This window comes from Leucoraja erinacea, chromosome 29 (assembly GCF_028641065.1).
Source record: "Leucoraja erinacea ecotype New England chromosome 29, Leri_hhj_1, whole genome shotgun sequence".
NCBI lineage: Eukaryota > Metazoa > Chordata > Chondrichthyes > Rajiformes > Rajidae > Leucoraja > Leucoraja erinaceus.
Window position 1 is genome coordinate 7526214 of NC_073405.1, and position 276001 is coordinate 7802214.

The 276001-nt window shown below is 42.9% G+C and overlaps 3 protein-coding genes across 4 annotated transcripts; 1 reads left to right on the forward strand and 2 right to left on the reverse strand.

Moving 5' to 3' along the window:
- Window positions 1-16938: 16938 nt before the first annotated feature.
- Window positions 16939-213853, reverse strand: LOC129711102 (insulin receptor-like). Of its 2 annotated transcripts, XM_055658498.1 has the most exons (22): window positions 211089-213853; window positions 175579-176127; window positions 78497-78818; window positions 57957-58099; window positions 51502-51646; window positions 48122-48336; window positions 46547-46673; window positions 44367-44611; window positions 41062-41229; window positions 39433-39634; window positions 36736-36771; window positions 31061-31335; window positions 28790-28929; window positions 26875-27040; window positions 25512-25608; window positions 24241-24308; window positions 22847-23076; window positions 21791-21901; window positions 20861-21020; window positions 19800-19929; window positions 18971-19105; window positions 16939-17555 (listed from the first exon to the last, which is right to left on the reverse strand). In XM_055658498.1, exons 1-22 carry the CDS (start codon window positions 211162-211164, stop codon window positions 17195-17197), a joined length of 4101 nt encoding a protein of 1366 aa, XP_055514473.1. In that variant the 5' UTR covers window positions 211165-213853; the 3' UTR covers window positions 16939-17194. The 2 variants fall into 2 exon arrangements, with proteins under 2 accessions (XP_055514473.1, XP_055514474.1); XM_055658499.1 differs by lacking the exon at window positions 36736-36771 and having other exon boundaries at window positions 211089-213851.
- Window positions 213854-260638: 46785 nt separating this feature from the next.
- On the forward strand, window positions 260639-261328 carry LOC129710943 (histone H4-like). The gene has a single exon (XM_055658249.1). The coding sequence runs from the start codon at window positions 261017-261019 to the stop codon at window positions 261326-261328; it is 312 nt and encodes a 103-aa protein (XP_055514224.1). The 5' UTR covers window positions 260639-261016.
- Window positions 261329-262616: 1288 nt separating this feature from the next.
- Window positions 262617-272387, reverse strand: use1 (unconventional SNARE in the ER 1 homolog (S. cerevisiae)). Its single transcript, XM_055658500.1, has 8 exons — window positions 272216-272387; window positions 270659-270708; window positions 270111-270189; window positions 269065-269217; window positions 267338-267356; window positions 266519-266549; window positions 265317-265476; window positions 262617-263206 (listed from the first exon to the last, which is right to left on the reverse strand). The coding sequence occupies exons 1-8, from the start codon at window positions 272315-272317 to the stop codon at window positions 263024-263026; spliced, it is 777 nt and encodes a 258-aa protein (XP_055514475.1). The 5' UTR covers window positions 272318-272387; the 3' UTR covers window positions 262617-263023.
- Between the last annotated feature and the right edge of the window lie 3614 nt (window positions 272388-276001).

Here is a 276001-nt window from a genome sequence, read left to right on the forward strand (position 1 = left end):
AGACCGCCAAATGGGGAGCGAGAATTGGAAGAGCAAATATGTAAGGAGATTGCAGATATTAGTAGTAAGCACAAGGTAGTGATTGTGGGAGATTTCAATTTTCCACACATAGACTGGGAAACACATTCTGTAAATGGGCTGGATGGGTTGGAGTTTGTAAAATGTGTGCAGGATAGTTTTTTGCAACAATACATAGAAGTACCTACTAGAGAAGGGGCGGTACTGGACCTCCTGTTAGGAAATGAGATGGGTCAGGTGGCAGAGGTATGCGTTGGGGAACAGTTCGGGTCCAGTGATCACAATACCATTAGTTTCAATATAATTATGGAGAGGGACAAAACTGGACCTAGGGTTGAGATTTTTGATTGGAGAAAGGTTAACTTTGAGGAGATGCGAAAGGATTTAAAAGGAGTAAATTGGGACAGTTTGTTTTATGGGAAAGATGTGGAAGAGAAATGGAGTACATTTAAAGGTGACATTTTAAGAGTACAGAATCTTTATGTCCCTGTTCGGTTGAAAGGAAATCGTAAAAATTGTAAAGAGCCATGGTTTTCAAGGGAAATTGGACACTTGGTTCGGAAAAAGAGGGAGATCTACAATAATTATAGGCAGCATGGAGTAAATGAGGTGCTTGAGGAGTATAAAGAATGTAAAAAGAATCTTAAGAAAGAAATTAGAAAAGCTAAAAGAAGATACACTGTATGAGGTTGCTTTGGCAAGTAAGGTAAAAGTAAATCCGAAGGGTTTCTACCGCTATATTAATAGCAAAAGGATAACGAGGGATAAAATTGGTCCATTAGAGAGTCAAAGTGGACAACTATCTGCAGAGCCAAAAGAGATGGGGGAGATATTGAACAGTTTATTTTCTTCGGTATTCACCAAGGAAAAGGATATTGAATTATGTGAGGTAAGGGAAACAAGTAGAGTAGCTATGGAAACTATGAGGATTAAAGAAGAGGAAGTACTGACACTTTTGAGAAATATAAAAGTGGATAAGTCTCCAGGTCCGGACAGGATATTCCCTAGGACATTGAGGGAAGTTAGTGTAGAAATAGCAGGGTCTATGGCAGAAATATTTCAAATGTCATTAGAAACGGGAATAGTGCTGGAGGATTGGCGTACTGCGCATGTTGTTCCATTGTTTAAAAAGGGGTCTAAGAGTAAACCTAGCAATTATAGACCTGTTAGTTTGACGTCAGTGGTGGGCAAATTAATGGAAAGAATACTTAGAGATAATATATATAAGCATCTGGATAAACAGGGTCTGATTAGGAACAGTCAACATGGATTTGTGCCTGGAAGATCATGTTTAACTAATCTTCTTGAATTTTTTGAAGATGTTACTCGGGAAATTGATGAGGGTAAAGCAGTGGATGTTGTGTATATGGACTTCAGTAAGGCCTTTGACAAGGTTCCTCATGGAAGGTTGGTTAAGAAGGTTCAATGGTTGGGTATTAATGGTGGAGTAGCAAGATGGATTCAACAGTGGCTGAATGGGAGATGCCAGAGAGTAATGGTGGATGGTTGTTTGTCAGGTTGGAGGCCAGTGACGAGTGGGGTGCCACAGGGATCTGTGTTGGGTCCACTGTTGTTTGTCATGTACATCAATGATCTGGATGATGGTGTGGTAAATTGGATTAGTAAGTATGCAGATGATACTAAGATAGGTGGGGTTGCGGGTAATGAAGTAGAGTTTCAAAGTCTACAGAGAGATTTATGCCTGTTGGAAGAGTGGGCTGAAAGATGGCAGATGGAGTTTAATGCTGATAAGTGTGAGGTGCTACATCTTGGCAGGGCAAATCAAAATAGGACGTACATGGTAAATGGTAGGGAATTGAAGAATGTAGGTGAACAGAGGGATCTGGGAATAACTGTGCACAGTTTCCTGAAAGTGGAATCTCATGTAGATAGGGTGGTAAAGAAAGCTTTAGGTGTGCTGGCCTTTATAAATCAGAGCATTGAGTATAGAAGTTGGGATGTAATGTTAAAATTGTACAAGGCATTGGTGAGGCCAATTCTGGAGTATGGTGTACAATTTTGGTCGCCTAATTATAGGAAGGATGTCAACAAAATAAAGAGAGTACAGAGGAGATTTACTAGAATGTTGCCTGGGTTTCAGCAACTAAGTTACAGAGAAAGGTTGAACAAGTTAGGGCTTTATTCTTTGGAGCGCAGAAGGTTAAGGGGGGGACTTGATAGAGGTTTTTAAAATGATGAGAGGGATAGACAGAGTTGACGTGGAAAAGCTTTTCCCACTGAGAGTAGGGAAGATTCAAACAAGGGGACATGACTTGAGAATTAAGGGACTGAAGTTTAGGGGTAACATGAGGGGGAACTTCTTTACTCAGAGAGTAGTAGCTGTGTGGAATGAGCTTCCAGTGAAGGTCGTGGAGGCAGGTTCGTTTTTATCATTTAAAAATAAATTGGATAGTTATATGGATGGGAAGGGAATGGAGGGTTATGGTCTGAGCGCAGGTAGATGGGACTAGGGGAGATTATGTGTTCGGCACGGACTAGAAGGGTCGAGATGGCCTGTTTCTGTGCTGTAATTGTTATATGGTTATTATATGGTTCTGACGCCCGTACTAATCAAGAATCAATTACCACCAGGTGGCGCTTCGATGGCAGCCTCGCCTACAGCCTGTCTGCCTTTTTGTCTTTTTTTGTTGTTATTTTTAGTTTGTTTTAAAAGTTTGTGTGGGGGGGGGGGGGGGGTGGGGGGTCGGGGAAACTTTTTTTTCGTATCCCTTACCTTTGCCGGAGATGCGATTGTTTTCCGGATCGTATCTCCTGTCGCTCTGCAGCCTAACATCATGGAGCTGGCGGCCTTGCTTGAGACTGACTTTGAGCCCCACCGCGGGGCGTGGACTTACTATCAGAGCCGATTCCTTGCCTGGGATCGACGCTCCAACCGCGGCCTGCGGACTTTAACATCAAGGAGCTCGCAATCTCAGGTTAAGACCGATGTCAATAAGTTCCAAAAGCCGCACGACATTCGACTAGCCCCGACCCGGGATAGATCGCCCGGCGCGAGGGAACTGAGATCCCCCCCCACCCTGATGTAGGAGCTTGAACGCCCCGGCGACGAGGAGCCGCCTACGGGAGTAAGATCGTCCCGTTAACGGAAGGTTAGAGGCCCCCGACTGCTGGAGGACAAAGAAGGGAGAGATTGAACTTTTTGTTCGCCTTCCATCACAGTGAGGAATGTGGAGGAGTCACTGTGGGGAACGCTCATGTTAAAATGTATTTTGTGTGTCCTGTTGCTTTTTATGCTGTGAACAATCAAATAAGATCAAATAGAACAAGTTGTCCTACAACGTTAGGCTGTGCATGCCATACGCAAGAAGATCTATCTCTGCTTTTAAAATATCCATTGACCTGGCCTCCAAAGCCTTCTGTGGCAATAAATTCCACAGATTCACCACCCTCTGACTAAAGAAATTCCTTCTCATCGACTTCCTAAAGGAACGTCCATTCTGGTCGTCCCATGAACAGTTGTCCCTCTTCAGCCCTTGTTCCCTGGAGGGTGCCTCGAGGACCTCGTGCGGAAGGCAGGACCCCTCACTCCGGTTCTTCTTTCCAGGTGCTACAGAAAAGCATGCTTACTTTTCAATACAACTCCTTTGAAATAAACTCCAAAAGTCCATTTCCATTTGTGTTAACTTCTTGTACCTGCATACAACCTTCCCATCTTTCATGCACAATGACCCACCTGCTTAGCCTCTCCAAATTACTACAAGCCACTCCTGCCTTCCCATCCCAAGATTCAATCCAGTCCACATGTGAAAAGTATGAAAGTTTGGATGATCCTGAAAATCTCCCGCGTATAAAGGTGACACAAGTCAAGTTTTGTAAAAGGTTTTGCACTGCCCCTCGCTGAGTGCATAACTTCTAAAACACAAGTGGAAGAAACGTGATCCCAGACTGGGGTCTCGACCCGAAACGTCACCTATTCCTTCGCCCCATAGATGCTGCCTCACCCGCTGAGTTTCTCCAGCATTTTTGTCTACTTTCGATTTTTCCAGCATCTGCAGTTCTTTCTTGAATGGAACATGATCTCAGATCATTTGCAAGAAGCAGTGATCGTTACATTGCTTGTTTTTCACAGCAGTCAACAATGGAAAGGGGGGGGGGGGGGGCGGGGGAGAACAAAGAAGGGGACCGCTGTGATGGGGGGGGGGGGGGGGGAGGCGGTGAGGAAAACAAAGGAGGACCTAGCACGGGATACTTTGTTACTTTGTTTACGCCCTTTATCAGGGGACTCGGGTATGAAAAACTTTTCACATGAGACAATAAAGCATTAATTCAAGTGGAGGTGATGGCAACTAATAAAATATTGCAGATGCCTAAAATCTGGAGACACAAACGTCCGTATCTCAGGTTGAAGATCTTCACGATAAAAGATGCCGAGAAAGTTGGGAAGTGTAAAAGGATAAAAGGGAGAGAGCATGTCACCGGATATTAAATATCACAAGATATGACAAAAGAGATGTAACAGGGCATGTGGCTAATTAGCATTTCCAATCATTATTGGAACCTTTTTTCATTGATAATCATTATAATCTTTGACTGTAACTCTCATCGTGAGCTCTAAAAATAAAAATAAGACTGACGGTATCCAGAGAGGGGTTACTTCATCCAGTCACACATTTGATGACTGGAGGATAGACACAAAAAGCTGGAGTAACTCAGAGGGTCACACAGCATCTCCGGAGAAAAAGGAAGAGGCGACTTAGGGCTCAGTCTGAAGGAAGATCTCGAACCGAAAAACATCACTCCTTCCTTTTCTCCACTGATGTTGTCTGACCTACTGAGTCACATTTTGTATCTATCTTTGGTTTAAACCAGCATCTGCAGTTCCGTCCTACACATGACTGGAGGCTGCTCAAGGCTTACCATCAAGGTGGGAGTTTCATTGCCAGAACAGTTGCATTTCACGGCAGTCATAAGTTACCCAGACTAAAATTAAATTGTGAAACTCCGAGATGGGACAGGAAGCGGAGATGATGTCGACAGAAACTGTCCAATATTAGCAATTTAAGATATTCAGACAAAATTATTACATTAACTCACAGGAGTTTGGATCAGTTTAGTAACTTGGGCAACTGTTTCACTGGGACATGGAAGGCATAGTAGCTGCACACTGTTTGTTCTCTATTGTTAATTATTATGTTAGTTATCCACGTTAATCCCTTTTTCCTGTATCTGTACACTGTGGACGATTCGATTGTGATCATGAATTGTCGTTCTATTGACCGGTCGGTCAGCACGCAACAAAAGCTTTTCACTGCACCTCGGTACACGTGTCAATAATCTCAACTAAACTACATTTATTTCAGTGGAATGAGACTACAAATGCTATGGTACAAAATTCCTGGGGGGTCATAGCAGCGAAACAGGTACTATGTTGCATCTTCACACTTTCTACCAACGTGTTAACTTCACATGTTCCTTCATTATACTCAATCTGCCAATCTATGGACAGTTTTTAATTTTTTTCCAAAGCCAATTAACCCAGCAAATTCTGAGCAGGACAGAGTCTTCAAAAGAATATGGATGTGGCAGAAAGTTGGGAATTGAAAGTAGAACATTTCTAATTGCTGGAATTCTCTGCAGGTCACACTCAGGGACAGATTTAGTGTTCTGTGACTGAGGTCTCTCCCCGTTGGGTTGCAACCTTGTCGTGGTCGGGGAGCTTGTGTGTCTCAGTGACCCCTAGAGCTATGCCAGCGGGAGTTTCGTCTCCTGTTAGGGTCTCCCATGCTGGACAGGTCGAAGGGTAGAGGCGAGACCAAGAGCGATCCACTGGTCCTCCAGGTTGGAGGTTGAGCACAGGGGCTAACAACCTTGTCTCGTAAAACAAATATATTATGGAAACAGCAGCTGAAGGAATCAACACTACCGGGTGGAGGACCTTTGTGGCTGCCCTACATGCCAGGAGGCATCATAGGCAGTAAGTAAGTAAAGACTCAGGTCAGTGGCAAAGGAATGAAATACTGGCAAACGCCCCCTGGCAGTCTGTAGACTGAGAACCAAAGTCTCCCGAGAGTATCCTCTTGCTCCCATCACTGTGGACAACAGGGTAGAACTGAGCGAATCTACATTGAAACGCAACCTCTGATGCAGCCACACAGCAGTCATTCTGTTGTAGGGCCTGCAGGGGGAACAAAGAGTTGCTGCATTAAGCAGACAAGTGCCAGTGAGTGACAAGCACTTTTAGACAACAGTGATGGTCAGACAGCATCTGTGGAGAAAAGGAAGGAGTGATGTTTTTCGGTTCGAGATCTTCCTTCAGACTGAGCCCTCAGTCGCCTCTTCCTTTTCTCCGGAGATGCTGGGTGGCCCTCTGAGTTACTCCAGCTTTTTGTGTCTATCCTCCAGTCATCAAATGTGTGACTGGATGAAGTAACCCCTCTCTGGATACCGTCAGTTATTTTTATTAGTGGAGCTCACGATGAGAGTTACAGTCAAAAATTATAATAATTATCAATGGAAAAAAGTTCCAATAATGATTCACAATCCAAGTTTCCAGCATTGCACTTTACATTCACTGATGTCCTTCTGAAATGTGGGTACAGTTGTGATGCAGCATGTTTCTCTCCAGTAATGCCCCTTGGACAGTAATGACTAGGCTGTATATCTCAGGATTGTTGATGGATAAGGCCAGGGCAACGCCACTGCTCTTCAATGAATGAGCGTTGTGTGATCTCTCCCACCCCAGCTGGTAGGGAACATCCACTTTTATTTTTAGCATCTTTAACACGGCAGATAATCCACAGCAATCAGAGCTGGATTAAAGTGTGGAGTAATCTGGAGAAGGGTCTCGACCCGAAACGTCACCCATTCCTTCACTCCAGAGATGCTGCCCGTCCCGCTGAGTTACTCCAGCTTTTTGTGTCTATCTTTAAAGTAATTGATGCTAAGCCACAGAATATTAGAGCAGGTGACTACAGGTTTGGTCAATGAGGGAGACTTGAGTGAAGAATGTTCAAAGGTCTATCGTCAGGAACAGAAACCACTCTGTGTCGGGTGAATTTCCAAACATTGGCAGAGTCACCATGGTGGAGTGACAACATTCAGGGTTGAGCAAGAGGCCAGCATTATACTCATGCTGATATCCCACAGGTTTATAGCGCTGAGGAGATTGCCACAATGTAGAACAGTAAGAATATGTTGGAATTTGCACATTTAAAAAACTGTTTCTAAGACCTGGGTTTTAGTTTTAGAGATATAGTGTGGAAACCGGCCCAGTCGGACAGCCGAGTTCGTGCCGACCAGCATTCACCCGTTCTATCCTATACACTAGAGACAATTCTACCGAAGCCAATTGTCCTACAAACTTGCACTACTTGAGTGTGGGAGGAAACCTGGGCACCTGGAAAAATCCCATACGTACAAGCTCCGTACAGACAGCACCCGTAGCTAGGATCGAACCTGGGTCTCTGACGTTTTAAGCAGCAACTCTACTGCTGCGTTACAGACCAGGCTAGTGTTTATTGTCCATCCTGAATCAGTAGATTGGACAGTAGATTGCCGGGCCATTTAAACAACCACATTGTAGTCACACATAAGACCGACTGGACAAGTTTGGCAGAATGACATTCCTAAAAGAACAAAAGCAAATCAGATGGAATTTAATGACACATTTCTGCAACCTTTGTGATGGCAGCTGATAATATTCAGCATTCGCTGAGTTCTAGATTATTGACACGGCTGTAATTTGAATTTGAGTCGCAGGGTCTTTCACCTCCATAAGCAAGCAAGAGAATTTATATAATTGAGGGACTACTTAAGTGAGTGTCAGTGCAGGTCAACTGAGTTGTGAAGAGTGAAGTCACACTGTTTAAGACATAAAGCCATTTAAAACAATGCTGCCTGGTTTAAAGAAATGGGATGAAACCAGCAAGTGATGGGTTGGAAGTCACAGTGAGAGGGAACAAAGTTGTCTGAAACAGGCAGAATTGAACCATTATCAAGGTGAAAACACGTGGCTTTGATGATGGTGTGGATATGAAAAGCAAAACTCAACCTAGTAGGTTCACATAGTTATGTGGAGTCTGGTTGTTTAGTTTAGTTTAGATACACAGCCTGGAAACAGGCCCTTCGGCGCACTGAGTCCACGTCGACTAGCGATCATCCCATATGCTGGTTCTGCCCTACACACTAGGGACAATTAACATAAGCCATTTAATCCACAAACCCACACGTCTTTGGAGTGTAGGAGGAATCCGAAGCACCCGGTGAAAACCCACGGGGTCACAGGGAACACATACAAACTCCGTATAAACAGCACCTGTAGTCAGGAATGAACCTGGGTCTCTGGCACCGTAAGGCAGCAACTCTACCAGTGAGCCATCGTGCCGCCCTAACTTCAGACAATTGCCAGGGAGAACAAACAATTAATGTGTAGAAATGGATTCTGCGACAGGGATTAAAGATGATGGTTTTCCAATTTCCCCAGCACTGGTTATTGGACAAAACAAATGACAATTTAGATACAGTGGAATGATCAAGAGAGGTGGGGTATGTTGAAGGTGGGTGGCATTACATACATGTCAAAAACTGATACTGCTTTTAGTTTATATTAGCAAGGGGCATCGTGTCAATAGAAACAGGCTGTTCTGACAGAGCATTAAAGCATCAAATGTTGTAAAGTAATGAAGGTCGGAACCTAAGGTACTCGAACTTCCAATGGGTTTTGGGTTGGCAATGACCTTGCATATTTAGTTTAGAGATACAGCGTGGAAACAGGCCCTTCGACCCACCGAGTCCATGCTGACCAGCCATCTCCGCGTGTTAACACTATCCTACACACACTAGGGACAATTTACAATTATACCAAGCCAATTAACCTACAAACCTGTACGTCTTTGGAGTGTGGGAGCAAACCAAAGATCCCGGTGAAAACGTGCAAACTCTGTCCAGACAACACCCGTAGTCAGGATCAAACCCGGGTCTCTGGCCCTGTAAGAAACTCCACCACTGTGCCACCCCGCAAGTACTGACAATCCTTGGTATGTTAGTGTAAAAGTATGATTTTTTGAAAACCATTATTATCAAGGGAAAATATTGTTTTTGGTGTAAATAGAGGTGGCAATCGATCAAAGCAAACAATACTATCAGAACAAAGCAGGCAGAAGCCAGTCTGAGACCACTTTTCCCTTCAAGAATCAGTTTTGCATTTTTACTACAGAAACAACAAGCCAAGCACAGTATTAACAACTGACTTCAAATTTAGCCTTTTCCCCCCCTCGAAAAATACACAAAGAAAAGATTAAATCATTGTCGCCCATTTACTTGAAATTTCAAGAAGTGATCGTCCAAGCCCTCGAAAGGAGCCAGCTTTAAGTCCACAAAAGCTGTTTAAAAGTTTGGGTGCAGTAGATGTACTGTCTCTTTGTTATCTCATCCAACCTGTGTGTGGAGTTGAGGTGAGAGAAATAGGTTATAATGTCCAGGGCAGTCCACTTTTTTTTGTTTTTGGAGTCCACAGCTTATAATGTCTCTTCCAAATGAAGGATTTGCCAATGGAAAAACATTTAGTATCACACTGGAGTACGGACATGAAGACAAGAGTTAGAGGAACCAGACAACCGGATAATCCCAAACTCAGGGCAATTCCAATTTTTGTTCTAGGTTTTGTGTTTAACTTTGCGTCGCAACTCACTCAGTGACGGTACTGTACACCCTTCTGGTTGCACGGGCTACCGTTGCACGCAGTGGGTCGCCTTGCTTCAGTTTCATGTGGACAGCCAAAGTTCCAGTTTTCCCCAAACAAAAAGATAATGAAAAATATTGTTGGAGGCCATCACTGAGCTCTGGTAACAGTTTGAAGACTCTGCAATTGAAGTCTGGATCAGAAATAACACACAGTTGTCCTGCCAATACCCTGTTCACTAATGAAACACACTTTCTTCATTTTACACCAGACATATATTTACAGACAGAAAGCCAACACAGTTTATTCCAATACATTTGCTTGTGATAACTGGCATAATTTGAAATCAGACAGATATAATTTTTTTTTAGAAGCGACCACTTTGAACAGCGGTGATTTATATTTACACTTCTTCCCAGGCTCATTTTAAAATGCAAAAATAAATTGTGCACAAAATCTCTACACTTACCCATACGTCTCCACCCTGTTTATCTTCTTGCACAAGAGAAATAAAAGTAGCTTGCAAAAGACATGTTACACCTGCATAAAGACTTACTGCACCCACCCTCCCTTCAGCTCGGAATCACTTCATTTAAATTCTTGCCAAAAAACACAATAAAATGATGACGGTTAATAATTAAAAAGGGAAATCTGTTTTCATGGCCCTGCTTGGTTTGCATATTAAACACCCCTGATAAATGGGTTTACCCTTGCTCCAGTCAATGCCGAGAGGACTTGTTCAGATGTTAGAGGGGCAGTGGAACAAAAGATAATTGTCCCCAAAACATGGTTAAGAACACTTGTGTAACATCACGAAATAGTGAAATTCACAAAATTGCCATTCTAATCAGATGCCAAAAAATGTGGTGCCTGGAGCTTTAGTCTGTTGGAATCCAATCATGAAACACTCCAATAAAGAGACAAATGTTGTGCAAATAAAAAGTCCCATTGCATTGTTACCAACAATTATTTTTTGTCTCCACTAGAAAGAATCTTTAAATTGGCCATGAAGCCCTCTTGTTCCAGATCTCTATTGAACATCACTATTGTGTGCATCTCTGCTCAATCAACAGACTAGTCTCTGCTAGAAGTTCCGTCAACAATCCGATTAGTTCAAGATTTGTCTATTTTAAAAAAACCTAACTTGTTTATATTTATTTTGCATGATTTATATTATTAAGAAATTATTTTTATCTATAACTGCTCGTTGAAAGGAATAATTCCTGCAAATTCCTCACAAAATTATACATCTCAAAGGCACAATCCTAATCCACTGAGGCTGCTTGACCTATTGAGTTCTTACAGCAATTTAATGATTTTACCCAAAAAAGTGGTATTTTAGATTTGGTCACCCAATTTGTTTAGTACATTTGAGATGCATAATTGTACCAGGAACTCATGGAGTTTGCGGGTAAACGGTTTGTGTGTATTCAGAGGCTGCCCCATCCACTTTCAAGTTTTTTTTCTCCTCCAGATTCCAGCATCTGTTGCCTCTTGTATCTTTATATTGGGGTTAACCTAATTATCTGACTTATGTGAGACAGGACCACTGATATATGTTTGTCTCCTATACACAATGAGGAGAATGGCTCAGTCGTGTTACAGTCCTGACTGTTGCTCCCTCAAATGAAGCAATGATCCGTTTCGGCAAAATTTTTTTTTTTCAAAATCGCAGATTTTTAATATTACTTTAGCTTTCCCCACTTCTGATGCTGTACTGTGTTTACAAAAATGTGACCAAAAATAATTGCACCTTCAGGTAGTTTGTGGCTCCTGATATCTCCCAAGATCAGAAGATAGCGAGCTTTCCTCCTTTCCAAGGTACACAAAAATGCTGGAGAAACTCAGCGGGTGCAGCAGCATCTATGGAGAAGGAAATAGGCGATGTTTCAGGCCGAAACTCTTCTTCAAACCCTTCTTCCTCCTTTCCACCTTGATCTGGCTTAACATCTCCCAGCATTGAAGCCACAGAAGGTCAGATTGCTCTAATGGGCAGGCATAAAAAATCTGTCAGGTCGACAGAAGAAAGAATTCAAGGATGTTCTCTAAATTTATTTATGGAAAACATATTCTCATTGACTCACTGTGCGTGAACCCTTGGTTCTTGACTGCTCAAAATGGAAGAGTATTCAGAATGGCGCTGAGAACCTCCTAGTCCATTTGCCAGGAGCACTGAGAAAGCTAGTACGAGCCCCCCTCCCAATAGGCCACCTATCTGCTATGTCCGCCACATCCCACTCTACATGTGGCAAGTTGTGCTGTTCCTATGCCAGCCTCTTTAGCCACCCCGAACTGGGAAGAAACAATTCATTCTAAATCACAAGAGACAGTTGATGAAGAATCACTAAACACTGAGTTGGTTGTTCTCAGACAGGACACGTCTTAAAATCTACTAGCCTCTAAACTCGACGGTAGCACGGTAATGAGAATTTGAGTCTAGGATTTCATAACATTATACTTGTTCAAACATTAATCATACTGTATTCCTTTCCCTGCATAATTAAAAAAAAAATGATAAATAAAATTTTTGCTGCGATGATCTGTCTTGGCATTCTGATTATATGGCACAGCACAATTTCAATGGCACACAAGTTTCCACTGTTGAGGAATCTCTTACCAATGCTAGGTATGTCACAACCATACGCGGGTTGGGGAAAAATACTGAACAAGTCCTCGTAGTGGCGATGTATAACTGGAGCAAGGGTGTATAGCAGCAATGAATAATGAGAAGGATTTTTGAAGCAAGTCTTAACATACACCGATGATTACAATGTTCATTGTGAAGGAACAATAACCACATCTACTGGTAGTGTAGGTGTTGTGTATGGACTGCCTGGTTCCTAAAGTTTCACCCTCTTCTTTACGAAGCTGTTGGAGATCACAGCACAGCCTGAGGTGTAGAGTGCCGACCGATTCCCACACTCTGACCAATGCAACGTCAACTTTTAATATTTCTGTTGATATCACTTTCACAAGTGTGTTTTTTTTTAAAGGGAGGGGGGTAAGATCAAGAATTTTCCGCTAACAGACAAGTATCTGAATACTTGTGCCTTCGTTTGAGATTGATGTCGTTTCTTCTAACAATGCTCCACCAAGCTGGGGTCAAATTTGAGGCCGTTTTTCCTCATGTTATGGATCGGGCATCGAGAGCTTGGAGTGAGATCTATGAAGTATGATTACTTCCACCCTCCCGTTCCTGACATCTTCACTTTTATTAAGAGCGAGATGCGATAAGAGTTTCTAGATTGTAACTCCCTGATCCAAATCATTAGTGTTTATGTGAATCTTTGTAACCCCCTAATCTACACGGCCACATGCACCAGGAGCTTTTGGTGACTAAAAGTTGTGCATATTTTAAACATAAAACAAGTTTATTTATTGTTTCAAATTAACCTGACTGTTCTAGGCTGCATGTGCAGCCAAGGAATCATTCCCTCTCCTTCTTGGGTGACCATTCCTTTCTGCCCAGGGGCTTCCAGTTTTGAACATGTGGACAGATTCATTACGTTTTCTTTTGAAAATGGGACACCTTCCCCCCACCCACCCAAACAAAACAGAAATATGCACTTGAATTAAGTCAGTCATCAGTCGGCCCTGTACACCAAGAAAAAATGCATTTAGATTCAGAACAGAATATTGTGAAATATTAATAATTCCACACATCATATCTGATAGAAGTATTGAGGTAGATTGTCCCAGAAAATTACATCGCACCATATCCTTCTGCCCCATTTTCAGCAATAATACATATTCATACTTTAAACCTTTTTTGTTTTGCGTAGACTGTAAATTGGGATTCTGTACAGTGATCTCTATAACATTAATAAAAATAAATAAAATATTAATTTTTTTGAATATAAGAAAATCTTCAGAATTACAAAAGTTTGTGAATTTTTTTTCAGGTTATTGTAGTGTGAAACAGCCACTAAGTGTATATTAGAGTGAGGGGCTGTTACTTGGTTTCTGCTAGGTTATGTTACATTAAGGAAATCTAGGCACGTTAGAGCTAACAACTGTACACTATGTACAACAAAACGATTTCTATTAATAATCTTGTTATTGTCCTCCCAGACTCACTATAGACTCTCTCCCATCCAAAAGGCAACACGATTGTACATCTAAAAGGCCTTGCCCACTAACCTTATTTCTCTTACCCTTCTTCCTTTCTATTAGTTCGCCTGACAAAAGATCAACACTCCCTCTTCCCAGTCGATGCTGGACTGGCTAAATGTTTCCAGCATACTTTATTAGCTATTCCACTCTCTCCACCTTTCAGGCTTTAAGACTAGCCTTGAGCAGATGATTCAGAGATCTCAATAGGTGGAGGCAGATATTGTCTTTCCTTTTGGTTGATGGCATGGTTTGCTGATGAGTATCTTTGATCTGACAGCATAAATCCCCGTCGTGGCTGACAGGGACCAAAGTCCTGCGTCTTCCCAACCAAATACTGCAGTGGCTCAACATGGTGGCTGGTGTATCTGCTGGTAGGGGAAGGGTACAATAAATGTCAGACAGCTTTAACTCTTACTGCTAGTTCTCGGCCCCTTCCCACCTCTCATGAGCACTTGCAAGTGAGCAGCCTGGCAGAGAGAACCGGCGAGTTATGTTTAACGTGGATAGATAGGCAGGCTGGCAGAAACAGTGTAAAAAATACCTTGAAAAACACTGCCGGGATGGTTAAATACAAATGGAGTCGCACTCACAATTGAAAGAAAATAAAACATCTCCTTGTAACTGGCCACAGTTTCCCACTTGGTGTGTAATAACAGTGGCAAGTTGCCTGCTTGTACTACTCAAATTGTTATCTCTCCTCCACACCCCAAATTCCTGGAATTCCCATCCAGTTGGCAACATCTCTGGACCAAACGTTTCACAAAGAGGCAGGATGCAATGAATATTTATGGATGTGGTCAGTTCTTATCTAAAGACGTTGGTGTTGCAAATTGAGGAGGAAGGTAATGACATCCTCCTGGACCACCTGCAAAGAGGATAGCAGCTCGAGGCATTTGAGCCTCATGTCCCTGAACTAGTTTGGCAGCCGAAGGGTGAACTAGAGAAGGCTATGCTTCACGCTGAGTGCACACAAGTGGTTGTGAAGTGGGCAGGCAATTTAGAGAACTCCAAGGAGTAAATCATGTTGCCTAGTCAGAAGCAGCAGCTCCTGCTGGGAATCGGATGACTGATGAGGTAACTATTTGTACTTGTAAACTGAGGAAGATTATTCCTCCGTAGATGGATATGACTGAAGTTTATATTTTTAAAATCTATTAAAGAAGTAAAACGTGGAGTTCTCAAACATGTAGACTTGTATTTAGCAAAACAAAAGCTCACTCTGACAGGGAAAATACTGGAAGTTTTAACAGTTAATATAGACTAGTTTCGACCAGAAACGTCACCTATTCCTTTTCTCCAGAGATGCTGCCTGACCCGCTGAGTTGCTCCAGCTTTCTGTGTCTTATCTTCGATTTAAAACCGGCATCTGCAGTTCCCACCTGCACAATGCGGGCCAGTTGCTTCGGTTGGCAATGTCCAATCAGAATTACCATGAAAATATGAGCTAGTCGACATTACAAAGGGGCAAGTCACAAAACTGTCATCTCAGCATTTCTCCCAATCTGAGAACTGACGGTTGCATGGTTAGGATCAGCATACGTTCCTTTCCCTGCTCCCAAAGCCCAGCCATTGAAGAGGTTTTTAGCCCAACTTTTTTAACTAACGGAGTGAAGCACAAGGAAGAGGAAGAGTCCACTGAACAGGAGTCCACCTTGCCCACCTCCAGCTAAAGATAGCTACATTTTAATGGTAAGGCTTTGGATAAGATTGAGGATTTATAGATAGCCTGATGAGTATCAGCCACTGGGCTCCATGTTTGTGACAAGGACCCTCCATTGATATCTTTCTATATTCATTTATAGGATTTGGCCTTGATGGCAATGCCAGTATTAATGGTCATTCCTAATTGCTCCTAAAACAAGGACACGTTTAAGAATCATGAACATTATTAGCCTGATATTAAAAAAATATCTTTGTGTGGGGGGGGGGGGGGGGGGGGGGGGGATATTAATTCCTTGCTAGTTCCCTCCTACATCTCTCCTGAACTCTCTGCGCCAGATAAAAGGAAGTTTAAAATAACAAACCAAATTGAATCTACATTCCCAGATGATGTGTTAACTTTAGTTTTAATGTTTGGCACATCAGCCTCTTTCCTGGTTCTCTAGAGAGCAGCAGCTGACAATGAGAGTCTTGAAGTCATCTGAAATGTGTCCCTTCCCATTACCTGCACCTAACCCATCCAACAATGAGTCCAGCACTGCTTACCAATCCAAGCTGAGACTGGATTAGTGAAGGAAACTTCTCGCTTCCCCCCCCCCCCCCCCACCCCGCTATGCCCCTCGAAGCGAGTCATACACAATATTGATTTTAAGGTTAGACTGCTTTGCCTGTGATGTCGACCCCTTGCCTCTCACTGTCTCTCAAGTTACATAAAGCTTTAAATGAGTTCTCTGAAGGGCAATGTCTGACACCCAGAGCTTAGTTTTGTAAATATTTTGCTTTGCTCCCTGACAACTTCCCTCAAATGCCAGGGGCTGACAGAGAAATCACTTGCCCTGCTCCGAATGCTACAGAGAAAACAAATCACGCCACAAGGACTTCTGGCCCTCACAGGCGTCGTTTTGATTACTGCACAGCCTTTCTCGGAGAGGAGAGAATACAGCAAACATCGATTTTTGTACAAAAAGAAATAATAAAAACCCACAAAAATAAAGAGAGAAACCAGCAGCTATTGGTCTGAGGAATTGTTATCCAACCATTGTGTATAAAATGACTTCCAGCCAAGTTTTTCTTTTAAAGTATAAATCAATACTAGGTGTTGGAATTTGGCAGAAGATTTCAGTTTACATTTCCTTTTCTGATCCATATGGTTCCCACTGTTAAAAAAAGTTCATGTCAGAAAAAAATGAATTGGATTTGTCATTTTATACTGTAGATGTTTTGTGTTTGCACCACCACCCATCGCCCCTCCCCCCTTTCCCTCCCTCCAAGTCAGGCCTAAACTCGGAGTCAGCCTCAAGTGCTCCACAGAGGAAAGTTGAAAAGGTCACTTCCGGGCTGGGACAGTGATGTCGATAGAGCCTTGGAAATGAACAACTGATATGATTCTGGTGGATGTATCTGCATGTCTGTGTGCAAACGTGTGGTTGTGCATACATGCCTCTGTATCAGAATATATATATGTACATATGTAATGTACAGTTATGCATGTATGTCTCTGCCTGATGTATTATGTACATGTATGTATTCACCATATGAACGTGTATATAGTTCTACAGTTATAGAATATGAGTGAGTTTTTCTTTGTCTCTTCACAGTTTGATTCATTTATATAACCAGCCACTTGGCAGAAAAATGATTTCTTTTTTAACGAATGCAAGGTCCTTTTCCTTATGTGGCAAACTGTGGCAGCCATAATTGAGTCCTGAGATACTACGGGCCCAATACATGTAAATGATAAAGAAATAGGAGGTAGAGGAAATGTTACGAAGGGCTTGACCTTGGCAAGGACAATATTCGCCCATTCTTCTTGCCTCCGTTCATATGAGTGTACGGTATGTGTTCGTCATAGTTGCCCCTCAGGCCCATATTGGGCCCATTGTCTCGGCTGTGACTCAGTGGGGTTTCTGTCTGTGAGTAAGAAGAAGGGTCAAGCGGAATGCTTTCCATATTCTCAAAATCCATGTCGTACTCCTCCGTGTCGGGAGGCTTGTTACCCTCACTGTAGTAGAAGGAGACGTCGCGGAAACTTGGGTGAAGGTCGTCTTTCAGCATGGTAATAATCTCCACAAAAGTGGGCCTTGACTTTGGGTTATATTGCCAACACATCTGCATCAGGGTATGTCTGGAACAACAAGGTAAGCAGGCATCAACGCAAAATGGAATTATGAAGAAATGAATATTGACAAAATAAAAAGGTCATTACTAGTACAGGCAGTATAATTTGAGAGAGAATATATTGCTGTGAGGTAAAGTGGGGGAATGAGATGAATAGGATCGCTCTACTAACAGCAAATGGCCTCCTCTTGTACCACAACAGTTCCACAATTGCCAGTACAGGAGAAAGTCCGTGAGTCCAAGTCAGCATTTTGCACACTGCTGTCTGAAATCACCGCCACGATTCCCAGCATTAGACAAACTTCTTCACTTTTAGAAACATAGAAAATAAGTGCAGAAGTAGGCCATTCGGCCCTTCGAGCCTGCACCGCCATTCAATATGATCATGGCTGATCATCCAACTCAGTATCCTGTACCTGCCTTCTCTCTTTTAGTCTGAACCATTGACTTAGTCGATAGAACTTTAAAGAAATGGGTTAAATATCATTCATGCACCATTCACCAGCACAAAACCTAGACCCAACCCAAATCTAATCAATGGAAATGGTTGACGGCTTCACCTGGGTATAAATACCAATTTGTCCTGGACTAACTACATTGAATGTACTGCCAAGAAAGCACAGTAATGCCTCTTACTCAGAAGACTAAGCATATTCAGCATGTCTCCCGTGTCTCTTATCAATCGCTCTGTCCATCCCTCCACTATTGACTCCATCTACACTTCATGCTGCCTTGAGAATGCAGCCAACATAGTCTAGGACCTTTTTCACCCCAGTCATTTCCTCTTCTCCCTTGTTTAAGAAGGAACTGCAGATGCTGGAAAATTGAAGGTAGACAAAAATGCTGGAGAAACTCAGCGGGTGATGCAGCATCTATGGAGCGAAGGAAATAGGCGACGTTTCGGGTCGAAACACTTCTTCAGACTGAAGAAGGGTCTCGACCCGAAACGTCGCCTATTTCCATCGCTCCATAGATGCTGCCTCACCCGCCGAGTTTCTCCAGCATTTTTGTCTACCTCCTCTTCTCCCTTCTCCTGCTGAGCAGCAGTAAAAAGTTTACAAGTGGTTACCACCAGACTGAGGAACAGCTTCTTCCCCGCTGTTTTCAGACTACTGAATGCTTGGGGTGCAGTCCCGATTTTCAACCTACTTTAGTGCAGAGCTTGAGTATTTGCTCTGTAACTAATGCTACAAAGGTGTAACACTACATTCTACACCCTGATTTGTTCTCTTTGCACTACCTGTTGTACTGGTATATGGCTCGATTGTACTCGTGTATAGCATGACTTGTTTTGTCTCGATAGCACGCAAACCAAAACGCCTCATTGCACCGTGGTTCAGGTCACAGCAATAAACCAATATCAATACCAAAATGACGCGAGGAGAAAGTTAAGAAGGAGAATTAAAATGAATTCATACTCACATTCTATCAGCACAGCTGTCTGGACGATCCAAATAGCCTCCGTCCATGACAAATTTAAGAACTTGTTCGTTTGATAGACCCTGGTATGGCTGCTCTGCTAGAGTGCTGATCTCCCAAAGCACAACTCCAAATGACCTAACAATGAACACAAAAGCACACCGTTTAAACCAGAGTAAAACATTAAACAGGAACGTCCACTCTACATAAAAATGATACCCATTTGTGCCTCTGCTGCTGTCTCTGTTTCCCATCCGCAGATGAGACCTGACCTGTTGACTACATCCAACTTTTTCTCTTTTTATTTCAGAGTACCAGCATTTGCACCATTTAAAAAAAAATTCACACACTAATTGGAATTGAAGCGATTTATTGAACATGCAACATTTTGAAGGAATGGGTACATGCTGAGAGGGGTTTTTTCCCCCTCATGGAATAATCTAGAATAAGAATTCACCTAACATCCATGCACCTGTACAAATGTTTTTTAAATGTTGTGATAGCACCTGCCTCCACTACCTCTTCTTGTATCTCATTTCATACACCCACCACCCTTTTGTGTAAAATAGCCCCTCAGGTTCCTATTAAATCTCCCCCTCCCACCCCCCTCACCAACTTTTCAGGTAAGCAAACTGTCTGCAGTGGTTGCTCCAGCTAATAACTAATTGTTTGTGAAATTAAATATGATGATGCAGAATAAATGCCAGTTCTTTATACACGGCCTTCCAGGATTTCCATTTGAATTGCACTCTCTGCCAAAGATGATCAGCGTGACAAGGTCAAGCTTCCATGCAGCCATAGAGACACGTTAATTGCTGTAAGACTGACTCACCAAACATCAGAGAACGTCGTAAACACTCCATCTTTCAGGGATTCAGGAGCCATCCACCGCACTGGGAGCAAACCTTTGCCACCTTTACGATAGTAGTCTGTCTCATAAATGTCTCTGGTCATTCCAAAATCTTTATTAAAATGAAACCAATTAGTCGACTGCTCCAGCTAGCAATCACACACAGTATACTGTTTACAGGCAGATCAAGAAATATACCATGGATAAAAAGCAACTGTCGGAAAGAACAAATGAAAGGATACAACACATGCAAGATACCGGCCAGAGTCCCGAGTGAAGCAACTTGGCATGAATATGGCATCAATGGATAGCAACATACTATTTTATTTTGGATTATCAAAACATTCCTGCATAGATGAACGCAGAACTTGTTTAAAAGTAACTGCTACAAGTTAGAAATGAGATGAAATCTCATTCATCTTGGGGCAGCACGGTGGCGCAGCGGTAGAGTTGCTGCCTCACACCCTGATCCCGACTACGGGTGCTGTCTGTATGGAGTTTGTACGTTTTCCCCCGCGACCTGCGTGGGTTTTCTCCAGGTGCTTCGGTTTCCTCCCACACTCCAAAGACGTACAGGTTTGTAGGTTAATCGGCTTGGTATGATTGTAAATTGTCCCTAGTGTGTGTAGGATAGTGTTAGTGTGCGGGGATCGCTGGGCCTGTTTCTGCACTGTATCTCTAAACTAAATCATTGTAGAAGAGATGGAAAATTTCTCTGCACCATCATATCTGTACCACCACAAATCACAGATTCCAAGTAAAAAGGATGTTTATTTCAATTTGTATTCATGAAACGCAAGGTGGTGCGGAACGATATGTTATGGTTAACACTCATTGCCTGTCCCTAATTGAACTGAAGAGCTTCCAGTGACAATTTCAGAGGGTTGCTTTGAGTCAATCACATACCATGGGTCTGGAGCTACAGATATCCAGACCAGCTGAGGATGACTGACCAGCTTCTCCACAGACATGAGCCTATCTTATTATGTCCTATCCCCTCTGTAGCCTTGTGCTGTGTGGTCCTTATCACACCAATCTCCTACCTCCAATTTTTACTGTGTACTCCTCTCCCACCATGCAGTTTCGAGCCGCCAGATCTCTGTGGACAAACTTTTTAGCGTTCAGGTAAGCCATTCCGTCCGAAATCTCAGCGGCCATCTGAATCATTTCCTTCAGGGTGGGGGGCTCACGGTCTGGTCTAATCTGAAACGGCAGATAGTGGTCAGTGTTCAACTGCTCATTTGGTCTCTTCACAGGCACAAGCAAACGTGAAGGCTTCAAACAACTGCTTGAGTTGTGATGCTTAGGGTGGAACACTCATTCCCCAATGCTTCCTGCAACACTGGTCCTTTGTGTTCACACAGACACAGACACAGACAGACACACACACACACACACACAGTTTTTCACCAACCTGAAGCAACCTCATTCAAGAATTTTACAAAGCACTTCATAAAAAATAGAAAATAGGTGCAGGAGGAGGCCATTCGGCCCTTCAAGCAGAGTGCATGGCCCTTTTTTGCACTGCAGTCAGGATGCAAAGTCGTAACATCATAAAGTTACAGGTTACACATAACATTTTCACATTTCACTTGCCTACAAATATACTGGTACTAAATTACATTTAAATGCTAACCGCCCAACATCAGGGCACATAATAGACAGCTCGATGTATTGAAAATAGATACAAAACGCTGGAGTAACTCAGCGGGTCAGGCAGCATTTCTGGAGAAAAATAATAGATGACGTTTCGGGCCGAGACCTTTCTTCAGGTTTAAAGGAGCCTGAAGAAGGGTCTCGATCCAAAACGTCACCTATTCCTTTTCTTCAGAGACTCTGCCTGACCCGCTGAGTTACTCCAGCTGGTTGTGTCCATCTTCAGTTTAAACCAGCATCTGCCGTTCCTGCCCACACAGCTCGATGTATGGTCTCCATGGCTAGGATGTTTGCGAGAGTGTGTATTGTAAAATTACCTCAGCATCTGGCCGCAATGAGCGCAAGTAACTCTTCAGATCCCCATGGGTCATCAGCTCCATGACAACCAGTGTAGGCTGCCCCTTTGATACAACACCAAGCAAACGGACCTAGAAGAGAAAGCTTCAGCTCAACTCCAGCTCAAAAAGAAATAAGGTAAGGATCTGCCCCATAAGGCCAAACACCAAAACCCTCTAACAGGGGTGGTGGTGGTGGAAGCAGATCCAATAGATAGGCAAATGGATATGCAGGGTATGGAGGGAGGAGGGGGGGAGATATGGAATGGATCCCTCACACAGAGGAGATTAGTTTAACTTGCATCCTGTTCAGCACATACAATGAGAGTGGAAGGGCCTGTTCCTGGGCTGTACTTTTCTATGGTCTATGAATTCAAACTCTGTGTGTGCCTTGTTAGTCAATCAAGAATGCTGGTCTTGGACAGGTACATGGATAGGATGATGTAGGCCAAACACAGGCAGATGTGACTAGTGTAGATGGGGCATGATGATTGGTGTGGGCAGGTTGGACCTGTTTCCGTGCTGTATGACTATGTCAGTCGGTTTCCTTCACCAGACGATTCTCTCCATTATTGTTGGCCCTGCCTTCAGCTCCCTAGGAATCAGTCTGGACTTTCTTGCCTGAGCTTTTCCACCCTTCCACATCCATTAAATCCATCTCAGTCCACTGAGGCTGCATGAGCCATACGGAGCACTGCTCTGTCTTTAACTCAGTATCCTCCCACACTCCAAAGACCTATGCTAATTGGCTTGGTAAACATTGTAAATTGTCTCTAGTGTGTGTAGGATAGTGTTAGTGTGCAGGGATCGCTGGTCAGCATAGACTCTGTGGGACAAAGGGCCTGTTTCCGCATTGTTTCTCTAAACTAAACTAAACCCCACTCCTGGTGTTCCATTGCTCATCAGCTTATCATTTTGCAATTTGGTCAGCAACCATTGAAGTAAATTTCCATACAGGGACTTCTTGTCAAGTGCTGAGGGAGGTTTGGGCACAATATTGACGGATTGATTCAAACAAGAGTACTGTGAAGATCATACCACATGGTGACAGGTGAATGCCTTCATCACTGACGCCTCATTCAGAAACTCGATACGTTCTCTGAGACTGGCAGACTCATTAACAGTTTTCACAGCCACGTGAGTATCCGGGTATCCCTTTACGGTATCCTTTGCGTTCCCTTCATAGACCATGCCGAAGGAACCTTGCCCCAGCTCCCTCAACAGCTCTATCTTATCACGTGCAACCTCCCACTCATCTGGAACGTAGACTAGAAGGAAGAACGTTACAAGCAATTAGTGACTTTGCAATTAAAACATATTCACAATAAAACAAAGCCCACAAAATACTGCAAATGTGTTCGTTTTTTACCAAGTTTTGGAAAATGAAAATCTACAAATTACAAATCAGCCAAACTGAATCTATTTTTAACTCGGACAGCAGCCTTTCACATACGAGTCATTGATTATTAAAACACAGCAACACCTAATACTTAACTGCACCAAAGCAGCATTTATGATATTAACTTTTTCTTATGTACTTCACGAGAGCATTATCATATAAAATCTGACGCCAGGCCACATCAGACAGTATTAAAACAAATAAAATTGGTTAAAAAGATGGGTTCTAAGAATGTTTTAAACAAGGTGAGGTAGGAAGGAGTCGAGACTGATGGAGGGAATTCCAGAGTTAGGGCTTGGTGAACTTAAGGCCAGTTATCAATGATGGAGGATTGAAAAACAAGATAGGCAAGTGACCTCGGATGAAACTCTGTCAGAGCCTCGAGGCTCCAGAAAATGACACAGAATCTAAAAATGAAGTGGTCAAAATATTAGTTCATGAAAAACAGAGAAGCAGATCTCAGTGAGCGGGCGTGGGGGCGACTGTTTTTGGCTTTCTACTCTTTCAAGCCAACAATTGACATCCAATATTTTAACCGGCCATGTGAACTTATCTGGCAGCTTTGATATACAATGAAAATACATATAGTTCATTGCGGGTGATGAGGCACAAGGTCAGGGAAAGTCCCTCAGATATTTTAGATAAGCTGTTGATAATGTTCAATTGTGGCCTAGTAGATTAGAGTTTCCAGAAATAGCCTTTGAGGCAAGGACGATGGTAGTCACAAGATGCGTTGTCAGGGGTAACAGTGGAAGCCTAGAGATTGGGCCTCATTGATCAGAGGCGCATTCTTGATACAGAGCAGAATAAACCTTTAGGGAGGGAGACAAATATGAAGGGCAGAGCTGTAAGGGGGACAAACTGTTGAAGGTTGTAAGGGCAAGCAAGCTGGAGACAATGCACTACAATATGTGGTAGACAATTTCCCACAATCTCAGCGGCAGAAGAGAGAGGAACAGAATTCCAGCATTCCAGCATTCGAGAGAAGGATCGATGGGGGACACGAGAGATAATATATTTTTCCAGCACTCACCATCATTGGCACTAATGTATTCCGGATTTGAAGATGTGTAAAACATTCCTGTAGGTAATTCTGTTCGTCTGAGAACAAAGGGAAATATTTCAGTAAACTATCAACATTAATTGATTAAACAGAATTTCTCAATGACTAAAACACACCTACGTTTTACGACTGATAATCGATCTATTTTCTCTTAACTATACAGTTCAGCTTACTTCAGTATTTCAGCTATTCAGTAAAATTTATGCCCACTTTGGGATAAAACATATTCTCACAAAGGATTAAATTGTCACAAAGACATTAATCTTTATTTAAAAAAAGGGCAATTGTTGCCATTGATTTACATTTCAGTGAAAGACCACATTGAATCATATATATATATTTTAAAGCCAAACATTTCCGCTTTAGCAATGCTCCGACTTAGCCTCTACAGCTGTCCGTAGCACTGAATTCCGCAGATTCACCACCCTCTAGTTGAGGAAATTCCTCATCATCTCCTTTCTAAAGGGACATCCTTTTATACTGAGGCTGTGCCCTCTGGTCCTAGACTCTCCCACTAGTGGAAACATCCTCTCCACATCCACTCTCTCTAAGACGTCGCTGGAGTTTAGAATAATGAGGGGGGGGGGGGGGGGATCTCATTGAATCACAGATTCAATGTGGATGTGGAGAGGATGATCATAAGGGTGTCAAAGGTTTTGGAGAGAAGGCAGGAGAATAGGGTTAAGAGGGAAAAATAGATCAGCCATTATCAAACAGCAGACTTGATGAGTAGAATGGCTAATTTTGCTCCTACATCTTATGAACATGCTTTTTTAGTCTCACTTGGTAAAGAAAGACTTCTCCAGACTGCCGATGCCAGTCTGATTAAGGCTGAAAATGTGAATTTTATTGCTATTAATCTGTGGGACCCCAGAACATTGTGTTCAAGATATGTCCTGCAATTGTACACTGACACTTTATTACCACAGTACAGTGAAATAAGAGACAACAGACAAAAGGTGCAGGAGAAGGCCATTCAGCCCTTCACCGCCGTTCACCGTGATCATGGCTGATCATCCCCATTCAGTACCCCGTTCCTGCTTTCTCACCGTATCCCGACTCCGCTATCTTTATGAGTAAACAATGCGCACACAGAGGACTTGATCATTTAGTTGCAGGCACGGCTGCACAGTGACGAGTGGCACAGAGAGAAGGATCGAGCGGGTGACACATGGGAAATAAAATATTTCAAGCTGACACCATGAAAATAAAGAGCTGGCGCATCAGACAGCCATCCTTACCTCTTCCTCACCACCAGAAAGACAACGGGAACTACGATGATGAGCAGAATGGCGAGGATTGCTGGCCCAACTATCTTGTAAATGTCACTATTGTGATCTGTTTGCAAGAAAAATAAATGTTCAGAAAGCGAACTCGGCAGAACTCGATGCGGTTAAACATGTCATGGAATGGAGCAGGAGAAGGAATTGTGTTGTGTGGCTCTTTATTTGACAACAGTCCTCCATTCACTCCGCATTATGGGAGCTGCTTCCAGTAAATACTGGAGATGGTGTGCTCTATAACCAATTCCATTTACGATACAGGGTTTAGATTGGAAATTTATAACGTTTCCCACATTATACTCTACCTCCCAACCTCTTCGCCCATCATTGTGTCATCAGTAATGCATTGGTCATGCATCAGGAGTACATATGAACCCTGTATAACCAAAGAAAGGAGTGGACTGTCTCACAGACTATCCACACCAGGTTATCTGCCCCCCCCCCCGTGAAGGAGTCTGTGTAGGAAGTAACTGCAGATGCTGGTTTACAATGAAGATAGGCACAAAGTGCTGGAGTAACTCAGCGGGTCAGGCAGCATCTCTGGGGAAAAGGAATAGGTGACGTTTTGGGTCAGGGGACCTTTCTTCAGACTGAGGAAGCAGAGATGTTGCCTGAGCTGCTGAGTTACTCCAGCATTTTGTGTCTATTTCCTGTGCGTCTGCAGTTTCCACATTGGTCTCATTGGCCACTCTAAGATTACGGTGGAAACAAGTCATCCTTGATCTTGAGACACTGTCTAAAATTTAGAACATTTTCTCGAGTGAAAGCAATTTTTGTGTGTCCTTCCTGTTATTCCTTGATTGCATTTTACATATCTGCGGTGCTGCTGCAAGTAAGAACGTGTTTAAGAAGGAACTGCAGATGCTGGAAAATCGAAGCTACACAAAAAAGATGAAGAAACTCAGTGGGTGCAGCAGCATCTATGGAGCGAAGAAAATAGGCAACGTTTCGGCACAAAACGTTGTCTATTTCCTTCGCTCCATAGATGCTGCTGCAAGTAAGTATGTCTTTGTTCCATTTTGGGACATTTGACAACAAAACCCTCTTGACTTATTGGAATGTTTTAGTGTGCGCTACAGTTAGATTACAGTTTAATTTAAAATCTTTGCTATTTCTCTATTTGCTGTTATCAATTCCCATTAATAATTATATAAAGCAAGATAGGCAATTGCAGTCACATAGAAAGATGTTCAAATCTTAGGCATCAATGTGGATTTTCTTGAGAACCCTGAAGAAAGGTGAGGAAGTATATTCCACAACACACAAAAGAGTCGAGTTGGTGTTGTGTGCAGGCCCACGCATCTTTCCTGAGAAGACTCACTCGTGTTTGAATCCTGGATGCAGAAGGAGAACGCCTCTGTCCACGAACCATTTCCAGCCAGTGACGTAGCCCGTACTTTCACAGTATAGTTCCCGGGATGGTGCACTTTCAGTTTGCACCCTTGCTCAGCGAGGTATCGTTTACGAGACACACACTGTGTCGTTTCCTACATTAACAATCACAACTAAAGCATCAAGTTTCAAGGGCAGGGAAATCAAATTCTTGTTATTTTATTTTTAAAAATACATTCTGTAACGCTGTCTAACAAACTATATTTTCTAGCACTGTAAACATAGCCCCTCGACTGGTTAGGCCAGTAATTAGTCTCAATGACTTTCAAGAGAATGACGCACTTCTTGTTTATTTTCTTACTGCTATTGGAAATTTGATACTTAATTACATTTAGATTTGGAATTTACAATAGAAATAAAATGAAACAAAGCAGTTGGCGGACTTGTCAGCAGGTGGTGTAGTCGAGCTGAAACTCTAAAGTGTTCCTTGAACTGTCAAACTAGTCCGTCAGCCCAACTACGAAAGAAGGAACTGCAGATGCTGGTTTACACCGAAGATAGGCACTAAATGCTGGAGTAACTCAGCGGGTCTGACAGCATCTCTGGATAAAAGGAATAGTTGACGTTTCGGGTTGTCTGAAGAAGGGTCTCGACCCGAAACGCCACATATTCTTTTTCTCCAGAGATGCTGCCAGACCCGCTGAGTTACTCCAGCATTTTGTATCTACCTTCAGTCCAACTGACCAAATGCTGACCAAAGTGCCTACCTAATCTGGTCCCAATTGGGTGTAGATCGCTCTAAACCTTTCCTATCCATGTACCTGCCCAAATGATTTTTAAAATTGTAACCCACCTCTAATACATCCTCTGGCAGCTCATTCCAGGTACCCACTGTCCTCTGTGTGAACAACCTGCCCTTTGGAACCCCTTTAAAATTTTACCCGCTCAACTTTACCTCTAGTTTTGGACCCCTTTATACTTAGTGACCATCCAATATATCTATGTCCCTCATGATTTTATAAACTTCGATAAGGTTACCCTTCAGCCTCCTTGGTTCCAGGGAAAGCAGACACTGCCTGTCAGCCTCTCCTTGAAACACAAACCCTTCAGTCCCTCACATCCTTGTGCATCTTTTCCGCACCCTCTCTAGCTTAATCACGTTCTTCCGATTGTAAGGTGACCAGGAGCGCAAAAATTATCCTAGGTGGGGTCTCACCAACATCTTGTATACGTGTAACATGCATCCTATTCTTGTTTACCTGTGTAACCACATTCAGGGAACTTTATACGCAACTCCTCAGTCCCTCTGACCCCCAGATCCCCGTCATTTTCAGGTGTATGTCCCGCTCTGCTTTTACTTCCCTAATAGCACCATTGTCTCACAGATAAACACATAGAAATATTGATTTCTCTAACTTCAAGTAACCCCTGCATTCCCTCTCTATCCTTTCCTCCGACACCCAAGTCGCACCAGGTTCTCGTTCTCAACCAACAAACAGCTAACAATGGACTGTTTCCTTTATCATCGTTACTTTTTTGCATATCTTTCATTCATTGTTCTATATCTCTCCACATGGTCTATATCTCTCGTTTCCCTTTCTCGTGACTTTCAGACTGAAGAAGGGTCTCGACCCGAAACGTTGCCCTTTCCTTCTCTCCAGAGATGCTGCCTGTCCCCCTCCAGCATTTTGTGTCTATCTTCGGTTTAAACCAGCATCTGCAGTTCCTTCCCACAGTATTATTTCACACTTGTCAGAGTTAGATTCCGTTGCTCATACCATGGAAAGCTGCCTTCGCTACATGACAATTTTGGTATCATCTACTGGCATCTTATCATTAAAAATGATACCATATGCAATTTACTAATAATTAACCAATAAACATTTAAAATGATTTATACTCACTTCAGAGTCTACAAGTCGTCTGTAATTTACTTCATACAGCACAATGAGACCATTTGGATCCCTTGGCTCGTCCCATTTGATATGAACCACTTTATCCACGACCTTGTGTGTGATTGGACCCACAATGTCATCAGCATTTGCTATTAGGGCAAACCAAAATATTTTAATGTAGAAACAAAGAACTGCAGCTGGTTTACGAAAAGAGACAGGAAGTGCTGGAATAACTCACCAGGCTTCTCCGGAGAACATGAATAGGTGACATTTCAGGACAGGACCCTTAAGAAATCGTCACCTGTGTTCACATGTTCTACGGCGATGCTGCCTGACCCTGAGTTACTCCAGCACTTTGTGTCCAAAGATTTTAATTCAAGTAAACACCAAAGCTACATTTCATTAGGTAAATGTATCTAGATCTGATAACAAATTAGCCTCAAGATAATAATAATAATAATGGATGGGATTTATATAGTGCCTTTCTAGATACTCAAGGCGCTTTACATCGCATTATTCATTCACTCCTCAGTCACACTCGGTGGTGGTGAGCTACTTCTGTAGCCACAGCTGCCCTGGGGCAGACTGACGGAAGCGTGGCTGCTAATCTGCGCCTACGGCCTGTCCGACCACCACCAATCACTCACACACATTTACACGCAGGCAAGGGTGGGTGAAGTGTCTTGCCCAAGGACACAACGACAGTATGCACTCCAAGCGGGTCTGAAACTTCAATCTTTTTATTTAACAATCAAGAGAGTGAAAAGGACTGACACTTGAATGGCATTGTTCACATCCTTTTAAGGAATTTCAAAGCATTTTATGGCCAATAAATTACTTTTGAAAAGTGCAGAAGATAATAATGAATTCACACCAACAATGAAGTGATAATAACTGCAGTAAATTACGGTCTATAAGAATCCGTAAAAGGCGTGGATTTAGTGTTGAAAAATCACTCGGTGCCAGTTAAAAAGCGATGGGCGCGAAATTCCAACAAGTACCTAAGACATTTCTGCGCAATGTGCAGATCAATATGGTTACCTCCACTTTGTTAGGATAAGTATTGGTTACAGAATCCATAAAGGACTAGATAAATACAAATTTGCCCATTATTCCCAGAGGGCAACATTTGCACGTGTCGTGACAATTTCCAACAATTTGAATTAAACAAAAGTTAAAATAGCAGTAAATAAATAAATAATAATGATACTTTCAATCAAATTTAATTCACCATTTTCCACCAATCCATATCACTCACAATCTAATAAACCCAGGTTGTCACCGGATAATCCTGTGAAACCTGTTTCACAACTGCACTGCTATATGACTAGGTCAACTTCAGATTCAGATTCAGATTCAATTTTAATTGTCATTGTCAGTGTACAGTACAGAGACAACGAAATGCATTTAGCATCTCCCTTGAAGAGCGACATAGCAAACGATTTGAATTTAAAAAAAAAAAATAAGTGTCCGGGGGGGGGGGGGTGATTGGCAGTCACCGAGGTACGTTGTTTAGTAGAGTGACAGCCACCGGAAAGAAGCTGTTCCTCGACTTATAAAAATCAAAAACTTATAAAAATCATCGTCCTTTCCAGATTAATGGTTCCGATTTACATTTTCAACACCTCACAACCAACTTTGCTGCCACTGTGGTCACAGTCTCTGTGATGGTTTGACATTCTGAGATGTCTCTCCATCAATATTTTGAATATTTACTGAAAACAAATTTGAATTGAAATATTAAACATATTGCTTAGGTGTCAATGTTAATAGGTTCTAGGAGCAGAATTAGACCATTCGGCCCATCAAGTCTAATCCTCCATTCAATCATGGCTGATCTATTCATGATCGACCTCATTCTCCTGCCTTCTCGCAATAACCCGACATCCTTACTAATCAAGAATCTGTCAATCTCAGTCTTAAAAATATCCATTGACTTGGCCCCCACAGTTGTCTGTGGCAATTAATTCCGCAGTCATCACCCTCTGACTAAAGAAATTCCTCCTCATCTCCTTTCTGAAGGTACGTCCTGTTATTCTGAGGCTACGGCCTCTGGTCCTAGACTCTCCCACTAGAGGAAACATCCTCTCCACATCCACTCTATCCAGGCCTTTCACTATTCGGTATGTTTCAATGAGGTCCCCCTTTCTAAACTCCAGCGAGTAGAGGCCCAGTGCCGTCAAACGCTCATCATATGTGACAACTGCCTTGCAATCCACATGCCCTTTACCACCAATGGTACATAATGTATACAAAATGAATTGTATCTCTTCACCCTACCTTCAGGCATGGTTCTTGCACTAACGTAAGCCGCAACACTACATCCCACGGTTTCCGTGTCATGGTTGCATGCGTGAATTTCAATGCGATATCCTGAAAAATGGCGCAGCTTGGAGATCACGAGAGACTCCTTCATCCACACCTTCTCTGATAATTTTGGATACTCTTCCTCTGGTGATTTAGTTGCCGATGCGTTAATGACGGAGGTAGGTGTGGTCAATGCAAGAATGCTGCTGTTCGACAGCGTTCCCAGTTCCCTGCGTTTCCGGGAAGGCCTAAAATCAACAACGAAAAGCAGTCACTTGCAAAGTTGTGGATACATTACGTACGTGTGAATTAATAACCGAGAGCGTCTGGAATAGTCTTGAAAAATGAATAAAGTTATTCTTGCAATGTAGATATTGATGTAAAGGTCGTTATTTATTGCCCCAATTTCCCCAAGAGTTTGACAAATATTTCAACTTGGGAGGCACTTCATGGGCCACTAAAATCAACTACATTAGTGAAATCACATATTGACTAGATATGTGATAGTAAGAAATATATTCTTCTTTAATGGACAATAGTGAACTATACTTTTCTTCATGAGAGTTTTGTTATAGTCATAGAAACATAAAGCATGGAAACAGGCCTTTCGGCCAATTCATCCATGCTGACCAAGATGCCCCATCTCATTTATTCACATTTGGCCCATATCCCTCTAAAAGCTTTACTAAAAGCACTACTAAAAGCTTTACTTTACTGTCAATATTATTGTGTGTCCTGCTTGGTTAACTACTCAATTTCTCAATCTGGCGTGATGGGGGTCTGACTACTGTTTCTGGATTACAATTCACTCTGGTATCCACAATGTTATCACAATAGGTAGGACACTGAGCAATTTTTGGGAGGACTGGCAGAGAATAGCTGTGGGTCGTTTCCACCTTAGCAACGCAAGTCCAAACAGTCCTTGTGATCGACACAGGACTACTTTAGGAATAGGGACACCTATTGTCAATGGCACTAAGGAACCAGATATTTCAGGGGGCAGAGGCAATGCAAGGACAAACCCTTCCAATCGCTATCACGTTTATCCTCCACGCCTGACAAGTAACAGAAGTGGATCGCTTGCACACCGCGATTGAGCATATTGAACATGCGCTTGCAGCTTCTCACATTCCAACCCTTGATGTTTAAAACCAAGATCGTATTAAACTGTGTTACCAGTAAACCAGCTTGCACAAATTCATTCCACGTTACCAGCCACTTTGGTTCAGTTTAAGTGCGGTTAACTCATCAGGCTGCCAGGCAGTGCCATTACCGCAGCTGTGCCGAGTCAATGAGGAGACTTAGAGCAAGTGAAAACACAACAGCGAGGATGCAAGAGCATGAGTGGGAAGGGAGCAGCACATTAAAGCCATTATACCCTGCAACAACTTAACCTGGCATAAGTGGTGGTGGTCACACAGTCCAATTGGAGAAACAACATACTCATATCCAAACTCTCCATACCAAGAACCTGGATATTTAAAATGTGAATGGGTAGGTTTCCCCCCCCCCAATGTTAAAGTGCTATAGGGTATAGATAAAACCAGGGTCACAACAATGCATTGCAAAGTTAACTTCACCAATGCAGCGTGCTCTTGAAAACAGAAAACAACTGCAGTCCAGTTTTTACTCAAAATTTGAAATCAAAGAAACACTGGAAAATGTTACTTGCTCGAAGATTATCATTGGGATGTACATTAAGCCAGTGGACAAAAAGGTGCCAGCACGCACAATTAATGAACGTACGTGTCACGTGGGCTGGAAAACGGAATAATGGTGTTTAGCTTTGTAGAGGTGCTGGTGTGCAGTGATGGTGTGTACCATCACAAAATAGCACGTCATTATCTGCATGATCTTCAGCAATGGCTCAACAGCTAAACATAAAAGCCCTGTCCCACGGTACGAGTTCATTCCCGAGTTTAAAAAAAAATCAAACTCATGGTAAACACGGAGAATGAACGTAGCGGGTACATCGGAGCTCGGGGACGTCTCAGCGGTAACGGCAGGTACTCGGGAAGACTCGCTAATGGCAAAAAAAGACTGCAGGCGAAAGGGGTGGGAAGAGGATTTATTTTTCATTCTCCCTTCTCTACCATTTGTCACAAATCAGACATCATTCAAGAAACATTATTTCATACTGTCCGATTCATACTTGGGGCCAGCAACTCACAGACATCACCCAAGATGTTAAACTCCCTTCACCAAACATTGACTGAACCAAGCCTGCAACCAATGTAAAACCAACTCAGTCCTCAGCCCATAGTCCTGAGGAAATGAGTCTGGGAGAAGTCGGCATGTCAAAGCTCCCATTTTCCCCAAGAGTTTGACAAAATATAAAACTTGAAAGGCACTTCAGAGGGCCACCAAAATCACCCACACTAGTGTTAGACCGAAATCACATATTGACGATATATGTGTGAGTAAGAATTCTTTTCTTCCTTAATGGACACTGGTGAAGAATGCTTTTCTACATGAGAGATTTGTTAAAAGAGTCATAGAACCATACAGCATGGAAACAGGCCCTTCAGCCCACTTCATCCATGCTGACCAAGATGCCCCATTTAAGCTAGTCTCATTTACCCACATTTGGCCCATATCCCTCTAAAACCTTTACTTTGCTAACAATATTATTGTGTGTCGTGTTTGGTTAACTACTCAATTTCTCAAGCTGTCATGATGGGGGTCTGACTACTGTTTTCTGGATTGCAATTCGCTCCGATATCCACAATGTTATCACAATAGGTAGGTCGCCGTGCGATGTTTGGGAGGACTGGCAAAGAATAGCTGTGGGTCGTATCCAACTTAGCAACATCAGTCCAAACGGTTCATGTGATCGACATGACAAAACCAACTCAGGGCTCAGTCAACAGTCCTGAGGAAATCAGTCCGGGGGGTAGTCGGCATGTCAGTCCCCTTCACTGATAAAGGAGAAGGAAATTGATTAATGCAAGGCCATAGCTTATCATCTACTTTGTGACTATTTCTGCATAGTGCCAGCACAGTCGTTGTGAGGCTGTGAGCGACTGGTCCAATTTCATGTGGATAGACTCTCCTTCACCAGCAATCTAATATCGGAAGGTAACGCCGGGTCAATCAAGAGGTCATAGTCTCAGAATTAAAGGACTTTCTTTTGGGAAGGAACTGAAGAGGAATTTCTTTAGGCCGCGGGTGGTGAATCTGAGGAATTCTTTGCCACAGACGACTGTGGAGGCTAAGCCAGAGATAGATAGATAGATAGATAGATAGATAGATAGATAGATAGATAGATAGATAGATAGATAAGATAGATAGATAGATAGATAGATAGATGATAGATAGATAGATAGATAGATTCTTGATCAATACGGGTGTCAGGGGTTATGGGGAGAAGGCAAGATAATGTGTTTAGGAGGGAGAGATAAATCAGCCATGATTGAATGGAGGACTAGACTTGATGGGCCAAATGGCCTAATTGTGCTCCCAACACTTATGTTCTTAGATAACAGCTGTACAGGTGGAAATGTTCAGGAATGAGATGGCTCAGTCTGTTTCACCATTCAAATATGATCGTAAAATCAAGAGTCGGGCAACCAAACCTGCTTGGGCAAGCTGACATTTACAAATCATTCATCCAATGGTCATTCATTGCCAGATGGAAGAGTAAAGATCTTCAAAGGAGTTTTTATTTTAAACCCTGATTTTAATTCATTTATTTCACAGACATATCATTTACCTTATCAAAAATGATACTGGTTTTCAAAGTCCTGCATTTGAAAGCTTTTTACTTAAGTTCCTAAGCTTTGGACATGGGTTTGTCACACTTAAACTGATTGTAAAAATCCATCATGTTTTCATCACTCTTCCATGAAAGAACCTTCTCCGCGAGGTCACTAATTAATCCTCTCTCGGTATTTCTAATTAGATTGAATGTGTAAGAAAGAACTGCAGTTGCTGGAAAAGTCGAAGGTAGACAAAAATGCTGGAGAAACTCAGCGGGTGAGGCAGCATCTACGGAGCGAAGGAATAGGTCTGAAGAAGAGTCTCGACCCGAAAAGTCACCTATTCCTTCGCTCCATAGATGCTGCCTCACCCGCTGAGTATCTCCAGCATTTTTGTCTACATCCTAATTAGATTGGGAATAGCTTGTCCTTGGTTGGGTCCATGCCATACTGTTCATGGGAAAGGCATTCCATGAACTCTTCCTACCTTTGCCAATTTAAATGAAGCTGAAGGTTGTTGTAAGCTCCCCCTTTACATCGATTACATCGTCAATGTCGAACCATGCACAGGAAGACATTATCCCAGGTAAACAGCTCCCTTTTGTCTCATGTACTGGTGAATCAAAATCCTGTTTTCCTGCATCTCCCTTTGAGCCACAAACATATTCAACTCTCTGACACAGTGCCAATGTACATGTGCCTCAATAGTAATCAATGAGACCAATCCAGAAATTATGTCACCAATTAAAAATGGGAAAAAAACTATGTTAAACTATGGAGGCACAATCGGAAAAGGGACCCAGGCATAAAGCGCTGAATATAAGATTCTCAATTATTGTATCGTTCCATTTACTCCAAAAAAAAAGTACAAATTGTATGGGACAAAATATATTATATAACCAAATAGGTGGGGTATTTCAAGAACACCTCGTCTTAGCTCTTGATTGTGAAGAAATCAGCTACCATTCAGAGTCCAATATCCTGCTTGCACTCAAAGACTGGAGGGACATATGGAGGAAGTTTTATACTAACTGATGTATATTCCAGCTGCCTTGAGGTGGAAAGATTCGTTATACAAGGTTATGGGGGGGAAGAAGGGGAAGGGCAAGGAGGAGAGGGAGGTGGAGAAGGAGGATAATTTATTTTTGAGAAATACCTGCCCCATCTTAAGTCTAACTAAATGTTGGAAATGCATAGCAGATCATATGCAGCTGTAGGGTTGATGCCTCACAGCGGCAGAAACCCGGGTTCGATCCTGACTACGGGCTCCTGTCTGTACGGAGTGACCTGTGTGGGTTTTCTCCGGGTGCTCCGGTTTCCTCTCACACTTCAAAGACGCTCAAGTTTGTAGGCTAATTGGCTTGGTGTCATTGTAAATTGTCCCTGGCGTCTGTTGAATAGTGTTAATGTGTGTGGATTGTTGGTCGGCGCTGCATCAGTGGGCCGAAGGGCCTGTTTCCACGCTGTATCTCTAAACTAAACTAAATCATCAGCATCTGCCGCCAGAGAGAGTAGATCAATATTTTAGTTATTGATCCACCATTGGTATTTGATCTATACCTCAAAACACCAACACAACTTTTAAGAAGCTGCGGAACCTGGAGTGCATTTGAGGCTTTTGACATTTGTGCATACTGGGAGCTCTAATGTACAAATAACTTCAGCGTGACATTCTCATTTAAGAAAAGAAATGTCAGCTCTGTAAATATCAGTGGCAAAAATACATTCACTGGTTATATTTATGCAGAACGCATGATTATTCACAGAATAAAAAGCAAAAGCGGAATTAATGGTTTTTTTTTCCATACAGAGGGGTTCACAGAGCAGTTATGTCATTAGGCTTATTTCTTTTGATTTCTTCCTTTTTTAAATTATTAACAATTAAAAACACGGCCACCTGCACATCACCCAGCATGATTTCAGAAGCGCAGAACTCAGGCACTCCCTTACCTACTGTCCTTAGTATCACTCTCGTGAGGTGTAGGTCTGCAAAAGTAAAACATCACTTTAAATGAGCTTTGTTTCGAAAATGAGTCGGGGTTTGATTCCTGGGTGATCAAAGCCTCTGCTTTCATTGCACGTATTTAAAAAAATATATATATTTCTCAGGCCAAATAGAAAAGGAAATAGGAGCCAATAACCTGGGTATACAAACTGCTCATCCAGATGCTTCGTTTTGGTCCTTTTACAGAAATGTGGCCACGCGCTGCTGTTCGACTCTCTGTATCACTGACCTGTGGTCACATATGTCAAGTGTGCTACAGGGTGTTGCACCCCGACCATATTCCACTCGCCTGAACTGTAATACAGTAGCAAATATTTCCCTAGAGTTTGAGGTCGCACATTGTGAGGGCGGCTTGATGGCGCTGGGGTGGAGTTGCTGCCTGACAGAGCCAGAGACCCAGGTTCAATCCTGACGATGGGTGCTGTCTATACCGAGTTTGTACCTTCTCCCCGTGACCACGTGGGTTTCCTCTGGGTGCTCCGGTTTCTGCCCACATTCCAAAGATATTCAGGTTTGTAGGTTGATTGGCTTCTGTAAACTGTTCCTAGTGTGTCGGATAGACCTAGAGTGCGGGTGGGTGTTGGTAGGTCGTAGGCCCTGTTTCCATGCCGTATCTCTAAGCTAAACTAAATTATGGAAAAGCAACTCGGGAGGTTCAGTGTTTCTACCCACTCACATCTTGGGAAAATAACTTAGTGCAGCTGAAACTCAGAAAAAAAGTAAAGATGTAAACGTCTAACCAAGTGTTTTGTCCGTTAATGTAGTGCAGTTGCACTGGCTTGCTGACACTTTGTGGATGCTGGGCATGGTGGAATGGTCAAAGTTTAGTTTACTTGGGTACCCAGAGGAAACCTACATGTTCACAGGGCGAATATGCAAACTCAACACAGACAGCACCGGAGGCCAAGACTAATTACCTGACCATTTCACGCTGCCTCAGCAAGATCACCAGCATAATCATAGATCAATCTCATCCTGGTCACTCCATCTTCTCCCCTCTCCCATTAGGCAAAGGTACAGAAGCTTCAAAACGCACGTTTCCAGATTCAGGGACATTTATTTCCAGCTCTTAGCAGGTAACTAAGCCATCTTCTCACCAACTAGAGAGCGGTCCTGACCAACCATCCACCTCATCGAATTCCTTTGAATTATCTTTAATTGGACTTTATCAGACTTTAATGTAATCATCTTGCACTAAATGTAGTATCTTTTTTGTGCAATGTGGCCAGCTTGATTGTATTCATAGATAATATTTTCTTTGACTGGAAAGCTTGCAAACAAAAGCTTTTTGCTGTAGTTCGGTACGTATGTCAACAATAAACTGAACAAAAATTAATTTTCATTCTGCTCTCATGTATCCCAGACTCCCGTCTCCCTTGAAGTGGTTGCCACTTGCCATTATTTTGCCTTCCTCTCTTTCCGCAGAATCCTGACCTAATCTTTCTCCCGCTCTTTCCTTGACTTGGGTTTGGAATAAACCAAAACTTGGGAAGGGTCTGCATCATGCTGAACCTCGTAGAACTGGGATCGCATCTAGACGAGTGGTGGCTTGAAGTAACCTACAGAGGCAAATAAATAAATGATGGGTCTCTGTCCCAAACATTATGCAGGGCACTGTATGGGGGCGCACGGTGGTGCAGCGGGAGTGTTGCTGCCTTACAACGTCAGCGACCCGGGTTTGATCCTGACTACGGGTGCCGTCTGTACAGAGTTTGTACGTTCTCCACGTGACCTGTGTGTGCTTTCTCGTACATTTCAAAAGTGGTAAACGTTTGCAGGTTAATTGGCTTCTGTAAATTCTCCAGTGTTCAGGATAGTGCTAGTGCTAGCGTACGGAGTGATCGCTGGTCGGCACGGGCTCCGTGTGCTGAAGGACGCTGCAGCTTTAAAGTCTAAAATCTATCTGTCAGAGATTACATCCACATTTGAATGAATGAGGAATTCTCAGTGAATCCTCACTTCTTCTTCCATTAACATTTCCCTTCAGTAAATGGACTGATGACGCATTCTAAACTCAGAAAAATACCATCTTTTGCAGTTGCTGGAAGTGGAGGGACAGAATTGTTGCAATTTGTTTCCTGTCACAAGGGGGCACAATATCCCCAGCAAATAGACAATCCGGATCAAGGCTCTGTGAAATATGTGACGAACTGCCATCAACATGAATCTAATTTTGTTTTCCTCTCCGCAGATGTTGCCTATCTTGCTGGGAATTTCCTTCATTTTCTACTTTTATTTCAGATTAAAGAGCAGTTCAAGTGACATTTTGTGTAAACTTCCAAATACTGAGTATTGGTAAAACGTTTTGATGTCATTTGTACAGGATGCAGAGTCCTGCTTCAAAATTTTGTGCCAGAAACACAGGAGACTTACACCTAGAAACATTCCAAGGATCCTCAACTGATACCGAACTGCTGACTGCGGAACAGAATTCTTTCATGGATGGCAGTATTAAATGGGTAATATTGCTTGCGAACATTAGATATACATTCCACCTTCTATTGAGCTCCATTAGACAAAGTAGAAGCTCAGAGGGTTGGGTCGGATCACTTTAACATTTAACACAAAATTGAATGTTGTGTGCTGTTTCCTTCTAGTCTTTAAAGAGTTCAAGTGCATAAAGGCTTCCTGCCTTCCGTTACCTGATCATGAAAACTTCATTGTGCAGGTAGTTTTCGAATTTCTTCTGAAAAGCAGCCTCCTCAGCTTCCCTTTTGAGCTGCGACTCTGTTTTGGGACATGCGCAGCATTCACCCAAGACGTGACAAATGTCAGTCTGGTTTTGCTTCTGTCCATCCTCAGGATCACTGTGAGTTGTAGGCGCTCGCGATGGCAACTTTAAGCCTAAAAGCCACGGATCAAAAACAGTTTTGTTACTATTCTGTCCAGCTGGGTAACTCGAGCTGCAACATCACCGACGCACCGCCATTGCAGCGCTGAGTTCAACAAAATGTTTATTTGTCATCCGCACCGGATACGGACTGGAACAATGAAATTCTTACTTGATGCAGCTTTATACGCACACTAGAAGCATCAACTACATCTCTCATCACAGAGTTAAGGCTGGAGACTATGGCTTCCACGGTGGATTTTAATCCAAAATCTTGGTTGATAGCGCGGACTCAAACATGCTACGCAGCCAAAGTCATTAGAATTATAGACTTGTATAGCACAGAAATGGGCCTTCAGCTCAGCACATCCATACCGACCTTTTTGTCCAGTTTCCCTAATCCCACTCGCCCACATGAGTACCACATCCAGCTACGCCTGGTTCATTTAAGTGCCTTTGAATTGCATTGGGTGGAGAAGCACAGGAGGAAATTTGCAGACAGCAAGCACTTGCAAGGTAATAAAATAAATGGCAATGTGCTGTGCTTTTAGATGTTGGCTGCGGATTAAACATTGACTTGGACAACAGATAAAACCTCCTTCTTCAAAATCAACTACTGCCATGAGATTTTTTTTATGGCCATTTAATAGAGAATACTGAATCGCCTCCAATGCAGCAGAATCTTAGCACTGTGCTGAAGTACCAGACATTTTCATTTTACAGACAAAGTCTCTGCAATGGGGCTCAAACCCACGACCTTCTCATTTAGATCCGAGCGTGTTAGCTGATAGTAAACGTGATATTATGGTAAGTACTGTTTTATTGTAACCTATTATCTGTAGGAAGGAGCTGCAGATGCTGGTTTAAAACGTAGACACAATAAACTGGAGTAACTCAGCTGGTCAGACAGAATCCCTGGAGAAAAGGAATATGTAATGTTTCAGGTTGGGTCTGAAGAAAGGTCTCGACCTGAAATGTCACCTATTCCTTTTCTTCAGAGATGCTGTCTGACCCGCAGTTACTCCAGCTTTTTGTGTCTATCCATACCTATTATCTGATGGGATTATGTTTTTGATTATATTTCTGCAAAAATAGCAGACCAACAACAGAATAGTTTGAACACAGGAAGTGAGGAGAGTGGACAAATTATTCCCTATATCATTGGGTTAGTCACCATGCCCAGGAAGTGATCCACCAAAATGGATTGCCACAGACGGCTGTGGAGGGCAGGTCAATGAATATTTTTAAGGCGAACATTGATAGATTCTAGATTAGTACGGATGTCAGAGGTTATGGGGAGAAGGCAGGAGAATGGGGTTGAGAGGGAAAGATAGATCAGCTGTGATTGAATAGCAGATGGGCCGAATGGCCTAATTCTGCTCCCATAACTTACGATCTTATGAACAAGAACACACTCTAATCCATTTAGGATGCCACTTACCCTTCTGGCAGTAATCAAACTCATACAGTTCACTGTCCTCAGGCTGCTGCTGCCAGAACACCAGGTAGTGGGTGATGTTGCCATTAGGGTCTGTTGGGGGCTTCCACTTCAAGATGATCTGGGAAGAGGAGTTGGACACTGATATTGGATCCAGTGGCACGGAAGGAACTGGAAGACACAACGGGAGCAATTCAGAATCATTGCCAGTTGATGAATACACCAATAATGATGGGGAAGAAAATACCCTTTGGTCTTCCTCATAGTATCTCTTCGCATTTATTATATCAATGACCACCAAGAATAGCCCATCATAATACATCATAAATAATACATCATAACCCAGGACATTCAAATGGCCAAAATAGCAAGTACAAAATGTAAGTGCCGAGACCTACTGAAATAGGCATGTGTAATGAGAAATCAATGTATACAAAAAGTCAAGTGCAGCAGCTTTGGCTGACCGCATGGACTGCATTTCAAGGGTTATGGATTTAGTCCACAAGCTGCAGTTTGTGTTCTTGATCAGTACCAAAGGTCTGAGCAAAACAAACAGAGCACAGTTAGGAGAGAATGCTGATCATTTTGCATCTGAAATACACCAACATTCCTGATGTTGTGTGTTAATTGAAGGCAGGTCAAACTTTAGAACGAGAAAACAATGATTGTTGTCAAAAGCTGTTGTAACTGCAGTTCAGCAAGTGGTGTATGGGCACCAAAATCAGGTTCCATTGTGTACGTGAAAATTAAAAAAAAACTGCAGATGCCGTGAATCTAAATAATACACAAAAAAAAATGTAAATACACAGCAGACTGTTTCGGACGGAGAGTCTTCGACCAGGAAAGTTAGCTTTGTTTCTCTTCCCATAGGAAGTCATGATGCAGCTCTACAGGACTTTGGTGAGGCCGTATTTGGAGTATAATGCACAGTTCTGGACGCCCCATTTATAGAAAAGATGTGAAGGCTTTGGAGAGGGTGCAGATGAAATTTACCAGAATGCTGCCTGGATTAGTGAGTTTCAGCTCCAGGGAGACGTTGGATAGACTTGGATTGTTTTCTCCTGAACACTGGGAGTTGAGGAGAGACTTGATAGAAGTATATAAAATTATGAGGGGCATAGATAGGGTAGATAGTCAGAAACTTTTTCTCAGGGTGGAAGTGTCCAACACTAGGGGGCATAGCTACAAGGTGAGAGGGGGAAAGTTTAATGGAAATGGTTGCTGGCCTCAACTCCATCGAGGAGATCTATGGAAGGCGATGCCTCTAGAGGACAGCCAATGCTATCAGGGATTCACACTACCCTGGCCTTGCTTTAATCTGCCGGTATCACCGAGTATGTGGCGGACCGGAGAGGAAAGTTATGAATGCGGCATGTGGTGTAGCTGGTGGTTCTGCTGCCTTACAGACCCAGAGACCCGGATTCAATCCTGACCTCGGCTGCAGTCTGCGTGGAGTATGCACGTTCTTTCCACGTGAGTTTCCTCTGGGTGCATCAGTTTCTTCCCGCATCCCAAAGATGTGTGGGTTTGCAGCTTAATTGGCCTCTGTAAATTGCCCCTGGTGTGCAGGGAGTGGATGAGAACGTGGGATAGCATAGAACTAGTGTGAACTAACACAGAACTAGTGTGAATGGGTGATCAATGGTTGTCATGGACTGGGTGGGGTGAAGGGCCTGATTCCATGTTGTATCGCAAACTTAAAGAAAAAGTCAACTGAAGGTGCGGTCCGACCTGCTGAGTATTTAAAGCATGTTTTGCTTTTATTTTGAGCTCCACGGTGTCTGACTCACAGCTCTCGGTGACTTGAGTTCAAAGCCCCTCCCAAGGCAATAATGGAAATTTATATTTAAATGGAGTTAATGGAATAAATTTGGAATAAAGCTAGCGTCAGAACTGGTGGCCATCAACTACCCGACTGCTGTGGAACATCTGTGTTCTCTAACATCTTTTAGCAAAGTAAACCTGCAGTCCTTACCAAGTGCAGTTACTGGTGACTTAAAATTATGAAGGACCTCAACCATAATATGAACTCAATTTGGAAAATGAATGCTGATGGGTAAAGGTAACACCTACACATTAGAACTGGATGGATAAGGTGTTGGAGAATTGCTGTTATTTTTAGGGATATCCCTTCCTCCTTAGGAGGTCCATTGGATTAGGATGACTACTCCCACTCCAATTCTGGAGGCTCCGAGTCTTCGGGGTGAGGTAGGTGGTGACTGATGGGATGGATTGGTGGGTAATTTGAAATGTATCCAATGAAATGAAGAACAGATTGGTGGGATAACCCAAACCAGGTGCTCAATTTGAAAATAAATATTACATAATCCACCCTCTGAAATAATTAAAGGCTAATCTTGTTGTGAGGGCGGATTTTGTTCAAAGGGGAATTAGTGTGGAGAGGCATGTAGCGTTCATTTTAAAGTCAAAGTTTCTGACCGGTTTCACTCGTAATTGTATAGTATTTATCATCAAACGGCAAAATGTACAGCAATTTCGAAAGCAGAGTTGATTGGGCAGAGGATTTTCCCTCAAAGGCAACCAGGAGAATTCTAAAATGTTAAACTGTAGTGTTATTGTACTCTCTGTAAAGGGAGAGTGCTGGTACAATCTAACGACACACGGGATTAAGGAACTGCAGGTGCTTGTTTACAAAACAAACACAACATGCCGGAGTAACTCAGCAGGTCAGGCCGCATCTCTGGAGGACATGGACAGGCAATATTTAAGGTCGGGACCTTCTTCAGTCTGATTGTGGTGGGGAGGGAAAGCTGGGAAAGAGGTGGGGGGGCAGGACAAAGCCTGGCAAGTGGTAGGGTGGGTGGCAAAGGCTACAATGGGGACAAAATGGTATACGGAGAAATGAAATGTGAAGCCAGAGGTAGGGGTACAGGTGGAAGGGTACTAAGGTAGGGGAAACGGGGTGCGGGGGGGAAGGGTGGTATGATAGTGGTGGAAATGGATGCTCAAAGAGAGGAGGGGGAACAAAAAGTGGGGGTGCGTTAGCTAAAATTGGGTAATTCATTATTGAAGGCTGTAAGCTTCCCAAGTGGAATATGTGGCTTGGTTCCTCCACTTTGCATGAGGCCTCACTATGGCAATGGAGGAGGACCAGGTCAGAAAGGTCAGCATGGGAATGGGAGTTAAATTGGGAGTAAACTTGTAAAATGCTTACAGACAGAGATTCCATTATCGTGGACACAGGAATTTATAATGGTAAGGACTGATGGCACGTGCGCCAGTAAAAATGATGGACATTTATATACATTAGTTATATATATATATCTATATAGAGTTTAAAAACGTACTGCCTGCTGTGGTGCGAATGTAGACAATCTCGCTTTTGGCTCCGTGATTGTGCCTCTCATCACTTATCGTGAGTAGGGTCTTGACAAAGATTGCATACTGTGTCCAGGGCTTGAGGCCAAGAAGCAGCGTTCCCGGATTACTCATTTTCCCTTCTGATCGTCCGGGAGGCTCCACGTCTATCACCTTCCAACTGTTTGTTCCGCAGGCGTCCTGCCCTTCAAATTCAGTCACGTTCTGGAAAGGGCTATTTCAGTAAAGACACAAATTTGATGACAAACCCATCAACCTGCTGCCGACAGAACATTCTGTGCATCACCCGCTGCTGACCTGGTTAACCTGCCTGTCGTCTTTCTCAGGTTACAAACGTCACTGGGAAATTTGACATTGTAGTGTGATTTAATGTTACCCTCCTGCACCACCTTATCCTTATCCTTCCAAGTGTTGGCGGATAATGTTTTTTTCAGTAGCTTCAGCGTGTCCTCTGGGTAGTACACACTGCAAATCTGGTACACCAAATGTAGGGGCAATTGATATAATAAGGTGAGGAGTTGCCAGTCAAAGGGGCTACTTGATCCTGGCTACTGCTGTACTTAAGTGCTGTTGGGGCTGCACTTCTGTTGACAGGGGAAGCACATTCTTTCACACTATTAATAAGTCTTAGAGGAGGTTTTAAGTTCAGAGGGCAGCCACTTGCTACAGAATAGCTCGCCTCTGTTGTAATAGCTAAGACATTTATGTGGTGAGTTATCTGTTCAGTTACTGGTGACTAAAGCCTCAGTCATGTTTGTAATAGGAGTCTTGTGACATTTTCAAAGGATATTTTTGCCTATTTTTTGAAACTTTTATCATTGAAATTTCTTCACAAAATCTTTCAGCGATATTTTTTGGGCAAATGTTTGAATGGGCCTTGTAATTTGCCGGTGTTGTCCCCATGCACTGACTGTCCTTCTTTAGTTTATTGTCACGTGTACCAAAATACAGTGAACAGCATTTGTTGTGTGCTAACCAGTCAGCAGAAAGACAAGACAAGACAGTGCACAGATGCAGGGAAAATGTTCCCAATGCTGGGCGAGTCCAGAACCAGGGGCCACAGTCTTAGAATAAAGGGGAGGTCATTAAAGACTGAAGTGAGAAAAAACGTTTTCACCCTGAGAGTTGTGAATTTATAGAATTCCCTGCCACAGAGGAGGCCAAATCACTGGATGGATTTAAGAGAGAGTTAGATAGAGCTCTACGGGCTAGTGCAGTCAAGGGATATGGGGAGAAGGCAGGCACGGGTTATTGATAGGGGACGATCAGCCATGATCACAATGAATGGCGGTGCTGGCTCGAAGGGCCGAATGGTCTCCTCCTGCACCTATTGTCTATGTTTCTATGATGAAGGGAATAACGTTCAGCGCACAATAAAGTCTGCTTAAAGGCAGTCTGAGGGTCTCCAATGAGCTAGATGGTAGCTCAGGTGCTGGCTCGAAGGGCCGAATGGCCTATTCCTGCACTTATTGTCTAAGACCGCACTCTAGTTGTTGATAGAATGGTTCAGTTGCCTGATAACAGCTGGGAAGAAACTGTCCCTGAACCTGAGTCTGTCTACGTTACAGGTTGTGATCTGCTGCGTGCACCCTCCAAGCAGAACGCACTGACTCTAGTGTTCCCTATTACACTGCAGGCCCACATTATAATTCCCATCCACTAATGATTTTCATAAACCACAGCGCACAAGACAAGGAGATGCACAGCTCTGCTGTGAACAGTCTGTGCCCACGTACATATGCAAAATAAACAGAGAACAACACATACATAATACTTTTCAGCAATGGGGTAAAGGTCACCGATCTCATGTAAAATGATCTCTTTCCACCCATTAATCCACCCCTCTTTCCTTTGTCATCTAAATCCTCACATTTTGCGTCAGAGGAAAATTAAAAGCAAGTAAAGAATAGGGCTAATTCAGTAATTTTAAATGCTGTCAATACCTGTGGAGCAAGCGCTGTAATGAACTGCAACATGCTCGGTAAAGTAAAATTTCCCCTCTGCCTTCAAAGCTCAACCACTACATGAACTATCAACACACACACTCTGGCAGAAAATACATAAATAAATGAATACCGTATACATTGGGTATCGACTAATTTTAAATAGCATGTATTCTATGTACAGGCAGCAAAAAAATTATACTTACGCCTCCTTGTAGAATATCATGAAACCCAGGAGGTCTCTGAAGTCTGGTGGCCAAAATGGCTGCCACTTCAACACAATCTTGTCAGTTGTGGTTTTATTGAAAACAAACTTCAGGAGCTGGGTTTCACCTGAGTAAGGACAGTGTAAGAAAATTCCCATTAACTCTTTGTTTTCAAACTAGCTGGAAATTGATACCGAGCGCGATACGGCCAACTCAAGAAGCTTCCAAATACGAATGGCCGCCCAGATAAGAGGCAAGAGGATTCCAGTGCAACGAGGGAGGGAGGGAGGGAATGAACTTCTGCTTTAAAAGAATACATCACAATGTACAACCAGAGAGGAGAGATCAAGAAATTAACAAACATCGGCGCTAACATTAGAAGAAATACAGGTTACAGTGCAGATTATCCAAAACATGTGTAGCAAGGAACTGCAGGTGCTGGTTTACACTGGAGATATGACACAAAATGCTGGAGTAACCCAGCAGGTCAGACAGCACCTCTGAAGAAGGATTGGAAGGAGTCTGAAGAATGGTTTTGACCTGAAATGTCATCCTATTCCCTTTCTCCAGAGATGTTGCCTGACTCACTGAATTACTCCACCATTTTGCATCTATCTTTGATCTTAAACACATGCCGGGAATGTAGGGAATGTGGGATACTGGAACATGGACTTATTGTTTGTTAATTTCTCGATCTTTCCCCCTTTATTATACACTGGAATGTATTTTTTAGAAGCAGAAGTTCATTCAGTTTACATGAATGTTCTGGTCCCCAACCCTCCCTCTTTGACGAGGTACTTCCACTAGTGTCCTCTTGCCTCTTCTGCCTGCTCCAAATGAGCCTGCATGCCAAGAGTCCTGCCAAACAACTTACTAGTCAAGTCTATGCATTAGTCAGATACGCTAACGGGGTTATGAGAAGCAACACCAAATATAAATTTGACTTGTTGCATAAAAATTAAAAAAATGGCTGAGAGCATAAATATCATCGCTCAAACAGTTTATCTGATCAACACATGTTACTGTTTATGATGCTGTGCCCAAAAGGCATGTCCCATTCCTCCTTGGCACAACAGTGACAATGCTGCTGAGTTGCAGCTGTGTTTGTTTACATACATTACAATACCCAAGTCGACCATGGGTTTAAGTTGGGTGATGGAATATATTATCAATATCATGATATCATGCCCTTTCCAATCTTTTTTTAGGAACCATGACCAACATTTACAAAGTCAAGCTGAAAGCTGCAAATTCGCTCCAAAGCCAATGTCAATGTACAATATTCTACCAACATAATACACTAAGCAGGAACAGCATTGACTGGGATATTTATTTGATTTTATGCGACTCGGAAACAGGGCAGGGAATGAGAGAATTCAGCATATCTAACCACTGAACAATAATCCCAAATGTATACACTCTAATGTTGATTGCTTAACATCCAAAGAAAGACGGGCGATGTTAATATTATTAGAAGTGCAATCATAGAAAAAGAAAGTTGATTATTTAGTGTGTGGTTATTGAATAAATACTCCTATTTCTACAAAGATACAATATGACTTCAAAAAATCTCACATGATGCCTGGTCTCCATTAGTTTTTTGAGCAATATCCATTTTCTGCTGTCGCCCCTTGGTCCCTGAGGCCAGCTCCATTTTGTATATTTCGGACAGGCACAGCTTCGGGTTGAAGTGGAAAAACATCTTGCCCTGGGCAATAGTCAGATTGTGCTTCTCCCAATCCCACAGTTGCTGCAGGTTCTGATTGTCCAATACGTAGAAGGAATAGTTCCTGGATGCCCGATATAAAAGAAGTCAGAAAAGACACAGAAAGTAAATTTAAATACTCAATTAATTTAAAGTCAGAAGAGATAAAGTATAAATAAACACATTGTTCTTTGATGGCTTAATTTTATTTTATTTTAGATATACAATGCAGAAACAGGCCTTTCAGCCCACCGAGTCTGCACTGACCAGTGATCCCCGTACACTAATACTATCCTCCACACTAGGGACAATTTACAGTTTTACCAAGCCAATTAACCTACAAACCTGTACGTCTTTGGAGTGTGAGAGGAAACTGGAGCTGCTGGAGAAAACACACGCAGGTCACGGGGAGAATGTTCAGACTCCGTACAGACAGCACACTCTAATCATGATCGGACCTGGGTCCCTGGCGCTGTAAGGCAGCAACTCTATCACAGCGCCCCTGTATTTATTGAACAAATAAATCTATTGTGGTGCTGAGCCATGCAAACCATTGTCTAAATTTTGATCCTTATTTTATGTGAATATATTCTGAAACTTCTCTCCCATTCAGACTTTCCAACCCCCTCCCCCATTTCAAGGTACACTGAAAATGAAAATCCATCTTCAATGAACACACTTTAGATCTTCCGTCCAAATATCTCTTTTTCTTTTTCAATTAATATACATTCTATTGAAACAATTTTGATTATTTGATAAATTAAGACTTTAAGAATAAAAATTAGAGTAAACTGCTCTAGCATTAGTCTTTTTCAGCGGGTTTCCTTAATGTATCTTTAAAACATAATGGATGAATTCATTAGCTGAATAATTTAATAAACCAAAAAGTCATGAACATTCTATTTCCTTTTGTTGCCGCTCTGATGTAAATGTGGGTAATCCAGGTACTACACATGCTGCTGTTAATACATGTGCAAGAACGCAAGAATATTGGACCAGAAGTAGGTGGTACAGTCTCTCAAACCTGTTCCACCATTCGCCATGATCATGGCTAATTTACCTTAAGCCCCACGCTTCTTTTGCACTAGTTCCACATAGTCCTCAATTCCTGATCTTTCAAAATTTATCTACTCTAGATGCTTTAGATGCTTCTAATAATCTAGTTTCCCCGAAGTCATAGAAACATAGAAAATAGGTGCAGGAGTAGGCCATTCAGCCCTTCGAGCCTGCACCGCCAATCAATATGATCATGGCTGATCATCCAACTCAGTATCCTGTACCTGCTTTCTCTCCATACCCCCTGATCCCTTTAGCCACAAGGGCCACATCCAACTCCCTCTTAAATATAGCCAATGAACTGGCCTCAACTACATCGGGAACAATCTTCCTGCATCTAGCCTGTCCAACCCCGTAAGAATTTTGTAAGTTTCTATAAGATCCCCCCTCAATCTTCTAAATTCTAGCGAGTACAAGCTGAGTCTATCCAGTCTTTCTTCATATGAAAGTCCTGACATCCCAGGAATCAGTCTGGTGAACCTTCTCTGTACTCCCTCTATGGCAAGAATGTCCTTCCTCAGATTAGGAGACCAAAACTGTACGCAATACTCCAGGTGTGGTCTCACCAATACTCTGTACAACTGCAGTAGAAACTCCGTGTTCCTATACTCAAACCTTTGCAACAAAGGCCAACATACTATTTATCCTTTTTGCTGCATTTTTCTGCTAACTTTCTGTGATTTTGGCACAAAAACACCCAGATCCCATTTGAACGCCACTCATTAGCAGTATCTCTGCTTTCTGATTCCTTTTACTGAAACGTATGACCTCACACTTGCCAATTCAGTCAAACTATCTATTATCTGTTGCAGAGTCACAATATCTGCATGACAACGTACCCTTTCCACCTAGTTTGTATCATTGGCAGACCTGGATTCGTCACATTCTGTCTCCTCCTCCAGTGTTAGTAACACAGTCATTAATTGCAAGTCAAGAACTGATCCCTGGCTAGTTTATTAGTTACATCCTTCCAACCCGAAATATACCCATTTATTTAATCTCTGTTTTCTTTGTGATAATCTGTTTACAATCCATTCTAACACAACCCTCCAATACTATAAGTTTTGTAACTTTTATAACCTGCGAACCAGCCTCTCATGACATTTTGGAAATCTAAATGAATCACATCTACAAATTCCCCTTTATGAAATCTGAATGTTAGACCCTCTAAGAATACAAGCAAATTTGTCAAACGTGATTTACCTTTGACAAAACCATGTTGATTTGCTTTGATAATATTAAGCTTTCCTTAATGATTAACCATTTCTTCTTTGATTAGCGACTGAGCCATGTTTCAAACAACAGATGTTATATTAACTGGATAATAGTTACCTGCCTTGTCTTCCTCCAACACACTTGAAAATCTTTACATACTGAATGACCACAATAAAGATTTGAAAGGAAATTGAGTGAGCAAGAAGCCATTATTGTAATTCTACATTTTGGGAAGAAGGTGCAGGTGGGGTGAAAACATGGCAGTATTAATTTTATGTTTAATGGGCAAACACTTTGTAGGTAGACAGTGGGATGAACTTCAGAGATGAACTGGTACTGGATAATACTGGTCGCCTGCTTATTAATAGTAAATACTGAAACAAGATCCATAATGATAGGATCAATTGCACAGCAACAAATGGGAATGAACAGAAAGAGCAACACATATACATTTACAGTTAACCCTCGCAATAACGGACTGCCAAATAACAGATTTGGGTTATAGCGGGTGTCAGAGGTTATGGGGAGAAGGCTGGAGAATGGGGTTAGGAGGGAGAGATAGATCAGCCATAATTGAATGGCGGAGTGGACTTGATGGGCCGAATGGCCTAATTCTGCTGCTATCACTTATGATCTGAGGCTCCCGTTGCACCGACCCTCCACTTCTGCCATTTACCCAACCAGCTGGATTGTGCGTCTGGTTGTGGGAGCGGAGAGAGCAAGCAGCATGAAGGCACACCGCGTCTGTGGCTCCTAGTCTTCCCCGGCCTGTGAGTTCCTACTTGTTTAACCCCAATGCCACGTTACTTCCCTCCCTGCCTTGGGTTAAACTTCACTTCCCTCACTTGGTTATAGCGGACAATAGGCAATAGTGGACACCATCCCCCCCCATCTTGCGGTCTGTTATAGCGAGGGTTTACTGTACAATGCTTTGGGGCTCATACAGTATAGCTACCATACCATACTTCCCATGACTTACCCTGGTTCCACAATTTCACCTTGGATCAAGCGCAGGCTGCGGAAAAAGGCTAGTGACACCAAAGCATAGGAGCTGCGGATCTTCAGGTAGCCAGTGATGATTTCGATCAGACCCAGGTTTGCTTCCAGCTCTGCTGCAATATTGGCTGAAAAGAGAAGCAAGAAAATCCAATGTACAAAAGAAATGGCAGAGAATTTGCTGGCCTTGAAAGAAACATTATGCAGTAGAGAGCATAAACCTCCATTCTTCATGCTGATGGCAGACAACATATAAAGAAAATATATGATGAGATATGAAATGCCAGAGAACAAAGACTCAGAGGCAATAATGCTGTGACCCTGCTGTGTTGGGGTGAAGGCATGAATGGGAATTTATGGGGGGTTATATATGGGGACGGCAGGGGGCGAAGAAGTGAAGAGTTGAACAAAGGAGCTGGCCTGGAGCAATAAAAAGCAAATAAGCAAGTGTAAAGGGAGTGAAATGACAGAAAAAAACCGAGGAGAGAAATCGAAGCTTGCAGATTTATTACGAGCATTCTAGGAACTAAGTTTATCAGACAGCAGGCTTTTAATGGACTGCAACTGGAAAATGACCAAAACTACGCAATGAGATAGCTTTGATCCAGCATTCCTCGAGTAAAGGCATGTGGCTAGAGCGTACAAGGAGGCAGGGCACACAAGCAGTAAGAGCAGAGCTGTGGTATCGGCATGGTATGACTGCATGGTGGTGGATGAGACACTACTGGGCAATGCATGCATGTGAGAGTTTGTGGAATAATCTTATAGAATCAAATAGACATCTTTTAGAATCAAAGAGGGATAATATTGTACAGGCAATTATGCCATCTTAAAGAATCACAGAGGGAAAATAAGTGTTCGGCACGAACTTGAAGGGCCGAGATGGCCTGTTTCCGTGCTGTAATTGTTATATGGTTATTATATGGTTATATGGATGCCAATTGATGCATTATGTCTAAGTCTTCTCTCATTTCCTGTACTACCTTTATAGCTCTGCAAACATGAAATCTTGCTATGAAAAAGATGGCTTTATTACAAATTATTTTAACTCTCTGTCCACATCCTTCATCCTTTCCCCAACACCAACAGCATCTCTGAAGTGTGGCACGGCCTGAACCGAGAATGTGTGGACACATATATAGATGGCCTCTGGGTTTCTTTACCCAGAAGACATGATGTGGATCAATGAAAGGAATATTCACAGAACTGGATTTTGAGTTTCTAACAAGAAGAGTGGAAAAACCAGTGGGAGTGGTGCTGTGGACTTTTAGATATTCCCAACAAGGTTGCTAAACAGAATCAGGTCTCAAGTGGAGGGGTAATATGTTGACATACATTAAAGATTAGTCAATGCATAAAAGCAGAGAACGGAATTAAATGGGTTATTTTCATGCCAGGAGCCTGCGACTAGTTTGGTGCTACAGAAGTTAGTGCTAAGGCAGCTGCTCACAATCTGCGTTGTTGATGTTGATGAGGAGATTTAGTGGAAAATATCTTAAGTTTTCAAATTCTCAAAGCTGGATTCCCATGTGAGATGCGAGGATGATGCAGGGAAGTTTCTGGAGGATAGAGACGGGTTAAGTGAATGAGTGAGGACCAGGCAAATACAATACAGTGAAGCAAAATAAGAGGTCATTGACTTTGTTAGAAAACCCCTCAGAAAAAAAGAGATTTTTTTTTGCATGGTGAGGAAGCAAAATATTTTGGCTTGCACTGCAAGATAAATTGAGTACAAGAGCAAAGATATCTAACGGCAGTTTAGTAGAACCCTGGTGAGGCTGTACTTGGAATACTGTATAGAAATCTGGTCAACGTAACTAGGGATAAATATACACTTGCATTAGGAATGCTATGAAGGTTTGCCAGATTCATTTCTAGGATCCTATAATAAGACGTTAAGGACACTGGGCCTCTACTCTCTGCAGCTTAGAGCCGTGAAAGCAATCTCATGAAACTTATGGAATCTGACAGCATAAATGCAAGGGTGATGTTTCCCCTGGCCAGAGTGTCCACAGTCAGGAGACAGTTTCAATCTAAGATAGATAAAAATGCTGGAGAAGCTCAGCGGGTGAGGCAGCATCTATGGAGCAAAGGAAATCTAAGTGGTCACCCATTCAGGCGAGAGAGGAGATAAAACCTTTTCACATAGAAGTAGCGAATCTTTAGGATTCTTTACCCCAGGGGGACATTGAAGGCTCAATTGATGACTATTTTCAAGACCGAGAGTGATTTTTTTGAGAGATTAACGAAATATAGGGAAATTGGGAAGGAAAGGGTTAGTGAAGGGAAACAGCACTTCTCCAAAGAATGGTTTACTCTGCCATAATCTTACTGAATGTGCAGGAAAGTGGAAGCAAGATTTTTAAGGTGGAGATTTGTAGATGTCTGATTAGTACGGGTGTCAGGGGTTATGGGGAGAAGGCTGGGGAATGGGGTTGAGAGGGAAAGGTAGGTCAGCCATGATTGAATGACAGAATAGACTTGATGGGCCGAAATGCCTAATTCTGCTCCAATGACATGAACATATCTAAAGGGATCATCTGGAGACACAAGGAACTGCAGATGCTAGAACCTTGAGCAAAACACAAAGTGCTGGAGGAACTCAGTGGTACGTATGGCAGCTTCTGTAGCGGGAATGACGGTAGTTAAATGGCATACTCGTGCTTTTAAAAATATATATGTTCTTTCTGACTTGATGTCTAGCCCTACTTCTAGTCAATGAAGACTTACTTGATGTCTGGCCCCAATGGTAGTCTATGAAGATCAGCTCAATGCTATGGAGACTAGTGCCTGGACTTGGTTTGTTTGGTTCAGCTACATACTGGTAATCAGGGAGAAGTATGTTTATATTTAATCTAAAACAGGTGATTTGAAGTCAGCATGTTCCATGTAAAGACAGGATGTGGTTCACACTTAAGGCTATTATAAACAGCAATCCCCAGTCTAAACAGTTGCAGAAACCGGATACAGATGCTATCACCAGAGAATACAGTGGACATGCTGCTCCATGCACCTCTTAAACAGAACGGCTACAAGCCAAGGTAGCAGGTCAGCTCTGAGAATAACGAAGTGGACAGTGGGCAAAATCAAATGTTTTTTTTAAAATTGCTGAAAGAAATTAAGTATCACTTGATTATGCATCACCTCAGATTTGACTTGGACTTCAGTGTTCAGTTTTGACTACCTCGCTGCAACTAGAGTGGACACGCTGCAACTGGAAGAGCAGCACGAGTTTAAAATGGTAGAGGATAAAGTGGCCTCATTAAGGGATAGAAAAAAGGAAATAGAATGAAGAAACAAATATAGTGCATGCTTTAAATTAAACTCGGTGGGAATTGGATAGCTATTAATAAGAACTTGTTTACAAAGTGATAAATATGTGGAATGAGATTTGAGTTCTCTGACAGCGTTGCTGTTAATTTACATTCAGACATCAGATGGTGCTTTCAGACTGCAGATCCTTCATCTGCAATAGCAAAACAAAAGGCTTTCAAAAATGAAGGGCTTTTCGTATAAATATTTATTTGCTCAAAAGCCAAAGGATGAGGTACAACGATACTCTTGCCAAATTCTTATACCTCTGGTAACTCAGCTCCCACAATATAGCGTCCAAATATGTTTGTAATATTCCAGTCATTTTGCTTTCGTCAATCTGCTTGGCTGTTTTTTTCCAAACATTCATAACTCTCTGTAAGCAAGTTACTACCAGTTTGAAATTAAATTATTTTGTTCTCTTCTCCTTGTTCACTTGATGCATTTATCTACCTTCATTTTTCTATTGGACTTAATATTGTTAACGGATATTTCTTTACAGAAGATCGGGCTTGTCATACTTTCCTTCATTATTAGTTTATTGGTGAGTTGAATAGGTAGTCCAATTAATATGTATAACTCATAAATTCATGTAATATGAGCAGATTTATGCCTTTCGGCACATCACGTCTACTCCGCCATTCAAGCATGGCTGATCTATCTCTCCCTCTTAATTCCATTCTCCTGCCTTCTCCCCAGAACCCCCGACACCCATAGTAATCAAGAATCTATCAATCTCTGCCTTATAAATAGCCATTGACTTGGCCTCCACAGCCAACTGAATTCTGACAGATTCACCACCAGGGAAAAGACAATTCTGGACTTAGTGTTGTGTAATGAACCAATTTTATAAGGGAGCTCAACGTAAAGGAACCACTAGGAGGTACAGACTCACCTCAACATCATGGAATATAGTGCTGGCTATCTGTTCTACATGTGCATTAGTTTGCCGCCTGTGCCGTTGGGGGCTATGGGTGAGTGGTGGAATATTGCGTTGGGGGACAGGGACCCAACGGGTCCGCACTTGGTCTACTTAGTTTATAAAACTGCTTCACCATGATGAAGTTTACTCCCCTCACTCAGTCCCATCTCAAGATTTCTCGCTGCCAACTTATTTGTTATTAGAAGATGCACAATTTTTCAACTAATCTGCAATGCTCATTAAAATTGATGAAAATGTTTTAGGCCAACCCAGCTGCACTGTCAATTGACATTGACTGCACATCTTTCACTTAGTCTTTCTCTCTACTTTTCTCCCATTGTAATATATTTGACTAATATAATAGTTGTTTTTCCAGGATATCATCATAGTAACTTGTCAAATACAATTTAATCCTTTAATACGCTAAAATATATTTACAAGCCAACCGTTGACAAAAATATGTTTTTACTTATTTAATTAGTGAATCTTTGCTATGCCTTAACACAGTGTGATCCTGACACAATTAATGCAGGGCGTTGTGCTCTTATTTCATTTCCCATTTCTGATACAGTCAGGCCTTCATTTCATATTGACATATCCTTTAAACAACCCAAATTATCCTTCTAAAAAAACTCAAACCATCTTTAAATATGACAATTATCCTTTAGCCATCTTAAAGTATCTTCAATTTTAAAGGTGTCTGCGGCTCACAATAGTGGTTTATGTCACCCTAACGTACCTGTTCATACTTTTTTTTAAAAATAAAGAGAGGCATGAGGCATACCTATTCTGTATTTCGCATCAATCTCTTATTTCCTTCCAGCCCATGCAACTGTTGCTTCCCCTACACTGTGTGTGCCTCTGCCCTTACGCCTCTGTCTCTCTGAGGCACACCCGCCAACTCTTTCCTTCACAGCACACAGCCTTTCCTTAACAATAGTGACGCCTTCACTCAGATATTACAACACAAGTATGAAGCTGCAGGAACCATACAAATCAAGGTGTAACGCTGAATCTTCTCCCTCCAAATCCCTAAGTTTAATAATTAATCAATAATCTGTAGGAGGATATCACTCACAGTCAAGTGCAACATTTAAGTCCTCGTTCTAAAGATCTTCATTTCCTTTTCAAGTTCCTCAGTTAAAAAGAAACATTTACCACATGGAAATGCAGAAAATGACCCTGGGAACAATTGAGCTTTTAGAATCAAGATTATAATATTGTTTAACATTGACTTTCAAAGCGTCTAGAGAAAAGATGAATTGTGGTATAGACTTGAGGGGCTGAATGGTTCATTTTTATTTTTTGCTTATGACCAGCTGCTTCATAATCTCATCATGGGAAAAGCTCCTCAAAGAAGGAGAAATATTAAGCTTTGTTACTTAATGCATTGGAACTTCACCAATTAGCTAATTAAACTTTATTTGGAACTTGAATTAATCTAGACAGACAGTGGGAAAACCAGTCACCCAGAATCTTTATTAAAAAAAGCAAATACTGGCACAGAGGTATATTTCTGTGGGAAAGAGTCAGCTTCTTACACTTTCTTCCTGGGAAATAACTGACAGATCAGCTATATTGCCAATACCATCCACAAATATTCAGCTGTATTTTAATAAGTACAGGAAAATGTTTCTTCAGAACTTGGTTTGCAAGTTCACTCACACTGAAGCCGACATAATGGAGAAATGCAACTTCAGCCTGAGATAAAGCCACAGAAGACCGCAGCTGCAGGAATCTGGAGCACAATACAAACTGATGGAAGAACTCAGCAGGTTAAGCAGGAACGGATGGCTGAAGCTAGACACAAAATGTTGGAGTAACTCAGCAGGACAGGCAGCATATCTGGAGAGAAGGAATGGGTGACGTTTCGGGTCTTGACCCTTCAGAGTCAGTCTGAAGAAGGGTCTCGATCCAAAAGATCAGTCTGAAGAAGGGTCTCGACCCGAAACGTCACCCATTCCTTCTCTCCAGAGATGCTGTCTGACCCGCTGAGTTACTCCAGCATTTTGTGTCTATCTTCGAATTAAACCAGCATCTGCAGTTTTTTCCTACACGGGATGGTTGAAGCTTCAGGCCAAGACCTTACATCTGAAATGCCGACCGTCTCTTTGCCGCCACAGATGCAGCTTAAACCCGATGAGTTTATTCAGCAGTTAGTTTTTAACACCTGAGATGATGCTGTACAGGTTTGCCGAACTTACTTCCTCCGCGGATGTTGATGACCAAGCTGCCTTTGATGACGGTGCAGCCTCGGAGGTCTTGAGCAGCTGTCACAGATTCTATGTTCTTTAAATTCACCGAGCATATCTTTGGGCACAGACCAGTACAAGGCGAACAAAGAAGGCTGACGAAAGAAACAAAAGAAACAATTATTATTACTCATTGCAAGTACAAGAAGACATGGTTTCAGTCTTTAGGAATTGCAGAGGTTGAAAAATCGAAGGTAGACAAAAGTGCTGGAGAAACTCAGCGGGTGCAGCAGCATCTATGGAGCGAAGGAAATAGGCAACGTTTCGTCCCGAAACGTTGCCTATTTCCTTCGCTCCATAGATGCTGCTGCACCCGCTGAGTTTCTCCAGCACTTTTGTCTACCTATGGTTTCAATCTTCATTTTGGAACAATATATAGTCAGTCTCCATTATCAGCACGGCATTCATACATGTGCACAAGAGAAACGCCTGTTAATACTGGAGACTGGACCTCTACAGTCAATTCCTAGTACCAGTGCAGTGGACACCACCAAAGCAAACGTTAAATAAAAATAAAATGACGTCCATATTGACAACAGTAACCTCCATCATGTGCTTACAAACACACAATATCGATGGAAGGAGGAGCATATGAATGGAACAAATATCGCTAATCCCATAGTAGTGATGGGACTGTCCGTTCATTCAGTCGGCATTCGTTCAAAATAACGAGGGTGTTTTGCCCTGTTCTAGGTAGATTGCAGTCAAAGCAACAGGTTCAAAAATAAAAGTTATACAGAAGTCATACAGGCTGTGACTGTGGGGAGAAGCAGGTTTACCATTTCAGGTCAATGACCATCCATTTGGCTCAGACCATGTGTTGGGTTTGATTGAGCACACACAGGCCTGGGCCTCAGCGGCTGCACAACCTGACTTCCTGCTTCTCGAACAAACCTGAAGGGCTTCACAGCTCATTGCTGACAAAAGTTTCTTCAACTGTTTTAAATGTATTCAATGACACTTTGAAACAGTTATAATGGGTTTAAATAATTTTAAAATACATTTAGTTAAAACATAACTTCCGTAAGCTAATTAAAACGTGAAATAAAGAAAATGAAAACAAATAAATTCATGCAAATTCACATTTGAAATGATGATCAGCAATCCTATTAACACGTGAATTGCATCCAGCTTCTGAACTCGGTATAATCTGGAACTGCCACTGGGAGTCTAAAGGGCCTGTCCCACTTAGGCTATTTTTAGTCGACTGCCGGCGACTATCATAGAAAAAACGGCGACTGGCCCCTCTTCAACATAAAATTTGAAATAGAATCATTACTTCAACAAAAAACAACGTCAGCACCGGCGGCAACCTACGTCACCTGGCGACAACTACGACAGCACCTACGTCAGGAGAGGTCAAGCTACGCTCATTGGCGTCAAATCCACTGTCGCCGACTGTCTCCGAAAATCTTTCAACGTGTTGAAAATCCAGCGGCGTCCAGAAAAAATGCTACGACTCTCTGGGCGACTGAGGAGACTACTTATGACCATACAGGCGACACCCCGGCAACAGGCTAATAATCATCTATAGTCGCCTAAAAAATCGCCAAAGTGGGACAGGCCCTTAACAGCAGAATGGGTAACGATGTAAATATCAAAGGCACTGCAGGGCATATGGACTACAGTTTCCCACAGAACTCCAGCCAAATTAGAGAGCTTTGTTTCTCTCTCCACAGATGCTATCTGCCCTGCTGAATATTTCTGCTTTCTCCATTCAGATTTTTTAAAATTATTTGCATGGGTTTTGTTTTGATAACACACCAAACAGATAATCCCCTCATTTATTTTCAAATTTTGGAAGCCTGCAGCACACAAATGAATCCTTATGGCCCTGTCCCACGGTACGAGTTCATTCCAAGAGCTCTCCCGAGTTTGTCCTGATTCGAACTCAGAGATTTATGATAATGGCCGTTCATCAGTACTCGGGGCTCTCATGGACATTTTTCAACTTGTTGAAAAATCTTCACGAGTCTTTCCGAGCTTACCTGCCGTTAGCGAGTCTTCCCGAGTACCTGCCGTTAGCGTCACGAGCCGCTAAGAGACGTCCCCAAGCTCCGACGTACCCGCTACGTTCATTCTCCGTGCTTACCACGAGTTTGATTTTTTTTAAACTCGGGAGAGCTCTTGGAATGAATTCGTACCGTGGAACAGGGCCATAACTCACAGAAACCCGCAGTATTTTATAAGACATTTTCAAGAAATAATAGGAGATATACATTTGCTATTTTCAATCTATTGACACAAACAAATAAAAAACTAGACCAGGTCACTGCACTGTTAAAGGACAGAACAGACACGAAGCAAAGATCCCCTTCAAATCTTTCAAAGAGACAAAGATCCTTTGAGATTATTTTGAAGAACACCGGGCAAGTTGTATCTCAAGTAAAATTGCTAGACCAAGCCATGTACCATGTTGCTGTTTGTGGGAGCTTGCTGGCACAAATTGGCAGTCACATTTTCAACTTTACTGCAACAACAACAAAATTCAACAGTACTTCCTTCCAGCTGTGAAATCTTTACGGGAGATGCCCCGTAATTCTGACAGATGTTATAATAATGGCCAAGTTTACTTTTTTAAATAGGCAAAATAATCCACTTCCTTGACCTGCTATGACTTCTGTGGAGGTGCATTAAGCATTGACTGTGTGAAAAGCCAGTATCTGTTCTGGTCATGGACCTGCAGCACCGCAAACCACAGCACCGCAGGTGTCAGGCGGCGCATGCGATAAATGCTCCCTCTGCTCAAATATCAGTGCAAATTATGTGGAAGGACAGGCAGACAGTGAGGCAGGAGCTCAAGCAGAGATGGGTCTCAGTTCCCAACCTACCCTGTGCCAAACATACGCCATTGTTATTCTAACACCTCTCCTCACCAAATGCTAGGCTTCTGTCTCAACCTCCCCCACTCCCCCACTCTCCTTACAACAATGTTACAAATCTCTCCTTGGACTGAAAGTCCTGTCATTGTTAACATCGTCCATAACCCCCCCCCCCCCCCCCCTCCCTACCCCAAGTGGGACCCGTTGGGCCTCGTTCCCCCAACACAATGTTACGGTCTGGAGTGGCACGAGGGGGAGGGAGGAGTGCGGCTCTGGGCCCAGACCGTGTCTGTGTCTTTGTTCAGCCGCACTCAGGCCCCTGGGCTGTGGTTCAAGCTCTGGAGCCACGGGTGGGGGAGGGAGGAGCGCGGTTCCGGGTCCAGTCCGTGCCCAGCCACTCTCAGGGCCCTGGACTGTGGTTCGAGCCAATGCGGGCGGGTACGCGAGGAGGTTTCTCCCTCTCCCTCCCGCGGCTGGTTGCCTATCCCTCACCCGCCCGAGGCTGCTGTCTTGAGCCGCAGGAGGGGGGAGGGAGGAGCGCGGCTCCGGGCCCTGTCTGTGTCCAGCGTACTTTTATCGGGGACAGCGAGTTTTTCTTATGTAAATGAGATCCCATTGTGACGCGTCGACGCTCACCTTCCCCTCTCCCCCCCCCCCCTCCGCACAATGGAAATCTTGAATTTTATATTGTAAATGATCGGGCAGTTTATGTAAATTAGATGCTATTGTGATGCCATATAGCTGCTACGGGCAAGTGCGGGCACTGTTTAAATTTATTAAAGTTTTAAATGTCAATAACTTGTAAAATATAACATCAATCTGAACAAAACTTGATACAAACCACCACGTGACAATTGTAAGTAAGGTGCTCCCAAAATTATAGCGCTATCGTGCACCATTTTGATGTAATTTGACGACATCACCAAATCAGAGATCGCAGACACACACACACACACACAGACATAGAAACAAACAAGATGAGAGTTCCAGTAATATATATATATATATATATATATATATATATAGATAGACATAGATCTGCACAGTGGCGCAGCAGTAGAGTTGTTGCCTTACAGCGCCGGAAAGCTGGGTTTGATCCCGACTACGGGTGCTGCCTGTATGGAGTTTGTACGTTCTCTCCGTGACCTGTGTGGGTTTTCTCCGAGATCTTTGGTTTCCTCCCACACTCCAAAGACATATAGGTATGAAGGTAAATTGGCTTAGTAAATGTTTTTTAAAAAGCGTGTGTGTGTGTGTGTGTGCGCGCGCGCGTGCGTGCGTGCGTGCGTGCGTGCGTGCGTGTGTGTGTGTGTGTGTGTGTGTGTGTGTTAGTTAGTGTTAATGTGCGGGGATCGATGGTCGTCGCGGACTCAGTGGGCCGAAGGGCCTGTTTCCGCGCTGTATGTCTAAACTAATTAACTAAACAGAAGAATCAAACTTTAAGATGGGAAGTGTAGAACATGTGCAGCTGAAAGCACCAACTTCCAGAGCTGAATTTAAGGAAGATTGCATGAGAGAACCAAAGTCAAGAGTATGAAGGTGTTCTGGTCAGAGACAAGATCAAGCCAGTGGTGGGAATTGGAGCATTTCACTTTGAGGCTTAAGGTCACGGTTTGAATTATTGTTCAGGGTGTCTTGAAACTTAATGCATTAACTCTGATGTAGTGGGTTGGGTGAGAGATCAAATTAAGCCTCCAGTTCTGATGTTTGTTTTGACAGCGCTGCAAATTATACTGAAATATTAATAATGACAAGACTGGAAACAAAGTACCATCTTAGCATCATCAGTAGTTCATTTTAGAAACAAGAACAAGATATTAACTGGCAATTAACGTCACCAACTGGTCAACAAGCCTCTGTATGTGTTGGAGCCAAATAAAAACATCTAAAAAAAACTTGATTATGTAAGTAAGCAAGCTTGCTCTACAGATCAGACCTGTTCCTAAGAAGGAGACGTTCCTGTATGACATTCACAAAAGCAGATTAAACTGTTCTGCAGTTATCTCCTTCTTAGGAAGTCCCCCAGGATTGAGGATAGCTTGCTTCCACTCCATTTCTGAGGTGTGGGAGATACTGTGTGCAGATCCATTCAATATAGGATGGGCATTACACATCAAGTTACCAGTCAGGCTGGACAAATTGAAGTCCTGGTTCAGAGGAAGGCAGTTCATGACAATTGGAGTGCAGGAACTGCTGCACAGACTTTGCACACATACATTTGTGAAAGCGTGCGTGCGGCACGGTGACGCAGCGGTAGTTGCTGCCTTACAACGCCAGAGACCCAGGTTTGATCCCAGGGTGCTATCTGTATGGAGTTTGTACATTCTCCCCTTCACATGCGTGGGTTTTCTCCGGGATCTCCGGTTTCTTCCCACACCCCAAAGACGTACAGTTTAAGAGGGAGTTAGATGTGGCCCTTGTGGCTAAAGGGATCAGGGGGTATGGAGAGAAGGATACCGAATTGGATGATCAGCCATGATCATATTGAATGACGGTGCAGGCTCGAAGGGCCGAATGGCCTACTCCTGCACCTATTTTCTATGCATCTATGTATCTAGGTTTGTAGATTTAATTGGCTGAGTTAAATTGTAAATTATGCGTGAAGGATAGTGTTAGTGTGTGGGGATCGCTGGTCGGTGCGGACTCGGTGGGTCGAAGGGTCTGTTTCCGCACTGTATCTCTAAACTAAACTAAACACGTAGTAAAGTGGCTGGAACAGCACCAAAGAAACTGAGGTGATGCAAACTATTCCCAGTATGGGATAGTTACCTGGACAGGACAAGATAGTTAACAGCAGCACAGCCAGTTACATTATTAAAATACACAAACGGGGTGATTTCTTTTTAAAGACCTTCACCAAAACTACCACTTCAACCAATTATTTTAATTCACCACCATTCTCTTCATTCTTTCTTCATTCTTTCCTCCTTTGCCAGCTTGCCCATTTTTTCCATCATGCTTTGAGCAGTCGTCTACATGAAAGGAACCCCATCAACGTAAGTTGTTGTTTACTGTAGCCTTCAGATTGTATGGAGGGCAACAGTGGCGTTGTCAGTGGCCGTTTTTGTTTATGGTAGTTACTCAAGGAATGGGAGTAAATTACAGGGTTGATGGACTGACCAGTAATTTATAGATTCAGAAATGCCTGTAAATTAACAGTGTAGCCAATCCCGAACATTATTTTTAATCTCTTTCCTTCCATTAGAAAGATGGAGCGTGAGAACAAAATTAGATAGGATCATGCAGCCTACCGGCTAATAGTTTGGTTTAGCAACAATGAGCTCAAGGCATTTATCATATGGTTAAAATACTGGCTTGCAAAGAGGGTAAATAACAACCATTGACATGCTTACGCCTCCTTTATTAAGGCGCACTTGAGCACTGGAATCAGTGAGGTGATCTTCCCGAAAAGGCTAAAGTTCTTAATTCTTAACAACCTGAGAAGCTATTCTGTTTTACAATCTAGAAACCATTAGTTATTCTCTCACGGCATGGTGGACAGCCATTTAGCCTCAATCAAAAGGGTTGAACATCTGAAAACTCTGTACTCCACAGGGCTCTGGCTGCATGATCATTGAGACTTTAGACATACAGCGTGGAAACAGGCCCTTCGCTCCGCCCCGACCAGCGATCACCCCGTACACTAGCACTATCCTACACACTAGGGACAATTTACAATCTTTACCAAAGTCAATTAACCTACAAACCTATACGTCTTTGGAGTGTGGGAGGAAACCGGACCCACGCGGTCACAGAGAGAATGTACAAACTCTATACAGACAGCATCCATAATCAGGATCGAACCCAGGTCTCCGGAGCTGGAAGGCAGCAACTCTACCGCTGCTCTACTGGTGAGGATATTCAAGATGTAGACAAATAGATTTTTGGACTCCAGTGGAATTATATGAATATAAAAATAGGATGGTAATAGAAATGACAGAAGGCTGGCCATGAACGACAGAGCAGTCAATCAATGGAAGGATTAGCTTCTATTTCTTACATACTTTTGTTAGCAAACTGTATCAACAAATGGGACATCTTGTAATCATGAAAAGCCTGCTCAACTTCCTCCCAATCCCATCATTCACTCTAAAAAAAAAAATGGAGTTGAAGTCAATCCCAATAATAATGAAAATTAATTGCTCTCCTTGTTTTACAGTTTACAGACGTGTCAAACCCAGGGCTGGGCTTCAATTAAGACTACTTAGTCACATACAAATCAACCTAATGCTTCAGAAGTAGCAATGCCTGAAGAATGACATGGCCGCAGTAAATGGGCAGATGGAAGTCCTTCTGCCCATGGATGCGGGCAATTAAAAGGAGACAATTACTTGTGAAACAAGAACAAAGAGGGATGCCGAGGGAGTATGCCCTGGGTTAAATGAAGCAAGCACCCACTCCACCTCACCTCGGGACAGCTGCACTTGGCGTTCTTTGTTGCGATCGTCGCAATCTCAGTTGGGAAGTGCCGAGCATCCAAAAAATGAACAGTTTAGTCAGTCGGGATCACTGCTCAGCTACTTTTTTTCTCAGGACAGGATTATGCATTTCCCCCCACTCTTCCATATTGTACATTTGCCAAGAAATTTGGCTTGAAAGCTAAAAGGTGAATCAAGTAAAGATGGCAACACATGAAGCTGCAAAACTATGTCTCAGAAACATCTCAAAGATGTTTACAATCATTTACTTTCATGACCGCTCAATGGCATAGTAATAAAACCAGTCACTTTCATGTCAGCAACGATACACAGGGTCCCGTTTGGGTGAATGTGAAAGATCTTAAAGCATTTTTGAATTATTATTGCTTTATTAACATTACTCCTTACCTAGATTACCAAAGCAGATTAAATAATCATTATCAAAATAACATGGACGTCACTTTATAAGTCAGTGTATTTACATTTGGTACCAAACGTGGAAGTGGGGGGAACAAAGTCAAAGTGAAGGAAGTCAGGAGGATAAGGAAAGGTTGTAAAACAGACAGAGGTGTGGCAACAAAACATTGCACCAAAGATTATGAAGTGATACTTCCTGGAAGAGGAACAAGGGCAGGCAATAGAATTCCAATTTTAACACAGAATTAGAAAGGCTTGGGAGTACAAGTATATATGCAGATGTTTGAATGTAGCACGTGAGGCTGAAAAAGCAATTGTAACGGTTTTTTTTTTTTTTTTTTTAATAATTAGGCCATTCGGCCCATCAAATCTTCTCTGCCATTCAAATCTATCTTTCCCTCTCAACCCCATTCTCCAGCTTTCACCCCATAACGCCATACTAATCAAGAATCTATCAATATCTGGCTTAAAAATACTCAATGAGGGCCTCCACAGCCTTCTGTGGCAATGAAATTCACAGATTCACCACCCTCTGGCTAAAGAAATTCCTCCTCATCTCCTTCTTAAAGAGGTACGTTCATTTATTCTGAGGCAATGGCCTCTGGTCCGAGACTCTCCCACTAGTGCAAACATCCTCTCCACGTCCAAGCCTTGCCGCAGTGTGTCGACCCAAAACTTTTTCCTTTTGCCTCCACATATGCTGCTCGACCCATGGAGTTCCTCCAGTGCGCTGTTAACCATATAACAAGTACATCACGGAAACAGGCTATCTCGACCCTTCTAGTCCGTGCCGAAAACATAATCTCCCCTAGTCCCATATACCTGCGCTCAGACCATAACCCTCCATTCCCTTCCCATCCATATAACTATCCAATTTATTTTTAAATGATAAAAACGAACCTGCCTCCACCACCTTCACTGGAAGCTCATTCCACACAGCTACCACTCTCTGAGTAAAGAGAGTCCACTGTTATGAGCTCTTCAAGCGGAGTTGTTGTCTTTCAACAGAAACTTATATTGTGGTTATGTTCCACAGATTGTGATTTTGTGGTCTGATCTGTTAATGAGTATGTTGAATGCTAAATTCATCACGGCTACTGGGAAGCTTGAGTTCAAATAATGAAATTGTCACAAAATTCTACCAATGGTGACCATGCAACTAGCATTTAAACACAGTGCAGTAATGAGGTACTGTTGCAGTGTCAGCAGCAGAGCTGTCTTTAAAAATAAGTTAAACTCAGACCATGTTTGCCCTCGCTGGTAGAGGTAAAAGATCCCCAAATTGTTATTTTTCATCCAGGAGACTTATCTCTCAACAAACATTAAAATAATACGGTCAATTTTACACTACTATGGTGTCAAAATTGGCTGCTACATTTTCTATGTTCCTACAATCACATACTGTACTTCAAAATGCATGTTACTTGTTATAAAGATATTTGTAACACTGCCTCTCTTTTGCTGCAGAAATCTCAACCAGTCTAGTTCCTACTTTCACCATACACAATTATCTCATGTTGAACGTAAACAAAGGAATGAAACAGTAACACGAAACAGGAAGATTCCAAATGGAGAAACATAAACTACAGATGATACAGGTGTTCTCCGTACGGAGTTTGTACGTTTTCCCTGTGACCACGTGGGGTTTCTCCTGGTGCTCCTGTTTCCTCCCACACTGTCAATTTTAGTCAAAAAGTCTAAATTTTGTACACAGGAAGCCTTTGTTTTTGGACACATAAACCCTATGATGCAAAGTTGATTGAGACCCGGCAGACAAACACCAATGAGCTATTCAATTAAAGTTTGTCTACACTTCACAAGCTTGTCTTGTGAAGCCAGTGAAGGCCAAGGACAAGAGCTTAGTGACTAAAAAGGACACAAAGTGCTGGAGTAACTGAGTGAGTAGATCATGTAACATCTCTGAAGAACATGGATAGGTGACGTTTTGGATTGGGACCCTTCTTCATACAGAGTAAAAATCGGTTTGAAGATAATCAGAATCAGTCCAAAGAAGGGTCCCAAATCTTAACAACACCTATCCATCCATGTTGTCCAAGAAGGAACTGCAGATGCTGGAAAATCGAAGGTACACAAAAATGCTGGAGAAACTCAGCGGGTGCAGCAGCATCTATGGAGCAAAAGAAATAGGCAACGTTTCGGGCCGAAACCCTTCCGGGTTTCGGCCCGAAATGTTGCCTATTTCCTTCCCGAAATGTTGCCTATTTCCTTCGCTCCATAGATGCTGCTGCACCCGCTGAGTTTCTCCAGCATTTTTGTGTACTATCCATCCATGTTTTCCAAAGAAGCCTCCGAACCCACCCAGTTACTCCAGCATCATGTCCTTTTTTTTGTAAACCAGCATCTACAGTTATTAAATTGCAACTAAATTTGTCCAAATCCTTGCTCACTTGACCCCCTGTACATAAATAAAACCAATTATGTTTATTGAATAAAATGTATAAGTGAGCCTTCAAAGACTGGATAAGTTGCAGTCATCTTGCAAAATGTTGATTGATTTATAACTTTGTACATTTGTTTTTAGACGCAAATGTTTAAAAAAAAAAACCTGCAGATCATTTATGGCGTGGGTGGACGGGAACCCAATTGTGACAGAAGGGATGAAAATCGATTCTTCTTGCTAGGTTCTTGCTAGGTGTACAGATGCTTGAACATTAACTAAAGGCCTCATGTGCAGACGTGCAGAGTGTAATTCTGCCTTAATTGATCTGCAAGACTCAATCATAAATCAGGACTCAGCAACAATGGGGGGGGGGTTTGAGAAAACGTAGTTGAGTTTAGTTTATTATCATTGCCACATGTACCGAGGTACAGTGAAAAGCTTTTCGTTGCGTGATATCCAAGTTAATGAAAAGACTATAGATGATTACAATCAGGCTGTCCACAGTGTACAGATACAGCATAAAGGGTATAGCATTTAGTGCAAAATAAATTACGATAAAAGATGTTTACGAAGGAACTGCAGATGCTGGAAAATCGAAGGTAGACAAAAGTGCTGGAGAAACTCAGCGGGTGCAGCAGCATCTGTGGAGCGAAGGAAATAGGCAACGTTTCAGCCCGAATTTCCTTCGCTCCATAGATGCTGCTGCACCCGCTAAGTTTCTCCAGCACTTTTGTCTACGAAAAAGATGGTTCAAAGGTCTCCAATGGATAGTCTGCAAGAAATCAGGGCACTATACAAATGTAAATACACATGATTAGAATATCCAAGCAGAACAAAATAATACAAACTGGAGTGCATCGCTGCCTTGCAAATCAAACCCTGATTCGTACCCATGCTCCTCACTAACCGTCCCTATCAGTATGAAGTCATTCAACAGTCTGTTGGCCACGTCTGACGTTGGACTGTCTCTTTCTCCCATCTTAGACACAAAACTGCTGGAGTAGCTCAGCGGGACATGCAGCATCTCTGGATAGAAGGAATGGGTGAGGTTTCAGGTCGAGACCCTTCTTCAGACCAAAAGTCAGGAGAGAGGGAGGGATTTGGAGGATAAGGTGTGAAAACAAGAGATCAAAGGGGATGAGGTACAAAGGCAAATGTAGAATGGATCGTTAGCTGAGGGAACAGTCAGTAAAATTTAATCAGGACACTAAAATAGTCGGAGAACTAGGAAGGTGGGAGGGATGGAGAGAGAGTGAAAGCAAGAGTCTCCTGTTTTCTTGAAAAAAACTTGGGTCCCAGTTAACCAGAGGCTCAATGTTTTTAATTCTCATTCACGTTTTCAAATCCCTCCATAGCCTCATCGCTCTCTGACCCACTTCAGTTTGACAATCCGCTGGGATACCTTTGATCAATTCTGGCTTCTCCAAAAACAACTAACCTCAGCAATCCTCGCTCTCAACCCCTCTGGCTCTTTCCGCAAAACCTGCATCCCTGATATATCCGTATGTGACTCAAGTCTGTTCTTTAAAAATCGCTCCCTGTGCAGCGGCATGGGATGTCTTGCACTAAGTGAAAGAGACTGCATAAAAGCGAGTTGTCATTCCCCACACGCCCCAAAACGTCACCGATCGATATTCTCCAGAGATACTGCCCGAGCCACGGAGTTACCCCAGCACTCTGTGTCTCTTTTAGGGAGTTGCTATTGCTGTGCTTATCGTTAAAAATATTTGTAGTTACAAACAAGACGTTGTACATTATTATGTGGAAGCTGCGTAGCTGCAGATCATCTTCACCAGTGCATTTAAGGTTATAAACATCACACATGTTCACTGCCAACACCACTCTGATCAGTGTAACGTGAAATCAAGTAACCTTCCCTGATGAGACACCAATTTAGATGGATGTTGCCAGCTGGAGGCCGAGGGCGAGCGTCAACCACTGCCAAATGAAAACTCCATACCCCAGCTGACCCAAGATGATGTATTTCACTGATTCAAACCAGTCCTCAGTACAAGGCAAACATACCTTTAGCATTCTGCATCAAATGATAAAATAAAACTCAGCCTGGCACTACTGTGATAGCATTAGGTAGCAGTCGTTTAGTTTAATTTAGAAATACAGCGTGGAAACAGGCCCTTCGGCCCACCGAGTCCGCACCAACCAGGGATCACCCTGTACACTAGCACTATCCTACCCACGAGGGACAATTTACAATCTTTACCAAAGCCGATTAACCTACAAACCTGTACGTCTTTGAGTGTGGGAGGAAACCAAAGCACCTGGGGAAAACCCACGAGGTCGTGGGAAGAACGTACAAACTCCACACAGACAGGACCCATAGTCGTGATCCAACCCGGGTCTCTGGCGACGTAAGGCAGCAACTCCTCACTGTGCCACACAACAGGGGAGAGTTTGTAAATTTGAGTTTGTGTTTGCAGTGATTAGAAAATAGAAATGATTATTAAACACCAACTGTGCACCATAGTGTCCAATTGCTCCTATAATCTAATGAATATTCAATTGCCCCGATTCGCCCAACAACTGACCGGTTCAGTCATAAATCAACGTGGGGCAAGGTGACTGGGATGGCTGCTTGTCTAGCTCAGTAGTGCATAGTACAGGATCACAGAGGGTAGTGGGTGCATGAAACCAGCTGCCAGAGGAGGTAGTTAAGGCAGGTACTGTAAAAACATTTAAAAGGCATTTGGACAGGACAGGAAAGATTTGGAGGGGAGTGGGCAGGTGGGACTAGTAGATGGGATATCTTGTTTGGCATGGGCAATTTGGGCCGAAGGGCCTGCGTCAGTGCTATAAGACTCCATGACATACCATTACAGAGAAATAAAGCCCCATGGGTTTTCTCCAGGTGCTCTGGTTTCCTCCCACATTCCAAAGACGTACAGGTCTGTATACTAATTTGCATGGTAAGATTATAAATTGTTCCCTAGTGTACGTGGGTTAGCGTTGGTGTACGAGGATCTATATCTTCGGCATAGACTCGGTGGGCTGTATCTCGAAACTAAACTAAACTAATCCCTTCGTCAGAATTTCGGAGAGAAAATTAGTTTTTTTACGTTCTAGAGATATTGGGGAGGAATAAACAAGACACATGGAATATCTCTGCCACGGTTACAAAAGGTCATTTGATTCATCATGAATAACATGCTGTCATGCAGATCCTCAGCTGTTTATCTCTTGTTTTCTTTTCTTAACAGTTCCTTGGATTCAAGTATGACTTGCTCCACTCCAGTTTTGTGAATTGAGGTGGCGGATAAGGCAAACCTGGAACCCGGAGAAGCAAAAACGTAGTTAATTGCCTTTGGCAGGAAAGTGTTAAGGGAAATGCATTTGGAAATTTGGGAAAGATGTGATTTCCAATCATTTGTCTGGAAGAAATGGAAGTTAGCGGAATTGACTGGTTGACACAATAAGCTGCGTTGAACCGGTCACTCCTATCATCCAGAAATAGAACAACATCTGGGTCACCAAGACATCCTTGGCTTGTGCAGCTCCTCTTGAATAATAATCGGCACAGTTTAATCGAAAAGGAGTCATGTGGTTTTTAAAACAGAATCCGGAAAAGAATGCTCATAGATAACATGAATAGTAACAAGTCACTGCAAAACAATTCGACCAAAAGATCTTGACTACGGTGCTGTCTGTACGGAGTTTGTACGATCTCCCCGTAACCTGCGTGGGTTTTCCCCGGCTGCTCTGGTTTCCTCCCACACTGCAAAGACATACAGGTTTGTTGGCTAATTGGCTTTGATAAAATTGTAAATTGTCCCATGTGTGCGTAGGATAGTGTTAGTGTGTGGGGATCGAGGGTCGTTGCTAATTCAGTGGGTCAAAGGGCCTGTTTCCGCACTGTATCTCTAAACTAAACTAAAAGCTTTTACTTTATTCCCTCAAGGAGAAACAAGAATTTTATTTAGGGAAAGTTACATTGAATGTTTTATACACATCCCTGATGATGGGATGGGCAAAATATTCTGTCCACGATAGCTTCTATGACTTCATTATTTCAGTAAGGATCATAATAATGAAAATTTGGAGGAAGTAATTTGATCTGAACTAAATCCAGACAGATCTTCATTGGATTATCCATTTCCTTTTTAGGCCATCGCTCTGGATCCAGAAGGACTCAGTTTAGTTTAGAGATACAATGCGGAAACAGGACCTTCCAAGTCCGCGTTGACCAGCGATCCCCACACGCTAACATTATCCGACACACACAAGGGACAATTTACAATTTTACTGAAGCCACTTAGCCTACAAACCTGTACATCTTTGGAGTGTGGGAAAAAACCGGAGCACCCGGAGAAAACCCACGCAGGTCACGGAGAGAACGTACTAACTCTGTACGTACAGCACCCATGGTCAGGATTGAACCCGGGTCTCTGATGCTGTAAGGCAGCAACTCCACTGCTGCGCCACCGTGCCGACTTACTTTCACTCTGGTTTTGTGGATTCTGAGGAGACCGATCTTGCCAATATGGGATATAGCGGACCCTTCCACAGATATGGCACGGGCAGCCTGGCAAGGTCGGTGTTTCGATAGGGCTTCTGTGTGTACTGCATGCATGAACAAAGTTCATCCCGCATACTCATAATGCGCTTCGAGCAATGCCCGGTCAGCGACTTCCAAGAGTTAGAGGAGATATTGCACTCTCTCAAGGGTGGGAATATCCCCACCCAAGGTTCCCCTCCAGGTTGCACACCATCCAGGGGGTTGGGAAATTAATGGCCATTCCTTCATCCAAACCCTAGATTACTGTGTGAATACCTTCAGAAGAGTTCACAGCTATAGTTCAAAAGGGTGCTTCACTGTCACTTTTTCCGCTCTCAGTTTCGTGAACTCTCCTGACACAGCTTACGACCCAATGATATGAACATTGAATTCTCCAATTTTAAGTAACTTCTACAAACGCCTGCACCCACCCCCCTCTTTCCCTTTCCATGGATAAGAATTGGTTCTGCAAGATGACAGATTGCCCAAGCCCAAGTGAAGTGCTGCAAAGTGAAATCATCTTTTATGTTAAGTTGATTTATCCCCCCACATTCCCACTCCCACACTCTGCTTTTGGACTGATGGCTTGCATGTTAAAAAGTAGCTTGCAATAAAAACAAAACATGGTGGAAACACTCAGCAGGTCAAGGAGCATCTGCTGGGAAAATGACAGAATTAATGACAGCTGCTTAGTGGTTTGTAGGTGTGCAACTGAACCATGCATACTGGGGGGGGGGGTCACAGTGTCGAATTAACTGATCTCAGCCGGTATGGCTGGAGAGATCTCTGGAGAGAACTATGTTCACAGTTCCAGCCTTTTTTTCTCACTCCAAAGATAGTCACAAAATGCTAGAGTAAGTCAGTGGGTCAAGCAGCATCTCTGGAGAAAATAGGTGACGTTTCAGGTCGAGACAATGTCAATGGATATTTTTAAGCCTGGTATAGATAGATTCTTGATCAGTACGGTTATCAGGGGTTATGGGGAGAAGACAGGAGAATGGGGTTGAGGGAAAGATAGATCAGCCATGATTGATTGCACAGTAGACTTTTTTTGCCTTATTCTGTACCTATCACTTATGAACATATCCCTCTCTCCTTTATTCTCTCTCCTCTATTTTCATTCATTCCCTTCTTCAGGTCATCTTGTTTACAGAACAGAGGCAATTAACACATTTTCATCAACGCTTTCGGATTGGTAAACGTGCCCATGCCATTCACATTGCCAGGCTTTGTTTTATCCGACATACTCTCCAAAATTAAATCCTCCCCCCCCCCCCCCCCCCCCCCCCCCCCCCTACATGTTCCCTTTGCTCTCTCCATTCCTCCCCCCCTTTGCACCTTAGAACATGCAGTTCTTAATTCTGATTAAAGTCACTGAGTCACTATTAGCTGCTTCTGTTCTCTCAGACACTGCCTGGCCATCTGAGTATTTCCAGAATGTTCTGTTTTTATTTTAAAATAAAGGCTACACTGCCTTCCTTGTGGAAAAAAACCCCAAACACAACAGTATCGACTGCAATTAATTTCCTTTACCTCTTCAGAGTTCGGCTCACAAAGAATGGCTTTAACGGAACAAAGACTGCAATTGTTTCTCTCCTGTGATAGTCTGACAGCTTCATCTCTGTCCAACAGCGCTAATTTGCCATTTATGAGTGAATGATTTAACTGCCACACATGGAGGTCAGCTCTTTCATTTACCGCTTCACACTGTCCAACAGTTTGTAAACAGCTATTGTTCAATTCTGAATACAGACATGAGCTCATTTCAGTTTGTCAAGAGCATTCACATGAAAAAACAAAACTTCAGGGTGGGGAAAAAAAAAACTTGCATTTATGGAGTGCCTTTCATGGTTTCAGACTGTTGCAAAGGGCTTTATGGACAATCAAGCATTTTTGAATTCTAGACAGTGATCAGATTATCAGTTTTTGTAATGCTGACAGAAGGATAAGCATATTCCAGGACATCATGAGAGTTCCCTTGATCATCTTCAAAATACAATAAAACTCTTAATAATCCATTACCTGGCCATTGGGAAATCCTAAAGCATCTTCTGGCTTAGTTTGCTTTCTGTGCTCTCTTCTGACTCGCTGCCCACTTCCTTCTTACTTGTCCAGGTCCCATTTCCCACACTTCCTTCCCACACACTGGGGTCCCAATTCCCATGTCTCCTTGCAACTTCACTGCAGCCCCAGTTCCCATATTTCCTTTCAACTGGCTAGGTCCACAGCTCCTGTGCTTCATACATTCATAAAGTCTCAGAGCAGAATTTGGCCATTCAGCCCATCAAGTCTACTCTGCCTTTCAATCATGGCTGATCTATCTTTCCCTCTCAACCTCATTCTCCTGCCTTCTCCCCATAACATTTGACACCCTTACTAATCAGGAATGTGTCAATCTCTGCCTTAAAATATCCATTGACTTGGCCTCCGCAGCCTTCTGTGGCAAAGAATTTGACAGATTCACCATCCTCTGACTAAAGAAATCCCTCCTCATTTCCTTTCTAAAGGTACATCCTTTTATTCTGAGGGTATAGTCTCTTGGTCTAGACTTTCCCACTAGTGGAAACATCCTTTCCACATCCTCTCTACCCAGGCCTTTCACTATTCGGTAAGTTTCAATGAGGTCCTCCTTCATCCATCTAAAGGACCAGTGCCGTCAAATGCTCCTTCCATCTCGTTCGGGCCCTGCACCCCACACTCCCTTCTGGCTCACAAGCGCCTCCAGTTCCTGTACTCTCAGTCAGCTCACTGGCGTCCTGTTTCCCACACTGTTTTTAAAATGGACAGGGTCTTGCATCCCATGCTCCCTTTAAATCTATCAGATTTTCTTGGGAATTTATTATAATACTTTATAACATCCAAGTGAAGTAAATTAAATGTGCATTGATGTATTAAAAGGATTAATACCCAGTAGTCTGTAAAATCAGCTCATCTGGCACTAAGCAAGGTGAATAATCAGAGTTTTACTGGAGTGCCAAGTGTTTTTTACATCATCTGCTTGGGATTTTGTTTCGAACGACTTGCCTGAAAGGAAGTCAGCCACTGTATGAGTGCGGCAATCTCCCAATGCTGCGTTAGGTAACAACTTGAATTTATGCTCCAATCTCCTTCAATCTCGCACAATTATGATGAAATAAAATAAATAGAATATACATACAACACATTTCCTGTGCTGCTCTGGTCTACGTTCTATGTAATTAGACCCAAAGAAATGTTGGGGAGGATAGTGTGGGTGGTTAAAGTTTAAAGATGGAGAGGAGCAAATTAACATTGGGATTTAAAGACGGGTAAAACATCTCAGTTGAAGGCTTCGGGAGTCCCTAGGCAAATATGGTCATCAAGAACAGAACTGTGTCTATGCTCTGTGGATGGCTTAAATGTAATCATGTATAGTCTTTCTGCTGACTGCATAGCACACCACAAAAATGCTTTTCACTGTACCTTGGTCCAAGTGACAATAAACTAAACTAAAAAACTCTGTGCAACAGGATATATGACACTGAATTTTATGATTAGAAAGGGGAGAAAGGTGGACAGGGAAGCATGGAGGGGAAATGGATACGTTTCAGCGGCAGAAGTAATGAAAACAATTTATTTTCTTCGGAAACTCTTCCCCAAGATTGTTTTCAAATATTGCACTGCCAACTGATTGTTTTTTGGACAACCTTTCAAAGGCCTGAGTTGGAACTCCCACATCAATTCCCAAACTAAGATCATTGACAAGATACCAGATCAGGTGTAATCGGGGAGAATGCTCAAGAGAGACACAGAATCCTGCAGTACGTCTGCGGGTCAGGCAGCGTCTCTGGAGAAACGGAAGAGGCAACCTTTTGGGTCGAGACCCTTCTTCGGACTGAGAGTCAGGGGAGAGGGAAACTAGAGGTATGAAAAGGTACGGAACAAATGCTCAAACTGGTCTCAGCAAAAGGTAAAGGAAAATTCTGAAGTGATTTCTCTCAGATCACCACCCAATGACTTGTTGACACAAGATCAGGTAAGTAGGTGGAATTAGGAGGGGTTTTCCTCCTCATCCCCCAATACTTAGCTGATACAACTTCTCTAGACTCAAATAAAGAGGATGGCTATTGGACAAAGTTTAGTACAAAAACAACCTTGATAAGTTGCAATAGAAAAATAGGGTTTGAAATTGGCATGACTAATAGAAAGCATGCGTAAAATATGCATCACAACAATTGACAATAGGTGCAGGAGTAGGCCATTCGGCCCTTCGAGCCAGCACCGCCATTCAATGTGATCATGGCTGATCATCCCCAATCAGTACCTCGTTCCCGTCTTCTCCCCATATCCCCTGACCGCTATTTTTAAGAGCCCTATCTAGCTCTCTCTTGAAAGTATCCAGAGAACCTGCCTCCACCGCCCTTTGAGGCAGAGAAAGGCAGCTTTCAGGTACAAAGAAAGCCAGAACACAGCAACACTTATTGGAGCAGCATGGATAGATTATTACAAATGAGGAAATTGCTAACCTGCTCTCGTCACTCCCAATAATGCAGTCAGGTAAAGGAGGGCTTTACACCTTAATTAGCTACTTTTACCAGCTTTGCTGTCACAATATGAACAACAGGATGAACAAGACTTAACTAGGCAGGGTTGAGAGTACTAAGGCAGGTTGAAGGGGTTGTGAACCAGTTGTAAAACAGCTTCAGGGGAATATAGCAAGCTGAGTGAGCAGGCAAGATCATGGCAGATGGAATATATCACCCACTTTGCTGAACATAACAATAATGCAGAGTTAAATGGTTAGACATTAGGTAGTGTTACCTTCAAAAGAGACTTGGTTGACTTGCACACGTCACTGTTAACCAACGTGCACATACAACAGGTGATTAGGAGAATACATCATGAGAGTAAGGAACAAAAGGGCCTTGGGTAGATTGCACCTGAAGAATTATGTTTCCTAACTCAAGAAAGAATGGACCTGCCATGGAGGGAGATCCAGCAAAGTTTGGATCCAGGGATGGTGGGCTTGCCATATTAAGAGAGTTGAGTAGATTGTGACGGGTATTGTCTAGAGAATAGTAGAACGAGGAGAGATCTTCATCAAACTTAATTCAGGGGGTGTTTCACCTGATTAAGAAATCTAGTACAAGAGGGTACAGTATAACAATAAGGAGTAGGCCATTTGGATTTGAGGTGAGGGAGATTTGGAATTGGCTGCACCAAAGTATGGTGGAGGCTATATCATTGTGTTCATTCAAAACAGAGATCAATAGACTCCTGGAAATTAAGGATATCAAAAGATTTGGTGAAAGTGTTCAAAAATGGCTGTGAAGTAGAGAGTCAACCATGATCATGATGAATGACGAGGCAGGCCTGAAGGCTTATTTTCAGCTCTCCTTCCGAGATTCTTATGTGTGTCCTTATGAAAGTCGTTAAACAGAAGTCTGTAATATTGTAGTAATGTGCAAGATTTATGTAGATATGGCTACCAGGAATATAGAAAACTCTGCATCAATAACATAACCCTTCATCAAACATTCTATGTTTACAAAATGCTGCCTCAATCAGACATTCAATGCTCGAAGTGCATTAAGACTAGATATTATTGTAAGAGTTTAATTTAAAAATATACCAATGATGAACGCTCCAAGCCAAGAGATACTGAGTAAACTGCTACAGCAATCTCTTGTACAACAATTGAGAACACACAACAAAAGATTTTAATGAGCAGCGTAAAAGGGATGGGAGAGATGCACATTGGATCTTCCAAACAGTCACCGTGGAAACACTAATTCTGCTACTCCCAACCTGGCACAAAAATTAAATTGGAAAAGAAAATGTACAGAGGGCATGGAATCACTTCAATTTTGTGGCTGGTACTATAGTTCAAACTTAATACCATAAACAGCGGCCCAGTCACTCAACTTAGTGCGATGGCATGGCTGAACATTTTGTTGTGCTCTTACCTGGTAGAGTTGACGATGTATCCTGAGGGGCACTCAGACATACATTCCCCGTTGTGGATGACGTGACCAGAGCACTCCGTCTCCTTGGAAGTTTTGCATTCATTGCGCAGCATTTGACAGAAGGAGAAGTTCACGCAGCGCCACCCCTCGAACCTGTAGGTACCTGGAGGGCAGACGGGGATACACCTGCCTTGATAGTCGTAGTGCCGGCAGGCCACGCACTTGGCTGCGTTGCCCGGTGCCTTGCAACTTCCCAAGCATTCATCGTGACAGCACTGACCGCCGGGAGTGCAGGCTTTGCGACGGCAATCAGAGGGGCAAACTGCAAGAAGGACAGAAATAAAATGGAACTTTAATTTTACAAAATACACGCATTTGGTCGAGCTGCACATTGCTGCTGTTCTACATACAATGAAATATTATTTTTGTTATGTCCGCAGGTGCAGCAGGTGTTCTGAATCAGCAACATCCAACAAGAGACAAAATAAGTTTATTTGCTCTTGGTGGTACTTTCAATAAGTACTTGTATTTATGCGATTCCTTAAAGTAGTTAATCACCTTAAGCATGGGTGTGTTAATAAACAAAACTTGACAGTAAGCCACACAAAGATAGGTGGCCAATAGTGGTTTGAGGTAAGTTTTAAGTAGCATCTTAGGAAGGGCAGGAATGAAGAGAAAAGGTAGGGGGGGGGGATGGGGGGGGTTTGGTATTTGAGTTGAGTTTAGTTTATGGTCCCGTGTACTGAGAAGCTTTTGTTGCGTGCTAACCAGTCAGCGGAAAGATAATACATGATTACAATCGAGCCATCCATGGTGTACAGATACAAATCAACAGTGTACAGATAGAGAAGGGATTCCACAGTTTAAGATCCAGGTTGCAATTACCTAGTGGTATGAAGGAAATCAGGGATACACACAAGACTAGAATTGAAAGAACACAGATCCAAGGGTTGCAAAGCTGGAGATGGTTGTAGACACAGGTCAGAAGAAGTCTCGACCTGGACACTGGCCAGGTTTCCGTGGGAGATCTAACACTCCTGGGGAGATTGATAGGAAAACTCCCTCAGAAATACACTGAAATATCAGCATACGTTAAAAACTTAAATCAGATGTGAAGTTCAAAACCTCAAATTTGTAACTAACTTTAAACCAAGTTACAATGACTTGTCGATGTTCTACCATCTATTCTACAACCTGACACAACCAGAAATGAAAAGTTATTCAGCCTCAGGTGATGGCAGTCTGGCTAAGACGCAGCAGTTAAATCACCACCGTCTGTAGGTTATTGTCCAAATTACTCATCATCTTGATTTGGAAACGGGGATAGGTAATAAACGGGAGTTTTTTCCAGTGTTACTCGTAAATGAATTTGGAAGTAAATGTGACATCAAGCGCTGCACAAACCCAAAGTGGATAACCAGGTTGAGAACTCAGCAAGGAATTTTTGTCCAATAATCAATGTTAACTATGCTCCAAAATCAGGATGTTGTTGGATCTTAGAACAATGAGAAATCAGCCAGTTAGTTTTCCACGTACAATTGATTATTTTAACAAAAATGGAGTTTCTCTGGAATTTTAATAGAACACATCATTCTTGCTGGAAGATTTATTCAACAGTAGAAGATGCAAATTAATGATTTATGTTCACATTAGCTTCAACACATTTGCACAGTCTGTCCTCAAATCAACCTCAAACTGAAGACAAATGCAAATGCTTCACCATACACACCTTTCATGAGCTGAGCTGTTGTTTGGCAGCAAGGGACCTCATTGGATTTTACCAGAATAACTCAGTGGGAAACACATAGGCTAATGCAATACTAATTGGCAATCTTAATCAGTAGGAGGGAACTGCAGATGCTGGTTTACACCGAAAATGAACACAAAATCCTGGAGTAACTGGGATCGACCCAAAACACCACCCATTCCTTCTCTCCAGAGATGCTGCCTGTCCCCACCGAGTTACTTCAGCATTTTGTGCCTTTCTTTGGCGTTCATAATGAGATGACCAGATCCATGGTACAAGGCTAATGAAGGGTGTAACCACATTGGGAGGAATAGAGAGTTTTAAAGCAGAATGGTAATTACTGTGCCACTAATGTTTCACAGGAGAGCACTCTCACCTAGACGTTAGCAAATTGCGGGTTCAAGTCCTGCTTCTAAGATTTGACTAAACACAAAATCCATGTTGACACTCCAGCGAACCGTTGCATTGCACTGCAGAACTGCAGTCTTTCAGACGAGATAGTAAACAAAGCCTTCGTCTGTTCTCTCAGATTCCATGGATAGTGTTTTGAAGGGTAGGAAGGTTGTGCCCAGTGCAGAGGCCAACATCTAATCACTTGACCAGCATTTGCCAAAGCTGGTTATAATATTGCTGCCTGTGGGAGTTTGCATATGCAAGTGGGCTGCCGACTGCAACTATTCTTGCAAAGTGGTTCATTAGCTGTAAAGTAGTTTAGATGATCTTAGGTCATGATAACTGCTCATTCAATTCCATCAATTTTATACTTATTTGTATCATGTGCCATTGAAGAGGGAGTACTGGGATCCCATTCATTTTGTGGAAGATATGCGTTAATATTAGACTAAAATACTTTGTTTGTCAAAAGGATGATTCAAATTTGTATAAGAAGGAACTGCAGATGTTGCTTTACACCAAAGATGGAGTAACTCAGCGGGTCAGGCAGAGAAAAGGAATAGGTGACGTTTTGGTTGAGACCTTTCATCAGACTGAGAGTCAGGGCCTTCGTGGTCCTGTGTTGGGTGTAAGTAGGGCAGATGTAAATTTGCTATTTTATTGTTTATGACACTAACAGTGCCCTCCTTGTGAATTGTTTCAGAGGTAGCACAATACCACAGCATCATGTACACACAAAATTTAGCAACAGCAGTGATAATAATTACAGGTTCGAGACTGCCCAAATGTGACACATTTATGTGACAGTCTAGTTCTTTGCCAAGTGCCATCTATGTGAACAAAGGACAATGCTAAATTATCAGAATTCATGGAACATGCATGGATGCACATGGCAGAGGCACGCTCTGCAGCAGGTATCTAAATATATCCACAACTTACAATACTATGTTCTTTGTTAAACATTGCTTCAGGGTATAATCATGCAGAGCCCAATCTGGAGACTTAATTGCATGTTACGAATATCATATAACAGCAATCTGTTTGGTAAGAGTTATACTATAATTAAGGGATCTTTGTCCCTTTTGCAAATACAACAGAGGCGTGATCCTCTTTGCGGTTTCATTGGGTTATGTTTTTTATTAGCCTGCACATTCAGATCTTCTGTCCAAAGGAGGTTGTTTGGTTTATGTAAGCCACAAAGTCTGCTTGGCAAGCCAGACTTAGCAGCAGCAATTCTAGGACATTTACCAGTGGCCAACTTTAAAGACAGCTACAGGCAACCACAGTGTTTTTTGTTTGGGGTGGGAAGGGGGGGGGGGGGGGGGGGGGGGGGGATTACAAGAGGTCTGAATTCAGGTACTTAGTCAGATAACTTTAAAGAAGGGAGGGGGGGTTGTGGGGAGAATACATCAGCCAGGGTTTCTATTCTTGATCCCTATCCCGGTGAACCCGGCAGATGTCAAGGATAGCAGATAGAAGAGGAGATAGACACAAAATGCTGGAGAAACGCAGCAGGTCATAGAGTCATACAGCTTCGGCCCAACTTGCCCACGGCTACCAACATGTCTCTTCTACATTAGTCCCACTTGCCTGCATTTGGCCCATGTCCCTCTAAACCTGTCCTATCCATGTACCTGTTTAATTGTTTCTTAAACGTTAACAGTCAGGCAGCATCTCTGAAGAAAATTTATAGGTGATGTTTCAGGTTGGGACCCTTCTTCAGACAAATTGATAGATGGATGGTGGATGGACAAATGGATAGAGATAATGGATAGGTGACGTTTTGGGTCAGGATCCTTCTTCAGACAGCAAAGGGTCCTAACTCAAAACGTCACCTATCCATTTTCTTCAGAGATGTTACCTAACCCACTGGGTTACTCCAGCATTTTGTGTCTATCTTTGGTATAAACCAGCATCTGCAGTTCCTTTTTGTTACACAAGACAGAAGAGACCCTCTATCAGATATATTGCGAATCGTAACAAAATAGTCTGCCTAATGTTCTCACTGGCTATGATATTATAGGAGGAAAAAACGACTCAGATTGAGGTAGCTACATGTCATAACCTGAACAAGTGATCATCAACTTTCAAAAAAAGAAAGAATAGAATAGTATGAAAATAGCCGGGAAGGGAGAACATAATGGACAGAAATTGTACTTTAACTAAGTCTCATCTTCAGCGCACTTCAAGAAGATTTGCAGCTAGCTATATATGCTATAATTTCTTGCATTTATAAATATTCTGCTTTTTTTAAAGCTGAAATAAAGGGAAAAGAGATAAAGGAACATTAAATGGTTAAGCATGACTTTTACACAAACTATGCGTGCTATTTTAGTGGTTTGAAGTTTTGCCTTATGACCTACAGGAGAGATGATGTTATGATCTTTGCCGGAGGACGGCTCTAACAGCAAATGGAGCAGAACCACCTGGTACCACCCAGACTCAAGGAGATACTGGGAGAGCTTGGGAAAGGCATTCAGCCGGTCCGGATCTTACCCTGTACCATTCTCACGTGAACTTTCCTCTGAACACACTCGACGATAAACACGGGTGATTTATTTTCCAATCCCAACCTCCCTCAAATACATTCCTAAGGATTCCAAAACGAAAATATCACTAAACTGCTGCCAAGATAGAAACAAACCAAGGGAACCTGGGGCTTTCCTGATCTGGGTGACTCTGGCACAATGTAACACGACTTCTTACGAGACCCAGGGTTAGAAAATGAAGAAATGTTACGGAGGCAGATGAAGAATTAAAAATCAACTAACTGTTAAACCATTTATAGCAAACTGAATGAAAACGGAAACTCTGTGAATTTCTTAAATAAGGCTTCACTTTTCAGATCGTGCTTTGTGCGAGAGAACGCACTGCCCTATTTAAAGCGCAGAGAGGTTCTCTGTGGATTGTGACCGTGTCGTGGTGGTGAAGCTTCTGTGGACCCGAGATCCTGAGAGCGATGCCGTCTGGAGCTATGCTCCTGGTAGGGCCACCCATGGTGGTATGGTCGAGGGGAGGTCTCTGACAAAAAGCAATCCAACCAACACCTCAACGGGAGAACAGCCGGAAGACGATGGCTGACCTTAGTGGAGCGTCTGGGAATGGCTGGGAAGGCGGATGAAGGCTGCAGCAGAAAAGGGTCTCCGGTCGTCTTGGACTTCATGCCACTGGATCTTGACCCAGATCAGTCAAGGACCGTGGGGTGGCTATCTGTGCACCAGTCTCCCCACGTTAAAGAAAGTCACGCACAGGCACCCCCCCATATAGGGAATAGTGCCCTGGAGACACCCATGGTCAGCCATGACCAAATGGGGCCTAAGCGGTTTTCAGACACCCCGATTATTACTACTCTTTTAAATTTCATCAACAAAAAAAAGACAATCTCGTCAATTATCTTGTTGTGGCTCTTGGAATAGAACGCAATGCAAAATTGTGTTCATCATCAAGCCAACATGTGCTCAATAGTCCAAATAGCCTGCTCCCATGTTAGAAATATCTGATTCCATGACCAATTATATTCTGGGAATTAAAAAAAACTTTTCAACATGTAAAACATTCTGGGATATCTAAAATGTGGATGTGGCAAAACAGAAAGACAAGTGCTCTTTAAATATTCTACTGGGATAGGCTGTTACAAAGTACAAACATAGTGGAGAACAATAGCGTCAAATAAGTCAAATGGTTATATAACTTAAAGTCTTTCTTGCCAACAAAATATACAGGTCCGCACAGTTTAAGAATGGATGCAGTGGGAAATTATTTGACACACGATCCCACATATGTCTTTTACTGTCTCACTATAAATGTCGCTCATGTGGTTTGACGTCAAATGAAAACAAGTACTGTGGCTGCAACTTCAAACAATGGAATGGGATCAATGTTCTCGAGCCTTAACGCAGAACATGGAGATTCAGCTGAACTCAACACGACGACCTCATAAATTTAAGAGTTCTATATTGGGTGCCGCATGACATTAGAGTGTGACCTGAACAGGAGCCAGAGATGGTCGTTTGGAGGCCGACATCAGTGGGAGCTGTTCATGGCGATCAAAGAAGAGAGGCTGGTGACAGTGAGGTGGACGCATGTGTTCCAGCACAATTGTGATGGGGAGATCCACAAACTCTGCTTGGGACCGGGAACTTCTCCTATTCCAGATCTACAAAGAATCCTGAATAGAAAGTCTTGCCAATGACCTCTATTGGCCGATTGGCATCTCCAGGCTTGATTCCATCCAAGGACTTTGTCTGTGTTGGACATGATGCCAGGACCGACACTTATTTGCCTACACATAACCCATTCCCTGCCTATCCAAAGGTAGACTTTGAAAAAAAAGTTTATCAAGGTCTGTAATTTAAGTTTTGGAAGTCCTGAAATCTGGAAAACGTCACGCGGTGGTGGGTGGGAACAATGTAACTTCAAGCCGTGTTATGAATCAAATACCAGTGGGCAGGGTGAAGTCAATTTTATCCCTCTCTAATACATTTTGAGTTTTCTTTTCCAAAGTTGTACCACATACTAAATCTGTACAGTGCCTAGATTTTTTTTTGTACGCAATATTAGCACAGTAAGATGTTCCATTTAGCTCAAGGGAACATTGTGGTTGAATAGATAAGATTTTAAAGAGCCTTTTAGAGGAAGGTGATGGCTTAAAGCAAAAAAGACCTCTAGGGAAGGAATTCCGAGTTTATTATCTTAGAAGCTGAAGTCACAGCTGCCAGTGATACAACAGCTAAGATACATTCTCAAGACTAACAATATTCTGGCAATGTCAACAGAAATTGTTTTTATTAGTATATAATTCAAAAACCAGGTTACAGATTAAAATGTTGATCAAAATACACAAGTGAGGAAAAATTGTATTTTGGAAATTACAGAGTGTTTATGATTTGCAATTCACTGTCTGTCAGGGTGGTAACAGCATTAAGTGTAGACCTATAAAGTAAATGTAAAAATCTGCTCAGAGTAAATTGCAGCACAATGCGAAAGTGAAAGACAACAACATAAGTCGCTGTTGCAGCGTAACAGCACCCGTCTGAAAAAGGGTCTCGGCCTGAAACATCACCTATTCCTTTTACCCTAAGATGGTGCCTGACCCGCTGAGGTACTCCAGCATTTTGTGTCTATCTAAGAAAACAGCATTGTTTTACTGAAAGTGTTTTTTGAAGAGGGAAGTCCGTACGAGTGCGTGCCTGTGCGTGCGCGCGGGTGCATTTGCCTGTGTCTGTGTGCGCGCGTGTCTACATGCATACAAACAGTGTGACTGGGATTTCCACAAGACCATTTGTTCAACTTTCACCATGGGCACAAACTAAGACTAAGAATAATTTTCGACAGCTACATAGAGTAAACCCATGAAGATTAGTAAAAGGGGATAAGGAATTTGTGTGGAAAGAGCTTTATTCACAACATCAAAGCGACCCCAAAGCTTTACAGCCAATGAATTACATACAAAATTGAGTCATTGCTGTTACTTAAGAAATTTATTGGCCAGTGTTTGCTATGAAAGTTCCCACAAAGTGCAATATAAAAATGACTAGAACATTTGTTTCAGCTGTCAGTTTAGGAATGAACATTGGAAACAGCCACAATTTAGCAACTCATTCAATAGCTGGTAACTGGCAGTGGAGCTATCTCTCAGTACTACACTAGGATATTAAAACTTCATGACTGTTCATATAATATACTTTTATCTTCACTTAGGCATGAGATTTGTATTTTGAGGGGAAAGAAAAGTTTAATTTTTCTTCTGTAAAGAAAATTGGAAGTCACTCATTCATTCCCTTGCGCTTAGTTACAATGAAAAGCAATGGAACTAAACAAGCTGTGTATACTGTGGGAATGAACAGACCATCATCAACCCGATCATAACGATGCCATTAAACAAACTGAAGCAGCACATTGACTCCAAACGTTGACCATCCCTTCGCTTCCACAGAAACTGTCGGAGTTCGTCCGGCTGTTTGCTTTTTGCTCCAGATTCCAGCATCTGCAGACACGAGTCTCCACACTGAAAGTATATTTAGTTGGAATGGCCTGAAACTTTGATGAATCCATTCTATTGTTTAAGGCGGCTCAGACCTACATCCACATCGCTTCTCATTGTCAGTTTTTATCTTCCCCTGTTCTTTAGCTGGAATTCCACACTACAGCAGTTCCTAGCGCATTCCTGCATGCCATACGTAATTGCAATCAACGTGCCTCTTCTTCATAGGTTTGTGGCCAAAGAGTGAGCCAGCATTCTGTGTATATCAGATCACCAGATGGGCATGGATTAGCTCAATCCCTGTTATTACTGTGACCTGATAGCAACAGCTGCTGCCTCCACCAATGCTACTTAATCTGGAATTCAAAAACTTACGTCTTGTGTTAGTTATAAAGAAATTATGAAGCAGAAGTAGGGAATCTGGCTTTTACAATGCATTCCTTAATGTTACTCCCATCCCTGTGGGGGGAGATAGAAACAAATTTACCAGGGGTGAGAAAGTTGAAGAAAAACATATATGGACGGAGGACGGGAAAGATGGGAGCCATAAAAGAACGAGAAAGTGTGAGGAGAACACAAGGGAAAGGAAGGGGTAGGGGGGGGGGGGGGGGGGACAAAAAAAACCCACACACCATGGAGAGGAAAAGAAGAAAATGGAAGAGCAAGACAAAAGAGAAACAGAAGAGAAAGAAAACAAGGGTGAAAAAGAAACAGACCAAGGGGACAGCAATAAGAGATAGAGAATACAGAGACTATATCTGTGATTGTCTACACCTTTAAAACCTGACAAGTTCCAGACATGGCTAACGTTTTGTGCAGTTCACAATGTATGCTAAACTGTTGTTTTTGTAAGTCAGGGCCATGCCGACCTCGGTTAAGGTGACCTTAGTTTTGTTCTGTGCTGTGCGGCCTTAATTCGAGTAAGGCAGACCTAATGCTTCTGCCCCTGGGAAAGTGATGTTATCAGAGTTTGCCTTCACACGCTTCTACCGGTCATGGATGACCAGGTCCTCAGTTACGTTATACCTCAAAAGGCCTGATCAACCAGTGAACACAAATACATCATCTCTACATTTTCTGGGAGGAAAAAAGTATAATATGGGAGGACAGGATTGGCTTGTTTTAAATTTTAGATTGGAAACATTATTTTAGTTTCCCAATACAAAATCTACCTTAGTAAGTCAGATAATTTACTCTTATTTCGGCTAATAGGAGCACAAATTCAGCTATAACCCATCCACTGAGCAAAAAAGGGCTTGAAATTTGCTACATCTTTGTATAAATGGAAATATTCATGAGTAATTCCCAGCATATACACCATCAACTGCCTCAGATACACAGTGCCCTCCATAATGTTTGGGACAAAGACCCATCATTTATTTGCCTCTATTAATCGCAAAGGGACTGGCAGGCCAAGGAAGACCTCCACAGCTGATGACAGAAGAATTCTCTCTATAATAAAGAAAAATCCTCAAATACCTGTCCGGCAGATCAGAAACACTCTTCAGGAGTCAGGCATGGATTTGTCAATGACCACTGTCCGCAAAAGACTTCATGAACAGAAATACAGAGGCAACACTGTAAGATGCATACCATTGGTTAGCTGCAAAAATAGGAAGGCCAGTTAACAGTTTGCCAAGAAGTACTTAAAAGAGCAACTACAGTTCTGGACAGATGAGACAAAGATTAACATATCAGAGTGATGGCAAGAGCAAAGTATGGCAGAGAGAAGGAACTGCCAAAGATCCAAAGCATACCACCTCATCTGTGAAACACAGTGGTGGGGGTGTTATGGCCTGGGCATGTATGGCTGCTGAAGGTACTGGCTCACTTACCTTCATTGATGATACAACTGCTGACGGTGGTAGCATAATGAATTCTGAAGTGTATAAACACATCCCATCTACTCAAGTTCAAACAAATGTCTCAAAACTCATTGGCCGGCGGTTCATTCCACAGCAAGACAATGATCCCAAACGTACTGCTAAAGCAACAAAGTAGTTTTTCAAAGCTAAAAAATGTCCAATTCTTGAGGAGCCCCATCAATCACCCGATCTGAACCCAATGGAGCATGCCTTTTATATGCTGAAGAGAAAACAGAAGGGGCCTAGCCCCCAAAACAAGCATAAGCTAAAGATGGCTGCAATATAAACCTGGCAGAGCATCACCAGATAAGACTGGTGATGGTCCATCAATCGCAGACTTCAAGCAGTCATTGCATGCAAAGGATATGCAACAAAATACTAAACATGACTACTTTGATTGACATGACATTGCTGTGACCCAAATATTATGGCGCCCTGAAATGGGGGGGGGGGGGGGGGGGGACACTATGTATAAACACTGCCGTAATTTCTACATGGTGAAACCAAAATGTATAAAATAGCCTTTATTAAAATCTGGCAATGTGCATTTTAACCACATGTGATTTTTTTTTCTATTTCAAATCTCAAATTGTGGAGTACAGAGGTAAATAGTTTCACAAAGGGTCTTTGTCCCAAACATTATGGAGGGCACTGTAACCTCACTTTCAAAGGTATATCAATTTTCCTGCTTGCTGCTTTCTTTCACTTTGTTGTAAACATTTTGTACTGTTCACACTTTATCGTCATATATTGACAGTTTTACCAACTCATTGTCAAGAAGATGAAATCAACAAAGGGTTTAAATGTTAATGTTTACTGATCCCAGAGTTTTGATTTCAACACTTTCTTCAGCTGTGCGGAAAGAGCTGTTTTATTGCTCAGACAGTTCCTTCTGTGGCTCTGTCAAACTTTATCAAATTAATGTTTAATGTTTGTTGAGGAAGGGAGATATTTCGGTCTGATTTTTTTTTTGTAGGAAAATGTTTACATTCGACATTGACTCTGCAGATTCTATTGATTAAGCATGCCGCAGATATTTTGAAATATATTGCCTTTTTAAAAAATTCCTTTCATATTTTAGCCATTCTTTGTCTGTCCACTAATTTTGCACAGTATTCTCTAGTGAGAGGAATGTTCTCTTTAACATCCGCGAGTCAAACTATACAAGGAATGCACAAGGACCCTGGGGTCCATAGTCTACCTTTCTCCAACTTACACCACCTTAAATGGTGCAGGCAGAGGAGGAATGTATATGTGAAAGATGATAATTAGCAGAATGGGTCCGCTTCACGTTGCTTCATAATATGTTACTAGACTAAGTGGGACCCATTGGGTCCCAGCTTCTCACGGGAGGGCTGGTCCCCTAACGCAATATTCCACCTCTCCACCAATTCCAATACACACACACACACCCACAGACACACACTTCCACCTCACACTCACACACATAAAGTCACTCACTCATACACTCACACACACACACACACACATACACACTCACACACACATCATATATATGACAGTAAACTTTCTTGAATCTACTCACACGGCTGAGCGCGGCCTCTCCAATGTGGGGCTTCCGCAGTCAGCGGAATTCCGCAATCAGCGTGACCTCTGCACTTACCGGAAATTACGCAATCAGCGTGACCTGTCCACTAAACGGAAGTCACAAAATGAGCGGGACTTTTGGACTAACCACAGTCGGACCAAATAAAGCATTTATTACTTCCAAACACAGCCAGACCTATTAAAGCATTTATTACTTCCAAACACAGCCAGACCTATTAAAGCATTTATTCCTTCCAAACACAGTCGGACCTAATAAAGTATTTATTCCTTTCAAACACAGTCGGACCTAATAAAGCATAGCAGTTTCAAGCACAAACAACTCATGACATTGTCATTTCATTTCCAATTAAGCATTGCACTTTCAAGCACAGGCAGGGCAGCTGGCCAAACAACTCATGCCATTGTCATTGAGGGCTAACACATTTATTGCAAGTACATTGCAGACTCACAGTTCAGTTAATTCACAACTTAGAATGACAGTCGTGGCCTCTCGCGATCTTGCAGAGTGACTGACTCACGTCCAGGCATCCGGGGTTTTATAGTCCTGCCACTCTCCCCCTGGAAGGGGCGTTACCTTCATTGCGGTGATTGACTGGTGAGAGGATCAATCAGCTGATCTCAAGGTTTTTATAACCACTCATAACATTTTTATTTTTCATCGATGGGAAAAATCCTCGGGGCTGGCTCAGTGGAGGATTGTGAGTAAGATGGCCAAAAATCACAGCAATACAGGGTAGCGTTTTTTCTAAAATCAATATACAGCGCAGACAGGGAGTGGTCAAGATGAGACTTTTAATTATATAGATATTCATATGTTAGATGAATATTTGTTGTGCATGCGCATGCTTAAGCAGATTAAGCTTTATCAAAGCATAAAAGCTCTGCTGCTACTGAAGTATATTCTGCATTGCATTTTATGAATACTGTAATGCTGCTACAATAGAAAGTCTGAAGAAGGATCTCGACCCGAAACATCATCCATTCCTTCTCTCCAAAGATGCTGCCTGTCCCGCTGAGTTACTCCAGCATTTTGTGTCTATCTTCGATTTAAACCAGCATCTGCAGTTCTTTCATATACAATATAAAGGTATGGATGAGTTTCATATGTTATTTGTGCTTTGTACCACCACATTCACTTCTTAAAATCTGCAATCCAATGAAAACCTGTTTGAAGCAGCTCAGTTTGATGTAATATTGAAAACAGTATGCTGTTATAGAAACATAAAACTCTCTGGCACAGAAGGTCTCGGCTTATCACATTTCCCGGGCACTTGTTTCATAGCCCTCCAAATTACAGCTTTTCAAGTGGCTTATCAGGTAACTTCCCTTTTCAAAAAGTGGCTCGAATGTCTGCCTTTAATACCCTTTCAATGAGCAATAAACGCACATTTGTTTTGAGGCAATGATTGCCATAAAGGCAGAAAATATTGGAGTTACTCAGCAGTAGACAGCAGAAAGTTTCAGGCTGATAGTGACAGAGCGTGAGAGACTTGACCATTATACATCCCACAGGATACAAAGGTGGCACAACAGTAAAGTTGATGTCAAGAGTCAAGTCAAGAGAGTTTATTATCATGTGTCCCTGACAGGACAATGAAATTCTTGCTTTGCTTCAGCACAACAGAACATAGTAGGCATTGACTACAAAACAGATCAGTGTGTCCATATACCATTATATATGTAAATACACGCATTAATAAATAAATGTCTTACAATGCCAGAGACCCGGGTTCGATCCTGACTACGAGTGCTGTCTGTACGGAGTTTGTACGTTCTCCCTGTGACCGTATGGGTTTCCCCTGGGTGTTCCGGTTCCTCCCACACTCCTCAGACTTACAGGTTTGTAGGTTAATTGGCTGCGGTAAAAGATTGTGAATTGCCCCAGATGTGTGGGATAGTGCTAGTGTATGGGGATCGGTGGTCGGCACGGACTCGATGTGCCAAAGGGCCTGTTAACATTCTGTATCCCTAAACTAAACTAAACACAAAGACCACCCCGAGTTGAAAAAATGCACAGATGACAAATCATCCTTAAATTGGAGTCCAATGCCACTTTGCGTTGAGTGAGATACTCGTACTCCTGCAGGATGAATCCATGTTGTGATCCACCAACCCAGCCAGAAAGCACCAGTGCGCACAATCTACCCAAACTGATAACACGTGGTGGACAGCTGAAGATTCACACAACATTCTTTGGGAGAAGTCCATGATTCCGAAAGGAATTTACACACAGGCGTCATCCACTCCTCAGAACTAGAATGCAAGCACACTATTCTTGAACACGGGGAGCTCCCAAAGAATGTCTCACAGCCAATTTCATTAAATATTAATTAGCTAATCATCGGCACAGTTATAGGAGCTTCCTGAATTTAATAGCATATCTAAAAAACATACTTGCAATCTTCACAGTTATTCAAGACGTGGTTCAGTGGATAATGTACTAATTCCATTCAGTGATTTAAAAACAAACTGCGTAGATGCTTCATTATGACACTGAAAGAACAGGTCGCAGACAGAGATTCATTTCAGACGAGGCCAGTGAACCAAGATTTCTCCTCTGCTCTCAGGTGGATGACAAAAAGGTTCTATGGTATCATTTCAAAGATTATGAGAGTTTTCTCTACTGCCCATAACAATATTTACCCATTGAATTCATATTGATACAAGCCACATATGTGCATTTGTATTCCTCCAATATATGTGGGACTATGCCTTGTGTAAATCGGCTGCTGTTTCCAACATGATAATGATTACATTTGTAAAACTACAACCAATTATAAGGTCCTTTCCCTGAAGTTGTGAGAAACAGTGTGTAAATGAAGGCTCTTTTTTTTTTTTAAGTCCTGGGTTTAGGAACAACCCTCAGGGTAACAGTGGGCAAAGCAAAACAAACATGGTCGAAGTAACAGCAAAGCCTAAGAACAGTGACAAACAATCTTCACAACAAATTACGGGTCCAAAATGTAATTAACACGAGTCTTGGAGATAAATGGTGATGACAAAGAAGTCAGAAATTGCCAGTGAGCTAGGTATCAACACCAAGCCAAATATATATATCCTGAATAAAATAACAAACGCAGTCACTGAAGTCGTTCAAAAGACAGCCAGACCTCTACGTGCAACTATTATGTATTTTGTTACCATGTGAACTGAAACAATGAAATTAGCAAATATTTTTGAGAATTTTATTCTTTCAACCCTGCAATTCAAATAAAATCACTGATAATCAGGGAGGTAAAATTAAAGGCAAAAAACATTCTATGTTTACAAAAAAAAACCACAATCTACATTAGCTACCTTTCCTCCCACCCCCACATTTAAATGAGAAAGCTGCAAAATATGCACAGATTGATAAAGGTGCTGAGATCAGTGTGCTCATTCAGAAAGCAGTAGCTGAATGATATGATGACATGGAGTGTGTATCAGGGAAAAATTTTTCCCATCATGTGACGCTGGGTCAGCCTGACTGTAGCACAAACAACGTGGACCCTTTCCCAAGCAGCCCAGGTGACTGCAGCGTTGCCTGCCTGTCTGCACATGTTGCTTTCCCCCCTCATTCCTCACTGCCAGGGTGCACAGCTGCACTGTGCACCGCACTGCATCCTCTCGTCAAAACCAAAGTCCTTGCGGACATGTCTGTGCGGGGGGCGGGAGCGATTACCCTGCTCGAAGAGGGCGCTCCGATCCATACTAATCCATAACAGGAAACAGGCTCAACTAGAGAACCGCCCTCAACCTTAACCAATGTGCTCAGAGCTTGAAGCAGGAGCCCTCAAAAGGCTTCTCCCATCTCTGCGTGAACCATTAGCGATTAACCCTTCAGCAGCCTTCGCCCCTGGCCCTGTCTGGAAAAGGATACGTGACAAAAATCAAATAACAATCTAATGTCTAAAGTACGACGCACAGATTTGAATGTCTGTTTTTTTTTAATTTGAAGCTTCACCATTAAAGATATCTATGCTTGAAATAAATGCCCCTGAAAATGTCCTTCTCTTCACCGCCCCTCTTTTGGTCCTCCCGTCGCATCCACAGACGGAAAAGGCAGACTGGCAACCTGCTCGTGGGCCCCTGCCAACCAAAAGTATCTTTACCCAGCCAGCAGAGATGTATTTTAGACTGAATGTCCAACTGTTCGAGAATAACCCTCTCTTCTGTCAACTGCAAGACAACAGTGTTCCTTGCATACGCGCCAAAGGAGGCCATTCAGCCCCCTTCGTCCATGCTGGCCCTCAGTACCGCATTCCCATTAATCTCAGTGCTCTTCGCTTTATTATCCTACTCTTGCAATTTACATAAATTCATAAATCATAGGAGCAGAATTAGGCCATTCGGCCCATCATCTACTCCATTCTATCATGGCTGATCTATGTTTCCCTCTCAACCTCATTCTCCTGCCTTCTCCCCATAACCCCCAACACCATCGTGTCCATTTCCTTTGATTATTTTGCACCCAGGATGTTACAACAGCAAATAGCTGACAAACAAATATTTGGGAATGTGGCGGAAACCAGAGGAATTGCCACCGAACACAGTAACCTAGGTCAGGGTTGAATCTTGGTCCTCGGTGCTGTGAGGCAACAGCACTCACTATCTGTTGCACCGCCATGCTATGGTGAAAAACGCCCATGATGTTTGAAGTCTTGGGCCTTGATTCAGCAAGTTATTAAGACCTTTGCCACAATAACGCTTTCCCCTAAATGGAGGGCATGGTGGCGCAGCAGTAGAGTTGCTATCTTACAGCGGCAGAGACCCGGATTCGATCCTGACTACGTGTCCTGTCTGTACAGAGTTTGTATGTTGTCCATGTGACTGCGTGGGTTTTTCCGGGTGCTCTGGTTTCCTCCCACACGCCAAAGACGTACAGGTTTGTAGGTTAATTGGCTTCTGAAAATTTGTAAATTGTCCCTAGTATGTAGGAAAGTGCTAGTTTACGGAGTGATCGATGGTCAGCGCCGACTCGGTGGGCAGTTTAATGTCCACAAAGGGATAAAGGTGCGTCGGACAGTACCCTAGCTTATAGTTCTTACAGTTCTCCCACCAGTCTTACTGTCTCCGACCACATTTTATCTCTGTACCGCCCACTACCCTGACATCAGTCTGAAGAAGGGTCTCGACCCGAAACATCGCCCATTCCTTCTCTCTGGAGATGTTGTCTGTCCCGCTGAGTTACTCCAGCATTTTGAGTCTACCCTAGCTTATGGAAGCCTGACAGCAGAGGGGAAGAAGCGGTTCCTGAGTCTGGTGGTGTGCGTCTTCAAGCTTCTGTACCTTCAGTTGGACGGGAGAAGGGAGCAGGAGGAATGACCGGGATGGGACAAGATTTTGATTACATTGGCTCCTTCTCCAAGGAGACATGAAGACAAAGGATTTCAGTTAAAATCAAATTGAAAGGATGTTTTATTTCTAAGCACTGAGATATGCCATTTGGTTGCAATGACGTCTGGGCAAGTCCTGACAAATCAGACTGCTTCATAGCAGCAGCCATGCTTTCAATTGAAAACAAAGCATCAACAAATGGTGGCTGCTGAGTGGAAAGTTTGGCTTGCTACGCTTCCCCCCACCCCTGCTGAATGTTCATATTGTGGTACGTTTCATTGGTAACGTCAGCATTCATTGCTCAACTCCAACTGTCCTTGTAATGAGGGTGATGAAACGCCTTCTTGAGCCACTGCAATCTTTGGTGAAGGTGTTTCCACAATGCTGTTGAGTAAGGAGTTCCACAACTTAAACCCAGTGACAATGAACAATAATGCATTTCCCAGACATGATAGTTTATAACTTGGAGTGGACACAGCAAGTGTAAGGACTTTCTCACATGCCAGTTTCCCTTGTCCTGGTGGTACACATGATAGGTTTGAGGTTGTCAGAGAAGCTTACTTAGTAACTGCTGGGCATTTTGAGTCAATATATAGTACAGCCAGTGGAGGAGATTGTGAATGCTTATTGTGATGGATAATACTATTTAAGTGGCCTTTGTCATGGGTAACATCGAGTTTTGGGTGGTGTGGGAGCAGCACTCCTCCAGGCACAGTGAACAGGAATCTATTACACTCTGCAGTTGTGCCTTGGAGTTGGTGGAAAGACAATGGAATATCAGGAGGTAATTAACGTACCACGCCTTCTGTACCAAATAGTCCCCAATTTCTGACCTGCTCTTGTAGTAAAAACACATATGTGGCCAGGTCAACAAAGTCTCTGCACAATAGTGACTTCTTGACCATCAAGTTGAGACGATGAAATGTGTACAATTATTTCAGAAGTGAAACCCACAGCCAGCACTTTAGGAAGGAAAGCTCAAAGCATGTTGACCTGTTCCCAACCCAGATAGAAACAGGAAAAAAGCACAAATTTGATGGATCGCTCTTGTGATGCTGTCCTGCTGATTAGGTTTGTGTGCGTATTACAGAAGGACCACCCTGTATCGCCACTTTCAAGGAGCAATGTACCTGCACTCCTCGATCCCTCTGTGTTGTAGCACTCCCCAGTGCACTGCCATTCACTGCGAATCTTCACAAATCTATCAGTTTCGTAACACACTCTCTCTCAGATGCTGCGTGATCTACTGAGTTCCTTGAGTAATTTGCTTTTTCCCCCCTTCAAGATTCCAGTATCTGCAGTCTCGCTTCTCATTAATTCTACTTATCTAAAAGTATCACCCTGCACCCTATTGATGACAAACACAATTTAGCCTCCTTGCTAACAATTTGGAATGCTGGTGTCTATCGTGAGACCACTTCAAAGAGAGCTGCTTATTTTATCTTTCTTACTTATCCTGTACGTCTTTCCAATTCTTCTCCCACTGGTGCAGAGCTACAACTCTGCAATATCCGGCATCTCTCCAGTGGCACAGCCATGTAATTCACAGTGCAAGCCAAGGTCACGCTCAACATCTCAAGAGGAATCAAGAGTGTTTAATTGTCATATGCACTGGGAAGATATTCTTACTTGCTGCAGCTTTGCAGCCACATTAATGCAACAAATTGGCAACAACATCAGAGGCAATCAACAACTATCACAGGTGCAGTCATTTGGATGAGACGTTGATCCACGATGCTTGCATCGTGTCTGAACATAGAGATCCCATGGCATTATTTGATGAAATAAAAATGAACTACACATGCTGGTTTATACCAAAGATAGACACAAAATGCTGGAATAACTCAGCGGGTCAGGCAGCATCTCTGGAGAAAACGGATAGGTGATGTTTCGGTCAGGTCCGAAGGGGTTCCGACCCAAAACGTCACTTATCCACATTTTCTAGAGATGCTGCCTGACCCACTGAGTTATTCCAGAACTTTGAGTCTATCTTTTGCATTATTTGATGAAGTGCACTTGACTGGGACCATTATTTATTCTTCAACCTACATCAGCTACATTAATTTAATTATCTTTTTTCTGTTTATGGGAACTTTCAATGTACAAATCGGCTGGCAAATTTCATACATTATAAGTATATGATGTAATGGCTACACTTTATAAGTACTTCCTCTCTAGTAATTAGCTTTGGAGCAACTGGGGATCACAAAAGGTAACATGCAAGCTCATTGTCAGGTAATTTATTTCACAGAGTTCGGTGTTCCAGCATTATTTAATACATAGATGGATTATAGGTAATCCATTTACGTATGAGAGTTTCCATAACGCAAAGCATTACATAGAAAACGTGATGAAAGCAAATTAGTGCTGATTTATTTAAATTTATTGAATAAATTCTGTGAATGTGAATATTATTCCCTATCTCAAATAAGACCTAAAGAAATAGGAGCAGAATTAGGCCATTCAGCCCATCGAGTCTACTCCACCACTCAATCATGGCTGTTCTATTTTTCCATCTCAACCTGCCTTCTCCAAAGCCTCCATATCTTTCCTGTAATGGGGAGACCAGAACTCACACAATACTCCAATAGCAGCCTAACCGAAGTTCTACAGAGTTGCATTATGATTTCCTAACTCTTATACTCCATGCCCCGAGCAAGACGCCTTTTTTTAAAACCCTAACTAATTTTGCCGCAGCCTTCAGTGAGTGATGAACTTGGACTCCAAGATCCCTCATGGCGGTTAAGGGTTTTGCCATTAACTGTAGACTTTCCCCTTACATTCAAGTTCCCAAATTGCAACACCTCACACTTGTTCGGGTAAAACTCCATCTGCCATTTCCCCGCCCATATCTACAGCTGATCCATATCCCACTGTATCTTCTGACAGCCTTCCTCCTTGTCTGCTACTCCTCTAATTTTGGTGTCATCAGCAAACTTACTCGCCAACCTATCTACATTTACATCTAAGTCGTGAGATTCTAAGATTACATTTCCTAACACTGGAATGTCCAGGCAAAGAAGACAGCTTTACAACATTGAGTCGACCAACATATTGCATAATTTTAGCCCTCTTTGAATCTTCTATCAAAAATCACCTTCCATTTTAATGAGTATTGGCTTGTTTCACATGCTGGTCTCACTCGTTTCATTAGGACAACCCACTCACACCAGTGAAACGCATAGAAGAAATGCTGCAGACCAGACAATTGAGAACGAGTTTAGGGGAGCCGGAGGATGGTGAGCAGGTGAGGATAAGGGTGTTGTGGGAGTCATGAGAACGGATCAGAACCTAGAATAATGCTGGGGCATTTGTTATTGGCTCAGGACATGATGTGTAAGAACAAGCAAGGCTGAGGTAGAGAGGTTGAGATTAGGCGAGGGCTGGTTCAGAATCAATATGCAGAGCTCAGGGAACCAGGGCAGAGCTGAAGAGCCATGACAGCAAGTGAGACAGGGGTAGGAATTGGAGAAGATCAACATGGAGTTTGTGAGCAAGCAAAACAAGTGAAAGGTGGCGATTCTGGGTACTGTAATGAATGTGGCCAAGATATGGTACAATGCAATAGAGGTGAGAGTGGGATAGGCTAAAAAGGTTGAAAGGTGGGAGAAGACAGGAGGGGACAAGAGCAAGGTGAGAGATCAGTAGAGGATGGGGTTGATAGAGCAAGGGAAGTGAGAGTTAGGAAAGATGGGGGTTGAACGCAAGGTTCATGGAGGAGAAAGAGAGGGGGAGGCTGCATGGAGCTGAGAGAAGGAAAGGCTAGGGGGCAAGTGTGAAGGGGTGGGTAAGGGATACTGAGAGCAGCAAAGGCTGGATGGTAAGGGCATGGGCAGTATGGTGGCACAACGGTGGAGTTGCGGCCTTAAGTGTTTGCAGCACCGGAGACCAGGGTTCGATCCCGACTACGGGTGCTGCCTGTACAGAGTTTGTACGTTCTCCCCGTGACTGCGTGGGTTTTCTCCGAGATCTTCAGTTTCCTCCCACACTCCAAAGACGTACAGGTATGTAGGTTAATTGGCTTGGTGTATGTGTAAACTGCCCCTAGTGTGTGTAGGATAGTGTTAATGTGTGCTGCGATCGCTGTTTGGCTCGGACTCGGTGAGCCGAAGGGCCTGTTTCCGCGCTGTATCTCTAATCTAAACTAAAAACAAAGATGGTGAGAACAATGGTAGCATTGGGTTTAGAGTAGAAGAAATACATAGTTTTGTAATTAATTATTAGAAATCTGGATTGTATGTATTGAAACGTCAATATCTGACTCGAACAGGCTTCATCACCTTTTAGTTTAGTTTAGAGATACAGCATGGAAACAGCAGTCCCTTCGGTCCACCGAGTTGGTGCCGGCCAGCGATCCCCATACACTAACACTATCCTACACACTCGGGAACATTTACAATTTTACCAAAGCAATTAACCTACAAACTGGCACATCTCTGAACTGTGGGAGGAAGTTGGGGCACCCGGAGAAAACCCACACAGTTATAGAGAGAACGTACAAACTCCGTATAGACGGCACCCGTAGTCAGCATCGATCCCGGGTCTCTGCCTGTATAAGGCAGCAACTCTACCGCTGTGCCACCGTGCCACCTAAATGAAATGATTCCAACTTTGTAAACCAAATCACCTTTTGCTATTTGCTTGCACTGTAGGTGACCTGCTATCCACCTTTTCAACAAGAAAGCAAACAGGAGCAGAAAACAACTTAGCAGAGGGGAATGAGTGCAAAATTATACTAACTGCACAAGTTCATTTTCAGCTTTACCTAAAGATTCATAAAACTACTTTCACATTGTTTCAAGCTGCCATCTGAGCTGTCAAAATCTGTGTGTCAATTTTTTTAAATTCTGCTCTACCGACCTTGATATTAAGTTGATAGACAAACATGCTGGAGAAACTCAAGCAGGTGAGGCAGGATCTATGGAGCGACGGAAAAGGTGACGTTTCGGGTCGAGTCCCTTCTTGAGAATCGAAGGTAGACAAAAATGCTGGAGAAACTCAGCGGGTGAGGCAGCATCTATGGAGCGAAGGAAAAGATGACGTTTCGGGTCGAGACCCTTCAAGGGTCTCGACCCGAAACGTCACCTTTTCCGTCGCTCCATAGATGCTACCTCACCCGCTGAGTTCCTCCAGCATTTTTGTCTACCTTTGATTTTTCCAGCATCTGCAGTTCTTTCTTAAACATTTGATATTAAGTTGAAGATTTTTTTTTAAAATATATATTTTTTTAAAACAATTTCTTCCCTCATACCATGTCTCTCATCCACTAAACAGGGATATGGTTATTCTACAATCTCAGCGTCATAGTAAAGCAGGACAAGACCCCATGTGGAGAGGAGAGGAAGCGGTTGAAGATAGCTAGTTTGACACCACAAGGAAGAATGTTCCAACGTGGCATCCAACATGTTTTTTTTTCTAGAGTGCAGTATTGGGGCCATAAATTCAAAGCATTTTAAATAATTGTATAATGAGGCACTCCTACTTGCCATTTCTAAACCTCAAATTCTGGGAGGGATTTGTGGATGGATTTAACTCATTCTTGTACAGGAGAACCACAATTCTCATACAGTCAACTGCAAGTACCCTTTTGTAAGTCTTGTCCTATATTTTTGAATAATTTTTCTGCTCTCGAAATTTTCAAATTCCCATACGAATGTATCCACCACCCCTATAGCTAACTGGAGACACAAGGGAGTGCAGTCGTGGAATCTGTAGCCACTACCTGCTGGAAGATCTCATCTTACCGAGCAGCACCTGTGGGGGGGGGGAGATGGACAATTGTCCTTTTTAGGTTGGGACCCTACTTCTGAACAATTGACTGCATGGAAGAAAGAGTTCCCCATTTCTTATGATATATTTTTGGCATTTATCTTAAATCCATGCACTTTTTTTTTTTTTTTTTTTAAAGATCCCACCTTCCACTGGAACGCTTGCTCCTCGTGTACTTTAGGACAACTCAGCATGATTTTGACCTCCTCAATAAATTCATCTGCCTGCATCATTTTAGTTTCTCCCAACTCCCCACAGGAGTATCATATGTCCCAAAGCAAGAAATTCTTAGCAGCAGCAGCAGCATAACAGATATGTAGAAACATACCTGTAAAAACAATATATGAAAAATAAACAAAATACTGCAAATACAAAATCACTGCCCCCAAGTCCCTGGTGCAATCCAGTTTGTAGCCCTGGAGTTTAGATGGAGTTCGTAGTGTTCAACAGCCTGTTTGACGGGACCTTGATCCTGAACCTGGACATTACAGTTTTCAAGCTCCTATACATTTTTTCCCCAATGGCAGGTGTGAAATGATAGTGCAGCCCAAAAGGGACGTGTGGGTCCCTTTTGATGCTGGCTGCCATTTTGAGGCAGTGCCTCCTGTACACCGCTTCGATGTTGGTCAGTACCTATAATGAACTTGGCAGCGTTCACTACTTTTTGCCATCTTCTTTGTTCCCGAGCGTTTGAGTTGCCAAATCACGCCGTAATGTAACCAGTCCATATGCTCTCTACCATACACCCGTAGAAGCTCAAGGGAGTGTTTCTCAACATACCAAATCAGCTCAATCTTCTAAGGAAGTAGAGGCGTTGATGGGCTTTCAATGTGCTGGGTCCAGGGCAGGTCTTCAGAGTAAAGCACGTCCAGGAATTTGACAATTTGGCCTCTCGCCTCCACCGGCCCGCTGATCAAGACAGGTTTGTGGGTACTTCTTGTGCTAAAGTGAACGATCAGTTCCTTGGTTTTCCTGATGTTGAGAACAAGGTTGTTGCTGTGGCACCCTTGAGACAGGTGATCAATCTCCCATCTATACCTCTGCATCTTTGTAATTCGCCCAACAATGGTGGTGTTGTTGGCAAATTTAAAGATGGAGTTGGAACTGTGTGTGGCTGCACAGACATGGGCTGAGCATACAGCGTTGACGTGCTCCTGTGCTGATGGTTATTGAGGAGGAAGTGCTGTTGCCAACTCGTATTGATGGTGTTCTGTTGCTGGGGAAGTCGAGGTAAGTTTCCTTTGCGCCGTCTCCAAGATGATGCCTGGCATCTCATCAATGTTGACCTGGGTCTTGCCGAAACCAGGCACTTTCTGGTGTTATCTAGAAACCAAAACCCTCTCTATCTGCAGGTTGCCCTGCTTTAATTTACTCGCCATTTGAAGTGGATTAGCAATCTGTTCAGTTCTATCAAGCAAAAGATAGTGATTTATTACAAATTTCTTAGGGATAGTAGAGATGGAAAATAATTAATGTTCTGAACACATCATTACTTTTATATAAAACAATGTCGTTATAACAGGTGCTTTGAACTCAAGAAAACTGCCAGCTGCATTGTTTGAGGTTTTATGGTCTTGGAGACAGCGCATAATGTAAAAAGATACTGGGCGTGATAAAATAATCACAGATATTAACGCATGGAAATTACAGTTGTGCCTTTGCTGCTTTTGTACAGAACAAGGGGCTCGGTGATGAAGTTGCGAGGCAGTAAATGAATCGTGTGGTTTGGAGCAAGTTCTAAACATGAACAGGGAGCTCAATGAGTGAAGATTGAATCTTCTAACGGGCCTGCCCCACGATGCACGTTCACCCAAGAGCTCTCCCGCGTTTAAAAAAAAAATCAAACTCGTGGTAAGTACGTAGAATGTAGGTAGCGGGTACGTCGGAGCTCGTGGATGTCTCGTAGCGGCTCGTAATGCTAACGGCAGGTACTCGGGCAACGCAGAAACTCGTTTTTTTCAACAGTGCGAAAAATTTCCATGAGTAAAAAAATGCTCGTGATGAGGTACCACGAGTTTGATTTTTTTTTAAACTCGTGAAAGCTCTTGGGTGAACTCGCATCGTGGGACAGGCCCTTAACTAACTTAACTAACCACCTTCTCATTGCATTTCTTTTGGATTGTGTGACTAATGTGTATTCCTTTTATTTGCTCTGGGTGTTTTCCACAACGATAGGAGGCAGAATTATATGCACAAGGGAGTGATTTTAAATGGCCTTAAGAATAATCAGTGAAACCGTTGCTTTAGGTTATCTTGGGGGAAAGGGAAGATTAGAATCGCCAAAGAAGGTATAATTCTGGGTGGATGCAAAATTATCATGAAAATTGGAAATGCTTATTCATCCTTAATTTACATAGCTCTGTCCATAGCAAATCAAGGAAACATATTTCACTCAAATTTGCAGCAATCCCTGTATTCTGCTTCCCATATTAATTTATTTTCGGACACAAAAATGACCAATATCACAACTGTTAGTCATACTCTAGTCATCTTGTTTGTAAAACATATTTTTCAAATTCTTATTTTTTTTATCATTAGTTTTAAACTTTTGTCATTATCATCTCTCCCCAACCAAAGTTCTCAATTTATAAATATTCCCTAATTTAGTAACTACTGAAAGTACACAATTTAAAATCAGATCCATGCCATTGAAGGATGAAAGCACACAATATGGCGGGAATTTTAAATCCATTCTTTTATAAGTTACGCATGCTCACTCGCATAAAACTCGTGTGTAGAACCAACAGATTAATGAACACGCAGGATTGTAGATGCCTAAGAAGCAAAAAAAAATCACTACCTGAGGAAGTTACCTGATCAGACGGCATCTGTACAGGGAATGGACAAATGGCGATTCGGGTTGAGACCTTTCGTTAAGCTGAAGAAGATTCCTGACCCAAAATGTCACCTGTCCATTTTCATAAAGTCACAGAGCATGGAAACAGGTCCGTCAGCCAAACTTGCCCATCTGACCATGATGCCCCACCTACACTTGTCCCATTCGCATGTGTTTGCCCTATATCCCTCCAAGCCTTTGCTATCCACGTACCTTTCCAAAAGCTGTAATTGGAATTGTCAAAGGCTTTTAATCATATTTTGGGATCCAGCGGAAGAATTGACACGAGTGGCGACAGAGTCGCCTAAACGTGGAGTTATCTCAATGGAGCAAAATACCTCCAGTCCCCATTCATACAGAACAGTTCCTATTCATATGCAACCATAACAATTAGGGGAGGGAGGAAATGGACTACAGAAGGATATTAATGAAAATAGAAATAAAAAAAGGGGAAAATGGCAATATGTAGTAAGGTGATGTGTAAAAAAGTTTTTTGAGAAAGATTTCGTAAAATATTGAGAAATGAAGTTGAAAACCAAGGCTTGTATTGCAGGACATCAGGTTACAAAGATGCTCCAAGTAACTCTTGATGATGCAATGAGCAATGCGATCGTTATATAACACACACCGTCTTCCACTCTCTACGGTCGAGACTGACAATGCTCACTCCGGGGAAGGGGGATCATGGGATGACCACTAGGACGAATGCAGAAGTGTGCCTGCGAATCCAATGGCACCTTCCAACGAAAGGAAAAATATTCAAACCCAAAGCAATTTTGTGTTTATATTTTAAAACTTCAGTGACGCAGTTCTTGTTATACTTTGCCAAGCATCAATAAACATTACTGCGTGATAACAACACCCAGTAGAATAACAAGTTCTACGTTTACACTCTGCATAATTAAATATTTCCTTGATGTGCACACAAGACAAGCTTTATTGTATGGAATAAATGTTGCCATGGAACATTTGTTGTTCCTTAAGTAGACAATACAGAAGGAAAGTTTCATCATGCCAAAGTCAGACCATCTAACAACAAATCATTAAACCTTGACACACCTCAAAATTAAATTCAAAGATGTTGCAAGACTGTGATTTCACCATCAGCTGAATTTGTTGCCTCAAGTTATTCCATGCACTGTGACAGGTTCAAAGTCATTCCAACCTTTTCCACTAAACTTGTAGTATTGCGTACTTGCTTGGAAGCAAGGGACAGTTGCAACTTGAACTTAACATATTTATCAACAAATCTCCCGACATTCCCAAAGTAACATAGGAGATGTTCCATTTTGGAGGGGGGGGGGGGGGGGGGAAGAACAAAGTGTACTATAAAGTCCAACTGGAAGCAAATGCACCACAAAGCAAATATATATCCTTTCCAGCTTAACAAGATCGTTTCTATAACAAGGTGACCAAAACTAATATCTGCATCCCAATTTGTGACATATTAGCTGGAGAAGCTCATGATCAGTCAGAAGATATTTTGAAGTGTAGCAAGAAAGAAATGAGAGAAACTTTAAAACGCAACATCCAAAATTAAAACATCATACCCAGAAGGACTCAAACTGGTAAATTTATTAATGCCTTCATTCACTTCAAAGTCTGAAAGACCATCCGTGATTTCCCTCTTTGTGATGTTAAATGTACATGTAGATAGCATGTTATTTACTTTCTGCGCAGTCCCTTGGAATTAAATAATTATTTGACTTGTTTTCCCCTGAGGCTGATATGAGAACCGTGGTCTCCTCTGCAAACGGGGCAGAAGGTGCCTGAGGGCACGGATGAGTGGGTAATCTTGTGAGATTGTGTGTTCCTTCTTCCACTAATGCAGGGTGCCTTTGTGCTCCTAATGCATGGACTTGAGGTTCCCATTGCCGTCCCAGCTTCAGCAGTAGTGGGCCAGAGATTCCAAGGAGTCAATGGGAAAGTTGTGTTCCTTCAAGGAGGATTCAGAAGCTTAAAAACAAGTTCAAATCTCACCAATGGCATCTGGACAATTTAAATTCATGAACTAAATGGAGTAAAATAATTAATATCAGAAATGGTGGGGTAGTGTGCTCCTTCTTGGTGTTCCTGATGCATGAACTTGATACAGTCTCAATACAGTTCAGACTGCTCCTCCTCTTCTTTCGAGTAGTTAAGAGCCAGAGCTTAGTTGGAGTCGATTGGGTTGCTGCACGTCTTCAAGGAAGCTTTGAGCACATCCGTAAATCTTTTCCTCAGTCCGCCTGGTAATTGCTTCCTGCGACAGAGCTCAGAATGGAATATTTGCTTTGGGAGTCTGGTGTCGGGCATGCAAATGGCATGGACAATCGACTCCAAACGCCTGCTTTTTGAATGCACTACCCAGTTAAATCCCCATTCACTCACTCACTCACTCTATCACTGGGGCCTTACAGGAATGCAACCAAAGGCAGACCGATGCCCCAAAACCGTTCTTATTTTTAGAAATAAAGAATTAAAGGTTGTGGTTAACTTTAGTGGGAGGAGTGGGAAAGCAGCAAACTGTAAATAATTCTCTGCAATGATTAGTGACTAACTGGAAAAACATTACAGGTGTGCACTCACACGTGTGGAATGTGTGTGATGTTCGACACAGTTGCCAAATCGAAGATCGGGGAATGTCAACCAACCAGATAAACATTAAACAGCTACAGCTTCCTATCCACAGCATTTGCAAAATTAACATTGTCAAATTATTCTTCATGAACATGAAATGGACTATATTCACAAACACCTCAAAGAACCAAATTACAATAATCCCTTCCGATACACACCTGCCTCATATTTGGTGAACAGCTAATTGCTTTATTTTACAATATCTATGACATTGTCGCAGTTTACATGGAAAGAAATGCTGTTAATGCAAAACAATAAAGAGTGTTATTTTTTGATCAGTAAATCTAGTTTCAAAATTGGTGCCAATTCCTGCTTCTATTTTTCTTTGTGTTTTTAAATACACACTTTTCCCATTTTCAAATACACAACATAGTCTTTCACAATCACTTCAAAACTGTGGTTGGAGTCAACTTTTGTGTAAAAAGTCTCACCAGTTGATTGGATCAATTTAGGGGTATCGATCATGAACGGGTAAAGATTGTAAACTCATTGAAAATTACAGGTTGCAGAATATGGAGACACGTTGCGGACACGTTGAAGTATTTATACTTCAGGTTAATCTTAGAACTAGCAAGGAAATGCAGCATGGCAGGCAGGATCTGCTGCATCTTTAGGAGGTGCAGGCTTTCACATAGAACATTGAAGATTCTTCCTGGAAAACATTATGTGGCACTATTGGAAAAGCAAGGGTATTTCCCCACTACTCTTAAGTACATTTATCATTTAACGACCATCACCGTGAACATATTTAACTGGTCATTCATCTCACTCTTTGTGCATGGAACCTTGATTGATTATTTAGCAGGGACTTTAAAAAATGATTTACTGGCTGTGAGATGATTAGACATGGTCTGTGGTCATGATAAAGTCCAATATAAAAGCATGTTTTTCAAGCTGTTCTAGCTTCAAGCTGTGCAAACCATGTCAATGGGAATTTATATTCTCCGCCAGGTGTTAGTAAACACATTTAGAGCCCTCTTTGCATGCATAAAACTCCCTTTACTCTTTCCTGTAATAAGCCCCAGCCACAACCTTATAATAGCACCATTGCTCCCTCATCAACATTTCTGTTTATTTCTCCCCCCCACCCCACCCCTCCTACATTTTAGAAAATTACTCATTTCACAAACAGTTAGGAATTTAAAGTCCACTTTTCTCAAAGTCATAGTCATAAGAGTCTTACAGCGTGAAAACAGGCCCTTCGACCCAACTTGCCCACAACTGGCCACTATGTCCTATCTACACCAGTCCCACCTACCATCGTTTGGCCCATACCTATCCTATCCATGTACCTGTGTAAATGTTTCTTAAAGTTGCAATAGCACCAGCCTCAACTATCTCCTCCGGCAGCTCGTTCCATACACCTATTTTTGCGTGAAAAAGTTACCCCTCAAATTCTTATTAAATCTTTCCCCCCTCACCTCAAACCTATGTCCTCTGGTTCTCGATTCCACCACACTAGGCAAGAGACTCCGTGCGTCTACCCGAACTATTCCCCTCACGATTTTATACACCTTAGTGATGGCAAAAATATGGATTTCATATTCAAAGATGCCACCAGCCACTTCTAAAACAAATAACAAAACAAACCTGGGGCATAATAACAAATAGGACGGTGCAATTAGGGACGGGGGTGTGGGCTGTCAGATGCTCACTCCAGGTGGAATCTTACGTCGACCGTAGGAACAACCAGCTTAGCAGAAATTAAAATAACATTCAAGCTGACTGGAGAGTACAATTTATGACTTGGACGGATAAACAGAAGAATGTGACTGCAGAATAACCAGAAGCTTATTGAAAAATGAATAATAAATAAATGATTAACAACCCTGGTGCCTACTTGTACTTTAATAGGCAATCAAGCTGAATTTGTGCCAAGTCCCTCAGGTATTCAAGTTGTTCCTTTATAAATGTTTTTATAGGTATATAGCAGTGCATTTGCACTATACATGTGCACCATATGGTAAGCAAGCCCAAATTCACCAAAGCGTACGAAATGGTTAGAGGGTTCAACAAGGCAGATGTGTTCCCCTTGCCATTTCCACAAGGGATGCAATCTGAAGTGACATGTCGCAGGGTGACGGACGCCTGTATCGTCGTGAGTAGTCGCTCAAAGAGTCGTACATTTTGATGGACGCCACTGGATTTTCAACATGTTGATAATTTTCGGCGACCTGCTGCGTGCCAGTAAGTCGCCAAAAAAATCGCCCTTAATTTGAGTTCAGTGAGACTTTGGCTACTTGGAAAGACACATAATGCTGGAGTAACTCAGCGGTTCAGGCAGCATCCCTGGAGAACATGGACAGGTGACGTTACGAGTATGGACCCTCGGTTTGGGCACTGAAGTAGTCAAGGGATGTGCAGGTGGGATAGGGACAGAAAGTTGATGCAATAGGTCGACACAAAATGCTGGAGTAACTCAGAGGGACAGGCAGCATCTCTGGAGAGAAAGAATGGGTGACGTTTCGGGTCAGACTGCAATAGATCTTCTCGATGGCAGAACAGGCATAAGGAAGGAAGAAGGGTTCGAACCTGAAATATCACCAATCCTGTTTCCTCCAGAGATGCTGCAGTTACTCAGGCACTTTGTGTCTATCCTTTGTGTCAATTTTCTGTCTCCCCTCCCCCTTCCGTGGGTTTTCCCCGGGTGCTCCGGTTTCCACCCACACTCCAAAGCCGTACAGGTTTGTGGGTTAATTCTTCGGTATAAACCAGCATCTGCAGATCCTTTCTACACATAAGGAAGGAATACCCTATTCCTGCCTCTATTTCTTAAGTTATGTTTTTAATTGGCAGGACCCTAGAGTCGTATAAATGTGTGCTGCATCTTTGCCAACAGAATCAAGAAATGTACAAAATCCAGAGGCTTCCTAGTTTTCTACATAAATGGAGATACACTGTAGAAAGCTAGTAAACAGCTTGCACAACATCATAAATACTAACAGCATGGCTTCATAGCCAGAACATTGTGGGTTCAAGTTCAAATCCAAAAACTTGAGGACAAAACCAGTCCAGCACTCCCTTAAAGGATAAAGTTATTCAATTATGATCTAAGATCCAATCTTTTCTCTCTCCGATGCAAGTACAAAAAAATCCCACCGGACCTTTATTTCAAAGAAGCATATTCTGATTAACATGTTGTAGCTTGTGAAATCTTGTTCTATGCAAACTGGTTGCCAAATTCCCCATTACTACTACTTCAGTACAACACTACTTCCACACAGGTTCATTGGCTTGAAAGGGATTTGGGACATTCTGGAGTTCTGAAAGCCATTATAAATGAAAATCTTACCTTCAATATATTAACCAATGAAAAATTTGAAATCCAATCAGATAGACTGCAGAACAGACTGGAACTGTAATTCGCAGGATTATCTCAATGCATTCCCTCAGAATTGCCGTAGGATCACTGTCCCAAGGGGAGCTAAGTTTAAAAAGTGCAATTATTTAATATGAAGCCAAGAGTGTAACTGTGTCTGTCAAGCTTCAAGGCTGGCGCATGGTAGGAAATCAGAGACCATTGAGAAATCTAAATTGGTTGCAACGCTCATACACTTATTCTCAGTCCAAGACTCTTGACTCACTTCCCATATGCACAGCAATGTATACAAAGTAACTCATAACTTTAGATGCACCATTCAACAATCACAATCCAACTCTTCCTATTTAACAGACTGATAAAAATTGGGTGGTGACCCTGCCACATCGCTGCTTTCCACCCAAATACAAGATCACAACATGTCACCTTCAGCTCTGCTTCTTGTGCTTCTGGGATAGTTTACTTTACTTGGAGTCAGAAGGCTGTGGGTCCATTTTGCGCATCAGAGTCTCAAGCACGTAACCTGGTTAAGCCCCCAATGCTGAGAGCTGAGCTACTGGTACAATATCAATGTCTTTGGAGCAAGACACTAAATCTGAGCCTAACTGCTCTCTCAGGTGGATATGTACAATCATGTGCAGAGTTTCAAAAGGCAGGAAAATGTTTCCCAGTGTTTTTCCCATTTTAATCTCTTTATCGCTAACATAGATTATGCAGTCTTTCGTCTCACCTGCTGTGATGCGACCATACTGAATTCAAATTGCTATGTTTTCCATCACTCTACCAATAACAAAACTTAATTGCATGCAAAGCATTTTGGAAACTCCTGAAGCTGATACATGCTCCCTTTCTCCTTCGGGGCCAACTTCCAAAATGTTTCAAGAGTGATTTATGATTTAGTTGTACACGAGGGCGTATTTTGTGAAGAGGAAGTTTGCGGAAGGGTCTTCTTAAACCTTTGCTACCCTTATGGTAAAGATATTTCCACATTCACGATCGTGTGGCCTTTGTAAACAACAAATAGTTATATTCAGGTATTAATGGGCGAGTCTGTTATGCGTATGCTTGATGAGAGAAGAGCTGTATCCACAATAACAGCTGCACCTATAGTACAGGGAGCCTGATCACACGGATAAGAGTTGTCGTTACAGTAACGAGTAACAGCAAGCAACGAGCAACAGTTGTTTCCTTAACACCAGACCCCTTAACCCAAATTTAATTCCCTGGCCGGGCATTTTGTTTATTAGCAATTGCCTTCCCAGATGGTGGGGTTAACAAAGCATCTTCACAGTGTTCCCCATCATGTTTTTCCATACACTTCAATTCAGATATCTCAACTGGAGCTTGCAATGGGAAGGATGATCAGAATTTATATTAGGGATGTCATGAAGCATGAGCAAGTTCTTCTTTCATTTAGAACATAGAACAGGACAGTGTGTAAGAAGGAACTGCAGATGCTGGTTTAAACCGAAGATAGACAAAAAAAGCTGGAGTAACTCAGCAGGACAGGCAGCATCTCTCAGTCTGAAGAAGGGTCTCGACCCGAAACATCACCCATTCGTTCTCTCCAGAGATGCTGCCTGTCCCGCTGAGTTACTCCAGCTTTTTGTGTCTATCTTCGGTATCGAACAGAACAGCACAGGAACGCGCGCCCTTCGGTCCACAATGTTTTTGCCGAACATGATGCCAAGTCAAACCAATCTCATCTGCCTGCACATGATCCATATCCCTCCATTCCCTGCACCTCCAAAAGCCTCTGAAACGCCACTAGCGTATCTGCCTCCACCACCGCCCCATACAATGCATTCCAGCCCCCCCACTACACTCAGTGCAAAAAACTTGCCCTGCACATCTCCATTTGTTTCTCCCTACAATTTGATTAATAAACGTTAATCATTTTATCAATGGCTTTTATTATCTTTTAAAAGACACATTGGCAACGTCAGTTCTCATCTGCATTCTGCTCAAACTCCAGACCATTCGTGACTCCAGAGACGAGCTATCTGCTCCATGCTCCTGTAATTTTGATTAAAATTTACTTTCCTTGATTTTAGGACCACATTTACCTTAATCCCTTTCATGGACAGAAGTAATCTCTGTTTATACACAGCATTAGCAGGACCTTGTTACATCAGTACTTGACAATTTTTGAGCCTTGGCCTCCACTCCCATGTTTTTTAAGCTGAACCATGAAGACTCTTTTTTCTCTCCCATTCCCAATAAAGGGTTTCTATCTGAAAAATTAACCTGTTTATTCCTTTTTCCAGACATAGACAGAGCTTGCTGTGTACGTTCAGATTTTTTTGGGTTTCTCTTTCAGCTTTCCAGGGCCCATCTAAATCAAAGGCTTAAAAAATAGTTTATCCTTACCTGAACTTCACAAAATTACAGCCTTGACATAACGGTGCCAAGAATTAAAAACTGAGAGGTTCAGTTTTGTGCAAGGCTTTCAGCAAATTATTTATTAACATGTTTGCTAGCATGCAAACATTTTATTATGTAAAATAATATGTGTGTTATGATTGTGTTTATAATTTGTTTGGTTGTTTTGTTGTTCCGCGAGCATTGCCACTTTCATTTCACTGCACATCTCGTATGTGTATGTGACAAATAAACTTGACTTGACTTGACTTGATGCTCTACTATTTTGATTTTCACTAAAAGGTTATTTTTAAATCATAATACATTAATAAATGAACCAGTACCAAAAGCAGAAAACAAAAAAAGAACTTTTATGGGCAATTCAAAATTCAGAAGTGAAGTTAGTTGCAGTAACCGGGAGTGAACTTAAATACTGATGTTAAAAATAAAACATTTTAATATGATCTTAGCCAAATTAACTTAATGGAGAGTGGCTTAACAGGGAACATAGAACAGTACAGTACAAAAACAAGCCCTTTGGCTGGCAATGTCTGTGCCAAACATGATGCCAAGACCGTCTCATCTCATAATCCATATCCCTCCATTCCATGCATATCCATGTGCAGATCCAGAAGTCTCTTAAATCCCACTATTGTATCTGCCTCAACTACCGCCCCGGCAGTGCATTCCAGGCATTCATCACCTTGTGTGTAAAAAATTGCTCCGCACATCTCCTTTAAACTTTGCCCCTCTCACCTTAAAGCTGTGCCCTCTAGTATTTGATTTTCTCATCCCGAGAAAAAAAATTCTGACTGTCTCCCCAATCTAAGCCTCCCATAATTGTATACACTTAAGAAATATAACGCCAATTTTAGTGGAAGGGGCTGCTGAAGCAAAAACCAGCAATGCGTGCATACATGTGCATACACATGCACGCACACACGCATACAGTAGCTGCGAGTGTGCATGTTCAGGAGATAAATAAGTAAAATAGTTTACCTCACGACTTTCACCAAGTTCACTGCCATTATAGACAGTTAATGGAAAACCCTTTAACAGCATTGATGTGCAGAGGGATCTTGGAGTCCAAGTTCATAGTTTTGTTTAGTTTATTATTATTACATGTACTGAGTTACAGTGAAAAACTGTTATTGCATGCTATCCAGTCAAAAAGACGATACATGATTACAATCAAGCTGTCCTGAGTGTATAGATAAAATATACAACATTTAGTGCAAGATAAAGTCTGATTAAAGATAGTTCAGAGGTCTCAATGAAGTAGATAGAAGGTCAGCACCGAATTCTTGCTGGTGTGAAGATGGTTCAGTTGCCTGATAACAGCTGGGAAGAAACTGTCCCTGAATCTGGAGGTATGGGTTTTCTCACTTCTGCACCTCTTGCATGATGGGAGAGGGGAGAAGAGGGTGTGATCAGGGTGAGTGAGCCTGGTCCTTGATTGTGCTGGTCAAAACAATGTTTTAAATGTTTGGGAAAAAAACCCAAATGCATGAAGCAGAGAAATCCAATAATCTGTTCTCAGCGGAAGTTGGAACGTGACAAACATTCCTTCCAAAGTTTAAAAAAAAAAATCAATTGTGGCAAAGTAAGGATATCTGTGGCTTTTTACTATTTCCCCCACAAGCAGCCAGTTTTCTGTTATACGAGAATCCTGGAGAACCACTAAACACACCACCTTTTTAAAATAAAACTGAGGATGCTCTGGAGACCAGTCCCATTGGAGCAGCCAGATCCTGTTGCAGGCCAAGCGATTCTTTCCCAGTTATGTTTTAGTGCAGCCATCACAACAATTTCAACATCTCCATGGGAATGGCAGTAAAACGGAGAGGAGGTGAATTGTGTTTCCTCCTCACTAAGTCCAAATGGATCAGCTGATTCATTTATTAAATTTTGTTTATCTTTGCAGTGACTCATATTATTGTCACTTCCTTCTATTCATGGCCCGATTGCTGCAGGCATATTGTCGCCTCGTCAATGGGCTTCAGCATGGAAATCAGTCAAGCACGGATGTTGCGTGCTTGCGACGTGCTGAAAGTAGGCAAGTGATATATACGCAGGGAGAAATTAGCTAGTTAATGTGTTGGGAACCAAGAATTTTCTCATTCCCAGCTGATTACTTTTAATGTTCAAACAAACCTCCCCAAATCGTTCAAGAACCACCTTCATCTGATGTAAAATAACTACGCACAAAGGCTCCATACAGAATGTCGGAAGTGGAAAATGTTCTCATTTCAACAAGACCAGATGACATTTAGGCTCAGTGAAGAGACAAGGAACAGCCAATGCTGGTTAATACACACAGGACACAAAGTGCTGGAGTAACTCGGCAGGTCAGGCAGCATCTCTGGAGAACATGAAGAGGTGACTTTTCCTGTCGAGACCCTTCTTCAGATGGTCTCAACCTGAAACGTCACCTATTCAGGTTCTCCAGAGATGTTATCTGTCCACTGAGTTACTCCAGCACTTTGTGTCCTTTTTGACATTTACACTCAGTCTGGCAAGTAACATTCATGTCACACAAGAGCCAGGTGATGAAATGGCCAGCCCAAAGGAGGACCTTTTATTTCCTATGCTCAGTCTAAACTCACACCACAATTATTCCTGCCTCTCCTGCTCCTCTTAAACAAATCCAACCTGGCCAATTCCCTTTCTATTTAAGCACCTCCACATGACAGCCAACAGCATTACCATCATCAAGTTCCTGGGGAGTAGGTGGTAGCCATCACAATTAGAAATGTTGATTTCTTAAGTCACTGATCAATTTTAAACTAAAATGCTGCAGATGCCAGAGCCAAAATAAGAACATAAAATGCTGGGATTACACAGCCAGTATGGCAGTCAGTTAGCAGCTGTGGAGAAAGAAAGAGTTAATGTTGATGATCACCAATACCTACATATAATAACACAAGGTGCTGGAGTAACTCAGTGGGTCGGACAGCATCTCTGGAGAACATGGATAGATGACATTTCAGGTTGAGACCCTTCTTCAGACTGCTTGACCAGCTGCATTACTCCAGCACTTTGTGCCTTTCTTTGTAAACCAACACTTGCAGTTCCTTGTATCACCAGCATCTTTGGTTTTTACTCAAAATGGGGCCTAAATGACCAGTGGTCTTGATGGAATGAAAACATTCTCACTTGTAATACTGTGAGCACTACAGTAAATGACTTGCCACGCAACATACAAATCAGGGGACTGATGGCACACACGCCATTTGCATAGATGCACGTAACCATAGCAACATTCAAAGTTCATCCTCGATCCTCTTTAAATCGTACATAAGGTTTTATGTCTTCACTTGATCAGACAGATCAAACCTTGGATTTGCATCTCATTCCAAAGTCCATACCTTATTGCAGAGGAACACTGGCTATATCAGCTGAGGTCCAATGTCAGCATGTCCTTAACCAAGAGCCATTGTGACCCGTTGGCCACAATCCCTAGTCTAAATACAATCCCAACATAAAACTATACTGCCCTCATCTCAGTGATCCCAATCCTCAGCAATGGTGCAGTCCAATATTATGATGCTCATGCATACTTTACAACTTACATTCAAAGCCTCAAGTTCCAGCATTTCCCTGCCTGCTGTTTCCATTATTCATTCTACATTTAAGAGTTCCAGGAAACAATCCCCGCTGTCACTGTTTTCTAAAATAGTTACATCTGAACAGCCCCTGCTGACATGACCCACCCAACTCTTATCCAGGGTCTACTTTGGCCAGAGGACAAAGGGGTTAATTAAGAGGGGGGGGGGGGGGAGAGCATGAAAGAAAGCTTGCTGGGAATATAAAAACTGACTGTAAAAGTTTCTGTAGGTATGTAAAAGGGAAAAGATTAGTGAAGACCCAGAGAGTTGTGAATTTGTGGAATTCTCCGCGGGTTGGCCCCAGTTTGGTCATGAGTAGTCACCCAAAGAGTCGTACCTTTTTCTTGTCGCCGCTGGACTTTCAACATTTTGAAATTTTCGGTGACCTGCTGCGACTATGATGGGTTCCCGGCGTAAGTGGGACAGGCCCTTTAGTTTTCCCTTCTTCAACTTATCAAAACAGGGATCATTTGTTTCTACATCAGCTCTTCGAAAGAGCTTTACAATTCATTCCATCACCTTGAATTTTTTCTACCCATTTATACATCTAATTCCTTTTTGCCAAGAAGAAAACAGGCCTTTAAAATAGAAGGAAACAGAAATCATGTCTGTGCAACTGTTCGACATGTTCAAATGCCTGGTCAATGCCCCCAAAATAATGACTACCACTACCTCCTCTGGCAGCTTGGTTCAAATGCCCCTCAAGTTCCTATTAAATCTTATCCCTCTCACTTTAAACCTACGCCCTATTCCAGACTGAAGGGGTGAGCATGGGAAAGGTTCCATTGACCGCAACCCCCCATTTCCTACCCTGTGGCGCAATGGGAAGTGCGTACATGGATGTGAGTTACGGGCAAAATTGTCTATGTCTGTGATTCCATTTCCCTTCTCTTCCTTCCCCCACCTAGAACTTTGAAAGCCTGCCAACCTTGACTGGAGGGTAGCTCATGTCTACAGGAGGCAGGAGAACAGAAGGAAGGGGAAATTGAATGAATAGCATGTAGACATTATTGGATCCAGTCCAATATTCAAGTTCACACAAGGCAAATTTTCTGGACCGCTGCAGCGGACATGGTTCATATTTCGTAGTAAAAAATTCCCCAGGTTGTCACAACAACACATCAAGGTCTTTTGCTAACACCATAAAGAAAAAAATACATGCAACCAACAGAACGTTTTTACAAGAGAAGATGATTGTTATCTATACCATAAAAAGCCACTTCCACTTAAGCAAGAGAAATGATTCAAGGATGCGCTAAATGTCGCCTTGAAAAATATTTTGATGGACTCGGGATTTTCTGGGCTATGATTACGTGAAGTGGAAGTAGCATTTACGACAGCATGAGAATGTCAAGTTCATTCATTGGTAACGTGTAGAAGCCTCATCTGCATCTGTGGAAATGGTTGGTATCAAGGGATAGCCTAAGAAGAAAGAATATGTTTGTGATGGGGATTTCAGATGTCGTAGTTCTGTGAAGGACGGGAGGAATGGGGAGCTAAACGACAACCTTCTGACCAAATGCTCACTAGAGAATCTGAAAAGTGTTGTTCTTTTGGCATGTAATGGTCACCAGAACACCAAGGGCCAACATCTGCTCATGATTTGAAATGCATGCAATACAAGATGACCCTGTGAAATATCATGGCCCACAAAGACAAATCTCAGACACAACCTCTAGAAACTAGGGCAGCAGGCAAGTGGCAGAGGTTGCCAAGAGAGATAGACATGCAATAATAAATGGTGGCTATCAGTCAGGTGATGCGGGCAATAAAATCATACAGGAACCGGTGTTATCACAGGATCACTCTGTTGACTGGCCTTGCAGGAAGAGACAGTCCAAGGATGAATTCATTTATCTGGCATGTGCCTTAGCCCGATGATGCATCAATAAGAGTAAACAACCACAGGCATCTTGAGTAGAAGGTAAAGTTTAACTATTGTTGAAAGGTCAGGTGACACCTACCTGTTGCAGAAATCATATCAGGTAACAAGGGCCCTTTGTGCTAGCAAGTGACAGAGTCACTGTTGTTTACAAAACTTAACTGATAAACCCCCAAAGCTACCAAAATACCATGAACCCCCTCAAAATAGAATGGAGTTCCCAATGGATGACAGAATCTATACATTACCTCAACATCCACTTCCAAAAGTACATTTATAAAGACTAAGGAGGAAAATGTAGAGGTACAGCATAGAAGCAGGGCCTTCGTCGCATCGAGACCATGTCAATAATTATCGATCACCCGTTCACATTAGCTCTGTGTTATCTCACTTTCTCATCCACTCCCTATACACTGGGGACATTTTACAGAGGCCAATTAACTTACAAATATCGCACGTCTTTGGGACCTGGGAGGGAACCAGAGTTCCCGGAGGAAACTGAAGTTGTCACGGGGAGAATTGTGCAAACTCCACGCAAACAGCAGCCCTCGTCAGGATCGAATCCGGGTCTCCGGCTCTGTGAGGCAACAGCACTACCAGCTGTGCCACTGTGCCAAACAGCAATAAAATGAAATGTTAAAATCTTTCAGAAATGGATCAACATCATTATAATGGACTTTGCATGTTCCTCTTTTCCAAACTAACAACTGTCAACAACAAAATGACCTTTGGGTTTTGTCATTTAATCAACCAGCCTACACACTTATTCTTGCTCAATTCCATATAAAACAGCACTCTGATACCAAACTTCCTATAACAAAAGACTAAGCCCCTGGTGTACCTAGCAACAGTGCAGGGCTATGTTTTGAAAAACACTTGTTACAACATTAGATCACGTTTCCTAATATAAGAACTGCACATGACCCACAGCGTCTAGCAACTTGGAGCTCTTGCATGACCCTCATGTGGGAAAACATTTGGGAGATCATGACATTTCCTACCACACAAAAGAAAGCTGGGGAAAAAAAGGTGACCATTTTCAGATGGGCTCTTTGCCAAAAATCAACACTGCTGCTTCAGTCTGGGAACAACACTGGTTGCTAGTTTACATTGGGAAAAACTAAAATTAAACAAATGCAGTTATGGTGCCTTCATTTTAACACTCAAACTGGCAAATCACTTCCAGCAAAACAAAATATAAAAGCTTCCTTTGTGACTGCAACAACAGTAAAGCCAGTATCATTCAGAACACTTCAATTCCTATTCTTTCCTACAAATAGAAAGATTGGCCTGTGGTCGCTAGGTTATAGGATACAAGCACAGCCCTATTTAAGCCAGCGTGCTTCTAATGTTGTGTGACGTGCTCTAGAGCAATGCTCAGAATTCATTACACTGAAGCTTAACCCCATTACCTCTTAGCCCTGTTGTGAAGAAACATTTATTCATAATAACAACACCGAGAGAAATCAATCCAAATTTCACTAAGGGAAAATACATGTTTTTAGTTTAGTTTAGTTTAGAGGTACAGCATGGAAACGGGCCGTTTGGGACAGTGAGGCTATGCCGATCATCGATCTCCTGTACACTAGTGTGCAGGAAGGAACTGCAGATGCTGGTTTAAACAAAGGTAGACACAAAACGCTGGAGTAACTCAGCGGGACAGACAACATCTTTGGAGAGAGGGAATAGGTGACGTTTCAGGTCGAGACCCTTATTAAGAGTAGTCAAGGTAGTTCTACACTAGTTCTATGTTATACCATCGTCACATCCAATACGCTAGGGGAAATTTAAAGAAGCCAATTTAAAGCACTCCGCTCTTTTTATACATTGAGAATTACACAGCTGAGCAAGAAAAAGGAACCAAGAGAGTTGCGATGTAAAGCAATTACTGCAGACAGCGCAACCAGGGGATTCACAGAACAGCGACTTGCCCAACAACAGGTGAAAATTTATTAACATGGAAAAAATCATTACAAATCACAATTATAGTCTGAAGAAGGGTCCCTCCCGACCCTAAACATCACCTATCCATGTTTTCCAGAGTTGCTGCCTGACCCATTGGGTTACTCCAGCACTTTGCGTCTTTTAAAAAAAATGCGGCATCTGCAGTTTCTTGCGTCTAGAATTATCGAACTCCTATGAGAATTAGATATTAATGCTTATGAAATGTTTTGTTTTGCCTACACTATAGCCACCTTGTGTTAGAAAAGGAGGGCAGGTGGGATGGAGAGAATGGCATTCTACGAATAAAACACTCTGCTGCAGGGTAAATCAGAAAATACTAGATGAACAAAAGGAAAGTTAACTTTTATAAGCGTGAAGCTCTGTTCAGTACTAGTTCACACGAGGAGTGATAGCTCGCAAATACCAATTTAAAATCAACCATCTGAAATAATGTGTGAAGCATTTCTACAGTAAACATGCGTGAAGGAGGAAACTTTATATTTTACTAAATATTTGTATGGAACTGTCACCATAGTAAAAGTCTGCACATCCCTCTGCAATTGGATCCTCGACTTCCTCATTCACAGACCACAGTCTGTCCGTATTGGTGGAAATGTGTCATCCTCGATAACAATTAGCACGGGAGCACCTCAAGGCAGCTTGCTCAGCCCCCTGCTGTACTCACTCTATACTCATGACTGCGTAGCCAGACATAGTGCGAACTCCATCATCAGGTTCGCCGACGACACCACTGTTGTGGGACATATCACTGATGGGGACGAGTCCGAGTATAGAAGTGAGATCGACCGATTGACCAAATGGTGCCAGCACAATAACACCAGCAAAACCAAGGAACTGATTGTGGACTTCGGAAGGGATAGGATGGGGTCCCACAGTCCCGTTTATATCAACAGGTTGATGGTGGAAAGGGTCAAGAACTTCAAATTCCTGGGCGTGCATATTTCCGAAAATTTCTCCTGGTCCCAGAACACTGATGCAATCATAAAGAGAGCACATCAGCGCCCCTACTTCCTTAGAAGTTTACGGAGAGTCAGTATGTCAAGGAGGACTCTCTCGAACTTCTACAGGTGCACAGTAGAGAGCATGCTGACCGCTTGCATCGTGGCTTGGTTCGGCAACCTGAGCATCCAGGAGCAGAAACGGCTGCAAAAAGTCGTAACCACTGCCCAGTCCATCATCGGTTCTGATCTCCTACCATCGAGGGGATCTATCGCATTCGCTGCATCAAAAAGGCTGCCAGCATCATCAAGGACCCACACCATCCTGGCCACACACTCATCTCTCCGCTGCCATCAGGTACAAGGTACAGGAGCCTGAAATCTGCAACATCCAGATTCAGGAACAGCTTCTTCCCCACAGCCATCAGACTGTTAACACACAACTTCAAACAAACTATGAACTATAACAACCTATTGCACTTTATCTGTTTACTGATGTGTGTATATATTCTAAGGTATATGGACACACTGATCTGATCTGTATTTATGACTACAATATCCTGTTGTGCTGCAGCAATGCAAGAATTTCATTGTCCTATCTGACAATAAACTCTTGTCTTGTAAAGTATCTATCATTTCCCATTCACTGCTGTCCAAAGGTCTGACATCCCAAATGAGCTGAAGAATTCTTCTCGTTAAGCCACATGTGGCTCTGTTGGAGGCTGCACTTGCTGGAGATCAGTTAGTTAACAAGTCAAAACTTAGTGTTTCCAGAATTACTCAAAAAAAACCCAACACTACTGCTTTTACTGACCATAAAGTTTTATGCCGAAGCAACGAACAATCCTCTGGAAGAACTCAGCGGCTCAAGGCAAAACCACTACAGATGCTGCTCAACCCACTGAGTTCCTCGAGCATATGTTTGTCGCTCCAGATTCCAGCATCTGCAGTCTCTTATGTCTGCAAGCTTTAATGCTGGGTTTTGCTCTCTTGATTTTTAAAACTCTTTTCCTCATGTGGCCAAAAGGCTGTGCTGGCTTACACAAAATGATGGTGGATTTCAATAGCTAAGTCTGCCTTAGTAGAGGGGAGGCTCCCGAGGAGGGAAATGTGTTTCCCATGGTCTTGCTGTGGACTCTCTTTTGCTTTAAAGTACTGGGGGGCATGTTGAATTGTTAAAGGCACTACATAAATGCCTGTTCATGAGTACGTTGCATAAAGTTGGAATATGACGTAATTTTCCCAAATTAGGATGTCCATATAACGGTTTATTTAAATTGCAGCTTGAAATATTTATTTTCTAATCAAATGCACTGCATTACAAGGGACTGCTAGAAGGCTGTGTAATCTGCAAATTCTGTAATTGTGAAGCACTATTTACAAATGGGGTGTAAATACAGCAATGCTGGGTACGGCAGTGGAGGACTGGGTGGAAATTAAGATGGGATGAATAGGCAGGGAAAGCTGCTTTTATGATTCAGCTTTGGGTTCTCCGAGCCAGCTCTCAGCTGACTACCCATTAATCAGCAATCAGTATCTGAGCAATAGGCATGAGGATGTGGACAGTCTTCCAGAACATGCATTGAAGAAAAGCATGAATGCAGGGAATGGAAATAAAATTAATTGCAGTATAACACTTTTGAAACATCAGAATGAAACAACCCAAAACGTTGCCTATCCATGTTATAACCATATAACCATATAACAATTACAGCACGGAAACAGGCCATCTCGACCCTTCTAGTCAGTGCCGAACACATATTCTCCCCTAGTCCCATATACCTGCGCTCAGACCATAACCTTCCATTCCCTTCCCGTCCATATAACTATCCAATTTATTTTTAAATGATAAAAACGAACCTGCCTCCACCACCTTCACTGGAAGCTCATTCCACACAGCCACCACTCTCTGAGTAAAGAAGTTCCCCCTCATGTTACCCCTAAACTTCAGTCCCTTAATTCTCAAGTCATGTCGCCTTGTTTGAATCTTCCCTACTCTCAGTGGGAAAAGCTTTTCCACGTCAACTCTGTCTATCCCTCTCATCATTTTAAAAACCTCTATCAAGTCCCCCCTTAATCTTCTGCGCTCCAAAGAATAAAGCCCTAACTTGTTCAACCTTTCTCTGTAACTTAGTTGCTGAAACCCAGGCAACATTCTAGTAAATCTCCTCTGTACTCTCTCTATTTTGTTGAAATGTTCTACAGAGATGCTGCCCGACCCGCTGAGTTACTCCAGCACTTTGTGTCGTTTTAGGCCAATGATAATGTTGTACCATATCTCACAAAAAACAGGAAAAAAATGTATTTAGACTTTGGAGATACAGCGCAGAAACAGGCGCTTCGGCCCACCGAGTCCACGCCAATCAACGATCACCCCATACACTAGCACTATCCTATTTTTTTACCAAAGCCAATTAACCTACAAATCTGCACGCCTTTGGAGTGTGGGAGAAAACCGGAGCACCCAGAGAAAACCCACGCGGTCACGGGGATGAACGTACAAACTATGTACAGACAGCACCTGTAGTCAGGATCGAACTCAGGTCTCTGGCGCTATGAGGTAGCAGCTCACATTCTATAAAGTATTTCTCATACCCAGCGAAATGCACTTTCCCTTCCAATTTATTATCATCTATATTCTTCAGAACCAGAAGTCAGCTAGTACCTATATGAAAGCAAGCTTGAAGGAAATACTATACAGTTAAATATACTATGCTCAATTAATCTAAGTGAATGCTATCTTTGTGAACCTCCTCCTGAGCCAAAACCTTGATCCTGTCTGAACATTCTTGAAAGCCTTAACGCAGAATCCTACAGCTCCTGAAGCAATGTTATAAATTATACAAAAGATCTTTACTTCCACCTATAACACAAAATAGCAACAATAAAATCAGTAATCAATTTATGTGCTGAAGTAACAAGTCTGAAAGACATCTGATTAAGTTGAGACAATTTTGTTTTTGTCATATAATTATAGTTGTATTATAACACATTTGCAACAGAGTATTCAAACAAAAGAGCTGCACAGTTTTAATATGTACAGTCTGCTTGCATTTATATAGTGTCCATTATATCCTCAGGACAGAGCAAACCAATTTACATACAATTAATTACCTTTAAGATGCAATCACTTCTGTTATGTAGGCAAACATAACATTTAAGATGTTAATTAAATGCAAGCTCTTATTTTAATAATAATGCGGCACTGCATTGTAGTGTGCATGGAAACTTTGATCACCTACTTTATTACATAGTATTATGTTACATAGTAATTATTCCCTCGTGTTTATGTAACTTCCTCATAAACGCATCCATGCTAATCATCTCAATTACTACTCATGACAGTGTGCTCCAGGCTTCAAGCAATTCTTCAATCCAGAAATGTTCCTCAAATCTCTGCTGAATTTGTTATTACACTTTAGAAATACAGGGCAGAAGGAAACAAGCCCTTTGGCCCACTGAGTTCACGCCGACCAGCAATCACCCCAAACACTAACAGGAAAATTATCCTACATATTACGGCTAGTTTTCAATTTTTTACCGAAGGCCACAAATCTGCACGCCTTTGGAATGTGGGTGGAAACTTGAAAACCTGGAGAAAACCCACACGGTCACTGGGAAAATGTACAAACTCTGTACAGACAGCACCCGTAGTTTGGATCAAATCCGGGTCTCTGGAGCTGGAAGGCAGCAGCTCAACAGCTAAGCCACTGTGCCATTCCAAAGTGGTTCTCTTATATTTGTCAGCTCCCTCGTGCAATGGTCCCTTGCTTATCCCACGGTGCAATGGTCCCTTGCTTATCCCACAGGGATGAGAATGGAAGTGGAATCCACGCTAAAAAAAGGGTCATTACAAAATTAAAAATAGAGAGAGAAGGAATCTGGCATCAACCCATGCCCCATCACTGCTGCGTTGGAAAGCTGGCACGATCCTTGCTGTCCTTGTTGCGTGCGTTGTGCATGTGGTGGCTGTGATGGGTGGTGATGGGCAAGTTGGGAGCAAGGATTGTGGCTGCTCAGCATTGAGATATGGGGCTCAGGGCTACATATCTTTGGGGACCGGCAGCTCTGGCTCTGTATGTTGATGGAATCCTTGGGTCTCTCGTCACGTCCTGTTGGATGTGATGGAATATGCTATCACTCCACTCTCTTTGCTTGGGGTGTAAGCCCTCCCCACTCCATGGGACTTCGATATGGCGACAAGCTCAATGTGGTCATCGGCTGTTCAATACCCTAGAGAAATCTACTGTCATAGGCAATGACTGTGGCTCATGGCTCTACCTAAAGTACTTTCTTCATATACTATCATTAATACCAATGCAAACTATCCACATAAACAACCCGTTCTTCTAGAATAATTACGTGCAGTCCAGCCGGTTTAACCACTAAAACTAGGCTGGGCTCTCGCTCAGTTTGCTGTTGATAAGATATTTCCAATTCTAGGAAAAAAAGAGTATTTGCAAAGTGAAACCATTAATCAGCCAATTTCTCAAAAAAAACCCCTGCATCAGACGCAAGAAGATATGCCACTGTCGTTTTTTTTTCTCTCACTTCTGCGGATTCTTCCCCACCCACACCAATTAATCAGCCATTAAATGATATTATACGCTGATCATGTTATTCAGAGCTGAAATTCTCTCAATTTCTACTCACTGATTCCACCGATACCTACCAAATGTATTTATTTTTTGGTGCGTACCAGATTGTTTCCTTAAAATCCCACAGTATTCAAACGAAAGAAAGACAGCGATCTGCATAAAGGGGGAACAAATCGGAGATTCCAGCAGTAGTGTTAGCAAGTGAGAGTTGGGTGCAGTATGTTCCAACTGAGCCAAACAGCCTGCTGCAAACACAGTAAACTCTCTCTCACAATTACACACCTTCAAATAACGGATTTTGGTTATAGTGGGCCGAGGCGTCCATTCGTGGTGGCGGTTAAATTAAACTAATTAATCCTTACCCCCCTTTGTTTAAGAAGGAGCTGCAGATGCTGGAAAAATCGAAGGTAGACAAAAATGCTGAAGAAATTCAGCGGGTGAGGCAGCATCTATGGAGCGAAGGAAATAGGCAACGTTTCGGTACCGGAAACGTTGCCTATTTCCTTCGCTCCATAGATGCTGCCTCACCCGCTGAGTTTCTCCAGCATTTTTGTCAATCCTTACCCCCTTACTCGGTTACAGTGAACAACTGGCAGTAACATACAAGGTTTACTGTACTGCTAATGCAATGCAATCCCAAATAAAATATCTGAAACTCCTTCAGGACTATAACCCCATGGCCACTTGGTCAGTTCAATCAAAAACTACAGCATCGATCAGTCGATCAAACACAGAGGGTTGTAGTGTCTGTTTCTTATACTAAGTGCATCACTTCTCAGGCATTCAGCTGCAATGACAGGCTGGCCAAGGGAAGCCCAGACTGATAATCTTCCCTTTCCCTCGCCCTGGTTTGCTGCTGCACAGGCTGTGATTATTAGCAAGCTTAGCATTAAAAGCAGGATCAGACCTAGCTTCTTCCAGTCAAAATGACTCCGTGCAATGGGTACATTGTTTCACTTCGGCATAAAGTCATCAAAGAAGGGTCTCGACCCGAAACGTCGCCAATTCCTTCTCTCCATAGATGCTGCCTCACCCGCCGAGTTTCTCCAGCATTTTTTGTCTACCTTCGATTTTTCCAGCACCTGCAGTTCTTTCTTAAACAATGACAACAATCTGCCTCTCGCTCACTCTGAATATTGATCTTGCCACATCACACCTTTGTGATGTGGCATAATCAATATTCAGAACAACACATATTTGGTTTTCACAAAAGAATGGAACTCAACCAACATGAGTCATTACCTCCAGGAAGGAGGGAAGAAAATAAATACGCACATCACCACTCACCATTACCCATTAACAAGTTATATAAAAAATAAAGGTCAAATAAAAACTCCTTTACAACTCAAGTGCCAATTTGGCTCATTTCAAGTTTCACTCCAGAGACTTGAAAACACAATTCCTGTTGACATTTGAGCGGCTGCATTGTTCAAGGTGCTGTTTTCATTTTTTGGATGAGAGTCAAACTGTGGCACTCTTGTCGGGATAGACGTGAACATTTTCCCACAAGCGCTGGAGATAGGAATTGAACGACGGAGCACTGTTTATAAAACACAGCTTGATCCTAATTCAATTCTATCTAAATTGCATTTAGAATCATTTCCGATGAACTTCCACCAATTGCAAAACTGAACAGAGCCACAGAGCCAGACGTGCACTTGACTTTTGGTCTGGAGAGTTGTTTTGCTCCTTATTTAAAGGGGCGCTGGTGCTGGTATTAAGAGAATTAATTGGGGAACCTCAGAATTAAATAGGGGCTTCTCAAATGTATCCCAAAGTCCACAGAGCGTGCTGAAACTCTCAGGGAGCTTCTTTTCTTTTTGCCATTAGCAGGTGATCTGCTCTTTCAATGAGTGCCACAATGACGGCAGACCAGCAGCATTCCATTGCAAGTGGCTTCAGCACAGTTGCAACAGGTCACTTGGAATGGGTGGGAAATTTCATGACAGAGGCAACAAGATGTTATCTGTGAGCTGTCTTAGTCAAGAGTGTTTTACTGTCCTATGTCACGAAATGGAACAATGAGATTCTTATTTGCAGCAGTATAACTGATATGTAAACATAGTACTCAGTAGATACCATAATAAACAACAAAAATAAATTTAAAGAAGAATGCAATAAACCCTTATTTTTAATGGATCCATTTATAATGGATTTTGGATAAATTGGGCGGTCCTGCCAATGCCACCCCTGGCTGGCATCACCTCCACAGTCGCAGCTCCCAACACCACCTCCGACTCGTAAGGTGCACCAGCAGGCCCTTCTTCACCCACCGCACGGCGGATCTGGTGACACGGCTGTTGTTGCGGCTCACGTTGTAGCCCCCTGGAAGTCCAGATGGCGTAAAATTTATATCAGGATGGGGGGGGGGGGGGGGGGGTAATTGATGTCTAATTATTCTTTCATCCACAAATTATCACCTTTGGCTAAATTTGTTACTTATTTGTTAGTTCCAATTGAAGGGAAGGGAGGGCAGAGGAGAACAAAGACCACAGAACTTAAGATCCATCTTGATCATTTCTCTCAGACTCTTTTAAGACATTCTTCCTCAGAGGTTTTCCATGATAATATTATCACAGTTCAACCGAGCAGTGATAAAGAATCCCAAGATATGATTCAGCCTCACAATGGAAGTGTTACTGAATTATTTGCAACATAACACAAAAACATTCAGTCATATGCTCCATTGTAAAGAGATAATCATTTTTAATGGAAAAGTGCCATTTGTTGTCCGAGGATAATCTAGAGTTTGCATAAACAATGTACAGACGTCTGCTCTCTGTTTAGTTTATTGTCACGTGTACCGAGGTACAGTGCAAAGCTTTTGTTGTTTGCTAACCAGTCTGCAGAAAGACAATATATAATTACAATGGAGCTATTTTAGTGGATAAGGAAATAACATTTAGTGCAAGGCAAAGCCAATAAAGTCTGATTCAGGGTACACAAAAATGCTGGAGAAACTCAGCGGGTGCAGCAGCATCTATGGAGCGAAGGAAATAGGCAACGTTTCTGGCCAAAACCCTTCTTCAGACTGATGGGGGGGGTGGGGGGAGGCGTGGAGAAGAAAGGAAAAAGGAGGAGGAGGAGCCCGAGGGCTGAGGGAGAGCTAGGAAGGGGAGGAGGCAGCAAGGGCCAACAGAATTGTGAGAATTCAATGTTCATGCCACCAGGATGCAGACTCCCCAATGAGGTGCTGTTCTTCCAATTTCCGGTGTTCCTGAATCAGTTTGATTCAGGACTGTTCTCTAGTGTGGTAGGATGATTCAGTTGCCTGATAACGGCTGGGAAGAAACTGTCCCTGAACCTGGAGGTATGCGTTTTCACACTTTTATGCCTTTTGCCAAATGGGAGAGGCAAGTTGCTTTGTGTTGCTTCCAACACGTGCATCGTTGGATCAGGGTGAAACAGCACTGAAGCCACAAACCTGTGCTTCCATGGTGGCCATCACCATGAGCAGCAGACGCTGTCTATGAGGATTGCGTGAACAATCCTTGCAAACAAGTCGGATTGACCTCCGGATTTTCAGCTTGACCATGCATGAACCATGGTGCTGCATTTTCACATCAGCCTTGGTATGAAGTCATGCCAATTATCATCCTCGTCTAAGACCCTGGTACCGTGCAGATGGCTGGCCATGAAAGGTGCCTCTGTTAGGTTGCAAGGCACTGAATCCACCTACCACCTCTATACACGATCAACTTCCCTCATATTCACCGGCTATCGAGGCTAAATGGAGAAAATGAAGGAAACTGATTTTCTTTTAATTGTCGCATATTTAGACTTAAACCTTTGGAGTGGCAGCCTGGAACCAGCCCTTCGGCCCACCAAGTCCAGGGCAACCAGCGAACGCCCCCGCACACTAACCTACGCACACTAGGGACAATTTTACAACTTCCCAAAAGCCAATCCACCTACAAACCTGTACGTCTTTGGAGTGTGGGAGGAAACCGAAACAACCGGAGAAAACTCACACGGTCACAGGGAGAATGCACAAACTCTGTATAGACAGCACCCGTAGTCAGGATCGAAGCTGGGTTTCTGGCGCTGTAACACAGCAACTCTGCCTACTATCGGATGGGTTGATTTCAGTGTGGCGCATACGGTGGGGAACAGAAGGTCCAGGGCGAGGCAAGAATCGGGAACGGACAGAATATTGTGTTTGGTTGAAGTAACACATTGTCTCGCGAAACGCACACATGTGCATGAGATGGATAAGATCTTGTGTGTGAAAAAAACAGTATTTTGATTGGGGTATAATTCACCATGACATACTCCATTGTCCAGAGATTCTCAATCCTAAAGGGGATCATTCCAGCCAGCTGTTACCAGGCCCTTATGTTGGTCCCAGTGTGTCTACGTGCATCCAAGACACACTTCACTTATGAGGATGTTCTTTTCAGAAAAATGAAAACCTCCATTCCTTTCCCCACAGCCTCTTGCTCTTTAATGGCAGCCATAATTCACAGCTATATGGATGCAGGAGGGTGCCTTTAAGACCCAATGCCATTCTCTGATTGTTGGCAACAGAGTGTCAATAGCTGTACTGAACATAAGAGTAGTCTTTATAGTAACCATGCTGGTTCTAAAGCTTCTCTCTAGGTGTTAACATTTGTTCAGGCCAGTTTTGACCAATTTAGTAACTTTATGAGGAAGGCAATTTGCCCCTCGTGGTAAAATCTAATTTCCAGGTATGGGAATCCAGATAGGATTCTCACAAACCAGAAGTATATAATTTCTTAACTATCCCAACTTCACAGAGACAAGTCTAACTCTTTCTAGAAGGGAAATGTGAATGAAGCTGAATTTCTTCATTCATTTCTGTCGACCCACCTCAAAATTTTAATCTCCATTTATCTGATATTCGAAAACTTTACTAGTCTTCTTTAAATATATTTCAACCCTCTGACAGATCTTGTGGCCGCAAACTCGAGGCCCAGCCTAACTTCAAAGTCAAGAAAAGTAATCATCTCAACCTTCAGCACATTTCCAAGTGCTGGGCTAAACCTCCTCCACTCAATGAACTGGAAACAAAGCTTAAGAGGAAGGGACAAAATGACCAAATGACGCACGCAACTGCTTTCAGCAGTATTTACAGGAAAATATTTTGCTTTTTAAACTAAACTTCAGGAGCAATTAAGATCAGGTTAAGATGGCTTAAGCAGAACAGAGGTCTGCGTTTATACATCGCTGATTATGGCAGAGTCATGCTGGTACTCTTCAAAGTGTGACATAATTTTGTTTTGAAAACAAGAAGGCTTCTATCTGGGCGTTGCTCGGTGGAACCTGCAGCCTGAATGGCGTCTGGTTAGCGACAGTTGCCAAACCTAGAGACAAACACGCATGCCAGAACGTAGCAAACAGGAAGGAATCACAGAAGCCCTCGTTTAAATGGAGGGATCTTAATGCTCAGCAATTGATTGGGGATGATGACCGTTTCAAACTGTAAGAGGCAGAAAGAGTAATGATGTCTCCTGCATATACAGATCAGTGCTTGCATTTATACTTTAACAAGATTTGATTGCAAAGGATGTCTCAGTTAAATTCAATTATGTCCTTCATGTCGACACTTGGAAATATATGTTGGCCAATCAACTCGTTAAACGGTCCAGCCATATAGGTAGCAAGAAGGAACTGCAGATACAGGTTTACAAAAAATGACACAAAGTTCCGTTGTAACTCGTCAGGTCAGGCAGCATCTCTGGAGAAATGTGTAGGAAGGAACTGCAGATGCTGGTTTAAACCAAAGATAGACACAAAATGCTTGAGTAACTCAGCGGGACTGGCAGCACCTCTGGAGAAGGAATAGGTGATGGTGTCGAGACCGATGACTCCAGCATTTTGTGTTTATCTTCATCATCTCTGAAGAACACAGTTAGGTAATATTTTGGATCAGAAGAAGAGCCCCGATCCAAAACATCAGCTATCCATGTTCCCCAGAGTTGCTGAGTTGCTCCTGCACTTTGTGGCATCCATATAGGTACTTCAATTCCATAAATTCAGCACATCCAGGATTTTGGAGGTGTTGGATTAACAGATAATGGCTGATCGATCTCTCCCTCCTAACCCAATTCTCCTGGCTTCTCCCCATAACCCCCGACACCCGTACTAATCAAGAATCTATCTATTTCCGACTTAAATGTTTGTTAATCACTCGGCATTTAACAAGATAAATCGTTGTTATTGCTGCATTTATTCCAGATATCCTGAAACAAGGGGAAATAATTACGATTGGGGCACCTCACTTAAAATCCTGTACCTTTTTATCAAATATGATGTTAGGCGGACAGTTCTTGCGGAATCCTCAACAAATGCTACTGAGGGCAAGGTGCTAATCTGAATATCTGCTACGTTGAACAAACAATAATCCCACATCAAAACAAATGAGTCCCAACTTTACCCTTGTAACATGAACCTTATCTGCTCCAGGGCCCCCTGCAATTCCACGTAAAACCACAGAAAACATATCTAACCTCAGCAGCTGGTACCAACTCCAGAATCTGCAAACACCCTAACCACCTCTGTGAGAAGCTTCGGGCAATCCAGTACCTGAGCCAACAGACCGAGTCAACATCAGAAGTAGGCAATGTAAAACAGGTAGTGCAGAGTCAATATCAGCGAGGTTTCATGTCATAAATGATAGGAGCAGAATTAAGCCATTCGGCCCATCAAGTCTACACCGCCATTTAATCGTGACTGATCTATCTCACCCTCCAAACCGCATTCTCCTGCCTTGTCCCTGTCACCCCTACTAATCATGAATTTATCTATCTCTGCCTTAAAAATATCAATTGACGGCCATAGGCTTCTGTGGCAAAGAATTCCAGATTCACCATCAATGAAATTGATTAATGAAATTCATCACATTTTCAACATTGCAAAAGTGACTACATTTTATAAATGCTTCATTGGCTGGACTGTATTTGAAATAGCAGTGAAGCTATAGAAATGCCAGTTGTCTTTTTTTAATATAAATGTTGTGCACATGAACAAATGGCCAGTATGGACTTGCAGTTTAAGCATAGGAAAAGAACGACTGCTTGGGCAATAGGCTGGCTAGTATCTCAATACAGTCACCACATCTTTAAAGTCGAGGGGAGAGAAGTGGATGGAAGGTGGGAATTTTTTTTTTTTTTTTTTTTTAAAGCAAATATAATGCAGTGACTCCTTCTATATGCATACTTCCCGTAGCAAGTTTGTAATTGGCAGAAGGATAAGAGCATAGTAGCAATCCGGAATGACACTGTGCTGATTTAAAACGTGAAAAAGGCAGAGACATGATTGCATTTAAGATACAGGGCATGCAGCTGACATGCAGTCATCCAGAGTGGGGGCGAGGAGAGAAACCTGGAAGAAGGAAGTGGCAGGACAAAGCATGACAGGTAATAGGTGCACACAGGCGAGGGAGGTATGATAGGCAGATCATTGGACAAAGGCCAGAGATATTAAAAAACAGGTCTGAGACAGAAGGGTTGAATAGATGAGAATTGTGAAGCCAGAAGAAGGAATGTAGGTGGAGGCAGTCGGTGGCGTTTTATAGCTTGCACCCAATTGATGGGCTGTGTGTATTCTTTCTCTTTTCCCCTCCATCTCCACCTACATTCTTTCTCTGGAGTCACAATTCACATCCATTCATTCCTTCTGTCTCAGACCTGTCTCATTCATCTCTGGCCTTTGTCCAACGATCTGCCTATCATACTCCTCACTCACATGTGTGCACCTATTACTTGCCATGCTTTGTCCTGCCCCTTCTCTCTGCCAGCTTTCCTCTCCTCTCCCCCAACCCCCGCCCCATTCTCCGTCTGAAGAAGGGTCCTGACCCAAAACATCACCTATCACGGATGCTGCCTGACCCACCGAGTTGCCTCAGCACCGTGTGTCAGTCTTTACCTCGAGCCAGACAATCAGCCACAGACTTGTAGTCTACTGTTTCAATTTCTGCTCTCATTTTCAAACTAAGGTGCATCCAGTCCCTGCATCCATACACTTGACACTCTCCAGAACTGCCCAGTGATAACTTCTTTAGACTTGCGATTAATGAACTTGGCTTTGAATGAATGACGTTTTCTAATCCATCTCCATTATTGCCATATCACTACCCCATTACATGCAGTCGCGATTGTAGGCAATTAATTCATGTCTGTATTTAAATATTTTGCACTGACTTAAAAAATCAAAAAAAATCCAAGTACATTGAAGCTTGGAGTTTGCTCATTCAGCTTGACAACAACTTGTTGCTGTGCAATTAGTTGAATCCAGTTACTAAGAAACAGAACCAATAGGCCACTATTCATGCAGATCTTTTCTAGCCAATGAAGATATTTACTATCCAACTAATAAACAAATTGTCTAAAATACATTTACATGTATTATTCCGTGATCACAAGGGCAGCAGCAGCTGCCTGTGTTCAGGTTTCAACACGGAAACCAGACGACTCCTCATTTAAAAGCAGAGTCAGTTATTCTGTTCTGCTGTCAATTAGATGCATTTCCTCTGTCAACCTCCATCTTGGAGAATGCTATCAATTCCTTGCAAACCTATGGTGCCATAAGCATCAGATTCCTCTCCCTTTAAATTTCACAGGCTATTGAACTGCAAATAGCCTCACCACCTAGTTCAAACATGCCCACTCCCTGTCAGAGATACTGTTAGTTAAGGTGGGTATTATAAGCGATTTCGGTATTCCGACTGTGCATGCCCAGGTCATAGCTATAAAACAGTCTTGGCAACGGTGGTACACAAAAATGCTGGAGAAACTCAGTGGGTGCAGCAGCATCTATGGAGCGAAGGAAATAGGTAACGTTTCGGATCGAAACCCTTCTTCAGACCGATAGGGGATGGCGGGGAGAAGGAAGGAAAAAAGGAGGAGGAGGTGGGGGATGGGAGGAGACAGCTCGAGGGCTAAGGAAGGGGAGGAGACTCCCCAAGCGGAATATGAGGTGCTGTTCCTCCAATTTCCGGTGTTGCTCACTCTGGCAATGGAGGAGACCCAGGACAGAGAGGTCGGATTGGGAATGGGAGGGGGAGTTGAAGTGCTGAGCCACCGGGAGGTCAGGTAGGTTCTTGCGGACCGAGCGGAGGTGGCAACGGTGGTGCAGGTTTGCGTTTCACCCAGAGTTGGGGTCGGATCTCTGTGGCTGCGAGCGCTGTTGATTTGCTTTTGGGCCGTCCCTTTCTCCTCCCCGGTGTCCCGTCCCTGTCCGGAAGTGTCCGTGGTGGCTCTGGGCTGGCGGGGCAGCCCCGGGCTTGCAGTCGGTGGCTCCAGCTCGGCTCTGCCTATCCCGCCGGGTTGGCCAGTAGCCCTCCACCTCCACCACCCTCCCTTCAGTCTGACACCGAGATCCTGCTGAAGATGAGCAGTTGCCGGCCCTTCTCGAAGACGAGCGACTTGGAGCCGCTGCTGCTGGAGTCGTCCTGGACGGAGCGAGAGTCTGTCCTTGGGCTCCTCCTCCTCCTCCTTTTTCCTTCCTTCTCTCCGCCACCCCCTATCACTCTGAAGAAGGATTTCGGCCCGAAATGTTGCCTATTTCCTTCGCTCCATAGATGCTGCTGCACCTGCTGAGTTTCTCCAGCATTTTTGTGTACCTTCAAATTTACTTGGACCATCTCTGATACCTCCCTTCCCTTTCTTGATCTCAGTCTCCATCACAAGAAATAGACTATTGACTGACATCTATTATAAACCCACTGACTCCCACAACTATATCGATTACACTTCTTCCCACCCTGCTTCCTGTAAACAGTCTATCCCCTACTCCCAATTCCTCAATCTATGCCGCATCTGCGCTCATACTAGATCATCGGAGATGTCCTAATTCTTTAGGAAACAGGGGTTGCCCTCTTCCGCGACCCACGTGTGCTATTTAAAATCATCGACTCTGTTCTTAATGCCCCACAGCCTGTCTGTCTGGAAGCATCGTCTGAAATGTGCAATGACTTCCTGCACTTTTTTATTAATAAGGTTGTTTCCATAAGGGCTCTCATTTCAGCTCCTGCCTCTGACCCCTCTGTTTCTGTCCCATGCCTGGTGGTATTGGAAAAGTATGTGCCTGTGACATTGTCGTGTTTAGAGGATGTGGTTAGCCATATTAAGCATCGGGTTCCCCTTGTGATGCTGTCCCTCCTCATCTTTTTAAAGAGGTTTTCCCCAGTATAGGGCAGTCGGTTCTTGCCATTATCAACAGCAGCTTGTGTTCTGGGGTTGTCCCCGTAAGTTTTAAACATGCAGTAGTGCAACCACTACTTAAGAAACCTGGCCTGGATCAAACTGTTCTGGCCAATTTTAGACCGATCTCCAAGTTGCCTTTTATTTCTAAAATTCTGGAGAAAGTTGTTTATGCTCAGCTAAAACTTTTCTTGGACGAGCATAATATTCGGGAGGTTTTCCAGTCTGGGTTTAAAACTATGCATAGCACAGAGTCAGCATTGCTAAGGGTTTTTAATGACATCCTCCTAGCTAATGATTCTGGTGATTATGTGGTTCTTGTCCTGCTGGACCTATCTGCCGCCTTTGATACAGTGGACCATGGTATCTTAACATCTCGGTTACAGCACCTAGTGGGCATTTGTGGCAGTGCCCTGGGATGGTTCAGGTCTTATCTGGCAGACAGAACTATGTGTGTAAGCCTTGCTGGTTTTGAATCCTCCTCCGCTCCTCTGTCATATGGGGTTCCACAGGGCTCAATTTTAGGGCCCCTGCTTTTCTCACTGTACTTACTTCCTCTGGGTTCCATTCTTAGAAAGCATGGCATCTCTTTTCATTGTTATGCTGATGATAGCCAACTATATATGCCACTGAGGAAGGAAGATGCCTTTTCTGTCAAATCACTTCTGTCTTGTCTTGAGGACATTAAGTCCTGGACGGCCCTAAACTTTCTAGGATTTAATGAAAAGAAGACAGAGGTGATATTGTTTAGTCCCAATGGCTGCCGTGAACCTCCCCCTGTTGACTTTGGTCCCCTGGCACGATATGTCAAGCCAACAGTTTTGGACCTGGGTTTTAGGATGGACAGTGATTTTAAATTAGATCATCAAATAGGCGCGGTGGTAGTCCAGCTTCTTTCACCTAAGGCAGCTGGCAAAGGTGAAGCCCATTCTTGAGCGGCAGCATTTTGAAACAGTGATCCATGCCTTTATCACAGCTAGGCTGGATTACTGTAACGCACTCTATTTTGGAGTTGCTCGATCTTCCCTGGCTCGTCTCCAGTTGGTTCAAAATGCTGCTGCTCGTCTTTTAACTGGAACGCGAAAAAGGGAGCACATAACGCCAATTCTGGCCTCCCTCCACTGGCTCCCGGTGTACTTTCGAGTTCATTTTAAAATTCTTTTATTTGTTTTTAAATCTTTGAATGGGCTCGCCCCGCCTTACCTCTCTGAGCTACTTCATCCATACGCTCCTGCCCGGTGCCTCAGGTCAGTTGATCAGCTGCTCCTGGAGGTACCGAGGTCTAAGCGGAAGCTCAGAGGGGATAGAGCCTTCTCTGTTGCTGCTCCGGCGCTATGGAACACTCTGCTGTTGCATATCAGACAGGCCCCCTCACTGTCCATCTTCAAAACCAATCTTAAAACACATTTATATTCCTTGGCTTTTGACCCTGCTTGAGACTTTGCTCCTGTTTTAGTGCTTTTAATGTTTTTAATTTTATTGTTTTTACTTTCTCTTCTAGTGTTTTTATTGTCGTGTAATAATTTTTTTTGTCCATGATTAGTCATGTACAGCACTTTGTGGCAACAGGGGTTGTTTTTAAAGTGCTCTATAAATAAAGTTATTATTATTATTATTATTATTCCATTATAGATGAGGCTCTCACTAGAGTTTCCTCGATATCCTGCAGCTCCGCTCTTGCTCCCCCTCCCCCCATTTGCAACAAGGACGGAGTCCCTCTTGTGCTCACCTTCCACCCCATCAGCCGTCGCATACAGCATAGAATCCTCCAACATTTTCGCCACCTCCAACGGGATCCCACTACTGGCCACATCTTCCCATCTCCACCCCTTTCTGCTTTCCGCAGAGACCGTTCCCTCCGCAGCTCCCTGGTCAACTCCCCAGGTACTTTCCCCTGCAACCACAGGAGATGCAACACCTGTCCCTTTACCTCCCCCCTCGACTCCATCCAAAGACCACGACAGTCTTTTCAGGTGAGACAGAGGTTCATTTGCACCTCCTCCAGCCTCATCTACTGTATCCGCTGTTCCAGGTGTCAACTTCTGTACATTGGCGAGATAAGGCGCAGGCTCGACGATCGTTTTGCTGAAAATCTCCGCTCAGTCGTCTAAACCTACCTGATCTCCCGGTTGCTCAGCACTTTAACTCTCCCTCCCATTCCCAATCTGACCTTTCTGTTCTGGGCCTCCTCCATTGTCAGAGTGAGGCCCAGCGCAAATTGGAGGCACAGCACCTCATATTTCGCTTGGGTAGCTTACACCCCAGCCATATCAATATTGACCTCTAACTTCAATTAGCCCTTGCTTTCCCTCTCTCTCCATCCCCTCCCCCTTCCCAGTTCTCCAACCTGTCTTACTGTCTCCGACTATATTCTATCTCTGTACCAACCACTCCCCTGGCATCAGTCTGAAGAAGGGTCTCGATCCGAAACGTCACCCATTCCTTCTCTCCAGAGATGCTGTCTGTCCCGCTTTTTGTATCCATCTTGACTGTTGTTAGTTAACTACAGAGTACAGATACAAGGAAGCAACGTTTATTAGCAACTGCAAAACATTAGTTTGGCCTTAAAGTGAAATATTGTATTCATTTCCGAGTATCATACTTCACAAAGGATGAGGATGTTTGAGGGGATGCACATTTACAGGAAGGGGTATTACAGTTACGAGAGGAATCAATCTGGATTTGTCCTCCCTACAATAGGGTAATTTAAGAGATGCAACAGAGTTGTTTTAAAATCATGAAGGATTTAGACAGCAGAGACAAAGGGAAACTGTTTTAAATGATTTAAGCACTGAAAATAAAGCAGCACAGATCTAAGCTTATTGGCAAAAGAACCAGCAGTGACATGAAGAAAATCAACATGGAGGTAGATTATGAATGCACTGCCTGATCGAATGAAGCAAAGCGATCAGTTGCAGCTTTGGAAAGGGAACTGGATAAAAACTTGACCATTTATGGTGCAAACGCAGTAGAGTGCAACAAAGTGGGATTCCTCTTTGAAGATGTCCAAAGAATGGTGCGGATGACTTCTATGCTCCCAAGGTTTGTGAATAGCATTCAGCTTCGGAAATGCACGGCAAGTATGGTGTTGTCATTCACTCCATACTAGTTAGAGAAAGTATATTTGCCCATACAATTTCAAATAGTTTGAACATGGCTCGAAACTGAGTGTAACAAAGAGCTGTAGCTAAACTCCCACAAGCAGAGATAGCAGGGGAAGAATAAGGAAGGGTCTCAACCCAAAACATCACCTATTCCTTCTCTCCAGAGATGCTGCCTGTCCCGCTGAGTTACTCCAGTTTTTTGTGTCTATCTGAGAATAAGAGAGCGCCAATTTACAATGGCAATAAAAGCAGGAAACAATGGGAATAACCATAAAATTCAACAGGTAGTTTTATGTTGAAATGCAGACTCGCTATACAAAGTCCAAATGTAGAAACAAATAACTGCAGATGTTGGTTTACAAAGATAAGACACAAAGTGCTGGAGTAACTCAGCGGGTCATGCAGCATCACTGGAGAACAAGGATAAGTGACATTTTGGGTCAGAACCCTTCTTTAGACTGATTTAATGTATCCAAATGTGTATATTATTGTAAATGTCAAACCTGGCACCATAGCACCGTTACTGGAGTCAGAAAACTTATTTCAGCACTTAATAAAGTCTACACTTCAACGTAATGTTCAAGAAGGAATTGCAAAGCCAGAGAGATTTCCAGTGTCATGATGTTAAACTATTGGTCAGGTCTAGAATGATCTGACTGGGAACGTCGCTCTAGTACTTAACTGTTCAAGCTGTTCAGGGGGGGCATTAATTAATCATCATTGTGAGGTGTTAAAAGATAATTTCGGCAAATTCAAATCGTTGAATCGCACATCAAAAGGGAACAAAAATTACCTGAGCACCATGCACCCCATCCATATAACCCATGCTAAGTCTGGGGATGGGTGATCCGAGAACAGGTTTCTTCAGAGGAAAGAGTTCAAAGGCAATTCACCATGACTATTTATACATCCGGATAGCATTCGGATCTAGAGGCACAAGACTATAGAAGCTGGAAACTTGATCAAAAAAAAAGTACTGCAGGTTCTCTGAAGGCCAAGCAGCATCTGTGGAGATGGACAGACAGACCAGAAACATTTTATTTCCATCCTGCCCCCTCTCCGCCTCCCTTCTGCAGATGCTGCTTGACCCACTGAGCTCCTCCAGAGCTTAGTTTTTACCATTAGGATCCCCCATCTCGGTAAATTCACAAATTCTTCACTGTCACTGCTTGAGTGAGTATTTGGTCATGATCACTCTCGCTATTTGTGGGGTCTGACCGCGTGCAAATTGGCTGCCATGTTTCCGACGATGCAATGGTCACTATGCTTTAAAAATACTTCATTAGCATTGGCACACGGAGATTGAGAAAAGTGCTAAGTTGCTAAATAAACACAGCTGTATTTTGCCAGTTCAGAAGAGAATTATATTCCACAGAACAATGAACCACAAATAGCAAAATACTGAATCCTTTGGTGACTTCTGAGCAATTGAATATTTGTTTCCTGCTGTCAAGAGCTATTTTTTCTTCTTCACATCAATTATTCAAGTGCTGCAGAGGTTAGCAACACGTGTGCCGATGTACGCAAGCAAAGTGGAAAAAAAAACTTCTGCACTTTTTAAGAACAAATTCACTGCGTAAACAAAAGCATAAATCACATTTTGTCCCAATGCTGTATACTTCCCACACATACCACCCAGATATTAAATCCTTTTCAAACTATATGCAACAAAAAATAATAGCATGCAAACAAAAATGCTTAGGTCATTTGGAGATCCTCTCATGTCTTTGTGAATTGTGGATTAAACAGAATAAGGAAATTCTTGCCAATTTCCCGTCCTACTTGCAATAGTTCCAGTCATCCTTCAGGATCTTTCCCAAAACAGTCAATCAAATCCAAGGTCAGCAATGAGCCCATTTCAAACTTAAGTACGGGGTGATATGGTGGTGCAGCGGTAGAGTTGCTGCCTTACAGCACCAGAGACCCAAATTCGATCCTGACTACGGGTGCGGTCTGTACAGAGTTTGTGCATTCTCCCCCTGACCTGCGTGTGATTTCCTCAGGTGCTCATGGTTTCCTCCCACACATCAAAGACGTAAAGATTTGTAGGTTAATTGGCCGCGGTAAAATTTGTAAAGTGTCCCTTGTGTGTAGGATAGTGCTAGTGTGTGGGAATCACTTAGTTGGCACGGACTCGGTGTCCCAAAGGGCCTGTTTATGCGCTGCGTATAAAGTTACTAGTTTCCCTTGTCTAAATTTCTGCTGCAAGGCGACTGTGCAGCGCACAGCTGATAGAGCTGCGGCCACACTGATCCAGGGGCCCAGATTCACAACCTGATCGCCAACGTTAGATTTTGTGGAATTTTCACACTCTCCGTGACCATGTGGGTTTCCTTCAGACACTCTGGCATCCTCCCACGTGCTAAAGATGTCTATTTTGGTGGGTTAAATAGGCACTGTAAATTACTTGGGTGCTTGATGGTTGGCACAGACTCAGTAAGCAAGAGTCTGGACCCATTCTTTATCTATAACTCTATTTTCCTTGTTCACTCAGCAGCGTCAAGTGAAGGACCTTTAATAACCATCACCACCCTAGACTAAGCATCCCCAGCTAAACCAATTAAAAATTATCAAACTGAAATTCTGCTTGAAAAGAACACAAAGTGTTGGAGTTACTCAACAGCATCTCAAGAGAATATGGATTGGTGACGTTTCAGGTCGGGATCCTTCTTTGGACTCAATCTCTGAGTTTCTGGTAAATAGAACTAGTGTGTCAGATCAAATTATTCAAAATGGCCTCACACGTAGAGTCAACACCAAAAGCAGAGAAATGTCGGCCATTTTAATGTAGTCCATTCCATTCCATGTGTGATTGACACAAACAAAAATGTGCACATTCTCAGCATTATTTCTGCAAAAAAAACTGCCATTGCTAGACCCTGAAAATCTTGCATTTCTGCATACCAGAGCCTATCAGCAAATCCACATGCCAAAACAAGGGATTCTTTCTCTCGACCTACCACAAACATTTTTTTGAAAATACTGCATATCACTGTGCATACGCAAGACAATTCTAAGAACAAAATAACTCTTTTGGACAGAACTGCTCCATTGGGGGTATTATTAATCACAAATGAATACAGTTGAAGCAAGAATTGGAAGCAATAAAGGCAGGAGAGAACAGCAAGACAAAATCCCACAGCCACACTTATCCAAACCACAATGTCACGTGAAATTATGCAATCTAACAGTTGCTTAAACAGGGAACTAGATTTGTCAAAAATTTCTTCACAATACTAAAAAAGTAAAAGTGAGTCAGCTCATTTTATATACATATGCATCTCCACCCTATCTTATTTCCCCAAACTTGATTTTGTGAAACAAAAACAGGATCACAGTGGCAAAGTGGCGCAGCTGGTAGAGTCGCTGCCTCACAGCTCCGGCGACCCGGTATCAACCCTGACTTTTGCTCTGTCTGTGTGGAGTTTGCACGTTGTCCCTATGACCATATGGGTTTCCTCTGGGTACTCCAGTTTCCTCCCACATCCCAAAAACGTGCAGGTTTGTAGGTTAAATGACCTCGGTAAAACGCCCCTTGTGTGCAGAGAGTGGATGGGAAAGTGGAATAACCTAGAGCCAGTGTGAACAGTTGATCAACGATAGGCGTGGGCTCAGTGAGCCGGAGAGCCTGCCTCCATGCTGTATCTCTAAACTAAACTAAAGATCAGTTGATACAAAATAGTCACCAATAAAACTTCTCTATGAACTGGCTGTTGCGAACACAGAACTCATTACCATTTGGATTATTTGAGTCATGTTCCATAGATAATTCAAGGGAACATCATGCAAGTATAGAAGTAGGAGAACGTGTCCATAAGAGAGTAAAGTTATATACAGCGTAAAGACAAGCATGCAGCGGCTTCTGTGACGTTAATACTCCGTAAGAGACCATTTTACAAATATTTGTCCAGAATAAGCTTCAGAGGCAGCAGCAACTTATCTTTGAATCTATAATTATTCTCATGCAAATAAGAGTCAGTACATTATTTAATTTCCCATCATCAACATATTTACTCAGCATTAAGAATCCATCACTTCATGGAGGACCAAAGTACCATATAGGCTGAAACAAATGTAAGTTTATTACAAACTGACAGTCCACAAATAACTTGCTTCATTCAATTCAATATTCATAATGTGCCATGCTGATATTTGAGTTACTGATGAATGCAGTAATTGCCAACCATAGGTTGAGTTTAGTTTAGAGATACAGCGTAGAAAAAGGCCCTTCAGCCCATGCCGACCAGTGATTCCCGCACACTAACACTGTCCACACACACACTAGGGACAATTTACAATTTTTATCGAGGCCAATTAACCTACAAACCTGTACGTAGATATAGATATAGATATGCCATTTATTGTCACTATACATGTACAGTGAAACTGAAAGCTGCTCGTACTCAGTGCATACATACAATTTTACACAAAAAACAAGAAACAGAAAACAAAACAGAAGGGAGATGGGGGGGGGGATAGGTGCACAAATTCTACGGCGCTACATACATATATACATATATACAGATGGAAGTCCGTGGGGCGGTGTAGTCAGTGCATGTGTGGATTTGAATTTATGGTAGATATAATTCTCGGGAAGCAGCTATTCCTGAGTCTGTTTGTCCTGGATTTGATGCACCTATAGCGCCTTCCAGAGGGCAGCAGGTCGAACAGTCCAAACGTCTTTGGAGTGTGGGAGGAAACCGGAGCACCTGGAGAAAAGCCACGCGATCACGGGGAGAACGTACAAACTCCCATACAGACAGCACCCATAGTCAGGATCTAACCCAGATCTCTAACACTAAGGCAGCAACTCTACCACTGCGCTACCATGCCGCCCTTAAACACTGTAAGATCGAGAGTCAAGGAACAAAAGCCTTTTGTACAATCCCCACTTGTCAACGGAGCAAAGTTTGCTTTAGTTAGACCTGACACTAGAAGACAGGGTGAGTGAGGTGGGGGAGGGAGAAGAGAGAGGCAGAAGGAATTTAAATGTTTGGATGAAAAATAATTAAAAACTGTCTCTCTGGGTTGCTCCAGACCATTCGATTTGAAGCACAGATGCAACCGTAACTATTCAGATAATTTCATTTCACAATGGGAAAGAGTATGGGGCAATGTGGAGAACTTAAGAGAATGTGCCAGCTAGTCAATAGCTTCCTTCAAAATGTCAAGATTTCAAATTTTGAACAACTTAGCGATCCTCAGAACAAATTCAGATTTTCCTTACATGTACTAATTTGTACCACCCGGTTCACTTCTGCTGCCCACATCTTCCCACACTCCCCCACCACTCCCCAAATCACCATCTCAACCCTTCAAATTCCCAATGGAATGAAGTTCCTCAAATACTAATATCCCTTTGATACCTCGTGGAAGTGCCTGTCATTTCATGAATTCAGACAGGAGACATCTGTATTTATTTATAGACACAATGTAGAGCTAGGGAAAGGCGCTCAGAACTTATAAACGTTACCCTGGAATGTTTTATCCACTCATGTACAATGAGATCACAACTAACCTGTGACCCAAACTCCATAGAGTCACCAACTCTTAGGTTGATAAAAATCTATCAATCTCAATTTAAAATTGGCAGTCAAATCGCACTGAAGAAAATTTTTCCAAATTTCGGCACGCAGAAGAGTTTCTTTACTTATTTCCCAAAAGACATGGCTCTAATTTTCAGACAATGCATCCAAATTCTGGATTTCCCCCAACCAAAATAAATGATATCCATCTATACTTCTGTCCTTCTGAAAATGATCAAATTCCATATGCGAGGGAATAAATGTCTAGGTTACCGTATGCACACCCACAAGTTCTCAAGTTACAGGAGTAGAATGAGGCCATTCGGCCCATCGAGTCTACGCTGCCATTCAATCATGGCTGATCTCTGCCTCTTAATCTCATTTTCCTGCCGTCTCCCCGGAACCCTTGACACCCTTTCTAATCAAAAATTGTCTATCTCTGCCTGAAAAATATCCACTGACAGCCCCCTATTTTCGTACTGTAGTTCTGATTCAATTTTGATTATGACTGCTCAGAGTTCTGTGACGGCAAAGTTCAAGGATTCAGCAAGGGTCACATTGCTCCCATTATCACATCACTTAGGAAGAAATAGTCAAAAAGTCACCTGCTGTAGACCACATGGACAGGACTGACCAAATGGGAAAGGGGCACAGACCCAGCTAGACCAAAAGAGAACTGTTTTTTTTTTAATGGCTCTGGCACCGCAACAATGACTGGATAATTTATAAACAACTCCCACCCTTAAAACAAAAGATGGATCTTTCACCCAACATCCCAGGCATTTAAAGTGCAGGTAGACACAAAATGCTGGAGTAACTCAATGGATCAGGCAGCATTTCTGCAGAAAAGGAATAAGTTTCAGGTCGAGACCCTTCAACTCCAGCTTTTTGTGTTCATCTTTGGTTTAAACCAGCATCTGCAGTCCCTTCATATTTAAAGCACAGGGTTGATATTTCAAGCAAATGTAGCACTAGCAATGTCTCAAGAGGAATGATTACACAAAAAAACAGATTCAAGTCAAGTTAAGTCTATTATCAAATGCACAAGAGAAGTGTCAAGAGAGTTTTATTGTCAAATGCCTCAAAACGGAACAATGAAATTCTTCCTTGCAGCAGCACAACAGATATGTAAACACACGGTACAATGAACATTTTGCTTGTACACGTAGACTTGTAGATGTTCCTCGGACTATCCTTGACCGAACTTTGCCGGCTTTACCTTGCACTAAATGCTATTCCCTTATCACTTATCTATACACTGTAAATGGGTCGACTGTAATCATGTATAGTCTTTCTGCTGACTGGTTAGCACGCAACAAAAAGCTTTTCACTGTACCTCGGTACACAAGATAATAAATTAAACTGAACCCGGGTCTCTGGCGCTGTAAGCCGGCAGCTCTATAGCTATACCATTGTGCTGCCTTTACAGATGAAATACTAAACCTTAGAAATATTTTTAAAAAAGAGCATGACTTGGATGAGTGCAATACATGTCATATATCCCAAAACACTTATATGCAACAGAGCAGCTAATTTGAACGCAACAAGCTCCCATAAACAGTTGAGTGATCAGATTATCAGGTTTTTTTTAATTTGCTACCTAAATAATTGTTTGCCTGGGCATTAAGAAGAGTGGCATAAGATTCATTTGAGAGCAGATAGGGTCTCAGTTTAACATTTCATCTAAAAGGCACGATTTTCAACAACACAGCAGTGCCTTGATATTCCATTGGAGTGTCTGCCTATATTTTTGCAAAAGGGCTTTGATTCATAAAGGTGGACAAAAATGCTGGAGAAACTCGGCGGGTGAGGTAGCATCTATGGAGCGAAGGAAACGGGCGTAAAGGCTTGCTTCAAGTAGTAATGTCATCAACTACGCCATTTTCAGAAAACTGAAGCCCGATGCAATGCATGCGAAAATCAACTATTTGGCAAAATTATTATTTTCCTTAAAATAAGCTTCACTAAAAGAACTCTCATGACTTGTGAAGAAGAGTACTCACAAAACTAAATAAAGGTTTATATTTCACGAGCTAGCAATTAAAACAGCATTCATATTTAGCCAGCATTCAGCACTATTTAAAAGAGTGAACCAAAATCATCAGCCTAAATCTTTATGGTGATTTCCACCGTTGAACCAGAAGCTTTCTTTGTCGTCCTTAGTCCTTTTTCATGCATCTACTCTTATTCTAGGAAATGAAAATTGTCGGCATATGAATTATTTTAATATGCGATTGCTAGCTCTCTAGCTATACAGAAGGCATTAATATGTACACACTGAAGGGGGAAAAAAAGCATTTTCAAAGTGATTTCTCCCCATTTAAAAATATAAATTTGCCTGGGAACATTTGGCTTCAATTTTAATGGATTGAATATTAAGAAAACAAACTGCTAACTGGAGTAACTCAGCAGGTCAGGCAACGCCTCTGGAGAACATTTCAGGTTGGGACCCATCTTCAGACAGATTGTGGGCGTGTGGGAGAAAACTGGAAAAGAGTTGGGGACTGGACCATATTTGACAAATGAAAGGTGGATACAGGTGAGAGGGTTTTGAGTGGTAGATGAATATCCACCTATCACTTTCTCCCTCCCCACTCCCTCCAAACTTTCTCCCTCCCCACTTCTCTTCCAGTTTTCTTCGCCCTCCCTCCATATTACATTCAATCTGAAGAAGGGTCCTGACCAGAAATGTCACCTGTTTACATTCTCCAGAGATGCTACCAAACTCGCTGAATTACTCCTGTCTTTTTTTTTTTAAACCAGCATCTGCACTTCCTTTCACATAACATTTTAATAATCTGGATGATGAAATTGATGGCTCTGTGAATACATTTGCAGATGATATGAAGATAAGTGGAGGGACGGGTTGTGTTGAGGAAGCAGGGAGTTTGCAGAAGGACTTGCACAGAATGGCAAAGTGTACAGTCATCCACTTTGGTAGAAGGAACAAAGGCATTGACTATTTTCTGAGAAGAGGATTCAGAAATCAGAAGTGCAAAGGAATTTGGGAGCGCAGGTTCAAGATTCCAAAAAAGTTCATTTGTGGGTTGAATCAGTAGTAAGTAAGTAAGCAATATTAGCATTTGTTTCAAGAAGACTGGAAAATAAAAAGCAAGGATGTAACGTTGAGGCAGAGAGGGTGAGAAGGGAGAGGGTGAGAAGGGAGAGGTGAGGAGAGTAGGGCGAGAGGGAATCTCATTGAAAATTACCGAATCATGAAACCGAGATATTGTGGATGTGGAGAGGATATTTCCCGTAGTGGGAGAGTCTAGAAACAGAGGCCACAGCCTCAGAATAAAAGGACTTTCCTTTAGAATGGAAATGAGGAGGAATTTCTTTAGCCAGACGGTGTGGTGAATCTGTTGTCTGTGGCCACATCAGGTGGGGAGAGAGAGAGTGGGGCTGGTAGATGCTAGGTCATTGGGTATTTTTTACAGCAGACATCGATAGGTTCTTGATTAATAAGGATGTCAAAGAGGAGAAGGCAGGTGAATGGGGTTGAGAGGGAAACATAGATCAGCTGTGATCGACTGGTGGAGCAGATTCGATGTGTTGAATGGCCTAAATCTGCTCCAATGTCTTTTGGTCTAAAGAAGCAGATTTAATAGTAACTTTCTAGCAGATGGGTGAAAGTAGAACAAGGCAGGAAAACTTGAGGAAATGGAGCGGAGAAGTGCGATTAAATGAATAGCTCTTTTTAAATGTCAACCCAAGAAAAAATGGGCCAAATGGCCTCTTGAGATATATCATTCCATAAAGCCAAACAACAAAACAATGCAATGGGTTTACTAGCATCTCACTTCAAGTACTACTCCGCATGACAATTCTGTTCATATATTTTACAATTACAATCCTCAGGAGGCTTTTGCAAAAGGTCATGAATAGCTGGAGTTTTCTGTTACATTTCTGAGGCTCCATCAAGGTGCATCTTTTACTCAATTCAATTTCAGAGCCAACGCTGGGATCTATGTTATCTCCCAAGCCAATTGTTGAGCATTTTTCTTTTGCAAGTGCGGAAATGAAAATTTGGTTAAACAAAGCCGTCAAAAAGAATGTGGTCGTCCCGCTGCTGCTGGCAGATGACCAAACCCTGCTTCACACTCTACAATCTGTAAAAAATAAGAAAATACACAATGGGCACACAACTGGGTGGGCAATGGGAGCTCCTGCACAGCAGGCTGCAGTTACTTACAAAGTAACATGAGAGCACCCAAGTATCGTATTACTTCCCTGCATAGCTGCTGAAAAGACGAGGTACCCCTGGACATCCAATATTTGTGCCTGGTGTGCTTTGGTGAGAAGAGGAGGGAGGGAGCCATTCAGAACCTTACTGCCTTGCACATCCACTGCCTACAAACTAGGGATGAGGGGGAAAATAGTGTCATAGAGTCTTACAGCATGGAAGCAGGCTCTTCAGCCCAACTTGCCCACAATGGCCAACATGTCCCATCTACACTAGTCCCACCTGCCTGTGTTTGGCCCATGTCCTATCCATGTATCATGCTAAATTGTTACTTTAATGTTGAAATAGTCCCTGCTTCAACTGCCTCCTCTGGCATCTCGTTCCACCAGCCTTTGCGTGAAAAAAATACCCCTCAGATTTCCTATTCAATCTTTTCCCCCTTCACCTTCCTCTGGTCCTCGATTCCCCAATTCTCGTGAGACTCTGTACACTTACCCGACCTGTAAACCATGATCTTTTTTTTTTTTAAATCTCACTACATACCAAGACTAAATATGTGATTTTATTCCATTCTTCTCCTTATGACCGATTAAAAAAACCAAAACACATATATAATCAAATAAGTTTTTGTAAATTCACTGAAGCTTTTCCAAGTTTGGATGCATGTAAACATTATTCTGCCGTTCAATTAAATAGCCACGTGGGTCCAACAATACTGGCGGAACAAATGTTAGCATCCTCATCCAGAAAAACCAAGAGCTCACATTCCAGCCTTTTGAAATAGTAGACTTTTGTTGGGCAAGTTCCATCAAAGTCCCAGCCAAGTTACCTTACAAGCACAAGCAGTAAGCATCAGCACAGCACTCTATACGGATGAATTAAATACTCACGATTAAACCTGCATATTTGTTATTTAAGTGCACCAAATTTGAGAATCTTTGAAAGAGGGCGTGTAATTTTGGAATGATTCACAAGTAACAAGTAAGAATTTGCCCAAGCACAGCGGTAGAGTTGCTGCCTTACAGCGGCAGAAACCAATGTTCGATCCTGACTATGGGTGCTGTCTGTAGGAGTTTGTGTATTCTCCATTTGACTACATGGTCTTTCTCCGGGTGCTCCAGTTTCCTCCCATACTCCAAAGACATACAGGTTTTTAGGTTAATTAGTGGCGGTAAAATCGTCCCTAGTATGTGGGATAGTGTTAGTGTACGGGGAGATCGCTTGTTGGTGCGGACACGGTGGGCCAAACGGTCTGTTTCTGCGCTGTGTCTCTAAAAGTCTAAAGAGAATCCAATTTGGAAAGGAGAGGGTGGATTACTCCAGTGATGTCTAATCTCCAAAAACCACAACGTTTATATTAGGTATGACACGTGGCACTGGACAGCTTCCTCCGTCGTTTAATGCGATCTTACAGATGCTATGAAATGGTACAAAAATGCTCTTCCTAAATCGCTGCTATGACTTTTTTTTTTATACATACAAGAATTAAATTTTTAACGGTAAACAGCCCCCAGCGAAGGTTGGTGTCAGGAGAATCAGGGAGAGTTGATGCGGGTGCGACAAGAATAATGGGATTGACATATATCGGTGCCTGATGGATGGCATGGGTGCGGTAAGCCACAGAGCCTGTTTTCCGTGCTGTACGACCCTTCACAGTACACCATTAGCAGTCAGTTACTCATCTTAACAACTTCATTCATCCTGATCCAAAAGGAACCCCAACACAAAGAAAGGAAGCTCATTCAATGAACTTTTAATCAGCCTTTGAGGGCTTGAAAGCAATCTGGCGCCAAACTCGCTCTCTCACTGCATTCAAACCTTTGAATTCCCTGAAATTCCAATTGGAAAGCTCCCAAAGATAATGCAACTTCAAAATCTGTGTCCAATATCACTTCCTATTTTGCTGTGAAAGTAATTCAAATACACAAGGGGAAAATGAATAGGTGGCAGTTCAGAAGCTCACAGTATAAACTGTGTGAACCCCCCCCCCCCCCCCCCGAGTCATACTAATAATGTCACGACAGTGAAAATCAACTCAAAAACAATGATACAGATATGACACATTGTTAGTTCAATAATCCGAAACACACATTCAAGCACATGCATTTAAATATTGTACTTATTACTTCCTGACATCCTAAAACTCTTCCCATTCATGAGCGTGCTAATGAAGCCTAATTCCTGCAGCAAACACAGCTGCCAAAGAGACTTTATAAACAGTCAGAGGATAATTTGGTGAGGTAGAGCAGTGGTTCCCAACCTTTTTTAGCTTGGGATCTTTTAATTTTTCTGTGGCCCCCCCCTGACATTATTAGCGGAAAAAAAGTACTTCAATATTATAATACCTTCCATAAAAATATCAGTATCTATTAATTGCACTTGTATTCTCTTTTATTCTATTCCACAAACATCAAAAATATTTCAACTACATAGATTTAAATTTATTAGAACTGAAATTTAGGAGGCAACAGGGTGGTAGCTCTGTGGCCCCCTTCATTGAACCTGTGGCCCCCTAAATCCCAAAATCTTTCTGTGGCCCCCCTGAAATTTGCTATGGCCCCAGGTTGGGAATCACTGAGGTAGAGGATCATTGTTCTTGAAGTAGGATGGATTTCCCACCTGAGAAGACAGATGGGGTCATGGATTAAATCTCATCTGCCAGACAATTCTCTCGAACGCTGCTCTCCCAGGATATCACTCGAAAAATGCGACCAAAATTAGCTGTACAAGTTTGAATTTGTCTTTCAACTAGGGCCAAAAGGAGACATTGAGCCAGTGGTGAGAAAAGCAAGCAGCAATGATGGCAGAGTATCTATGAAACAATACTCTCCAGACTTAGATTATTAGCTCTGGGGTGACTAACAACAGTTCATCAGCCTGAAGAAGGGTCTCGACTCAAAACGTCACCTATTCCTTTTCTCCAGAGATGCTGTCTGAGCCGCTGAGTTACTCCATCTTTATGTGCCTATCTTCAATTTTACAAGCACTTGGTTTCACCACACAAACATCGATTTTTTATGTTTAAGTTTAGTTTATTGTCATGTGTACTAAGGTAGAGTGAAAAGCTTTTGTTGCGTGTTAACCCGTTCGTGGAAAGACTCTACATGATTACAATCGAACCATCCAGTGTGTACAGATACATGATAAAAGGGACGTTTAGGGAGGGCAACATTTATTACTCATCCCTAAATAGAAGGTGATGACTTTCTTGAACTATAACACTCACAAATGTTACTTGTCACCACTCAGTCTACAGACTTGAGCATCAAAATCCAGGCAGTTCATTCAGTAGAAATGTTGCATTGTTATATCTGGAAGAAATTGATAAATCAAAGCCTATTTGCTCTCCCAGATGAAGACAAAATGATCCAATTACATTTATTTCAAAGAAAAGGGGATTTAGCTGCAATGTTTTGGACAATATTTACCTCTTAATTAATCTTTTAAAAATATATTATTGAATATTATCTATGCATTAATAGACCTGTCCTATATTGCAAAGTGTTCCTAGCATATTTTGGAAAGACAAGTACATAATGTCTTTCTTTGAACACATGCCACGTTCGCAGTCATAACTATGGAACTGAGTGCAGTGCGTTGAGTTTACTGATACGTCATAGAGTGAATCAAACCGGCAACACTTGGGAACATGTGGAGAAATCGGATATGGACCAAGCATCCAGTAATTCTACCAGAACATGCTTGCAAATGTTTCAATTGCTCTTATTGGTAGACTTCATCAACCGAGAATGAGGAAGCCACCATCACCTTTCATGCTTTCTGCAACTCACTGTTGGATGTGGAAAAGCTTTTGATCTGATTGATCATTCGTGCAGTTACTTTACCTTGCCTAAAGTTTATTGTTTCCATTATTTATTATGCATGTATTACAGCTTCACCAGATTGCCATCTCACTTTTGACATGCTCTCTTAAGACTCCACATTGAACCTGGGTCATTTTTCATTCCCAGGAACTGTGTCAAGGTTACTCTAACAAATTAGCAATTGGCAAATTAATATGCAACTGATAGATGGGCCAGAACGGGAGCAAGTATGGATTTTCTCTGGCGCTGCACCTGGCAAATATCCAGTCTCTCCATTCAGATCAGGAATCTTTCAGTTAAATCACTAGTAGCGCCTCTTACAACAGGCATTGACATTCCCCCTCCAATCAGATACACTCTGTGCCATTGTTGCCCTCACTACATCTTCCACTTGACGTTCAATATGGACGAGGATTGAATACCACCTCACCATTACCATCTTGCCTTTGCTTTAACTGATAGCATGAAACCTTGAGACCAGGGTCAATATTGAGAATCAAAGGCCTATTACTTGGGTACACCAACCTCTATTGTTGGTGGGATACGAGGCATCAAGGGGTGGTAATGGATGAATCTATAACGCTGACTAAAAGAATGCCATTGCCCAGGCTATTGCACAACTAGTTTTGGGATCACCTTTTCCAATTTTGGCTCCACCTGGACGTTGATGATGAGAATTTTTCAGGATTAAAGGTCCCTTTATCATTTCCAAACCTGAGGCCCCGGTTGATGCATTGTGGTCTATTCAGCTATATTTTTATTGTGATCATATTTTAGTAACTCTTTAACAATGGAATGGCTTCCTACACTACTTCAAAAGGGCAGAGAAGAAACTTACCACCTTCACAGCTATGGAGTACGAAAAGTTAAGTAAGGACAGAGGTTTTAAAAAGCTATTCCTGTCATCCATGAGCCCGACGCAATTTCAACACTCCAGGATTTAGTCACTCCAGCTCAAACTGTTATATGTACTTACAATAGGCTTGTCATCCAGTTACCCTGCTATCACTAGACTATTTGGAACATCACTTTTCCAATATCAGCACCTGTCTATCACATTTGGTTATTCTGGGCCTCACATGTGCTGCCATTATAAATCACTGAGTCATGCCATCTGACCAACTGGGTGCAGCAGGCTTGATATTGCACAAGTTTTCCAACACAGATATGTTGTCCTCACACTTTCCACATGCGCTGAACAGACACAGCTTTATATTCACTTTATTTAAGAAACAGCAGGAAAAATAAATAAAGTGCACGCCTTAATTTGACTACAAACACGGAGCAAAATACTGGAGACACAAAAAGATTGCAGACGCTGGAATCCTGCGGAAAAGATGCAAACTGCTGGAGGAACTCGGCGGATCATGTGGAGGGAAGCGGACAGACGATGTTTCGGGTCGAGATCCTTCTTTAGATTAATAAAGGGTCCCGTCACGAAACATATTCGGTCCATTTCTCTCCATTTCTCTCGCCTGACCCATCGAGTTCCTTCAGCAATTAGTTTTTTGTAAATATCACATATTTAGCACACAAATACAGGCTAAATAATGGTAGCCACATCCAAATCATCAATTCACTACAGAGGCAAATGCCCTACACTTTCATGCAAATAAATGTTCAGAAAGCAACACCAGTTCACTACATCCCAATACCTAATCTCCCCTTTTTACCCTTTCAAAAAAGTGGTGCCTTGGATCTGGTTTGTCTTCTTAAGTCTGAACCCGGATATTCCAAAATCAGACCATGACTTTCTAGTTTTATGGATGAGGATGGGAGCAGCTAACTTATTGCACGAGTCTGTTGGACTGAATGGGCTGTTTCAGCACAGGGAATATTTAGTAATAAGTCTACAGGCACAGGAACATGCCTTCACACATTTCACACCCCAGGATTGTGCACAAGAGGGACCAGGATACTTAGAAGAAACTACAAATTCCCTGCAATGGGATTAACAAACTGGGACGTCACTGTAGCACAGCGGTAGAACTGCTGGCGTTACAGCATCAGAGACCCGAGTTCGATCCTGACTGCGTGTGATGTCTGTACAGCGTTTCATTGAATTTGTAACTTCTCCCCGTGACCCCACGGGTTTTCTCCAGGTGCTCTGATTTCCTCCTATATCCCACATACGTGCAGGTTTTTAGGTCAATTGGCTTCTGTAAATTGTCTCTGGGGGGTAGCTTAGAACTAGCGTATGGGTGATCATTGGTCAGCGCAGACCTGGTGGGCTGAAGGGCCTATTTCCACGCTGTATCTCAAAACCAAACTAAACATAAACGTACATAGCAGTTAGAACATAGAAAAGTTCCCTATGTGCCTATCTAAAGGCCTCTTTAATGCCATAATCATATCTGCTTCCATCAACAGCCCTGGCAGCACGTTCCAGGCACCCGCCACTCTCCGATTTACACCTTTCATTTCCTCTAGAAATAATTCACAACCATAATAGAAAAATAAATATTTGTTTTGTAAATTCCTGCTATACACTGGATTCCTAAGAGAACGGAAGAATTATTTTAAAAAGAAAATGGAGGGCAGATTTACATTGATCGAGCACTTACTGCAGTTGCTACATTGGTTTATATCCAAAGACTTTGAAAGTGCAGTCACTATTATAAATACATAAAAGCAAAATCTACGCTACAAAAATCCACAAATCGCAAAGCAATAAATGACCATGAAATGTTCATGATAATAGTTGAAGGATAAGTGTTCTGTAATTCGCAAGCAGAACTCCCCCATTATCTGGGCAGGTGCCAAGGGGAAAAAAAAAAGATAAATAAATAAGTGAGTGAAAAAGGATCAACATTCATAGAATTGACATGTTTATTGCAGCAACAACGTAGAGATTAATACAAATTTCCATTCAGTGCATCACTCTGGCCTCAATATCAATCAACCTATTTTGAAAGTGTTAAAAAGCCAGGTGGGTTTCTCAGAGTGCAGAGCGTGGGGTGAAATAGGACTTTTTATACAGATGAATAGCTACCAATGTACACTTTACTTAGAACTAATTATAACATTTCCTAACATTAAATGCTTTGTGTAACTGTGATCGGGCTATTTTTTTTAATTTATTTTTTTAATTTTTGCTTAATACTCGATAGCTGAGGTTGCCCAACAACAAAAAAAAAAGGTCTTTAAATAATTGCTCAATGTCACAAGAGAAAACTACAATGGCAACGTCAAGTTTAATCAGCAGGATCTTGCATTTGTAGACTCCTCCACACATTTAAGCCATGCCAGAAATAGTTGCTGTGATACCTTGCCAGGTTATTGACTTTGATGAAACCCTTCGGTGAACACTACTCCCGTCAGCCTTTTCTTTACATTCGTGATCAAATCACCACTGACATTTCTTTCGTAGGTACCTGTTGAATATACATCTCAAAAGCAGTACAGAAATCTCAATGAATGTCAAGAGTCAAGTCAAGAGTCAAGAGAGTTTATTGTCATGTGTCCCAGATAGGACAATGACATTCTTGCATTGCTGCATTAAAATAAAATGGACTGCAGGATACAAGTAAACAGGGGCAGGATCAAGGGGTCAGTGTAAAGTTATTCACCAAAAGCACAAATGCTAATCCATTTCAAGATGAGAATAGTAAAATGGAAATGCAGATGCTGGTTTACAAAGGAAGACACAGAGGGCTGGAGTAACTCAGCACGTCAGACAGCATCCATGCAGAATCTATGTGGCGTTGTGGGCTGAGATCCTTCTTCAGACTACTAAAGAAGGGTCGAGGCCCGAATCGTCCACGTCCTCCCTTCGATGCAGGGGAGGTCAGTATCTGTGGTCATACTGACGTGGAGATATCCGATGCTCCTATCTCAAATGTTCAACATTAGCAAAATAAACTTAGGTTTACTGGCACTTGTACTTTAATCGTAGGAAGAATGGCCACTCAAGGAAATTAGTTCAGAGTTCATTATTACCGTGCACCCCAGCTTATAGTGAGAAAAACAAGTTGGGACTGGAAAATCTGAAATTAGTTATTTCAGCAGGAATTGCACATTTTCCCATGGAATTCAAGCAACATTGCAGCACTCAAGTTTATACTCTCACGCCTCATCTGCACGATGACGGAACTGGAATTCTACTCCCGTATAGTAAATACCAATAGTTTACTGTTTCTCCAATGCTATATCCAACTGCATAAAGATGAATCGTCCATTTTAAGTAAAAGGCTTTAAACAATGCACTGACATCTCAAAAAAACAATTTAGAGATACAGCATGGAAACAGGCTCTTTAGCTCACAGAGAAGGAATGGGTAACGTTTCAGGTCGAGACCCTTCTTCAGACCGACCCGAGCTGAAATGTCAGCCATTCCTTCTCTCCAGAGATGCTGTCTGGCCCGCTGAGTTACTCCAGATGTTTGTGTCTATCTTCGATTTAAAGCATCATCTGCAGTTCCTTCTTACACCTAAATTGGAACAATTGGTGAAGGAGGCAAAGGATAGGTCAGGCCATTTGCAAAAATGAACTGGTTTCCCCTCCCAAAACCCATTTTCACAGCACTTTTGTCATGATTGTAATCCAAACTGATTTAGCAAATGTCCAACGCACACCCCCACCAACATGCAAGGAATTGAGTGGATATGCAATATCGGAAATGTGTTTTAAGTAAAACTTTTCCTTCATAACCACAAACCAATCTTATGCAATACTTGTAACTGACCATTGCTTCAATATCCTTTAAGCAATCTGGACATCAGATTCCTGCAGTGCTTCGTGCGTTATCTAACGAAGTTTCACCGTAAATTCAGTTGCACTTCCCTGCTGCTGTTTCCTAACCTTCTAACAACAAACACCCAATGTATTCTTCACCGAAAAACAAACTGCTGGAGAGACTCAGCAGGTCAGGCAGTTCTTAAACAAAAAACAAACAGCTGGCGAGGCTCAGAGGGACAGGCAGCTCAGTCTGAAGAAGGTTCCTGACTCAAAGCGTACTGTCCAATTTTCCCTCCATGGAAAGCGCCTGACCTGCCGGACTCATCCAGTATTTTATTTTATGTTTAAGATTCCAGCATCTGCAGTCTCTTGTGTATCCAGTACATTCAGTGTGCATGTCACGGACATCAATCAGCAGGTTATGTGATCATATTCTCTGGTACTGTTCTCGCATTCTCCTTCATCCTTCCAAGATTTTAACCTTCCAAGAAATAAATGTCAGCATTTATTTTCCTCCCAAAGTTCACTTTTAATTGCCATTACCGCCTCAGCTCACTCATTCATCTTGTGTGTGTGGTTTGGTCCTCATCACATTGCCATTATGTGGTCACCTCTCACTTTGTCCATCAGGGTAACTAACCCCTACGCCCCAATTATATCCTCCTGTAGTATAATTGGGATTAATTCATTCCGCTATCTGTTCCATGATTCTGTTCTCAATCTGTCTCCAAAGTCTCATAAATGGGCATTTCTGAAAATTAACTATATCATAGGCAAAGGAGTGATGGAAGTAGATTAAATTCAAAACATACAAAAAGAAAAATTAGATGGTCTATAATTATTGGGGGAAAAGTAAAATGACAGCATTAAAGCCCTGTCCCACGGTACGAGTTCATTCAAGAGCACTCCCGAGTTTGCCCTGATTCAAACTCGGAGATTTACGGTAATGGCCGCTCGTAAGTACTTGGGGCTCTCGTGAACATGTTGAAAAATCTTCACGAGCCTTCCCGAGTTTACCGAGTACCTGCCGTTAGCGTTACGAGCCGCTAAAAAACGTCCCCGAGCTCCGACGTACCCGCTACATTCATTCTACGTGCTTACCACGAATTTGATTTCTTTTTCAAACTCGGGAGAGCAATTGAATGAACTCGTACAGTGGGACAGGGCTATTACAATTTAGCTTGTACAGGAGCGGGATTAACTGAACAGTTCTATTAAAGAACTGTCGCCTGGTGCCATATCATTCTTCAATTCTACACACACTGCATTGTCCTTCTCTAACCTTCCTGCTATACTTTCAAAGGGCTCAAAGGGCTGGAAAATCATTCATGTGCATTGCCATAGCCTCTTCAACCTCTTGCCCAGTGTACATCCCAGTGTATAATCTACCCGGATCCAGGTTTTTATCCTACTTCAATTTAGCTTGATGGTCCGATATCTCAACATACTCCATCTTTACTTTTGTAATATATCTCCTCACTTCTTAAATAGTAGCCTTTCCGTCTTTGATAACTTATTTAGATTAAAATCCGTCCAGTATCCCAGCTATTTTAACTTCACCTATTTATTTCATTCATCAATCTCTTTCATGAGCCCAGAGAATATCTAACTCTTTTTTATGGTTTGACTGTTTTATTATACTTTTTCTTTTGCCGTCCTAACTTTCTTCATTTCATCGTATTACCTCTCATGATTGTCTTTTTCTGTTTTGTACACTATTGTGTACATTTATTTTTTAATTCATTTTGGCCCACCTCCATTTGTTTGGTTCATTTTATTCATGGCTCGTGCTTACATCTCATTTGTGCAATCCATTACTCCCGAGTCAAATCAGCCTAATCAGTTAAATATTGCACAGTTTAGAGCACTTTAATCCTCAAGTCCATGCTGACTATCAGTTATCCATACACTATTCCTATGTTATCCGTTTTTTACATCCTACATACTAGGGGCAATTTACAGAACCCAACTAACCTATAACCCTACGCGCCTTTGTAATGTGGGAGGAAACCAGAGCACCCAGAGAAAACCCCCGTGGTCACGGAGAACGTACAAACTGTACAGACAGCACCTGAGGTCTGGCACTGTGCGGCAGCAGCTCTACCGCTGTGCCACAGTGCTGCCAGGTACTGATCTATATTTTTTGGCTCTCAATATTTTTCTCCTGTTTACCAAACTTACAGGGTTAAATTACTGGCCTATTGTGCTGGTTAAATTACTGGTTTAATTATTACACTAGCAGCCAGGGATTTTAATATTGACTGAAATACGTTCAAATTCCCCCAATCCAATAGATTTTAAGTTCAAATGCAGGAATTAAAAGCCATGATAGCAACCATAAAACTAGTTAGGTCATTAAAAACCTGTGGTTCACTAATATTCTTCAGGGATGATCATCTACCATCCTGATCTGATTTGCCAATCAGGCGACTACGTCTGGTTTGCCTCCTTTAGTCAAGGGAAATTAGGGATGGTCAATGAAAGCCATCATTTCCAGCACTGTCTGTATCCGGTGAATAAATAATATAACCAGTCCATATCGCCCACCTTTGGCCTTGTCCAATCTATTTGATCTTCATCAGAAATATTATAATGTAATCACTACTCTCAAGATATTCTCTCTGCATAGTTCTTATCCATTTTATGGGGTGGGAGATTGCAACCTTCACGTGGTCCGCCCTGTTTCGACAAATGCAATCAGTGCACAATCAAATAGAACAAGTTGTCCTACAACTTTGCCATACGCAAGCCATACGCAAGAAGAAGATCCATTTCATGTCTTGCTGCTCACACCATCCCGAGGCAGAAAGTTACAGGTTGAAGAGCCACTGTAGATATTAAGGCATAAAGCTCCAGTAATTTGTCCAGTTGGAACAAGAAAACTAAAACACTTACGCAATTTCTTTGGCGACCGCAGGCACACGTCATGGTCGCAGCAGTTCGCCGAAAATTTTCAAAATGTTGAAAATCCAGCGGCGACCAGAAAAGGGTACGACTTTGGGCGACTACTCACAACCAAACAGGCGTCACCCCGCAACATGTTTCTCTCCCCCCCCCCCCAAAGAACCACATGCTAGGTCTCCTTGAATAAACTTAATTCCTCCACACTTATATATGCACACATGCACACGCTGAGCTCAAATTTATTGTCAACAAATTGACTGAAGCATATTGGAAAATGAGCCTTGCACTCAATCTTCCGCAAGACAAAATATCCTCAAACAACCCGCCCTATGGGCAAGAAAGATTCATGGCAAAACTATAAGGAAAAAAAAACTTGCAAGCTATCATCAGCAAAGAAAGGCATCGGTGATGAAATAGCTTGTTGAGATGGTCTCAGGTTATGACAGCCTCTATACAAGTGCAATCTGCTGACATTCATTTCCCATGCCTGGGCCTCAAGTCATTTTCTTTATTATTAGCTTTTTATCATATTATCTTGATTCTAATCTTGCGAGCAGTAAAAACTACTTGCTGTTATTTCCCTGTTCATCAGTCATTCTATCGCCATGCCAGTTTATTCAGGGATAGTTCAATACCCCATCCCCACTGATGTTTTTAACTTTTACTCCCTTCATACGAGCGTACATTTCATTTCATCCCCACTTCTTGTTGAAATGGACTATATCCCTAATAACACAAATTATCCTTTGCCATTCATGATCAAAACATGGATTGTGTGTCAATAATATTCCTTGTATTGTTGCGTCGAACAATAACTTCATCACAATCTCCTCCATTTCATTATTAACACATTCTAGCCTGCAATATTTAACTATCAATTCTTTTCTCTCGAAGGTAGACATAAAATGCTGGAGAAACTCAGCGGGTGAGGCAGCAACTATGGAGAGAAGGAATTGCCAACGTTTTGGGTCGAGACCCTTCTTCATACTGAGACCAATCAGTCTGAAGAAGGGTCTCCACCCGATACGTCATCCAGCCAAACACATTTCCTGCACAGCAAATGTAACAAATTATTTTCCTAGCTAGCAGAAATTTGCATTAAAGCATACTCTTGGACTACCTTAAAGTTGCAATCTGGATAAACAAACTGCAGAGCTAGCTGCTCAAGGCAGTGCAACGGTCAGGGACAAGCAATTAGTCTCGCAATTCCTGCATCATGTCAACCAACCCCAGGTCATTTTGTGGGAGTGTTTAACGAGATTTAAAAATGCCACAAGGCAAATTAGCCTTCTGCCAAGCAACCTTCTGATGGATAAATAGGCAGTAGGGGCTGGAGGGGAGGTGTGCTACAATAGTTAACATTTCAAGAAAATGCTGGTCAAAATACAAAGCGAACATTTGAAGGAAATTGACACAAAAAGCAGGAGTAACTTAGTGGGACAGGCAGCATCCCTGGCGAGAAGGGATGGGTGACGTTTCGGGTCGAGACTCTTCTTCCGATTCGGAGTCTGAAGAAGGGTCTCGACCCGAAACATCACCCATTCCTTCTCTCCAGAGATGCTGCCTGTCCCACTGAGTTACTCCAGCTTTTTGTGCCAATCTTCGTTTCAAACCAGCATCTGCAGTTCCTTCTTACACATTTGAAGGAGATTAACCTTTCATCATGAACCACCTATTACAAAATACTGGATGGAGTAATTTAGTGCATCAGGAAACACCTCTGGAGACATGGATAGGTGATGCGTAGGAAGGAACTGCAGATGGTGGTTTAAGCCAAATATAGAAAATGCTGGAGTAACTCAGTGGGATCATGGATAGGTGATGTTCTGAAGAAGGTATGGCAGTCTATAGAAGGGTCTAGACCCAAAATGTCACCTATCCACCCTCTCCAGAGATGCTGCCTGCCCCGCTGAGTTGCTCCAGCACTTTGTGTCTTTTTCACAAGATAATGTTTGGTGTACTTAATCCAATTAGAACCACATATCAGCTACATCATGTAAGGGCCAAGGCACTGAACACTTCCTCTGTGAGTGGAGGGAGAGTGATAGTGATGGCAAGCAAAAGTAGAGTAGGAAATCAATAGCTAAAAAAAGGAGATTAAATGCAAGAGGGAAACCATAATCCCCTTTTAAACAACAAGCTTTTTCATGTATCCTGTTCAGGAGCCTGTGAAATGGGAGAAGAGGCTCCACAAATACATGAAACATTAACTTAATTGTCAACAGGAAAGCAAATTGCGCAGGCAATTCAGAACAGTCCAGATCGGATTGGAACTATAAATAGGACATGAGAAAATATCACATTACATCCTGAACAGCTTGACGATTTTGACATTAACAGTCATACAATCCTCCAGCACACCCATTGCCATTATCAGACCAAAATACCAAACTGAAGTCTCCCATCATTGAATATTAAATCATGTTCGTTTGGAGAAGCTGATATTCTGCAAAGTGCCACAAACATGGCCGTCAGACATGCATGGCTATGGTTCACCTTATCTGATGCAATCATAAAGATACAGCACTACAGTTTGAATAGGGTGTTATGTCAGTGTGGAAAAAAAAAATTCCAATGTTTGAACATATGTTTAAAAAAAATCTCACTCAATGTTCTCCATTCAAAAAAAAATTACTGTAGCCAAATTTCAGCTTCATGAATACTCTGAGTGACAGTTCACTATTCAAACATGATAATACCACTGAGTTAGATCCTGTCCTGATTGTCTCGACCGGAAACATTACCTATTCCTTTTCTCCAGAGCTACTGCCTGACCCGCTGAGTTGCTCCTGCCTTTTGTCTCTGTTTACCCAACATCAGTGAGTACTTCCTTTGCACTACACTGGAGCACCAATCTAAATGATACTCGAGTCCTAAACTCAATCAGTTTCCCAGTGAGGGAAGGACAGAAGGTAAACTGATACCTACATGAAACTTGGTTTGCTCCATATACTTTATGATAATTTTATACTTCTCAAGTGCAGTCACTGGTGTTAGATGGGAAGCCTGCTGGCCAATTTACACATTGTAAGAATCCACTAATATCTAGTAATGACAAGACAATCTGTTTCGGGAAGATGATTCGAGGAGAAATACTTACCAACATAACAAACATCCTTTTGTATTTTTGCAGTAACAAAAATAAATTTAAAGCTTTTAAAAAGACCTTTGTTTTTGAAAATCCTGAGGGGCAAGAAAACCTGTATTATTGCGGGTCTGAAACTATCTTGCCCCTAATTACTCCCCCCACCTCCCACTTTTCCCATTGAGTCACAACTTTCTTAGGAACATTTCCTAGGAATACAACTATAGCGGAATTATCTGTATATTCCTTGTATATCGTAGATTCACAGAGAACTATAACTCAAGCAGAAATGTTAAAAGATAAATTTAGATTGTTACATCGTCATTCATTACTTCAAATAATGCATCATTCTGTCCCCTTTTTTGCTCATTGATTTATTGAAACAATCTTTTTCTTTAAAAGTAGGTGAAACAACCTGGTCATTATAATTGGTCATTATGCAGTGAAATGACGACGTAATTAAAAAATGACAGTAAGTGGTCTGGAATAAAAGAATCCTCAGTTATTGTCGTCTAATTATAGAAACTCAAGCACAGGAGGTGGCCTATCAGCTAGTTATTATGTGCTGTCTTTTTGAAAGAGCATTGTGCTGGTCCTCATCTCATGGCTGCAACCTTCAAAGTTTCTCATCGTCATTTATCCAATGTCCCCTTACAATTTTTTTTTATAGGTAGTGAAAGTTGACTCTATAGTCGGTAGGTTGCATCATATTCCAACAACATGACAAAAAGAATTCTTCTGCGTTTTCCCTGGACTTGTTTGGATGTTATGAAGAGCAGTGGGTGCACATTACAATGGAATTGCCTCTTCAAGACAATGTCGATCAAGGCTTCATGGCAAAAATTCCTAAATTGACACAGACTTCTCACTTCTGCTTTTGTCACTTGTTCCTTTACTTTGGAAGTATCTGGAGAACATTGATAGGTGACATTTCAGGTCGGGTCCTAATCACCTATGTTACTCCACCATTATGTGTCTTTCCTAAACTTTCTTAGACTGCCTAAATACTGAATCCATCTCCACAACCAGCTATCTCCAACTCCACCATATTCATCCACACGGGGTCAAGTTGGCCTGGGAATATTAAGTGGGCAATCACACACTTCATTTTGTCCAAACACCAAGGACAAAAATGAATGGAAATCATAATTTGTTTTATAATCACAATTTACTATTTTTAGTTTAATTTAGTGACACAGAGCAAAAACAGGCCCTTCGGCCCACTGAGTCTGTGTCGACCAGCACTAGTCTATCCTACACATTAGAGATAATTTGCAGAAGCCGATTAACCTACAAACCTGCAAATCTTTGGAATATGGGAGGAAACCAGAGCATCTGGAGAAAACATATGCAGTCACAGGGAGAATGCATAAACTCTGTACACAGCACGCATAGTCAGAATCAAACTCGGGTCTCTGGCACTGTAAGGCAGCAGCTCTACCGCTGCACCAATGTGCCACCGATAGTTTTTTACTGGGACTATCTGGAAGAAAAACAATTTGAAAAGGGAGAAGGTAGAAAGAAATAATAACAAAGGGCAGCATCATTTAATTTGAATAATATCGATTTACAATCTTGACTTTACGCATGCACATGCAATGATCCACTCACATGTGGAGCACACATTCTATTTTTTTTTCTCTCCCCGTGGATAAGATTAAGCCTGCAGCTATTTTGCAAAATAATGCGCTCCTGAAAAATAAACTTGGAATTTTGATAATTATGTAGGAATTTAGTCAAAATAATTGTCAGGGAGTCATGACTTGGGTTTTAGATCAATTCCATTCTAAGCAATTATCGGTCATTTAAATAGCGATTTATTTCCTTATCACTTCTGCATTCAAAATAACCACCATTTCCAAATATGATTTACTTATCCAAGGTACAAATCTGAACAGTGGCCCAGCTAATTTATCAAACTGCATATGAAACGATTGTGTGGTCCAACTGCATATTTGGCCAGGCGTGCCAGGGGATAGCAGTACAAAGAAAAACAAGCAATACAGTTTCTCAGAACTGGCCCCTGGTTTTAAACTTGAAGTCCAAGTTATTACACTGCCAAATCTATAGTTAACCTATACATCCTACTGAAACAAGTAGGGATAATAGAATTATGGAATCAGACAGCATAAAAACAGGTCTTTCAGCCCATCGTGTTCATGCTGATCACATTGCCATCATTGCTTATTCCCATTAGGCTAGTATTCCTCTTCGCCCTTCCCATCTAAGCCCCTGTCCAAATACCTTTTAAATGTTGCAATGGTATCTACTGCTACCACCTCCTCTGGCAGCTCATCCCCTCTCAGGTATCTTTTAAATTTCACCCCTCTCAGCTTGAACCTGCACTGCACAGTTCTAGACTCCCCTGAACGTGAAAAAGATATTATCTATCCTATCTATGCCCCTCAAAATTTAATAAACCTCTATACGATCACCCCTTTTATATGTTCCAGTTGGAATAAGCCCAGCCTATCCAAACTCTTCTTGCTACTACAGCCCTCCATTCCATGCAACATCCTGGTGAATCTATTCTACACTCTTTATTGCTACCACATCCTTCCCCTAGTGTGGCAAGCAGAACTACATACAATACTCCAAATGTGGCAGGTTGAGGATGAAGGGAGGGAGGGGGGAGCAGGATATTTGAACAAGACAAGGTTTTGCAGAGGGGCAGATCTCCCACCATCTCTCACAACCCAGTCACCCTGCTTGTTTCCGCTTATCTCCCTTCTCCAGGTTCCACATCTCCCTGTTATCCCCCTCTTTCCATTCTACCTTCTACCTTCCCATATCCCTCCCTCTCATTTAATATTTCACTCCTGTTCTTACCTGATAGTTTTGTCTCCTTTTCACCTCTAGCCTTTGTCACTTACTTTACCCATTTGCCAATCACCCCTTTCCTCATCTATATCCACCCAACACTTTCAGGCAGTACCATCACCATCTTTCTTGTCCAGCTTTCTCCTCACTACTCCACCAGTCTGAAGCAGGGTCCCAACTCATTTCTAAGGAAGTATATTGCTCAAAAGGTACCATGTTTTTAAGGCAATAAACAAGGACACTGACAGGTCTTTCAGGTAGATATAAAAATCGAATTCTGTTATTTAAAAAAAGACTTTTAGAAAATTATTTGGCAATTTTGCCATTATATATACTTCAATCAAAATTGCTAAAATACGTTATCTTATGGAGACACAAAATGCTGGCGTAACTCAGCGGGACAGCAGCATCTCTGGAGAGAAGGAATGGGCTTCTTGTTCTCTTTACATTGCTTCTTGTTCTCTTTACATTGCAGTTTGAGGGGACAAATTGTCCACCATTTTCCCTATATCACGATAGTATTTCCCGAGTCAGAGCAGCAAATATATTTCATGAACTGAAATTTTTTTTGATTTTCATGAGGTAAAGGAAACATACCGAGTAAATGCAAACCACCTTTATTTAATATATCTTATTTCCATAAAAAGTGCCTTCTTTCAAGTCAGAGCATCACTCAAGGCTTTACAAACTGTCTCCTACTCTTAAATTACACAACTTCCCAAAAACTCCTTTCTTCAAAGGAATTGTAAGAAAGGGTGTGGAAGAGTGGGGAGGCGCAGGAAAGTGTGAAGGTCCCCAATAATCAAGGCCAGCATGAAATGCAACGTCACTTAACAAGAGTAAATCTTCCTCAAGTTATTTGCAACATATAATTATTAATTTCTGGCAGAGGTAAAGAAAGTCTTCAAACAATTCTTACTGAACTATAAAGAGCCATGCCAGGATTACAAATCTGAAGCTGTTCTGTTTGACAGTGTATTACAAGGCCAAGGGAAAGTAGAATCCCAAAATAATGAAATAGCTCATTCGGAGATCGGTGCCACGAGTTTCTCCAGCATTTTTGTCTACCTTCGATTTTCCAGCATCTGCAGTTCCTTCTTGAACATGATAGTTATCACTTTTGATATTTCACTTTTATTCCAAATATATTTAATTCAATGAATTCAAAGACCTCAACCTGGCAAGTTTTGAATTTATGGCTTAAGATCAATAGCCCCCTGTTTCTGGATTATCAGTAACTTGATTGTTCAGTTACAGTCCACAGAACGTCAGAATTTCTAGTTCAATAGAGATAGATGAAATATAATAATTCAGCTCTCATAAATATACACCCTAAACTGGAAGTTGATTTATCTTTGTATGCACGAATTCCAGAAAAAAAAGTATTAGCTCCTGTAAATTGTGGACGCAAACATCCCATCGCTGTCGATAGAACTTATTATGCAACACGCTTCAAAACTCGAGGAGGAGCCATCTTGGGGAACGGCTGCTAGCCATCTTGGGGAACGGCTGGAGCGGGCGGCGCCGACTTCAACATCGGGTGCCTGGGAGCTCCAAACCGGCATGGCCTTGTCGGCTTCGGAAGCCGCGGTCTCCAGCTAGATAGTGGCCGTTCCAGGTGGCCCAGCCGCTGAGAGGACTCTCCTGACGCAAGACCACCCGGTGAGAACGGCCAGGAACATCGGGCCTCCGTAGAGGCAATTGCAGTGGCCTCAATAGGCCTGACTTTGGGGTGAACTTGGGATAGGGACTGAACATTGTGCCTTCCCCCACAGTGGTGTCCATTGTAGGGGGATGATTTTTTGTGTGTAAGGTAATCCTGTTAGTCTTTGACCAAGATGGCTGCCGTGAAGGGAGAGTGGACGCTGGTGCGCTTTAGCTGCCGCTGCTCTCTCTTCACATTGTGTTTTTGATTTTTGTTTTTGGACTGAATTCTGTTTTTAATTTCTGTTTCTGTGATGTCTTTATTATTTATTTTATTCTGATTATATGTTTATATTTTCTGTTAACCTATGTAAGGTGTCCTTGAGATGTCTGAAAGGCGCCCAATAAATAAAATGTATTATTATTATTATTATCATCGCTGTTGATAGAACTTATTATGCAACACGCTTCAAAGCAAAGGTTTTAAAAGCACTTTCTTTTGAACATTCCTTCAACAACCACTGCTTTGGAACATTGTTTCTCTGTTGAAACTTGAATTGCTATGTTGTGTTTTAATGTAATCCAACATGCTGTTTAGAGTGTGGTTCACCTCAAGCAGATTTAATTTAAATGGATCGAGCTACCCTTACTGACTCTATGGCTGTATGTAAAGCAGAGACCAAAGAAAGCTTATTTTTAGTTTCCCATCAAAAGACTCAAGTGATTTAATCCAGAATCACATTTAAAAATTAACTAAATTCTAGCACCTATAAACTTAACTTAGTCTGAAGGGTCCCGGCCCAAAACATCACCTATCCATGTTCTCCAGATATGCTGCCTGACCTGCTGAGTAGCTCTGGTACTCTGTGTGTTTTTTTTTTTGTAAACCAGCATCTGTAGTTCCTTGTGTCTACAGCCGACTTTAGCATTTTTCCCCGCTTCCACCAGCAATCAGACCGGCAATAAGAATGGCCCTGACTCGAAAAAGGGCAACTATCCACCCAGAGATGCAGCCTGGGTCACTGAGTTACTCCAGCATTTTGTGTCTAAATTAGTATTCTGTCGGATTAAACATGGGAATGGGGTGGAAGATTGCAACCTTCACGTGGCCCGCACTGTTTCGACTAATACAATCAACCCGACGTGCACAAACGGAAGATCAAATAGAACAAGTTGTCCAACAACTTTAGGCTGTGTGCGCCAAACGAAAGAAGAAGAAGCATGGGAATAGAAATAAATAATTTTGTGGCTGATCCTGTAATTGGTAGAAAAACTTTTCTCTAACCTCGTCTTAACTTATATTTTTCAATCATACACCCTTTCATCTACACCATTAAATACCACCCTTGTGTGTCATCTCTCCCTGCATTATAATCCTTGGACGTCAGTTTTCTGGAAAATCTATGCTGTGTTCTGTCTAAGGCCAGTATATTCCTTGTACCCACCCCACTCCTGTAATTTGAAGGTAAACACTGTACTGTCACCCAGGTTAATGTTACTCCATTACATCCTGGCTTCAGTTGGTGGCATTAAAAATTCCAATCAAAGAGAAATTGCGTGTGTGTATGTGCGCGCGAGATGTCGGGATGGCGGGGAGCGAGATGGGGGGGGAAGATAAGCCACAGGGAGAGGGAAGGGTGAATTGGAGCTGCCCTTGTGAACCAACTTACATTCTCCCCATGGCTACTGTTACCAAAAATAGACCAGTTGGTCATTCAATCCATCCACATGCTTAATATTACGAAAGATATTAAGCAAGCAGTAGTAATTATTCTTCAGTACAACTGTAAATAAAATGACTGTCAATTTGCTTATATAACTACTGCATTTCAAAGCACAACGTTTCTCCTGCGCAAAATAAGACATAAAAATTAAAATAATTTCTTTCATTTCTCTGCAGTGTTCCGTTGACCAGTGACAGACATTTTATTGGATAAACGAGGGAACTGCAGACGCTGGTTTACAAAAAAAAGACATAAAGTGCTGGTGTAAATCAGGTGGTCAAGCTTCATCTGTAGAGAGCATGGATTGGTAACGTTTCAGGTCAGGACCCTTCTTCAGACATTTTATTGGTAATTTTCATGGTTTGTCACCAACAGCTGTGAACCAACAATATCCTACACCTGGAGAATTATTACTCTGCAACAGTGAGTGTTATGAACAAATAGACAATGGATAATAGCTGCAGGAAGAGGCCATTCGGCCCTTTGAGCCAGCACCGCCATTCAATGTGATCATGGTTGATCATCCCCAATCAGTACCCCGTTCCTGCCTTCTCCCCATATCCCCTGACTCCGCTATTTTTAAGAGCCCTATCTTGCTCTCTCTTGAAAGCATCCAGAGAACCTGCCTCCACCGCCCTCTGAGGCAGAGAATTCCACACTCACTACTATGACCACCTTCACCTTAAAATATAGCTGTGGAAGAACAGTAACAGCGATAAGATCCCAATGTCTAATGAACAAAGACACCCGACGTGAACTAAACCCTAATCAAAACTAGATGCTGGTGCTTCAAAGATCATCAAAATTTACAAGATCTCAACCAGCTGCAGCCAAGTTGCAAACCTAGTAATAACACATTGGAATCTTAGTAAATTGACCATCTTAATTATTTATTAAAGATTTCTCTCCTTGGGGACTTTAAGAATAGTGAATAAATAAAAATGTTTAACAAAAAAAAAAATACAGGATGAACTGTGCTCAAGATCAGAAGCAGGGACTGCATTCACCTAGAACATATTGTAACCAAACTTGGGAGCAAGTTTGCAGAGCACTGCATAGTTTTTTTTTTTACTTTCCCTGTGGATTTTCTAATTAAATTATCTGTAATACTTGGTGTCGAGCCCGGGGGAATTATGCACACAGTGCTGAGAGCCACTACGTTAAATAATTATAGTTGTAGCATGGCAAGCAGCAACCATGTGATAGCAAGAGGTGGTGTAACTCCAGAGTCAGGCCCTGATCTATTTCTGACACACACACGCGATAGAATGAGAGCTCCCATTATTCAGTCATGCACAGGAAACAAACCCAACATGAAGCCAGGATCTAAAGATCTCAGCCCACCTGGGCCTTCAGAGGAATTTGCTTGCCACATTCCTTTCTCATCCACCCCCAAATATGTGCATTGCTGAGTCTGGGATCGCTTCCTCCAAAGCTCTCGAAATGCATCACAAATTAAACAGGTGGGCCATTGTGTTCGACACACACAGATGATGCAGGACATTCAAGCTACATCTCAAAACAATGAACTGCAATGGGATGGATATAGGAAGAAAGTGCAGATGCTGGTTTACACCTAAGATAGACACAAAATGCCAGAGCAACTTAGCGGGGACATGCAGCATCTCCGGAGAGAAGGAATGGGTGAAAGGGGAGAGTCAGGGGAGAGCGCGTCTAGATATGAAAGGGTAAGGTGTGAAAATGACAGATCATAGCAGATGGTGATCAGGAAATGTACATCGGTTCTTTGTTAGCTGAAGGAAAGGTGACAACGAGGCATACAATCAGTAAAAATCAATCAGATGTACGGTGAAACTAGTGGGACAGAGAGAGGGATGGTTACAGTTCAGAAGGAGGATGGGTTTCGAATGCTCACGTTCAATGCACAACGGATGAGCAGTACATCACCTTACACTCTTGGCCACCTTGTCTGTTTCCCAATGGTTACAGTTCACGAGGAGGATGGGATCCTGAGGCTGTGGGAAGGGACACACAGCTCCAAAGACTGGAACTCTAGGGATTTCAGTGAGATTTTTTAAATGTGCAAGTTTTCTCCTCCATGACTAATCTCCACCCTGAACAGAACTGAAATTATTCTGAAGCTATTAGTGTGGTATTATTATAAGTATTTACTCGTTTAATTCTACCAATATCAAATAAAGCAACACTATAGTAATTGACAGCACATGGATAATCTGCCTTTAATTTCCTATGTTGAGACGGCCTTCCTGTCCCCATGGATCTTTGCATCATATGCTATACAAGCTATATACGTGGCTTAAAACAATTTAGCCCATCAGTTACACACATAATTATATGGCGTATCCTCACCAACTGAAAAATACGCAAAAAATCACGTGCACTGTTGACAGAATAACAGATTACAATCACGGCTAAAGTGTTACAAACAAAACTGCTTCCAAATAGGGGTGGGGGCTTTCTTTTCCATCTCCACCTCCTCTTCCCACTCATCCAAACACTGCAAGTGCCACATGATACGCAAGAGGCAGCCAGTTCCAGCTTTCCACCTCCACAAATATTACATCAACAACTTTTTTTTTTTTTTTTTTTTTTTTTTAAACTTGAGTGCCCGAATAGCAACAAAAATAAATTATTGCAGGCTGACATTCGCGAGACTTTCTGCATAATCTCTTCCTACCTCGTCCCAAGGGCTCCGTTCCCTGGAGATGCCACTTTTTATAGGCTTGAGAGCAGCCACAACATGGAATGCAGTAAGTTTGTGAAAGATCTCTATTTTTAAAACAATGTTTATAAAATGCCCAGGAAATTGGCAATGGACATACGAAACTTTTAACAAGCGCTTTTTAGTGTTTTAGTTGTCACTGCTGCCTGCCACAGTTGGTACACAGTTTAGGGGCCTCCTGCTGCTGAGATCAGGACCCTGATTAAGCCGTGTGCAGTGCTGCTACTTCTCTGCAGCTAAGGATTCAATTTCAAAGCCAATAGCAGCGTTGCACACTTAATCAGCAATGCTTCTTTCATATCATTGCAACCAACAGTCTGCTTTCTCAGTTAGTAGCAGTCTAACCAGAGTCAAACAGTGTTGCGACTTGGGGCAGCACAGTGGCAGAGTTAAGCCCCTGTCCGACTTTCCCGAGTTACTCACAAATTCTCCCGAGTTTTCCCCTTGATTCAAACTTGGAGAATGTCCGTAACGAGTCTGTAGGAGTCCGTAGATATTTCGTAGCGGCTCGTAATGCCAGCTGTAGGTACTCGGGGCATCAGGTAAGTCGGGACGTTTTCTTCAACATGTTGAAAAATGTCCACGAGTAAAAAAAATAGCTCCGAGTACCTACGGCTGGCATCTCCGAGTTTGAATCAAGGGGAAAACTCGGGAGAATTCATGAGTAACTCGGGAAAGTGGGACAGGGGCTTTACTGCCTTACAGCACCAGAGACCCAGGTTCGATCCTGACTAAGGGTGCTGTCTATATGGAGTTTGTACGTTCTCCATGTGACTGCATGGGTTTTAGACAATAGAGAATAGGTGCAGGAGTTGGCCATTCGGCCCTTCGAGCCAACATCACAGGTGCTCCAGTTTCCTTCCACTCTCAAACGACAGGTTTGTAGGGTAATTGGCTTTGGTAAAAATGTTAAATTGTCCCAAGTACGTAGGACAGTGCTAGTGTACAGGGGTGATCGCTGGTGGGAACGGACGTGGTGGGCCGAAGGGCCTGTTTAGTGATTTCAGATAAAAATTTCCAATACCCATCCACAATTTTTAAAGATGGCAGTCCATATCAAAGTCAGGAATGGGGTGTGAATTGGAGATGAACCTGGGGATTGTGATGTGCTAATGGACCTACTGGATTCAAACCTGTTGATTGTAGAGGTTGAGAACTTGGACATGGGTGTTTGTGTAAATACAGCACTCGGTAGTGAAGCAGAAGGTCTCCAAACATCCAGGTTATTTTCCTGTTTGTTTTTTTGTTTTTAATTGTAATATTCCATTGTTTCATATCCTGTATTTTAAATTGCATAGATCATGGTGTACAGTTAAAATAATGAGATGAAGCAAAAATTAATAAATCTTTTTTCACAAAGAAAAATCAGATATGTCCCTGTGTTTTCTTGCCTTTTTTTTCAAGCATGATTTCATCAAACCCTTAGGCTAATTTATACTGGAAAGATTACATTAATTTTGCAATTAAATAACTCTATATTGGCCAGATTCTGATTATGCTTATGATTTTTATAATTTATCATCCAATAAGATGGTTTTCTGATGCCCCAGGTTTTTGAAGAACGTGAGTAGCAGTGTCCATTTGGTCACGTGTGAAATGTGTGATTTAAAAGCAGAGTAATCATTTTTATATTGTTTATATTTTGTGTTTCAGCTTTCCATTGAAATACTTAATAATGAATGGAACTTAAAATCATGAAATAAAAATCTAGTTTGCTCACCTATTTTAGCGATGTCTCATTCTGTAGTCCCTCCCATTGTCTAAGGTTGTCAACGCTATAACGCTAGCACTATAATGGGTTTTTTTTTTTGCACAGCTCAAATTTTTTTTAAAAATGCAAACAACACGATTATAATGACCCTGGCGTGAACTACGGGCATCGTGGTGGGTTAGGTGCTGACATTTTGTAATGGAGCTTAGAAATCAGTAAGTGTCCCATATATCTTATGAATATTTTTTTTTCTTATTTTATTTTCAAACTTTGAAAGTATTAAAATTTGGTTGATTTTGATCGCAAATTATCTCAAAAGGATCACCGGTAGGCCCAGCTTTAATCCTGTGGTATTTCATTAGGATTTAATAGCTTTTAAATTTGACCACCCATGTCACAGGTTGGTTCCATTATTTACAGAAACCCCCATATGTAATGTGGCACATCTTGTGGAACAGCCATAAAATGACCAGCTTACCTTCATCTTCACAGCCATAACATTTATGCAATTGACCACTAGTTTCTAGTCAGTGGTAGTCTCAGAATGTTGAAAGGGTGGGACAGAGTCATTGTAACATCCCCAAATGTCAAGGGTGCAGTCAACTCTCTTGTTGAAGATGCTGTGTGCCTAACAATTGTCAATGCATCAATGTTATTGACTAATTATTACTCCAGACACTGTTACATGTAGGCATCAACTAATTGACTAGTTTAGTTTAGAGATACTGCATGGAAATAGGCCCTTCAGCCTACCGAGTTCACACCAACCAGTGATCCCCACACATTAACACAAGCCTACACGCACTAGGGACAATGTACACATACCCAAGCCAATGAACCTACACGTTGTCTTTTGAGTGTGGGAGGAAACCAAAGATCTCGGAGAAAACCCTTGTGGGCAAGAGAACTTACAAATTGCGTAAAGACAGTATCTGTAGTCGGGATCGAACCCGGGTCTGTAGCGCGGCAGGACCTGTAAGGCAGCAACTGTACTGCTGCGTCATCATGCTGCCCTATCTCAGATTATCTGAGGAATTACAATCAAAGCTGAATACTATACAACCCATTCATGAAACTCATTCCATTTTTAGAGGTGGATGTTGAAGACTGTCTGATATTATTTGAAGAGCGGGGATGTTCTCTCCCCCCCCCCCCCCCCCCCCCCCCCAACAGAAACTGCCAAAACGCCAGATGAAATGCTCATCTCTCTCGTTTTTAGTAGCTTCTTGTTTCCTGCCATGTGAGTTCCACGTCAAAAATAACTTCTTGGCCCTAAGATGGCATAAAATTTAATGAGTTCCTTCTAGCTAACTAATATTATGCATCTCTTACGCTCTAATACCACAGACCTTCAATGTGAAATCCAAATCCTGCCAACACAAATGTCATGTTTATTTTATGGTTAACAAAGGTTGCTGTGCTGTAAATTCTTACAAAACCGCACCACGAGCCGACGACACACAAACCACACGAAACAAACATATTCTGTCGAGCAATTTACACTAAAATCCGAAATTTAAAGAACATTCATCGTCTACTGTACAGGCAACGGATGAAATAAAAGATCGGACTGGACGCTTAATGCGAAATAAACATTTCACAACAAGTTTACCTCCACACAAATATTCACCGCACAGTACAGTACAATTCATTTAAATCATCAACCACTGTAATATATCTGTATTCTGACTCTGGTATCCAAGTCAATATATTTTCAAATACAAGTAAATCTTTAAATAAAGGGATTTTTACACCAAGTGTTTCACAACAGAATACCTCAAGTAACCGCGGCTGCAGGTGATCACCACTTCAGAAGAATTACAGCAGCCATTAAGCTTGCTATCATTCTCCATGATGAAGTATTGTTAAAAATAATCTAATTCCTTCTGTTGGTTGAAAGATGAATATTGGGGCAGATGCTCCTGCTCAGTATAAAGCCTGTGTTTTTTTTTTAAAACCGATGTCGAATTTTAATGGGAATGTTACAGCAAAGTTGTGCAATTTCTGGTTAGGAAGTGAACCGACAAGCTTTGAATTCAGGAGTTACGAGCACCATTCGCCAAACCACCATTGTCAATGTAGTCCAGGTCCGGGTTGACGGAAAACAACGCCTGCATAGGACTGTATGGTACCCTGCAAGAATTACACCTCCACAGATTTGAACCTATCTTTTCAGATCATTTTCTATGCACAATGAATCAAATACAGACCAGAAGAAACACTCTGTAACACTCAGGCAATCCTACCTCTTTGGCAATGGTCACTCGTCCAGCATCTGTGGTTAAACTGATCGTTGAAGACGGTCTGGGCACATTTGGTGTTTCCTTGCAGTGTGCCTGGGCACACATTACCACACTCTCTGTCATCCTTATTGGACTTGATATAATTGTCCTCCACTGAGTCGAGAATCTTTGACCAGTCAAGGGTGGACAGATAGCAAAGCTCTGGGTTTTTTTCAATTCGTACAGCGCCCCGGGTGATGTTCACTAAGTTGTACAGGCCTATTTCTTTGAAGTGCAGCATCTCAAAGATGACCAGCGCATAGTTGAAGAAGAGGCGTGTGCCACGAATCACAGTCAAGTTTGGGAAGAGATCCTTCAAGCTTTCTAGGCCGTAGACACGAAACAGAAGTAAGTAATCAGTTATCATCGTAAGTTCAGGAAAGCTCAGTCCACGGAAATCGTCAGGTTTTGAGCCAAACAACAGCAGGATCTGCAGATTCCCCTCGATGACAGTGCAGTTCCTTAGCTGCTCCAAGTGTGTGATGTTGTTTCGAATATCTAGGCTTTGACAAACTAAGAGGAAAAAAAGGGAAAAGTTAACATTTAGTGCATTACAAAATTAATCTCAGCATAAGATTCCCAGTTACAATCTTTAACGACTCACATTAACTATAACGTTCTAATTCCTTTGAGGACGTTAAGGAAATGTTCCCATAGAGGCTTACATGGGAATTGTAATTTAGAATTAAGGCAACAAAGGACTGTGTTTACTAACAGATGGTAAAACAGGCCTAATGCACCACTTGTAATGCAAAAACTATTCATTGCAAAATTACATTTGTGCATCCTGGTCGGATTCCCTGTCAAAATAGGTTACTCCCATAAAACATCAAAACTAAATGAAAAATAAAATGTACTGTTAACCATACCATCAACAGCGCCTGTTACAACAGCAATGTCAAAGAAAAGTTGATATTGTAACATGTGGGCTTGTTAAAACAGATAACCAAAGAGTTTGGCCAAAACAGTTTTATTGACTGCTTTAATTCCTGGGTTTGTAATGCACAAAGAGCCCTTGCAGCATGATAGAGTTGAAGAGGGAACAGAGTGAGGTGTCAAAACAGGCCAGTGAGCACACATTTAATGAAAGAAAGGTTCAAATTAGGATTCAGAAAGCAGAGTTTTAGATTAGACGATTGGCCAGCTGTTAGAATACTTATGACCAGGAAGTTCTGAAATATCAATTTAAAAAAATCATAAAAAGCACATGAAAGGCTTCAACATCAACATTTTCTATTGAGAGGAATAAATAGGGTAGATATACAGTCTTTTACCCAGAGTGGGGGAATCAAGACCCAGAGGTTTAAAGTAAGAGAAGAAAGATTTAATAGGAGTCTGATGGGCAACTTTTTCACACAGGGTGGTGGGCATATGGAATGAAGAGTTGAGGCAGAAACTATAGCAACATTTAAGACATTTGGACAGATACATGGACAGGAAAGGGATTACAGGGATATGGGCCAAATGCAGGCAGGTGGGACTAGTGTAGATGGGACATCTTGGTCGGCATGGACAAGTTGGGCCGAAGGGCCTGTTGTGTCTCTATGACTCTCTTTGACTCTATTCTGCTAAATTAAAACCGCTCCCTCCACGATCTGCAGCAGGAAGAGCAGTTTGAAACTTGAATCAAACTATCCAGCACACTTGTAAACTAACTTTTACCTACATTTTCTGTAACTGTTTCCCACTACACAAGCAAGCACTAATAAATATGTTATGTCAAAATTCAAAGGATTTCTGGAATCTAAAATAAATACAGAAAATGTGGAAACATTTCTGAGGGAGGAAACAGGAGTGGAAAATGTCAGGTGGGAATTAGATTACATTTTTCAGAAGTTGCGTCAGCCGGATTTACAATTTCCTGAACCATTTCTCCAATGTACCACAGATTCTAACCTGTCAAAATCAGAAAGTCCCTCAGCTTTCAAGATTACCACTTGATTTTCACTCAACATCTGTTGAACTTATTTCTGACAAAACCCAGAGCAAAAATAATCATTTCAAAGTTATGTTCCCGCAACCTACTAAATAACATCACCTCATATAAGCTTTAATGAAGCCCTTCACTCCTGCCACACAGAAGAACTAACTTGCGTGGAACTGAAAATAACAATGTCAATTTAACGTAAAGTTTCCAGTCTGATGCTCGGTGGATGGCTCAATTGTGATCATGTATTGTCTTTCCGCTGACTGGTTAGCACGCAACAATAGCTATTCACTGCACCTCGGGACACATGACACTAAACTGAACTTAAATTTACTACCACAACTTGGGGACCAGGCCGTCTATTTTCTGTCAACTTTATAAAACACAAAAGCTAGGTGTGGGTCATTTGGCCCTTCAGCCTGCTCTGGTATTCATCAGGATCATGGCTGATCTCTACTTCAGCAGTAGATTTCTGAACTACCCCCTAATCCTTGATTCCTTTTATACTCAAAACCTATTGTGCTATCAGTCTGAGGAAGGGTCCTGACCTGAAACATCACCTATCCATGTTCTCCAGAGTTGCTGCCAGACCTGCTAAGTTATTCCACCACTTTGTGCCTTTTTTAGTAAGTAAGCATCTGCAGTTTGTTTAACCTATTGCGCTCTGTTTTGAATGAACTCAATGATCAACCATGACCCTCTGGCACTGAGAAATCAATCAAAAAAATTAGAGCTCCCTGTGTGAACCGCGTCTCATTCCTATATGGTCTATTTCTTGCTGTAAGATTGCGATGCCTGACACATCCTCCTTGTAAACAGCGTGTGGTCCTGTAAGAATTCTGTAGGTTTCAATGAGATCTCTCATTCTTCTGAACTTGAGTTTAAACCCAAGGGAGCCCAAGTCAACAATCCCATATTACGTGGCAGACCATCATCCCTGGAACCAGTCTAACGCATATTCCCAGAACCCCCTCTGTGACAAGCGTTCCTATTAATTGTTGGATAAGGAGACCGAAACTGTACGCAATACTCCAGGTCCAGGTCCTTATATAACTGAAGGCACTGGGGTTTGGTTGAATAGAGCTAGAAGCTCTCTAAGACATTAGCCAAATAATTCAATTCAACAATGTGTTTAAGAAGGAACTGCAGATGCTGGAAAATTGAAGGTACACAAAGAAGGATTTTGGCCCAAAACGTTGCCTATTTCCTTCGCTCCATAGATGCTGCTGCACCCGCTGAGTTTCTCCAGCATTTTTGTGTAAATTCAATTCAACAAAATAGGTGATTAACGAGTCACTTATCTCACAGCCAGGTCTGGTAATTTCTTTCAATGCAAAACTAATTCTTGCATTTGCCTGCTGAACAAAGTTCTAAAGTTCAGAAGTAGTTCAAATATCATCATCTATTAAGTCAATCAAAAGCCAGGATAGATCATTAACACGCTTATGTCATAGATATACTCAGGTCACCAGTCAGACTGGTCTATGTGCGTCAAGCTAAACGGCAGATGCCCATTGATAAGTGACCTCATCATCAGCCCAATGAGCTGTGACAGGCTCAAACAAGTACATTTGTATTGGCTTATTTTAAATTTGTTTACCTAAAGATTACATGGATAGCGTAGAACAGATGCCTACGTCTTTTATTCTAGCTTTCAAATCATTATGAAGGATAAATGCAAAGGGGCACTGGAAGCAGGGAAGATATTCCGTTAGCAAATGCGGTGACTCGATTGAACTTGTGGTGGAGCAAGGCAGATTATGAAACTCACAATTTTATTAGGTACTTTGTCTTGAAACCTCTCCTGGCTCTCAATGTAGACTGTTCTTGTTCCCATACAAACAGTCCACCTGCAAACTCCCACCCACATAAAACTGAGATTTTTTAAATGGCAAGCTTGGTTGCAGAATTTTGAAAAGACATAAAAGTCTTGGATTCATAAAATACATTTCTCAACCTCAATTCTTTCCAAAGAGCTTTACAACCAAAGTAGTATTTCGTAATTACAGTCGCAATGGAATGTAAGAACCACATGAATCTGCAGAATGCAAGCTTCCACAAACAGCAGCTTTGTTTTAGAAAAAGGGTTGTCAACTGGATATTCTGGTCAAGTCAATGAAGCTAATGCTACTACACTTCAAAATAGTGACAAGGAATTTTTCACCTTCACCCGAGAAAGAAGTCACGGGAGATTGACACAAACATCAACATATCAAATGAACATGAACGTTGATATCTCCAATTTTCAGAATTTCTCTAATTTTAACCCCTGCCTTCCCTCTCTCACACCCCCTCATCACCCTATCAGTTTCACTGTTGGTTTCCTTGTCTCCCTTTGTTATCAACTCTTCCCAAGCCAACAGTGGGCCATTATGGGCTCCATCCTTCCTTGGACTTCTGTTGCCAGACCTCCTTTGTTCTGTTCTTCTTACCTCCAGGTCCCCCCCCCCCCACACACTTTCAGTCTGAAGAAGAGTCCCGAACTGAAATGCCACCCATCCCTTTTCTCCAGAGATGCTGCATGACGCTTTGTGTCTATCTTCTGTATACACCAGCATCTGCAGTTCCTTTCGACATAAAGTAGTCACTGGCCCAGGTTAGCATTTCCATTTACAAGTCTTTTACAGGTGACCCCACTTTGCAGGGGGATTGCGTTCTTCGAAAACGGGACACATACAATTATCCGTAGCACGTAGCCAAGTCACTTGCGCACGAGTCAAGAAATACAAGTTGAGAAATGATCAGGTTTGTATTGATTTATTTACTTCAACGCCAATTTATTATGAGTGAATTGTTCCTCTCAAATCTTTTGTTTGTCAAATTTTTGAAAGGCGATTTATAAATACCTCCAGGACTAATTTCTGTAACCCAATTTTACAGTTGTTCTGTATCAATAATCCAAATTTTTACTTAATACTCTGGAGTGGAATTCAAACGCACAAACGTGTAACTCGGAGACGAGTGAACTCAATCAACTTCACTTGGTTACAAAGTGATATTACCACAGAATAGACGGGGTTAGGGGGGGGGGGGGGGGGGGGGGGGGGGGGGGGGGGGGGGGAGGGGAGTTGGCATCTTCTAAGCTACCATATATTACCTGGGGTAAAACATAGGTCTTTACCCTACAATCTTAACTTAGCTATGCCAGACGTGAGCATTTAACAGGGAAACGCTATCATATATCATGGAAAGGTTCCACTCCTCTGCACCAATGCTCCCTAAATAGGCTCAAAGTTTACACATAGGAAAAAGGAACGCTCAAAGTTTCTCAAAAACACAAAAAAAGCTACACTAATTAACTCTGGTATTTACTTTAGTTTCCACGGCATGAAATTCATTTAAGATTAAACATCTTTGTAAAAGAAATTGCTGCGTAACCGCTTGTTAGACTTTGACTCATTTGCTCTTCAGCCAACGCAGTTCAGATAAAATCTCACAAATTCTGCCAACAAAGCTTTATCTTCAGTAGACACATCAGTACTGACAAAACAATTCAACTTTATTTTTACTTTCAGTACCATGGGAGCAGTGTCTGTGCCATTTGATCTATTTAATAGGACAGAGATTAACAAGTGCATAGAACAACACAGGGAATTCTTCTCATCAATTTGTCTGACAATATTTCCAATATCCAAATCATAGTTTTAGCTTGGAGAGATACTGTGTAGAAACAGACCCACCGTGTCCACGCTGACCAGCAGTTACTCATACGCTAATTCTACATGATCCCACTTTCACATCCTACGCCCTAGGGACAATTTAGAGGCCAATTAACCTACAAACCTGTAGGAAGGAACTGCGGATGCTGGTTTAAACCGAAGATAGACACAAAATGCTGGAGTAACTGAGTGCAACAGGCAGCATCTCTGGAGGGAAGGAATGGAGAAGGGTCTCGACCCGAAACGTCACCCATTCCTACTCTCCGGAGATGCTGCCTGTCCCGCTCAGTTACTCCAGCGTTTTGTGCAAAACTATAAACCTCAATGTCTTTGGAACGTGGGAGGAAACCAGAGCACCCAGAGCAAACACACGTGTCACTGGGGAAATGTACAAACTCCGCTCAGTCAGTATCAAAACCAGGTCTCTGGCGCTGTGAGACAGCAGCTCTACCGCTAGACCAGAGTGTCGCAGCCTCACATACATCGACAAGGCAAAGCGTAGACTCGGTGCCCATTTCACTGAACACTTGCACTTGGACAGCGAAGTCCTAATGGATCTCATTTTTGCTAACTCCCTTTCCCAGTTCCACACTGACCTTTCTGCCCTGGGTCTCCTCCATTGCCAGAGTAAGGCAATAAGCAAAGTGGAGGAACAGCATCTCACATTCCGCTTGGGTAGTTGACACATTTATATACTCACTTGGGCATGAACACTGAATTCTCCAATTTTAATTTACCTCTAATTATTCCCTGCACCCCCTCCATCTCGGCCCAACCTGGGCTCCCACCTATTATTCCCCTTCAATATACCCCTCGCCTGTGCCGACCCATCACCAGCCCCCTCCTGTACTGCCTCCTCCTTTATCAAGCTTTAAACTTTAAAGTTAGTCACCTAACCATGTTCTCCAGAAATACTGCCAGACCTGATGAGATACTCCAACACTTTGTGCACCAGCCATCATCTGCAGTTCTTCGCTTCTACATAAAACACGGAGATTTTAAACTGGAGGAGATGATTATAAACCAAAATTTCAAACCAGCTTAAAGTTACAGTACCCTCCATAATGTTTGGGACCTATCATTTATTTATTTGCCTCTGTACTCCGCAATTTGAGATTTGTAAAAGAAAAAAAAAATCACATGTGGTTAAAGTGCACATTGTCAGATTTTATTAAAGGCCATTTTTATACATTTTGGTTTCACCGCGTAGAAATTACAGCTGTGTTTATACATAGTCCCCCCCATTTCAGGGCACCATAATGTTTGGGACACATGGCCTCATAGGCGTTTGCAATTGCTCAGGTGTGTTTAATTGCCTCCTTAACGCAGGTATAAGTGAGCTCTCAGCGCCTAGTCTTTCCTCCAGTCTTTCCATCACCTTTGGAAACTTTTATTGCTGTTTATCAACATGAGGACCAAAGTTGTGCCAATGAAAGTCAAAGAAGCCATTATGAGACTGAGAAACAAGAATAAAACTGTTATAGACATCAGCCAAACCTTAGGCTTACCAAAAATGAAACATCATAAAAAAGAGAGCATTGGTGATCTTATTAATCGTAAAAGGACTGGCAGGCCAAGGAAGACCTCCACAGCTGATGACAGAAGAATTCTCTCTATAAGGAAAAATCCCCAAACACCTGTCCAACAGATCAGAAACACTCTTCAGGTGTAGATTTGTCAATGACCACTGTCCGCAGAGGACTTCATGAACAGAAATACAGAGGCTACACTGCAAGATGCAAACCACTAGTTAGCCACAAAAATAGGATGGCCAGGTTAGTTTGCCAAGAAGTACTTAAAAGAGCAACCACAGTTCTGGAACAATTGCCTTCCGACAATGTGCACTTTAACCGCATGTGATTTTTTTTTTCTCTATTACAAATCTCAAATTGTGGAGTACAGAGGCAAATAAATAAATGATGGGTCTTTGTCCCAAACATTATGGAGGGCACGGTATATGGCACATCATTGCAATCTGAAACTCTCCGCATGCCAATGAATTATACTGTGAAGTGCAGCAACTCTCATGCAAATAAATTTGTCAGCCAAGTTCTGATCCAAAAGCAAGATGAATGACCAGTTAATCTGTTCTGCAAGAGGAAAAATATGCTCAGTTGAGCCACACAAACCTGGAGGAACAAGGGTTTCATTCTCAGCTTGGTTCAAGTTGACTGATACCAGCCAGGGCTTCCTGTTGCCAGTAAGTCCCGGTGAAAAAATGCACACATGCACAAGCATCAACAACCACTTACATTTATATAGTGCTTTAAATGTAGTAAAAGAGTCCCAAGGCACTTCACGTGTATTATCACACAGTATCTGGCACCATGCCACCTAACGATATAACTGAAGAATATTTTAATAGGCAGCCAAAGGAGGAAAAAGAGGAAAGGAGGAGGAGGTTCAGATGGAAATTTGGATCTTAGGGCTAAACAGATGAAGGTTTTGCTACACTTCTTCCAATTCTATTGAAAAGATACTGACCAGACCGATTCCTGGGATGTCAGGACTTTCATATGAGGAAAGACTGGATAGACTCGGTTTGTACTCGCTAGAATTTAGAAGATTGAGGGGGGGTCTTATAGAAACTTACAAAATTCTTAAGGGGTTGGACAGGCTAGATGCAGGAAGATTGTTCCCGATGTTGGGGAAGTCCAGAATAAGGGGTCACAGTTTAAGGATAAGGGGGAAATCTTTTAGGACCGAGATGAGGAAAGCTTTTTTCACACAAAGAATGGTGAATCTGTGGAATTCTCTGCCGCAGGTAGTTGAGGCCAGTTCATTGGCTATATTTAAGAGGGAGTTAGTTGTGGCCCTTGTGGCTAAAGAGATCAGAGGGTATGGAGGGAAGGCAGGTACAGGATACCGAGTTGGACGATTAGCCATGATCATATCGAATGGCGGTGCAGGCTCAAAGGGCCAAATGGCCTACTCCTGCACCTATTTTCTATGTTTCTATGTCTATTAACATTATTTCCCTCTCACAAATGCTGCCTGACCCAAGTATTCCAGATATTTTCTTGCTTTGTTTCAGTTTAGCAGTATTCTGCCCATTGATTAGTTTAGTTCAGTTTAGAGATACAACATAGAATCAGGCCCTTTGGTTCACCGAATCCACAACAATCATTTATCACCCGTACACGAGTTCTATTTTATCCCACTTTCACATCCTACACACTGGGGGCAATTTTTAGAGGCCAATTAATGTGCAAACTTGCACGTCTTCGGAATGTGGGAGGAAACGTGAGCACCCGGAGGTCACAGGGAAATCAGAGTACTCGGAAGTCACAGGGAGTAATGGTAGGTTTTAATCTGATGAGATAACAGAGTCTTGTACAAACTCTGCACAGACAGCACCAAGGTGAGGTACGAACACGGGTCTCTGGCGCTGTGAGATTGCAGCTCTACTGTTGTGCCCCCCTGATTTTAAAGGCAATGACTGCAGCTGCTAGAATACTGAAATTTTTTTTAAAACTGGAAATGCTGAGTTAAGGGCCTGTCCCACATGGGCATAATTTGCGCGTCACGTAGGTGACGCACGAAGATTTTGTGAATCCCCAAATCCTGGGGCCCCGCGCGTCACTGCCTACGCCACACCATGCGCCATGCGCGCGTAATGCATGCCATGCGCACGTGGTGACGCGTACATTATGTTGCGTAAATGACATGCAAATGGCGCCCAAGTGGGACAGGCCCGTTAGCGTTTCAGGTGGTGGCAATTGTCAAGGCGAGAAACAGAGTTGACAGTTCAAGTCAATGATCATCTGAAATGTTCATTCTGTTTCTCTTACCACATTCGATTTCCAACATTTTCCGTTTCATTCTGGATTTCCAGGATCTGCAGTTTTTTGTCTTTTAATTACCATTGCTGAAGAACCAAATTGTAACTGATTAAACGGCTGAAGATTGGCTGAAGTCTGTAAGAGTTGGATTTAGCTCTTAGGGCTAACAGAATCAAGGGATATGGGGAAAAAGCAGGAACGAGGTACTAATTTTGGACAATCAGCCATGATCATATTGAATGGCGGTGCTGGCTCAAAGGGCCGAATGGTCTACTCCTGCACTTATTTTCTATGTCTCTTATAAAATTAAGGATGCTCAAGAAAGCTGAATTGGAAGAATGCAGATCTTGCAGAAGATTGGAGCTTGGAGGCATTCACAGAGATTGTAGGGGAGATACTATAAAAGTAAATTGTAAACCAGATGTATTAAAATGGTAGGTTTTAATCAGTTGAGATTACAGATTCTTGTCACAATATCACAAACTGGTGTGGAGAAATTGGACAAGAGCCACAGAACAAAAAGGAATCACAGCGATATACTGCAGACCACACAAAGAAAACTGCAACCATGTATGTACATTGGTTTAAAATGTACAGTTTCATATGTCACTGGAAATAATGTGTTTATAGGCATAACGATTTGCTGGTTATATTACAAGATGAGTAATCCACTTGCACAAATCTATATCTTCGAAGGCGATTTGAGGCAATGTATTCAATTTTAAAAGAACTTGGGAAATAAAAATCCCAGTCAGATTGGCATTCTTTCTTTGCCAGCCGGTTTACTAATATAGTTCAAAGGAAACAAACTGGTTTACTAATAATGTTAAAGAAGGAACTGCAGATGCTGGTTTAAACCGAAGATAGGCACAAAAAGCTGACGAAAGGTCTCGACCCGAAACGTCACCCATTCCTTCTCTCCAGAGATGCTGCCTGTCCCGCTGAGTTACTCCAGCTTTTAGTGCTATCTTCGGTTTAAACCAGTAAACAAACATCTCTGGTCTTCAGTCTTCAGAAGGGTCTTGACCCGAAACATCACCCATTCCTTCCCTCCAGAGACGTTGGCTTACTAATATTGTTCAAAGAAAGCAACCCTACTTTCATCAGAGCTGTTTGACTCCACGTGCACTTAAACAACTGACACTTAAATGGCCTTTAAAGTGAAGGCAAAATGAATTGCAGATGCTGGATTACAATTAAAAAGAAGAGTGCTGGAGTTACTCAGTGGGTCAGGCGGCAGCTGTTTGGGTAGAGGATATAAAAGTTTGAACTCGTACCATTGGTTTAAGAAAAGCTTTCCCTGCTGTTTCCATATTATCATCATAGTCGACGTCAGAAGATCCTTCGGGGGGTGAACTCTTGGAAAGTGCCTGGACCTCATGGTATACCCAGTCGAGTTCTCAAAACCCGTGCAGACCATCTGGCTGGAGTGTTTTGCAGACATTTTCATTACTGGGGTCTGAGGTTCACACCTTCTTTAAGAGGGCATCAATAATACCAGTGCCCAAGAAGAGTAAGGTAACGTGCCTCGGCGGCTAACAACCAGTGACACTAACGTCCATGGTGATGAAGTGCTTTGAGAGGTTGGTTATGGGGCATATCAACTCCTACCTCAACAAGAACCTCGACCCACTACAGTTTGTCTACCATCATAACAGGTTAACGGATGCAATCTCACTGGCTCTCCACACTGGACCACTTGGACAATAAAAACACTTATGTCAGGCCGTTGTTTATCGACCACAGCTCTGCCCGAGCCAGCTGCCTGCCCCTTTTCCGGGGTTACGGGCGGTGTTAGAGATCAACAACGTGCTGTCCACGGGCACCCTGGGGGGTTTCCGGGAGCGCCGGGCACCGCAGGGAGTTGAATGCATCCCTGACATGGATTGTAACATAGTTGTACAGTAGTTTATTTAGTATATTTGTTTGTCATGTATTATGGTGGTGGGTTCTGTTTTGTTTTATTGTATTGTAAATATTATTTTTAATGATTGAATACATTTTTTGATTAAATTTTAAAAAGCTGATTACCAAGCTCACGGAACTGGGTCTCTGCGCATCCCTCTACAATTGGATGCTCGACTTCGTCATCCACAGACCACATCCTGTTAGAATTGGCAAAAATACTTCTTTCTCATTAACAGTCAGTGCTGGAGCACCTCAAGGCTGCGTGCTCAGCCCCCTGCCCAACTCACTCAATACTCATGACTGTGTAGCCGGACACAGTGCGAACTCCATCATCAAGTTCGCCGACGACACCACCATTGTTGAACGAATTACAGATGGTGATGAGCCACAGTATAGAAGTGAGATCGACCGACTGACCAAATGGTGCCAGCACAATAACCTGGCTCTCAATATCAGTAAAACCAATTAACTGATTGTGGACTTTGGAAGAGGAAGGATGAGGACCCTTAATACATATCAACGGGATGATGGTGGAGAGAGTTAAAAACTTCAAACTCCTGGACATGCATATTTCCGAAGATCTTTCCTGGACCCAGCACACTGATGTAATTATAAATAAAGCAACATCAACGCCTCTACTTCCTGAGAAGATTACTGAGATTCAGTATGTCAAAGAGGATTCTCTTGAACTTCTACAGGTGTACAGCAGAGAGCATATTAACTGGTTGCTTCATGGCCTGGTTCAGCAACTTGAACACCCAGGAGCGGAAAAGACTGCAAATAGTTGTGAACACTGCCCAGACCTTCAACGGCTCAGACCTCCCCACCATCGAAGGGATTTATCGGAGTCGCTGCCTCAAAAAGGCAGCCAGCATCATCAGAGACCCACACCATCCTGGCCGCACACACACACGATAGACAATAGACAATTGGTGCAGGTTTAGGCCATTCGGCCCTTTGAGCCAGCAAATCCATTCAATACGGTCATTGCTGATCATCCCCAATCACTCATTTCACCATTGCCATCGGGAAGAATGTACAGGAGCCCGAAACGTCCAGGTTCAGGAACAGCTTCTTCCCTGCAGCCATCAGGCTATTAAACACTACAACCTCAAATAAGGTCTGAACTACAATAGGTTATTATTATTACACTACGTGTGTGTGTGTGTGTGTGTGTGTGTGTGTGTGTGTGTGTGTGTGTGTGTGTGTGTGTGTGTGTGTGTGCGCGCATACACACTGAACTTTTTCTCTCTCTCGTTTATCATATTGTTTACAGTGTACTATGTTTACATATTGTGTTGTGCTGCAGCAAGTAAGGATTTCATTATTCTATCTGGGACATATTACAATAAAATACTTGACTTGAATGGACCTCTCATAAACCAAGGATGTATTTTTGATCTCCCAATCTATCGTGTTGTGGCCTTTGCATTTACTATATTATCTGCACTTTCTCTGTCGTGCACTTTCCACTGTATCTCTGTACATGACAATAATAAACCAATATAAATGCAAAATGTTCTACCCCATTCTACTGTGCCGCAAACTTTATTGCGGCCGATTGGTGGCCGATTGGGATTGAAATGGTGGCTGATTGGGAAAGGGGGAGATGCAGCGAGACCTGGGTGTCATGGTACACCAGTCATTGAAGGTAGGCATGCAGGTGCAGCAGGCAGTAAAGAAAGCGAATGGTATGTTAGCTTTCATTGCAAAAGGATTTGAGTATAGGAGCAGAGAGGTTCTACTGCAGTTGTACAGGGTCTTGGTGAGACCACACCTGGAGTATTGCATACAGTTTTGGTCTCCAAATCTGAGGAAGGGCATTATTGCCATAGAGGCAGTGCAGAGACGGTTCACCAGACTGATTCCTGGGATGTCAGGACTGTCTTATGAAGAAAGACTGGATAGACTTGGTTTATACTCTCTAGAATTTAGAAGATTGAGAGGGGATCTTATAGAAACTTACAAAATTCTTAAGGGGGTGGACAGGCTAGATGCAGGAAGATTGTTCCCGATGTTAGGGAAGTCCAGGACAAGGGGTCACAGCTTAAGGATAAAGGGGAAATCTTTTAAAACCGAGATGAGAAGAACTTTTTTTCACGCAGAGAGTGGTGAATCTCTGGAACTCTCTGCCACAGAGGGTAGTTGAGGCCAGTTCATTGGCTATATTTAAGAGGGAGTTAGATGTGGCCCTTGTGGCTAAGGGGATCAGGGGGTATGGAGAGAAGGCAGGTACGGGATACTGAGTTGGATGATCAGCCATGATCATATTGAATGGCGGTGCAGGCTCGAAGGGCCGAATGGCCTACTCCTGCACCTAATTTCTATGTTTCTGTGTTTAGTGAATCAAGTCATTTGCCACGGTGGAAGAGAGACATTGCATCTGACCTGAGTGACGCTGAGCTAAAGGAAGAATAACATTAAAAACAGGGTGTAACTGGAAGAGTAGATGGAGGAGGAGGAGGAGGAGGAGGAGGAAATCAGGAAGAAAATAATCATCCTTGTATGACGTTTGCAAAATATGAATGAAAGGATGTCAAACAATGTTAAGATCTGGCTCCAGCTGCAGTCGCCTTCCTGCCAAACAGTCCATCAAGAATCACTGTCCAGTCTAACACATGGACGGCTGCCCATTTGGACAGAGTACAACTCCCAGATGACCAGCAACTTTATTACTGCAAATTAAAGAGGAAGGAATCATCATGCATCACGTTGCCCCAGGACATCTCATTGCAGTTCAAAGTGTTTGAGGCACTTTTTTAAAAAGTGCTGCAACTGCTGCAAATGTACAAAACATGGCAAATACTGGGCAAGACAGCAGCAAGACCTCTATTTCTTTTTTATTATATAGTGCTTGGAGTGTCCAGCCAAGAGGATAGAGTGGTCTCATTTAGTCTCATGATACCGTCAACAGTGCAGTTCCGGAGTATCATGTTAGATTATTGATCAAGTCAAATGGTGACAAAGGCAAATGGGATTTCTGCAGGAAAGGGGCCAAGGTACATTGTATTCTAGTATAAATACAAGCTAAACACAAGGATATATAATGCTTAAAAAGCTGACTGAAAATATTAAATGTATTAGCAGATACTTCAAACTGAATTAGAGACGGCAACATGCCCAGTTTAAAATACGTATTCTAGGAATCAAGCACAACAAAGCCTGCTCAGTCTGTTAAAGTAATCACAGTAATTACTGACTCAGAAATTGGCCTTTATATAAAAAAAGTTCTAGGCTTTGAACAAAAAAGGAAACCAGAGGAAACTCCCGCGGTCACAGGGAGAATGTGCATACAGACAGCACACAGAGGAAGGTTCAAACCAGATCTTTGTTGCTGTGAGGCAGCAGCTCTACCAGCTGCATCACTGTACCACCCTTGGAAGGTGTGCCACCCTACCTTCCAGAGGCAGCGCTTCCTGTGGATCTCTTCATTAATGGGGAGGTGATGAACTTTCCTTGTGATTGTATCAAAGTGTTGGGTCGAGGGCAGGTCATCTGCGACATATACCTACCCACAGAAAGTTGTAGCTGTTCACTACACCTCACTATTGCCAACAAAGACGAGTGCATGGTCCCTCGGAATTTCCTTCCTGAAGTCAACAATCAGCTTCTTGGCCTTGCTAAGATTGAGAGCAAGATTGTTTTTCTGGCACCACTCAACTCAGATTATCGATTGCCCTCCTGTGTTCTGAAGTCGTTAACCGTTATTCATCCAACAACCACGGTACTGCCAGCAAATTCAAATATAGCGTTGCGGTTGTGTCTGGCTGCACAGTCGTGGATTCAGAGAGGGTGGAGCAGGAGACCGAGCGCATAGCCCTGAGGTGTCCCAGCACAGACGGTCTGAAAGGGGATTATTGGCAATTTATACTGCTTAAGGTCCGTTGATGAGGAAGTGATGGTTCTTAAAGCTTCACACATCATATATCCTACCTGTTAATCCCAAAAAGGTGCACGTGCATCTACACTTTAATGGTGATTTTTTAAATAATCACTGCAACAATCACTGCACACCAAAAATGAATTAATGTAATGAAGTGCTTTGAATAATTTATGGAGGTAATAATTAAAGCATTGTATAAATACAAGATTCAATTCCCCTCCTCTAATTTAGTTAAGCACAAATACTTAAACAACTAAATGAGTGGAGTAGAACAGAATAAGAATTAATTTCAAAATCTGTTGATTTTGAAATTTGCTGATGACCAAAAATAAGATTTGCTGCTTGTCAAATACTAATAATCTCCCACTACAGTCATGAGACTGTAAAGCTGTGCAACCAGGCATACTGCACATATAAGACTTACTGCAAGTCTGAAGAAGCGAACCAAAACGTCACCCATTCCTTCTATCCAGAGATGATGCCTGTCCCACTGAGTTTCTCCAGCATTTTGCATCTTTCTTCCGTGTAATATACTATCACGTTTGCCTAGAGACTGGGTTTACAGCATAGAAAGAACCATTTAGCCCGATGGGTCCCTGCTGTCCTTGTGCTCCACAGATGCCAACAAGTCGTGCTAGTATTTTATTTATTTCTCCCTCATTTGCTTACTAACTTTCTCCGAAATGTGCTCTTCTCGTCATTTTCAATAACTCAAAAGTGATAGCAAATATGCAAAGAGAATCGTGGTACAGTCAATTCTCATTTATCCAACATTGGTCATTATGGAATATTAACTAGCCAACACCAATTTCTGTGTAATGAATCTTGGCAGAGCATTAACATATCCATTAATCCGACGGTAGACACAAAATGCTGGAGTAACTCAGCGGGACAGGCAGCATCTCTGGAGAGAAGGAATGGGTCACGTTTTGGGTCGAGACCCTTCTTCAGACAGAATGTAACATCTCCAGGTTTGCGGATGACACAAAGCTGGGTGGCAGTGTGAGCTGCGACGAGGATGCTAAATTAATCTGACAATTCTTATTCTGATACCAACACGTGTTTTTCCTAAAGTCAATTTAGCATTATACTTCAATCGTTTAACTGACAGTCAGTGCACAAAACAAACATTACAGGCCACATGCCTCCAACTATAAAATTCAACGCACAGCCACTCGATTAACATCTGTGGTTGTGCCGTCCATTCTCAATTATAAGATCAGTCTTACACAGCCAAACACAAAGTGTGGTAACGTTTTTGCACATCCAATTTGTATTCACCTTTTAATAAAGTGTAAATTGCGCATTATATAGTGTGTATATTCTGCTTGAAGCCACCATCCTTCAGTTCATTTTATTAATTATACAAACATGTAAATGATAGAGAGGAAGACCACGCAATTCAGCGGATCGTTGTCTGTTGCACGTCAGAGAGATTTCTTTAGTTAATAATAAATGTTTTACTGTTTCAATAAATATACTTTAAGGATTTAAACTTAATTTATTGACATTATTCTGTAACGCATGCAAAAAGGTGAATTTTCCTTCATTGAAAATGACAGCTATTGCTTCAGAAAATATGTACATGTTTTTCCATTGTGTATGTTATAATGGAATTGCATTTGTTAAAATAAAATTCCTAATCAAAAAGATACATAAGCTACATGCGCAAAATCAGTTACCTATCACTCACATTCAGTCAACATTAAATCAGTTACCTCAGAGATTATAAAACACAATAATCTGTTATATTCGATAGTCTGACAAAGCATGGTGTAATGGATTGATTTGGATTAACGAGAATTGACTATACATCAAAACTATGGTATACCATGTGTCACTGTTTTGGTTTATCTTGAATATTTAGTTTATCACAAATATTTGAATACTTCAGCATCTCAATTGGACTTCAACAGTAATGGTGTATTTGAGATTTCTTTGTGCCAGACTGATCGGGACATTTTGAACATGGCAATGATGAAATCTAAAAGATTTGTCACTTGCAGCAGTGAACTGTCAAATGATGAATCAAGTGATTAGTAATTTGTTCTCATATTGTGCACTTAAAAAGTATCCATGAGGGTCTTTTTTTTTTTTTAAGAATGCTCTGAGGAAATTAGCCCAGAGTTTTGAACCCAAGCAAATAACAAGGAGGTTTGAAAAGGTAGCGTTATTCCTAATAATGATTGAGGGCTCTTTTAGCCAAGAGTAAAGCAGAGAAAATGAAAGGCAAATTTTATTTTGCTTTTGGCCATTTTGGCTGATGTTAAGCATGCTGGACTGTTTAGTTTAATTTCGAGGTACAGGCCCTTTGGCCAATAGACAATAGACAAACAGACAATAGGTGCAGGAGTAGGCTATTCAGCCCTTCGAGCCAGCACCGCCATTCAATGTGATCATGGCTGATCATCCCCAATCAGTACCCCGTTCCTGCCTTCTCCCCATATCCCCTGATTTGTGAACAATCGGAATCATTTTCTGATACATACCAGTTTCACCCCTGTGGTACACCCCTGATTCCACGCTGACCAATGATAACCTGTACACTACTTCTATCCTACACACTAGAAGCAATTGACAGAATCTAATTCACCTGTAAGGCAGTAGCTCTACTGCTGCGCCACAGTGCCGCCCATAAACGGAGGTGAATTGCAAATATATTAGCAGGATACAGCCACGCCATTGGCAAATAAGAATCAGGATATTAGGTTGAATGTATATGGGGAATTAGAAACCAATAGTAGATAGAAGGATGTGACGATAGGTAAACAACCCAAGATAAAACAAAGGCAGCTGAAATCATGATTTGGAGCTGTAAATATTTGCCGGATAAAATTGCTTAGAAGTGCAGCCAACAGTTGACAATAGTTCTACTGGGCTCCTACGTCTATTGAAAGACTTATTGAAACAGCAGAAAAACAATTTGTTGTTCATTATACCTTCATATGGTACACGAGGCTGCCCGATGAACATCAAGAACAAATAGTAATCCCCTTGTATACACTGCAAATGAAAACAATGAGTCACTTCCTATCTTTGCAATCCATTACAAATACTAGTCAAGTCCAATCTTGTGATTGTCAGCAACACTGTTAAATGTACAATCTGAAATGTGTACACGTGTATACAAGAAAAGGTGTAAAGTTTGTAAGAGAATTAAAAAAAATTCGGATTGATGTAACAAAACAGAATACCATTTTATAACCTTTGCACCCTGGCCATACAATTCTTTCCCAGCTACGCATTTAAGCTATGCTTTAAGAAAAAACGATTCTTGCACATTCCCATATATCCGAATAAACACAATAAACAAATAATGAGAAAAGATATTCACAGGTCCTGGTGTGTATTAGAAAATTATTCAGTTTGTTCACACCAATAGTTGCATACAAGACCTCAAAACGTTTCTTCAGAATTGTTATCCATCCCCAAGATGCTTGAAAGTGGAAAGTTGTAAAAGGACTTTAAATGAAATAAGATATCACTAAGATAAGTTATTTCTGTCTCTGCAACGTTGCCCCCATTGTCACTGTGCCTCAGCTCGCCTTCACTGCAGCTCTCGTGTTTTCTTACCATCAGACTTGACTATTCCAAAAAATCTCCTGGTTGGCACAATTTTCTTCCCTTATACAAGTGCGAAGCAACCCTATACTACATCTTTTGAGCAAGATGCATTGGCCCTCTGACATAGGTTGGGTCCCATTTAATCCAATATAAAATTCTCATGCTTGTTTACAAATTCTTCCCAATATTTTAAATCTCCTCGACCTTTGAATCTTTCAGGAGGTTCAGTAATTCTGAACATCCATGATTTTAACTGATCCACCTTCGATGGCCTTGTACTCGTCTACAATGCCCAAGTTCATAAGTCATGGGAGCAGAAGCAGGCCCTTTGGCCCATCGAGTCTACTCCGTCATTCAACCATGGCTGATCTATCTTTCCTTCTCAACCCCATTCTCCTGCCTTCTCCCAGCAGCCCTTGACACCCTTACCAATCCAAATGTTTTCTCACAACCTCTCTCTAAGATGGTTCTAAAATCCTCCTCCTTTGATCGGGTTTTTGCTTAACTAACATCTACTCAAAAGACTGAGATGTGCTACATTGAAAGGGCTTAATCGTTATGTTCAAAAGATAAGCCACAGATCCATGCAACTTCTTCTCTAGGTTCGGCATTTAAACAAAAATAAAACCAGAGACCTTTTCTGGCCCCACAATTTCCTGATGCATTGCCTCTGCCCAAGACGCTGAAACTGAAAAGGTAAAACTTGAAGGCTTTTTATCTAAACATGTGTTGTGAGGCAGCTTTCATCCATCTCCCCCACGCTTGCACTCAGATGCTGCAGGTCAGGTTTAGACAGAGGTCATGTATTAATTTCCAGAAGCTGCTTGAAACTGGAAAATTGAAAAAAGGAGTTTAAAGGAAAATAAGATATCAGTCCCCAATGGCTTAGTTGGAAGCACACATCTAATGGTAACTCAGCCATAGAGATGAGCAAAGTTCCAGGTTAATCCCTTTGGAGCAGTCAGTTAACTGCAAATTGAGATCATCGCATGGTCTAATGAACAGGTAGGGATGAGTGGTGTGGAAAAGGGAGGTAATCATCCCTTTTTCCCATTGGATTGCCACAAGTGACTCCGACTGTAAAATATGTGCATGCAAATATCAAGTGAGAATGTAGCTACAGTATTCCCTTATGGACAAACTGGCAATACTGTGTCTAACTGTGCCTAGAAATGGTCTCACATGGACAAATAACCTTCCAAAGCTAACAGAAAATGATCAGCCATGCACAACCCCATAATCTTTCAATAGTCATGCATGAAAGATAGACATTTCTAAGCTAGGAATGGAGGCATATACCAAATCAGCATCTTTGGAAAAAGCAGTGTTGATAAAGAAAGCATCCATTTTCCAAGTCCTCAAACTGAGAACCTTTTCTATTCTTTCTCAGATAATGTCTGTAGTTTCAATTGTTTTGCCAACTCACTGCACCGTGAGATTCTGTAGAGTTGAAGCAGAGAAGTGGAATGCAGGCAAAATGTTTTGGAACTGGATGTGAGAGAAGGATGAAGTCATGGAAACAGGCCCTTCAGCCCAACTTGCCGATTAACATGCCCCATCTATAGTCCACCTGCCCGCGTTCGGCCCATATCACCTCCAAAGCTATCGTATCCATTAAGTTTTCCCTTGGGTCACCATACTTTAGGGGACTGAAAGCTTGCAAAGTTAAGTCATTTAACAGTTACAGGGGAGCACAGATATGAAATAGTCATTACAGAACAATTTGGAGAAGGTGCATAACTACAACTCTCATCAATGGAATAAAGGGTGAAAATAAGTGTTTTCTGAGGAGTGACCCGATAGAGGTTTCCTTGATAAACTGTCCATGTAGTGGTCACCAATAAAACTAAAAGGAATATGAAGAAATGTCATTAACTAGTGGGTGATTGGAATGTGGAACCTACGGACACATGGAGTAGTTGAGGCAAGTGGCGCTGGTGCGTTTAAGAGAAAGGATGGCGAACAAAGCAATAAAGGATTATGCTTATAAAACTAATGTCAAGATGAATTTCATGGATCATGAAATAATGGCATAAACCAGATGGACTAGAGAATCGTTTCTTATGATTATATATACATATGTAATAGCTAAGATATAATGTACATCTCAGATATTGGAGACTTCAAAATTGATAGCTTTATATTGCTTGATGTCCCATCCACTTTTCCTTAGTACATGAGGCCATTCAGCTCAAATTCCAAGCCAATTCTTAAATTGATCCCACACACTCTCATCCATTTCCCATATATAATAATCAATAATAGAATAAACCAGACAACCACAATAGAGAGTGCCTACTTTCTAACAGACGCCGCATCAACACCACACTGTTTGCAGCATCCCACCACACAACGAGCAGGTACAGTAAATAATTCACCTATACTAGGACACCTTTGTGATGTGGGGGGAAAATCAACAAGCAGGGAATTGAGGGATGTCAACTATGTGCAGGCAGATGTGCAGTTTAAATTGGCATCATCATTGGCACAGCTGACGTATACTATAGTACATCCAGTGCCAGACACTGTTCTATGTTCTAACGGCAGTCAGTAGAAACTCGCAGATTCAGAGAGAATGTGCCAACCACACAAACCGCACCAGAGGTCATTATTCCCTCCACTACATTGACGAAAGTTGCATTTAGTCACCTGCTACGGAGAAATGGCCAAGAGCTTAAATTTCTCGGTTAGAATGTTTTAAATTGACTTGTAGTAAATATTTCAGGTTAGTGGATCTACGAGACAGCTGCCCTATTTGCAGTGCCATTGTGCCACTCTTAATGCTGACATGTTCAACAGCAAACATAAAGATTGGTGGCTACTGGAAGCAAAATTCAAGCTGTGCTCCACAGTTGCATATTCCACTTGTAGACTAAGATATTAAATCTCAGTGCTTCTGTACATCAGCTTGACATAAAGAAATCTTCATATCTTTCTGCTGAATCAACACTCCAACAATTTAACACATTTTATATGTAGAATTCTGCAATGCAAAAATTGTCCAGATTTAACAGCAGACCAATAACAACTGCTCCAAAATGTTGTCAATCATCCTGGCGGAGAATCCTCAGGTACACAGACTGTTTCATAAATATAGTTTTTTTTTTCTTTTGGTTGTCAAACATGGATGTGCTCTCATCGTTTGTCAACCTAGCACTTAAATGGTGAACATATAATCTGCTCAAATACATTCAGTGCGTTACTTACACAGCTAGAGATGCCGGCAAGCAGGGTCACATGCAAGGATACACAGAGTGCAAAGTTCAACCTACAACACTAGCTCTGGAGAAAACACTGCCAATCCGAGCTTCATGCCATGATTGGCACATTTTGGGAGTGGAGGCGATTTAATTTCTTAAACTACAGCAGAGAGAGATTGTTATTGATAAACTGCTCAGTTGATCTAAAAACAATGGACTTCTTAACCCATTTTTACACCAAAGCCCAACTGGAGCCATCACAAAGGGTTGCCAAATTGAATGGGAGAGAATTATTTTCCATCATCTTCCTCCTCCCGCTCCCACAATTCCCAATACTTGTCTCAGTGCCTTCCAAAGTCAGAGTACCATCACTACAAGTCTAGAGAGTTGAATTGTCATGTGTCCCGGCAACGGAATAAATGAAATTCTTAGAGAATTTTAAAAGAGTCTAAAGAGTGAAGTCAAGTCAAGTTTATTTGTCACATACACATACGAGATGTGCAGTGAAATGAAAGTGGCAATGCTCGCGGACTTTTGTGCAAAAGACAAACAACAAAACAACCAAACAAATTATAAACACAATCATAACACACATATTCTTTTACATAATAAATAATGGAAGGAAAAACGTTCAGTAGAGTTAGTCCCTGGTGAGATAGGCGTTTACAGTCCGAATTGCCTCTGGGAAGAAACTCCTTCTCAACCTCTCCGTTCTCACCGCATGGCAACGGAGGCGTTTGCCTGACCGTAGCAGCTGGAACAGTCCGTTGCAGGGGTGGAAGGGGTCTCCCATGATTTTATTTGCTCTGGAGTTGCACCTCCTGTTGTATAGTTCCTGCAGGGGGGGTGAGTGAAGTTCCCATAGTGCCTTCGGCCGAACGCACTACTCTCTGCAGAACCTTCTTGTCCTTGGCAGAGCAATTCCCAAACCAGATGGTAATGTTCCCGGACAAGATGCTTTCCACCGCCGCTTCGTAGAAGCACTGGAGGAACCTCGGAGACACTCTGAATTTCCTCAATTGCCTGAGGTGGTAAAGGCGCTGCCTTGCCTTACTCACGAGTGCTGAGGCGTGTGATGCCCATGTCATATCCTCAGAGATGTGGACTCCCAGATATTGGGTCCAAACCCAAACTGTCGCCTATCCATGTCCTTCAGAGATGCTGTCTGACCTGCTGAGTTATTCCAGCACTTTGTCTTCGAAGCAAGTGAAATTCTTACTTGCAGTAACTTAACAGACCCATTGACGCAATAATAGGCAAAAAAATATATAACAATCAATAATAACAATAGCTAGCATGCAACAAAAGCTTTTCATTGTACCACGGTACACGTGACACTAAACTAAACTTGAATAAACCTGACATCCATAATGGTGCAGTCTAATTATACTTTGAATCACGTTGTGGGCTAAAAATTACCAAGCATCATCCCAAAAAGGCCTGGAGTTCCCAAACTCATTGCAAGGCTCAAAAGCAGCTATTCACAGCACCATATTACAGAATTAAGCAGACTACACCTATTCTACGAATTCTATATTGGCTATAAAGAAGACATCTGACTGAAGTGTTTACTTTCAGGATAGTGAACACTGGACAGCTAATTGCACTGTTTCTTCAATCAGCTCCCTTATCGATATTTTTCTTGCCAAGGTGGGTGGAAACAGTTGATTTTAATCAGCTTTCCTTTCCCTCATTACAGCCTTTATTGAATTTTGACTCTTCATTTAAAGAAAACAAAGATTCAGCAGAGAGCATCTCAGCTTTCAACATTAAAGTACAAAGAGTAGAGATACAAAAGTACTTTGTCAGGGTTTCAAAATCAGCGCATACACAAGGCAACAGCGGCTACACGTGCACAGAGTCCAGGATCAGGTCGAGCTGTGCAACATCTCTGCTGACAGGCAGCTTGCTGACACATGTAGCCTTGGGCTTTCATAGGAAACCAGGAATGTCAAAGAGCCATCTCCCAAACATTTCTCAGACAGTGAGAAATCTATTTTTTGCAGAAGAGAAGGTTGAGGATGGAGATAAAATGCAATAAATATTTTGTAAATCAAAATAGAGGATATTTAAATACAGTCCCTGCAAGGTAAAAAAAAGCAACCTTTAATCAATTTTTCTTGAAGCAATGACGACCTCCCCAAAGAGGAAAATATCCAGTTGAAATACTTATGATCAAGGCCTTGTGACTAACTTACAGGGCTCCAAAAGTCAGTATGTATTAGAACGCATAATGCCAACCTTGCTCCGTGCATCCCGAGTAGGATGCGAAGGTGCATCCTAATTTAGCAAATTGCAATCTCTGATACCGACCTACTGACTTTAAGTTCTCCATAACAAGTCATTTCGCTTCTGCCCAAATACACACTGCAGCTAAAGACCAATGACTTACAAGCAACAAGGCGGACAACCATCTGGTTTTATGCCATTTAGCTGTTATTGCCCAGGCTGCTGAATACATATAAGTACTTTACAGCATCCACCCCCTTAACCCAAATGAAGGTTGAAACTCAGACAATCTTTGACACTAGACAATGTCTTGCTCCACTTTCCCCCTCCTTCCGCTCTGTGATTGTTTTGCAGTAAGATGTACGAGTCAAAAATGCAACTGAATTCCCACAATGCTCGTAACAATATCATAAAACCCCTTAAACAGTTACAACAGGGCTCTCTACATTCACTCACAAACAGACAATACAAGTACATGCACATATCCCAATAAACGCAGCACAAGCAAACACTGTGCAATTACATTTTCTTTCTGCAACTTACTATCCATATGTGTATTCATATAACCTAAATTTCATGTTTTGTACATCCAGGACTGTCCAATATAACTGAAATGTCTTGCTCGGGTACTGTAACCAGTAGGCAAGTTGCAAAAATATTTCTTCAAATTTTTAAATTGTTTGGCTTTTCTGATCCTCCCTAAAAGCCAAAGGTACCAATGGCTGATTAAAAAATTCACATGACACGAGCAAAAATGGGCTGGATTACCACAGGCAAGGATGATGGAACCTTAACACACATAAACATAACCAGCTGAGTTGCAAAAATGTGGTCTTAAAATTGAACCGTACATAGACTGAATACTTATCACTCATCAATGCTGTGAGTTTCACACTTCTCATTTAATTTCATTTCTCAGTCTTATTTTTTTTCCTTTTAATTGTTTAGATGCCTTCACAAATAGAAACTAAAGCTGCAAAAGATGTTCAAAACAGCATTGGTTGGTTTTGGTGTTCTGGCAGAGTAATGGAGTTAACCAGGTTCACAAGCATATAAAACAAGACTGAATCTCCTCTGTAACATATTCAAAGGTGTTTTCTTTCAGATGAGGTTACAAATATAGCCCCAAATATTCCCAGGAGTGAGGATAAAAGATCCAATGGCACTTCCGAAAATAAGCAGATTTGTTATCCCTGCCATTCTGGACAATATTTATCCTGTAACCAACATCAATAAAAACAAATCACCTTATTGTTATCATATTTTTTTCTCGTGTGAATCCTGCTAGCTGCACATTGGTCGCTTTCTTTCCCACAACACACACTTTATTAGCTGTTGGTTAAATGTCATGTTACTGACTGGATGAAACAATTAATTTGACACTTTGATTGAACTGGAGATGTTTGGCCATTAACAAAAGGCTTTGGGGTGTCTTGAGGTTTGAATGAAGCGATAATGAAGGCTTTTTGCTTTATTAATTCCCCCAACAAACAAAAGATTGGTTTTGTCGCATCCAAATAAACCAATTTATTTTATCCAATCAACGACCAAAAACATCACCTATTCCTCCAGAGATCCTGCCTGACCCGCTGAGTTACTCCAGCATTTTATGTCTATCTTAGGTGCCAACCAGGATCTGCAGTTACTTTGTATACAATTTATTTTAAGATATGCTCCACAGGATACTGGATCTCTCCGAATAGTATGCAGCCATCCTAGAATAAACACCAATTCTATCAGACTTCGTATGTGCATTTCCCGCAAACCTTTTAAGCACGTTTAAATATTTGTCATGTTATGAATCTCCAAAATACCCAGAAGGAAGAACAACTATTGGAGAAACAGGGCAGCAGATGCAAAGAACAAAGTGCTGGACATCATTTGTCCTTTCCCTCCACAGATGCTGCCTGATCTGCTGAGTTCCTCTAGTAGTTTGCTTTTTTTTTTCAACTTACAAAACAAATTTCTGGACTTAGTAAAATATTTCACCGTGCTATACTGATATAAATTGCTTTTGAACGTGATCACCATTGTTATGCAAGAAATAAAATTTTGCACACAGCAAGTTTCTAGAAACAATGATTGTAGTGGCCTGTTAACCTAATGAGTCTGAAGAAGGATCCCAACCTAAAACGTCACCAACATGTTCTCCAGAGATGCTGCCTGACCCGCTGAGTAACTCCAGCACTGTGTGCTTTTTTTTGTAAAATTGTATCTGCAGTTACTTGTTATCCACAGTCAATCTATATTCCAGCCACAATGCCAGCCAAAATCTCTGCATTGCTCCAATTCTGATCTTTGCATATTCCTAATATTCTTTGTTCAACCAATGGTGATTATGCCATTAGATATTATAAACTGTAAAATTCCCTCCCTAACTCTTCCATCTCCTTAAGATACTTCTTAGAAACAATTGCTTTGACCAGGTTTGTAAAACATCTTGCTTTATGTGGCTTTGCTTGAGAGACTATGGTCTTAAAGAACTTTGTGACATTTTATGATGTTAACAGCAACTCATAAACGTAACCTGAAGTTGTCACTACTGGTGATGATGGAAAGATATTTAATCTGGACAAGAGAACAACCAGACCTTCAAAAAATAAATCTTCGGGATCATTAAAATCAACCTAAATCACTGAAGTGTCATGTCTGAAGGATAGCTCTTACAGAGAAGCACAAAGCTGAATTATGTTTAAAGCTCGGGTTTGCTCACAAACAACAGTGTTTACTTACCGACTACCTTCACTACGAATAACACCCTTCACAAACATTTACTGACCCCGCGATGTTACAATGAAGAAGGATGAAGATGGTTCCATTCATTTTTAACTTAAATAATATAAAGACAGTAAATCAAGAAGTAGAAAGAGGTACTCAAGGCACCAAAATGTCACACGAAGAGGGGGCGACAAAGAGTGATTAAATAATTCACTTTTGGGAGTGTTTCAACACGAGTCAGAAAAGGAATTCTGCACCTCAGTGTCCACTGATGAATGGAAGGGCAGAGGTAGCATTCAGGAATGGAATGAAGGGTGGGATTATAGGACTGGAGGAGGTTGTAGAGCACTAACATTATTGGACAAGATATATTATTTAATTTTTAATTTTTTAATTTTACTTTAAATTTTATTTTTTTGAGTTGGAAGTCGACTTGTGTTAGCAAATATAGGGATGAATGGTACTTGGTACACATAGAGGTATCAGAAGTCAAGATGAAATAAGTGTTTGGAGGATGTAGGTCAGTGGCAGAATTGTCAAACCAGAATGAAAGGGATGTTAAACAATTGGGCTGAGGAAACGATGAACTACATTAAATTATTGGAGAGAGGAGACACGAGGGGGGGGGGGGGGGGGGAGCTGAAGAAGGGTCTCGACCCAAAACGTCACCCGTTCCTTCTCTCCACAGATGCTGCCTGTTCCGCTGAGTTACCCAGCATTTTGTGTCTACATTAAATTACTGGAAGCAGATGATCTTCACTGTGAAGAACCTAAAGGCTCTGTCCCAGGAACCTTGGGCTCTGTCCCAAGAGCTCTCCCGAGTTTAAAAAAAAAATCAAATTTGTGATAAGTTAGTACGTAGAATGTACGTAGCGGGTACGTCGGAGCTCATGGATGTCTCGTAATGCTAATGGCAGGTTCTCGGGAACCGTGGAAACTCGTGAAGTTTTTTCAACAGTGTGGAAAATTTCCAAGAGTAAAAAAATACTCATGATGAAGTACCAAGAGTTTGATTTTTTTTTAAACTCGGGAGAGCTCTTGGATAAACTCGCATCGTGGGACAGGACCTTTAGGAGATGGGTATATATCCTAAGTGGTAGAATAGGATGACAAGGTTACACTAGAATCTTATTCAATGTAGGATAAAATCCAATAATTAGATATTAAATTAGATATATATATATATACACACACACACACACATATATATATATATATACACAAGTATTTTGGTTCAAATATCACAAGCAGAGTTTTAGCCTCCCCAATGCCTAAAGTCTAGACATTTCTTTGGTCCCAAGAGCAGATGCTGTACAGGCAGTTGGAGTTAAAAGAGTGGATAGGGTCAGAGAAATTGGGAATAGCAGTTCTGGAAGTTCAAACATTCATATATATATATCATATAGTTCAAGTTCAATGAAATGTTCAAGTGCTTTATATGTCATGTATATATATGATAGGACAATATATTCTTGCTTTATTATATATATATATTATATATATATATATATATATGGGAAATATATGTGGGAAACTGGTCAAAAATAATCAAACCAGTGGAATAGGTGAAACGACCATGGTATGATCTTGTTGACAATTTGTCACCACACTGCATGTCAACGTAATGGCTAACATGTAACTTATTAGAAGGTGGACGGACTCAAAGTATCAGGGTCTGCTGACTTAGGATGAATAAATTAAACATAAATTACAAAGTCAGAGATATCCATCTCAAGCTTAAGCTTTAAAAGAATGAATTTAGAGCACAAACAGGCAGAGAAAGAATTAGCAAATTGCTAAAGGTGTTTAAATAAAGAAAATCACAAAAAGTTTGCATATATTAATATTTAATGGACATTATTGATAACCACCAACAGGACAGCTGTAAGGAGATTCGTAAGTTAGTGAAATAAGCAATAAGAACATGTTTTATTCGAAGACAGATTAGGATCTGTTATACACTGCTTAAATCCAACTGTAACTTAGAAAAGGAAATTGGATAAATACTTGAAGAGATACACTTGGTGAGATGCACGGTAAGAGCAGAAGACAGGAATTGGCTGAATTGATCTTTTAGATCCAACGCAGACAATAATACGGCAAATGGTTGCTAGCTTTACTGTGATGAAAAGTTCATTAGTTTTAGATGCTGGAAAATATTAAACTTGAATAGAATGTGGGACAATGAATTTTGGTTTCAGGAAATAGCAGGATACAGGGGAAAGAATAGAGGAAGCAATGGATTTGATCAGAACAAGAAAGAGTAAAGAGATAAAAGGGGAGAAAAGAAATCAGACAATCCCCACTCAGTAATATGGAAGTACCCAACAACGGTTAATAGTTTATATAAGGAATTCAAAGAGATGGTGCAATTTCAAAACAGGAAATCATTGCAATAACACATTGAGATTTTAAATGGCTAAATATCAGCGTCGAGCTTCCAATCTCTGAATAACACGGGCAGATGTTTTGAAACAATCTCATTTCTAAATGCCCTAGTCTTAAGCCCAGAAAGTATACATTTTATTCAAGGCAACGAGGAACTTCAGCGGATGATAAATTTGTTCATGTCCTAGCACATTTCTGCTGGTTGCGACCAACCTCATTCCAAGACTAATATTTAAACCATTTCCCCGTACTGCATTCCAATTAGGAAGAAAACACTCTAATTATTATTCCATCAAAAGTTGACAGAATTTTAGATACAAATCTGACAAATCAGCAGTTCATAGATTAAAAATGAAACACTAAACTTTTTTAAAATGCACAGCCCATTTGGAATTCAAAGAATATGTCCATTTCTCCTTCACCAATCTGTTTACAGATAGATAAATGAGCCTTCGCTTTGCTAAAGAATTCAGCAGCATACCAATATGTAGTTTGTGCACTACCCGTTTTGGCCTCCTTTGCATTCCTCCATTGACAGCATCGCTGGCTGCTATGGCATTAATGTATTACTCACCCAAAGCCGTTCAAGTCCTGCTACTACTCTCTTGATTTTCTGAGATGGGTCTTAGGCATTTGTAACATCTCTCATGTACAAAGTCTTGTGCTCAGAATTTAATTATAAACTATGGAAAGCATTCCTGCATCATACTATTGTGTTCAAAATGCCTTGCACAAAACACATGTTGATAGTACTAACTTCATGAAAGAAAAGGGTAATCATACACCACGGATAAGTGTAACAGTCACAATATCACCACCATCTCCATATCGTACATCATGCTAACTTGGACACACTACCATTCTTTCATGGTCACTGGATCAGATTCCTGTGGTCTTAAGCACTATGACTGCAGGAGCTCATCACCAGAAGGACCAGAAGCTTCTCAGAACTACCGCTGTCTACGCCCAAGAACAAATAAAATATTTTTATTCGTAAACCTGATGAATATGCTTTTTCTTTAGATTTCCACGAACCTGCAGACATAGTGGACAAGGACTTTCATTTATTTAACAGGGTTTATTTATATCGCTCGATACTCCAAAGAGGTGTGGGTCAGAACCTGCAATGTACGAGGTGACAACTGATGAAGGAAAATTACATGGAAAATATTGACATACAAATTCATAAATCTTGGCACAAAAAGCTTGATTAAAAAAAAAATGATGAGAGCAACAAAGATTATGGAGAGAAGTTGCTTCCCAAACTGGACTTTTAATCTACAAAATATTTTTTCAAAGATCATCTGCTATTGTATTCCACAACTGTATGCCCCGAAAGACAGTGGAAGTAATAGATGGGTGACAAGTGGGGTATTGAGAGCCCCTTGCACACAAATCATGAACTCCAATTATTCTGCCCTCTGTTGGAAAGAGAACACCACAATGCCTGCAAAGAAAATCAATACTTGGAAATAGTCAAACCATCAACAGGAGAGGAAAAGAGAACTAATATCAAGTACAATGGAGAAAAAAAACGCAAGCTCAATAAGATCGCATAAACTCAAATCACGAGGAATCAACTCATTTCACCATGATATTAGATGAAGGAATAGAACCAGGCACCAGCAAAGTTTTTCTTCGAAGGTGTTACGGGATCTTTCTTCACCATAGCGTCCACTGACTCACCACTTTCAGGGAACCATGCCCCTGCACTCCCAGATCTCCGTGTTCTGCAACACTCCAGGGCTCTACCATTGACTGTACAATCCAGCCCTGGTATTACATACCAAAGTGCAACATGTCTCACTTGTCAGAGTTAAATTCCATTTGCCACTCCTTGGCCCACTGCCCCAACTGGTCTACCTCTTGTTGCACACTTAAGATGTCCAGCACACTTTCACTTCCCCATCACTTTTGGGGGCAGCTGCAAATTTACTAACAATATTAACTACATGGTCATCCAAATGATTAATGCATTTAACAAATAGCAGTGGGCCCTGCAGCACTCCACTGGTCACAGGTCTCCAATCAGGAAAATAACCCTCCAACTCCCTCCACCAAACCAATTTTAATCCACTTAGCTAGCTCACCTTGGATTCCAGGCAATCTAACCTTCCCGACAAACCTGCTGTGTGGGACCTTGTCAGAGGCCTTGCTAAAGTCAATATACACAACATCCACTGCCCTGCCCCCATCAATCCTCGATGATCTCTTTAAAAAAAACTCAGTTAGATTTGCGAGACACAATTTCCCACCCACAAATCCATGCTGACTATCCCTAATCAGTCTGTACCTATCCCCATGCTGGTAGAGGACATCTTCTGCTTTGAAGGGTAAAGATCGACACAAAGTGGGTTGCACAACTGTGAAGTTTCCTTGATTTGTATGCTGTGCAATTCAAGTACTAGTCCAAGGGGGCATTACTTCTGACAATACAACTCTCCAGCACTGTCAGCCTAAATTACATTGTTAAATCTCGTAGTCCAGAATGAAATCACAAACTGCTGACTCGCGCGCAGAAAGGTGACACTTTAAACTGCCTTGAAGCTTCCAAGATTGGAATTAAAATCCATCACAATTGCTTACCACGGAGCTCCCCGAATTAAATGTTGTGTGGTGATAGAATGCTATATACGAATGATTGAACGGCACAATATTGGGTGTGGGGGGCTAGTAAGAAATTCAGGTCATACCCTGGGGATTTAAGCACAAATCCAAGTTTGACATTGATGAAGGAGGTACCGTCAATTGATGAAATATTAAGCTATGGCTCAGCCAGACCATTAAGTTAGTGCCACACGAAGAAACCAATTGCCTGACCAACGTTCCTCCTTTACTCACATAAAAGAGAAACTGAATCACTATTCACTCATTGCTGTTTACCACAAATTACAATATCATGTAACATGTTCTGTCAGACATTTTACATGAGAATTGTGCTACAACAATCTCTTTTGTATGCAATGTCTCCTTGAAGCTTGACAAGAGTCTTAACTTTCAGCAAACAATCTGGCTTCCTCAAACTTTATTTTAGCTCACTTTCAATTTCCCTCTTCTAAGTTCCTTAAGGGTGATGATCAGTGTTGTAATATCCGAGCCGTCAGGTTTTCTGTCCAAGGTCAAACTTAGGTCGGCGTGCATATTAACAATAGTTCAGAAATCAGAGTAGAAACTAGTCCAATTACTTCCCAAAGTCTACATGCGTTATTTTCAAAGTAAACTTGTCACTAGTTAGTGGTTGGAACAACAAATAACATTCAATCAATTTTTCATCAATTAACGTTACCTCCTCCATCAGTATGAAGGGTTCCACCCGAAACGTTGCCTGTCCATTCCCTCCACAGATGCTGCCTGACCTGCTGATTTCTTCATGTGCTTTATGTTTTGCTCAATATTCCTGCATCTGGAGTTCCTTCTGTCTTCTATTACTTCCTTCCACTATCAGCAGTCCTTACTGCAACCAAGTTAGATTAACGGCTCATTTCTGAAAGTGACTATTAATTGAGTTATGTAAATTTCACACTTTCCCCCGAAAAAAAAATAGATGGAGGGGAAGAGGGGGTTGAATAAATTGGAAAATTAATTTCAATGTAACTTGTAGGCTTTTGCATGACTTTTACAGAGATCCCTGCTCTAGTTTTCCCCAACAGATTAATAAGCCTTGGTAATTCCCAGCCTTCCCAATTATGCTCACGGTAACATTCACATCCACAGAGCAATTTTTACTTTTCCAGAGAACCCAGCTTTAGTTTTCCTGAACAATTTTTCTAAAATATTATTTGGGAAGATTTACAAGACGGATCAAGAATCTGGAAAGCCCTGTTACAACTGAACGTATCATTCACAAAGTCTCCAGCAGGGTGTGGCTTTGTTATCAAACATGTATAGCAAAATTGTTCTTCGCCTTGTTTATGAATAAGATTTACATTACCAATGAGGCGTTACTCAATGGCTCAATGGCAAACATATTCATGCGGAACATAATTCGTACCAACGTCATCAATTCGTAGGTGATGTTCATCCACAAGAATAAAACTCACACGCGAAAAGTAAACATTAGGCGCACACTACAGCACACTAAGGCAAATTAAAGCCAGAGAAATTGGATAGGTCACACCAAATACAAGTAAGAGTTGGAGAGGTCCGCTTCCCAATCAATACCTCGTAGTGATCAGTCATTGCGATTCTGTGAGTTCCTACCTAGTCCCTGGACCTGGAATATCCAATGCTGAAGTTCCATTCTTATTGTGGCAATTTACTATCCTAGCTGTAGCTTGCATCCCACCCCATGTAGACATGAACCTTGCACTGCATGTACTATACCCTGCTACTAGCAGCCTTGAACTGAAGTAGCCCGAGCCCAAGCAAATTAACCTACAAATCTGTATATCATTGGAGTGTGGGAGGAAACCGGAGAACCTGGAGAAAATCCACGCAGGTCACAGAGAGAATGCACAGACTCCAGACAGACAGCACCAATAGTGAGGATCGAACCCGGGTCTCGGACGCATTAAGGCAGCAACACCACCACTGTGCCGCATGGACAGACATCAGGTCGTCCTTCTTGACAGTGAATCCATGGAAAGCGACTGGCCCCTTCCCATCGGGCAGAAGATACAAAAAGTTGAAAGAACATACCGCCAGATCCAAGAGCATATTCTTCCTGGTGTTATCAGACTCTCAAATTGACCTCCCCTATGCCACGGATAAATATCGAATCTTCCATTCTCCCTCATTGTGGCCCTTGCACTTTATTTTAATTTCTTGGTAACTAAAACACTAAATTCCACACTGTTTATTTTCTCTTTTGTACCACCCAATGTACTCACATATGGTACGATTTGCATGAATAGCATTCAAAACAAAGTTTTTTTTACTGTATCTTGGTGTACGTGACAATAAGAAGCCAATACCATACATCTTTCCCTTGAAAACTGTTTTAAAGCAAGCACTACTACTGCTAAGAGAATTCAGATAACATACTATACAATATGAAAACCAAAGAGCAATAGAAGATAGAGATAAAAGGGACTGCAGATGCTGGTTTACAAAAAAAGGCAGTGCTGGAGTAACTCAGCAGGTCAGACAGCGTCTCTGGAGGACATGAATTGGCAACGTTTTGGGCCAGAACCCTTCTTTTTCTTTAACAAGAGAGTGCAGGTGTTATCTATTCCCGCCTTCATGAGAAGCTGTATGACAGTAACGTGAAAAAGAAAATCCCCTTTGACGACATATGGAATCCCAGGGTATTTCAGTGGATTACAATGTTTTGAGTGTTTTGTGTCTCTTATCAATTTTTGCCCTCTCTTGCTGCAAGGTTTTGGCTGAAGAAGGGTCTCGACTCGAAACGTCACCTATCCACGTTCTCCAGAGATGCTGCCTGACCCGCTGAGTTATTCCAGCACTCTGTGTCTTTCCTATGTTTTGATCAGACTTCTATAGCGAGTCTAATCTTGATATTATTTTTCTAGATCTTCATTGGAAATTAGGTGGGGGAAAGGTGAACACAGTCATGCTCTTATGCTCAACCCATCCAAATTCAACCGATTAGTTCAGAGTACCACCATTCTACAATAAAAACATAAAATGCATTTGGAAGTAAACATCTTAAAATGTGTAGATTTCTTTACAACTAACGTATTTACACAATTGTGCAATAAGGAGAAAACAAGGAACTTTACAGTTATTTTATTTCCCAATGTTAGGAAATTATTGTTCCAATAGCAAATCAATTTCCTTTTGCAACTAATCCCAAACAATTAAAATTGAATTTGTAAGATTTCTCTAAACAACTTGCATTTGCCCCGTTCTTTTTATTAGTAATATTTTAAATATTTAGTTAAAAAAAACGGAACAATACCAATCTCATCTATGTGCATCTTCAGACTGTAAAAGTAAAGGTTAGGTGTATTACTTTGACGACGCTTGCAAGACCCTGGGCCCAAGCGTTGCCAAATCCTCGGCTCTCGGTTTTAGGTTCGCCCAAGAAGGGCGAGCTGCCGCCTTTACCCTTCTACTCGAGTCAAAGGCTTTCGGGTGCATATTAGGCCTCAAGTTGCAATTTTTTTTAAAACAAGGTAAGAAACGTTTCCACACATGTAAACAGTAAATAAATTAAACGCACCATATTAAAAATAGCGTTAAATCCTCCTGAATGCGAAGTGCAAATCATTAAAAAATATATTTTAAAAATTGTGTTTTTAAGCTAATACTTACTTTTTGCTTCTGTTGGGCCAGTGTTGGCCAGAATGAAGAGAGTCACCGAGGTTAATATCAAAGTCTTTATTCCCATTCTGGGTCTGAAATCTTCCTATTTCAAAATTAACTCCCACACAAACAACCCTTGTATGGATCAGAATAAAAACCAAAACAAAACGCAGGGTTGAAGGGCAACCTGCAATAAAAGTTGAGTTTTTTTGGATTTTTTTCGAGGTTACTTAGGGGTGGAAAGAGGAGAAGGAGGAAAAATATAATTTGTTTTTAAATCTCGCAAATAAAAAGTACAACTGTTCCCAACACAGATAAAAATCTTGAGTTTTCTTTCCACAAGACAGTTAGACTGGATCAAATCCTTCACTTTGTCCATGAGAGAGAAGGAAAATAAGATTAATCGGCCCTTATTCTCCAGTCTTTTTTGGGAGTTTGTTACAGATTTTACAGCTTTTTCGCCTCTTAATTTATTTGCAGGATTATTTCTTCCACCACAGCTGAAGAAGCTTTCTCCAATCTTTTGTTCCCCCCTTCAAAGACAAGATCTTCTCTGGAAATCACATTTGAGTTGCAAAGGTTGTGGCTTCACTGCCCTGTTCAAGAAACCCCTCATTTCCTTTGCTTTTATTTCATCCTCAAACTCCACTGTTTTTAGTTGTAATTTCCTTTTCACCGGATGATATCATTGCAACAAGATGCAATTGTTTGGGATGGGGTTTTTTTTGTTGTTGTTTAAATCCTGTCACATTTACCAGGTCCTGAGAAGAGGAAGGGGAAAACAATCCAATCTGTTGAGAAAATCAATCAGCCACAAAATCCTTTCCAAGATGATCCAAACTTGATTTTCCTTTGGCTTCCTGCGTTCTTTTTTGTTGTTGTTAATATTGCAGGCTCCCCGCAAGAAGAAAATCAGCACGTCCCCATTTCACGAAAGGAAAAAAATAAATCAAAATATTTAATAAATTATCAGAACACCAGGCGCAAAATTGATCAACAATGCCATAAAATCCTTGAAGGTTTTTTTCTTGCCTATGGCTTCAACGCATTCCAAAGTGATTGTTTTCTCCCAATATTTTGTTTTTCTCAACAACGTCTCTGTTTTTTGTTTTTTTCTTTCTCTCGTGTGCTTCTTTAGCAAAAATGAATTGCAATTTATTTTTTCTCTGGTAGGTAGAGCAACACCAAAAAAAAAGACGGACGACCAAGCGGTATCGAAAAGCCTCGAACCAACAGACCAAACGCAAACTTCTTCTGGCTGTGCCGAGTAAACAAGCATCGCCAGCCCATGGAGAGAGAGAGAGAGGGGGGGTGGAAAGAGAAGAGAGACGGGACAACTGCAAAACCAGAACCAAGAGTACACCGCTTCGCGGACTGGACTCTGTGATTATTTTTTTTAAAACATGGACTAACTTTGCACTGACGAGATAATTAAATATCTCTACTTGGCTGCAAGCAAACAACAGGATTTTTGGGGACTGCACAATGATAAATAACATAAACACTGCTCTAATCCCATTGGATTGGAGTTAAACAAAGCAATAATCTGGAGTTATTGCTATTTAAAGGATGCTTGATGTAGTAAGGTGTGAATATTTCATGAGGGTGTTTACATTTTTCTTTATCCATTTTAACAGACATGTTAGCCAGTGTTATTGTCACAAGCTATTCCACTACGCAAATGGTAAGGGGATGGGTAATAGTAAGGGTAATGGACGGTCAGGCAGGGGTACAGACATACCACACATAACTTTGTTTTAAATGAGAGATCATACATGGCCATGTTTTCATCTCATAGTGTTAAGGACACATGCAAATTTAACAAAAGATGGCAATTTAAAAATTGTGCACGTCACTGCCACTTTGTGATCTTCATGCTACTACAAATAAGTATTTCATTGTTCTGTTGACAGTACATATGCCAATTAAACCTGACATCTACTTCAAACCTACAAGCAGTTATTCAGACTACACTTCCTCCGACCCTGCCTCTTGCAAAGATGCTATCCGCTACTCTCAATTTCTCCATCTCCACCACATCTGCTCCAAAGATGAGGCTTTCCATTCTAGGACAACCAACGGGGTTCTCATGCTTTCGTAAACGTGGTTTCCCCCTTGCTTCCATAGATGGATCCCTTACCTGCATCTCCTCTGTGTCCATAGTTCTGCATTTGCTCCCCTCCCCCTAGATGCAACAAGGACCGAGTTCTCAACTTTCACCCCACCAGTCTCCACATCCAACACGTCATCTTCCAACATTTCCGTCACCTCCAACCTGATCCCAGCACCAGTCACATCTTCCTATTCCCACCCCTTTCTGCTTTCCACAGAGACCACTCCCTCTGCAACTCCTTGGTTCACTCATCTCTTCCCACCCAAACCATCCCCTCACCAGGGACTTTCCTCTGCAACCACAGAAGATGTAAAACCTGTCCCTTTACCTCCTCCCTTACCGCCATCCAGGGACCCACTAGTTCTTCCAGAGGATAGAGGTTCATGTGCACCTCCTCTAACCTCATCTAATGCGACCCCGGTTCCTGTTGTGGCCTTCTGCACGTAGGCGAGACCAAGTGTAAACTCGGTGGCCGTTTCGCTAAACATGTGCTCAGTCCGCCAAGGCCTTTAGATCTCCTGTTCGTCAACCATTTTAACACCTCTTCCCATTCCCATACTGGCCTTTCTGTTCTGGGCCTCCTCCATTACCATAGTGAGGCCACACGCAAACTGGATGAACAACATTTCATTTTTCACTTGCGTAGCAACCCAACCGTATGCACATTGAATTCTCCAATTTTAGGTAACTACAAAGCCCTCCCTCTTTCCCTTCTTCCTCCAGATACTATCCCCCCTTCTTTTCCCCCTGCACCTTCTCCCCATGCCCCACTTTGCATCTATTTCTCCCTTCCCTATTTCCCTTCCACCTACATTTGTTTCTCTAGCTTCATAATTCGCCTATCTTCAATACTAACATTTGTCTAATAATGTGAATATTTGGACCTTACCCAAAGTTAATGATGCTATAGAAATGAAAATTGTTTCCTACTATTGAATTTCAGTGGATTATAAAGAAGAAGATAATGGAATCTTTAATGAAAATATTGGTATGTAATCAAATCTTGCTACCATCCTTCATGAAAATATCAAAAGCACAGGTTAGAAATGGGGCTTTCCATGTTGGTAAAGTGAGAGATCACAGATACTGTTCCTTTAGGATGAGGAGGAATTTCTTAGGTCGGAGGGTGGTGAATCTGTGGAATTCTTTGCCACAGAAGGTTGTGGAGGCCATCAATGGGTATTTTTAAGGCGGAGATGGATAGATTCTAGATTAGTACTGGTGTCAGAGGTTATGGGGAGAAGGCAGGAGAATGGGGTTAGGGGGGAGAGATAGATCAGTCATGATTGAATGGAGGAGTAGACTTGATGGGCCAAACCTGCTCCCATCACTTATGACCTTATGACTGTCGGTGGTATCTGATCACCAACTTCTGTCAGCACAAGGAACGTGTAGACATTGTAGCATTGAATTGATAGTCCAGAGAAATAGTTCAAATGCCACTTTGGCACCTGTGGAGTTTTAATGAAATTATTTAAATACATCTGGAATAGAATATGCTTAATGTGTAATGCATGCTGCCTGACCCACTGATTTCCTCTAGCAGTTTTGACCAAAAGATTCTGACGAATTTGACGAATTCCAGTACAGCTCTTGACATTGAAACTCTAGACCTGGACCTAAACTACTATCTACCTCATCTGGGACCCTTAGACTATCTCTGATCGGACTTTACTGGCTTTCCATTGCACTAAAGGGATGGGAGATCGCAACCTTCACGTGGTCCACCCCATTTCGACTAATGCAATCAACCCGACGTGCACAAACAAATAGATCAAATAGAACAAGTTGACCCTACAACTTTAGGCTGTGCACTCCATTCGCAAGAAGAAGATTGCACTAACCATTATTTCCTTTATCATGTATTTGCACAATGCGAATGGTTCGATTATAATCACATATTGTCTTTCTGCTGGATGGTTAGCACGCAACAAAAGCTTTTCGCTGTATCTCGGTACACGTGACAATGAACTAAACAAAACTAAAAAAGAAGCTAATTACAGTAACGGTGGCCGTGCACTTTGATTGCTACTTCACTAAAGGAACTGCTCCTACCCAGTCTGGGCTCCACACAAATCCAGACGTTACCATCGTAAGTTTCCCTCTGTAAAAGCCTAGAATGTTACATGGTCCGAGGGAATTTGTTTCCACTAAAAATATACTTAGTTCATAAATTGTCCAATTATGCAATAAAGCACATCCATTTGACATCAATCACATGGAGTCGTAAAGTGCTGGAGCTGCACAGCTTGGAAACAGACCCTTAAGCACATTTTGTCAATGCCAACCCAGTTAGCATTTTGGGATCGTCGCATTTGACCCATAGTACTCGAAACCTTCCTATCCATACATCTGTCTAAATGTCTTTTAAAAATCGTAATAGTAGCTTAGTTGTTTACCAACATAGAACATAGAATATTTCGGCACAAGAACAGGCCCATCAGCGATAATGCCTGTGCCAAACATGATGACAAATACAGCTGATCCCTTCGGGCTGTACTTGATCCATATCCCTCCATTCCCTGCATATCCATTTGCCGATCTAAAAGCCTCTTAAACACCACTATAGCATCTGATTCCATCCCCCACTACCACTGGAGGCGTGTTCCAGACACCTGCCACTCTGGGTAATAATGTTGCCCAGTTTATCTTGTTGAAACATTCCTTTCCCAAATTAAAACTATGCCCTCCAGTATTTGACATTTCCACATTGGGGAGAAAGGTTCTAACTGTCTACCCTATCTGTGCTTGCCATAATTTTATAAACTTCTATCAGGTCTCCCTTCGGCCTCTGACACTCCACAGAAAACAAACCATGTTTGTCCAAACTCTCCTTGCAATTAATATCTTATAATCCAGGCAGCATCTTGAGAAAACTCTTCTGCACGCTCACCAAAGGCTCACCATCCTTCCTGTAATGAGGTGACCAGATCTGGAGACAATACACCAAGTGCAGCCAGTGCTACAAAGCTGCAACATGACTTCCCAAAACTTATGTGTACGAAGGAACTGCAGATGCTGGTTGAAACCAGAGATAGACACAAAAAGTCAGAGTAACTCAGCGGGACAGGCGGCATCTATGGAGAGAAGGGATGGGTGTTGTTGGTCTGAAGAAGGGTCTCAACCCGAAACGTCACCCATTCGTTCTCTCTGATGATGCTGCTTGTCCCTCTGAGTTACTCCAGCTTTTTGTGTCTATCTTCCCAAAACGTATACTCACTCACGTGACCGATGAAGCCAAGCATACCATTCACCTTTACCACTCTATCTGCTTGTGTTACTACTTTCAGGGAGCCATGGATTTGGATCCCAAGATCCCTCAATACATCAATGATTTTAAGCTTCCTGTTATTAACTGTATACTTTCCCCCGAAACAACTCACACTTGCCCGGATTAAACTCCATCTGTAATTTCTCTGCCCATATCTGATCTACATCCACCTGTATCCTTTGCAGCCTTCTTCACTGTCTGCAACTCCACTGATTTTGTCTTGTCAGAAAACTCATCCACATTTACGTCCATAGACACAAAATGCTGGAGTAACTCAGCGGACAGGCAACATCTCTGGAGAGAAGGAATGGGAGACGTTTTGGGTCAAGACCCTCCTTCAGCCTAGTCAGGTGAAAGGGAAATGAGAGATATAGACAGTGATGCAGAGAGATATAGAACAAATGAATGAAAGATATCAAAAAATGTTACTGTGATAAAGGAAACAGGCCATTGTTTCTTTAATTCTATTTACCAAGGATATTTCATGGCCCCCTTTTTGTCCCTCCTAATTCCCTGCTTGACGTCTTTCCTGCGTTTGTTATATAACTCAAAGCCTGATGTCATCCTTTGAAACCCGTGCTTTATTTTACTCTTTGACCAGATTTACAACTTTCCTTGACATCCAAGGTTCCCTTACCTTGCCATCCTTGTCCCTCCTCCATACTGGAACAAATACTCTGAGTGCTTTTAAGAACAGGCAACAATAACAGAATTATTAAGAATTTGTTCGAGGCATATTTATGCTCTATATGCCTCGTTAAAATCCTGCGATAATGTGACATGTGCATAACAGGACTTGGCGAAATGTTTTCAAAATACACTTGCACTTTTCCACTGAAGGATATATTAATTGATAAGAAGTAAGCTTTTCGAAGGGTGACATTCAGCATGTGAAAGTAAAATAAATGTGTGCTCAAACAGGTGTGCACCAAGCATGTCCCCAACAACCATCACCAACTTCTGTAGATGCGCTGGAGAAAGCGTCTTATTGGGATGCACCATAGCATGGTTTTGGACTAACTCTTTCCAAGACAGCAAGAAATTACAGAGAATTGTGGATGTGGCCAAAACCATCAGGCAAACCAACCTCCCTTCTACTGACTCCATCTACACGTTACACAGCTTTGGCAAGGCCACTGGCATTATCAAATCTCACCCTGGTCATTCCCTCTTCCCCCCGATCCCATCAGGCACGAGGTACAGAAATTTGAAAACGCACACCTCCAGGTTCAGGGACAGTTTGTTGTCAAGCACCGAATCGCCCTCTCATCAGCTGGAGTGCGGTCCTGACCTTCCATCTACCTCATTGGAGACCTTTGAACTATCTTTTATCAGACTTCATTGGACTTTAACTTGCACTAAATGCTGCGCCCTTTATCTCTTATCTGTACACTGTGGTCGGCTTGATTGTAATTACGTGTAGTCTTTTCTTTGACTGGATAGCACGCAACAAGAAGCTTTTCACAATACCTCGGTACACGTGACGATAATAAATGAAACTAAATTAAAATAAAATGAAAACACTAGAATATTACCTGCAAGTTTCATTCCACTCACAAAAACTTGTTGTGTATATTCCTTTTAAACATTGATTCACTAGTGTGCACATGTGTGCAATGTTGCATGCTTAGTCTTGTTTATGCTTCAGGCTGTTCCAGTGGCTTATTGCGGAGTGGGCTACTGATATGCAAAAATGAGGAGCATTGCAATTATAATTCCAGCTCTACTCCAAATTTGTCATTCTTATCTAGTATTGCAGTAAGGCCATCACAATAACCCCCCCCGGCTACAATGAGCATAAATCAGGCAAGCTTTCTATCCATATTGCAATCCAGCAATCCTTGCTGGAAATGTTTACACATGAACATTCACTGACAACATCAGGATAGCCTAATATACCACTCAGGTCTAAGAGCCGACCTGCAGACCCATGTAAAGTAGGAACTTGATCGAGACAATTGAGGAATGCTAAGGCAAGACAAATAGGGGTCAATTTATTTGGAAGATGCTGGGAATATAACCTCATGACACAACTGACAGCACAGAGTACCACAGGGGCTCAGCTGGTAGAGCTGTTGCCTCAAAGCACGGATTCAATCTTGGGCTGTGTGGACTTTCCACATTCTCCCTGTGACTACGCAGGTTTCTTCTAGGTACACTTGTTTTCTCCCATATCCCAAAGATGTGTGGGTTTGTAGGTTGATTCGCCTCTGTAGCTTGCCCCATTTTAACTAGTGTCACAGTCATAGAGTCATACAGTGTGGAAACAGTCACTTCAGCCCAACTTGTCCCATCTGCATTAGTCCTACCTGCCTGCATTTGGCCCATATCCCTCCAAGCCTAACCTATCATTGCACCTGTGTAGAAAGGAACTGCAGATGCTGGTTTATACCGAAGATGGACACAACATGCTGGAGTAGCTCAGCAGGACAGGCAGCATATTTGGAGAGATGGAATGGGTGACATTTCAAGTCGAGACCCTTCTTCAGACTTCGGACTGAAGAAGGATCTCGAGCCGAAACATCACCCATTCCTTCTCTCCAGAGATGCTGCCTGTCCCGCTGAGTTACTCCAGCATGTTGTGTCTATCTTCTATCCATGTACCTGTCGAATTGTTCCTTAACCTCTCCCTGTAGCTCAGGACCCCAAGTCCTACCAATATCCTCATGAATATTCTCTGCATCCTTTGCAGCTGAACAACAAAATTCCTATAACAGGGTGACCTCACCAATGTCGTGTACAATTGTAACATGACCTCCCGACTTCTATACTCAAAACTCTGACTGATGAAGACCAATGTGCTGAAAGCCTTATTGAGTACCCTATCCACTAGTGATGCCTCATCCTGCACTCCTAGATCCCTCTGCTCTACAACACACCCCACAAACCTGCTTGTACCTGCTCTCATTCGACTTCCCAAATGGCTTGTTTCCACGGTGTATGACTCTATAACCTGACAAAACATCATCAACTTAAAACATTAACAATGTTATCTCCTTGTTACCTCTCTGTCTCTCTCCACAGATGCTGAAATGTTCAAACATTTCCCATTTTATGTTTCATCTGCAGCATTTGGACCCTCCAGTGGTTCATACCTCACTGTTCTAGCATTGTTTATCGATTTTATTTGTACATGCTCTTCATCCATTCTCACTCCTCTCTAACTCGTATCTCCATCAGTCAAATCAGTGGCGGCACAGTGGAGCAACTAGTGGAGCTGCTGCCTCACAGAGACCTGGGTTCAATCCTGACCTTGGGCGCTGTCTGGGTGGTGTTTGCACGCCCCCCCCCCCCACCCCTATGAAAGCATGGGTTCCCTCTCACATCCCAAGGATGTGTGGGCGGTCTAGGTTCATTGGCTTCTGTAAATTGCCCCAGGTGTGTAGGCAGTGGATAGGAAAACTGGACAACCTAGAAGTAGCATGAACAGGTGATCATTGGTTGGAGGCGGCTCGGTGGGCTGAAGGGCCAGCTTCCATTCTAGATGTCTGAACCAAACCAAGCTGCAGCTAATACACCTTTGTTGCCTCTCAGTGGACAGTGCCACTGCTGTTGTTCAGTCTCTCCCCTTCATCGCAAACATTCCCTTTGCTCATTCCACTCTCTATGTAACACAAAAAATATGATTACAAATAGTTCTTCAGATCTTATTGTAGATCATTGACTTGCAAGGTTTCTTTCTACACAGATGCTTCCTGACCTGCTGAGTATTCATTGTTTCCGTTCCAGAATCTGTTATTATTTTTTACTGCATTATCTTAGTTATTTAACCATGACTTTCAGAGTCTGTGAACTTGCTTGGTTGTACCATCCCCTGTTAACTTTGAGATCTGTGCCGTGATCTACTTAGTAACAGTTTTTCTTTTCAATTGAATTCAAAGTACAAAGTAAAATTTGCATACATTTTAATTTGTGGCAAAGTGTTCTAAAAGCCTACTTTTAATTTCCTTAAAAGCATGTTTACATCACACATTATCACCAGGACATTGAAAACACTGAATGTACAAAATTATTCTGGAGAAAGATTCCAAGAAGCTGTAATTATCGACCAGGCAGGCAGTGTTTGGGGAAGGGGGACAATTTAACGTTTCAGGTTGATTATCTTTCACCAGAGTTGTTCTGAAGCTGTGCACAATGTCTGAAGGAGGGTCCCGACCTGAAACGTCACCTACTCCTTTTCTCCAGAGATGCTGCCTGACCCGCTGAGTTACTCCAGCATCTTGTGCCTACTTTCGGCGTAAACCATCATCTGCAGTTCCTTCCTGCACCTCGTTGAACTTAAAGACCTCAACCACGTGGATATTCCCCATCCATGACCTTCATGGCGGTCAACCAGCTTCAGCCATTTGTCCAGTAAATTTAACACAAGATAGCGATTCACCAATATTTCAACAGTAGCACGCAGTCTACACCTCAACTATCTGCTGGTCTAGTTTTAATGTGCAGAGTTACATCCCACATACCTCTATTCCATCGTGTCTTACAAGAAGTAAAATAACAGGAATCTGTGAATCGTACATCACAGGAGATAACTCTTTGTCCCATCATGTTCATGCCAGATCTTTCAAAGAGTTGGAGACACAAGAGTCTGCAGATGCTGGAATCCTGAGCAAAATACAAACTTCTGAATGAAGTTCAGGCAGCATCTGTGGCGGGAAATGGACTTGGCGTGCTGGTTATATCAAGAACTATCTGGTTTACAAGATCTGGTTCTATGCTCAATATCTTGTCTTCCAATTTGCCTACTTCAGCAGGTGTTACTAACAAACGATAAAGTGTAAGTAAAGAGATGCAAGCTGATTGATTCATGAATTAACTAATTTCGGGACCGGTTCAGTCTGAAGAAGGTTCTAGACTTGAAATGTCATCTGTCATTTTTCTCCACCAATGCTGCCTGACCCACTGAGTTCATTTGGCACTTTGTTTTTTTGCCTTGAAAGAGATATTAAAAAAGTTGGAATACCTTGTTCTCGTCTCATAACATAAAGCTATCCTTTCCAAAGATCTAACCCTTTATGAATGTTTCTATCAATTCTGCCTCCACTACATTTTCAGACAAGGTGTTCCAGATTATAACACTAATAAGGTGACAGCAACCAATACTCTGACAAAAATACCTCCCTGACTGTCTGTGACAAAGTGAGTTAATGATCAAAGTTTCCGGGTCCTAAAACGCTTGGACTAATCTGTGGTAAATCTCAACCGATCTCATTTAGTTAATTAACGGGTCAATGAGCTTACTCCTCTTAGACTCCTCACACCTTACCATTTGTTGGTAACACCAGCTGAAATAGACAAATAGACTTGAAAATGGCAACAAACTGGCGAGTCTATGTAGGAAAGAACTGCAGATGCTGGTTTAAATCGAAGATAGACACAAAATGGTGGAGTACCTCAGCAGGACAGGCAGCATCTCTGGAGAGAAGGAATGGGTGACGTTTCGGGTCGAGACCCTTCTTCAGACTTCTGATCTTTGGTACTGCCTCAGTGTTATACACTTGTACCGTATCTGAGATGCGTATCTAATATGTATCGGAGTGCTTACGTATAGTGATGTATACTGAACTGTAAACAAAAATGAATTTCACTGTATGTCGGTACACATGATAAATAAAGTACCATATCATGGCAAATCGAAAGACAAGATATTGATCATAGAAACTGATATCATAAACCAGATATTTTGCGAATGAACCAGCGAACCAAGTGTAGAGAGAATTGGTGTTTCAGATCAGTGAAAAGTTCGACCTGATTTACATAGAAACCTATTTAAGAAGGAACTGCAGATGCTGGAAAATTGAAGGTAGACAAAAGTGCTGTAGAAACTCAGAGGGTGCAGCAGCATCTATGGAGCGAAGGAAATAGGCAACGTTTCGGGCCGAAACCCCTCTTCAGACTGATATGGGGGGGAGCAGTTAGAGAGGAGGTTGTAAAACTGTCTTCGGAAGGAGGAGGAGAACTTCTTCAAAGTAGGCATACCTTGAGGAGATTTCGCAGTGGAGTAGACAAAGTGTTTAAGAAGGAACTGCAGATGCTGGAAAATCAAAGGTAGACAAATGTGCTGGAGATCAGTCTGAAGAAGGGTTTTAGCCCGAAACATTGCCTATTTATTACATAGAAACCCATTGGAAATCAAATAATGTAACAGAAGCACAAATAATTATCAATAGGATATGCTTCATAAGAACTAAATATACTTTATTTATAATTAATATATGTAAGGGGTGTCTAATGCAAAGGGAATGTTTGCAAAATGTTTATCTAAAGGGATTGTCAAATGGGGGATTTTCCAATGATTGACCATCATTGTATGGTTAAAATATTTCCCTTCGAAATTTTGGGGAATTACTTTGGGAAGTTCTTGTGTGATTGATCCCCGCTCCTCATAGCAAGAGGAAGTTGAGAGGGAACGACATGAAGTTTCCCCAAAAAAGATACAGAGTGCTTGAGTAACTCAGCAGGTCAGGCAGCATCTCGGGAGAATGTGGATGGGTGATGTTTGGAGTCGAGACCCTTCTTCAGAACCTTTCTTCAGGAAATTTCGCTGTGGTTTACCAAATGAGATTTGTCAAATAATACTCGTCAGTTTGAAATAAGGGAGATAATATGGGACCAGGTACCCATCTACGCTAATCCCATTTGTTCATGTGTGACCCATATCCATTTGAACTTTTCCTCTCCATGTACCTAAAAATCTGATTATCTGTTTCTCAGGATAAATATCAGCAGAGTGGCGCAGTGGTAGGGTTGCTGCCTTACAGCATCAGAGACCCCGGTTTGATCCAGACTACAGGTGCTATCTGTACAGAGTTTGTACTTTCCCCCAGTGATCTGCGTGGGTTTTCTCCGGGACCTCCGGTGTCCTCCCACACGCAAAAGACGTGCATTGTAGTTTAAGTGGCTTGGTATAATTGTAAATTGTCCCTGGCGTGTGTGGGGCAGTGTTAAGGGCCTGTCCCACTTGGCGATTTTTTCGGCGACTGCCGGCGTCATATCAGTGTCGCAAAAAGATTTAGGACATTTCAAAATACAGCGTTGACAAAAAAAAGTTGCGACACTTGAGAAAAAACACATCATACATCATCATGCCGCGTCATGCCGCAAATGTTTCAGTGACCTGATACGTCATAGAAACGTAGAAACATAGAAAATAGGTGCAGGAGTAGGCCATTCGGCCCTTCGAGCCTGCACCGCCATTCGATATGATCATGGCTGATCATCCAACTCAGTATCCCATCCCTGCCTTCTCTCCATACTCCCTGATCCCTTTAGCCACAAATATAGCCAATGAACTGGCCTCAACTACCTTCTGTGGCAGAGAATTCCACAGATTCACCACTCTCTCTCAGTCAATGATGTCGTCAAGTAGGACAGGCCCTTAAGTGTGCGGGGATCGCTGGTCGGCGTGGACGCGGTGGGCTGAGAGGTCTGGTTCCGCGCTATATTGCCAAGATTAAAAGTAGAAACTAATTACTCCCAAGAAGCACTAATGAAGAAAATGAAGGAATGTGTAGGAAAGATCTGCAGGTGCTGGTTTAAATCGAAGGTAGACACAAAATGCTGGAGTAAATCAGCGGGATAGGCAGCATCTCTGGAGAGAAGGAATGAATGATGTTTCGGGTCGAGACCCTGCTTCAGACTAATACTTGAGGAACCTTGCCATAAATGGGTAGAGTTTTCAAAGATTGAATGGACGAGACCAGACATGCATCATTCCTGGTGCAGTGCAAAGGGTTGGGTCATGCTTTCTTCCATGTTTTCAGTGCATGTTACATGTGGTGTCTACAACACTAACTCATGCTGAACTACTCTGAAGTCTGGAAGGATCAGTTTGAAATAGGTCAGAAAAGAACCATGTAAAAAGATACAACGTAGTAAATAGGTGCAGGTGTAGGCCATTCAGCCCTTCAAGCCAGCACCGTCATTCAACAAGATCATGATTGATTGTCCAAAATCTGTACCCCGTTCCTGCTTTTACCCATAATCACTTGATTCCATTATCTCCACATCTAACTCTCTTTTGAACATATCCAGTGAATTGGCCTCCACTGCCTTCTGTGGCAGAGAATTCCACAGATTCACAACTCTCATCTCAGTCTCAGTGGCCCTGTTTCAACGAATGCAATCAACCAGGTGTGCACAATCAAATAAGATCAAATAGAACAGGTTGTCCTACAACTTTAGGCTGTGCACACCATTCGCAAGAAGAAGAAAAAGATTCTTATTCTTAAACTGTGGCCTCTGGTTCTGGACAACATCGGGAACATTTTTCCTGCATCTAGCCCTGTCCAATCCCTTAAGAATTATATATGTTTCTATAAGATCCCCTCTCATCCTTCTAAATTCAAGTGAATATAAGCCGAGTCGATCCATTCTTTCATCATATATCAGTCCCACCATCCCAGGAATTAACCTGGTGAACCTACGCTGCACTCCCTCAATACCAAGAATGTCCTTCCTCAAAATTAGGAGACCAAAACTGCACACAATACTCCAGGTGTGGTCTCACCAGGGCCCTGTACAACTGCAGGAGGACCTCCTTGCTCCTGTATTCAAATCATCTTGCTATGAAGGCCAACATGCCATTAGCTTTCTTCACTGCCTGCTGTACCTGCATGAGCTGTGAAAGGCTGCAACTAATTAACATGAGATGTCACCACAGTTGCTTGATTAATGGCATCGGAATCTCCATTTATTAGATGTTAGTTTCAAAGCAGCATGGACTCTATGCACAGCTTATAAATCTTAAAATGTAGTGTTAAGCGATCATTTTTGACCTTTGTGGCATTTCCCTTCACAACCTAGAGTGCCAACATTCTGATTTGAGATCTCGCCTTTCATTTAAATGGAAGGAAAGAAAAGGATTTAAAAAATTTGGCGACATATTGTGTTGCTTGCTGAATCAGCGTTATTGTATTGGTATTCATGTTGATAAGTTTATTAATTCTTGGACCAGAATTAGGCTGTTCAGCCCATCTGTACATGTATAGTGACAATAAATGGCAAATCTATCTCATCTAGTCTACTCCGCCATTCAATCATGGCTGATCTATCTTTCCCACTCATTGGTAGCTGAAGCAACGGAACCATCCTACCACAACTAGAGACCAGTCACAAGTTATAGTGGAATTAGGCCATTCGGCCCATCAAGTCTACTCCACCACTCAATCATGGGTGATCTCTGCCTCCTAATCCCATTTTCCTGCCTTCTCCCCACAACCCTTGACACCCGTTCTAATCAAGAATTTAGCCATCTCTGCCTTAAAAATATACACTGACTTGGCCTCCACAGCCCTCTGTGGCAATGAGTTCCACAGATTAACTACCCTCTGAATAAAAAGTTCCTCCTCACCTCTTTTCTAAAAGAGCACCCTTTAATTCTGAGGCTGTGACCTCTGGTCCTAGACTCTCCCACCAGTGGAAACGTCGTTTCTACATCCACTCTATCTATGCCTTTCATTATTCTGTTAATTTCAATTCGGTCCCCCCTCAATATTTTAAACTCCAGCGAATAGAGGCCCAGCGCTGTCAATCGCTCATCATATGCTAACCCACTCATTCCTGGGATAATTCTTGTAAACCTCCTCCAGACCCTTTCCAGAGCCAGCACATCCTTGCTCAGATACGGGGCTTAAATTTGCTCACAGTTCTCCAAATGCGGCCGGACCAACGCCTTATAGAGCCTCAGCATTCCATCTCTGTTTTTGTATTCCAGTCCTCATGATATAAATGCTAGCATTGAACTTGCCTTCCTTACTACCGACTCGACTTGCAAATTAACCTATTGGGAATCCTGCAACGGCAATCATAAGTCCCTTTGCACCTCCGATTTCTGGATTCTCTCTCCATTTAGAAAATAATCTACGCTTTTATTTTTACTACCAAAATGCATGACTGCGCACTTTGCTACACTGAATTCCATCTGCCACTACTCTGCCCACTCTCCTAACCTGCCCAAATCTGTCTGCAGAGTCCTTGCAGAGTCAAGATGAGAGTTTTTGTAATAGTATAGATAGATGTAAGCACAAGCAAGCATACATAAGGATAACAGGTAGTGCAGAGAGAAAAATATCAGCGTGTGGAATATAGTTTTACAGCAATGTACTGTCACAGTTGCAGAGAAAAGGTCCAACAGCTGCCATGAGGTAGGTTGGAAGATAGGGACTAGACCTTAGCAAATGAGAGGACTGATGTCTGTGATACCAAATTCAACTAATCCCTTCTGCCTGCACATGATCTGTATTCCTCCATTTCCTGCGTCCATGTGCTTATCTATAAGCGTCTTAGATGCCACTATTGTATCTGCCTCCATCACCATCCCTGACAGCACATTCCAGGCACCTAGCACCGCACCAACCACCCTCTCTCGAAAAAAACATGTCCCGCATGTCTCCTTGAAACTTTCCTCCTCTTACCTTAAAACTACGCCCTCCATTTCCACCCTGGGGGAAAGGTTCTGACTGTCTACCTTATCTATGCCTCACATCATTTTACCATCAAGTCTCCCCTCAGCCTCCGACACTCCAGCAAAAACAATGCAAGTGTGTCCAACCGCTCCTTATAGACAATACACTCTCATCCAGGCATCTTCTGCACCCTCTCCAAAGCCTCCACATCCATTCTGTAATGAGGCAACCACCAGAAATGTTCCAGGACAGAGATGAGAAAGATTTGGCCAACTGACTGTAGCTATGAAACAAAGAAACAAAGAAAAATAAAATCGGTGCAGGAGTAGGCCATCGGCCCTTCGAGCCAGCACCGCCATTCAAAATGATCATGGCACATCATCTAAAATCAGTACACCGTTCCTGCTTTTTTTCTTCTTCTTCTTCTTGCGTGTGGCGTGCACAGCCTAAAGTTGTAGGACAACTTGTTCTATTTGATCTTAATTGATTGTGCACGCCAGGTTGATTGCATTCGTCGAAACAGGGCGGACCATGTGAAGGTTGCAATCTCCCACCCCCTGCTTTTTCTCCATATCCCTTGATTCCGTTTGCCCTCAGAACTAAATCTAACTCTCTCCTGAAAACATCCAGTGAATTGGCCACCACTGCCTTCTGTGGCAGGGAATTCCACAGATTCACAACTCTCTGAATGAAAAAGTTTTTCCTCATCTAAGGCCTAAATGGCCTACTCCTTATTTTTAAACTATGACCCCTGGTTCTGGACTTCCCCCGAAATGGGGAACATTTTTTCCCGCATCTAGCCTGATGAAAAACGGTTTGTCATGTTTAGGTGCACACAGCATTGGATGTGCGTCACATTGCCAGGCTTGGACAGGGAACATGTCTCTCCAGCAAAGTAGCAGGTGGTTGCTAAGGAACTGGTAATCTCAGAATCAGTATCATTGGGAGAGCAATCGTTAAATCGTCTTACATCTGAAAAGGATCATTAAGACAGAGAATACAAGGATATGTTCATGGAAATACTTTAACTTAAAGAGTAATCCTTCAGATAGGATTTGTAAGCTAATGGAATGCACTTCATTATTTCAATAGATTAACGGGCGATGATTGTCCCGATTCAAAATTCCTAAGTCATAGGAGCAGAAGTAGGCCATTCAGCCTATCGAGTCTATGCCGTCATTCAATCATGGCTGATCTATCTTTCCCTCTCAACCCCATTCTCCAGCATTCTCCCCGTAACCCTTGACACCCTTACTAATCAAGAATCTGTCAATCTCTGCTTTAAAAATACCCAATGACTTGGCCTCCACAGCCGTCAGTGGCAACGAATTCCACAGATTCACCGCCCTCTGACTAAATAAATTCCTCCCCATCTTTCTAAAGGTACGTCCTTTTATTCTGAGGCTGCGCCCTCTGGTCCTAGACTCTCCAACGAGTGGAAACATCCTCTCCACATCCACCCTCTCCAGGCCTTTCACTATTTGATAAATTTCAATGAGGTCCACCCTCATCCTTGTGAACTCCAGCGAGTACAGGCCCAGAGCCATCAAACGCTCATCACATGTTAACCCACTCATCCCCGGGGTCATTCTCGTAAACCTCCTCTGAACCCGCATGAGGCAGCTTTTTGTTGGGAAACTCGCAGACAACAGTCAAGCAATGGTTAACACAGGAGAAGGCATGATTGTAAGACCTATGGACAATGGCATTTTTTTAAGATGAAGGGCAGGAGGTTGGCAGTGAGATCAATGCTAGAGAGGGCAAAACTAAAACTAAGATGGCGAGGGACATAATGGAGGTGGTACTGATCCAGAACCAGGGGCCACAGTTTGAGAATAGGGAGCAAGCCATTTAGAACGGAGACGAGGAAACACTTTTTCTCACACAGAGTGGTGAGTCTGTGGAATTCTCTGCCTCAGAGGGCGGTGGAGGCCGGTTCTCTGGATGCTTTCAAGAGAGAGCTAGATAAGGCTCTTAAAAATAGCGGAGTCGGGGGATATGGGGAGAAGGCAGGAACGGGGTACTGATTGGGGATGATCAGCCGTGATCACATTGAATGGCGGTGCTGGCTCGAAGGGCCAAATGGCCTACTCCTGCACCTATTGTCTATTGTCTATTGTAACTGGAGGGTCATCAAGGGGAAAGATTTACATTTCTTAGAAAGGAAGATTTACGGAAGAGAAAGAGGAAATAAAAGATTTTTTTGTTCGAAAGGAACAAGGAGTGAGAGAATTTTCATTTTTCAGGCATCGGACATATCCACAGCCAGTCCAAAATGCTGTACACCCAAGTAAATCTCATTGCTCTTTCTAGGATCTTGTTCAATGCTTTTTAGTTTGCAACATTAACTAACTAACCTTCAGAAGAATTTAATTGGCTGCTAAATGCTTTGAAATGTTTTAAGACACAAAAAAAAAGTTTGAATCTAACCTTTCCTTCCTTCAGGAGAAAGGATAAGCATATTAATAGGAATAAAAGGAAAATTGAATAGGTTCATTCACATGAGCCCTGCTACACATTGCTGAACACTAACTTAATTTCATAACCAGATAAATATATTAAATTTAGAAAGGTCCAATAGTTACATTTAATAGAATTAAACTATCAAAGTCTTGCACACTTTGGGGCACCTGCCTCAGCCTACCTGTGATTATTCCGTTCTAATTACATTGGAGTGCGTTTGTTATTAGGAATTCAGGAGTCATCATCCTGCAGTGAACTAGTGCGCAGGCAGGCAGGCAGGGGCCTGATCCTTTGACACAATGTGCATTGCATCGAGCCAGCGGAGGCGGTTCCTTGTTAATGCAGGAAACCACCCCTGTCAGGCTCTGTGCTGCTCCAGGCAGACAATGACGCTTCTGGAGATGGGATTCTCTGCGTTGCACCCTGTCTCAGGGCAGCAGCGCTTAATGGGCAAGCACGGGAATCCTCCTCTGTCTGCAGAGCTCCAAGTAAAGGGATTAAATTAACGACCAGCTTCCTCTCCCGGTTTCTCCGCGACCCCAGCGATTGTTGACCCCGACCGGCATTTGTCGAATCCCGGAATTCCCTAATTGGTACCAATGTGGCAGCTGAGTTCCGCCACCTTTCCTCCCGGATCGGTCTTTTGCTGAAAACAATGACCATGTATTGGTGACACAAGGAACTGCAGATGCTGGTTTACAGAGGGAAAGAAACACAAAGTGCTGGAGTAACGCAGCGGGTCAGGCAGCATCCCTGGATGGCATTTATTGATGATGAGGATAGGGTCAGTCTGTTGAAGGGTCCCGAACTAAAACATCACCTATCCATGTACTCCAGAGATGCTGCCTGACCCGCTGAGTGGCGACACTTGTGCACCGTCTAGCTGAGGGCTGCTCTATGAGTTTACCAGGTAATAAAGCATTTCACTGTGCATACTGTAGGTACATGGGACAATGATGTATCAGTGAATTGAATTATTGATGACAGTCCAGTTAAATTGAGAAACAAGGAACTGCAGATGCTGGTTAATCAAAGAAAGACACAAAATGCCGGAGTAACTTGGCGAGTCATGCAGCATATAACCATATAACAATTACAGCACAGAAACAGGCCAACTTGGCCCTTCTAGTCCTTGCCGAACACTTATTCTCCCCTAGTCCCATCTACCTGCCCCAACTCTGGAGAACATGGATGGACCCTCTTTCAGAATTAAATGCATGATCAAGGTACTGTTGCAAGAGGGCACATGGATCATGGCTCCCCTCTAGGGTAGCTGAACCCAGTACTAGAGGCATGGGTTGTATCCGGACTGCAGGGGAACTAATACCCTGGGTGGTGGGGGGGGGGGGGGGGGGGGGGGGGGGGGGGGGGGGGGAGATTTGCTAGAGTTGCTCGGGGGAGGGGGGTTTTAAACTTGTCCAGCAGGTGTGTGGGAATCAAAGCAGTCAAGTGGTGGATAGGAAACTTGAGGCAGATATAAATGTTAAAGCAAGCAAGTTCAGTAGACAAGACAGGCAGGACAAAGCAGGGTGAGGATGGTCTTAATGCAGTTATTTTAATGCAAGAAGCCAGAAGCCTGACAGGTAAGGCAGATGCCTTCAGGGCATGGATTGGTACATGGCACTGGGATAGGACATATAACACAGAAAGGTACAGCACAGGAACAGGCCCTTCAGCCCACGATGTCTGTGCCGAACATGATTCCAAGATAAATTCATCTCATGTACCTGCACATAAGTTCATAAGTTATAGGAGCAGTTATAGGCCATTGGGCCCACCATTCAATCACGGCTGATCTATCATTCCCTCTCCTCCATACCCCTCTCCATTCCATGCATAACCATGTGCCTATCTAAAAGCCTCTTCAACGGCACTATTGCATCTGCCTCCAACATTGCCCCCTGGCAGTGTGTTCAAGGCCCCCACCACTCTCACACCCCCTTTTAAACTTTGCCTCTCTCACCTTAAAGATGCCGTCGGCGTCTACCCCTTGACAGCTGTTGCAATTTGGTTCCTTTAACCAGGGCAGGATTTGGAACATAGATGGCTTGGCTCTGGAGAGTGTTGTGGAATGGAGAGAACTAGGGGCAGGGGTGCAGAGCTCCCAGAGAGTAGCGACACAGGAAGATGAAGGTGGTGAAGAAGCTTGCCTTCATCGTTGAGGTGACTGAGTAGAGGAGTTGGGACGCCATCTTACAACCACACAAGGCGTTGGTGAGACCACACTCGGAATATTGCACGCACGCCTGGAGGCTCAGCTATAGGGAGGAAGTCATTAAGCTGGGGGTGGTGGGATATTGCAACCTTCACGTGGTCCACCCTGTTTCGACGACTGCAATCGACCTGGCGTGCACAAACAGAAGATCAAACAGAACAAGTTGCCTTACAACTTTAGGCTGTGCTCGCCAATGGCAAGAAGAAGAAGATTAAGCTGGGAAGGTTGCAGAAATGATTCACGAGGATGTCACTGGGACTGAAGAGCTTGAGTTAGGAGGAGGGATTGGATAGAATGGCACTTCTTTCCCTTGAGCATAGAAGGTTTAAGGGTGGCCTTGCGGAGGTATATAAAATTATGAGGGGCATAGATAAGGTGAATGGTCACGGTCATTTTCTCCAGAGTGGAGGATTCTAAAATTATAGGGCATAGATTTAAGGTGAGAGGGGAACATTTAAAATGGAGCTGGGGGGCAACATTTTCATACAGAGGATGGTGTGTATGTGGAACAAGCTGCTAGATCATGCTATAGAGTTGTATATACAATCATAAGGTTTAAATGACACGGATGGTAATGCACCACCAGTCCATGAGCCAAGCACACAGGGATTGGCTAAGGTAGACATATTGGTCAGTATGGACGAGCTGGGCTGAAGGGCCTGTGTAACTCCATGACACTTATGGCTCTAGGTGTTAGGAGCCTGCATTATAGATCTACACTGGGATGGAGAGGTGGAGGTTGTGTAGCTCACTGTAAGAACTTTGTTCTAAGTCAGCAATACTGATGGCAGACACAACTTCCCTGTTCAGGGTAACATCAGTGTAGATAATGTTCCAAGGGCTGGAGTATATTTGCCAACTGTCCGCCAGGAATGGCAGTCAAACAATGTCTGGAATGAGATGCGGGTTGGGGCAGGATCTCGGCCTTTGTGAGGTCAAAGAGCTGCGATGCCTCAAACAACCTGAAGATCTTTACAGTGTGTGTGGGAAGGAACCCATAAGATGATGGGGCAATGATGCTGGAGTTAAACTTTACACCAAAGGTAAACACAAAATGCTGGAGTAACTCAGCGGGGCATGCAGTATCTCCGGAGAGAAGGAATGGGTGACTTGTTGGGTCAAGACCCTTCACCCATTCCTTCTCTCCAGTGATGCTTCCTGTCCCGCTGAGTTACTCCAGCATTTTGTGTCTATCTGAAGATCATTACATCTGTGGACAGCCATCTGCAATGAATGTCTTAATAAGAAAGCACCACAGATGTTTGGAGATATATTTGTATCTTCAAAGCGCAAGGAGGGAACATTGTACTCAGAAGACAGACACAAAATGCTGGAGTAACTCAGCGGGTCAGGCAGCATCTCTGGGGGGAGGAATGAGTGATGTTTCGGGTCGCGACCCTTCTTCAGACTGAGGAAGGGTCTCGACCCAAAACGTCGCCCATTTCCTCTCTCAGGGATGCTGCCTGTCCTGCTGAGTTGCTCCAGCATTTCTATCTTCGGTGTAAACCAGCATCTGCAGTTCATTCCCGAACATTGGACTGACTTACCCTGACCCATAACCCTAGTGTAAGATTAAAGTCAAGGCCAGAACAACAGGGCTCCAACAAACGCTTCACTTTTCACTTCAATGAGTTACCGTTGAAGAGTACTTGCCATGTCACACCGTTAGACAGCATGGATGGATGACTTGATTTAACTTCATTGCACAATTCTGTTTACAGAGAATAACTTAGACTTTGGACAATCAATGATAACAGCATACCTGCTCACACTGTACTCTTTTCTTCGACTGCCAGACGATGAGAACCATGCCCGGTGCTATGAATCACCTCAGCCCACGCTGCAATGATTCTGTTCAGTACCGTTCTACACCGAGGACATTAATTTGCAGTTCTTATGGTTATTGCTTTTATCTTTGAACAAAGAGACAAAGGTTTCAACAAAGGGAAGCACAGTCACACAGTGTGTAGAGCTGATGCCTCACAGAGACAGAGACCTATGCCGACCCAAAATGTCACCTATCCATGTTCTCCAGAAATGCTGCCTGACCCGCTGAGTTACTACAGCATTTTGTATCTGCCTTTTTTGTAAACTAGCATCTGCTGTTCCATGTGGAAACAGAGAACTGCAGATGGTGGTTTACACAAAAGGACACAAAGTGCTGGAGTAACTCAGCGGGCCAAGCAGCATCCGTGGAGAACATAGATAGCACCTGTCCAAAACATCACCAAACCATGTTAGAAAGAAAATAGGTGCAGGAGTAGGCCATTCGGCCCTTCGAGCCTGCACCGCCATTCAATATGATCATGGCTGATCATATATGATCATGGCTGATCATGTTCTCCCGAGATGCTGCCTAACCCACTGAGTTACTCCAGCACTTTGTGTTCGTGTCTGCAGTTCATTGTTTGCCTGGAATATTGTTGTCTCAGTTGGAACAAGGAGAAATGAATCAAAACTATAAGATGGGGCAGTGACTAGGAGGGAGCCACTTTCTCCAGGAAGAGACCAGTAACCAGAGGGCATCACTTCACGTTGGTCAAATTGAGTAGAGGAGAGTTGACCGTTGCTTCACCCAGAGGGTGACGGGGGTGTGGACCCCACTGGCTGAAAGGGAGGTGGAGGCAGGGACTATTAGTACATGATCAGCACCACAAAGGTTAGGGGAATAGGGCCCCCTGGCCGGAAGGCTGGAAGTGTCAGGCCGTGGACTGTAGAGGGAGCCGCTGAGCCCGTCCCACTGCTCCTCCCCCGAGGGCTGGAAAACCAGAGAGGAGGATGGAGAGAGCCGGCGATGGAGAGCGCGAGAGAAAGGGCTGTAAGTGGGGTCACACCTGCCGTTCCCACAAGGTCAGCTGCGAGGGGGGGGGGGGGTGCCCTATAAATGGCCTGACCCACCAGCATGCGACTCCATGCAGCAAGCGCAACCTAACGTGGTCGCTTGAGCCGTACGGCCTCGCGGGGCCGGTCCCACCGATTGCCGGAGCCGTATGGAGTTGTACGGAGCTGGTCCCGAGTTTAACAATTCCGCGCGGCAACGGCCTGCCGGCCCGCAGCCGCCTCGACGCCATACGTCACGCGCGAACTTCCCGCGGACTTCGCTCGAACTTCATTTCACTCACTCGACCTCCGCGCGGCCCCCGCTTCTGGTTTGGTCGCGCTCGCCACATGCAGGCGCATGCTGGTGGGACAGGCCCTTTAGGTCGCACTTGCCGCATGCAGGCGCATGCTGGTGGGACCGGCCCTTTAGGTCGCGCTCGCCGCATGCAGGTCGAATGCTCGTTGGACAGGCCCTTAAGGGGCACAAAGGCTGGAGGTGGCCGGATGGGCGAGGAGAGGTTCGATGGTTCACTTGACGATCCGGATGATCCGGACGGCTGGAGGCCCTGCAGCAGCCTGGGGCTGGCCTGGATTGGAGCACACTGACCAGACTGGCCTTCAAAACCTGGCGACCCTTCCATGCGGTCTCAGTGGACTATTTCTATACACTTTGTTTCAATCGGGGATTGGGTATGGCAATACTCTACTGAACTAAAGACCCAAAGATATTTCACTGTACACGTGATATTAAAGAAGCCATTGAACTATTGAAACAAGAAGGGGGTGTGCGGAGAAATGGCATTTTCCTTTGGATGGGATGTGCACAATTCTACGAATAATTCAGATTGGAGCCGTTTCGATTCTCACCAAGGCCGTACAAAGACACAAGGGAAGTGATTAGGATGCGGTTGAAGCACTTATTATATATGGCTGTTGTTTCATGATCTACAATAAAGACCAAGAGACTCTGCCCCCTGTAATCACTCTGATGGGATTGATAGCTGACTTCCTGTTTACTGGAATGCCCTGTATAAAATCACTGGCTCCAGACTAAGGTTTCCCATCAAAGCAAAAGGCTGTTGAAAGGTTCCATAGTCTGGTCAGAAAATAGGACAATGACTATAACACGGGTGGGACAACTGGCTTCACTCTCACCTCCGAGTGCCACCAAAGAAGTCCATGCCTGGACCTTTCCGTGTAGGGGCAAGTCTAAACACTCACCCACATTTATTGCCTGCCACCCAACATTTTATCTTCCCTGATGGTTTGTTTATTTGAAGCAGCCTATCGGTTAATTGGGCACTGATTAGCGAGTTCCCATAAACAAAGATGGTTCAGGCATTAGCAGCGTAGAGCTCAAAGGCCTTGAACATTGGACCACTGTGTTGTTGTTGTTGATGGGGATCGGGTAGAGCGGAACTGTTTTTATGGCTCGTTTGAAGACCTGCGCTCGATTTAGCCCTGCGTTCATAGTTCCTTTTCTGTATGTTGGGCGGGGAAGAGAGAGCAAGACTGAGTTGAGGGGGTGGGTTGGAAATGAGAAAGTGAGTGTCACTGTGCAACAGAAAAGTGCCTGGCGCCCTTGAGATGAACTGATCAAAGGTGCCTTTCCACAGTCAGGCCTCGGGATCAATATTCCTCTAAGCCTTCAGTTTACCATTAGATTCTTGACCTCCGCTGTGCCTGTGTATCTTGCTGGATCATGGAATGGAATGAATAACCAATTGAAAATACAGCCGCCCTTTAACAGTATCACTGAACTGATGCATCGCACCTCCCTGTACAGAGTACATCACGCACCACAAGGAAATCAAATAGCCATCTTCACGTTTAGCCACTTCAGCAACGACTTTAAATGTACATTGCATCTTTAATGAGGGATGTCTCCAGAGGCAGATCGTGGCAGATTCGGGAAGGGGAGGGGACGGGAGGGGGAACAGGGACAGAAGGGAAAAAAATTAACAAAGAATAAAATAAAATTAGCCATGGGTCAAGAGTGTTTTATTGTCATATGTCCCAACAGTACAATGAAATTCTTACTTGCAGTGAGTGGCACAACAGCATATGTAAAAATAGTACTCTATAAACAATATAATAAATGAAAAGTATATATATATATATATATATATATATATATATACAACATATATATTTATATACGCACACAATATGTATATATACAAGTGTGTATATATTGTGTGAGCATGTAAGCACGTGTGTACATGTGTCTGAGCCGTGTGCTCGTAAGCTTTTTGACATTTAAGGATGTACGCACACACACGCGCGTACATCCTTAAGTAATTAATAATTAAATAATTAATGCGAGGCATTGCAAACTGTCGGAAAGCGTGAGGGCATAAAATGAAGAGACACAGAAGCAGGAATCAATTTATAGCTCGTCCAAGTAACAAAGTACAAAGTGCTGGAGTAACTCAACGGTTGTGGAGGGAATGTACAGACGATGTTCCACGTTAGGACTCTTCGCCTATCCACCTCTCCCCCCTTGCATGACCCCAAGTTACTCCAGCACTTTGTGTTTTGCACATGATTCTAGGCAGCATCTGCAGTTTCTTGTGCACTCGTCAATGTAGATCCAGTGTTCAACATGACCTCATGTTATCCCATACCTGAAGTCCACGCTCCCCCCCACCCCCCCCACCCCCCCTGTCATCAGGTGTGATCTTCTTTAGGTACCCAAAGAGCTATTTTCTCTGCCACGGATATTTCCAACAGCCACAGTTCTCGGGGTAAAAAATTCCATCATTTACAACCGCGCAAGTGAAGAGATTTCATGTCACCCTTGTCTAAGATGAGTAGCCCCTCATCTTAAAACAAAGTGAAGCTGGGCAGACTTGACTAGCTTAGCTTAGTTTTGTTTAGAGATACAGCGTGGAACCAGGCACTGAATTCAGCCCATCGAGTCCGCACCGACCAGCGATCCCCACACATTAACACTACCCTACACACATCAGCGATAATTTTACATTTATACCAAGCCAATCAACCTATAAATCTGTACGTCTCTGGAGTGCGGGACGAAACCGAAGATCTCGGAGAAAACCCACGCAGGTCACGGGGAGAAAATACAGACTCCATACAGACAGCGCCCGTGATCAGGATTGAACCTGGTCTCTAGCGCTGTAAGGCAGTAGCTCTACCACTGCGCCACCGTGTCACAACTACTCGGTTAAGTTTCTGGGTTGAAAAGCAGAGTGGTGGCGCATTGGCTGAGGTTTAAATTCCACCCATAACTGCTGGTGAGTTTAACTTGAAAGCCTGGAATTGAAGCTATTCTCTGTCAGCAGCAAGTATGAATCATTGTTGGTGCAAAAAACATCTACCTGGTTCACTGAAGCCCTTCATGGAAGAAGATGTTCCATCCTCATCCTGTCCGGCCTGCAGACCTTCCAATGAGTTTGAATGAAACATAAGGTGCTGGAGTAACTCAGCATGTCAGACAGCATCTGTGGAGGGAATGGACAGGCGACGTTTCGGGTTGCAACCCTTCTTGTGCTTCTTCAATTCAATGACAGTAAGGAATGGCAGTAACAACAATTTTAGACCAGTCTTTGGAGATACAGTGTGATCCACCAAGCCCACGCCGAACAGCCATCACTAGCACTACCCTACACACGAGGGACAACTTCCAATTTACAGAAGTCAATTAACTGTGCGTCTCATGGGAGTGTGGGAGGCAACTAACACCCGGAGAAAACCCACGCAGTCACAGGGAGAACGTACAACTCCGTAAAGACAGCACCCATAGGCAGGATCGAACCCGGGTCTCTGGCGCTGTAAGGCAGCAACTCGACTACTGCGCCACTGTGTAGCCCTACATTTGTTGTACAGGGTTTGTCCATCTTTGAAGTGTGGGAGGAAACCGGAGCACCTGGAGAATCAGTCATGTTCACATTATAACCATATAACCATATAACCATATAACAATTACAGCACGGAAACAGGCCATCTCGGCCCTACAAGTCCATGCCGAACAAATTTTTTTCCCCTTAGTCCCACCTGCCTGCACTCGACAATATGACAATATGACAATAGACAATATGACAATATGACAATAGACAATAAAGTGCAGGAGTAGGCCATTCGGCCCTTCGAGCCAGCACCGCCACTCAATGTGATCATGGCTGATCATCCCCAATCAGTACCCCAATAGACAATAGGACAAATCCATTTAACATTTAATCCATATGAACAAACACATTTAAATAAAATGCAGATTTTGGGATGTGGAGGGGTTCAAAAAAGGTTCTGGAGAGATGCATTAAACATTCTGCCACTGTAGGGGGTTAAAACACAGCACACTTCAGAATGGCTCGATTGTAATCATGTAATGACTTTCCACTGACTGATTTGTGCATAACAAAAGCTTTTCATTGTACCTCAGTACACATGACAATAAACTAAAATCAACCTCAAACTCATTTCATCAACGTCTGAAATGTTGGTGGTCCAGGAAGATAAGATCTGGACAAAAGGTGTGTGGAGATGACAAGGCTGTGGGCAAGGGATTTAGGGCCATAATGAACAGTGTGTTGGGAATGGAATGGCATGGAATTCCCAAATGCAAATTGCTAACCAATTCCCTTTTCCCAGAATAATGGATACTATTTTCACAAACGGCAAAACCAAGTTGGCATTCTTGCCTCAGCCGTTTAAACTCTTCCCATTTATTCAGGAGATCATGGGTTCAAGACTCACTCTGGAAACTTATGCAAAGGATCTAGACTTTGCAGAAAACATACCTCCAGATTTGGGGACAGTTTCTTGATTAGTATGGGTGTCAAGGGTTATGGGAAGAAGACAGGGGTTGAGAGGGATCAGCCACGATTGAATAGCGGAGTAGACTTGCTGGGCTGAATGTCCTAATTCTGTTCCTACTACTTATGACCTTATGGAGACTTGAATCCCAAGTTGCACTGACGGAGGCTGAAGTGCCATGTTTTGATGAAACATTGGAATTATAACCAATGTCTGAGCCAATATCTAATTACTCAAGCCACGCTCGCTCTACATCACGGTGCATCACAGCATAGTTTGGGAAGGGCTCCATTCAATACTGCAAGAAATTGTGGAGAATTGTGGACGCAGCCCAGACCATCACACAAACCAACCTCCCTTCTATTGACTCCATTTATACCTCACGCTGCCTCGGCAAGGCTACCAGCATAATCAAGGACCAGTCTCACCCCAGTCACTCCCTCTTCTTCCCTCTCCCATCATGAAGATTATTCCCGATGTTGGGGAAGTCCAGAACAAGGGGTCACAGTTTTAAGGATAAGAGGGAAGTCTTTTAGGACCGAGATGAGAAAATCATTTTTTACACAGAGAGTGGTGAATCTGTGGAATTCTCTGCCACAGAAGGTAGTTGAGGCCAGTTCATTGGCTATATTTAAGAGGGAATTAGATGTGGCTATAGGGATCAGGGGGTATGGAGAGAAGGCAGGGATGGGATACTGAGTTGGATGATCAGCCATGATCATATCGAATGGCGGTGCAGGCTCGAAGGGCCGAATGGCCTACTCCTGCACCTATTTTCTATGTTTCTATCAGGCAAGAGGCGCAGAAGTGTGAAAATGCAAACCTCCAGATTCAGGGACAGTTTCTTCCCAGCTATTATCAGGCAACTGAACCGTACTGTCACCAACAAGATAGCGATCGTGAGCCAATATCTACCTCACTGGAGACCCTCGGACTATCTTTAATCGTACTTTACTGGACTTTATCTTGCACTAAACGTTATTCCCTTTATCATGCATCTGTACACTGTGGATAGCTCGATCGTAATCATGTATAGTAACTAAGTAAGTAAGTACATTTTTTATATAGCACGTTTAAATCAACTCGCGTTGAAACCAAAGTGCTTTACATAGAAAAAATAATTACTTTTCCGTACATCCATAGAAAAATTTAAAAAAAGAAAAATGACACAATACATTGTAGAATTCAACATGATCGTCCCCCCACAACAGAATCAAAATGTCCCACTGTGGGGAAAGGCAACAGAAAGTACAGTCCCCTTCCTCTGTGATCACCCGAGGTCAGGGCCTATTTGTGGCCTCTGCAGCCAGTCCGATGTTTTCAGGCCCTCTTTCCGCTGACTGGTTAGCACGCAGCAAAAAACCTTTCACTGCACCTCAGCGCACATGAGAATATACAAAACGAAAATGTAATAAAGCTGATTCTCTGACATTACCCAGTGTTGTTTCTTGTTGTGGTCTGACCAAACGTAAGGTTTAGCACTACACGCTACCAATCCCAGTTGTGGAGATATTGGTATCGTTGTCGGACACTGATCTTTCTTTTTATTCTGGATTTTAAATCATGTATTGTGTTTTTGCATATAATTTATGATGCTCTTATAAGTAATATACTAAGCTTTTATATGTATTTGAGGGTTTTGTATGCAAAGTATTTTATGTAAATTTTGTCTCTTGTCTGGACCTTGAGTCTGAAATAAAGTTGAATAATAATAATAATAATAATAATAAATGTTCAAGTTCCCATGTATTGTCACATACACCATTTGGTACAGTGATATTTGAGTTATCATACAGCCATATGAATAAAAAGAGCACAATGGTATTTAACGTAAACATCCACCACAGTGGAATCAACACTTCTCACTGTGATGGAAGGCAATAAAGTTCAGTCAATCTCCCTCCTTTTGTTCGCCTCTGCTACAGACGGCCCGATGTACAAGCTCTCTCGCCAGGACGATCGAAACTCCAACATCGGGACGGATGGACACTCTGCGGCTTGGAGTTCCCGAATCGGCCGCTTCTTACCGGAGACCGCGGCTTCCGATGTTGAAGTCCACCAGCCCCGCTGGACGGAGCTCCAACACTGGCGATCCTCGGCAAAAGATCCCGATGTTAAAGTCAGCGTCGCGCCCAGCGGCTAGAAGCTCCGCAGACCGCAGCTCCACGGTGTTAAAGTCGACAGGCCCCGCGACTTTACATACCCACATCACCAGTTCATAAGGTCATAAGTGATAGAAGCAGAATTTGGCCAAGATGCGACGAGGACAGTTCTTGCGGGATCCTCAACTGAGGGCAAGGTGCTAATCTGAATATCTGCTACGTTGAACAAACAATAATCCACATCAAAGCTAATTTGTCCCAACTTTACCCTTGTAACATGAACCTTATCTGCTCCAGGGCCCCATGCAATTCCACGTAAAACCACAGAAAACATATCTAACCTCAGCAGCTGGTATCAACTCCAGAATTTGCAAACACCCTAACCAGCGGGCAATCCAGTACCTGAGCCAACAGGCCGAGTCAACATCAGATGTAGGCAATGTAAAGCAGTTAGTGCAGAGTCAATATCAGCGCGGTTTCATGTCATAAGTGATAGGAGCAGAATTAAGCCATTCGGCCCATCAAGCCTACTCCACCATTCAATCATAGCTGATCTCTCTCTCCCTCCCAACCCCATTCTCTTCCCCATAGCCCCTGGAACCCCTGGTACTAATCAAGATTCTATCTATCTCTGCCTTAAAAATATCCATTGACTTGGCCTCCACAGCCTTCTGTGGCAAAGAGTTCCACTGTTCTTGTATTTTGAAAGTGGCCACACTGCCAAATGTACTCTTGGAACTTAGTTGGAAGCAGAAATGTTCAGGACATTCAAAAGGTAAAAGGTATTTAAAATAATCTAAAGGGACATAACAAGATATGTACAGAACTGTGAAGTGGAAATGATCTAGGCCAGAATGGAAACAATGGGCCAAATGGCTATCTTCAGGAACAGCTTCTTCCCCTCTGTTATCAGGCTTCAATGGTTATTTTATTGTCTCGTGTACCAAACATCCAGTGAAAAACATTCTTTGCATTTAGATCAGTGCGGTTATTGCCACACATAAGGACAATGCCTGATTAAGTACCACATTTGTGAAAACAGCCCACTGAGTCCATATGTGATAGTCGCCGTTCTACACTGCAGTCTAAGCTGCAGCTGGGCATAAAGGCCCGTTGCAGCCATCACCTCATTTGGTTCACCAGTCAGCCATCCTTCACTCCTCTGTGGCGCTCCAGCCTTCGTGCCCTGGGGCCCACCTTGAAGGTTGGACTCCCCTGGTTCTCTTACCGGCCCTTTGTCCAGCGCCCGCCGGTGTGGCCGACTCCCTCCACCTCCTGCCGGCTGCCGGTCTTCAGGGGCGAGCGGGATACGAGCCGCGGATACACGCTCCAGGCGGTTTCGGAGTGGTCCCTCCATAAAGTAGGAAGTGTCCGATTCACCTCCACCTCATTGTGGACACACAGTTGCAACTCCAAACTCTTCCCGTAGAGTCGAGGAACACAGTGTGTGGTCAGCGTGGTGGAGTGGGAAGGAGTTATTTGGACGTCACCATCTGTGAAAGAAGAAATGGTGGAAAGGGGAGGTTGGGCTCACAACCACACTCAGTCTGCACCAGCTTCAAGTTGCCCTGAATGCTGAGTTAATGCTGAGTGATGCACAGTGGTGCAGAGGTAGATTTGTTGCCTTACAGCACCAGAGACCCGGGTTCGATCCTGACCACGGGTGCTGTCTGTATGTAGTTTGTACATTCTCCCCGTGACTGCGTGGGTTTCCTCCGGGTGCTCCGGTTTCCTCCCACACTCCAAAGACGTACAAGTTTGCAGGTTAATTGGCTTCGCTACAAAAAAAATCGGTAACTGTCCCTGGAGCGTAGGATGGCGCGAGTGTACGGGGTGATCGGGCTGGTCAGCGCAGACTCGGTGGGCCGAAGGGCCAGTTTCCGTGCTGCATCTCTACGCTAAACTGCCCAGAATGGAGTTTCTGGCCCAGAAGTAGGAAAACTGCCTGAGGTAAGGGCCAATTGCACGCGTGATTTGACATTACTGAACTGCAAGAGTAGATGACATTAACCTTTCAGCATGTTTATGTTCTATCGTCCAAGTTCCCACGCACAGTCCCAGCCTCAGAACGTGGGCCTGTGCCAGAGTTTAGGAAAACCCTGCGAGAGGCAGCCAAGACGGCTGGCTCGTGAGATGAGCAACTTGCCGACACACACGTAGCCCAGGTCCCCTGCAACTGGCCACCGTGGGTGGGAGAGGGGGGAGAAACTGCCCTCCCATGGCAGTCACTGACGTTTGTGTGTGAAAACTAGAAGTGGGAGAGTGGGGGAGGGAGGAACCTTTCACACGACTGCCACTGGAGCTGGGGAACAAACTGCAAGTGAACATAGTCACTGCGTTCCTCCAAAGACAGATGCAAAAAGCCAGAATAACACAACGGGACAGTCAGCATCCCTGGAGAAAAGGAGAAAAGGATTCCCAACACATCTTTATTCAAACGTTCGATTTCCAGTTTACAGGTTCTCAGACACGTCTGCCCACAACGGTGGTCAGCGCTGAACTAACGCAAGGGGCCCCTCCTGAGTCACGTGACCGCGGTTTCCGAACGCCGGGTTCGATCTCTGCGTAAACGCCAGCAGACGCCGCCACACGGGTGACGATTCGCGTCGAGACATCTCTTCAGACCCGAAACGTCACCTATTCCTTTTCTCCAGACGCACGGCCTTACCTCACTGAGTTACTCCAGCTTTTTGTGTGTTGTCGGTTCAAACCAGCATCTGCAGTTCCTACCAACACAAGTGATATTCTTCCTCCACCTCCTCCCCCACCATATGACAACCCCCCCCCCCACCCCCCCTCCTCCTCCACATCGAGGAAGGGCCTCAGTAGGTGGGATGTAGGGGAATTGCTGGAGGAAGGTATTAGTGCTTAGCTACTCGCCCCAGCTCAAATGTGATTTAATCTCTACAGAGCTCCCAGTGTGTAGTGTAGGAAGGAACTGCAGATGCCGGTTTACACCGAAGATAGACACAAAATGTAGGAGTAACTCAGCGGGTCAAACAGCATCTCTGGAGAACAAGGATAGGTGATGTTTCAGGACACCTCCTCCTACTTACCCCTGGATCAAGACCCCACAAAGCACCAGGCGGTTATCTCACAGAACATCTCTGTCCTCCCCATCCTCCAACCTTATAGTTCCCCAGCCCCGCACGGCCCGGTTTTACCTTCTCCCCAAAATCCATAATTAGGAAAATTGGAACTAGAAATGCACTGCAGATGCTGGGGGCGAATGCTGGAAAAGAAGAAAAAAAAGAAGAAACACACCTTCTCTCCCCCAAAAAAAAAAAAAGAAAAAGAAGGAGATTTAATTTTTAGAGAAAGGAAAAAAAAAAAAAAAAAAAAAAAAAAAACAGACAAGGAACTGCAGGAAGGAAAAAAAAAACTGGTTTAAATTGACGGTAACACACAAAATGCAGGAGTAACTCAGCGGGACGGGACAGGCAGCGCCTCTGGAGAGAAGGAATGGGTGACGTTTCGGGTCGAGACCCTTCTTCAGACCACAGAACTGCCCTGGCAGACCCATTGTTACTGCCTGCTCCTGCCCCACTGAAATCATTTCCTTATTAAGGGCCTGTCCCACTTACATGACCATTACAGGCGACTGCCGGCACCCGTCATAGGTCGCCGAAATATTCAACATGTTGAAAATTTAGCGGCGACCAGAAAGACGCTACGACTCTTTGGAGACCTCTCACAACCACAGGAGACCTCTCACAACCACACAGCCCCTTTACTGGTTTGAAGAAGGGTCTCAATCCGAAACGTCACCTACTCCTTTACTCCAGAGATGCTGCCTGCCCCGCTGAGTCACTCTAGCATTTTGTGTCCATCTCCCAAGAGAGAGAGAGAGAGAGAGAGTATATTTAATTGTCATTTGGACCCCTGGAGGTCCAAATGAAATGCCGTTTCTGCAGCCATACATTACACACAAATAGACCCCAGACTCAACATAATTACATTTTACATAAACATCCATCACATAGCTGTGATGGAAGGCCAAATAAACTTATCTCTCCACTGCACTCTCTCCCCCCCGATGTCAGAGTCAAAGTCAAAGCCCCCGGCTGACGATGGCGATTGTCCCGCGGCCATTAAAGCCACGCCGGGTGGTGCGAGGTCGCACACCGGGTCTTGGTGTTGGAGCCCCCGGCGTGCGCTCGCAAAGTCCCGCATTCCAAGCTGCGCGGGGCAGTGGTGCTAAGCCCCGCTCCAGGAGCTCTTCGACCCCGCAACTCGGGCGGGAGAAGTCGCCGTTGCAGGAGCCCCGAAAAGCGGTCTCCCCCCAGGGATCCGCGGGCTCCTGGTGCCGCCGTCCGCAGACCCGCAGCAGCAGCCTCCGACTCAGCAGCAGCAGCGGCAGCGGCAACGCTCCTCCACCGCTCCACCCGCTCCGGTCTCGGCCAGCTCCGCGACGGTGAGGTGAGTCGGCACCTGAGTCCCCGGCTTCTTCCCGTTGGAGGCCGCTCCTCGTTGCGGCCCCAACGACAGCTGAGACCCGACGAGAAAAGGTCGGGTCTCCAGTGCAGGGAGAGATTCAAAAGTTTCCCCACCCCACCCCCCACCCCCCCACACACACACACCCCAACATAAAATAACAAAAACTACATTAAAACACAGACAAAAAATAATAAAAACGCGGACAGGCTGCAGAGGCCGCTGCTGACCAGAGTCGCGCCGCCTACCGGTGTGCTGATTGAATGTAAAGCAGGGCTGCTGGTTTGCCTGAACTCATCTCAATGCACTGGGTTGCAGTGAGCTGCCAGCATTGTCTCCACTCATTAGCAGCTTGTTTATACGATGTGGATGAGGGGACATGACCACACACTGTAAAACACAAACACACATTTTCATAGAGAACTTGATGTCCTAAAGACACCTCGGCAGACGATGACAATTAATTGCTTGAAGGGTGGTCCCTGTTATAATGAGGAAATGCAGCGGCAAGAATGACAGCGGGATCCCACAAACACAAATGATGAACAATGGTCCTCATCAGAAGAAACAGAGTGCCAGAGTAACTCAGTGGGTCAGGCAGCATCTGTGGAGAACACGGCGGGGAAACAGGCCCTTCGGCCCACCGAGTCCGCACCGACCAGCGATCCCTGCACACTTAAGGGCCTGTCCCACTTGGATGGCAGATGGCGCGCGAAGATTTCGTACATCTCAAAATCCTGGGACACCGCATGCGACCAGGCGCCACTGCCTCCGTCACTGCGCACCATGCGTGCCGTGACCGCGCACCATGCGTGCCGTGACATCGTGCGTCGTGACGCGCACCATGACGCCCAAGTGGGTCAGGCCCTTAACACAATCCTACGCACACTGGGGACTTGTACAAAGCACAATCAGCCTACAAACCTGTACGTCTTTGGAGTGTGGGGAGGAAGCCACAAGGAAGATCTTGGAGAAAACCCAGGCGAGTCACAGGGAGAACGTACAAAAGCCACACAAACAGCACCCGCAGTCAGGATCGAACCGGGGTCTGTGGCGTTGTAATGCAGTAGCTCTATCGCTGTACCACGTGATATGGAAGTGGGGAAGACTGGCATGACAAGGCCTGACAGGTCATAGGTTGAAACGAGGAACTGCAGGTGCAGGTTAATACACAAAAGGACACAAAGTAACTTAGCGTCTCTGGAGGACATGGATAGGTAACGTTTTGGGTCGGGACCCTTCTTCAATACAGGGGGGACCGAAAGCTGCAGGTGGGGAGAGGCAGGTCAAGGCCTGACTGGTAATAGGTAGATACAGGTGAGGAGGGGAATTTCTTATGTCGATGGTGTGACAAATACCTGTGATGAAAAAATAGGTGAAAGGCCAGAGATAAGAACCTAGACTGTGGAACAGCATCCCTCCTCCCATCCGAACTGCCCCCTCCACCGACTCCTTTAAGTCGAGACTAAAAACTCATCTCTACTCCCAAGCCTTTCTTGACGTCCTGTGAGCGAGGGCTATGTGTATGTAGCGATGTTTGTATTTAACCTATGAACCACTATTGTTTGTTATGCTATTCTTATACCAATGTAAAGCACTTTGGCCAACGAGAGTTGCTTTGTAAATGTGCTATATAAATAAAAGTGACTTGACAAATTAACCTATTAATGTCCAAGCCCTGCCCCCACTCCTCCTCTTTTCCAGCTTTCTCTCCCCTTCCCCCTCCCCAACCCTACAATCAGTCCAAAGAAGGGTCCTGACCCGAAACGTCACCCATCCACATTCTTCAGAGATGCTGCCTGACCCGTTGAGTTACTCCAGCATCTTGTGTCCATCATGGTATAAACCAGCATCTGCAGTTCCTTGTTTCTAGATTCTTCTGTGCTTGTGCACCACAGAGGCGGAGGAATAATTTCCAACCCAAGTGGACGATGTAATTCCACGATATTCCAGTTTGAATGAGTTTTGTTTTGGCATTGAATTGTTTACCACAGAAATGCATAAGGCAACGCTGTGCAGCTTCCAGCCAACCAAGGTGGCAAAAATAAAGGCTGGGTTTGCAGGAAATACATGCAAAAAGTAAAATAGTGTGCGCGTGGTGTGTGGCGTGTGTGAGGGTGTTAGTGTTAGTGTGAGTGCGTGGTGTGGTGGGTGGTGTGAGGTGTGTGTGCATGTGTGCGCGTGTGTGTGCGTGCGTGTGCGTGCGTGTGCTCTGTTGATACTGAAGATCCTTCACCACACATTATACCACAGCCCAACAGAATCCGTAGTATAAAGACCATCCTCTCCAAATCCTCGGTCACCGGTGCCGGCTCTGATTTGTTTTGAAGCTTTTCACACCTCTAATTTCCCTCTCCCCTGATTCTCAGTCTGAAGAAGGGTCTCAACCCAGAACGTCACCCATTCCTTCTCTCCAGAGATGCTGCCTGTCCCGCTGAGTTATTCCAGCATTTTGTGTTTATCTTTGGTTTAAACCAGCATCTGCAGATCTTTCCTATATAGATAGAGTGGATGTGGAAAGGATGTTTCCACTGGTGGGGGAAGTCTAGGGCCAGAGGTCATAGCATCAGAATTAAAGAACGTGCTTTTGAGGAAGAACTTCTTTAGTCAGAGGGTAGTTAATCTGGAGAATCATTGCCACAGAGGGCTGTGGATACCGAGTCAATGGATATTTTTAAGGCAGAAATAGATAAATTCCTGATTAGAACGGGTGTCAAGGGTTATGGATAAATGGCAGGAAAATGGGATTAGAAGGCAGAGATCAGCCATGATTGATTGGCGGAGTGGACTTGATGGGTCGAGTGGCCTAATTCTACTCCTATAACTTGTAAACTTGGGACTGGCTGGGTGTTTGCCATTACAGCAGAGCTGACAGTGTGAACCCATCGAGAGCTAATCAGGAGCTAGGGAAACACTGCACACAGTCCCATCTCGCCAGCAGGTGCACTCACTGCCCACTCTATCTGTTTTCCATTTAGGTCCGTCGTAACTGCTCTTAAATGTTGACAAGGTAAAGGAAAATGGTATTTTAAGCTCATGCAGGCCAATGAAATAAACAAACCCCGTGAACCCAGACACAATCCAAGAGCTGTTTGCAGACAGAATGTGCAAGAACTCATTGACCAGAGTGCATTCAAATCATTTGCACAAAGAGAATTGATTCATAAACCAGCATCGTAGCCACACAGACACCTCTTACAGTGCGACTGTGTACACGCTCCGTCCGGGTTGTACATGTGTGTGTCTCTCAGCCGGCGTGGCCAGAGGTTGGTACACAGCTGTACACCACTGAGCCTCTGTGTGACTCCTTCTCAATGCTCCGTGTCTGTGGGCTGCATACAAGAGCCCATCGGAGCCCATCCAGTCCACTGGCAGTCAGCATATGTGGGATGTAAGTCTGTGGGAGGGCAGCCCAGGGAGAATAAGAGAGAGAGAGAGAAAGAGAGAGAAAGAGAGAGAGAGAGAGAGAGAGAGAGAGAGAGAGAGAAAGAGAGAGAGAGAGAGAGAGAGAGGGAGAGAGAGAGAGAGAGAGAGAGAGAGAGAGAGAGAGAGAGAGAGAGAGAGAGAGAGAGAGAGAGAGAGAGAGAGAGAGAGAGAGAGAGAGAGAGAGAGAGAGAGAGAGAGAGAGAGAGAGAGAGAGAGAGAGAGAGAGAGAGAGAGAGAGAGAGAGAGAGAGAGAGAGAGAGAGAGAGAGAGAGAGAGAGAGAGAGAGAGAGAGAGAGAGAGAGAGAGAGAGAGAGAGAGAGAGAGAGAGAGAGAGAGAGAGAGAGAAGAGAGAGAAAGAGAAGAGAGGGAAAGAGAGAGAAAGAGGGAAAGAGAGGGAGAGAGGGAGAAAGAGAGAGAGGGAAAGAGAGGGAAAGAGAGGGAAAGAGAGGGAAAGAGAGGGAGAGAGAGAGAGAGGAGAGAGAGGGAAAGAGAGGGAAAGAGAGGGAAAGAGAAAGGAGGGAAAGAGAGGGAAAGAGAGGGAAAGAGAGGGAAAGAGAGGGAAAGAGAGGGAAAGAGAGGGAAAGAGGGAGAGAGGGAAGAGAGAGGGAAAGAGAGGGGGAGAGAGAGGGAAAGAGAGGGAAAGAGAGAGAGGGAGAGAGAGAGAGAGAGAGAGAGAGAGAGAGAGAGAGAAGAGAGAGAGAAAGAGAGAAAGAGCAAAGCGGATCATGGACAAAACAATAAAGTTTGCGACTGGTATGGAGCCGACCTTCCCTGTCAGAACAACAAGGACTGAAGGTCCCTGCATGCGTCACGGGCCTTGAGCGGGCGGGCGGGATAAAGGAGGCCACTCGGCTCTTTGCAGCCGGAGCGGTTTTCCCAAGGATGGCAGCGGAGGCTGAGCCATTCCCTCTGGATGAGCAGGAGAGAACTGCAGATGCTGGTTTAAATCCAAGATAGGCACAAAATGCTGGAGTAACTCAGTGGGACAGGCAGCATCTCTGGAGAGAAGGAATGGGTGACGTTTCGGGTCGAGACCCTTCTTCAGGCTGAGAGTCAGGGGAAAGGGAAACGAGAGATATAGAATGAGAGATGCTAGGAGTTCGACTTGTATTTTGCCTCCCACGCAGACTCAGAATGCTTCAAGTATGTAGGAAGGAAGGAACTGCAGATGCTGGTTTAAATCCAAGATAGGCACAAAATGCTGGAGTAACTCAGTGGGACAGGCAGCATCTCTGGAGAGAAGGAATGGGTGACGTTTCGGGTCGAGACCCTTCTTCAGGCCGAGGGACCTTTCAGGTCAAGGCCCTTTTTCAGAATGAGCCTCAGTCCGAAGAAGGGTCTCGACCCGAAACGTCACCCATTCCTTCCCTCCAGAGATGCTGCCTGTCCCGCTGAGTTACTCCAGCATTTTGTGTCTACCTTCGATTTAAACCAGCATCTGCAGTTCTTTCCTACACATTCCTCAAGTGTTAGTTGTCTTCATTAGTGCTTCTTTGGGGTGGTTATGTATATTTTATTTCTATCTTCCATTCTGTCAGGACCTGTCCCTGTGGTATAATGCAGGAGAGGCTGAAGGGAGGAGGGCGGTGAGATGATGATCACAGTTTCTCTGTTGTCAACATCACAGAGGTCAAGGCAGCAGCTACAAAGGGCTCTTTACAAGGACCAAGGCAGGGGCTGGAGACGCACAATGCTTTGGGTTCCACAAGGCGACAGAGGAGGTAAATCTCCCTGTGGTTACACTTTAGAATAGTGTGGACATTGAAGGACAGACTCTTGATTGCAACGGGTTTCAGGGGTTATGGGGTTTGAAGGCAGGAGATTGGGGTTGAGAGGGAAAGATAGATCGGCCATGATTGAATGGGGGAGTAGACTTGATGGGCTGAATGGCCTAATTCTGCTTCTAGAACTTATGAAATGGACAAAGGGGAAAAAAAAAAGATTTTAAAATTGGGGCACTGCCAATTTGATTACTGATATCATTTTCCAAAGGTGAACTTAAAACTTGTAAACTGGCACAAAAGCAATGTCCATTAGATCATAGGGACCAAGTTTCATTGGTGGTAGGAGCAGAATTAGAGACCAATTAGCTCACAAGCCGGCACATCTTTAGGATGCGGGAGAAAACTGGAGGGAACCCATGCAGTGACAGGAATAACATGCAAACTCCACAAAGACAGCAGCCGAGGTCAGGATCCGACCCCTGGCCTCTGGCGCTGTGAGGCAGAGGCTCTACCAGCTGCGGCACTGTGCCACCCACTATTAAGCTCATTGCATCCATTAATTCTTGGTTCTTGGTCCTCCAAAATATTCCAAATGGAATTTAAAACTGGAGAATTACACCTGCTAACCATGCCTTGTGATATGGGCGAATGGTGGGACAAGCCTAAACGGGGCTTTTGGTCAGCATGGACGAGTTGGGCCGAAGGGCCTGTTTCCATGCTTTGTGACTATAGGGCTGAGCTACGAGGAGAGAATGGGGAAGCTATTGTTCTCCTTGGAACAGAGACAGCAAAAGGGGAGACTAAACAGAGTTGCTCAAGAGAGAGGAAGAGCGAGCAGAGAGGAGCCTTGGAAGGAAGAAGGAGAGGAAGTTCGGCATGTCCCCAACAACACTCACTGACTTCCACACGTGCGCCCTTTAAGTTTTTTTATCGGGACGCATCACAGCACGGTTCTGGAACGGTTTCTTCCAAGACCGCAAGAAATTGCAGCGAAATGTGGACGCAGCCCAGACCATCACTCAAAACCGACCTCCCTTCCATTGACTCCATCTACACTTCATGCTACCTCGGCAAGGCCAGCAGCATCATCAAGGACCAGTCACACCCCGGTCACTCCCTCTTCTCCCCTCGCCCATCGGGCAAGAGGTACAGAAATGTGAAAACGCATACCTCTAGATTCAGGGACATTTTCTTCCCAGCTGTTATCAGGCAGCTGAACTGTCCTCTCACCAACTAGAGAGTGGTTCTGAGCCACCATCTACCTCATTAGCTTTCATTGCAAAAGGATTTGAGTATAGGAGCAGAGAGGTTCTACTGCAGTTGTACAGGGTCTTGGTGAGACCACACCTGGAGTATTGCGTACAGTTTTGGTCTCCAAATCTGAGGAAGGACATTATTGCCATAGAGGGAGTGCAGAGACGGTTCACCAGACTGATTCCTGGGATGTCAGGACTGTCTTATGAAGAAAGACTGGATAGACTTGGTTTATACTCTCTAGAATTTAGAAGATTGAGAGGGGATCTTATAGAAACTTACAAAATTCTTAAGGGGTTGGACAGGCAGATGCAGGAAGATTGTTCCCGATGTTAGGGAAGTCCAGGACAAGGGGTCACAGCTTAAGGATAAAGGGGAAATCCTTTAAAACCGAGATGAGAAGAACTTTTTTCACGCAGAGTGGTGAATCTCTGGAACTCTCTGCCACAGAGAGTAGTTGAGGCCAGTTCATTAGCTATATTTAAGAGGGAGTTAGATGTGGCCCTTGTGGCTAAGGGGATCAGGGGGTATGGAGAGAAGGCAGGTACGGGATACTGAGTTGGATGATCAGCCATGATCATATTGAATGGCGGTGCAGGCTCGAAGGGCCGAATGGCCTACTCCTGCACCTAATTTCTATGTTTCTATGTTTCATTGGGGACCCCGTTGGTCTATCTTTAATCGGATTTTACAGGACTTCATCGCGCACTAAACATAATTCCCTTTATCCTATATCTCTACACGGTGGACGGCATAATTGTAATCACGTCGTCTTTCTGCTGACTACATAGCACACAACACAAAAAAGCTTTACTCTCTACCCTTGGACAATAAACTAAACTAATGAAATAATGTTGTCTTAACAAGCTGTTAGTATCCAAAACGTGCTGCCAACAAGATCCTTGAAGTCTGCCAACATCACAAAAGGGAAGTCGGAGAATAAGTGGAAAGGAGACGGAAGCACCCGGAGAAAACCCGCGGGGGTCACAACATACAAACTCAGTAGAGACAGCAGCCGTAGTCAGGATCGAACCTGGGGCTCAGCGGCTGCAAAGTCGCAACTCTACCGCTGCGCCACTGTGCTGCCCGAAGATATGCACACATTTGCTTTCAGAAAATTATAACTACTCTTAATTCAAATTTACACATGCACTGATTTCTCAGCCCAACACCCGGACTTCCATCTGTATATATGTATATATGTATATAGCGCCGCAGAATTGTGCACCTATCTCCCCCCCCCCCCCCCACCCTTCACCCTTCTGTTTTTGTTTGTCTGTTTCTTGTTTTTTGTACTAAATTATATGTATGCGTTCTGAGTACGAGCAGCTTTCAATTTCACTGTACATGTATAGTGACAATAAATGGCATATCTATATCTATATCTATATCTATCATTTGACGGGCTGCGGAATAGCAGATGGGACATAGAAAAAGGGTCTCGGCGCGAAACATCACCCATTCCTTCTCTCCAGCTGCCTGTCCCGCTGAGTTACTCCAGCATTTTGTGAAAAACCTTCGATTTAAACCAGCATCTGCAGTTCTTTCCTACACAGAAAACAAAGGTTTTGTTTTCACTTGAGAACTGTTTGCTGGATTTATTTAATGCCGACCTATAGTTGTGTCTGACTGGGATCAAGGACTTGTTGCAGACTCACACACTTCCTGTTGCCAGGAATAGCAGAATGTGACTGGGAACTGTTTACTTGCATCGAGTGTCCTGTTTGTTCCCGTTTCTAACTGTAATAAAATAATGCTCTGGAAAATGTTGACCAGATCGGAACTATATTGTAATAAACCCGCAGTTTGTAACAAAGGCCGCCTGAAAATCCAAGTGCATCGCACGGGCAGCGCAGCGCCGGAGACTTGGGTTCGATCCTGACCTTGGGTGCTGTCTGTAACCTCGTGGGTTCCCTGTGGGTGCTCCAGTTCCCTCCACACCCCAAAAATATGTGGGGAATGGGTGAGAAAGTGGGATAGCATAGAACTAATGTGAGTGGGTGGTCACTGGTCAGCGTAGACTTAATGCCCCTGTCCCACTTAAGCAAACCTGAACAGAAACCTCTGGAGACTTTGCGCCCCACCCAAGGTTTCCGTGCGGTTCCCGGAGGTTTTTGTCAGTCTCCCTACCTGCTTCCACTACCTGCAACCTCCGGCAACCACCTGCAACCTCCGGGAAACTGCACGGAAACCTTGGGTGGGGCGCAAAGTCTCCAGAGGTTTCCGTTCAGGTTTCCTAAGTGGGACAGGGGCATTAAGGGCCTATGTCTGTGTTGTATTTTTCAATCAATCTATCGTGGGTGGCACAATACAACACAAATGTATTCGTCACATCCACCAATGAAGGTGCAGTGAGATGGATTTACCAGCAGCGATACAATTGAAAAAAAGGACACATAATGCACAATAGAATTTAACATAAACATCCACCACAGCATTCTTCCCTGTGGTGGACGGCAACAAAGTTCAGTCCTGTCCTGACCTCCTCCCTTGTTCATCCGTGGTTGAGGGCCATGAAACCTCCGTGGTCGCCGATAGCAACGGCCGAATGTACAGGCCCTCTCGTCGGGATGATCGAAACTCCGACATCGGGACGGTCGGACTGCTTGCACTGGAGGTCAGTTGCTGGCAGTGCGACGGAGTGCCTGAATCGGCAACTTTCTTACCAGAGACCACGGCTCCAGGATGTTATAGGCCGCAGGGGTTGAGTTGCTGCCTTACAGCATAGAAACATAGAAAATAGGTGCAGGAGGAGGCCATTCGGCCCTTCGAACCAGCACCGCCATTCATTGTGATCATGGCTGATCGTCCCCTATCAATAACCCGTGCCTGCCTTCTCCCCATATCCCTTGACTCCACTAGAGCTCTATCTAACTCTCTCTTAAATCCATCCAGTGATTTGTCCTCCACTACCCTCTGTGGCAGGGAATTCCACAAATTTGCAACTCTCTGGGTGAAAAAGTTTTTTCTCACCTCAGTCTTAAATGACCTCCCCTTTATTCTAAGACTGTGGCCCCTGGTTCTGGACTCGCCCAACATTGGAAACATTTTTGCTGCATCTAGCTTGTCCGGTCCTTTTATAATTTTATATGTTTCTATGATATTGCCCCCTCATCCTTCTAAACTCCAGTGAATACAAGCGTCAGGGTTCGATCCTGACTACGGGTGCTGTCCGTACGAATGTTTGTACATTCCCCCGCCCCCCGTGACCTTTCCCTGCTCTGGTTTCCTCCCACACTCCAAAGACGTACTGGTTTGTAGGTTAATTGGGCTGTGGTCCCGAGTGTGTGTAGGATAGTGCTAGTGTTCGGGGAATCAATGGTCGGCACGGACTCGATGGGCCGAAGGGCCTGTTTCTGCACTGTATCTCTAAAAAAAACTATGAACATCCACTGGTTCTCCTTTATGTCTTCTACCATAAGGTAGAAGACATGCATTTCGTTGTCTCTGTACTGTACACTGACAATGACAATTAAAATTGAATCTGACCACTTATACAAGCAAATCTCCAGTCGTTTGTTAAACAAATTCTCTTTCATGTCAATACTGACCGAGTCAAATCCCATTGAAATTTTTAATGTAACTTTTGATCATGTCATTTCCCTGCCACAGACACGAGGCTAATCAGTCTGTAGAACACCCTCGTCATCAATTAAAATAAAATTAAAAAAACAATATTGACTTTTTCCGCGCAGGTCGCTGACCCATCAAACGATCGCCGCCGCTCTTCAAAGTGAACCCTGTCGGTCATCGTGGGGTGATTCAGATCTGACGCTGGCTTGTGTGGTGAGACCAGGGACAGATCGAGAGGTCAGATCTGCCAGCAACTGACCTCCAGTGCATTCATGCACCTTACGCTGCAACGGGCAAGTCTGGAGCAACCTGCACACACTAGCCGGACCATGGAGCATCCATGCACTCGGCACTGTGGAGGTGGAGAAGATAAGACACAAAGTGCTGGAGTAACTTCTGCAAGTGTACTATCGAAAGCATTTTATCGGGAGGCATCACAGCTTGGTTTGGGAACAGATCCGTCCAAGACCGCAAGGAATTGCAGCGAATTGTAGACGCAGCCCAGACCATCATTCATGCTGACCTGCCTTCTATTGACTCCATTTATACATCACGCTGCCTCGGCAAGGCCAGCAGCATAATCACCCTGGCCACTCTCTCTTCTCCGCTCAGGAAAACGGTATAGAAGTGTGAAAATGCACATTCGGGGACAGTTTCTTCCCAGCTGTTATCAGGCAACTGAACCATCCTACCACAACCAGAGAGCAGTGCTGAACTACTCACTACCTCTTTGGTGAACCTCCGACTATCTTTGATCGGACTTTGCTGGCTTTACCTTGCACTAAACGTTATTCAAATATCATGTATCACACTGCGAATGGCTCGATTGTAATCATGTTCTGTCTTTCCGCTGACTGGATAGCACGCAACAATAGCTTTTCTCTGTAGCTCAGTGCATGTGACAATAGACCAAACAAACCTAACTCAGCGGGTCAGGCAGCAACTCTGAAGAAAAGGAATAGGTGACATCTCCAGTCGACACCTTTCTTCAGACCTAAAACGTCACCTATTCCTTTTCTCCAGAGATGCTGCCTGACCTGCAGAGTTACTCCAGCACTTTGTGTCTATTTTTGGTCCAAACTAGCATCTGCAGTTCCTTCCTACACCTAATGTGTAGGGAGTGGAAGAGAAAGGGGCATACTGTAAGATAGAACTGGTGCGAATAGATCATTGATGGGGATGGACTCAGTGGGTCGAAGGGCCTGCTTCTACAATGTATCTTTCAATCAATGAGAGAGAAAAACTATGCACAGCGACCTGCTAGCAGTTAAACTAATATTCGACTCAAAATGCTTCAAGTATGTAGGATGGAACTACAGGTGCTGGTTTACACCCAAGATAGACACGAAATGGTGGAGTAACTCAGCGGGACAGGCTGGTTAGGAAGAATGGGTGACCTTTCGGGTCGAGATTGAAGGAGGGTCTTGACCTGAAACGTCACCTATTCTGTTGATCCAGAGATGCTGCCTGTCCCGCTGAGTTACTCCAGCATATTGTATCTATCTTCAAAATGCTTCAAGCCAAGTCAAGTTGGGCCCGAGTTGTAACGTAGAAAGCGCAGCAGGTTCACAGCAAGCACAATCTGTTTTAACGATATCAAGAAATAGCAGCCCATGCATTCCCTTGGGCGCTTTCCCTGTGCAGAGGATCGTGGCCGATCTCATCTTGGCCTGATCCCTCTGATCTCAGCCCTGGGCACACTGAATGATTCACAGGTCACCAGGGTAAAGAATTTCAATAATTCACAACTCTCCGAGATAAGAAATTCCTGCTCATGTCAGTCTTAAATGGGTCTACCGTTGTCCAGAACACCAGAGATAACTCTCTTGCTTTTCTTCATAATATTGCCCGAGGATCTTTTGCAAACAACCAAGCTAGCTTCAATATAAAAGTCAGCAACACTGGCCTTGTCGTACAGTCCAAGGCACCACGTTAGAAATGTTAAGACTTTGCACCCAATTCAAACCAAACCCTACATCTCCCGCACACGGGCCCCATATCCGAGGAAGGGTGCGCTGGCGTTGGAGAGGGTCCAGAGATGGTTTACGAGAGTGATCCCGGGAATGATCGGGTTGACGAATGATGAGCGTTTGAGTTGACGGCACTGGGCCTGCACTCGCTGGAGTTTAGAAGGATGAGGGTGGAACCTCATTGAAACTTACCGAATGGAGATAGCAGATGTGGAGAGAATGTCGAGGACCAGAAGCCATAACCTCAAAATAAAAGTACTTACTTTTAGAAAGATGAGATGGAATTTCTTTAGATGGTGGATCTGTGGAATTTATTGCCACAGACGGCTGCGGAGGCCAAGTCAATTAATATTTTTAAGGCAGAGATTGACAGATTCTTGATAAGTATGGGTGTTAGGGGTTACGGGGAGAAGGCAGGAGAATGGGGTTGAGAGGGAAATATGGATCAGCCACGATTGAATGGCGGAGTAGACTTGATGGGCCAAATGGCCTAATTCTGCTCCTAGAACTTATAACCCAAAATGGATAGCTACCTGACCACTGATGCTGCCTGACCCGCCCAACTGCTCCAGCACTGTACTTTGATCAAGATTCTAGCATCTCCACAACCACCGACTCAGAGATGAGAGCGTTATTCACTCAATCGCAAGCACCACAATGCAAGTGGCCTGGGAACCGTGTAATAAATAATAATAATAATAGTTACATTTTGAACCAAAAATGTATTTCTGGAGCTTCTTTTTTTTCCCCCTATCTCTAGCGACAGAAGACACAAAAACACATACCACCACATTTAAGAACAGTTTCTTCCCCATTATCAGACTCTTGAAAGAATCTCTCATGGGCTTGGGATGTCCAGTACACATCTCACAATCTCCCTTGTTGCGGGGCCCTTGCATTTATTTAATCTGCATTTTCTCTGTATAGCTCCAAAGCAAAATTCTGCGTGCCGCTCCCTTTCTCTTTGCACTGCCTCTTATACTCACATACCGTTTTGATATGATCGAGGATGGATGTTTTTACATGGATAACCTACAAAAAAAGTTTTCCACCGTTTGGTGAGAATGGCAAACTAATACCAATATCAGTACGGGCTGTGTATAAACATAGAAAATAGGTGCATGAGTAGGCCATTCGGCTCTTTGAGCCAGCACCGCCATTCGATATGATCATGGCTGATCATCCAAAATCAGCACCCCTTTCCTGCTTTCGCCCCATATCCCTTGATTCCGTTAGCCCCAAGAGCCATATCTAACTCTCTCTTGAAAACCTGTGAATTGGCCTCCACTGCCTTCTGTGCAAAGAATTCCACAGATTCACAACAGTTTTTCCTCACCTCAGTCTTCATCTCATAAGTTGCAGAGAGGTTTCTGGGAGATTGATTGAACACAGTAGAAGGAATATAATGTGGACAAATGTGAGGTTATCCAGTTTGACATGTTAAATAGAAATGTGTAGCTTTCTCTTTTAATGTGAAGTTTGAAAGGAGTTGGTGCTCACAAATCACTAAAGGTTAACATTCAGGTACGTCAGGCTGGTAGAAAGGCAGGCAGGCAACGTTGGGTTTTATTGCAGAGGGATTTGAGTATAGGAGTAGAGTTGGCTTGCTCCAATTCTTAGCGAGGTCTGACCAGCTCCTGCTCCTGTTTCCAATGTCAATCGTGTACCGCTGCTGACACCCAGTGGCACGTTCGCAGTACTGCAGAGTGCCATCTCAAACGGCCTCAGAACTACAACAAACGTCCAAGAGTCAAGAGTGTTTTATTGTCATATGTCCCAGATAGAACAATGAAATTCTTACTTGCTGCAGCACTACTGGATATGTAAACATAGTACACTGTAAATAATATGATAAATGAGAGAAAAAAGGTTCAGTGTGTAAGTTTTACACACACATATCAGATGAGCACAAAATGCTGGAGTAACTCAGCGGGACAGGCAGCATCTCTGGAGAGAAGGAATGGGTGTTGTTTCGGGCCCAGACCCTTCTGCAGACTGAGAGTCAGGGGAGAGGCATGTAATCATTTATCTCCCCCCCCCCTCAACCTCCAGCATTTGGCCAAGATGACACATAGAAACATAGAAAAGAGGTGCAGGAGTAGGCCATTCGGCCCTTCGAGCCTGCACCGCCATTCAATATGATCATGGCTGATCATCCAACTCAGTATCCCGTACCTGCCTTCTCTCCATACCCCTTGATCCCTTTAGCCACAAGGGCCACATCTAACTCCCTCTTAAATATAGCCTATGAACTGTGGCCTCAACTACCTTCTGTGGGAGAGAATTCCAGAGATTCACCACTCTCTGTGTGAAAAAAGTTTTCCTCATTTCGGTCCTAAAAGATTTCCCCCTTCTCCTTAAACTGTGACCCCTTGTTCTGGACTTCCCCAACATCGGGAACAATCTTCCTGCATCTAGCCTGTCCAACCCCTTAAGAATTTTGTAAGTTTTTATAAGATCCCCCCTCAATCTTCTAAATTCTAGCGAGTACAAGCCGAGTCTATCCAGTCTTTCTTGATATGAAAGTCCTGCCATCCCAGGAATCAGTCTGGTGAACCTTCTCTGTACTCCCTCTATGGCAAGAATGTATTTCCTCAGATTAGGAGACCAAAACTGTATGCAATACTCCAGGTGTGGTCTCACCAAGACCCTGTACAGCTGCAGTAGAACCTCCCTGCTCCTATACTCAAATCTCGTTTGATTCAAAAATGAAAGCAAAGAGGTTACAAATGAATAGAAATTATGATCAGCAGTTCCTAAGATCACACAAATGTTCATCACACCAGGTTTGCACACACCAGCATTGTGTCATCACTTAACTTCCTCATCGGATGATGCAAGCATCGTTGTCTCTGTACTGTACACTGACAATGACAATTAAAATTGAATCTGAATCTGAAGCAGTTACTGCCGTTTTTAATTTTTAATTTAAATTTTTTTAAATAACTTTTATTTAAATACCACGCATAGATTGACACCATGGTAATAGAGGTTGGAATTTATAAACTAAAATATTTCACCCAAGACTAATTGTAAATTCAGAGAACAATTCATATTATTCCAATGTTTTATATCTTCCGTTGAACATGATGCCAAGACCATCACTTATGGTAATTTGCATGTCACTGTGCCTTAATTGGTACACGTGACAATAAAAGACCTTTGAAACTTTATCTAAAATGCAACCAATATATCTGCTTCAACCTTCACCCCCGGTATCACCTTCCTGTGCAAAAAAACAACTTGCCCAACACATCGTTAACCTTCGCCACTCTGGCCTTACAGCTACACACTCTAGCATTTAATTTTTCCATCCTCTTCATAATTCTTCCCATTAACGAACTAGGCAGCAAGGCCCTGAATCACATTGCCACCTGAAACTTTGGTAAAATGTCAGGTAGAGGGAAAGGAGGGAAGGGGTTGGGCAAGGGTGGTGCAAAGCGGCACCGTAAAGTCCTCCGTGACCACATTCAAGGCATCACCAAACCTGCTATACGCCGTTTGGCTCGCCGGGGTGGTGTCAAGCGTATTTCTGGTCTAATCTACGAGGAAGTGCGCGGAGTTTTGAAAGTTTTCCTTGAGAATGTGATCCGGGATTCTGTAACCTACACCGAACATGCGAAACGCAAGACCGTGACTGCTATGGATGTGGTGTATGCACTGAAACGTCAAGGGCGTACCTTGTATGGGTTCGGAGGCTAAAAGGTAAATGTGAGGTAATTGAAAAAAAACATTGCCACCTGAAAACCCCCCACCCGATCCTCCCCCATCCCCCCCACAAAACATTGTTTTGTTAACCCTCGGATCCAGAGGTATCCAGACTTCATACCTGATTTTAACATTACTCCAGGACCTGGCCCATCGCCACTCAAATCTCCTCCAGCCTTGAAACCTGAAGATCTATTCTACTGGGCAGCACAGTGGCGCAGCGTTGGAATCGCTGTCTTACAGCTCCAGAGACCCAGGTTCGAACCAGGCTACGAGTGCTGTTTGTACAGACGTCCTCCCCGTGACTACATGTGTTTTCTCCCGGTGCTCTGGCTTCCTCCCACATTCCAAAGACGTGCAGGTTTGCAGGTTAATAGGTTTCTGTAAATTGTCCCGAGTATGTAGGATAGAGCTAGTGTGATCAGGGTGATTGCTGGTTGGCGTGGACTCGATGGGCTGAAGGGCCTGTTTCCATGCTGTATCTCCAAACTAAACTAGAGACTCTACAATATATCCCTTAGAAATCCTCCATTTGCAGGCAACTGGAGCTTAAGCTAATATAAAAACAAAATACTGGAGTAACTCAGCGGGACAGGCAGCATCGCTGGAGAGAAGGAATGGGTGATGTTTCGGGTGGAGACCCTTCTGTTTCAGCTGCCTGGGTTCCAAGTCCTGCAACCCCTTCCCTCAATTCAATTCCCACCATTCTCATTCCCAGCCTCCCTTCGGAAAGGGAAAACTACCAGCAAGTCTTCCTCATGTCGTGGAATCTCCCCACGTGTCTCCGCTGTGCATTTCACTCACTACAACCTCTGAGGTACCTGGGTGTCTTTAATGTTTATGGCCCCACGTAATAACAGCTGTACACACGGTAATGTGTCTAGTTAGACAGATACATGGATAGGACAGGTTTAGAGGGATACGGGACAAATACAGGCAGGTGGGACTAGAGTAGATGGGACATGTTGGTCGGTGTGGACATGTTGGGCCAAAGGGCCTGCCTCCATGCTGTATGACTAAATGCAGATGCTGGTCTACAAAAAAAAGACACAAAGTGCTGGAGTAACTCAGCTGGTCAGGCAGCCTCTCTGGAGAACATGGATAGAAGACGTTTCAGGTCGGGACCCTTCTTCACACTCAGCAACAAGCCCATTCTGAAGGGCTCCAACCTGAAATGTCAAAATCTAGTATGAACGCTGCCTTACAGCAGCTCGTGTCAAAGCACAAAGCAGACCATCAAACAGAAACCCATCCCAATGACGACTGCTTCTCAGACTGCAGCTGCAATCTCAAACAAAAGTGCTTTAATAACTTTTGAAAATATGTAAGTACTTGAGCGTAAACATTACGAGATTCATTGAATGACACCGGACATTTTTTGTGAAACTCAAAAGTGCTGGAAGAACTCATCGGTCTGGCAGCATCTGTGGAAGGAACGGACAGGCGACGTTTCGGGTCGAGATCCTTAGTTCGGCTTCCCTTGTAACTATGTCAGCATGTGTCAATAAACAGGAAGATCTTGAGTTAAAGTACTGTTGACGCGGCTGATCTCCCCTGTTAGTTGTATGGAAGTTCGTACCGCATGGTGCTTGGATTCTGCAGAGTCTTTGTCAGTCCAGGAGGTGGATTGGAAGCAATTCTACTCCAGCCCCATATTCTAGGCAGACGGGAGAAGCTGTGGCACTCTGGTCACCTCAGCTTGGGGAAGATGCGTATGAACAGGATCATGCTGATGAAGATGAAGCAGACCACAACCAACATCAGCCACAGCAGCCAGTTGACGGATTTCTTGGTGTGTTGTTCCAGTCGCTCAGACTCCACCTTCAGCTTCTCGAAGTTCTGGTCGGCCATCCGCAAGGAATGCGTCAGCGTCTGGACAGAAACACATAGCCACCGGTCAATCTCACTCCAAGTTACATCCACACCCCACCCTAACCCTATACCAGCTCAGCCTGTCTTTGACTAGAAAATGTTTGAGCTTAGTTTATTGTCATGTACAGTGAAAAGCTTTTGTTGCGTGCCAACCAGTAAAAAAAATACATGATTACCATCAAACCATCCACAGTGTACAGATATATGATAACATGAATAACATCTGGTGCTAGATAATGTCCAGTAATGGGGGCAGGTGTATAAAACCATGCAAAATAACCTGTAATGGCACTTTCTTTATTTTCCAATGTCCAACTTTCCGTGGCCATTCTACACAGGTAAGTAGTAGTGATCTTACGCAGATTAAAAAGAGCAGATCTTCCAGTCATCATTTACAGTTTCATTGATTCTTTAATGAAGTAGTTGTACAAACAAAGGGATGAACGTAACAGGTTCTCCTTATTCTCAAACAAGCGGTAACTTTCTGTTCTCTCCCATCTGGTGAGAACTGTGTACTCTCCACCTCCCGTGCCTGTTCCGAATCACTCCCTGTCCCCCAAGCAAATATGTTACGCCCCACTATGCACCAAATGGCCGCCCCCAAGTGTGCAAAATAATACTGCTCAAAATAGCTAGACAATATAATAATATGCCAACAGTAACTAAACATAAATGGCTCCTACACAACCTTTGTGCGCGGCGTGTATGCAGAAACAGAAAGGGACAACAGAGAGCAGCACAGACAGGCACAGGCCCTTCGGCCCACAATATCTGTGCAGAACATCACGTACGTCATGATAATCAATCTCATCTGCCTGCACGTGAACCATATCCCCCATTCTTCATCACACACACACACCACTGTTTCTACATCTCAGGGTTCACCTTTCAATAGACAATAGACGATAGGTGCAGGAGTAGGTCATTTGGCCCTTCGAGCCAGCACCGCCATTCAATGTGATCATGGCTGATCATCCCCAATCAGTACCCCGTTCCTGCCTTCTCCACATATCCCCTGACTCCGCTATTTTAAGTGCCCTACCTAGCTCTCTCTTGAAAGTAACATCTGAGCCATTCACAGTGAGCATCTTTCACTGAGCATCATCGCCTGGGAAGAGAATTAAACTATTTGGTTGCTTCACTGCTCAATAAGTTGAAACCACTGCTACAACATAACCTACCAAACCGATCCAAGTTACTTTTATGCTCCACATAAGTGCGTCCTCACCCAGACAGACATTATACTGCCATTCCCTCGTCTCATCCATCAAGGTTTCCTATAGTTGTCCCATTGAACAGAGCTCATTTAGTAATGGGGGAAACGGAACAGGGGCCTCCCCCGGTACAGAGCTACACAATCATGAGAGAAATAGGTCGGGTAGACGCACAGGGTCTCTTGCCCAGAGTAGGGGAGTCGAGAACCAGAGGACATAGGTTTAAGGTGAGGGATGAAAGATTTAATTGGAATCCGAAGGGTAACTTTTTCATGGAAATGGTGGTGGAGGTATGGAACGTGCTGCCGGAGGTGGTAGTTGAGGCAGGTACCATCGCAACGTTTCTGAAACATTTAGACAGATACATGGCTAGGACAGGTTTAGAGGGATATGTGCAAATCCTGGCAGGTGGGACATGCTGGCTGATGTGAGCAAGTACGACTCGCTGTACGACTCGCTGGGCAGATCAGTATGGCCAGCAGCATAATCAAGGACGAGTTGCACCATTGACACTCCCTCCTCCCCACTCTCATCGGGCAAAAGGTACAGAAGTGTGAAACGCAACTTTCAAATTCAGGGACAATTTCTTCCCAGCTGTTACCAGGCAACTGAATCATCCTACCACAACTAGAGAGCAGTCCTGTACTATTATCCACCATATTGGTGGCCCTCAGACTGTCTTTGATCAGACTTTACTGGCTTAACCTCCCACCAAACGTTATTTCTTTATCATGTATCCGTACACTGTAAATGGCTCGATTGTAATCATGAATTGTCTTTCCGCTGACTGGTTAGCACGCAACAAAAGCTTTTTGCAGTGCCTCGGTACAAGTGACAATAAACTGAACTGATTGTCGTTGGAGATGCAGATACCGCAGACCAGGCCCGGCCCTTACCTGGTTGTCCTGCTTGATGACGTTCTGAGCGGCCAGCGTGTTGTTCTTCAGGTTCCGGGCCAGGTTCAGCATCTCCTCGGCGAGGCGCTCCTGCACGTTGTGGTGATGGTGGAGCACTGCATCCAGCTCAGAGGCTGATTGCTTCTCATCCCCCATCCCACTGCAAGCGGAAGAGACAAGGGGCCAAAACTAAACAAGTGGAGCAAAGATCCTCCTGCCGCATGCATCAAGGCAGATACTCAACTCAGCTTAAGTGCAACACTTATGCCTTCTCAAGCCCGTAAAGGCCAGACATGTCATAAAGGAAGTGTGAGATTAATTGATCTTGTCTCACAAAAAGTAGTGAACACTGCCCGGTCCATCACGGGTACCAACCTCCCCACCATTGAAGGTAGACAAAAGAGCTGGAGAAACTCAGCGGGTGCAGCAGCATCTATGGAGGGAAGGAAATAGGCAACGTTTCGGGCCAAAACCCTTCTTCAGACTGATGTAGGGTGGGGGGAGGGGCGGGGAGAAGAAAGGAGAAAGGCTGAGGGAGAGCTGAGAAGGGGAGGAGACAGCAAGGGCTACCGGAAATTGGAGAAGTCAATGTTTATGCCGCTAGGGTGCAAACTGCCCAACCTCCCCACTATCGAAGTTGTCACTGCCTCTAAAAGGCAAAAGGCAGCCAGCATCATCAGCGACCCACACCACCCTGGCCACACTCTCATTACACTCATGATGATATAGGAGCCTGAAAACTGTAACGTCCAGGTTCAGGGGCAGCTTCATCCCAAACAGCTTCAGGCTATGGAACACTCCAACCTCCAAATAAGCTCTTAACTATCCTGGCCTCAGGTGCTCTCTGTATGGAGTTTGCACGTTCTTCCTGCGACCATGAGTGCATTTCCTCTGGATGCTCCAGTTTCGTCCCACATCCCAAAATCCTGTGGGCTTGTAGGTTAATTTGCTTCTGTAAAATTGCCCCGACTGTGTAGGGAGTGGATGAGTAAGTAGGATAACATAGAATTCGAGTGAACGGGTGATCAGTTAACAAGGACTCGGCGGGGTGAAGGGCCCGTTTCCATGTTGTATCCTTCAAACTTTCAATCAAAAGAGCACTTCTTATTGTTACAACCCCAGTCAAATTCCTGCGGGAATACTAGGAAACAAAACTGCAATCACACTAATGAATAATTTCAAAGCCGACTAATAACACTAACCTTCGTTTTCTCAATTCACCGGAGTCCGAACCTAAAAATGAACATAAATAACTTATTTTGATTTCTCTGCATTCTTCAGTGGATTTTCATTATTTAACACCGTATCACATTTACAATTATTACAAACTCCAAAATATCTTGTGCAGAAACATGCAGCAACAATATTGTACAAGCAAAACACCCCCCAAAATATTAAAAAGTCAAAAAATTGACCTTCTATTTCCTTTACAAGACAGAAGGCAGCTGTTCAGCTTTGACTCTGTGTTAGCTCTCAGAGTAGATCGTACACCGTAGATACAAAATGCTGGAGTAACTCAGCGGGACAGGCAGCAAGACTGCAGTCAATAGTTTTGGGAACTTCAGAGGAAATGGAAGAAGCAAAACAGGGGAGATGCAGATGAAAATCAATTAAGGCATCGGGGAAGAAAACCTCCCTGCTTTGACTAACGGATGTTTGGGTTTTAAAAACATTAATCTTTACCATAAGATTTTCAAAATGTATTTCGCCACGGTTCACCAAAATTGTTACTGAAACAGTACAACATGAAAACAGGTTTTTCCAGAATGATTGGTCCGTAATCTCTCCATCACTGTAAGAGCGGTATTATAGAGCGTAGAAGAGGAACAGGCATTACAGTACAGCAGGAACATTATAGGACCCGATTCCTGCCCGACGACCAGATTGTTACAAGGCCCGCAATGTTTCTTTTAAATTTAAATGCTGAAACTCCCACAAAGTCCCCAGCCTTTTGCTGCCAAAATGACAGCAACAACTAGAGGCCGGAGCAAGAGGTCAGGAGGTGCAAGGTGCTCACTCACCGTCAGCAGAGTGCGATGGCTGAAAAACAAGACGGGGTAAGAGTTAACAAAAATAAGCATGTGACTTGTCAAATTTTATAATAGATATTCATAGAAGTTTAATTTTAATCAGATTAATATATTTAAATTTTAATATATTACTGAAAAGAAAAACGTCTGTAGAAGGGGTCCCGAACCAAAACGCCACCTATCCATTATATTATAATAATACATTATTTCGTTTCGTTCAGCGTAGAGGTGCAGCGCGGAAACAGGCCCTTCGGCCCACCGTGTCCGGACCGAACAGTGATCCCCACAAATTAACACCACTCTCCACACACTAGGGACAAATCTTTTCACATTTATACCAAGCCAATTAATCTACAAACCTGTACTTCTTTGGAGTGTGGGAGGAAACCGAAGATATCCGAGGAAACCCACACAAGTCGCTGCCTCAAAAAGGCAGCCAACATCATCAAAGGCACACACCATCCTGGCCACACACTCATTTCACCGTTGCCATCGGGAAGAAGGTACAGGAGCCTGAAAACTGTAACGTCCAGGTTCAGGAACAGCTTCTTCCCTTCAGCCATCAGGCTATTAAACACGACAACAAATAAGCTCTGAACTGCAACAGACTATTATTATTATTATTACATTATATTTATTGAGTATGTGTGCATGTGTATATATACACACACACACTGAACTTTTTTTCTCCTGTTGTGTACTATGTTTACATATTCTGTTGTGCTGCAGCAAGTAAGAATTTCATTGTCCGATCTGGGATATATGACAATAAAACACTAAAACAGTCTGAAGAAGGGTTCCGGCCTGAAATGTTGCCTATTTCCTTCGCTCTATAGATGCTGCCGCACCCGCTGAGTTTCTCCAGCAATTTTGTCTACCTGACGATAAAACACGCTTGACTTGATAACGTACAAACTCCGTGCAGATAGCACCTGTAGTCAGGATTGAACCCGTGTCCCTGGCGCTGTAAGGCAGTAGCTCTACCACTACACCACTGTGCCGCTCATTATATTATATTATAATGGATTTATGCTATAATGGGAAAGGCCATGTATCGGTTTGGGACCCTTCTGCAGACTTTTTTTCATATTTTTTCCTGTTTCAATCAGAATAGGCCTGTTCCGTAAGATTATCCATTTGCAATACGACTTCAGTTTTTTTTTCTCTTTCCAGATACTGCCTGATTTTCTAAAAATTTCCAGCATTTTCCCTTTGTCCTTCTCCGTCATTGTAAATCTGTTATCCAGATGGCACAGTAAGCAGTAGAATCCCAACAACGTCACACGGCGACTCTTGTATACTGTCTCAGTGTACTGTTCTTATACACTTGTACTTAACTATGATTGTACTTATGTACAAAATATTTTTACTGAACTGTATGCAAAAAAAGGCATTGTACCTCGGTATTTACGATAATAAAGTACTATTAAACCATTGAGGTGAATTAGCTTATGGAAGGACAGTTCAGAAGCCTGATAACAGAAGCTGTTCCCCAGTCTTGTGGTGCGTGTTTTTCAAGCTTCTGTACCTTCTACCAATATTGGGAGGGATGAGTTTGAGACAAACTGCTGAAGCTAGACACAAAACACTGGAGTAACTCAGCGGGTCAGGCAGCAGCTCTGGAGAAAAGGAATGGGTGACGTTTTTGGTCTAGACACTTGTTCAGTTCCTCCCAACATGAGACAAACTGCTGGTCTTTTACAATCCGGAGCACTTACCCCACCGAGGAGTTCACTCCTCATTTCTCCCGTGTACCTGGCTTTCGTCTGCAGGTGGACAGTCTTAGTGGCTGATACCCGCTCTTTACCAGTCGTTGATGTTCGCCCAGGAGCCAACAACTGATTGGCCAAGGCCTTTTCAGCAGGGTTAGGCTGGAAACCAGAAGGTGAAAGGTTAGTTGATAGAATCTAACATTCATTAACTGGAGGTGGGAAAGGGCAACTTAAACTGCCCTTACACCGCACAGGGTATTGACCTGCTAGGGCAGCAAAGAGCAGTGCCTGTACCTGTCAGAACAGTGCCATGGTATATTAAATCTCCATTTCAGAGAACAGAGGAAACTCAGCAAAAAATGTAGCTGTTCGTTAAATATTTTTTGAGATACAGGCCATCCCCCGAGCCACCTTCTTAAGCCTCTTCAGTTATTTGACATGCTCCAACAATAGTTTTAGCAATGTCTTCCAGAATATTTACCCGGCAGCGCCAATTGTAACAGTGATATTTTGCCTAGGTTTAGTCCTGAAGTAAGAGTGATACATTTTCAAAGCTGTACACCTAGCTAGGCTGGATTAGGCTTCAAGAAGCTGTGCAATTCACTCCCCTCCCCTCCTGTAAACATTGCTTCCAGTAGCCTCTCATGCTTGATAAACTACTAAGACATCCCACATTCAGGTCATGAGACCAGGGTCCTCAGTTGGAAGAAATTAGTCTGTAACACAAGGTGCAAAAGATTTTGTATAGCTTTTTCAAACTGTGTCTACAGAGACTCGTACTCTAGTAAATAAACAGAACAAAGTGATGGAGTAACCCAGCAGGTCAGGCACCATCCGTGGAGGACGTGGATAAGCGAAACTACACCTATTCATGTCTGTCAGAGATGCTGCCTGACCCGCCGAGTTACTCCAGCACTTTGCGTCTTTTTATGTAAACCAGTATCTGCAGTCCCTTGTGTCTACAAGCAAACAGACCAATAGGAAATTAACTTATTGCAGCCAAGGAGAGAATCTACTAAACCTAAGAAAAATTATAAACAAAGGATCCATACCAGTTTCTCTGCTTCCAAAAGCCCTTTCATGAACTCCACTTTGCGGTTGTATTCATTTAGTACTTCAGGAGCGGGTTTACTGTCAGGGACAGAGAAACTACATCAGCCCACAGCCACCAACTTCTGTTTGCACAATTAAAATGTGCTGCGTAATAAAGTTGTTATCCAGTACAAAATCTGGCATTGGAGTCCAACATTAGGGCAGATAATCAAAACTTGGTCCCAGAGATACATTAAACGACTCAGAGACAGGGCGGGAAATCGGGAGAGGAGGGGTATTTAGGAAAGAAGAGTAGACAAATTAAACTCAAGAGACCAGACTTGAAGGAATACAAATCTTGCAATGTGCCAAGGAGGGAAGCAAGGGACGATCACGCGGAGATTTAAAACTGAGTAGCTGAAAGCCACTGTAGATTAGCTAACACAAAAGTGCTTTAATAAAATGATCTTGGTGCATGTGTGTGAGTGTGGCTGTATTTAAAAAAAAATTATGGTTTCAGGACCTCCAGAGGGTGAAAATGAAATGGCCTCAAAGGGATTCTTCTTACCTTAAGTGCTTCTTCAATTCGGTCAACATTTCTTGAAGAGCTTCAACATACTAGAGAAAATTAGAAATAGCAGTCATTCACAACTTGCAAATTTACAATCAAGTATGATTTCAAACAATTTCATGAAAAGATTTTACTCCTGTTAAATTAAACAAACATCAATAATGAGTTCAGCATTGACAGATAGAACTAACACAAAATGAAGAGTCACAATAAACTGAGGCATAAAAGAATCCTCACGTTAGTTTTGCAGCATCTGTGAAGAGGATGCGGACTGATTTAAACAGAATTATCTTATTATTTTTAAGTCACAAAGCTGTTCACAACCTTTGATGATGGTAGGATGTTTACTGCTGTAATCTGACCACACCTGTTCCCACAAGGAGAAAATGAGATGAGCATTCTCTTGCTGGTATTAGATGAGGGATGAAGACTGCTTGGGACATTGAGATATCTTCCTTACTTTTTAATTTGTTGCAACAGATCTTGTATTTTTGGGGATCCATCTAACGTCCAATCTGAAAACCAACTTCAACTTTGCAATACTCTTCCAGCACTAAACGTAACCATCAGATTAGACTACACGAACCAAAGGGTTTCGGCCTGAAATGTTGCCTATTTTGTTTGCTCCATAGATGCTGCCTCACCCGCTGAGTTTCTCCAGCACTTTTGTCTACCTTCGATTTTCCAGCATCTGCAGTTCCTTCTTAAATAAATGATGGGTGGATATATATGTCCTAGAGTGTATAGGTGAGGAGGACGGGTTGTTTTGCTTGGCCACGGCCACCAGCAGCCTTTGTTAAGAACATACTGAGGAGCAAAGATCTTATAGCTTCGCTATAAGATCTTTGCTGAGGAGTAGAAGAGGTTAAACTAAACCAAACATTCCCTGAAACAAGGGGAACTCGTGATGCTTTCCTATCTGCTCCTCTGTATATCCTTGCCAAAGGCTGCTGGAGGACGTGGACAGTCCCTCCCTCCCTTCCTTCCTCACCTGCCCCCACCCATCACTTACCAGGTTTCAACCCACCCCTGCCTCTCTTCCAGCTCCCACTACTCACCCATCACTACATCCCTGCAAGAAGAGTCACCTACCGACACGGGTCAAAGCGTCACCTACCTACATTTTCCAGAGATGCTGCCAGCTGCTTGTCTTTTTTTTCCACCCATACTCAATATAGCAAAATATCAGATGAACATATTGTCAATAGCAGCCTTGGATAAGTGGTGGGTCTCTGGTCTTAGTCAAACGTCGCCCATTTCCTTCGCTCCATAGATGCTGCCTCACCCGCTGAGTTTCTCCAGCACTTTTTGTCCACCCATCACTTGCCAGGTTTAGTGCCACCCTCGCCCTCTCTGCCAGCCAGTAGTGACGGTGACTCGGCTGTATTGCCGCGCCCTGGTGAGCAGGGGGCATGGAGGGGCGGCGGGGACGTTCGGCCCTGGAGTCGCTGGTAACCCGTGGTGATGTGGCCCTCAACCCGGCCCGGCCCGGCCCTGAACCCCTCCCACTCCCCCTCCCCTCCTCCATCCACCCTCCCCCTCCTCCACCCCTACCTTCTCCAACCGCCAGTCCTTCTCGTCCCTCTTATCGGCCGCCATCGACTCGCATCTCACCAGGAGCCGCAAGAAATTCTTCTCCAGCCTGGAGGCCGCCATGTCTGCGCTGGGGCCAGCCGGCGCCGTCACTTCCGGCCTGGCACTGACGCCATCTTTGTTGCTGGCGGAAGGAGCAGTGAGCGCCAAGTGGGCTTCACTTCCGCCACACAGCGCCGCCTGCAGCCAGAGCGCCACTGGTGCATCTAAGTTGCTGAGAAGATTCATTTGAACATCAACATAGTCCTGCCCAATAAAATCAATTTTATTTTTAATATGTTTTATTATTTATTTATTATTTATTTTTATTATTTCTTTGTGATTTTTTTTAATGATACTGCCTGTAAGGAAAATTATTTTGTTGTCTCAAATTGAGACAATGACAATAAATTTGAATACAATACAATACACACACACACACTTTGATTTCAGATTCAACTTTAATTGTCATTCTTGTCAGTGTACAGTACAGAGACAACGAAATGCAGTTAGCATCTCCCTGGAAGGGCGACATAGAATATGATTTCAATAAATAAATCTATTTACATGCAAAGATATTTGCAAAGATCTACAAAGGAAACAAACACAAATTTGTAATGGCTACGGACTGCTTGATGGGCTCCTTTGAATTTTATAATCAGCTCACTAAAATAGCACCAAAGATAGACATACACTGCTGAGCAAAGATGCTATAATATCTTTGCTGCTGAGGCTCGAAATGCCATCCATTCCTTTCCCACAGAGATGCTGCCTCATCTGCTGAGTTACTCCAGCATTTTGTGTCTATCATCAGTGTAAACGAGCATCTGCCGTTCCCTCCTACTCATTAAAATAGCAGACAGATATTGATTTTTACACAACATGCTGGAGTAACTCAGCGGGTCAGGCAGCATCTCAGGAGAACATGGACGGGCGATGTTTCAGGGTCAGGGAAATTTCACAGTGGAGCAACAAATTAATTTTGAATCATTCAAAGATACTGCATGGAAACAAACCCTTCCGCCCATCAAGTCCACGAAGACCACACACACTAGTTCCCTACTTTCCCTTTATTTACACTTGGCCTTGGATGATTTTGAACACCTCGATCTAAGCACCTCTCAACGTTTTCTGGTCTGTTGAGAACTGAACCTCTTCACCTGGATCTTTCTACAAAATATATTCTGCACCACAAGAAAGTTTTCACATCCCGCCCTTGGCTAAAATTGGACATACTCTGGATCTGACTGGAAGATAATTTTATAGATTTTTACTACATTCTCATGTACTTAGTTCCAAAAGTAAAGTCAGAACCCATCTACTTTTTATTTATTTCAAGTGTCCCGACATAAAATCTCACCTGCTCAAGCCCTTCACAGATGCTGTCTGACCCGCTGAGTTCTTCTATGCGTGATTTCAACATCTGCAGTTTTGTGTTTCGGTTTAGATTTCTTTTTATCCTTGTCATGTGAGCCAGGGTACAGTGAAACACTTTGTCTTGCATGCTATCCAATCAAATCAGATAATAATCTACATAAATAGAATCAAACCAAACTCAAGTACAATAGGCAAAACAAAGGCGTAGGTACAGAGTGCAGAATATAGTTCTCAGCACAGTAGCCCATGAGTTACAGAGACAAAGTCCAATGTCCGCAATGTGGTAGAGGTGAATCGGACAGTACCCAAGATTATGGAAGGACCATTTAGAAACCTGACAACGGCGAGGAAGAAGTTGGAGTAACTCAGAGGGTGAGGCAGCGTCTCTGGAGAGAAGGAATGGGTGACGTTTCAGGTCGAGACCCTTCTTCATATTAGTTGTTGTTTCTTCTCTTTTACTAAGTGCCTCTACAGTAGATATAATGTCCAGACCCAATTACTTTTTATTGAGTTCCTCTGTCTTTTTGAAGAAGTGCAGATCCGCCCTCAATAAAGATTCTGCCTGTTTCTCATTTCAGGGATCAGGTCACAAGCGAGACTGTAAGCATGGATCCATGACTCAAGGTGCATGCTTGATTTGTCATCTATCCCCACTGATCAAGGTTTGTTGGTCACGATGCCACAGATTCAGTTGTAGGGGGGAATGCCGACTCCCAAGTTCCATGTTGGAAGTTGGGCATTGTTAGGATTATAGGCGGAAGCGCTGTAGTCTCTGACTAGGAGTCAGAATAGGAGTCTTTCTTGCCCAGGAGTTCCAGGATGAGTGTAGGGCCAGGAAGATGGCACTAGCCGTGGGCCTGTTGTGGCAGTAGGCAAACTGTAGTAGATCAAGGCTGCTTGGTAGGTTGGATTTAAGGGGTGCCATGACCAGCCTCTCCAAGCACTTAATGATGGTGGATGTCAAAGCCATTAGGCAGCAGTCATATTCCTTCAGTTTGCATGGTTAGTAACTGGGAACCTACCCACAATCATTCATGAATCCTTTCACAAACCCAGTAACCAGACAGCCTGGTTGGGACCATAGTTATTCGTCATCCATAACCTTGTGATCCTGGTCCCTGAAATGAGAACCAGACAGGACCTTTACTCTGATCCCAACCCAGAACTCCACCTCTGTTGCTGAGGAGCACAGTTTACAGCAAAGGGCCAGCAACCAAGATAGCCCACCGCTGATCATCCTTTCACACCAGTCCCATGTTACCCCACTATCTCATCTATTCCATACTCGCTAGAAATGATGTTCAGAGCCCGATATCCCACACACATCTTTGGCATGTGGGAGGAAACCAGAGCACCTGGAGGAAACCGAGTCACAGAGAGAACGTGCAAACTCCACACAGACAGTACCCGAGGTCAGGATCGAGCCAGAGCTCTGGCACATCGAGGCAGCAGCTCTACCACCTGCGTCACCTGCCCCCCTCCCCCCTCCTTATATTTATATATTTTATTTTCTATAAAACTGCACAGCAGAACCTGTTTGTAGAATACAAATTTACAAAAAGACACAGCACACGGCAATATTACTTTTTTAAAATTATTTATTTAAAACAATTTATTGATGCCCTAATAGCATACAGTTGCAGATGGGGGGGCATGCAGAAGCAGGTAACACAGTTGGCACACGAGCGATGAGTGGCATGTCATCGCAGTCAGAGGTTGATGCCCATTCTAGGTGAGATGGTGGCAAGTGAGACTAACTGTAGGGACGTGGAGAAGGGGAATGGCCATCAACTGGACTGTTGCCTCAGAGCGAATGTGTTCACCTTCCTGAGTATTATTGTCAATAACGTGCATGCGTGTCTCCTAGCGACTGCCTAGATATTGAATGCTGTTGAGGAGCTTCTAGTGGGGCTTCTTGGCCTGGATTCTAACTGTGCAGAAAGTCTACCGTTTAATGTACCTTTTCGGTAAATTTACCTCGGGTAGATGTTTTTACTCCTGGAGTCCACTTCAAGATATCTTGGAGATTAAGGTGGTGGGAAGAGGGAGGGGGTGGAGAAAGTCAAGATCCATGACTGGTGATCAGTCACATTCCAGTTCTTAAATTAAGAGGCCATCATTTAGTCGGAGATGAAAGGGGATTCCTTCTCTCAGCAGGAACGACTCTATGGAACTCTCCACCACAAAGACCTATAGAAGTGGTTCCGTATGGGAATGGGATGTGGTGTTAAAATGTCTTATCAACCGGGAGATCCAGCAGGCCTAGGCGGATCTGAGCGCAAGTGTTTGGATATAAATTTCCCCTTCCTCTAACGCGTGGATGCCATGGCCCTTTTCAATTCTCCTCCCATTTCCCATGAAGGGTGTCAGCCACAAGCTGAGGCCATCTAG

Bases quoted from the DNA above. Each gene is read 5' to 3' on its own strand.
- LOC129711102 (XM_055658498.1), bottom strand. From the start codon at position 211,164: ATGGGAATAAAGACTTTGATATTAACCTCGGTGACTCTCTTCATTCTG. The intron at 48,337-51,501 runs GTAAGTCATGGG...TCGGGCATCCAG, and splicing joins GGTGAAATTGTGGAACCAGG to GAACTATTCCTTCTACGTAT. The intron at 23,077-24,240 runs GTGAGTGCTGGA...TCTTCCTTCTAG, and splicing joins ATACATTAGTGCCAATGATG to TCTACGTTCCAGATGAGTGG.
- LOC129710943 (XM_055658249.1), top strand. From the start codon at position 261,017: ATGTCAGGTAGAGGGAAAGGAGGGAAGGGGTTGGGCAAGGGTGGTGCA.
- use1 (XM_055658500.1), bottom strand. From the start codon at position 272,317: ATGGCGGCCTCCAGGCTGGAGAAGAATTTCTTGCGGCTCCTGGTGAGA. The intron at 265,477-266,518 runs GTTAGTGTTATT...TTCCGCTTGCAG, and splicing joins GGTGAATTGAGAAAACGAAG to TGGGATGGGGGATGAGAAGC. The intron at 263,207-265,316 runs GTAAGGGCCGGG...GTTTCTGTCCAG, and splicing joins TCATCAAGCAGGACAACCAG to ACGCTGACGCATTCCTTGCG.